The sequence below is a fragment of the Peromyscus californicus genome, unplaced genomic scaffold (assembly GCF_007827085.1).
Source record: "Peromyscus californicus insignis strain IS unplaced genomic scaffold, ASM782708v3 Scaffold_9__1_contigs__length_137607984, whole genome shotgun sequence".
In the NCBI taxonomy this organism is placed as follows: domain Eukaryota; kingdom Metazoa; phylum Chordata; class Mammalia; order Rodentia; family Cricetidae; genus Peromyscus; species Peromyscus californicus.
In genome coordinates, this window is record NW_026294617.1 from 60,651,987 (window position 1) to 60,940,344 (window position 288,358).

Below are 288,358 nucleotides of genomic sequence, written 5' to 3' on the forward strand. Positions count from 1 at the left end.
AAGAACCCTTGAAGTGAATGATTTAGGATAAAGAGTGGAGTGCTTGTCAATTTCCCAGAAACGTAGAAGTCGACACATACCCAGATAGGCACTTAACTCAGGTCTCTCCCAGCAGTCACTGACATTGGGGACTGTGTGATCTCTGGGGCATGAGGGAATGGTTGTTGGGACACTGGGGATAGGTTCTTTGCTAGAAGAGTCAAAGTCTATTGCTGAGGCTGCTTGACAATCAGATCAAAGATTGCAGCTGCTAGGGGAGGGACCAGTCCTTGAAGAAATGGAACTGTTTCCCAAAGCTGGAGGCAACAGCCTTGGAAGCTGGCCAGGAATGAGTCATCAGGTAGGAGTCATCAGGAAAGAACTCAGCCCAGGAGCACTAGGAATACAGCTGGGGCAAGACCTGAGTGGCCATTGTAAAGGAATAGCAATACTTTACTGCCTGGGTTAGGAAATAGAACAGTGTTAGAGCTGGGGGTAGGGAGAGGAGCATGTGGAGTGTCCAAAGCCAGCCCGGGAGAAACTGTTTGGTCACTTGCCCTGACAGAAGGCCCACATTCATTATTGCAAGAGCACCAGTCCCATAAGGACTTGTTCTTTCCCTGTCTTTCTTGCATCTAGCATCAACACGATGGGAGGAGGAGAGGAGGAGCAAGTGGGGCAGGGGATGTAGTCAGATTGCCGGTCTCCTTTGGCAAACTGTAGAAAACGTGGGGGACTCGAAAACGTGGGGGACTCGGGACCTGGAGAATCTTCCGTGAAATTGGAATTATGACATTAGATGGGAGCAATAGTTCAATAACTCTACATGAAGCTATGCTGATATCCAAGAGGCACTGGTAGATTGTAGTATAAGTCCATTGCATTTGGGAGACACCAAAGAAAGGACCCCAAAAGGCAGATTTGTAGAGCGGGTGTGTTGAGGGGTGATTATTTTTAGCTTGCACAAAAACAAATCTAGCTAACTTTAGCAACTGGCTTTAGTTGTCACAGTAACCCTTCATGTCCAAACATAAGCTCACTTTTCACAAGTCATACCCATAGCTGATGATAAAAATCACCCCCGTCATGCATCCACAGGTCCCAAGAGTCCAGACTCAGCCACCATCCCAATTAGAGTCAGAGAGGCAGAGAGATAATATGTAATCAATGTGGCATGTTGAAAGGAGTAAATAAAAAAGTCCCTTGTCCTCAAGTCCATCTTAAGGGCAATGGCATGAAATTTAGGCTTAAATAACGGCATAACTTGGGCATAGGGAAAGAGGTATGCATAACTAAGCAGTCTTGGTCATGGTGTGGTCCATTGGCCCTGTTCTGCTTTCTCAGAGTGGTCCCAGAAGTCCTTAGTTCTTGAGTGGATAAGTTAGCTATCAGGGAGATAACTCTTATTTAGAGTGCAGCTGCTTAGTCCTGGATACTTGCCCTCATCTAGGCTCTAGTCTGTCTCTGTTGTTCCTGGAATACAAGGTTTAGGACAATGACTGGATACAAGTCTCCTTGTCTTGCTTTTAACTGCTTTATAGGAGAGAAGTTTCTCTGTGGCTTTTCTAGTGTGATATTGAAGTTTTTTTCTGTCTCTGTCTTTTTTTTTTTTTTTTTTGGTTTTTTCGAGACAGGGTTTCTCTGTGTAGTTTTGCGCCTTTCCTGGAACTTGCTCTGTTGACCATGCTGGCCTCGAACTCACAGAGGTCCGCCTGCCTCTGCCTCCCGAGTGCTGGGATTAAAGGTGTGTGCCACCATCGCCTGGCTTGTCTCTGTCTTTTATGTCCTTTGAAATAGAAGACATAATCAACTTTCTTCATTAGTTATGTGAGAACACTAATGTATCAATTACTCTTCTCATTTCTTTAGCAAAATGTCTGACCAAAGCATATTATAGAGGGAACGATTTACTTGGACACACAGTTTGAGGGTACAGATCATAGCCGGGAAGGCAGAGCAGGAAGAGTGTAGAATGGTTGGTCAGCTTTCCCCCACAATGAGGAATCAAACATGTGAATGCTGGTACTCCACTCACTATCTCTTTTTTATTCAGTCTGCATCTCTAGCCTAGGCATGGTATTGATCCAAGGTGGGTCTTCCCTGATCAGGTAAATCCTTCTGGACATATCTTTGTCATAGACACGTTCAAAGATGTGTTCACAATGACTGTAAAGTTGATAAGTAGCAATTAATTTAGTTATTGACGTATGGCTGGAAGATTTGTATTTTCTTTCCTCTCTTTAACTACCTAATTCATCACTGACTATTTCTGGCTAGCTATCTCTCTGTTACCAGCCTGGTCGAATAAGAGGCAGGGAGAAATATTAATATCATATATAAGAGATCTTAAAAAAGTAAATAGATCTGGGTCCTAGCCCAGTTTCAGGCTGAATGATTTTCATTGTCTTAGTCCTAACTCTTCTAGATTCCTCTGCCCTGAAATTATGATAGTGTGGAGGGGAGACAGAGATTGCCAAAGGCCAGAGGCTTGCTGGTAAGAAAGGGAAAGAAGAAAGAGGCAGGCGGGTCAGGGAAATAAACAGTACAAGTGGTGACCTTTGAATTGAACAGAGTTCCTTGCCTTCTAGTAAAAGACAATTAGCATCAATTTTCCAACACCCAGCTTTGCTTTACAGCTAATTAGGCAGAATACATGAAAAACTTTATTTATGATTCTATATGCTTGTAACTTTCTCTTTTTTGCCAAAATATCTACACTTTGTTGTAGAATTAATTATGAACATGAGTTCTCAATAGACCAACTAAAAACTACATATTTCTCTTCATTTTAGTTTTGGGTAGTCAAGTGTCAAGCATTCATGCAGTAAGTGCTTGCTGAGCAGACACATTTAACATGGATAATCCCTTCAGAAAAAGCAGAATCCCTGGTGGCTAAGCTACAGCACTACATTCCTCCTGAAGGCATAACACTTACAATAGGAACTACCATTTTGAAAAGAAGTAAGAATTATATTTTGCTCCATATAAATCTTGCTATCTATTAGCAATTATACTTGTCTTCTGTATACCTTTCATTCAATGAAAAGGGAGATGTGGAATAAAGAAGTCATTAGTGATGTTTTAAATATGTGAATTCATTGGATTCTATTCTTTATTAAGTTTCTAATACTCCTTATAAAAATTAGTAATCTGTTAATGAACACTTGCAAAGAAAGCATTAAATAATATTTTGTTTTCCTACACTGCCACATCTATGGCAATGACGCATATAACTGCTTCATGAGACTTGATTCCTTTCTGGACTTGATTAAATTATTGAAACATGAATAGGAATCACCTCTCAACACACGATTCAATGCCACAATCTTCCAAGCAAACATCTTAAATCTTTCCTTGTTCATGTTTGTATAGTCTAACACGAAACTCACTTGATCAAAAACATACTGAGCAGTTTTTGTGTTGTCTACATGGAGATTAACAGGGTAACAAATCTCTATTGTACACACTTGTTACATGCAGAGCTTTTATGAGATGCCTTTCTAGTGAGTTCATGAGGTAACAAAAGTCGTCATTTAAATTTATGTCTCTCCTAGAACTATGTCCACAAACTAAGATGATTAAATTGGGCTTTAACAAACATTTATTTAAAAGTACTTTGTAGCGCAGGATGGCCTTGAACACAGCAATCTTCCTGCCTTAGACTCCAGAATTCGGGAATACAAGCATGAGCCACCATGCCCAAATGGGCTCCTCCATTTTAAACTATTTTCAAATTTGTACGTGCAGTAATACGTTTACCTATTTAGCAAATGTTTATGGAAGGACTACAGTGTTTTATGCCTGACTTTTGGATATAAGTACTCCTATTTTACAAGTTTGACACGTACAGTTTTGCTAAAGTTTGGAACTGGACTGTCCCCAGAGGTCCATGTACCAAAGGTATGGTCCCCTGAATCATGCTATTTTGAGGTGGTAGAGCTACTGAGGGGTCAGGGCAGTGGGAAATCACCCCATCAATGGGGGCATGCCCTAAGGGTACTATTAGGACTCCAGCTCCTTTCTTGCTACCTTCTAGGCCTGAGACTAACAGGTTCTGACAACATTGAATGCATGTCCTCTGAAGTCAGGATCCACCCAGTGACCAACATCTCACTTTTACTTTGACTTCATGATATTGTATACTCTGGACACTGTAAGGATACAGGTGGAAAATAAATGAAATGCATAAAAATGGAGGAGAAAGAAATAAAATCTTCTTTATTTATAATGAGTATGTTTCCCTGGGCTTCTATAACAAAGAACCCACAACAGGAAAAGTTGCTGATGCTTGGGGTCCAAAATAAAATTATTGATGGGGCCAAGATCTCTCTGAGAGTTCCAGGGGAAGGTGGACCTTAGCTCTTTCCAGATCCCGGTTGTGGGAAGCAAATGCAGAACCTGAAGCAGAGCAGAGAGAGAACCTTGGAGGTAGGTACTAGAGCAGAGACTGTGGGGGATTCAACCTAAGAGCTTACTCCCTCTGGCTGGTTGTGCTTGATTTTGTATACAACCAAAGCCCACCTACTTAGGAATGGTGCTGCCAGCCATGGGCTGGACCCTCCCAAACCAGTCATCAATTGTGAAAATTCCCAGCAGACTTGCCCACAGGGCAATCTATTGGAAACAATTACCCAACAGAGGTTCTTTCTTGCCAGGTAACTCCAGTTTGTGTCAAGTTGACAATAAAAACTAACCAGTCTAAATAGCAACCGAGGCAGGACCAGTATTTAGTATTTGTAACTGGATTTCTAAAGGATCACCCAGAAGTATGATCAGCATTCACAACTTCATATATAAAGTACAGCACTCTGACCAGAGAAATATCCTTAACATGTAATCCCAAAGGATGGCTGGAGGTAAGAACAACATTCTCAGCTCAAATCATGCCCGACCAGAGGTGTGAATAGCATCTGTGACTCACCCTTCCAAAGGAATACCTAGGGTTTTGATAGGCATCTGGCAAGTCCAGGATGGAATGCAGAGCTACTCAGACTGGAGTCAACAAGAGGACAGGCTCTCCATACTCTGCCCCTGCAACCACCTCGTTTCTTCGCATGTAGTTGTCTTGTTCTGTTCTTGTCCTCTCTCCACTTTCTTTTTCTGCTTCCTACCTGTATTTTCTCCTTTTACATCTCCCTTTTCATAGGCCTACCCAAAGGGCATAGAACAGCCTTGTTGGTGAGCTCTCTGAAAGAATGAGTAGTTTAAAAATAAATAAACAACAAAAAAAGCAAACTTCACTGAATAATATAACCTGAGAGGCTAAGTCCCAACATAAAAACACAAGAGTTCGAGGCCAGCCTGGTCTACAGAGCGAGATCCAGGAAAAGGCGCAAAGCTACACAGAGAAACCCTGTCTCGAAAAACCCAAAAAAAAAAAAAAAAAAAAAAAAAAAACCACAAGAATCATTAAAAAAAAAAAAAGAAGAAAGAAAGGCAGCACAAGTCCTCCAAAAATTCCTAATCTTGTACTACTGGCCTCCAATAAAATGAAGTAAATAAAATCAAATTCCAGACAAAGAATGCAAAAGAGTGATGTATGTTCAAACAAATCAAAGGGCACACAAATAAACTTCTAATGAATTCCAAGAGAATACTATAAGCAACTGAATAGAATAAAGGAGTCAAAAGGGACATGAAAGTCTTATTCAATAAAGCCCTTGAAACAGTGATGATAAAAGAAACTGAAATACTGTAAATAAAAAATTTGGTGAACCAAATAAAAAGCTTTGTAGAAAGTCCCACCAGGATAATGGATTGAGGGAATGACAGGATATAAGGGTTTGAAGACGAGGTAGAAGAATTGGAACATTCCAATAATAACACAGGTAAATTAATATGAAATTATGATTAGAACATTTCAGATCTATGGGAAACTATGAACAAAACCAAATATATGAATTGTGGACATGGAAGCTAGAGAAGAATTTCATCCTAAAGGCATAAGAAATAATATCAGAAAATTCCCTACCTCTAGGGAAAGAGAGGAGATGCCCATTTGATTACAGGAAGCATTTAGAACACCCAACAGACAAGACCAGAAAAAGAGACTCATACTGAAAACACTTAAAATGAGGCTGGAGAGATGGGACAGCTGTTAAGATCAGAGAACCTGTTTGTAGTTCCTAGGCAACAGATGTGAGTTATATGAGGTAACACAATTGTCTATAGCTCCAGTTCCAGGATAATGCAAATCTGCTGGCCTCCTCGGACACCTAAAATCATATACACATGACCATACACATGCACACATACCCCCCCCACACACACATACACACACAGAGACACACAATTTAAAATATTTTCAAATGCTAGGTATACAGAACAAAGAGTTTACAGTGTTCAGCAAGAGCATGGAAAGAATGCAGACATTGCCAATCAGTATCTCTAGTGACGCAAATTGAAATCACAATGTTTTGGATGTATAAAGTTAAAGGTTGCTGACATTACCAATTGTAGGACAAATAGAAATCTTATAAAATGTCAATATAAATGTAAAAGTGTCGCAAATCTGATGATGCTAATTTAAGGATTTATTTTATTTTATGGGCATTAATGTTTGATGTCTGCAAAAGACGGCACCAGATCCTCTGGGACTGGAGGTACATATGGCTGTGACCACCATGTAGGTCGAGGGAGTGGAGCCTAGACCCTCTGCAAGAGCAGCAAGTGCTGGCAGCTGCTGAGCCACTTTCTCAACCCCAGAAAGCTAATAAGAATTAAAATGTACATCCACTACACAATGTGTGCTAAGAATTACAAATAAGACACATTTTCATGGCATTGACATTAAATGTTGAGAGACTGTAATACCAAGAATCCTGGAACTTGCCAAAATGTCCATCACTGGCTGAGTGACACAGAATGATAAAACAGAATAATTATCAGTAATAAGAAGGAATAAGTCACTACCTCAGTAACTTGCTTGAAAGGAAGAGTCAAGGCCACTGACAGAAGCCATAAACAGAAGAAGATACACTGCATGTTTCTCCTTCTGTATCATTCTAACAATGCGAGCTTTTTAGTAGTGATGGAAAGCAGGAGTGTGGCCATCAGGACTAGGGTAGAAGAGAGAGAAAAGGGCAGTGGTACAAAGAATGACAAATATGTTCTATGTCCTCAGTGTGTACATCTGATAAAACATCAAAGGGTACCCTTTAAATACAAGCATTTACTTGAATAGGAATGAAAATTAAAAGAATTTTTTGGAGATGATGTCTCCTTATGTATCCCAGGTTAGTCTGGAACTCACAATCCTCCTGTCTTATTCTCCCAAATGCTAGAATTGCAAATCTGAATTCCCATAATTGAGTGAACATTTTTTTAAATCAAATTTGTAATTTACTTTCCAACTCTTCCCATGTAGTGTTTCTCTACCCAAGCTCTCAAGGTTTATCTGGATTTCTTTTCCTTTCACTTTCTACTTTTCTACTTTCTCCACTGTCTTTAAGGGTCTAGAACCATACCTGATAACCATAGTTAATAGTGTTTTTAAATGGAGTGATTAAAGGGTAAGGAATGTAGCTCAATGACAGACTGATTGGCCTGGGTTTGAGCCCCAGAAGTCACACACACACACACACACACACACACACACACACACACACACACACACACACACGGGGTAGGAGGACAGAGACAGAGAAAGAGAGAGAGACAGAGACAGAGAGAGACAGAAAGACAGAGAGAAGGTGAGAGACAGAGGCAGAAAGAGAGAGAGAGACAGAGAGACAGACAGAACAGAGGGAGAGACTGAGAATGAAAGCAAAGCCTCACTGGGTATCCTGACTCACTACCTGAAGAGAAATAGCTTTTACTAAGTTAAAATGAGGCTGGGAGGCTGTTCCGTGAGTAAAGTGCTTTCTGTACAAGCAGAAGTCTTGCGTGCTGATGCCCTGCACCCATGTGAAAGAGCAGGGCTAGGAGGACCACGACAGGCATACTGCAACTCAATGGCCAGCAAGTCGTAGTCAGTGAGCCTCAAGCTCAGAATAAACAAATGAACAAGTGAATGAATGAATGAAGTTGAAAATGACTGAGGAAGACCCTTGATGCAGTCCTCTGGCCTCCACACGCATGTGTACTCATACGCACTCATACAAAATGCATGTACAAACACGTACAACACACACACACACACACACACACACACACACACACACACACACACACACCAAAATACAAGTTAACAATAGTACTTTCAACTGAGCAGATGAATTATTAAATTTCTCTATCTGTCCTTTCATTCTCAAAATAATTTGTGCACTAAACTACATCTTACTTATTGCAGCTCCTCTCTGTGACTCTTCTATGTCACAGTTGGTGGTAAAGATTGAATATGTGTTGAAGTTAATGATTCAAGCTAGATCTGGTTTTCTTTTTTCCAAACTGCTCACTTCATAATGACTTGGGACTTTTCAGAAGAAAATGAAATTTTTATCTTATTATTCCTGGCAATCTGATTTATTTGTATCTTTGACATAAACTGCCTTCCTTAAGAAGAAAAATGGAGGGCAAATGACCTTAAATTAAGTAATGCCTACTCCTCAACAACTTGAAAGTAGGTGGACAGTAATGTTATAAATTTGTGCACCCATGATGGTTCCTCTCCTTTTAAAATATGCGTACCAGTCACCATAGTAACAGATGCAGTGCCTCCTCTATGTGCCTCCTGGTGTTATCAATGTGAATAACTGCACAACATTAGACTCCCAGAAAAGAACAAATTCACAACCACACATAGTGAGAAAAGTTTTAATAGCTGTAGTGGTCTTAATTTATTTTTAACCTATACAATATTAACATTCATTATTATATAATTATGCAATGATAATGGATGTATTTCTTCTGTAACTGGTAACTAAAATATTAATATTAATGTTCATAATTTGCATATGTATGGTAGAATACACAGAGTTCTCAATCAATATAGTTTTCCCTGCTCTCTGGAGTCCAAACAACATGGCCTGGTTAGCATTTACACAACCAAAGTAGAAACTGACCATTGACATTTTGTAACACTTAAGTACACACATACACACACACACACACACATACAAACACACTTACACTTACACAAGTGATTTATAATATGAGTCCTAAATTTTGAATATTAGGACTAATCGATTTTTCTCTATAAATAGATATTCTGGTGAAAGATCTCAGTCTTTCTACTTTTGACCTCGCTTCCATTCTGTCTCAGATTCTTACATTTTTAATTTTTTTCTCATTCCTAGATAAGCTTTTTTGTTTGTTTGTTTGTTTGTTTATTTGTTTGTTTTAAACCAATGTTAATGTTTTCATATTTATGTTTGTTAGGTCAAAAGTATTTCACAATCCCAGACATGATGACCTTTAGGAATTATCCTTCCACAAGGACACTCATGAAGGCTTCTCTATCAGTCCTCTATCATCTTCCATCAATCATCTGTCTTTCTATCTCTCCATCAATCATCTATCAATCTAAACAGAGAAAGAGAACAAAGAGAGTTTGGTTGAGGATGAAACTATTGTAGAGTGAACTGAAAAATGAGGAAAATGAGAACTCAGCCAGGTATACTTAACTTTCCTAGTTATAAAAACTCAGGACTAGAGAAGTAAGTTAGTTAGCTAGTTAGTCTGTTTGTTTGCTTGCTTGCTTCTTTCTCTTGTTATCTGAAGAAAAAATGCATATTCCTGTTATTGGATACTTTTTGTTATATGATGGTTTCCTATAACAAATCAATATCCTGGACCAACAATTACTTTATTTTGAAACATTTTTCAAACCTTTCAAAACTAAATTACAACTGAAAATTCATTGCTGACTTCAAGAGCACATGTGACCTTTGTCCTCTAATCTTTTGCCCCATGGGTTTTGCAGGCACATTTAGGTGGAGTAGTGGTTGAAAACTCCACACCCACACCTGAGTTACAAATGAATCACTTAAGTATACAGCATGTATCTGGACAGACTCATAGAGGGATTTAAAATAATCCTGAACAGGTTTTAAAAGTCTAACATTAAAGATAATAAACATTTATGAATTTGAAATAACATGTATAGTTATATGTTATTCAATCATTAAGACAGTTTGTTGTCACTATGTTATTAATAAATTTATTTCTTGGAATAAAGTATCAGTACATATGCATTTCTTAAAATAATGAATTTGTTCTTGATAGGGAATAAAAAGTCATATTTGGTTCATTCTACGGTACTTTGTCTTTTTTGTTACTAACCCAGGGCTGCAGCATAAACTTTTGTAATAAATTAGGTTTCCCAAAGCACATAAAATTCAAACAAATTATTGTTCAGTTAATTTATAGAGATGACAATTCATGATATCATAACATCCCATATTTTATATAGCTTCCTAAGTCTTAAAATACCTTCCATTCAAGCAGCAGCAGTTTAATTATTATTTAATAAGCATATGTGTTCACATACAACACACATTTTAGACTATGTCATACAAATTTAAAATAAGAGAATTGCATTCAGTATCTTCTTATCAAGAAGCAAGAATGCTTTCTTATAAATTATTTGCCAAAATAATGACATCTTGGATGAAATGGCTTGGTTATTAAGTAGACAGACACTTGTAAACCATATGTTGTGTACAACTTCTCTATCAGAAAGAATTAACTCTACCTAATCCAGTCAGACAATATGGGCACAGGCTGTTTGCCAGGCCTTAGAGACAGCCCAGTGATGCTGGAATGGAATTTAGCACCATATTTGCAAAAAGACATGCACATTGTCACTTCCATTTATCTGTGCAATTTCCACTTAGATGTAGGTGAGAACTTGGAGAATCACACAGTTTGACTGCTGTTTTCTGTAATTTAGCACTTCCTTTCCTAGATCCCAGCTTTGACTGACAGCCAAGTGAGAAAATGATCTCCACATGCTCCAGTCACCCTAGCAGTGTCAGAAGTGGCTGATTTTCCATCTTTGTTTCTTCCTAAACATGAGCATGGGTGCATCTGCATCTAGTAACTTCATGATTTTTTTTTTAGATTCTCCTCAACAAGTATTAAAACATGTGTTAAACATGTGTGAAGTTCCGCATGCTACCACTCCCAACATAGATAGGGCTACATAGGGGAACAGGTGTTGGAACACACACGGCTGACAGAGAGAAATCAAAAAGCAAAATACAAAACTTCTTCCATCAGAAGTTTACAACCAAGACCCAAGAGAATATGTCAATAAAAGTAGAAAATAAACCCATTAATGTTGGATGTGGCAAGGCTATGGATTTGTTCTGCAAAGCTTTTAGAAGATGAGAGACTCTCACTCTGGTATCGCAGTGATTAGGCAAAAACTGACAAAACATAAGAAAAAGTTTCTTTGGTTAAGCCCATGTTTTAGTATTTTCTTGACTTAGTCTCCACGGATCATAAAATGGGATATCAAGTTAGCAATAACACTCTAGAGAGAAAAGAAATGGCTTCCAAGTATCCTACTAATTAATTGGGATGTCCTGCCTTCAATTCCATAGATAATAAAATAGAAAGTGGTCATCTCATAATTTCAACATGCATCTATAGAACTGATTGTATAGGTTGCATATTTAAAACATGCAGAGCACTTCACTAAACCCTTTTCATACCTTATCCTATTTAATTCTGTGGACTTTCCAAGATTCCTCTGTTATTTATATGTAATGATAGCGCAGTAGATATTGGGAATATTAGGTTTCTGTCTATGTTTTCTCAGATGGTTAAATGTTCAAGAAGTTTTCACCCTGATTCTATGTCTTGGAATATTTGACCATCCTCTATTAAATGAAAAAGAATGATGAAAAGGATACATGTATGGCGTTTAGAGTTAGCCTTTAAAAAGCACTTGAAAATGCGAACTCAAACCCCAGCTGGGCCACAGCTTAACACCTGCCAGTTACTGAGTTACTGAGTGTTAATGGGTGATACCGAGAGCTGCGGCCACTCTTTATCCCACCAATGTCTTTAGGGGATCATTATGGTTTTATACTGTAGATATTGTATTTTCTTGTGAGGATAAGCACACCGGAAATTTTCACAAAAGTGGCTTTCTCATGGGAAGACCTAGTTATTACTAGTAGGTGCTGTATGTTAAGTACTGGGAAGAAAATATAAAAGCCAAACAAAATAATAACCTATACTAGTATCTACAACTGTGGAGAGAACATAAGAGAAGATGTAAACCCCACTGAGAATGATATGAGCACACACAATATACTGTGTCTGGAAACTGCAAGGCACAGGGAGCTGGAGACTCGGGCACATAAAGAAAAACAGATCATTGATCAGAGGCCAGAATGGCTTTGATCTTGCAGGCAAGGTGGCCTGAAACCTTTAACACAGGGGATCTAGATCTAAGTAGATCAAGCTGGTCCTCCAACGACTGACTGTGGAGGGGTGGGAGAGTGCACCCAGCCAAGACCAGGTGGGAGGCCTCTGTGCAGGGAGTAGATAATTCGAGAAGACAGGGGTTAGGCTTGAGGTGGAAACTAAAGCAAATGCGGCGAGATTGGCTGGGTAAACTCAGAGAGAGCAGTTGAAGGCTGCAATAATGTCTTTTTACTTACATTGTAACTTCTTTGGTCCAACTGCTTGCTATTAATGTTCCTGATAGATAGCTATTTTCGTAAAGTCGGTGATAATCTCGGTGGTAACAGCAAACACGTCTCTCCCACTTGTAACCCTCGCTTTCATAAAGTCATCGCAGCAGCTGCTTTCACAGGACAGCCCTTCAGAGCTTGTTTGAATCTAACCCCTGCTCTCCCTTCATTTCCGTTGTCAGAACTGGACACACGTCTGGGGGGGGGGGTTGTTGCTGAGTTTTATTGTGACTAAACGAACACTAGTTCTTAATCTTTCGCGTTGTTTCAGAAGATTCATCTCTTCCTTCCTCGTCCCACTAAACAGAGCATTCCACCACGATACTGGCATTTTTCATCGACTGGATACCTGCTTCCTCTTAGGCCTGAGTCATTATCCTTTTGATATCCAGGCAAAATCAGGATAGTTTATATTTTGCTGGGGCAACAGAATTTGAAGTTACCTATTTATTACTAAAATTATGGAGAGTTACAAAATAAACACCACATGCTTAATATAAATGTAGGCTTACTAAGTTTAAGACATTTTCCTGAGGCATTGTCTGTCTACTTTTCACTGAGGAGATGTTTGGGGACAGCGATGAGAAAACGCTGAAGCGCACCTTCCCTAGAACCACTTGAAACCCGCCTTCAAGACCTAAACACCCTGTGACCTAGGTTACAAAATCTCTCTGTGGTTCGGGGTCCTTGGAGAATGTAGAATGAAACCACAGGGAGATAGCATCTCACACCCTTGGAATGGCTTTCATCAGAAAGAGAGAGGGTAAAAGGTGCTGGCCAGGAGGACACAGAGGAAAGGAGGTTCACCCTGCCCAGGGGAATATCAACGAGTGGAGCCATATGGAAAACTGAGTGAAACCTCCTCAAAATGGCATTTCAATTTGAATCCAGCCGTACTGCTATGGCGATTTTACCCCACAGAATTGAAATCCATTTGTCAAAGAGATGTCAGGACCCTCACCTTCACTGAGGCACAGTACCCAAATGATGAAAGCGACCCAAGGGCCCAGAAGCAAAAAGGGCACAAGGCAAATGTGGCACATACGCTCAGTTAAGTACTTTGTGGCCTTTAAAATGTTAACTTCTGTCTTTTGTACCAATATAGAGGGGACAGGAGAATGTATGTGGACTGGAACAAACAAGGCATAGACAGAAATACCCCACACTCCAGCATAGGCAGAATCTAAAGCAATGGACACATAGTTACAAAGAGGGACCTGGTGATTACACGGGGCTAGAGACCGGAAATGGGGAGATGATGTTTGGGGCCTTTAAGGCTCCAGGAGGAGTAAGTTATAGTTTATGGAAGGAGTAAGTTATAGTTTACAAGGTGACAAAAATTTAAAAACAGGGACTTCAATACTTCCAAATTGCTATGAAAGTGAATTCAAATTTTCTCATCATGAGAAGGTTAAATATTTAAAACTAATCCATTAACTGGCTGGATTTACCTGTTATGCATTGGCATTCATGAGTCATGCTATCACTTTGAGTTCTCCAAACTTATGCAAGATATGTTGTCAATTTATAATAAGGAAAGAATGTAAGAGCCAGCGATGGAGCTCAGGGATGGAATGTGTGCCTAACAGGAATGAGGCTCAGGTATGATCCCCAGCATCACACAAATAAACAAATAAGTGAACAGACAAAAACACAATAAAGTGATACCAACTTCATATGATACAAAATGAAAAGATGCAGTGCACCCTGGCTCCATGCCAGGCACCGTGAATTTTTGTACCAGACTAACTTGGCCTTGAGGCGTGAGAAGTTTCTGTCTCTTAGTGGTGCTGACAGAGCTGAGTGCAGTTGTACACCATGATAATAATCTTTAAACAGAAGTCTACACAAGCAGCAAGAAACAGATCTAGACGGGCACAGAGGAAAGGTTATTTTGAAGTGCTTTGAATTCTTAAGATAGTTTTTTGTAGAGGCAGAGTGCAATCATTTCCACCATTGAGTATGAAAAAGAGTGATTAAAGTAAACTGTTGATTCTTGCATTTTTCTGTTTAGTTTCATATGTCTTAAGTAATATGTGATATATATATATATATATATATATATATATATATATATATATATATATATATTCCCCCCAAGAGCTGTGGGGTGAGACAAAATTGACACTACCAGGGTCATTTTATAAGTTGCATGCCCTCAGACCCCAATGGAAATTATCTGTGAAGTTAGAACTTCAACTGGAGACTTGCTTGCCTGAGGGCTTAACCAGTCCATGCATGCAGCGATCTTTGTGCTTGGAATCCCTCCAACTAATCTAAAATACCTTCGTAAAGGTATCAATGGTGATGCAAATTTGCCTTACAGTTTAAGAAAACCCTCCACCCAGAACTTTAAATCAGAAACGTATGGCTGGGGGAAGAGCCATGTCTACAGGAGTGCATGAGTGATTTTGACATCCATAGATAATCATAAGTCCATTCCCCAGAAGGATTAAGGGGCAAGAGAGAAGACTTCTTCCCAGTTGTGATGCTTCAATTCAGTGGCAATCATGAGTAGCAAAAGAGGAATGATAATTCGTTCCCTTTTTCCTTAAAGTGCAGGAGTCAGAATCTGTGACATAACTGCCCACAGATGGGCTCCACTCAGGCAGCCACTAGATGACTAAGGCCGACCAGCAAGCAAACAATTCTAGCCAGCCCACATTTTGGGTGGGCTGCACCAAGAGACTGGCTGCTTGAGGCCTTAGTCACCATCACTGCCTCAAAAGATCTATATTCGTTCCTCTCTTTTGGATTCTCAATTAAGTTAAACCGTCTTATGATCTATTAGTGTTCCTAAACTTATGGGAGAGCTTGTCTACCGGGCCTTTAGCATTCATTGTAGAGGAAGACATGAAGTTATGAAGAAGAAAAGCAAGAAGGAGAATCTAGGAAATCTTCAAGTAAGGGGGCTGTTGTCCAAGGTCCAGGGCCTAAAGGTGTCACACTGAAGTCACCAGGAAAGTATATTCGAAACAAACTGTCATTATTACATCCCTCTGAGAATATTAACACTACTGTCTTCGTTTTATTTCACTTGGTTTTATTTATATAGTAAAAGGGGGAAGCTAGCTGGGCATAGTGGTGCATACCTTCAATCTCAGTACTTAGGACACAGGCAGGCAGATGTCTGTGAGTTCAAGTCCAACTTGGTCTACATAGAGAGTTCCAGGACAGCCAGAGCTACACAGTGAAATCCTGTCTTAAAGAAGAGAGGAAAGCTATGCCCTTACTCAAAGGATTGGTGGGAAGATTAAATGATAATATGTTTCTGAATGCATCTGTAGTTCCTACACTATGGTAAAAACTTCAAAAAATGGGATTTAAAGTGAATGATTCTTTCATTTTCATTTCTTTGACTTGCTTTTCATCAATCTTCAAGAGGAAAACATTTTTTTCCCTAATTTCCAGGAAGGCAATTCAAAGAAGAGTCAGCTGAAGAGAAACAAGATGACTTATATAAACACAGCTCTCACGACAAAGGCAGTCAAATAATGTAATTTTGGTCCCAAGCATGAGTGACCATGGACAGAGACAGGTTTGGTTATCCCATCCTCCAAGTTCAAATGAGACAATAGTTTGATGAAGCTTGTATAATAGCAGAACAAAGAAAAGAATAAATAAAGGCACTTTTCAAATACATTGTAGAAACATTGGGTATGTGCGTTATAGAAAAGTGAGGACATCTCCATCATAAGCCTCAGATGCTACTAGTAAGATTCTTAGGCTTTTGTTTGGCAGGTGTTAGTGGTCTGTTAAGTTAATAAATTCTAAAAGTTTTATTTGTTAGTCACAGGAATGTTAAGTCAGAATCAGAGGTGGCCAAGGAATGGCTACTCAAGGGGCCAACAATAGTTCTGAACAAATTGCAAATGGACTCTGGACTTGCAACATACCAACCTCTCCACAATCCTTGAGGTTCTAGTTTGACGTTCAGTCTTGTAGAGGGTTCCGTGGCAGGTGCCTTTTTTGCCAGGAGCTTTCATTTACAGGGGTAAGTGGTGGAAAAAGGCAAAAGAAGCATAGACCCAAATTTTGCCAACAGAAATAAAACTTTGAAAACAGGCCTCAAAAGTATTGCTCTATTTTAAAGGGGAATAGAAGAAGCATGTTTATCACTTTGAGGATGACAAAGAAGGAAATGGAAGTGATCCCAGTCTTGGTGATGAAGATTTGTTGTTCTAGCCTGAACTTCAAAAGTGAGCCATGGTATATTCAATACTGTGAAAGTTGCCTTGTGTGTTGGGTAAGGCCTTTTCAACACACACACACACACACACACACACACACACACACACACACACACATACACACACACACATCACACAAACATATGTATGCATACTCATTATATACGTATATGTATATATACATATATTTAAATTTTCTCATAGCCATTGCATGCATTTATGGGATAAGATGTGATAACTTAAAATGTTCACAAAAATCAATAGCACTTTTAAAATGTTTACTGTGAAGTAATGACCTGAGATTATGTCCTCTACAAAGGCTTGTAGCCAAGAAAAGGACTGTGCTTGAAACAATGATCACAAAGTAAAAGGACTCTTCTCCCATGACCTTTGACACAAGAGGGTCACTGTCTGAGAACAGAGGGTCTGTGGTTGTGGCTTGACCTCTTTACTATGATTTGTCACGATGAGATAACGGCTTTCATAGTCTACAAATGATTGCAAGGGAGAGAAAACTGACATCATACTGACTCCACGGCGGGGCCAAGAGCTGTGATGGGTTGTAGTCCATGCTTTTATGGGCTACTCCTTGCTCTGTGGATTGCTTCACATTCCACCAGTGTGACTCTATAGAACGGTATGAGATCAACCTTCTGTTCTTGGCTGACAACAATATTATTTCCTTATTATTTACAAGTCAGTTTTTACTCTAGCTGTTTCACTTTAATGTGATGTAGACTTGGGACCAGGCTTCCTCTTGGAGTTCTTGTCATATCAGCCAAATATTAAAAATTAAAGTGTGGTCAGCACCCGTAGTTTATTAGTGTCCTTGGATACGATAAAATTTGTGATTCTCACTCTAGCCAGTGATTTCCAAACTCCATTCTCTCCCTTCTTTTTGCATTATCAGTAGAACATCGTTCTAAACTTCTCAAGCATCATAATAATAATACATTCAATGGGACTTGTTTTGACTGGGCAAGTTTAAGCAGCAGCATCTATTTAGCAATTTTCTAGCTAGCCATGAAGACATCTGAGGCTATGGCTAGCAAATCTCTGTGCTAGTCGTTAAAACAAAAGCACACAAGGTTGAAAATACATTGCCATCGTTATCTATAATCGCTCAAAGAATCAAAGAATTTGAAACCAGTCAGGGGTCTGGGACAGGATCCAGGATTGATTTCCTAGGAAAAAGAACAGGAGCTGGAGAGAGGAGTGTTGTTTGTTAGAGGTACAGGCAGACTCAGCCCATGGTCTCCCAGTTCCTTGTGAAGTGAGCTTGTGTTGCCATGGGCCAGAGGTTATCCCGCCTCCTCTTTCTTGGGGCTGGTTCCTGACTGCTTACTTTCTCTGAAGTCTGAGTCAGACAAGCACTTCTGAGAGTTTGCAAAAATCCATGCATACTCACCATGATTTCCAAAAGGAAACAGCAGCTTTTCTTCAGTGAGAAAGGCCACAGAGGGCCTCTTCAACGACTGTCCTTGTCACCCTTGTATCCTGTCTTGGACCACACACATCTAGCTCCCTACCTTTTACTCTCTTACCCAACTTTCAAGTCAAAATGAACACATTTCCATTCCTTGGAGAGAAGGGCCTTAGCAAATTTGTCTCCCTTCTGCCATAGAAGGTAAGCCGTTTCTGGACTGCACCGAGAGGAAGGAATGCCTGCGGCCAAGAGAGAGAAGTATAAGAACAAGTGTGCCTCATTATTTCTAGAATGGCTATCTAGCCTCATAATCTACTATCATCATCATCATCATCATCATCATCATCATCATCATCAATTACTAAAGCAGAGCTTCTAACACCAATATGGGTGGTTGAAGAAAATAGATGGAAGTGAGAAAAGCTTTCAGACAGAGTGTTTCATTTATTTATTGCCATTTTTCCCCCAGGAGCAGACATTATTTCTCTGTGGTCTGTGGCATTTGCTTTGCTTAGTAATGATTTCCTGGGCCCAGCCTTTTCCATATGTGGGTATAATTGTTGCTTGCTAGCATTTTGAAAACAGGATGGATGGGCGTTTATGCAGAACAAAAGCTTCAGAATTTCGAGATCACATGCTCAATTACCTACTGCTAAAATGCTGAAAAGTTCTGTGAAATGTCATAAAATAATAGTGTGTGTGTGTGTGTGTGTGTGTGTGTGTGTGTGTGTGTGTGTGTGTGTGTGTGATGTACTGAGAAAGTACAATACAATTTATATTATTTGATTTTCTGGGTGAAAAATACATTTCCATGGTCCTTGCCCTTCTTCCCTTCCCATTATTTTAGGACTAACTGGTGTAATATCTTGTTAAGAAGTTTATTTCAGCTTCAGAAAAAAAAATAGAGAGACAACTCCTCCTCCCCGCACCCATATGGCCATTCAGAAGTCAAACACATCCTGCCATAGTTCTCAGTAATAATTTATAGGTTGCACTCACTCCCAATGCATCCAGCAGGATTGCCGTGCCCACGGCTTCCTACTTAAAAAAAATATGAAAACCACAAAGAATGTTTGAAATGATTTTTTTTCTTGGTTGGCGGCATGGATGCCGTTCCTCAAGGAAAATGCCTTGGGCTAAAACAAAGCCATATTCATTCAAAATAGATTGTTTAGTAATTGCAGGACTCTGGATTTTGTAAAACTGACTTTCAGTGCAAGGGTTTTACTTTCCTGGGAGAAAGTTTAAACGCAAAAGGGAACAAAACACCAGCAGAGGACAAAGTGTTAAAAAGAACTTTGCCAAGGGCAAGGGCAGTTCAAACAACAACCATGTGAGCACACTGAAAAGAAACCAGCCAATGTGGATGTGATTTTGTCTTGGGGTCACTCAGGAGAACCTGGCTGGCTTTATTTGTAAGGCAATTGTCAAATCATTCTGTAGAATATGGATGAGGTGAAACACAGAGGTGGGGTCTTATTGTGGATCATCTGTAACTTTTCAAATACAACCTTCTCTGAAATTCCAGGGAGAATGTGAGTCCAATAAAGTAAGCTGTCAGTCAGTCCAGTGTGTTTATTTATGATCCCGGTGTGCCAGGCACTGTTCTAGCCATTCTGAAGTGATACAAAATAAAGCTTAGTCATCACCCCTTGCAGTCTGAGTGCAAATGGATTAAATCTGAGCACACACACACACACACACACACACACACACACACACACACACACACATATCCTATGTGGGTGGTCAAGAACACCCACCGTATAGAGATGCAAAAAGCTCATTTAGAAAACCCCTGATCAGAAAACTAAGAAAATTAAGAAGGCTGGACAGCAATGGATTGGATTGCAAATAGATCCATTCATAAGACATGTCTTTTCTGGGACTAATTCTGACTGAAGTTGGGAATTCTCCTTTGCACATTCAAAAATGTACAAAATGGTTTTGGAATTCCTGTGTGCCGTGACGAAACTGCACTGAAGTTGAGGTGCTGCTGACTTGATTAAGTCACAGGACTCGTACCACTAACATGCATATTCTTAGGGTCTAAGTGAGGAACTGACTTGTCTTTATATCCAGCACCATGAAGGTAGGAACCACAGAATGAGGATGAATGAATGAGGCACACTTGCAAAGATTTCATCTGAGAGAACTGCGTATTTATTTATTTGGTGCTGGGGAGGGAACTCAGGACCTTGTGGATGCCAACAGGAGTTGCCCTAAGGAATAATCTGTCCAGTGCCCAGGTGGAAGAGGGGAGAAGAGGACTGGGACCTGGCTAAGCAGAGAGGGCTGCTGAGTAGGCCCCAGTGGTGTCCAAAAACAGAAAAAAAGGCTGGACATTTTAGCATAGGGACTGGACCAGTAGTCTATTCCTGGCTCTGCATGATGCCTGGATTTCAGGAATATTGATACCTTGGTTCTGTGGTTGAAGTGCTTGCACTGACTGATTCCACAAAAGGTTTGATGACACACTTGACTGCACATTAAGGTGTTTCCTTGATATGTCATTTAAATTTTTCTTAGTTTCATTCTCTTTTTATTGCCCAAGAAGATGCAACCTTTTATTTAGCTTTCAAACTTTGCTTGTGCCTTCAACACTTTCCTGAGAATTTTTCTGCCCTTTGATAAGGAAAGCATGTTAGATCCTGTCACAGACACATGCATTACACATGAAACCACCTTAGGCCCTGCTCACAAACCCATAAGAACAAACCCATTTAGGTCTCAGCAGGAAGCACTTCTTGCATGAAGGCAACCTGCTCAAACATCTGGGCTCCAGGGCAGCCTAGGACAGTATGTGAATTGCCATGCTGTGTCCCCAGACACTCCAGGAGCTGGATTTCACATAAACTGTCATGAAGCATCCAGCTACACAGTGCAGGGACTCTTGTGTTCCATGCTACTCTCCAACCCCAGTTCCTTGCCTGACAGGGTGCATTTGGATACAGTGATGCATGGCTTCAATTCATGTAACAACTTGACTCTATCCTAACTTTTGTTTTTTTTTTTCATCCTCCTTCAGACAGAGTCATTGTACAAGGATCTTGAGTTCAACTTCCCCACGTCAGTTCAGAACTCTGGCCACGAGTCCCGGCAAAGCTCTCTGGGAGTGGGGATCCCCTTAGAAATGAAAGACAAGTCACAGCCAGGGAGAGCCAGAGGAGGAGTGGCTATCCTCTCCTACTTTGCTTTCTGCCTTTGCGGCACCCTTGAGCAGCCCGCAGGCTCCTTATTTGGGGTTAGGGGCGCCCAGGGGAAAGGAAGCCGGGGGCCGCCTGGCGGCATTCCGCGCCACAGTGTGGGCTCCGTCTGCCGCGGGCCCCGCAGCACCCCCTGTCTGCGCCAGCACCTGTTGGCCCGCCAGCTGGCGGCCCGCGCCCCCCGCGCCCCCAGCGCCCGCCCGGCCGCCCGCCCCGCGCCCGCGCCCCGCGCGCCGCCCGCTGGGGGAAGGTGGAGACGGGGAGGGGACAAACGCGGTCCTCCCGGCCCGCCAGGCCTTCTCAGCGCAGCCAGTGCAAAGCGGCCACCGCTCCCCAGCCGTGCGTCCAGCCCTGCGGCAGCTCGGGCAGGCGAGCGCGCGGGACTCCGAGCCGCCTTAAGTCTCCCGGCTTCCTGCAAGAGCCTAGCTCGTGCCCGGGAGGACTTCGGGGGGCCGCCGACTGCAGCTCAGCGGCGGTTCCGCGGTGGATCGGGGCCAGTCCCGAGTCGCCCACGCGGCCTCCCTGCCCGCCCGGGACCCGCGCGGCGCTCGCCGGGCACGGTCCCCTCCCCCCAGGTGGGGGTGGGGCGCCGCCGGCCGCCCCGTTCCGCAGCTTTGTCATTGATCCCAAGGTGCTCGCCTCGCTGCCGACCTGGCTTCCAGACTGGCCCGGCGGGACTTCGAGTCCTCGCCTGCGTCCTGCCCCCCAAACTGACAGGTGCTCCCTACGAGTCGCCACGACTCATCGCCGCTCCCCCGCGTCCCCACCCCCTCTTTCCTCCCTCGCCTCCCCCCCACCCCCGGCACTTCGGCACAGCTCAGGATTTGTTTAAACCTTGGGAAACTGGTTCAGGTCCAGGTTTTGCTTTGATCCTTTTCAAAAACTGGAGACACAGAAGAGGGCTCTAGGAAAAAGTTTTGGATGGGATTATGTGGAAACTACCCTGCGATTCTCCGCTGCCAGAGCCGGCCAGGCGCTTCCACCGCAGCGCAGCCTTCCCCAGGCTGGGCTGAGCCTCGGAGTCGCCGCTTCCCCAGTGCCCGCCGCGAGTGAGCCCTCGCCCCAGTCAGCCAAATGCTCCTCCTCGGCCTCCTCCTGCTGACATCTGCCCTGGCCGGCCAGAGAACCGGGACTCGGGCTGAGTCCAACCTGAGCAGCAAGTTGCAGCTCTCCAGCGACAAGGAGCAGAACGGTGAGTCTCGCCCCATCCTCCCCCTTCCCGCTTCTCTCTGTGCGTTCCGGTTGGCATTGTGCGGTGGCGTGTGGGGTCCTCCAGCCTTGGAGCTGATGGTCGCGTATCTGGCGCTGCAGATGGAGTCCTGTGAGTCCGCGTGCACTTTAGGGGGGTGGCGGGGATTCCGGGAGTTTGCAACTTCCAAAACTGACCCGGCAGCGGGAGCGGGAGTGCCCCACAACTTCAGCTTGAAGAGGACGCTTGGGCTGTGGGAAGGATTGGAAAAGTCAGCTATAACCACATTGCAGGGTGGCATATGGCCAGAGTTACAAGCAAAAGAGCACTTTTAAGAAGAAATAAAAAATGAATGAGTCTTGGCAAGTTTGACTTTACACAGGTATAGGTATAGGGTCGCCGGGTAGAATGAAGAGTTCAGGAAAGCTATCAGTGTCCTTAATTGAAACACTGTATATGGGAAGGCAGGTACCAATTAAGAAATAGGTGAGAATATGGAGGTCGAGAGGTTACTTGAACATTTTCAAGGGAATCAGTGATGGTTTTTCTCGTGTACTTTTTTTTTTTTTTAAACTTGCCTTTGTGCCCTGAAGTCCTCACCTTTTGGTGGTGTGTTTTTTTGTGTGTGTTCGTGAATGACTATTTTGTGTGTGTTGGAAACGAGTTAATCCCGCATAGGAAATGAGAATTACTTTCAGCTTTCAAGTGTACCTGAAATGTTTAGAAAACTTTCAGATGCAAGTTCCCCTGGGCTGGGATTGCACGGAGCTGGAGAAAGGCTCCTTTCATAAGGCCAGGGAAGCTTCGGGTGTGTAATTTGCTTAGCCTCTGAACCCCATATGATTTACATCATTCCATTTCTAAACTCTTTTGCTCTTGATCTGCCATTATGAAGTAATTTTTGAGACTCTTTTGTAAATAGAAATTTTATACTGCACATGGAACCACAATGTTAATGTAGGCTGTCTGAAACTGGAATATTAAACACTCTGTTTACAAGTGGCGGTTCTTGCTGCTATTTGAAAAGAAATGTACATGTTTTTCTACTTTGTCATCTGTTTACAATGCAAGTTCACTAACCAGGTAAGAAGTCTGTGAGCGGCATTTGGAGAATGAGAATCAAGTGCAAGCATTGTTTAACTCATAGTGACATTTTCTATATATAGGGGATGCTTCAAGGCTCCACATCTGGATTTCAACTCTATAAAATGTTCATCTTAAAACAAAGCCCCAAAATACATAAGTACTCTTCATTGTCCCTCACTGTGCCAGGATATGGTATCACATTTATTGTCGTGCTTGCTCCTTACCCTTAGCTAATGTGATGGCATGTGGCATCTGCAGGCTCTTGAACTACTGATCAAAGGGCAGTCTAGTGATCTGTCTATAATCATAGGACTTGCAGAGGGCTAAGGGGTCAAAGGAGCCACAACACCAGCTATACCAAGGCAGGAAGCAGCACCAACCAACCTTTGTTCTTTCTAATGCAAAATAAATGTCCAGTTCAAAATATCACTTCTTACTGGATCAGCTTCTCCAGGACACCAGTGCACAGTACTCCTCTCTTCTCTCTCTTCCCAGTCCCTCATCTCTTATTGCTGTGCCCCAGCATCTCCCAGACTCCTCAGTATGTGAGTGTGTGCATGCCCTTGCTCTTTTCTTGCAGTCCTTTCTTGTGATCCATGTGCTATCACCACTTTGTAATGAGCCCTAGAGCTTTCAGCTGCCTGCAGCCACTGGGTAGCTTCACATCCTCAGGAGATGTGAGTTCAGTAAGCCAGGCCACACACATTCTGGTGCCATCTGAGGCTGGGCCATTCTCATTCCTAAGATGCATGATGCTAAAAATAGCCTCGTCGTTTCCTAATCTGTGGGCAGAGGATCTGGCTATGTTTAGCTCTTGGAGTGTTGGCAGCAGGAAGTAAGCAAAGAGCAGAGGAACTACTCACCTTATAGTTTCCAGCCTAACCAGAGGTAGGACTGGCCAGCACTAGGGGGCAATATAGAGCTATTTTTCTGCACATGCTCAGGTTGAATTTTCCAGTTCATGGGGGTTTCAGGATTTGAAGCTAACAGGTGGGTGTGGAAGAAGATCCCTCCGGAATGTGACTAGATTTCCTGGAATAACAACTACTTCTTCCTTCTCTTTGGCTTTCAAAATTGCCACTTCCTTATTTGGGTTATTTTTCAACCTCCTGTTGGGATGTGTTTGAGTTTTGACTGCCCCGTTGCTCTTTGTGATGATGATTGTTCAATTCTGTAGATGTGAACCCTCCTAACAAATTCCACCTAGAGAATGTCAGGGGCCCACTTGAAGTATTGTATGCAAAGGCCTTCCAAAGGCCAAATGCAGTGTCCAAATTGATCTTGTTTTGTGATAATAGGCACTTGGCTCTGTTTTCTTTTCTTTTCTTTTTTCTTTTTATTTTTTTCACAGTCCACGGAGGCTTTTTATTAATGTGTTTTACATCTCTAGAAAAAAGAATTGCAGGATTTTTGCTCCTGTATGTTTTCGTCTTGCTTCTTCATGGTCCATGATGCCAGCTGAGGTTGTCAGTACGATGAAGCCAAACTGACCGGATGGGAGCAGATTGTTCTGCCATTTTTCTAGGTCTTTGAGTTGCACATCAAATCTAGGGCTTATCACTCCGCACTTGTTCAACCTGCCTGTGAGGTTCACGATGATTTTCCCATCTCTGTGGTTGTCGATGATTTCAAACTCACCAATGTAACCATGCTTCATCATCACAGTTAGGAACCTAATGATGACTTTGGAGCAGGCTGATGTGGAAAGATGGCGGAAAGAGCTTGGCTCTGTTTTCCAGCCCCCCTCCCCATAGTGCTGATATTCCTAGGCCTTATTAGTTTTAGTATGACTTTGATGTCGTAAGTGGGAAAATGTCTGTTCCATATTTGAGCTAGATACACATACACACTTAGACTGGAGCATGTGGGCATGACTGAAACTTAGGGATGGGCATCATTTGCCCGGTTACCAGTTACATGTTTGTTTGTTTGTTTGTTTCTTATTGTAAAATTATTGCGCTTGTTATTTAAATGAAAAAGACTTTTATCTATGCACCCCACACCCCGTACTGTTAGTAATAGAACCAGAACTCACACATGTGAGATAAGCCCTATACCACTGAACCTTATCCCCAGCCCTTCTTCATCCCTGAAGGCTTATTTCATACCTTGAAGGCTCCTGTATGATGCAAAGCTTTCTAGATTTTCCCTTGAGGAAATGAATTGAAAAATAACATTGACCTACTTGGAGGATTTCTGGCTGTTAAACTAGGTATGACGTAAGTATTTGGGATGAGAATGCCTACTGTGGGGTGTGGAAGTTCTTCCTGAGTGTTTCTGAGTTGCAGCAGGTGAAACCACATATATGTTCAGAAACAACAAGAAGAAAAGCTTATTTTGTGCACGGAATAGAGCCCTCACAGATAACAATTACAAAGCTATTGGGGGAGTGATGCTTCACCTATGTTGTGTCAGTGAATTTAATTGACCCATAATCTGAAATTGCTTCTTACTGTCCTCATTCTCCCTAACCACTTTGAGTTTTGACTTAAGAGTTTGCCTTTATTAGGGCTCACTTATGACCATCAGTTATTGCATATCCTCTTTCCTACAGGGTCCTTCATAGTTCTTGGGACAGCTTAGCTTTGGGAGAATGGTCCACTAGGAACCCTTTGGAGTTCTTGGTTCCCTTTTAGTGCTAGCTCTTCCTTCCTGTGGTTGACACATGCCTGCACCTAATCAAACTGTGCCCACCTCTTATCCCTTTAGGCATATCTGGAAGTTCTTTTGTGAACAAACTTAGCTGAGGCTTGAGAAAGGTGCCCAACAGTACACGGGGTCTGAGTAAGGGCTAGAAGGACGTTCCTGCAAGGCAGGCCTTAAGTTTTAGTGTGTGACCTTTGTAACATTTATTTTTTTTGTCATTTAGGGGCTTTAAAAAGAAACTTCCTCCTATGGTTTTGTTCTGTGTGAGAGAGCTGAGGCAGCTGACTAAGGAAAGAACTCTTATGTAATGATGAGTCCTGCCCTTTCCTTCCAATAGGTGGGTTTCGAAAGGCCTATACCAACAGTGATAGTTTGTTCTGAATCAAGTACACTTCACATTAAATTGAAAAGGTATTCAGAACGTGTACAGGTCCTGCAGAAGCTCTGCAGATGGGCATGGGATTTGCTAATTCCTTGTGAACTGATGCTGGTATTGGAACTAAGCTGTCTCTCTAGTGGTAGCCTGAGTGGTATAACTCTCTTACTCAGCTAAGCCTTAGCTGTGTCTGGTCAGATAAGCCCTCCTGTCTTCTCACCTGTCTCATGCCCACTTCTGCCTTTGTGCTTATATTTTCTGTACTGTTAAGATTCTCAACTCTATCTATAAACTTCCGTGTCTCTTATTTGAAAACCCTGAGGATAATCTATGTTAATTTATATAAAGCACCCGCAAATCAAGCATTTCTAAGACCACTAAAGTGGTCCCCATAGGCTTTGTGCTGTGTCAAAATACCATGTCATAATCAAAGTTTCTTCACTGGATTATTCTCATTTTAATATTTTGGATCATTTATTTGAAACTATTATCTGTGACCAAAATATCTCTGTACTATTCATGAAATTGCTAATTCAGTTTTAAAAATTCTGTGCTGGGTGTATGTCTCCACTTCTGGCTTCACCTGTAAGAAATTACCCTTTCCTTTCTCCTATGAGTCTATCTAGAGGTTGATTTCCAATTGCTGTGCCATAGTACTTATGTTATACTGTTAAAATGGGGGAAATGTTTGTAGTGGGTCCACTCTTTCACCAGCACAAAGGGAGCAGCCATTCAAAGTTTCCTGGTACAGCCCCAAGCCTGAGAAAACCTTCAACCAGAGTCTCAGAACTGATTGGTTAGTGTTCCTATCCTCCCAACAGCAAAGCTTTCTGACACTGTGGACAACTTAGCTCAGATTTCAGGTAAACTCACTGGAGCGACCTGGAGTGAAGAAGGGGTTGGCTTCTTTTGGCTACACCTCACCTCCTTGCAGCTTCCTTCCATGGATACTAGACATACCTTCCCTCAGGACAGGTTTTGCTGACCCTTCAGTCCAAACTATCCAGCCTTCCTGTATCATCAAGGATAATTAGCTACACAGAACTTTCCATGCTTTGTTATATTCTTCTTGTTTCTTGATTCTTTGTTCTCTTCTTTTAATTGGTGGTCTGTTCTTCTTAGCTCTTACTATGGAGTCTGAGTCCTTTGAGAACATGGGCCTAGTCTGACTTGTTCTCTGTAGGAGTGATAGCCCCTGGATCAGGGTGTAGCACATACTGTGTTCCCACTCAATATCTGTGAAATATTATGGATGTGAGATGTTTTTTTATAGCAAGACAGTGGTATCTAATCTAGAATCAGGCCCTCTTTAAAGATATAGTCCACAGTGTTTGGTCCTTTTCATAGGAAGATAAACTTTGGAATGGTAGGACAGATCAGAATACTACTTGACAATTTTGGTGAACATACCAAATTCCCAAGTGTGTGGGTACCAAGCAATGGGCAGGTTTCCTAGGTATGATGTGATGTTGGCTACTCTCTTAAAAGTGCTGTTTGCTTGTATACATGTGTTTTCTGAGGATGGGGATTTGATGCTGACTAAGACTGTTGAGGATGGTAAGTAGATGAGAAGCCTACAAAATCGAGGTGGTTTTAATTTTGTGCTTTGACTCACATACAGCTTGTACCTTAAGATGCAAGGTGGTGGTGGCACATGCCTTTAATCCCAGCACTTGCGAGGCAGAGCCAGGTGGATCTCTGTGAGTTCGAGGCCAGCCTGGTCTACAGAGTGAGATCCAGGACAGGCACCAAAACTACACAGAAAAACCCTGTCTTGAAAAACAAAACAAAGAAAACAACAACAAAAAGATACTAGAAATCAGCAACTATGCTGATGATGTTTGACCTGGGAAGATCCTATAAGAAAACTGGGTAAGGCATTAGAGAGAAGACATCCCTTGTAAAGGCATGAGATAGCATATCAGTAGTCAATTGCTAATATGATACAATTTTCCTTATATTAGAATCAAATAAGCCAATGGCATTATGTTGTCAGAATGAGACAGTTTTTGAAGCATTTTTTTTTTTTTTTTTTTGGTTTTTCGAGACAGGGTTTCTCTGTGTAGCTTTGCGCCTTTCCTGGAACTCACTTTGTAGTCCAGGCTGGCCTCGAACTCACAGAGATCCGCCTGGCTCTGCCTCCCGAGTGCTGGGATTAAAGGCGTGCGCCACCACCGCTCGGCTTGAAGCATTTTTTTTATATAAGAAGCTTTTGTGCTTTGCTTGTCTAAGAGATAAAACACTATCTACATGAACATTAAAGCAAACAACTTCATAATGGGCACATTCAATTCATAGATCAGTTTGTCTAGCTAATGCACACTGTGATAATTCCATAGTATAAACATGGAACAATTTGGCAAATGACTACAAAGACTGCCTTTAGAATTCTTACCATTCAGTTTCATAAAACATGGGACAGTTTGGCAAATGACTACAAAGATTGCCTTTAGAATTCTTACCATTCAGTTTCATAGCTTCACAGCAAACAGGTCAACTGTTTGATGAGTTATTTTAATTAATATTTCAGTTCAACAGTGGACAATGATGAAATGGATGGTTGACATTTGAAAGGTTGCTTCTAAAAGGGAGTTGTATGTATTTTTTAAATGTCAATCTTGTATATAGAAAGATTTTTTTACTAAATGTTTCATAGAAATAGATGAATAATCATGTGGTGAATGAGAAAAAGCATGGTGTGTTATTATTCTATTGAAGATTTAATGAAGGAAGTCTGATTTTATGTGTGTTGCCCATTCTGAATGTCTGATTTTATGTGTGTTACACATTCAGAAGTTCATTGTTTTGTTTTTTTTTAACAAAGCCAAGAACATCAGAAAATAAACTCTCCGCAATAGAACAATTACTTTCCTAAAATAGGATAGATTTAGTTTATTAAAAGCTTGTTTGTTGAAATGATTAAATCTGAGCACAAATGATCTGGAACTGTAAGCTAAGTCCTTAAATGTGATATTTTTTGTACATTCTAAGCTCATGTCTCTTACACTGATGGCATTGCACTCTCTTTCCATTGTATCTCTAAACCTCATAGATGTTATTCTGGTCTGTTGGAGGTGGTATTGCCTCCTTTGGGACATTAGTCTTGGTTGTCACCCCAGTTGTCTTTCTAAGGCTAGTTTTTTGCTTTTACTTTTTTCCTGATCTGTGGGTAATTCCTCTAACTTCCAAATGATGATGCTTTTGTATTTGGCTTCATCCCTTTCCAATTGAGTTGAGTCATTTCCCAGCGAGATGAGGTGTGTTGCTGAACACCTCCTGAGGAATATTGTGTTCCCTTGAAGGAAGCCAGCCTCCCAATTCCAAAAGTCACACTATTTTAAGTTCAAGGACACGTGTTTCCATTACTGCAGTGTCCATTGTGCACTGATAAGACAAGAAGGGCCACCAGGAAAACACAGAACCCACAGTATAGGGATGATTCTTGGAGGCTCCCTGTGAGTCTCTCAATTTGAAAAGCTGTATGAGTTCTTAGGTGTGCCTGTCAGGGAGCATATTCATGCTCCCTGTTTGCAGAAAGCACACAGTTCACCTGCGAGCATCCCATGAGGCATTCAGATAAACAAGCAGCTTAGAGTTCCCACAGCTGGTGAAATATTACTTAAGTCTGCCTCCAAGACAGGCCTTGTAGTCATGTGCCTAGTCTTTATGAAACAGATCTTGAATGCTTTATTAGGACATTGCTTTCAATCAGCAAATACAATGAACATGCGCTCTATGCCTAGCTCTGCCCTAGATGCTGGGGATCTGCTGGGCACATGAAGAAGAACTTGTTATTCCCACCGTCCTCCTCCTTCTCCTCCTCTTCCATTTTAAACATCTGGTCTTATTTTGCAGTTCAAGCTGGTCTTGATCGCACTATTGTAGCTGGGGCTGGTTTTATAACTCGCCATTCTCCTGCTTCATCTTTCTGAGTACTAGGGCAATTGTTGACCTTGAAAATCTGCTACAGAAGCTGGCAGAACCATCCTTTACCTCATGTGCTATCAGTTCTGTGTCAACAATAACCACAAGGATGAAAAGGACTGACCACACTTGAATAGTTTCTGGGTCTGGATGGCTGATTTTGCCTAAATAGCAGGTTCAAGGAGAAATGCTCCTTTAAGGCTAAGCTGACTTGATTGGAAATGAGTGTTTAAGATAAAGAGAAGCATTCTACAGAAGGGAACAGCCTGAACCAAACAACAGAGGCAAGGACAGTCTAGACTCTAGAGCAAAAGCAGGAAAAGTGGAAAGATGTCCTGAGCTCGTGGATTTGAAGTCTTGAGGCTCTTTTCAGTGTCTGCTTCCTGCAGCATGGTCATCAACACAATGAAAGACAAAATTGTCTTCATGTTTATAATTCATCCCAAAACCACCATTTCTAAGGTATTTTCTAAACAGGCATGCAGAGAAAGAGTTCTGCTTTGGTGCCCTTGGTTAATTACTCGTTGTTTGAGCCTTTCTTTTCTTTCGGTAGTTAAGCATATTCTGAATTGGCTGGATGCGCAAACTGCATAATCTTTGTACCAGTCCCCAAGCCCTACCCGTGTTCACACTCTTCTGTTATGCCTCCTTTATATAAACAAAGAGCTATTTTCACACTTCATTCATGAAAGAGATGGTATGCAGAAGGAGGCTGGGGGAGGGTTCCAGAGGTTGACAAGAGGCAGCTTCTGTTACAGGGCATTAGTATAATGAAGCTATTACTTAAACATGGACAACAGCTTTAACATTTTTAAGGGAAGACGAATTCAAGTATAGTAGGTTATTAATCCTTATGAGATGCCTTTGCTGAAAAACTGCATCAGTTCTCTGTTGAGGTTACCTCTGGTCCCTGTATATATAACAACGCCTACAGTATCTTAAGGCAGTGAAGGATCAGAAATGACTCAATTATGGTGAGTATGCTGTGTAGATGTGTTGCCATTATTTGAGGCTACACTCTTCGCACTCCAGGAAATCCTTGTTCCTAGGTGGATGCTATTTTAAGCATTTCAATGTTTATAAGATTGAGCTAGGCCTCTGGCTTAAGAATACCCAGCTGCCCGCTGTACCTGTCCTTAGTTCACAAAACAGATGAGAAACCATCAGCAGAAGTTACATTTCCACGACACTTATGTTGTTTCTGGCAGTTCTTTTTCCCGGCTATTTAGAAGGACATCTGTTTTTTAAACAGTCATATCATTTATCTTTACTCTCTACTGAGGGATAAATCACAGCTTATATCCCATATTGCCACACATATTCATAGCTAGAGTGATTAGAAATGTAAATTGGGAGGCATTAAAATGCTATAATTTCCCTTTCAATGGCAGCAGAGTGTGCTTATAATCAGTGCATTTGCTTGAGATGTGAGCAAGATGTGAACAGATGAGATGAAAGAAATATTCCACTTTTCCTTTTCTTTCATTCTCTCTCTCTCTCTCTCTCTCTTTTGAAACAGCATCTTTCTACACAGCCCTGGCTGTCCTGGAACTCACTATGTAGACCAGGCTAGCCTCAAACTCACAAAGATCTGTCTGCCTCTGCCTCCCAAGTGCTGGGATTAAAGGTGTGTGTGCCACCATGCCTAGCCAGAAATTTCAATTGTCTTATTGGTGGGTGCTTTCTCAGTCGGTTTGGGAAACTGGGACAATTCAAAGTGTTTATTTCTGACTTGTCCTATTTTAAACCTAGACATGATTATGCGGACTGAAGTTCACATTGTTTAAGAACTTGGGAGACACCATAAATCAATAGTAATGCTTGGTAAAGTGTGACCTGCCATCAGATCACTGGAGAACAGACTTAGCATGTGTAAGGCTCCAGTTTCCATCAATAACAATAAAAATAGATTCACTAATAAATTGATCTGAATTTATTATAGCAATTTTTCAACAGGCTAAAATGTTTAAAATTTGATATATTTGAAAAGCATGGATCTGTACATACATAGTCAAAGGGAGGCAACCTGGGGGCCAAGCTGGGTGTGTTGTTGTTGATGATGATGATGATGATGATGATGATGATGATGATAATAATAATAGCTAATTAAGTTGGATGCAACAGTGTCTCAAACTATGCATGCAGTTTAGTGTGCTATTGCTGGCGCTCTACAAGCACATGGAGAGCCTCAGTACCAAGACCGCATTTTCATAGCCTTTGATGCAATTTTCTACCCATTAGAGACATAGATGATGATTGCAACAGAATCTTGCACTGTGTTGCTCATTGTGGTCAAAACTGTCTTAATCATTTGTACATGAAACAGCCATCTAAGAATAGCATAGCTTTGCAGGTTGAGATCTGGCCAGGATATTGAGAGGCTCCTCTAGGAACTTAATTGGTGACACTAAACCATTAAAGAGTAACTTTCATTTCTTTTTTTTTTTTTTTTTTGAGGGTATTTGCAGACTTGAGGTTTAAAGGCACGATTAAGCACATGGAATAAGGAATCAAATAATCTCTCTGCTTCTTAAAAAAAGAGTTTGTCTTTCCTGTTGGAAATTCATTTTTAATCTGTACCGATAACTTTTAATAGGCATCAGTTGGGCACCCCATTAAGCTAACTGCTTTAAAATGATTTCCTTCTAGAGCCTGCATTTATATCTTAGGAAACCAATTAGCTTGACTGGATTTCCCATTTCCTTTGCAGTGTTCCTCTGCAGCCTGTTCAGAATGGTTAGCCTGCCAAAGCAAAACCCTTGGAGGTGCAGACCTTCGGGAAGAAGTGCAAATGCCACACTTTGCTTTGGAAAAAAACGGGAAAATGGGCCTCATATGCTATATCTGCCGAACATTTAAAACTGCATAAAGCACAGGAAATACTTTTGGCATGTGGGAATGTGTGGCGTTTCCAAACTACAAACACTGTTCTGCAAAGTTCCCCGGTAGTGGTGAATTATATGAGACCACGTCCATCTAAGCAAGGCTTGTTTAACTAGCTTGTGGTTCTGGGGCTCATTCAAACACTCTTAAACAAAATAAAGGGAATGGATGTAATAACTTCTTTATGGAAAGTCCATAAAAAAGCTAGAGGGCCATGTAAACAAATTGGGTCATTACTAGATGTTTAAGTGATAGATTTGCAGTCCAAATTTAGGGCTGCATGTGATGTTTTATAGGGTCATGCCTATATTCCGACTTGAGAGTAAGGGGATAAATTTGGCTGTTTGTGTGTTTGTTTTTGTCTAGCACGTGGAATCCCATCATTGCTATTTTATTGTACAGTTTGAAAATACCTAAGATTTAGTACATATATATTTGTCTTTTTCTGTCCATTCCACTTTATATGAAAAGCTGAATTGGCCTACTTTTTGGTAGCACTGGGTTCTATTAAAGGAAAATATGACGATTGAAATTGAAATTTTCCTTCTAGGCTCAGACATGTCTAAACTAATTGTAAAATAATTGTTCTGGCTCACAAGAGGAGACCTTCAACTACAGCCAACAGCCATGTAAAATAGAAATCCAAACGGCAGTTATGACTTATGGTCATTGGAACTCTGCTTGTCTTGGAATTAGTCCTCTTCTGACAAACCTCATATGACATCGGTTCATCCTTCTGGAGAGTTAGATCTTAAATCCAGTCCCCAGTTTTCCTCCTCTCGGTAGAGCCTCCACACTGCATTAGAAAATTCCTTTCCCTTCTCTGAAAGTGAGCAGGAGGATTGTGCCACACTGATCCACAACATAAAACCCAGAGAGATAGGGGCATACACCTTGCACATTAGGTGGACAGCAGAAGCCCAGCATCCTTGTGAGCATCAAAGTGAGCAGAAGATGGTAAGTAACTTCTACATTGAGGCTGTAGCATATCTTAATCCTCTGGTCCCTCAGCTCTGCTTGGTTTGCATGGCTTTAAAGGAAGTGAGTGTGTAAGCAATCCATAGTACTCATCAAGGAATCAATGATCCTTTCTAGCTTTTAATAAGTGATGGTATCATACCATGCTGACAAGTCTGACGTGTTGCTGTTGGAAGTTTGGCAGAGGAAGTAAGTCCTCTGACACCCAGGTTTAAACAGCAGATTCTACAATTTCTGTGTAATGTGAGACTTGCCCTTCCTTTCTTTCTCTTTCTCTCTCTTTTGAATGATGGTCTTAAGTCAGAAAACAACAACAGCAGCAAAAATATCTAAGATTTTCTTTTAAATTAGATCCTCTGTGATTTTGCACACAGAAGCTGAGGTTCCAGTTATCTTTGGCTCATGGATGTAGGAATTCTCCCCCAAGACTGAGCTAACCCACTTTTTTAAGCCATTGGTTGGGGACAGTGCATCATGCTGCAAATGCATGGCTGGGAAACAGAAGAGAGGAAAGTGAAGGTTTCTTGCTGTGTCCTTCAAGGGCATGGTCCCAGTGATATAAAAATCTCCTACTCAACTGTGGCCATTTAAAGGTTCTACCACCTTCCAAAGGTGGTACCCAGCCATCATCATATGGGTCCTTGATGGACTCTCATGATCAGTACAGCTTGTTGCCTCCAAGTCGTTTATACTTAGAGGAGAATGGGAAATATACATGTAAGGCCAGTCATGACAGTACACAGGTATAATTTCAGGACTAAGGCAGCTGAAGCAAAAGACTGATGTAAGTTTAAGGCTACCCAGGCTGCAGGGTGATACCATGCTTCAAAACACAAAATGACCAACAAAAAAGAAAAAAATAAGAGAGAGAGAGAGAGAGAGAGAGAGAGAGAGAGAGAGAGAGAGAGAGAGAAAGAAGGAAAGAAGGAAAGAAAGAAAAAAGAGAGAGAAAGAGAGAAAGAAAAAAGAGAGAGAAAGAGAGAAAGAAAGAGAGGAGAAAATTGCCACCAGCACTTATCCAGGGTAAAAAATGCCATAGTGTTGGACATACTTACTTATAATGGAGTTATTAAAAGACGTTGAGAGAAGTTGTTGGAGTGGGCTGTGAGCAGAGGGACTGGGAATATAGACAGCACCAGCACCTTGAAGAATCAGAGATAAAGGGAGATTTGAATAAATGGGAATACACTTTGTCTAAAGTATAACTTGTTTTGATGGTGACATAAGAAGAGGTGGGGAGCTGGGGGAAGCAGAAGGAGGGATAGGAGGGGCATCTGTGACTGATATGTAGAATGAGTGGAAAAATTCTCTTAAAAAGAGAAAAAAAGAAATAAATATAAAGGAATGGTTACTGCAAGTTGGAGGCATAAAAGAAAGAATATTTTACTGGCTTCAGAAAAAAAGCCCAGTGACCACCATCCCTGGGCTTCAGTAAGTCAAATTATGAGCTACATTTAACTGAACACTGCTCATCAATGAAGATTGCAGGTAAAGGAATAAGAAACTGCATGAAGAAATCCCCATGAAGGAGTTGCAGTCCAGGCAAGGGGGCACTGGCCTTGACAGAAAGTACAGGATGCCAAGGGTCAATAGAGAAGCTTGAAAAACAACAGAATCAAGAATAGAGTGACCAGTGAAAATGAAAACAGAAATTTGAATACTTCAACACAATGAGAGGTTTGGAAGAATGGCTAAGTAAGGATATGAGATCTGGAGCGTTAAGGCAGAAACAGACATCAGTGTGATCCCAGGGTAGAAGTACAGAGGGGAAGCAATGATTCGTTTCTATACTGGCATGCTTTTAGGACATGGGAGACAGGCAGAGGAAAGGGACAGGTAGTAAAGGACAAGATCCAGGCTCCCATAGTCCTTATGCATCAGGGAATGCAGGTGAAATGCACAGAGATTGTGCATTCTTCCCAATACTGATTTTCTAGCTCTCTCTTAAGTGACGCGTGTTTTTTATTATTGTGTAAACAGTGTGTGTGTGTGTGTGTGTGTGTGTGTGTGTACACACACGCATGCATGTGCATGCACAGAGGTCAAAGAACAACTTTGTGGAGTCATTTATCTCCTTTCACTTTTGTGTAGGGTCTGAGGACCAGACATAATGTCATATACCTCTAATTCCAGCACTAGGAAGACTGAGGCAAGAGAATTGATGTGAGTCCTGAGGATCAAATCCATGTTGCCAGGCTTGAGCAGCAAGTCCAAACCCAGTGAGTCAAATCACTGGCCTTGCCATACTCTGAGTAGGTCTTCTCATGCCTGCCACATACCTGCTTCTCACTGGAGAGGCAGAAGGACTTCGATTCTTCATTCCTCTCAGGAATTCAGCATTCACCGAACATCATATCATTTCCTATGAAAATTGGAACATTGAACACATTTCTTTTGCTGTTACTTTGATATCCTAGTACCCATCTTGTAGCTACCTCATTGCCATCCAGTGATCCAGTTTCACATATTTTAGAGTACTTTCAGAGTCTCATGGGGTGTCTTGGTCTTAGCACTCCAATGTGAAATTGCAACTTCAAAGACACCGTTTCTGTTCTGCATTCCAACACAAAGACTCCAAACGTATAACATAGTCCATTAAAGAGGCCAGAATGATTTTCAGGGTAGTGAGTGAATATTGACATTTCTATTTGCAGGTAAAATATTTATAGTTGCATTTGCGTTTTCTGCTCTCTGTCATTATCCAAAGTGTGGTGCTAGTTACCGATGGCACAAACTGTGCCAAAGTGCCCTTATTACTCTGTGATCTAGGTTTTAGCTGCTCCCCTTTACCCCTTTGATCGGCTGAATGAGGGTAAATATCAGATAACTTCCCCACAGTGGAGCTGTGAGTCTACTCCAGTCAGGTGTGGATGCATACGACCTGGAGATCAGATTGAAGTTCACATCCCAAGTTAGTAGGCCCTGAGCAGAGCCCAAGAGTCTGCACTTGAACAAGCTCATAGGTGGTGGTGGTGGTGGTGGTGGTGCTGGGCTAAGGACTAAGGTCCAAACCTTTGTGGCTCTCAAGGGCTACTGAGACTCTTTCCTTATTCCTTCTTATACAAGATGCCCCACAGCTGATCTGTATGCACCATGGACATCTTCATTTTCCCAATGCCCAGTCATCCTGCTGACCCAATAGATAGTCCCTGAGATAGTCATTATCTAAGGGAGATCTTGAAGGATAAAGGATGTAGTAGGAAAGGAAGAGTTCCATGCAGAACTTATCAGAGAGCATGCCTATGCCTTCGGCATGCAATTACCTTTTCACAGTTCAACTCTTTGTTGTGGAAAAAATAGAACTGAAAAGTTATTTGTTAATGATGAAGGTCTATATCTGACATACTATAGAACTATGTGAATGTTATTGATAAGATCTTAAAAAGCCAACAAGGGTTTTTGCTTTTAGATTTAGACTAGGTTCCTAATGCTTGATTTTGCTTTCCCTTAAAATATATGCTTAATATTTTTCATATCATTATTTTAGTATCCCATATTTTCCCAACTTTATCAAATATAATTGATAAATAAAAAATATGTGTTTATCATATTTAATTCAATGTTTTGATATGTGGAAAATCACTACCACAAATCAGCTAATCTGTAACCTCACAAGGTTATCTTTATGTGAACATGATGTTACTTTTCAAAGCTATATTTCTTTAATACACACTTGTTTGGTTTTTATTTGCCAGAAGGTCTGTCAGTGTTCTTGTGAAGGGCAGAGGGTTTAGAAGGTGTATACTGTATTTGACCTGCCAGGGGCTGATGATACTGCCATTTAGTAAGTGCTTGTGAGTGGAGCAGGAGTTCTTTACACAAAGCACACAGACATTTAAGACCCATCTTTCCCCCTGCTCTGCTAAAACCCTTTTCTATTTCTCAGTTTGCTGTTCTCATTCTCCAAGCTCCCAGAGTGCTCCACTGGTCAGCACTTGTTATTGTGGATTCCAGTTACCAATGGATCTTATCTTCCATAACTTTTAAGTGTCAGTCAATAAAACGTTGAATAGTCTTTAGCACAGGGCCTCAGATGGTAGGTCTTGAGTGAAATATAAACAGCACATTTAGACCCAGCACAGCTTGTCCTACTGTGCTGTTCGCTTCTGGGATCCCAAACCAACTTCTAAGATCTTTAAGTGAGTCATATGCCTTATTTCACAACTGAGGGATGTAAGTAACGTCTGGCTTCATTTTGAGGAACTAAAAGGGGACACACAGGATGGCCTCAGTCTTTCTGCTTAGACTGAATAAAATTGATGAACCAAGAACCTGATGGGCAGATTATAATGATGACTGCTTAGAATGTTATTTCCTCAACCAGAAAACAGAAATGTATCATTTCCAGGAAAAAAAGACTTTTAAACTGTGAACTTTGTGAAAATATTTCATTGCAGTTGATTCATTCAGAGAAGATCATGACCTACCAAATGTTTCTTTGCAAAAACTTTAACTTTAGGATTCTCATCCCCTTCCGAATTTTCCAGTTAACTTAAGATGCAGCTCAGGTGTTTTCTCCTTGTTTTCAGTTTTCTCTTTGTGCCTTGGGTTTTGAGATTTATATTTCTAATTTGTCCACTGGAAAGAAAAATATTAAAAAAGGTGGGGTTTTGTTGTTGCTGTTGTTGTTGTTTTATAGGCACTCAAAGGATATGTTTTCTTCTTCCTTGAAAATGAAGTTGATTTTCTCAGCTCTGAACATATGAGATTATGGGCAAGTCTTCTGTTGCTCTGGCATGTGGACAAAACAGAAGCAGACCCTGGAGAGAGAGTTCAGAATTCATGGCAGGAAGGACATGTTCAGTATGCCAATATTTATGGTGTCACAAGCAAACTAATACCACATACTGCTATTTACATAAGCGTGGTGCCTAGACTGCACAAGCTTGTGTTGTGTGGAAGGCAATACAATGTTTGGGACACATAAAACCTGGCATTTATTTCACATTAGCTTTCTTTCTCTATGAGGGAGAGTTATTAATTACTTAATTATTTTCTTTATTATGTATGTTTAGACTTGAAGTCAGCTGCAATCAGAAGTGGTGACATTTAGCAGAAATGTGGATTGGCCTTGTGCTATGGGTATTGTGAGTAGGCAGTGTCATCCTGGCACCCTTCACTCCTGGGCTGAGTACTTAGGTGTGCTGATCATCCAACTGAACATGAACTTCTTCATAGACAAATTGATCATCTTTGTTCTTTTGTATGTTGCCTCTTATTCAGGATCTTGGCTTGTGTTCCATCTCCTTGAAAAAAAATTGACATGCATACTTTTGATAAGAAAACATAATTGCTGCCTTTCTTTGGGGCAAATATCCTTATAAGCTACCATCTACATGATTTGTAAGGACAATAAACTATCAGAGGCATTGATGGGAGTCACTCTCTTTTCTCTGCTTTCACAAGACAAGTACATGTAATAATTCAAACAGTGATGATACTGTTTTGCACTTGCACAGGAGCTGTAGTAAAAAGGTGAGAATACAGTGGTATTGGAAATGAGTTCTGTAGAAAATGGTGTGTTACATCTGCTGGGGTGATGTGACATCAGACATAAATCCTGACCCATTCTTAACAAAGTTCCATGTTCTTCTCGAATTCCTTGTACCTACCCCTTAGCTGACTCAAGTCTAGAATACTGTCTGGCAAGTATCCAACTTACAGAACATTTAAAACATTTTGTCTGATTCTGCCATTTGAGAAATGTTCCTGTGACTCAGTGTCAAAAGGAAGTTTCTCAGCACAGTTGTTGATAGAAAGGGGTGATCTTTGGTGTGGAGGGAGAGGGCTTCCTTTGTGAAGGATGTAAGAAAAAATAATGTAAGGATTAACTCCCATATGAACCAATGGAGCTTGACTGTGTAAATCCTTCTACTCAAGGGACAGAGCCGAACATAATTAAGAAGTTATCTTATGTTTCAAGCTCTGTAATTTAAATATTATGTTTTGGCTTTTTTGTTTGTATTTCAAACATTTTATTCTTAAGATTTCCTTCAGTGTTTCCATAAAAAGACAAAATTTATTATGTCTGTTTTATAAACAATTATCTTCAACATAGATTAAAGAAACAATAAACTTTCCTGAATTGCTATTTTCATGCCAATTAATCAATAGTCTTTAAGCTCAAAAATTTTAAAATGATTATAGATTTTCCCTGAGCTTTTTATGTCTAATTTTGGTACCAGAAATGAAGAAGAAATCACAACCCAAATCAAATAAAAGAAAGTTTCTCTATAGTTTATTCTGATAATTTAAGTCAATTAGAGGCTAATAAACACACAACTGTATTTCTTTAGTGGAGATTAGCAAGTTGAAGAATGGTGCTAGCTTTTTGTAGACCTTTAATAAATCAATTTGTTAACTATTTAATACGAGGAGCCTCCCGAGTCTTGGGGGAGAACCGGCCTCTCCTATTCTCATGCTTGTCTAGCCACCGAAATTGATTTCCACATTTTGTGTGTCACCAGGGTTTTTGTACTGGAACTGATAGCAGGTTAAAGGATACTTAGTATCTTAAAACATTAATAGACTTAGTTTTTGTGTGGTCAATATTGTCAGTGAGTCATGAAAGTACAGTTGTAATGAAACAATTTGAAAGGAATCTGAGTTTTAGGTAGTGGTTAACTCTTAGTATTTTTCCCTGTGACATAATATGAAGGGATAGGTACAGTGTTCCTTAAGAAGCTTGGGGGTGTCGTTGAATATCTCTGTAATAGCTGACCTGTAACATAGGCTCTCCTGTTACTCTGTGACTTCAAGTTCCTGTTGCTGACTCTTTTCTGACTTCAATGCTCATGTGAAGGGAGAGTGTTGGTCAAACCAGAGATTTAGGCAAAGTTTCAGAATAAAGTTTTGCTTATTTTAAAGATAGTGAGATTGGGGAGATTCTCCCTTTTGATGAGTACTTTGTACTCCTGTAGACAGGTCATACTTATTTTATTTCAGCCTATATGTTCAAACAAATAATAACATACATACAGCAATATGACCTATATTGTTATTTTACTCAGTTTTGGAGAATTAAGTCTAGAGCAAGACAGTATTACGGGGAGAAGAACATTTTTTTCCTTTGCATGTAAGCAAGTTACTGGCAATTTCATTGCCCCTAAAATCCATACTTGGAAACATCTAGAAATTTTCCATGTGGACTATGTTGTTGTGTGAGTGTATCTTTGGCTCTAGGAAGGATTTGATTTAATCTTTTCTGCCACACATTTTGTAGGAAGCAAGGATTCAACTATTTCTAACAAGATGGAGAGTGGACCATCAGGCTCAGATCTTGTCTAATTGAGAAATACCTTCTTTTCCTCTGTCTACAATAGAATCCAAATGCTAAGCTGACTCTGGAATAGAGGTGGGAAGCACCTTCTTTCCTTATTTGCATGTCATGAATACTGTTCTCAACACAGTGGTATCTGTCTCTCTGTGCATATGAGTGCGTGCGTGCGTGCGTGCGTGCGTGCGTGCGTGCGTGCGTGCGTGTGTGTGTGTGTGTGTGTGTTTTGAGGGAAGGATGCTGAATTCAGTGTCTAGTATAGTTCCTCAAGTGCCGTCCACATTTTTACAAGACAAGATCTTTCACAGTCCTCTAACTAACCAGTTAGGTAGGATTGGCTGGCTGGCATATCCCAGGCATCTGCTTGTCTCCACCTCCCAGCACTGGGGCATCTACCACACCTTGCTTTGTTTAATTTCATTAATTTACTTATGCATTACTCTTGCATGGGTTCTAGTAACCAAACTCAAGACCACATGTGTATAAAGCAGCCAATTAGCCAGCTGAACTTTTTCCAGGACCTATAGTATCTGTCTTAAACTGGAGACCACTCAGGAGTCTTGCTAATTTATTTGCTGCTTTGTGACAAGACAGAGTGGAAACCTTTCTGGACTCATTCAGTAACGTTACAATTTGATTATTAGAACTTTCATGCTAATGGAGATTGCAAAATTTAACAAAATCTATTCTCATATTCATAAGCATGTAAATACCCGAATACACATATCCCTCACTCCTTAACTACACTTGCATAGATTGTAGGAGTAGCATCCTGGGATGAAATCTGATTTAATTTAGCAATAAGCTGTGCTGCTTGGTATTTTTGGAAGGCAGCATCATGAATGAAGTCCCTGGACCTCCACTATGGTGAAGGCTGAGGCTGTTGTTAGTAGGGTAGGTCTGTTTCCTCCTTTCCCTGCTTTGTTGGTTGAACCTAGAACCTCACTACAGGCAATAAGTACTCACTGTCCAAAGACAAAAGACTCAGAGAAAAAGGAAAAGTGTCCACCTTTCCCCTCCATGTTTAGAATATAAGCCATCATATCTACAATGTCATCATGTTCAGGCCTTAGTAGGCATTTAGATATTTAAAAAGTAAACATTTAAATCTATGAAAATCTGACTTTTTATACAATCTGTTTAAATATATTTGATAATTATTGACATGTTTTATTTTTGATTTCATAAATATATTTACTAAGCAATAGAGCACTTATAAGCATTTTCGAAAATTTTATAATTACAAGTATAAATGTATGTTTTTTTTTATAGTATATACTACTTATTTTGCCTCAGGAAGGGAGGAACAGCTTTGCACCTTAGCTTTTGGAGCTGAGGTGTGCAGGTTAAGCTGAAAATGACAGTGTAGGAAGAGAAAAGATGTAGGGGTTTTAACATTTTTATAGGCTCTGGTACTTCACAGAAAGATGTAGAAACCTAAGGAAGTGGTTAGACACGGGACTTTGTGTGCCATCTTAGCCACAGACGATAAATTGTAGAGGGATAAGATAAAGGGATTGAGATCTGGCAAATGGAGTTTAGAAAAGTGGCTGGGAAAACGTGGAAGTAGCAGTGTTACAGGAGGGCTACTGCAAGAAGGTGTGTTTATAGGACTCCTCTTGGTACCATCTCTCTTTTCCAAATGGTAAGGCTTGAGTTCTCCATCCTACTTTGGGGACAGGTGACTTCAGGCCATCTTCACAGAGAAAAGGTGTGCTCCATGTTTGTAGGTGCACAATGAGCGAAAACATTGTTCTTTATTGTTGATTCTCAGCTGTCTTTGGCCCCAAACAAGCCTCCTGCTCAAGCAGAGTGACTAAAGGTTCTATCCTGGAGCCTTCAAAATCATTGCTTCAAATGTTCGAACTTTTCTAGTGGCAGGCAAACTTTCTCTAGGAAGACAGGGTTCAGCTGGTGCTGGTGTCGTTGGGGCATGCCTGGGCTTGTCCAAAGAGTACAGCTGCCTGGTTTCCTGGCATGGGTTTTCTTGCTTCCCTTCCTGAAAATAAAGCCAAAAGTTACAAATACTGTGTCATCCAGTGTGTAATAGCAATAGCATCTGGCGGGACCAAATCTGTGTCCTCTCAGATGGCTCCCTATGTGTGGAGAAGGGGCAGAGGGACAGGACTGCTTTTTAATTACTGCTGCCCTTGACTTCCTTAGGAATCAGAGGTCATCCCATTAGTACACAGTTAGGAAACCTGGAGTGTTATGACTCATTTTATTTTGGCTGTGCACAGTATAGAAAATGTCTTGCCTGGGAAGGAATTCCTTTCAAAGTGTCAGTGTTCCCCACACAGCTCTCAGCTCCTGTCTGAATAGGCAGTTTTCTTTGCATAGGCATTCTTGTGGGCTTAGCTGCTCTGTAACCTCCTCACCCCTCATTAATAATTTCCTGAGGCCAGTTTGTTATAAGGAAACATTACACATTGCCTTGCAGACAGTCTGAGTGTGTATGTGGGTGTGAGTGTGATGATGTGTGTATGAATGTGTGTATGTGTATATGTGTGTCTGAGAGAGTATGAGTATGTATGTGAGTGTGATAGTGTGTGTATGAGTGTGTGTGTGTGTGTGTGTGTGTGTGTGTGTGTGTTCTCCTTAATGACCAACCAGAATGATATTAATGCTCTAGAGAAGCAAGTGAACATCAAATTCCCCATTACTTTGCATGTTAATCAAGGACATCAAACTCTTAGGAGGAATGTCCTGAATGCTTTCCCAACCAAGTGGCTTTAGTTTCTGCTTTGCCTGGGTGAGAGCAAATGCAAGCAGCATTTTATTTCATCCCAAAGTCGATATCTAAAAATGCAAGGTTTTGATGTGACTAACCAGGTCATGGCATGGCTGAAGGTGGCCCTTTATCCTAGAGGCTAACATGTCTGCAGTCAGTGCAGGAGAGTGCATGCCCCATGCCCACAGTAGAGTCGTAGTAACAAAGTCTTTGTTGTTGTTGGCACCTCGCAAGAAAAGCTGTTTTTCCCAAGATCTAAGGGTTTTTCTAGGAAAAAAGATAGCTGCCAACATAAAGTTGCCCCCACTGTTTTCCTTTGTTTCCTCCCTTTATTAATTTGTTTCATTTCTTTCTTTTTCTGTTGTTTGTTTGTTTCGTTTTTTCCCTGGACACTTGTTGGGAGCACTGGAAATATACCCTCTGGTTGTACACCATGGTCTTGAGAGACCAAGTGTGTATGGGAGTGTATAAACCATATGAGAAATTACCGTGTTTACAGCTTACTTGTAGCGTGCCATCCAAAGCCTGTACTGACGGACTGGAGAACCATAAATTAACTTCTAAATATGATAAATCTCTCAAGCATACCAGCACCTGCATCTAATTGAAACAAGCTGCTTGTATTTGATCTGAACGATGCCTGTTCATGCTTTCCTACCTGGACATGTGTACTTACCTATTTGTGACTTCTAACCAAGGGAAAGCTCTTTCAGACTGCAGGTATAAAGAACGGGGAAAATTAAGAATTTGTTGGATTTGACATTTTCTTTGACCAGTGAATCTATTTCCTCTATGGTATTTTCACTCTCCTCCATCTCTTTTTTTCTTTTTCTTTTTTTTTTTTTTTTTTTTTTTTTTTTTTTGAGACTGTGTTTCTCTGTGTAGCATTGAAGCCTTTCCTGGAACTCACTCTGTAGCCCAGGCTGGCCTCAAACTCACCGAGATGCACCTGCCTGCCTCTGCCTTCTGAGTGCTGGGATTAAAGGCGTGCTCCACCACTGCCCAGGTCTCTTCCATCTTTTGTATTCTGTTGATTATGCTTGCATCTGTAGTTCCTTTTCATTTACCCGGATTTTCCATTTCCAGAACTCCCTCTGTTTGTGTTTTCTGTATTGCCTCTATTTCAATTTTCAAGTCTTGAACTGTTCTCTTAAACCCACAGAGACAGCTGACCTGACTTCTTGGGAGCTCAGGGACACTAGACGGACAGCTATGGAGCCTGCATAGGACCAACCTAAGCCCTCTGCATGTGGGTGATAGTTGTGTAGCTTGCTCTGTTTGTGGCCCCTAGCAGTGGGACCAAGATCTGTATCTGGTGCATGAGCTGGCTTTTTGGAATCTGTTCCCTGTGATGGGATGCATGCTGTGCTCAGCCTTGATGCAGTGGGGGAGAGCTTGTTCCTGCCTTAACTTGGTACGCCATGCTTTGTTGACTCCCATGGGAGGCCTTAGCCTTTCTGAGGAGTGGATGGGCGGGGGCGTAAAAAGGAGGTGGGGGAGGTGGCAACAGGAAGAAAGGAGGGAGGAGGGGAAACTGTGGTTGGCATGTAAAACAAATTTAAAAATTTAATTAAAAAAAATGAATGGTGAAAATTCAGCTCGAGTACTGTACTGTCTTGCTTTATGAAGGGATCACTATAATTTGCATTTATGAAACAAATCCCCCTGTTAGTGGTGTGGTTTTTGTTTGTTTGTTTTTTTGCTTTTTGCCTGTGAATGCAGCTATATCTCAGTACAAGCAATTATTTGGGAATGTCATCACTCATTAATGTGTCATTTGCTCATTCATCCAAAGAAAAAAGCAGATGAGCAGCCTGGCTCTTCCGGCCCTCCTGCCTTTGGTCTTCAGTCCTCTTTTGTTCCTACTGACTGGACCACTGTGCCTCCTCCTCACTGCACTGGTATTGGTGACTCAGCTGACTCACTCACTGAGACTGCTCTCCTGGCCTCTGACCATAGGAACAGGTCCAGGTGCTGCCCGCACCCCAGCCTCTCAAGTGAAAGCTGGGGGTCTTTTCCATTCTTGCTTAAGTGATGCCCACCAGTCTCCAGTATTTTTAAGCTGAAAGATACATTCTTAAGTGCTTCTGCACTGGACTTATTCAGATCAAGAAAATCTTTAAAAATAAAAAGACACAGACCGGGAGTGACTTCGATGCCACAGTTGCCTGTCCGATTCTCCTGCCTTGTAGAAGTGAGGTCATTCCGGAAGCAGTGAGGTCACTGTCTTACTCATTTAGGTGGCTGTAAGAGGGGCTGGAAAACAAGGCTGGCCCGTGCCTGACTGCTTTCTCCTGGTATGCCTTTTAGCTTGTATGGGCCACATGATAAATTGAAAATTAAAAGCCCCCATTTATAGAAAAATATTACAAATGAATATAAACTTTTTTTCATGAAAAAAAAGAGATTTAATAATTAAAAAAAAAAAGTTACTCCATGCGGTGAGAGAATGCAGTAGCCCTTCCTTCAGTGACCTTGGCAGATTTGACCGCCTTCAGGAAAAGGAGTTGTTTGTAAGCAAATAACTTCTGATGTCACGTGCAGTAAATGAAAAATAAACCAAAGCCTCCCTTTCACCTCAGAGGTAAGAACCTTGTTACCTAGAATACTTGCTTACCGTTTCATTGTTAGTGAAAGTCAGCTGGAGTGAGAGGAATAACCTGTAGGACTGCGGTGTTTGCACATTTGGGTTTACAAGCAATGGCAGTTCTGCTTACTGGTTCACTGGATGCTGTGGAGACAGAGCCAGCTTTTCCTCAGTGTGATTGAATATCCCGTATTTTAGGTGATCGATAAAGACAGATTCAGCATCCCACATATTGAAAGCTTTCCCTCCATGGCTTCCGTGCCAGGCACAAGGAGGACTTTCTGTTAGTTTCGCTCCTTCTTTTTGTGTTTTCTGTAGACTTTTAAAAGGCGTATATAACTCTGCCATAGAGATATGAAGTTTCCTTCCTAAAGGCTCATCTACTGAGTGGTTGGTTCCCAGCTGGTAACAGTATTTTTTGGGAGGTTCTGGAAACTTAAGAAGCGACAGGAAGTAGGCACTGAGATAGAACTTGGAGGTGATGTCTGCTTCCCAGTCCCTTCCTCTCTCTCTTGCCTGTGTTTTCCATGAGATGAAGAACGTTCACTCCACATTCCCCATAAACAGGACGTCTTTGCCCAGACATGTGGTGACAATCCATTGAGATTGCCAACCGTGGGCTGAAATTTCTGAAACCGTGAGTGAAAAATCCTTCTTCCCTCTAAGTTGTTTCTTTAGGTTGTTTATCATAGTGACATGAAAAAAGCAATCACGCCTCGGAGGTTTTGTGCATATATGGTTTACTGGCTTCAGCGTAAGCTTGTAGTTGTTGAAAAGACAAATATTGTCAAACCAAGTAGAGGGTAGAATATGAGTTTTGAGTTGTGATTTCTCGCGGTTCATATATGGTGGAAGGTCTAATTGGCATTGAAAGAAAAGAGCCGGAATCTTTATGCCAGAAGCCTAGTGATTGAGGTGTGGGGGGCGGGGCTCATGGGTGAGCTGGGTCACAGACAGGGACTGGCACAGCAGTGGCTGACTTCAGAAGAGAATTGAAACCAGACTGCTGTGTCTGTGTGGCCACTAAAATTCCCAAGGTGCTTTCTGCAAGGTTTTGAGCTTAGAGCCACCACCCCAACCTGATGGAAAAATGCCAGGCAATTGCCCCTGTGATTTTGTTTGCTGATTCTTATTGGTATTCTCGAGTTATTTTAAGGAAAAGCCCAGATATTTGGGTTATGAAGACACTTTAGTGGAATAATAGGTAAATATGGATATCTGAAAGCAGAAGTCAAACAGTATGTAAGTTCTGGCTGATCTACTTCTCAGTCACACGATCTGTACTCAGTCTTTCCCAGCACTTAATTTCTTAATTTGTAAAACTTCAAGATTAAGGACCACTTCAGTGAGGGCTCTCAGCAAAATTCCTGGCCTGATTAATATATATTAATTTCTTTCTTCATCTTCCTGGCTAGATAGACTATAAATAAATAAGAAGTTTCTAAAAACAGATGATAAGGAAAATAAATTTAAATTAATCTGTTCAAGAAAAAGAATTGTGTGCATGTTCTGAGGTCTGTGTGTGTCAGATTTGGTTTTAAATTATTATTTTTTGCTTGTTTTGTGTTCAGAAACCGTTAATGCTGACCACTTGTTTATGAGCTCTGCATCTGTTTTGAGGCCCCACATAAAGAGCTTATGTGTTTTAGAGGGAATTCTTTCCCCCACCGCAAGAGGTGATCATTTAGATGACTAACCGTCAGAAACCGTCTGGATCTTGTGGCATGATGAAATCAAATGCTAACTAGCTGAGAATTATAATCTGGGTCCTAGGTGGTTGGTGTCTGTCAACATCCATCATTGAACAGAGATCTCAGAATCCTTTCAGAGGCTAAGATAGAAGTCCAGCTTATTTTTACACGCATTCTCTGGAGTGCCCAGGGGTCATAGCATCCCTGCCCAGCCACTGTGCTTTCATACGCGCCTGCTCAGTGTGCAGCACTGTGGGCCTCCAGGGTGCAGTGCATTCATACGCGCCTGCTCAGTGTGCAGCACCGTGGGCCTCCAGGGTGCACTGCATTCAATCCCTTGTTTGCATTTTGATTTTGATTTTTCCATTTTGCTCCTTTTACCGATTTACACACTGTTTCTAAGAACTTTCAGAATAGTCTTTTAAGTTGCTAAGTGGTGTAACTGCTTGATACAAATACATTCTTCTTCATTCCTCACTTTTCCAGCAACTTCAGTGTTACTGGAAGGGGCTTTCTATCTATAAGAGATATATTTTCCATTCTCCTTAAGAGGCTTAAAGGCTTCTTTTTGAATATTTCTAAAATTTTCACCTGTTATATTATAGTGACCCTTATGCTGTGTGTGTGTGTGTGTGTGTGTGTGTGTGTGTGTGTGTGTGTGTGTAAAGAAGGTAAGCAAGAAAAACAAAATACATTAGATGATGGGAGGAACGTGCTAGGTTTTGAATCCTCCTTGCTTTGAGTCCTGAGACAGTCCTGTGCTGGCAGCTCTCAGGAGCTCCTGTGAGCACAAAGGAACGGACTGCATAGTAAATACGATCCTGTGTGCGGTCCGCTGAGAACGTGCAGACAGCCCTTTTATGGTCAACCGGGCTCCCCTCTGGCCCTCAGGCAGACCACGGCACTGTGTGTTTTAGTATATTTTTGATACCATCTCTAAGAGTGGATTTACAATTTGACTCCCTTTTGTGAAATCTTGGATGTATTTTTCAGATATTTGCCTTTATTCCCTAAAAGATCATTCAGGAACTTATAAAATGTTTTATAGGGGAAAAAGGTCATCCTTTTAATCCTTCTTTTTAATCCACCGATGTTTTTCTTTAGTTTTGCTAATAGAGTCTATTTTCAAAGCAGGAACTTTTTTTTTTTTTTTTTTTTTTTTTGAGGGGGGCATGCTCTCCATAGGCCAGCATAGTTCATGTTCTGTCAAGGACTGCACTCTGTCTTACTTATCACTCAAGTAGTGTCTGGTTTGAATTTGAAATGTCCTCCATGAGCTCATGCTTTTAACCTTCAGCCCCCAGCTCGTGGTGCAAGTTTGCAGGCTAGGGAGCCTTGAAGGGTGTGGCCTAAGTGGCACTGGCTTTGCTTATTAGACACAATTCCATGATCTCACAGAAGTCTCATGGGTTTCAACTTCTGAGTTTTTCTCAAGACACTTAGAAACTGACTGAAGTCCTTAGAGGGAAGTGTGTGCTGACAAGAGAGAACAGCTGATTTAATGTAACAGCAAGATGGTTTCTTTACAGTTCTTTGGCTGCCAGGCAGTTTTTATTACCTTTAAATAGGTATAGTAGGTATGCATTTACAAATTTAAGATGACATTTATAAATACTTATTGATGTATTTTGTGTGTATGTATGTGCATGTGTACACTTCCCATAGCACACTTACCCAAGCCAGAAGTCAGCTTGCAGATGTTAGTTCTCATTCCACCATGTAGGTCCCAGAGATGGAACTCAGGTTGTCCGGCTTGGTGTCACGTGTCTATACTCACTTAGCCATCTTGCTGGCCCTAAATATGTACTTTTATAGTGCACATTGTTAAGTAACATAAAGACCTTTGGCATGTTAATAGCCTACCTTGATCATTATTTGCTACAGTATGGTAGCAGTGACTCTTTCTCCCTGGCACATGATTGTGAGTTGGAAAGAGTGAGTCTAGAAAGTTGTGTTGCATAGCAACCACATGACTTCCTCCAGTTAGCCCCTAACAGCTTTGCATGTGGTAAACCCAAGTAATGACATTCCCAGTCCATTCTGCCTTTTGTCTTCACTGAACTGGATCCTTTCTAGCAGTTCTGTATAGTAGGGATAATATTTAGGGAGTAAAGCTTACAGAAGGGTCAGAGTTCAACTTGAAATGATTGTGCAACTCATGTTTGAAATGAAGCATTTGCAGAATGATATGTTCACTCAATTTCATTGGAAGACACTTTTATGTCAACAACAATGTCAAGAGGTATCTTTAGTACATAAACCATGATTTGTATATATAATGTCAAACATTTATTTCTTAGATTTCATTTGCACCAAGCACAAGTCTCTTGTTACTTCCCCATTGCTACTGAAATGAATCAGATGTTTTCTTAATAACTCAGGTTGTATGGGTCATCTTTTCAAGTTCCCCTTGATGAGCCTGGCTTTATTTCTTAGATTTTTGAAAGAATCAGGCACTTCCCACTTGGTCCCTAAAGATTGGCAGGTTATCGTTCACGAAGTAGAGAACCCGCATGTTATTTCTTGTTTGTACATCTGAGTCACTGAATTATTTTTCTAATGAGTTCACATTGTTCATGATGTCAGTAGTACAAGTTTACAACACAATATGTTGTTATATAATGTAAGATGATATTTGGAACCAGAAAAAAAAAGACACACACACAATCTAAATAAAAGTAGTGATGTCTACAGTAGAGGTCGGGTAGTGTGAGGGTGTAACTGAACAACCTTTAGACTATCTAGCCATACATAGATTTAATAACAAAAAAATTAGTTAATTGTTAGTATGGACATAGATGTTATTCATCCAGAAGCTGAGAGAGAAGCCACCACATTCAGTTACTCAACCAGAAATCTACATTGGCTTTATCTCCTACTTAGAGGAGATTCTATTCTCTTATTTTATACTAAGGCAGTCTTTATCTCAAATAAATATGACCTGAAAAATTTAAATTATTGCACCTAGTCACTATCAAGATTATTTTCTTAGTATTGAAAATGTTAAGTAAGTTGCACTTTCATAATAGATTATAGTTTATGTCATATGCTAATGGTAGTATGTCAATAGTCAGATAGTTAATAGTAATATGTTAACAGTTTCTTAGTGTATTTGTAGGCATGTCATGCTGTTACATAAGTACTATACTCATAGAGACAGCATGATTTGTGAGGCTCATTGATAATTTTCAGATTTTTCTTCTGAATAAAAATGCCTAACATTTGCTTGCAAAAACCATTTAACATTTTCTTGCATAACACTTAGTTTTCTACATGTGAGTATTTACTTAAGTCATTTTTTTCATAGAAGCAAGGTTTCATGGGTATTATTTATAGATGCTTCATTCACAGTACAAGCTTTTGTCAGTGTTTTTCCTCTATAAATACTTGTTATTATCAGTGGCTCTTCAACTCTCTGAAGTCATTGTATATGCCAAAAATAATACATGAAACATTTCTTTCTCTCATAAAAATTTATACACAAGAGACTATTATATGAAGTGCTCAGGGTATCTGGACTATAAATCTCTCCAGGTAGCACTAGACCTGTTTCATTCTTTATTGCTCCACAGGATTCCTGCCTCTGATAACAACTTAAATTTTGTTCACTCAGCCCCTTATGGCTAGGCTCTAAGGCTGTATTAAATTTGGACATTATAACAGCCCTACAATAATCACCCAGGTAATTTTCTTCTTTTTACATGTTTTCCTGTGTATTTCACTACATGACTTCCTGTAAATCAAAACTTTGCTTTTAACTTATATTTGATAGATTTGAGAGAGTATGTAAAACTCCCTTAAAGCCCTGAGAACTACATGAGTGTCATTTTCCATTATCAGGGATTTTAAAATCTTTTCCTGCTTGGTAAGTTTAATGTATGGATTAAGTAGTAGATATAAACTGACACTAAAATAATTCCCAAATGATTAAAATGGAAAAGAATTAGCAGGCTCTGCTTTCCTGTTTTTATCATTTCTTTGGTATTTTGTAAAGAATTTACCTGTCGGTAGATCTTCTTCATTCTAGTAAATAAGACATGTTTATTTCAACATGTTTATTTCAACAAATACTAGAAAATATTTGGTGATGCAATTTAGAGATATTGTTGAGAAAGTTTGGACTATAAAAACTATTTTGCTTTCCATGTTCAGGTAGATATATAGGAGCTTCCTTTTAGTGCTTATATGAATCATTTCCTGGGTTCTTCCAGCATTGTTATGCTGGCTTGCAGAGTTGTGTTTAATTGGGCTTGCAATGGAGAGACAATGGTTATCCATGAAGGGGCTTTTGTATCCAGTTCTTGAGAGATGAGTCACATTCTTTAAATGATGATGTTTCCAAGACACTCTGTCATCTTTTCTCTCAAAATTTCTTCTTGGACTGCACTTCCTGCAGCCATTTGTTGATTATTTTTACATTGCTGTTTTCATTGCACACCTCACTTTTGCCTTTCAGAGTCATGTCTGTGTGATTATTGGGTAGAAGGTAGTGGATAATCACTTACATACCTCAATTTTTGAACAGATCTCATATGATTTTCTTACTCAGTTTCCAAATGTGATTCTTCTTGTGAATTTTACTGTGCAGTGCAAAATAGTATTTTCAGCAAATTGTTAGCTTCACAAGTCTGTACCTCTCTTCTCTTCTCCACTCCTTTATTTCCATGTTTACCCAAATCTGTTGTTCCTACTGCCTCCAAAATATCTCAAGTATTCTATTAATCCCCTCTGTTGCTTAGTTTAGGATGTCAGTATTCCTGGAACACCATGGTAGCCTCTAATTCAAGCTTCTCTTTAATGAGTGTGGTCTGTCCCTCACACCAGCCCCATGGCCAGCCATATCACCTCTGAAATTCCTCCAGAATTTTGCTGTGCCTTTTTGGATGAAATCTAAGTTCAGTTCCTCAGTATGTCTTTCTACTCTTCCAGTTTACCAGTTAGTTACCTCTTACAAGAATCTTCTTCCACAATCTATCCACGATGGACTTCTTGCTTAAAAATATGTAGAGAAGAAAAAAAGTGTTAGTTTTTTTTACCACCCGCCCCCCCCCCCCCCCCCCGTATTTGCCTCTGAAAAGATAAGCTGTTCATACAGTTAACCTTTTCAAAGGCAAAGAAAATCTCTCAATATTCCAGTAGACTGTGCTTGCTCCTCCCCTCTCCTGAGCAGCAGGAAGCAGGAGACATGGTTGGGGAGCTTGGAGAGGGAGTGGAGGCCCCCGTGGAAGGGAGACTGCAGGGAGGTGGAAGAAAGTCTCTTGTGAAGGTTTCTGGTTCCATCTTCATCAGCTAATCATTGATGGCCCTTGTTTCCCATATGTTTCTGTTCGAAAACACCACATTTCTGTTGCCACTGGCATTTTCTAAGGAGGTTTACCTTTGCATATTTTATGTGTCACTCCTCCTGGCCAACACTACCACTCCTTCTCTATGAATGAAGCTTGCCGAACACATACATTTTGTCTGTAAAGCTCATCTATTGATAAAAAAACACAAAAAATACAGAACCTAGGATGAAATGTCCTTCAAAAAGAGAAATGTTTGTAACGTGTTTGAGCTGAACAGAGCCTGAGAACATCAGCTGGGGAAACCAATGCCCCTGTGTTACTCACTATAGCATCCGCCAGTGTTCTCAGGATCACAAATGGTGTTACCTAGTAGATATTGATTTGCCTCTTACAAATAATTTTTAGTGAGTAGGCAAATTCATTAGCACAGACTTTGAATAAGAAGACTTCATTTTAATGAATCCAGATACATTACTAAATGCAGTAACACATTCCCTAAGGGTGAGGCCAGTTCTGAGTAATGTATTTTTGGATGATTTTAATTTGAACTTTTATAGGGTTCGGGTACAAACCTGCATGGCATGGGTCAGTGGCATCACCTGGTCTCTTGATATAATTAAGAGATACTTGAGGCTGCTGCTGGTGCAGGACCATGCAGTGATTTGCGCTAAACTGATCTGTATATAGGAAGAGTATGATCTACAGTAAGATAAAACATTGCAAATATATAAATCAGTTTATTATCACCTGTCATAATTGTACAAGCTGTATTTGAACCACATTTCTCTCCTTGTTATTTGGTGACAGAGCTTTGGCTAGCTATAACTGCTACAGGCCAACATTTCATTAACATTTTTTCACCAAAGTCTTTAAAAGCCGTGTGGATTTCTGGTGTCCTTGTGAGGGTGAAGAAGCACAAAGGCAGGGATGCTAGTTATGAAAACTAGTCATGGTCCGTAGTTCAGTGTGAAGTGCCAGGGCCAAGATTCTCTAAAGGCCAGACTGGCTCTACCGTAATGGCTGTCATAGATCTCATTCCAAACTTTTTCTTAGCTCTTTGAGATAAATATACTATGTTTGGCTTAGGCTTACTTCCTTTATCTAGCTAAGGTAAACATGCCTATTTTGATTTGGGAATGCTAGATTTAAAGGCATTAATTTATAAAATTAAAGAAAATGCCCTGAAGAATTTAAGTCGTAAGGGATTGTAGCTTAGTTGGCGGTGGTGCACAACTGTAATGCAGACTTTAGGGGTGGTGGCAGGAGGATCAGAAGTTCAAGGTCATCTTGGGTTACATGGCTAGCACTGAGTTAGTATAAGATATAGGAGACCTTGTTTCAAAAGCAAAGAAAATGGGGCTGGTTTTCTTAGCTTAGTGGTTAAGAGCACTGGTGATCTTGCAGAGGGTCTGGGCTTGGTTTCCATCACCCACATGCTGAGTTAAAACCATCTATAACTCTGGCTTCAGGGGACCTGATGGCTTCTGACCTCCCTGAGTGTCAGGAACTATGTTGCACACATACATACATGCAGACAAGACAATCATATACATATAACAAACCTGGAGAGATAGCTAAGAGACTAAGAGCACTTGCTGCTCATGTCGAGGACCAGAGTTTGTTTCTTGCAGGTCAGTGGCTCACAAATACCTGTAACTCCAGCTCCAGGGGATCTGAGGCTCTCTTATGGCCACTCTGGGCATGCACACACATGGATACATGCACACACACAAATATAAGGGAAAATAATTGAAATCAATGTAAGACTTACATAGGATAGGTGAAAATAATCTCGACCAAGTGGGCCCTCATCAAAACAAAACTTACTAACATTACTAATAATAGATTAAATTGGTTTTATACTGGGGAGTAAACATCCCTGTCTTATCTCTCTTGTTTATATATTTTCTAAAACTTGGAGCTATTTTAAAACCAGAACCATTCAGTATAAATGTCATGGACAGGTGTTATAGGTGCTTTAAAATGGTTATGAAATGCATGGTTTTTTGTGAGGGATGTTCAGAGCAATCTTCAAGGGGAGGAAAATTCTAAAATACAACATTGAAGAACACTTCGACACCTGAGAGTTTTCTGTTCAACAGGTATTAAAACAGAAAAAAAAAAAAACCAAACCTCCTATAAATGTAATGTTTAAAAATCCATACAAATATCTGTCCCAGTGTAAGTATAAACCATAACTCTGAATAAATATCTCCTCTTTAGTTTAAGAGGATAGTGAGCATAGCTAATGTCTGGGTGGTCCAAAGCACTGAGACTGGGGCTTGTTGGGGCATCAGGGCCAGCAGACTTCCTCTCTTAACAGAGGAGCCTTGCATTTGCCCACTCGTGAGATCTTAGCTATGCAGTGCTCATAAACAGTTAAGGTGGGATGAATGTCAGGGCTTCTCTCTCTCTCTCTCTCTCTCTCTCTGTGTGTGTGTTTAAACTGGGAGAAAATAACTCCCGACCCTCCCCCAAGCAGACATCCTGAAGTCAAGGTACTAAGCAGAGGTGAGTACCATCCAGGAGCTCAGAAGCCTCCCTGGATCTTTGCCAATAATTTTAGGTTCCTTATCAGTAGAAATATTACTCTTTTTCCTATAGCTCCGAGGCATCTAACTGGCTCTGTAGTGTCACTGTTATCTTTTCAGATGTTCCACGATTAGTCTGGGAAAGGAAAGGCAAAAATGTTCTAATAATAGGACCGACTTGCTATTTTACCTACCACACAGGAGGATTCATTCTTATTGATTTTAAGCACTGTCAGAATTCTAAGGCCTTTGTGTCCTTTGCTTTCAGAGTTTTTGTTAGTTCAGAAAGATGTGTTGTATTCTGTACATGGCTGAGTAACAACACCCCCCCCCCAAAAAAAAAGCAGCAGAAGGAGGTGTGTGAGAAAGTCAGTTCTGGGATTACTGTGCAAGGAAATTAATCCAGAATAAAAAAGATATGAGTACAGACTGAAGTTTATATGTATTAAAACCATAAAGCTACAATTGTGGTACCTAATTATCATAAGCTAATAATTTGGACACAGTGTTTCACTTTTACAAGAAGTTTTTATTTTTCTTCACAATTATATAGCTGTTGTCACAAGGCCATATGAAATGCTTTTTTAAGATTCTATAAGGAGTTTACACTGTATGTTTTTTCCTACCTCAAAAAATCATTCACATTTGGTTGTGTTACACAGATCTTCCATTGATCGGGTCAAGTATCCACCTTTCTACCTTAGATATATTTCCCAGGTCTCTCAGCTCTGGGTTTTGGCAGTGATTTTCCATGGTTTTTATATGTGTTTTTCCTCCTGCCTGAAATTGCTCCACCTGTCTACTTGGAAAAAGATGTATGTTAATAAGGGTGAGCTATACAGAATTCCATGAAATAAATTGACTTTTGAATGAGAATACCTCCTAAAATTATAGTTTTAAGAAATATTTGTACTTTGCACACAGTGTGTGCAGGTTAACTGGTATTCACGCAGCCCCACCTAGGAATGTTGGAGTAACGTGCTTTTGAGAGGTTACAGAGACACATCAGTATAGTGGCAAACTAATTGAGTGAGCAAACCAGGTCCTTTGGTTTAGATTTAGTGACTGCCTATTTTGTGTTCTAACATCTGGCATATCACCATGTGTGACCTGAGAATTTTTTTTCAACATTTCTACTTGTGTGGGCTTTGGAGCAGGGCTTTATGCTTCTCAAGACATTGCAAGTTCTGGCTTGTCAACACTGGTATCTTCAAAGGACCATTTGAAATGTAGGAGAACAAACTTTCGAAATCCCCAATTTTAAAGTGTTATCAGTGATTCCCGATGTCATAAGTACAAGGCAGATAAGGAAGTGGGGACTCTCATCCATTCTTCTCTGCACTGAGAGGAAGGACTCCCATTTTGTTAGCGGACCAGAGCTAACTCTTGCTGAACCTCAAGCCATTAACGGATGGAGGACTAGGAAGAAGTGGAAATATTTTTTCTTTGGGGCTAATTCCTTTGCCTTATGATGCTTTTGGAGATATGAAAGCCTATAAATTTCATGTTCTGATTTGATAGAGCAAAACAAGTTGTGTTTTGTGGAACTGAGAATTGTTATTTTATTGCTTATTAAATTAAAAACTGATTTTATGATTCCTAAGACTTTTTTTTAAAAAAAGATATGATAATTACTTTGTATTTCTTCTATTTCCATATTCTTCTATTTATTCTCCAACTGGTACCTACCCTGGGTGGCTGAGCAAAGCTACTTTTCCCACAATGTGTAGGTATATAAGAGATGATTATAAATACTCTCTGAGCATACACAGGATGCTGTAGCATTGCTTTTACAAATTATAGTGTTTTTATTTTTATGCCATTACTTTCCAAAGGCCAGCTGATTTGCATGCCATCCCACAGGCTTCTCTTTCTTCTGCAGATTCCTAAATGATGGGATGACGGATGTGTCTCAAAGGACTTCATTAGTAGAGTTGTCACAGTGTCCTTGTCTGTTGCTGGCTCTCTTAAGTGGCATCTCACAGACATATTGATCAATTATTTTTTTGTTATTCCTTGTGTGTTTTGGATACCAGGCACAAGCTTTGGATTTGTAATTTTTTCTCTATTACATTTCTTTTTATTGCTTTGCTTGGCTCTCCTAGACATGTGCTCATGTATTGTTCGCATGGCTTTCCTCTTTAGAATCACCCTGGAAGAGCTGGGAAGACCACTCTGTTGTAAAGTGAATAAGTAGGGGAATCTTAGTTTGATGCCCTCAGGACTTGTGTTAAAAAGCCCAATGTAGTAGCAAGTACCTGTAATCCTAGTACAGGGAAGTAGAGACAGGAGGCTCTCAAAGATTCACTGTTTTTCAAGTCTAGCTGAGCTGGTAAGCTCCAGGTATAGTGAGAGAAGCTATTTTATAGAAATAAGTTGGAAAGAAATTGAGAAGACATCCCATGTCAACCTTTGGCCACGACATGTACATATATGTTCACATGCATGAGCACAGGCACGTGAGCATCTTCTTACATCCACGTGCCCCCAAATAAACAAATAATAAAAAAATACGAACCACTGAAAATATCCACACTTAGTAACTGTGAACTTCTTGATTATGAGGAAAAAAGGAAATGTGGTTTATGTAGTGTTTTGCAAGAAGTCTATCATGTTAAATGCTGTTCTTCAGGTGTTGGGTACTACAAATTCCTCAAAGGCTACCATACAAGGATGTTTCTTAGAGTCTTTTGTAGAAGGGAAAAACGAAACCAAATCAGTGAGTTTAAATGTGAGGATGTAGAGAAAGTGCAGAGCATGCCACAGGGTGTAAAGTCCTCTTGAGGTCTGTGCATTGACCTGGCCCCTCCTTGACCGTTTGAGCATCATGCATTCTTCTGAGCAGCTTGACCCTTGTCTTTTACTGTTCAGACAGCTATTCTGAGCCTGGCTTTCATCTTTCCACTACTCAAGGAACATGTTTTCCCTTTCTTTTATCCAAATCCAGTAATTTCATCCTTGAATGCATATTATGGATCTATGTGTAATTCACGAGATTTCAATCTTTAGGAATAATACTAGATGGATTCATAGATGAAAATGTACTAGGAAGTGATCTATAGACTGACAAAATAAAAACAGAACGGACAATGTGAGAAAAAAATTACTAAGTCATTATCATTGTTCATAGTTCAGTTGAATTAAGGAAAATTGTATAGTATAAAGCAGAAGTGCAGGCATGTTTGTTTGTTTTTGTTTCTTTGAGCCCAAACTAATATTTTGGCACCCTGAAAAAAATAAATCACTATTTAATATTTAATTCTTTGGAAGTATATTTAATGATTTTAATGTTATACAAATAGTGCCTGATCACCCTATTTATGTACTTTACCACAGAACAGATTCAACCATTTATTGAACTCTGAATTAGACTTTTATGAGTGTCTCGGCTCCAAAGTTGTTTCTTTGCATTTCTCATTGAGAGTAGGTTCACATTTTAAGCATTTTCATGTCAGATTTTAAAAGGCTCTGTTTCTTTAAATAGTTTCAGTGTCTTTTAATTTTCAAAACTGCCTGTGTTTACACCTTATGAGAATTACCTTTTCCCCAAGTGCTCATGGGCCTTTATCTGCTAGGAAACTCTTTGATCATTTTGGGATCTCAGCACTTGAAAATGAGGATTGAAACAGGAAATATCGTTACTATGCCACAGCTCTCCACATTTGGTCATAATTTCTTTGATGTTCAATATTTATAGAATGAATAAGTGAAACATTGAACTGACCATTTAATGATTTATAACATAATAAAAGATTATGAATATAAGCTTATGTTGTGGATTCCCCCTCTCTTGTTTTTATATTATAACTCGTCTATCTCTTGACTTCAAATGCAATATAGTATGCAGCTCTCAAATGTGCCCGTGAGTACATGCACGTACATGTGTGTGTTTTGCTGCTTGCTCTGATTCCCAATCTCTGTAACCTAATACACATCTGAATTCTAACAATCCAAACAAATATTTACTTTTCCCCCACACCTATGCCTTCCCACTTCTCCTCTTCTTAGAGGAGACCACTGTCTTTACCTCATAGAGTTGCTGATGAACAAAGAAGGCACAACTCCAGTCTGTCTCTCTGCTACCTCTTATTATTGATTCACGGGTTTGCGAACAAGTCAGATCTCCGCATACATGCTACCCTCACCCGCTCCAATGTGATGACTTCCTGAGGGCTTTTGTTTTCTTTGATTTTATGGTCACCTACAGTCATTTGCACTGGTGTAATCTGTTAAGAATGCAAACCCAACCCGATGCTGCCAAGCATTTAACTCTGGTTCATGGAGCCTTTGTAACCAGATCTTTGCCTGCTCTCCTCACCTGATTTTACATGGACATCTACTCTGACCATCGAGTCTGACCAACCTTTCCTTGTGGCAAGTATACTGAGCTTCATCCTGCTCTGATGATTGCTTCTCTCTGGAATCATTCGCCAGCTTTGCATTCAGATTCCAGCATTCAGGTCTCCATAAGTACCTCGGTAGGCCCCCTCGGCTCCCTGGCTTCTTCTCTGCATTGCACCTAGAAGCACCTGCCTTCTAAGTCTGTTCACTGTCTCCCTCCTGCAAGCTCTCTCCTTGCAGCTCAGCAGAACAGAACAGGGGAATTCTCGCCTCCAGTGGCTCATAGAACTTGGTACATAAACACTAGTGATCTCTCCTGTTCCTCAGATGCATGGACCAAGAACATCCCCACTTGGAAGTGACAGACATTGCTTACTATGGCAGTTGTTCTCATGGGGACCTCTCCCTTGGCTGTTTCATTACCTTGTCATGGTTTCCCACTAAGTTTTCTTCAACCATTTGAACATATTATTTGCATTTGAATCTCCATCCCGAAGTTCATGTCTTAGGAAATCAAATTTAAGACACTTTGTGGTATCTTGACTTGTTCATGTCCAGTCATTTTAATTCTCTGAATAACACTTGCTACTCTGACATTTTCTGTTATACTTTAGACATCTTTTTTTTTTTTTTTTTTTTTTTTTTTTGGTTTTTCGAGACAGGGTTTCTCTGTGTAGCTTTGCGCCTTTCCTGGAACTCACTTGGTAGTCCAGGCTGGCCTCGAACTCACAGAGATCCGCCTGGCTCTGCCTCCCAAGTGCTGGGATTAAAGGCGTGCGCCACCACCGCCCGGCTAGACATCTTTATTTAAAGGCCCCATTAGATTTTTGTGAGCATTTCTTCATTTCATTAAACCAGAATAAATACATGACCTAAATAAATGATTGATAATTAAATAGGTAATGGTTTTATGTATATGTAAAAAGGCCTAGTTTCAAGAATGGACTTTGTAGGATGAAGCTGTTCAACTACCCATCAGTAGACACTTGATTGCATTTAATGAGTCTTGAACTTTTATATGGAGCAGCTTTACAAAGAGCACAAAGTTTTAGCCACACATTGGGCCAACATTTATTGAGTAGCTCTTTTTGGTAGTTTAGACAAGGCTGTTTAACCAGAGTGACACATTAAGCAAGTCTTTGAAAGAATAATATTGTCAGGGAATAAACATCAGCAGTTCCCAACTTTGGTGCTTTAGCATCAACAATTCCCAATCATAAACCTTTCCCTTCTCCATCATGTAGCTGCCTGTCTTCTCTTTGGTTGCTGTAGCCCTTCTACCTCCATCATCTTTGCTAGTATCTGTTTGTGATTTCCTGTAAATTGTTAGGACATGAGTATATCAGCGACTATAGGAGGAATGCAGCCAGCTAGCCTGATAAAACTGCAGCTGCCCTGTTAGTTAGCTGCCCAAGTAGTGTGCATAGGCATGCATGCTACTTACTTCCTCCTGACCCAACCTGGAGTCTGTTGCTGCACCTGGTGATTGTGATGCAAGGCCATCAGAATGCTGGGGCCAATAAGAAAGAGACAACACAGTTAAAAGAGCCTCTGGCTGCCAATGGGAATTCAAGACTATATATATAGTCCCATATCCATATCCACACTAAATGAGTCTGCTGCGTGCTTCCTATCTGATTCCCAGTGTCTGTGTCATTGATGCCATGCCTTCTCACCCCTACCCACAAGGGGTGTCCAGATAGGGTGACAAGCTACTTCTTTCAACTCTGTTGTCTGTGTTAGTAAACCATGGAGAAATACTTGCTGACTGATGTAATGTGTTGCTACTATATCCAATTTCACCTGAAACTTTTTTTCCTATATGTCACTTTAATTAAATTGGGCCTTAAAAAAAAAAAAAACAGTAGATAGCCTTTTATTTAATAGAGTATGTCCTGGTAGCTCTAACATGCTATACAATATTTAATCCAGTTCCATTTTAATTAATTAATCATATTTTGCTATTATTAAAAATAGATTTTTTTCTCATACAGTAGATCCTGACTATGGTTTCCCCTCCCTGTAGTCCTTCTAGTTCCTCCTCACCTTCCCTTCCATCTGGATCTACCCCCTTTCTGTCTCTCCTTAGAAAACAAGGAGATTTTTCAGGGATAACAATGCAATATGTTAAAGTAAAAAATAATAAGATGAAACAAAACGCATTACAATCTGATGAGGCAAATAGAAGGAAAAGAGCCCAAGAGAAGACAGATTAGATGGAGAGCCATTTGTCTGCACACTAAGGAATAACACAAAAACACTAAACTGGGAGCCACAATACATACATAAAGCACCTGTAGGGTAAAAAGAAAGAAGAAAAAAGAGTAATATATACATATACATACATACATATATACATACATACATATATACATGCATACACACACACACACACACACACACATACACACACATATGGCAAAGCCCTATCATGACATTATGAGACAAAGAACATCCAAAGATGCCACTGAGTTCATTCTGTTTTGGCCTGCTTCTCCTCTGCTTTGTGACTCTGTGGTCTAAATCCAGGACCTCATGGCTGTAAGCTAAGCAGTTTACCACTGAGCAGCTATACCCAATCCTATTGTATAGTCTTAGTATTAAAATGATGATAACTTGGAATAAATTCCCGAAGAATGGTTCTTTGTAAATAGATACGTAATGTGGTTGTCTGGAGAAGAGTGTCCCACCTAGGCTCAGATATCTGAGCACTTGGTTTCCAATTGGTGGTGCTGTTTGGGGAATCAGTGTAGGTTTGCTTGGGGTAGCGTGTCACTGGGAACTGGCTTTGAGAGTTCATAGCCTTACCCTACTCCCAGTGTTCTCTCTCTGCTATATGCTGCTTGAAAGTGTGCCCTCTCAGCTTCCTGCTCCTGCCTCCATGTCTGCTACTTGTCATGTCTCCTTGCTATAATGCCTTTGGAACCATAAACTTTTTTGTTTGTTTGTTTTGTTCAGTGAGTCTCTTTAGATCATGTTGTTTTATCACAGCAACAAAAAAAGTAACTGGTACACTTAGAAAAACTAAATGTAATTAGCACCCCAAGGCAAATTAGAAAAGAAGGAAATGTGCTCAATTATGGCTTAAGGTTTACATGGTCGAAGCATTTGATCTCAGCAACGTCAGCTTTGTATGTTCCTCTAGCTCCAGAGGTAATGTGCTTTGGCATACAGCTGAATTCTCTAACAGCCACCCCGCCAATGATGGAAAGATGGAGTTTAATTTGATTTGGAACAAACTGAACCGTCTCTGTGTGCTGGAAGACACAAGTGCTGTTGATTCTGAACCAACCTGAGCAACTTAGGAAAACAGAAGCAAATTTTTTTTGTAGTTAGTACAGAGTTTTCTTTTAACATTGAGCATTTGAAAGCTTATAAACTACAAATGCTGGGGTATAGTTGGATTAAATTAATTTCTTAAAGGTTTTGCAAGATAAGTGTTTTGAAGCTCCAATTTAAAGACTGTGTTTAGAGGGGTCTTTCATTACATTAATTTAAAAATAAGTAAAAGAAGTAGATCAGACTCCAGATAGAAATGAAAATTGCTTTAGGTTTAAATTTGAGCATAATATATGCTCAAGTGTGACAGCATTTGGATGATTTTATTGTGATTTTTCAGTTATATTCATATCCAGTTTTTTCTGAATGTAGAGGATTTGCCAGTTTTATTCTGTGTCCATAATTTTCATGCTGTGTATTAAGTACGAGACTTTGTATTGGACATGTATCTCTTTGCCAATGACTCTTGTTGGGGAGTACACTCTCCAGCTGTCTGGATACGAAAGGGAAGTTAAGGAGTGTAGAATTCCTCAACTCTCTCTACCATTCCTTCAGCTTCAGCTCCCTCAGCGACTCACCCCCAGGGTACTTCATAAACTCAAGTTCAAAGAAAACAATTAGAAGTCAGTGTTGCATATGGATGACAGGCATTAACTCCTTTAAAAGTGTCCTTACTTAGGGAAGGACATACATTATTTTGATAATGTGCTAAGTCAGTGTTTTATGAAATTATGATAAGAATAAAAGTAGTTCTTTGTTTTTTTTTTCTTTTGATTTTTTGAGACAGGGTTTCTCTGTGTAGCCAGGCTGGCCTCGAACTCATAGAGATCCACCTGCCTCTGCCTCCTGAGCGCTGGGATTAAAGGCGTGCACCACCACTGCCCAGCTCTAAAGGTAGTTCTTAAAGGATAAATTAAAGAAATGGTAACTCTATTAATGTCAATTGAATGACCTAGTTAAAATATCTTAGTTTCATAACTCTGGAAATTTGGTGCTTAGTTTCATAGCACTAAAATTTTTGAATTGTACATTTTCAATGGGTGAATTATTATGGATGCATTTGCCTATCAATAAAACGGTTAAAATAAAACAAACAAAACTATTGACCTACTCTACTGGGGATTTTTGTTAAAAATTATCTATTCTGGCCGAAGGATGAAATGGGATTCCGGGGAATCTTTACTGTACTGGTAGTTGGTGCCCAAGGAACATATAAAGATCTTATTGACAGACATTTGTGTATTTTAGCACCTACCATCTAGTGAGTTCTGGTAGCTGACTCAATGTTGAAAAAGGCAGAACTCCAATCTTGGTCTCAACAATTCTCCCTCATACAAACCCTCCTCTTTCTCGCCAATTGGACTCCTGGAGCTCCACCTGGGACCTGGCCATGGATCTCTGCATTTGGTTCCCTCAGTCATTGGATGAGGTTTCTAGCACGACAGTTAGGGTGTTTGGCCATCCCATCACCAGAGTAGGTCAGTTCGGGCTGTCTCTCGACCATTGCCAGCAGTCTGTTGTGGGGGTATCTTTGTGGATTTCTGTGGGCCTCTCTAGCACTTCGCTTCTTCCTATTCTCATGTGGTCTTCATTTACCATGGTCTCGTATTCCTTGTTCTCACTCTCTGTTCTTGATCCATCTGGGATTTCCCACTCCCCTAAGCTCTCCTTCCCTCGACGCTTGCCCTTCATTACCCCCACTCACATCCATGTTGTTCATGTAGATCTCACCCATTTCTCTGTCACTGGGCAATCCTGTGTCTTTCTTAGGGTCCTGTTTTCTAGGTAGCCTCCCTGGAGTTGTGAGTAGGAGTCTAGTCATCTTTGTTTTACATCTAGTATCCTCCTATGAGTGAGTACATACCATGTTTGTCTTTCTGAGTCTGGGTTACCTCTCTCAGGATGATTTTTTCTAGATCCATCCATTTGCCTGCAAACCTCATGATGTCATTGTTTTTCTCTGCTGAGTAGTATTCCATTGTGTATATGTACCACATTTTATTTATCCATTCTTCAGTTGAAGGGCATCTAGGTTGTTTCCAGGTTCTGGCTATTACAAGCAATGCTGCTATGAACATAGCTGAGTAAGTGCCCTTGTGGTATGATTGAGCATTCCTTGGGTATATGCCCAAGAATGGTATAGCTGGGTCTTGGGAAAAAGCACAGGGACAAATAGCCAAACGCATGGAAACACATGAACTATGAACCAATAGCTGAGGAGCCCCCAACTGGATCAGGCCCTCTGGATAAGTGAGACAGTTGATTAGCTTGATCTGTTTGGGAGGCATCCAGGCACTGGGACTGGGACCTGTCCTCAGTGCATGAGCTGACTGTTTTCAACCTGGGGCTTATACAGGGACACTTGGCTCAGCCTGGGAGGAGGGGACTGGACCTGCCTGGACTGAATCTACCAGGTTGAACTCAATCCCCAGGGGAGTCCTTGCCCTGGAGGAGATGGGAATGGGGAGGGGCTGGGGGGAGGGGGGCGGAGAACAAGGGAATCCGTGGCTGACATGTAAAATTAAATTAAATTATAAAATAAAAAACAAACAAAAAACAAAACAAAAACAATAACAGAAAACAAAAAAAAAGAAAAAGGCAGAACTCTTGGCCTTGAGCTTTCAACTTCTCAAGGGTGAACGGAGGTAAAGGAGATAAAAGGAGACCAACTACTTTCAGTTTTGAAGATAATTGTGAGTTTCCCTGCTTCTATCCTGAAGGTTTGAGTATCCCTATCTGTAATACAGGCTTTTCTTCTGATTCCCAGAAGCAAAACAAAACAATACAAAACAAAATAAAAGCACTTCCTTTTCCAAGTTCTGGACTAGATTTGCTCTTAGTGTTTTCTTTGTTTTTTGTCTGCATCACAACAAAACTTTCCTTGTCCCTCAAGCTGTGACTCTACACTTTCTTCCCTTTAAGTTAGAATCTTAATCAGACCATCTAATTTTGTATTTATTGTTCGGCCACAGTTAGATATTAGTCATCTTTAAGCCCATTTTGGTTTCCTTTTGCTTACCCTTTAGGCAAGTATTTTATATAAAGTAGTTTCTATTTTATATATAGCACACATGTGCTGGCAAATGTGTAGTTTATGAATAGAATTTGGGGCTCCTTTTATGAAAATAGGGCACAAAATAATAACATAAAATGATTTTAGTTTTTGAGTGACAAAAATATCAGTGTTTTAGTATGTGGATGTGAATGTTAATTAATTTTTGCCACCAACACCCTCCTAGACATACCCACTAGTAATGTCTACCCAGCGCTGGGAATATTTCTTCATTCCAATCCAGTTGCTGTGTGACTATAGGCAGTGCACGGTAGCAGATGCAGTAAAGTGTGACAATGTGCTAATCTTAGGTGCGCAGCTTGGTGAGGGCTGCATGGTGCCACGTAGCCTGTCACTGCTGACCTCGACAGTGACCTGTTTTGAATTCTGTCACCTCAACTCAATTTTGCTTGTTCCTTAGAGTCGTGTAAACATAAATGCACAACACTAAACTACCACTTGAATGTCCAAAGCATTCCTTTCATAAGCTTTGGTTTTCAACTCTTAATTGTTATTTCCAAAAGATCACTTTAAAAGATAGGGATGGATATGTATATGTGAAATTACTTATGGAAGGGCTAAAAACTCAGGACTGTGAAATTTCACAGGCTTTTTTTTTGGTCATTTCATGTGATTCAGAGAATCTTTTTTTAAAAAATATAACTTTAATAGTTATTGTGTTAAGTGTTTTTCTCTTCCTGTCTTCATTTCTGTATTATATTTGAGAAAAGTTTAAACTCACAAGTTTCATGATCTTATGGAAATACATTTTTGCTAATTTTAATATTTGATTTTGAATTAGATAGATGCCATAATCACAAATTAGAATAGAAGCCACTAATGCTCAAATTTTAAACCAAATTAAGAGTATTTATGTCATTATTCTATGGAACATTCTAGCAAGTGACTGATTTAAGTGATATAACACTAACCACCACCAGTTGGTTTTTTTTTTTTTTTTTGTGCAAGCTGGTGGATCTTTGTATATCATATTTTTAAAAACACAAAATAGATGAGGGATAGCACTGAACATTTTTGATTGCTGTTGTCCTTTTTACCGAAAAGCTGCTGTCCCCTATAATGTAGCCTGAAACACAGTAACTACGTAAAGTGTATATCAAATCCCACATGTAAATTAATACACATACTCACATGAATAAATATTTGAATAGAAATGAGGGGGGAAGACAAATTTCTCCAGTAAAAGACATCCAAATTTTGTGCAGATTCGCCATCATGGAAGAAATAGGGTTGAATTTCTCTTTCTTAAAAAATATCGAAATGAGACAGACAGGAATCAAACAAAAGAATCTGACCCATGCCCCCTTAGCATAGTGGTTTGGAGCACCACTAGCAATGGTAGTTTTTTGGATAGCTTATTCTTTTAATATGACATGATAATAATAGACGTTTATTCTGTGTCCTGGTAGTCAAATCTATAGACCGCAGTCTGATTGTGAGGAAGCAGCAAACTTTAAACAGAGATACCTTTTACAAAACTTCTGTCCAGTACTCCCCCGTACTGTTATGCTATCCACAAACAAGGAAAGAGACAACCATAAACAAACAAAAGGAAAAAAAAAAAATCTGAGAAAAACTCCACAAGAGAAACTCAAAGCAACCAACACATTGGCCAGGTGTAAATACAGTATCATGGAACAGAAGGCCTTTTTGGCAAAACTAAGGAAATTTGATTAAGATGCTGGTGTTGGTTAATGATGGTAACACTGGTTCACTAACTAGAGCAGTTGGAACAGCTGAATGTTAACTCGCTAATGAGAGACAAAAGCAGAAACAGGACAGAGGAGTACTTTGGACTACCTTCACAGTTTTTCTAAGAACTCTCATTTCTGTAGACTGAAACCTTAAGATTGTCCATAGTGACACGTAATTGAGAAAAACAAGACAGGTGCCCAGCTTAGCCGCCACCCCTCCGCTCTTTCCCTCTTCTAACCTTCCTCAGAGCAGTGACGAATAACCAGAACCCTGGGTCTGCAAGAAAAAAATGCTCTCATAGCCTCAGTAGGAATCGAAAGTCTATTCACCTTTAATTATATCCCAGAACTTCAAAGATAAACGTTTGCCCATGCTCAGGAATTTTTAAAAGTACATCATAAATCTTAGAAAAAAAAAATCCTATCCCCCTAAGCTACTTTCCAAGAATTCTAATTACGACCAAGTGAAAAACCAGGAAGTCAACGGCTATTATTCACCTGCCTGCTCTTAAAATGATAGCTTTACATTCCATTATATCACATGTTTCACAAGTGGTAGAAAACAATGCTGTAAATCAAATTAAAGCGATTATTCCCCGTTTATGTTAAATAAAAGAGAAAAGCCAGCCCTCCCCCTACCCCCCCCCCCCCCCGTAAGCAGCAACTATTTGAGAATTATAAACAATGAAGTGAAATTGTATTTACTATCTTTAGCAATGGATACAATTTTAAAGATCATGGAATACTTAAAATGTAGGACCTTAAGAAGCATAAACAGGTCATATTTTTAAGTGACATGTCTTGTTGAATATACTGAGCTTATGAAACACTGTTAACATTTTCACATTTCCAACTTGATAACTCCAGAAGTAGTAACATGAAAACTATATATTATATATACACTACACTTATCCTTATAGACACACACACATATATACATACATACATATATATATATGCAAATGTGTAGCTAGTAAGTGCATATATCCTTCTTTGCTTGCCCACACACATTGTACTTGTTCTGGGTAGCATGAATTATCATTTGTTTTGTCGTGTTTTGCATGATTAACTTGTAAGCAATGAGATCCATGTATCTGAAATTTATTCAGAGTAGGGCAGTGCATACGCCTGTTGTTTCAAGTATGTAGTGCAGGCCTCAAGTGCCCTGTGGGTCACCCAGAATGGCCTCTCTAGTGTGATTAAAGTGAGGCTGAGCTCTTAACTTTTTAAGTGGATTTACTTTAGTGTCTGGGTAAGTAGTATTTCTTGGGGATTGAATCAGTGATTGGATGCATAGTCCAAATGGTTACTGGGGAAGGGAGATTCTGTACAGTTGAGACAGATGATGAGAAAATCTCAGAAGGCAAGAATATCATAGACAAAATAGGAGATTTGCAGTCACAGGTTAGATACAAATCTTGCCTCTAGTCCTTCAGTCTGTGTTATTTAAACTTGATCACTAACTTGGAGTCACATTTCAGTTCACACAGCTGCACATTAAGAATAACCACCTTTGAATATGAAAACCAGCACAAAACAATTGCATGAAATACCTTACCAGGGCATCTGGCATACAGTATTAAAGAGTCATTTTGCAGCTACTCATAGGCTTTTGTTGAAAACTCACCACAGTCATGAACAGGGGCCATCAAAACAATGTCTGTTCTACACAGTTGTAGCATCATTCATTGCTTAACAGGCATCTGCAGATCACCACACTCTCAGCCATTGAGCAAGTTCGATTAATTCAGCAAACTTAATGGCTCTATTTGAAATTGGCATTTACTTCTAGTTGCAAGCCTGCTCTCAGCCATATCCAGTCCTTGTTGTCTTCATCCTTTTTGTGTGGCAGAGACTTTGATTCATCCTACTGCATCATTCCCAGAGTAGCTTTGCAATGACATGGGAGATTTAAACTAGCATGAGTTTCCTTGTTCCATTTTCTTTCAGGTTAAGTTTTTCAAAGATAGCCTCCACATGGTTTTCTTTTTAACTCATAATTTTATTAAGCAGATAATAAATTGAGTACCTGCTATATACGGCCATTTAGTCAGTATAGCATATATATATATATATATATATATATATATATATATATATATATATATATTTGATCTTATAGAACTCACCTTCCAGCAACAGAGACAAAGGTGATGCACGCATGCCAAGCAGAAAATTAAACCATGATTCAGGCCTGGAACTCCTGAGCCCTGGTTGGCAGCCATGATTTAGTATCCAGGGAAGACTTTGTTGAAGAGATACATTTGAGCTTCAAGTGAGGGGTTGTTTTTTCTAGAGAGTATATTTCTGTTCACATAGAGTGAATGATGGAGCAACGCACGATGAAAGAAAGATTTTTGGCTAATGAGGCTCGGAGAACCAATGGATTTGTTGGAGTTCACCTCTGTTTTCATTGACTCCTCATCTCTAATCTTGACTTCTCAGAGAAGCATGGATGAAAGGTTATTCATGGCAGCATGGGTGGCTTGAGCACCTGTATTAATGAAAATCCCATCCCAGACTGAGAGCACCAAAAAGACATGGTTGGAGTCCTTTGCGTGACAGCTGCAGATCAAAGAATCTCCAATCCCTTGCACTTGCAAACTGTCTATATATTCTCCAGGAGGAGTTTGTGAATCTTGTGAGATTCTTAGGAGTTTCGTGAGCCTCATGAGCTTATGAGCTCTACCCCCTATCCTGGCATCTTTCAACCAGGAGGAAACAGCTGTATGACATCTGAGACTACATAGTCAGCTTCCCTGTCACACACAAGCACTACTATCCCCAAAAGCAAGACATTTTCTTAAAGTTTTTAAAATTTCTGTCAAAGTTTGTAACAAAAGTTTCTTAATTGTACTGTATATGAATTCTTATTTAGATCTTATAAATGAGGAAGCGGTGTCATGTGTGATTGATAAACGGTAGTTAGTTGTGGTTAAGTGAATGATAGGTTTCTACAACTCTTCTCATCAGCTATTTAATGTTCACAGTGGCTTAAGGAAGTATTGTTAGCCCTTGTCTCAGAGGTGTTAGGAGTTCTGTAAAATTTACTAATTTGCCCAAAGGCACAGTTAATGACCAATGGAAGGACTTTCAGTCCCAATCACTTTCCCTTTCATCCAGGACTTTCATTAGAAATTAGGGCACTGAAAAGATGAAAATCCAAGGTGGTTGCTAAGGACTTTAGTTCTCTGTACTATTAAATACCTGAAAGTCACCCGTTAGCTGCATGTATCTAGTTTTAATTACATTTAATTCCAATTTTCTTTTAAATTATTCTGTAGTCTCATTATACCAGTATAATAGCTGTGTCCATTTTAATTTACAAAGTCAATTCTCACAATTTAATTTTATGTTATTTTTTTCTGTTTTAAGTTTATTGAAAACCTGGTTTTGAGTCACTAGCAAGACATGTTTCAGTCAGCCTTCTTAAAGGCTGATGTCATGTCAATGATATTTCCCTAGTCCTGCAAGCGATGTAATAGTTTATATGTTCTACATGTACTTTTTTCTTGTACTTAAAGTTAGTCTGAATTATAGCACAAGTTGTACTGAACTGCTGGTTTAACAAAACTTGGTTGTACAGTCTGTTTGCTGTTGTTTGAGGTCAAATACTTTGCTTAAGTGGGCTTATTTCTCTTCTAACAATTTCCTTGGCAGGTGTGCTATTTTTGCACTGATCAGACTCACAAATCAAACTTCATGCTTTAATTATGGGATTACTTACATCACTTTCATTCTGTGTGTTCATGGATTAATTTCTTTTAAACAAATTCTGAAGCTAATTTCACAGAATACTAAGATTTGCTGGATGGCATAGAAGATGCTGCTTATGTTACTTTCGGAAACTGTATGTCTAAAGTAGTTAGTGACTGATGCCACACATATATTCATAGCATAAACCATCTGTAGCTGTGTAAAAATAACTTGAAGTAGGCAGGAACCAGAGTGTAGATATTGGTTGTGGCTTGCTAAGCTTTGAGGCTTCTTGTAAGAGTGTTTCTGCTAAGATCCTTCTTGTAACTCATTGTTACGTTGATTCCACAGCCAGTAGAGCAATCTCATGCCTCTTGCTTCTCTCAGTGTGAGCTTTCTTTGTCCTACTGAAGTTATTCTGGTGTCACTGTGAATGCAGCATGTCCAAAAAGAAACATCTTTTATATTGATCTCAGTATCTTATTTGGTCTAACAGTCACTGTAAGGTTAGTTATCTTCCATGCCCCCCCCTTCACATCTCTACAGCTTCATGTCATGTCCTCTCTTGAAGCCCTTGCTATCACTTAAGCCAGGACCTTTAGTCCAGCTTCCCTGCTCTTCAGCAGCACCGTTCAGTATCTTTCCCTTGGGCTGAGGTCTTTAGTCCCTTTCCTGCCTTTTTGGTAGCTCTTCCTTGGACTTACAGACTTCCTGTGATCAGTCCGCTGGTTCCATCAGTGATCCTGATCATTACATGTGCTGGCTGAGTGCCTTTTATGACTTTCTTCATCTGTAGGAGCATTTTGTGGGATTTCTGAAGAGCTCTAATGTCTAAGCCTCCTAGGATCCCTGGCCAGAATATGGATTCTGGGTCTGGGAAATGGCTCAGTCAATATTGAGGCTTACCCACAAGCCTGAAGCCCGGTGGTAGATCCCTCTTCTTCTACATGGTGGAAAGAGAGAACCAATTCCTACAGGCCTCCACAGATGTGCCATGGCATGCTCACCACTCTAAGATAGATAAATAAAAGCCAGTAAGAGGGCAAAGAGTGTGGATTCCTGATATTTCTTCAGAGCTGATGGGTTAGAACTCTAGGAGTGACTCCCAGTATTATTAAGAAACACCCAGATAAGCTAGATGCTTAGTACAATTTGAGAACTTTCCATTGGTTACAGAAAGCACATCTCTTTGCACTGGTAGGGAAGACTAATTCTATATTTATCCCCTTCCTTCTGACTCACTGAGTTACTCTTGCTCATCCTTTAGGACTATAATATGGCAACATTTCATCTTAAAGTTACACCTGTCACTTCCCAGACCTCACATACTTACCTGCATGCTTTGTCTATTAAAGCTTTGCTGCAGTGTGGTCCTGTTTAGCGTTGATGCTTTTGGGCCCAGGAGACTTTTAATATTACATACGACACAGTTCTTGACATGTGGTGGGCCTTTAAAACGTTTAAAGAAATGACCTTGCTCTTTTGATGGTTGAATTTGATCCTGCATTTTTAGTTCTGATAGGAAATGAAGATCAAACTTGGACACAGAGAATTCCAGCAAGAATTATAAATTAGATGTTTAGAAGTCAAGATTGGAGATGAGGAGTTAATGAAAACAGAGGTGATGGCCATCCTAGAATAGAAGAGATGGAGGAGTTGGAACTTTTAACATTCATGTTCCTTTGGTCTGTGTTTTTCATTTACTAATTTAATAGGCATGAACGTATTTTTTTAGAGATACAGCTTATGGCCTTAGGTATAAAAATGAAGTGTTTGGAAGATGTCAGTCAGTTGGAATCCCTGAAATGATGCAGTTAGACTATCATCTAAAGTGAGAAATGGAAAGTTTATGATATGAAGTACTGTAAATGCCACTATTTAAAGAGAAGCTGAGAACTGAATTAAGGGACACATCAGTCAGACAAGAGGTAGTACCAGAAGAGTCGTGCTTTTATTGTGAGAGGAGGTGGCATACAATGTCACATGCTGCAGAACAGTGACACAAAATAAAGGTCAGAAGTTCTTTTGGATGTTGCAGTTAGAACTTCAGTGAGTAACATTAAAAGATAATTTTATAGGGCAGTGGGAATAGATGCTATTAACTTAGGACATGCATAGCCAATGAAAGTGCATTAATTGCATTCCCTCTGCATTCCAGAAGCTTAGTAGAGAGCAGTAGGGTCCTATGGCAGTGCTGGACCCTACTTCTTTTGCTGGTTTTAATTATGAAATATTTAACTCAAACATGCATACATACCAATGAGATGGAATTCCTGGAAAAACACAGCTTCTTTTAGCTTTTAGAAGTAGCATTCCCAGTATCAAAAAGGATGGGAGGGTGGATTATCTTCAGTTTTAAGTAGAAGAACTATACCTTGGGTAGAGGGACAAGTGCCTCTTCCTATGGAATACAAAGGAGAGCAAGTCAGAACTGCCATTGCAGACATGCTGTGTACAAGTGAAAATGAGAGAGCAAGGAGCCTAGGCCTGTGAGGTCATCCATACCAGTCTGGGCTAGCCTAGTCTTAGTTATGGATCCTTGTAGGTTTCAATAGTCTACTTTACTTGTATTTTGCCTTAGTTTTTCCAGATTGCAGTCACAAACTTTAAGAGGTTATAAACAGTAGAAACGTGTTTCTTCCTTTTGGGGAGGCTGTGAAGCTTTTGATTAAAGGGCTGGCAGATTCTGTATCTGGATTCAGCCAGGCTTCCTTCTGCATCTTTTGGATTTGGTAGAAGGGTCAGACAGCTTTCCAGATTTGCTCTAGTAGGTTTCTTGAAGTGTCTATCTCCTAATGCTATCACACAAAATAGTTTCCACACAAACATTTAAGAGAGGGCATTGTACAAACTTTGCCATTCATATCTTCATGGAAAATGCAATACTTTATTTCTTTATACAGAAGGTCTTGCTGTACAGACCGCTCTAACCTTGAACTACATTGAACATGCTAGCTTTGAATTCTCAACAGTCCTTCTGCCTCAGCCTTCCAAATGCTGAGATTAGTTTGGGCCATCAAAGACAGTGTGTTTATTGTTTTGATATTTTTGAGAAAGGATCCTCACTTTCTCACTCTATAGGATAGATTTATACTTGCTATGAAGCCTAGACTGGCTTCAAGCTCTGGTGAGTTTTACCTCAACCTACTCCATGTTGGGATTGCAGGTGTGAGACACCATGCACATATTTCTTTCTTTTCTGCTTATGAATGCACAGCACACCATCCCTCCTTTCTCAGTCACAAGTCACAGCAAGAGCTTTAGGGGCCAACCTTGTGATGCTTCTGAAACAGCCAGAAAAAGCTACTAACAACATTAACAAACATTCACAAAGATAAATCAAATGAATGGCGTTTTACATATACTTTAAACAATCGCCTCACTCTGCTTACTGAGACCACTAAAATGGATATAGCCTATATATGCAAAACTGCTAATGTACATTCATGCAAAAACTAAATGTTAGCTTTGGGAGAATATTCCTGCATGATTGAATTTGGGCTGATGTATATTTTATCATATCTTTACCACATAGGGGAAAGGGCATAGAATTTCGTGCTATGGCCAATTTGTTTTGCCAGTCTACTATGGGCAAAGTCTTCTGTCTGCCTATGTCTGAGAGAAGGAGGAAGGAGGATCAAAGAAGGGGAGTCTAGAGGATGCTGAGTTCTAAAGAGTGATTGCGACTACAGACAGAATGAATCTGAATATCCTTTGATAGATTTATGATGGATCCAGCTTTTTTTGTCACTGAAAAAAAATATGAGACCACTTCAGTTTAGTTTAAGTCAAAGGTTTTTCTGTTCACCTCATTTGCACCTGAAAATTAATATCAGTGGTTAAAATACTAAATTAAATTTCTCTTGCTTCCTATTTTATGTATACTCCCACCCTTTTAAAGATTTATTCATAGCTGGGTAGTGGTGGTGAATGACTTATGCCTTAAATCTTAGCACTAGGGAGGTAGAGGCAGGGGATCTCTGAGTTTAAGGCCAGCCTGGTCTATGCAGTGAGTTCAAGGACAGCCAGGGCTGCACAGAGAAACCCTGTCTTGAAAAACAAAGAAGAAGAAAAAGTCTCAATAGGCCAGCAGATATTGATGGGCCTTCTTTACCAACAATATAAGATTCTCGTTAAGAAATCATTTCTGCCCCAAACCATGCCACCTTTTCAGCAAATGGTCAACATACATTCTCTTCTTGGATCAATTTCAAGTCTTGAACTTTTCCTATAGAAAAAAAAAGAAAAGTAAAAGCCCACATTCACAACTGCTTAGTAAGCACCAGCTTTGTAGAATAAATGCATGTTGGGGGCTAAGTGTGGTGGGGGCTGCCTGTGCTTACCCTGGGCTTCTAGTGCCTGAAAGACTGACATTCTCATTTCTCTTCCTTTCAGTTGATAAAGACAGTTGCTTGCTGTTCAGAAAGCACAGTGGTATCTGCAACGTTTTCCTCTGCTTTCACCTTTGTTTTATTTGCAAAGCCAGTGTGGAGCTCAGGCCCTTTCATGTGGACACATTAGGCCAGAGTTACCCCCTTGTTCATTTTCAGGTTTTATTGTACAATTAATGTTTTATGCATGACTTTTCTAATCATGCAACTTAAATTCTATTTGTTTACATTAAATACTCACTAATATACTAAACAAAACTTTATGTTCGAATTCAAATAACAGTTGTCATCATTTTCTTGATGGCAACTGGCATAGGGATGGAGGAATCCACCACAGAGGATATTTTCCTTTACAATCTAGTCTAGACAGCTGAGTACTCAAGAGCAAGGGGTCCCTTGATCCACAGGTGTAGCTTCTGTAAACTGACAATACTGTTAATATTCAGTTTAGGAGAATAAGTGAGGATGTGAGTCAGTGTATGAATGCATCTAGTACGCCTATAGCTGTGAATGATGTGTTTACAGAGACTCATTAAGAGCTAATGGTCCTCATAAACAAACTCCATGGCAATGATTTCTAGATCTAACTGTACAAACTTTATACTTTAGACTCCTAAGAATTGTTGAATTACCCTTTAAAAAAATCTTCAATTACTCCCTGTATGTTTTTAAACAATGTATCTGGTAAATGTACATTAGACTTGATGTGTTTGTTTCTTTTATTAATGTTTAGTTAACCAAGATCCCTTAATCCTGGTATCTCTTTCTTTGAAGTTTGTAGTTAAAATATTACAGTCATCTAATCTCACTTGTTTTCTGTGGAAGTTTGGCTACATTAGCTTGTTTTGATTCACTCTAATGAAAATGGATTAATTATTAATGCAGCAGAGCTAACCTTTAATAGGTTTGTGGTGTTTGCTGTCTCAGTGAATCATCACTCAGCTCTTTTGTGGCCTTATTAACTTTTGCTTCACTCTTCTTTCCTACTTACTCTAGGTCTTCCTGTGGGTCTAGTCTCATGCTTTGCTCAAAGTCACTTATGTGCCATATACACAGACATATACACATGGGGGAATACATTGCGTGTGTCTGTGGTGTCTGTTCATGCTCCTGTGTGTGTAAGTGTGTGTGGGTGCACAAGGATGCCAGAGGTTGATGCTGGCTGTCATTCTCACTCCATGTCTACTTTATTTTATTTTTTGAGACAAGATCTCTCACTCAACTTGGAGCCTGTTGATTTGAGTAGACTGCTTGGCACCCCAGCCACCCAGAGCTGAGATTATAGTCTCAAGTTGTTCAGTTCAGTTTCTGTGTTGGTGTTGAGTGTCTGGACTCTGATGCTCATGCTCGCATGACGAGCAGTTTGACTGGTCTATCTTCTCAGTTCAGGCCACACATTTGTTAATCGCTTTGAGAAACAGGTAGAATTTATTGGTTTTGGCAACAGTGCTAGACATATAGGTTCTTTCCTATTGATTGTTATATATTGTTGCATGTAAATGTATTTCAATTTGAGGGGTAGGCAAGGTGGCTCAGGGTAATATTGTTTACTGTCAAGTTTGAGGACTTGAGTTCAGTCCCTGGAACTCACATGGTTGAAGGAGAAAAACAATTCCTGCAAGTTGTTCTTTAAATGTAAAATGGTAAATAAAAAAATATAATAATAATAATACCAAGGGCAATACCAATGGACATGTCAAAATGGATGGATAAAGACCACAAGGCCCCAACCTTACAGAAAAAAAACTAAAGGAAACTGAAGAAAGCTGAAAGCAGGAGAGGTGTTTCAATACCAAATGGTCAGAGCTGAACAAGTACCTTATATAGACTGAGCATATGTATTGGGGAAGACATATGTGCATACATAGATTCATAGACTAACAAATGATGAATAAAAAGAAACCGTGAATTTGAAGGAGAGTGGGGAGGAGTGTGTGAGAAGGTTTGAAGGGATAAAAGGGAAGGGAGACATGTAATTACACTATAATCTAAAAAATAAAAAGTAAAGTAAATTAGAAGTATAAGAAAGTATTTAAACTATTTTACATGTTTTGAATTGTTCTAATATTTGAGATTATGTACCGATAGACTATTTTGAGAATTAAGCAAGCAACACATGCTACTTTTGCCTGTTTTTTTTTTGGTTTTTCGAGACAGGGTTTCTCTGTGTAGCTTTGCGCCTTTCCTGGATCTCGGTTTGTAGACCAGGCTGGCCTCGAACTCACAAAGATCCGCCTGGCTCTGCCTCCCAAGTGCTGGGATTAAAGGCGTGCGCCACCACCGCCCGGCTCCTGTTTTTATCTTACACCATTACTAGTAGAGATCCTATGTAGTACCAAAAGCACGTATGCATGATGTTGTCTATGGCTGCCCTGGGGGTGTCTCCTATACCATTTAAGCAGTAATGCAATCTGTGAGGGAAACAAGAAAAATGTGCTGTACTGTCTGAATTCAAAGAACATATACTTTACTCAGGGGCACTATAGTAACAAAGAGGAAATGGAAATAGAATTGTGTGATGGAATACTAGTGTGTTTGCAGAATTAGTAGACTGTGTAGGAAGGGGCTGTGATAGTCTTGAGGGTAGTTAGTAACAACTAGACAAGGTTCATTGATAAATATGACCCTGGATCTAAATATAGAAAATTAGAAAGAATCTAAGCCTGAATCAATGTGTCCAAAGTGACTAAGAGTCTGTTGCTTTTAATTTCACTTTTAGCATTAATTTTTTAGAAAAAGGCTAATGATTTATTAACCAGAGTCCTTTTAATTTCCTTTTTGATAGAATTTCAATTGTGCCCCAACCTCATGCTATCAATTTCATATTTACACATACTGCCTATAAATAAGATTAATTGGCTTTGAATGCATTGTTTTGGAAATTAAAATGTTCTTAGGATATGATTAATTAGTTTCTATGCCTATTGCATCCACCAGTGGAAGTAGGATCAACTTTGCTGACATAGATCATTCACAGCGACACACACAGAGCTAATGATGCAGTGTTGTTTGTGGAGAGATTCACCTGCTTAAGCCCAGCACTTTGTGTGTGTGTGTGTGTGTGTGTGTGTGTGTGTGTGTGTGTGTGTGCATATGCTTGTGTGTGTGTGCATATGTATGTGCGTGTGTGTATGTGTGTGTGTGACCATATGCATATGCTTGTGTGTGTGTGTGTGTGTGTGTGTGTGTGTGTGAATAATTTAGTCTGTTCAGTTAGGAAAGTAGTGTAATAATACAGGGTATAATGTCCTTTGTTATTCAATTTGGACTGTAATTAGATTATTTATTTCTCCAAAGATGTCAAAATAGCCCAACAATATGTCAAGATTACGAAAATAAAATAGTTACTTAGAATTGTCCAGAGGAATTTAGGAATTCAACATACTTGTTGCTAATTAGGATGCCTTTGCTGGAGTAGGGATGAATTTAGGTATAACTGTCCTATCAGCTATGGGTTAAGCAATGGATAAGCTAGCTCAACAATGGTTTCTCAGTTCCTGCTACATCTTAAGCACCTTGGCAAAGTCAGTAATAAAAGGTGAATATTACATTATGGTGAACATCAAGGAAAATGCCATGTAAATCAAGGCCATTAACTTTCCTGTGAGAGAAAATGCGACAGTCTGTATGATTGTCATGGATGACTTTAAAAATAGGATGTGTCTGTGTAAATATAGATATAATTGATATTTTTCCATTTAAGATGTCAGTAGAATTTGAGTATATAAAGTGTGCGTTTTTATCACTATGGCATTTACTTATTCAGCTCATTGCTGATCAGCCAAGCACAGAAACTGACACACTTAAGTCCCCATTATGGCTTCAGTAAAATTAGTAAATTATTGATTTATTTATCTGGTTTATTTGACACAGGGTTTCTCTGGGTAGCCCTGACTATCCTGGGTAAACCACTCTGTAGACCAGGCTGGCCTCGAACTCAAGAGTTCTGCCTGCCTCTGCCTCCCAAGTGCTGGGGTTAAAGGTGTGCACTACCACTGCCTTGCAAATTTTATTTTTAATGGTGATGAGCGATCTCATAAGTAAATGTAGCTGGGCTTTTTTATTTGTTGTACGTATGGAGTTTGCCTTGTTTTGAATCACAGGACTGAAAGTTCAAGTGCATGGTTCTTTCTCGCTGCATGTAATAAATTGAGTAGTCATTTTCGCATGAAAAACAATATTCTGATCATATCTTAACATTTTCTGTTTGTTAACTAGTTTTTTCTATTTACAGAGAATAAATTAAAAAATTATAGCAGATATGGTGCGTTAGCTATTTTTGCTATACAGTGACAAAATCTGACAGAAAGAAGGGAAGGGTGTTTGTTTGGGCTGAGGGTCTCAGAGGTGTTTCAGCCTATCATGGCAGCATTCATGGGTGGCCTGGGAGCAAGGCAGATGCCTCTCTAACATGTACCATGAAGCAGAGAAACAAGCTGGGAAGAGGGCAGAGATAACCTTTTGAGGCCTGATGGAGATCTGTTTCCACTAGCCAGGTACCACGTCATAAAGGATTTACAGCCTTCAAAATAACATCGTAGCTAGGGGCCAAGCATTCACCAGGTGAGCCACTTTCAGAGGATAGCCTATGGCTTTTCTTTTTCTAAATATTGGGTGTTAGAGTACCAAATACACTGTTTAGGCCAGTAGGCAAGAAGATTGTGAAGTGTTAGCTAATTAACTGTTGTGGTGTGGGCAGCAGTTGGTGAGGACTTCATCTGATAGGTGTCAAGTTTTTGTAGTTTTTAAACCAAAGCATTAACTAAGAGGATTTAGTCCTTTAAAATACCAGCAAGGACATAGTCGTGAGAACCTGCAGGCTGACACAGGAGGAAATAGCCTGAATGCCAGATACCTGGTGCTCCACCTGTGGACAGTAGCTATGGGGCACACATGCCTGAGCAATGGGAAGGATGTCACCAGCTCTTGCTGGTAAATTACAAGATCAGCAGAAATCCTTTGTCTGAATGGCTCAGTTATTGCAGTTTTTCTAAGAACAGTGTCTTTCCTTTTCTACCTTCTTTTGAGACAAGGTTTCTTCGTGTAGCCCTGGCTGTTCTGGAACTAGTTCTGTAGACCCACCTGGCTTCAAACTCAGAGATCTGCCTGTCTCTGCCTCCCAAGTGCTGGGACTAAAGGTGTCTGTATGCCATGATGTCTAGCTATATTTTTACATTTTGATCTGTTTTTAAATTTCTTACGTATAGGTAGTCTTTTTACCCCTGAACTATTTCCACCCTAGTTATCCCTGCAGATGTTCATATTATGGGGTTTCTCAGTTTACACTTTTCATGAATTAGGAGAAGTTTTATCATGTAATTTTATTTCTAGTTCAGAGTTTGGATAAGAGAGATAGTACTGTCAGAAAAAAATTAAAAACTGAAGAATTACAACATCAAAAATATAAACCCTCGGAGCTGTTTATGGGGGAAGGAACCATTAATTCTTTCTGGGATTCATTGAATTGTTGCTGCCTGTGAGGTTTAATACCTGAACTGAGAAACATGTATCACTCTTGTTAATGATACCTGAACTTGACTGCTGTCTAGTAAGGTGATTGAGCATCGTTGTTGTTGTGACATCTGCCACTATCATTTTCTATCACTTACTGATCTTTTTACCTATTTTTTCTTTACCCTATGAGGAAGGTATTGTTTACCCAGTTCTACAGATAAAGCGTTCAGGTCAGAGTTCAGTTGTGCACTTAGGTAGTTGGCACCACAGCATCTTTGTCTATTCAGGATGGTGTTCAGAGCTCACTCTAATCCTCTCCAAAACTCCCACTGAGAGATGAGTCAATACAAGACCACTATGTCCATTGTGTCCAAATAAAATAAAATCTCTGCTCATTTTTATAGTGTCATTTTCAATATGAGTTCTGATTTAGGTTTGTTTCCAAGTTTTTCAATCATAAAATTTTTAATATACAGCGGTGTCAATGGAAGATCTCATTTTTAGTGGAAAATGAACACCCACAGCTAAAACTTTCGCTTTGACATTAATGGCTGGTGATTTACTCAGTTGCCACCATTTCTCAGGACGTGTTAAGGGGGGAGTCTGGCTTATATTGGATTACTGAATCTGCACTCAACTTATTTATCCGAGCACCGTAGAAGTTTGATAAAAGCTTAATCTGAAGTCGTCTCAGTTTATCTGTTGGTACTAGCTGGGTGGGAGTCACTATTCCTAAACACACTCCATCAGACTGGAGACTGGCCTTGGCTTTGGCAGTCTTCACTGAAAAAGGTTTGAATATTAACTGAAGATAACTGATGCTTGTCTTAAAAACTTTGTTCTGTTCTTATGATCTTCTGAAATAGTTTGCAAGTAGAGTTTAGCATATATTTTCATCAAATCACCATGCTTTTGCCATATATATATGTATATATATATACAGACACACACACACACACACACACACACATATATATATATATATATATATATATATATATATATATATACTTTACCAGATGAATATATAGTATATATGTACATATATATACACACACACATGTATACACATCACACACATACACGTACACAAACACATATACACTTTACCAAATGTATACATTTGGCGATAGGAACAGAAATACTAAAAGAGTACTTTTTAAGAAATATTTCATTGTACAAGATGCTTTTACAATTTTGTGTTATTGTGGTATTAACTTGGCAATATTTATGTACACAGTGGAAGATCTCATTTTTAGTGGAAAATGAACACCCACAGCTAAAACTTTCTCTTCGACATTAATGGCTGGTGATTTACTCAGTTGCCACCATTTCTCAGGACATGTTAAGGGGGGGCCTGACTATGCGTATAGTTTACTAGTGTAGTCCTATAGTGGCATTTTAGCAACACTTTCATTTACTTTTCATTTTATTGTGTGCTAAGTTCTTGTTACAAGAGCAAGAAATCTTGTTTCTGTGTCTAGGGTTTCCCAGTTTAGTGACAAATAAACCAACCAAAACATTGCACATGTACCTTGGAAGCATGGGAAATAAGTCTGAACCTCCAGTAAGTCGGGAATCTTGGTGGTAGCAGGCTACAGGAGCTCCTGAAGTCTCCAGAAAAGCTTTTCCTAGGTCTGAGTGATAGAAGACATGGGTCAGGCAGAAAAGGACATTTGGCAGCAGTGTGTGCCAAATGCTGAAGCAGCGGGTCCTGGGATTGTTGATAGATAGTCACTTGACTCAAGTAGGTGAGGGCTACAGTCAGTGGATCATTATTTATGGATTACCAAGACTCAAGAGTGTGAGGAGGAACACAGTGTGCCAAATAGCAGTTGGACCTTTTCCATCCTGGTCATTCTATTCTCTTTGCTTCCAACTCATCCCTCTTCCCATTGCTTCTGTCACCACACTTGACACACACAGGTTCCAGAGCAAGGCTCACTCTTATGGTAACCAAGGAATGGGAAAATGCAGTCGGACTGCATGTATGAACCCAGATAACTGGCATTGTACTTTAATTTAGAAGACCTGCTTAAGGATGGATGAATAAAAAAATCATTAAGCAATTCACCAAATAACCAATAAAATGACACAAATTATATTACATTACACACAATCAATTACAAAGTAATATAATTTATATGTGTATATATATATATATATATATATATATATATATATATATATATATATATATATATAAAAATTCAGCATTTTTCCTGTCATCCAACACTTGGACCATTCTACATTTTAAAAATACACATATATGTATGTAACAACAATTAATGAAAAAGATGTCAAGAATTTGAAAGAGAGCAAGGAGTAGTATATGGGATGGCTTGGAAGGAAGAAAGGGAAGGGGAAATGCTGTAATTATATTAATCTCAAAATAATAATTATAGTAAAAATCTGTAAGCACACAATTTCAGCTATAGTCAATCCTACATAAACAAACCTGCCAAGCTGCCATTTAGATGTACATTTGCCCTAGAATCTGTTCCTCATGAAAGAAAACTGACTGCTGTTAAAAATGGAGCAAAGCTCGAGATCAGAAAATAAAACAGAATGGTGCTTGCCAGCTACAGGTCTGCTTTTAGTTCTGAGATGTCTAAGCTTAGCTGCCCTGAAAGGTTGTGGGGAGGTGAGTTGCATGGAGCTCTACTGGCTTAAGAACTTAAAAAAAAAAAAAAAAAACCTGCATTACAGGCTCACATTTGTAAAATATAAACCCTATTTACTCTATCGTTGCCTGTACATCTGGACAAATGGTTATTAAGTGCCTGGAGCTCAAAGAACTGACTTGAAACCCAGTTTTAACAAGCAAGCTAAGTACTTTTTGCTTCCATGTATCATGACAATAATATCCTTTCTTTCTGAGTATTTCTGGCATACTGTAAGAGATGCCTGATACCTTACATAGCTATTTATGTTGGAAAGGGCAAAATATGCTACAGTCGAAGGTGGGATTGATATGCAGATTTGAAGTTTAGGGATGTTACCACACCTGTGTGGGAGATGTAGTTGCAATGGGTAACTGGTTAGATGAAAGGATGAGAAAAAAGTAACAACGGACAGTGTTGAGAAATCACAGCTAAGGGGAGGCTAGGCCTCTGTCTGGGCATGAAAATGAGATTTCTGATGAGAATAGCTTTGAATGAAAGATGAGAGGTTTGTAATCCTCCAGTATAGAGTCTGGATCCTTTTCTGAATTCCTTATCATTCAGTAGGAGACACATAGAATGTTTATTCTTTCAAAGTTCTGAGGGAATTTCACAGAGGAATCATTAACATGAGATGAAGTTCAACATTAGACCACTCCACAGAAGTAACTTGAAGTATCAAGGTAATGAACAGACTTTTTAAAGTTTTTTTTTCTTTTTTTCCCCCTTTTCCCCATTCCCTGGGAGTATAGTTCTTGGTTAAGCAATATCTTCTCTAATTGTGCGAAAGTTACATGTGCCTGGTTTTCCTCTATAGCACTTTAAATGCTTAACATATGCACCAACCAGAGGCCAATAAACTAATGGGTAAGAAATTTTAAAATGACCAATGATAAATATAAAAATGATATGTGCATAAATCCCAGGGTATGAGAATAAAACTGAGTGAAAACATGAATTGCAATTAATGCAAATCGGGAAAATGAAAATGCTATAGGAAGAGTGAGAGCAACTGAACAGTTAAAAGTGTCGATAAAAGGTTAGTTTTTAAAGTGAGGAAATTCCAAATAAAGACTTCTGGATGATGCACAAGTAGAAAAATGTGGCGGGAGGCTGAAGAGCAGCCAGTGGCTGAGCCCTTGCCTACACGCGGAAGTCACTGGTTGGCCTGAAACCCCATTCCTTAAGGGCTTGATGAATCTAAATCAAATTGCAAATGTTTAGACAGGATAAACGTGTGAACAAAGTTGAGCTGTATAGCAATGTGTGTGTAGTGGTAATTGATTAATTATAACAAGATAAAGCTTATACTTTGAGATACGAAGTTTTCTTTGCCCACATTTTATTCTTTATCAAGATGCATGTGATATTTCAAGTTAATACGAAATGAAGATAAGAGTGTCCAGTGTTAGCACTAGAGCAGAGTTGAGATCTCATTACTTAATCCCTGGCAGCAAGCAAGCTCTAATGTATAGACACTAGGGGCCACAGGAGCTCTGTCACAACTGACATGAATTTGAATGACTACAGCGTTGTGGAATTGTGTGTATAAACCTTTGGACATATTTAAACATTCTGTTGATATTTATTAAGAAAATGTTTTCTAAAAGTGAGTGGTATATAAATATTTTTTTTTACTCTAAACTATTTCAAAGCATCATAGAAAACAACAAATTTTCTATTTTTCCTTTATTAGTTTTCTCTCAAATGCACGTGTTTCTTTATTCTTGATACAGGCATGGGTACTTAAGATTTTATTGATTGAGGCTTGATTTTTGAAAAACATTAATAATCTTTGATAATACCAATTTACTTATTAGTTAGAAATAATGAAAACCATGTGACTTCAGGCAAACTACAGAAACATTAATATTTAATCAAATTCATGACATGTTACTCTGTGAACATCAATATTGTTATAGATGGACAATGGCAGAGAGACATGGCAGACCTGTTCTCCATGCATCACTTGTAAAACAAGCACAATGAGAGGAAATTTCACATTTATTTGGTTAATGGGTTTCTAGGTTATAAATATATGAATAATTTATAAATCTATAGCAACTTTTTATATTGACACTAGGGAATGATGCTCATGGGTGGTCATAGTCATTTTCTCCTATTCTGCTGGATGTGTGATCAAATGTGTAAATACATAAATGGTTTGGTTCTCTATCAGTAAGTAATATGGCTCTGTTTTAGGGTACATGTTTGTATGTGTGTGCACATATCGACAGGAACTCTAACAGAGGATTATAACTTATGATGATTCTAGCTGCAGATGATAAGAGATCCCAAATTAGACTTAAATGTGTGTCTTGTAGAATAAGAAGTCTAGAATTCAGATAAAGGGTCAGTTTGAGGACGTAGTGATGGCATCGCTGGGCTCATGAAACTTTCCCCCTCATCTTTTTCTACCTTGAAGTCTCAGGCTTGTCCCAGCCAAGTCCAGACTGGAGAAATCGAGCTTTTCTACAACCACATCTTTGTGTCTTTGTAAAGCAACTTCTCTGCTATTGGTGAGGACTGGATCTCATGGCTTCACTCAGAGCAACACTCCATGAGGAGACCTGGATTAATTGTATTTGCCATATAGCTGTATGTAATTATATAATTGTACTTCACCACTGGACCTGGAGTGGTGGTTAGCATTTCTCAAGACATGATCCTTTGAAGACAAGATATAAAATTGAGATTCTGCTCACTGATACAGAGAGTTGAGTTGGTGATAAAATTGTGTCTGAAACATATTAATTTAAAATGTTTTCTATAACCTGCTAGACAATAAAATCTTTCCAAAAATATAGTTAATAAATCCCCACTAGACACACAAGTCTTACTACAAAAAGCAGGATGCTACAGCAGCTGATTATTTTGTCTCTGTGAACATTCCACGCATTGTGAAGTAGTACGTGTTTGTTTACAGTTTATTGACAATGCGAGTCTCTAAACTGTGTCTTCAGATTACTGTTGGATTAGTTATATTGTGCTTGTGCTTGAGGTTTGGACCTGAAGTGTCTCTTTTGCTCCTGGGAATTCCTTAAAAAACGCTCATCTTGACTTTAGCTTGTATCAGTAAATTTTCTCTCATATTTTAGGAGAGTGAGAAGTTTTGAATTGATTTGGGATAGGCATGGCTCAGCATATTTGACCTTGGGGACAGAACAAAGTCATCTGCTGTTCTCGCCTGTCAAGTGAGTGAAGTGTCTTTCTGTCTGTGTCAGAAACCCGGCACTAAACATTCTACCTACATAGCCGTGTATACTGCAGTCACAGAAACAAATAATAAACTCTGTATATTGTAGCATACTGTGCTTATATATGCTTGATTTCATAATCTAGTTCTCTTATGAGACAAGGGAATCAACAGGAAGGATAAGAATTCTTTACATTTACAAATGTTACATATTAACTGAATTCAGCAGAGGTTCTTGAATATAAAGCAAGTGAATCTGATGTTTGTTATAGACTCTAAATAGATTTAAATGCAAAAACACTATGTGAGAGCTTGGGAGCACTCGCTAAACCCTGTAACCAGTGCATTTGCTGCTGCTTCTATATAGAGTCTGCATCTATATTTCTCTAAGGATGCCAAGGCTGAATTTTAATGAGAACCAAGAACTCAGAGGTTGAAAGAATACCGCCAAAATTGGCATAAACAGTAAGCACCCAACAACTTTTGGAGCAACTCACAGCTATTGCATTTGTTATATAACTTTATTTATGTATTGGTACAAATAAAGAGACATAGTCTGGCTATGTAGTCCAGGCTGGCTTTGATTCAGGATCCTCCTGCCTCAGCCTTCCAAGTCCTGGGATTACAGGTGTGTATGGCTGCACCCGGCCATGTAAATTACTTTATAAAATAAAAATAAGAGAACGAAGTCAAAGGATAGATATGAGGCATACACCAGTGTAGTAACTGAGTTTCTTAATTTGTCCTCTTTATGGAATTAGCAACAGAGGCCTTAGTAGACCAGGTGCCATGTTCACGTTGCATCCATAATCAGACAGCAGCAGCGAGAGGTGAACACTGGTTCTTGTCTCTATTTTTCCTTTGTCATAGTTCCAAAATTCTAGCCCATTTACAGAGCTGCTTACAGCTAGGTTGGATCATCTTTTTTCATTTCTGGAAACATTTTTGTTGGCGTGCCAGCGGCCTGTTTCCATGGTGATTCTAAATCTAGCCAAGTTGCCAATGAAAATTTACTATCACACATGATCTATCATAGGATAGAGTCACATATTTATTAATTTATAATTCACTATGACACTTTTATTGAGCTAGTTTCTTAACATTTATGTAGTGTGGGTGTATTTAGATATTAACAAATTGAATTCTGTAATGTGTTTTAAATTAAGCATTAAACTTTCTCTTTTTCCTTAAGAATAAAAATGTTTAGAAGGTACTTAACATCACCAAATAAAACACTAAAATACTGAAATTTCTCCTGCCTTTACCTTCCAAGTGCTGAGATTGCAGTTGCTCACCTTCAATCCCAGCTCAATTATGTGTGTTTTGTGTTAGGAATATGAAGAAGCATGATCCAATCGTTATTTTATTTATTTTGACCCAGATACTTAACTGTTTAAGGTTTTACCTGTTAGAAAGGAAAACTTATTTGTGAAAGGCAAGCTTTCTTCTAGTGTGCGATATGTAACTTCTGCCAGGCTGGACTCTGGGTATTAAGGAAGAAGCATGCCTTCCAGGCAGAAGGGACAGAATTTATTACCTCCCCACTGAATTTCTGTGGACTGACCTTGGAAACCATGAAAGGCCTCCCACACTAGCTCTCCTTCTTAACTTTTTTGACTAGGAAACCACCCTAGGCTGGACCTTAGAAATTTTCATCAATTCAGCAACAACAGAGAGAATTCCTGCGCAAAGTTTGGAAATGCCAAATACACCAAATATAGAGAAGGCACCGCTCTCCTCGCCTCTGCCTGTGTTGCCCTTGTTTCCCACCTGGTCAGCTTCAGCTCTCCTTCTTGGAGGAGAGCACATTACAGAGTGGAAGAAGTATTCATGATCCACAGGTGATTACCTGATCTTAAACCTTCTACTAAAAGCAGAGTCCTTAGAAGATTCTGAATGCTCAGTGGAGACAGACAGAATTTTACTTCCTTTTCAAGATTAGCATAGGAACAGTTTGCCAGTCAGTTTACACCCCATGGGTGGAAATGCATCCCGGATGGACCGAAAATGCAAAGCAAAAGTGACAGTCAGCTGTGAAGTAGGAACAAAATCCCTGAAATACTCCTTTAAGCTAAGATGATATAGTTAGCTGCACTTCCAGTCAGTTAACAGAACAATTTAGAAGATAACGTTAGGTACAGTTTATACACACACGCATGCGTGCACACACACACACACACACACACACACACACACACACACACACATAACCATAAGTTGCCTTTTAATACAATAGGGTGGGATGAGAGGGAGATTTTTCATATATATGAAAAATCCATGATCTCAAAGATGTTATTATCTTTATTGAGAATGTTAGGAGAACACACTGGGAGGGTTGTGGTTCAAGTCTGTGCAATAGTCAGTTGTGTATGGCTGTACTCAAGCTAATTTGTTTTCTTCTGCATATTATAAATAGAAAATGTAATCTGTTAAGACAGTAGCTTAACAAAATACCACACAAGCCTTATGCATTTCTCCAATAGAGTCAGTTAGCCTCTGTCTGAAGTTTATTATTTAATATTGGGGCCATGGCAGAAGTAAATCTGTCAAATAGAAGATAATTCAGCAGGCTGGGACAAGCAGCCCAAGATTCTGATAATCGTCTTGGAACACTTTCACTCTTGGAATTCCTCTCCAAATGCTAATGACTTTGACCCAATTATTTCATTGAACAATTGGATGTTTATCTGTAAATTACAAGTTGGAACTAATGACTTCTGAAGTTTTTTCTATATAACATCATGTAGTAATAGAAAATATAATAATACTGAAAACTGTGCATTTGAGATAGGTCTGGATAGATATGTTGTAAAAAGTGCTTAGACGTGAATGATATTATCAGCTCCCCACATACTCACTTACTTATTTCTCAAATACTTGTTAAGTAGGATGACGAGGGAAGCCCTGTCAGACACAGGATAGAATTAAGAATAAAGAAGTAATTTTTATGAAAACAAAATTATCCATTTTTCACTGAAAGACTTTATATTAAAGAACAATAATGTTGAAATGAGGCTAGACATTTATAAACTGCTAGTCTTTGCTGATGTTGAGATGATCAAGGAGATGGGCTGATTCTTTTGGCATTCTGGATTGTTCTTGATTGTTGATGCATCACCCTCATGGATTTGTTAAGATGTGCTTCAGCACTTACTTATACTATTTTGAAAGAGGACACAGTTTCTTATTGTGCTTTGGAACTGTGATGAAATTGTTTCTTGTTTCAAAAATTAAAAAAATGTGCTAAACAATACGAAAAGCTTATAAGTTCCACAACTTTGATAAAGACACTCATCTCACCCTATTGTTTAAAAGGCAACTTATGGTTGTAGAGTTCAAGTATCTGCTAAGGTCCTCATCAGAAGTTTTACATCACAAGGAAATGATTGCTGCTACCATCCTCTGTTTTAGGAAGCATACAGGAGTTATATTAGAGGGAAGTTGTGATGACAAAGACCCTGAGCAATGTATAAAGATGACTTAAGGGGAGTGTGCGTGTGTGTGTTCTTGTTCACATATGTATCTATATGTACATATGTGTGCATACCTATGTAGAGGCCATAGATCAATGTCAGATGCTTTCTTCAGTCTCTTCACCTACCTATATTTTGAAACAGGTCTATCCATTTGGATAGACTGGCTGCTCGTGAGCCCCAAGAATCCTCTTGTGTCCACCCGCCCAGTGCTAGCATAGCAAGAGAATGGAGCCAAGCCTGACTTTTTCTGTGGGTCCTGGGGAGGTCAACTCGGGTTCTCAGGCTTTCATGACGAGCATGTACAAGCTACCCCACCTCTCCAGCCCATGAGTGAAATCTTTATTGTCTTTCCTGTCCATGACCTTTCTTGTTTGGCAATGCACCTATTCAGCCAACCTACTCCTGTGTAATCCTCTACAGATCGGTTTTCTCATCTGGATAATGGAGGATTAAATAGTATCTGCTCAAAAGTGTATTGTGAGTGTGAGACAGAAGAAATGACACAGGTTTAGAAAGTGTTTAGTCCCCGAGGAGCACTCAGTTCCTACAAGCAGTATTGCTGGTGGTGAAATTCGCTCATTTCGGAAGACAGTTAACGTCTGTTCATAAGAATATTCTTGAGCCGTTAAAACCCTCTTATTTGTGTGTGACTGGCTCAGTGAGGATAATCTTGGAGGATCCTTACCTTCATAGTCTCATGCCTTTATAATACCATAAGGCAGTGACTAAAAGTAAGTATTCTTTTGGGAAGTCCATTGGGCAGTTTTCGTCATGTAATCAGAACACTGCTCTGTTCATATTGATCATGAGTGTCGCCTTTGATTCTGCCCTCATTTCTTTCCTTGGGATCCCTTTTATTCTTACCTCCTGTGAACTCCTTATTAATGCCTCTCTTGACTTAGGTAATTAATTCCTTAGCATTTATTGATCATGTGAAATAGTTCTAAGATGGTTTCTTCAAATCTGTGCTAAGTCACATTCGCTGTTTATTTTGTCTCTGCTTTGTCAGTATCAACTTGCCATTTGCTTGTATTTTCATATGTGTCTTTCCCTGTATTCATAACTTCTTTTGCAAAGAGACTTGTGGAGAGGTGGGATTTTACTGCATGTACTGTAGACTGTCTTGCTCTGTATCAACTGACACCTGAATGATGGTCACACTCTTCTTTCAAAATGTTAATGTTTCTAGGATAAGGATTAGCACAAATCTCAGTGACTAGCGCCATGCGAAATTATGTTGGGATGTCATTCTTTGTTGTGATGCTAGAGATGAAAACCCAGGGATATTGTACAAGCCAAATGAATGCACAAACTGAGCTACTGCCCCAGCCAAACTTGGCCAAACTTATTCTCCATTATCTCCAATGCTCTCTTACTTAGACCCAAAGTACGGTGTTATAGGCATCTACAGATCCAGCCCCTCACAGTTTCCAGAAGAATTCTTAATTACACTGTGTTCCTAACCTTCTATGGTAGCTACCTTCTACACTAGTGTCAGCGTCCGCCAACTTTCTTTCTTTCCATCTGCTCTATAGTTTTTTTTTTCTGGTAATTGCTATGCTTCAATTTTCATATGCATAAGAGATTGGTAAAAGTAAAATATTCAGTCAGCTTTGGATAAACCCAGTGTATAACAGGAAACTATGAGAATGATATGAAGTATAGCCTTTTTTTTCCTCCCAGGTAGATTGGCTTTTTGTTTATAGTTTTACTTTTGTTTTGGGATGGATCTCTGTTGCCCAGGCTAAGCCACTGGGAGCTGGTAATCCGGGGTCTCTGCTCCCAGGTACTGGGACTGTAGCCCTGTGGTTTGCTTTCTCGAGGTAAGTCATGGCTAGCCTGCTGGTTTATCTTTCTACTGTAGCTGCACTGCATCTGCCTTTTGTGGAAACTCTTTCCTGAAACTCAGGATGTCTTGCCTAGTAATGGGTTTCAATCATATTACAATTTTCACCATTTTCTAGCATCTAAGAAATCACTGAAAATTATGCCTGTCATGTTTAAGTCCTCAAAACTATTTAATATATGATTGAAACATTAAACAAAATGTTGATACTAAGCTTCTGACCTATGACATTGACTGTGTTAACTCTATGATAAATGGTATGTACTAATTTCTCTGCCATATTTTTATAGTTAAATCAACTTATTAACTGTGCAATACACAACTGCACTTTGTTGTCTTCCATCTTCTGTGTGAACTCACCATTGTTCATTATCACACATCGGAGCTAGTGTTCACATTGATGCCAGGCTGTTGACTTTCTCTTTAACATGAAAGGTGCTTCATGCTTCCTAATCTGTTTGGCCATGCCACAACTTCATCAGTCATGAATCTAAAAACTGTTGATGGAATGCTAAGTGCCTATGCCATAATGAACAGAAGGTTGGTTGTATAGTAGTTATTCATAGGTTGGGGGAATCCTTGGTGTTTGGTCCAGTGATAACTTGTGTCAGTTTCAGAAAGTGTAGTGAGTAAGGAAATTTTTAGGAGGGCTGTGAATTTACTTTTTGAAATTATTTTACACTGTGGTCTGCTTTCTGTCCAGATCTGTTTTCTTCCCTGCCTGTTTATTTATTTCATTTTTAAAGTAACAATATCCATAAGTTATAAACTTCAAGAACATACTATTATGAGTACAATAAGTTAAAGACTGTGCTTGGAACTAAAATGGTGGACACATTTGCCATGGTTCCATCCTCAAGAGAGACTACCTTCACATCTTCCATGCAGATCAGATCTGCTTGTGTTCTTGTTTACTAAGTAGCTGTCCTTGCAGTGAGGAACCTTTATGATCATTTCAAAGATTTATTTGATTTTTTAATTAAGAAATTTTTTATTAATTTTACATATCAAACATAGTTTCCCCTCTCTCCCCTTCTCCTGTCCCCCAGTCTTCCCACCCATTCATTCCTCAGACAAGGTAAGGCCTCCCATGGTGAGTCAGCAGAGCTTGGCACACTCAGTTGAGGCAGGTCCAAGCCCCTCCCCTTGCATCAAGGCTGTGCAAGGTCTCCCCCCATAGGTAATGGGCTCCAAAAAGCCTGCTCATGCATCAGGGATGGATTCTGATCCTACTGCCAGAGGGCCCTTAATCAGATCAATCTACACAACTGTCTCGATATGCAGAGGGCCTAGTCCATGGGCATGGAGGCTCCACAGGTGTTGGTCTAAATTCATGAGTTCTAACTAGTTTGGTTTGGTTGTCTCTGTAGGTTTCCCCATCATGATCTTGATGCCCCTTGCTCATAGAATCTCTCTTCTCTCTCTTCAACTGGAATCCTGGAGCTCGGCCTGGTGCTTGGCTGTAGATCTCTACATCTGCTTCCATCAGTTCCTAGATGAAGATTCTATGATTTATTTGACTTTTAATTATATGCATATATATGTATCTCTGGGGGGTTATATGACCATGAGCACAAGTGCCCTTAGAGACCAGTGGTGTTGAATTCTCTGAATCTAGAACTATAAGAAGTAATCAGCTACTTGATGTGGGTGCTGGGAACTGAACACAGATCCTCTGGAAGAGCAGCAAGAGCTCTAAACGGCTCTGCTATTTTTACAGCTCCTAAACAGACTCTTACAGGAAGATATGGGAAATGTCTACATAAACTATTATATAAAGTAGACTATCGACAGTTAGCAAGTCCATCTTGTATATTATATATCACAGAAATATAATAATATACATTTATTATCTATAACGTACACCACCAGTTGTTAGCAAGCATAACTTCTTATGTATTATATAACAACCTCACTCAGAGCCTGGTGGTATCATAGGTCACTTTAAGAAGCCATGTTCCAGAGCCCCAATGCTGAGCTGAACATCCTGGGAGAATGTTGGCTCTCATGGCCACTTTAGGAATTGATTGGTAGGGGCTTAGTGCTATTGTTAAACTTCCTCTTAAACCAAAATCAGTAGCTGATGAGCTACTGACACTGATAAGTAATGAAAACGCTTCCCTGAAGTGTAGAGTTTGTAATAAACAGTATGCATTTTACATGTCTGTAATCTCCTTATGCAGTCAGTATCACATATGTGTGCATTTTTCCCTATAATAATTAATTCCCCCCAACAGAAGCCTGGAAGGGAATTTTTTTTGGTCGGTATTGTTTCTTTGTTTTTCCCCACAGCCTTTCTAAAGTGACTATAGTTAAGTGTTTATTTTGTGCAAGATCAAGTTGAAATGTTGTACCCAGTAGCAGTACTGGGAACACTGAAACAATATAATCCTAAGACATGTTTTGTAGCCTTAAGTTATTTCCAGTCTAGTTAAGAAGGGGGAAAAAACCTAAACATATCCGGCAATTATAGAGCAATCAGACCTACAAGCTTCACTTGCACAATGTGAGTCTGAAAGATGTGCCTTGGGCATCCAGAGGGGATGAGATCATTGTGTGCTGTGTATCCCAGGCTTTGTGCAACACATCAGACTCACTGGTCCTTTGAAGTCTTGAGTCAACAAGGTATCCCAGTCAGAGCGCATTGGCAGTGTTTGCTGATGGATGTGTTAGAAACAAGAAATCCTTAGTCAGATTTTTGGATTGGAAGATCTAGTCCTGTTTGTGTTTCCTCCATTGCTGGATAAACCATTCAGGTTTATTGATGTGCGTGTGTGTGTGTGTGTGTGTGTGTGTGTGTGTGTGTGTGTGTGTGTATGTGTGTGTGTGTCTGTCTGTCTGTCTGTTTGCCTATATGCATTCAACTGTGCATAAATGTGTACGTACACATACACACAAATTTCATTTTATCAACATATTATGACACATAAAATAAACAAGCATAACATTTTGGAGCAACTGTGGCTGTCATGATTTACTCAGAGTAGACAATATTGTTGTTATTATTATTATTGTTGTTATTATTATTATTATTATTTTGTCTATAGGGGTAAATGAGAGCTTGCTTCCATGTGCCCAACATTTTATTAAGAGTGTTATTTTTATTAATAGGATATTTACATTATTAACATTCACTTATCGTTTCTCTAAAGTTTTCCATTAAATTCTTGGAAGTCAGCCAGGTGGTTGTGGCACACGCCTTTAATCCCAGCACTCAGGAGGCAGAGCCAGGTGGATCTCTATGAGTTCGAGGCCAGCCTGGGCTACCAAGTGAGTTCCAGGAAAGGCGCAAAGCTACACAGAGAAACCCTGTCTCGAAAAACGAAACAAGACGAAAAAAATTCTTGGAAGCCTAAAAAATGTATAGATGTCTTAAAATATGAAAAAGACCTGTCTTCCCATGGACAAATATGAGGGATATTCTAAAGTTTATTTGTAAGAAAAAATATTTGTATGGAACCTTTTATCCGTGTATCACTCAAAAATGCAGTTTAATCTGAAATACTGTTTTAAAAACAATCAGTTTAAAGTCCAGCCTGAATTTTGTAAGCAGTTTATTGTCAGACAAGCTTTCTCTTTAACATGACATGTTCACTGGGTGTGTTTGTGTCTGTGATGCCAGCCCTCAGGGAGCTAGGCATTCACAGCCAGTCTATGAACTTCTACTATTATTCTCAATATAAATTAACCTTGGTGTAGTTTTTTTTGAGCTTTTCAATCATTTTCACCACATATTACATTTTTTGTCACATAACGGAAATCTAATCAGACAGAAAAATAATGCAGAATGAAATAATCTGAACACAAAATTGTTTTCATAAAACGTGTCTTAACTAGTTTTCATTTACACAAAGTGTTTCAAGGATACTTCATATTTAATCCATATGTAAAAACCAATATAAATGTGTACATACTTAGCAAAATGACTGAAGGTCTTGACACATCTGAGGGCAGTGACAGAAGGGGGCTCTCCAGAGGGCTCACTTGTCCGTCCTTGTGCCTCTTCCTTCACTTTAACTAACTGCAGCTTTTCCTCTCTTCAGTCAAACCCTCAGAACAGCACATGGACACTTTGTTTAGATTCACTGATTTCTTATCATTAAGCCTTTATTTTCTTGGTCTGCAGTATTTGCCAGGACAATATTTTGTTTCTAATGTTTTCCAGGAGTTTCTTATGTAGTTTCCGTTGACAATTGGTTCAATCCCTATTTTCAATGCTGCTAAAGGAAGACACAGCTGTGCCTCCAATGGCAGTTCTTCAGCGTGAACTCCAAAGCATCTACTATTTCTTCTCACTTTGCTTCTTTGCCAGACACAGAACCTAAGCATGTTCCTGTGTGCAGTGGTTCTGTTTCCCTTTAGGATTTCTCACCATGTGAACTTTATTTAGCATTTGTACCTCTTAGCATTCAATCTGTTTATTATTATTATTATTTCAATTAACTTAAATTTTTGTATAATTTCAATGGTTCTTTTTGAACCACTATACCATACATTACATCTTTTTGGTCATATAACAAAAATCTAATCCATGGTAAATATATAATATTAAAATCAGCTGAAATTATGAAAAACTATGTCAACAGTGGGCTGGAGGGTCCCTCGGTTAGTTTTAGGAAGTGGTTTTGTATTAAAAAGAGTTCTTAATCTTCAGGGTATTTTTGTACCAACTGCATGAGACTGAACATTCTTTGAGGCGCTCAATCTATATTGTATTTTTTAAATGATTGAATTAACAATCATGTTGAAGTGAGTTTACAGTATCAATTTATTTATAGAGGAGGAAAACAATTTGTTTATAGGGGAGTGGCTACTGAGCAGAGCAGGGATAATTCCTAGTTCAAATCTCTAGAGAAGAACATATTTCCTAAATGCTGTATGCCTCAAAGGAAATATTCTTAGAAATACCATGTACTATGTTGGGTGCTCATCTTTTCATTCAAGACATGTCCTTGTAGTTTCATAATACTGGGCAATACTCTATCCTAAAGCACTCTGGAGCTAATTTCTAGAGAAATTCCTATGAATGAGATATATGGCAAAAGATCGGAGGAGAGGAAAGGGAAAAACCTCATCCCAACTGAGTGACAGAAAAAAGTCAGATTTATTAAAGGTCAATAAGAATGTAGAAAGAAGTAAAGGTAATGATAAATTGGGAAAGGCGTGGCTAAGAAAGACAGTCATTTTTGTGAAGTTGAGTCTTCTGATCCATTGGAGATCTTGAGTTTCTTTGGTGTTCTTTAATAGATAAGTGGTTTAAGATTTTGTATAGCTGGTCTGACAAATTCTGACTATATACGGGTAAACCATGTCATTATATAAACGCTAATCTATTAATTAAAGATATGTTTTGTGCACCCCTATAATCTTCTAGTTGCTGGAGATTTAGCAATAAACGAAACAGGCTGCATCTCTTGCCTTTAAATAATGTGCCTCTGGAGAGAGGATGACAAAGTCAGTTACGTTGAACAAGATAATGTCAGAGATGCCTACATATTCAGGACCATAAAACTTAACTTGATTTGACAAAGAATTCTATGATAAAAACAATGAATAAAAATCCCACTGATCTAACTGTTAAAATAAGATATGGGAATATTTAAAAGGTAACAGTAGCTACAGAACTATTAAGGTGGTAGCTGTAGCTTAACCTAGGATTGGTATCTTTAAATTGGGAAGAGGTACCTAATATTTAGAATATATTGACAGGGATTCCTGAGGGATACAGGAGTGGTTAACTCCTACTGTCTCATTGTTAATATTTCCTATCTTGGATCAGTGATCAGTTTATGGACAGTGATCCAGTGTGTCTTGGGCAATTTCCCAGTTGACAGGGATCCAGTATGTAGCCTTTACTCATTGGTTATTATGAGCAGTTTTATTTTGGGCCCTTTTATTTCCAGTATCTGTATACCCAATTATTCAGCTAGTATTAAAAAGAAAAGGATACAGGAAGTCAGAGTAAATGGAGACAGAGAAGCCATGTTTATTGGTGGGTAAACTTAATAATATAGCTACATGAATGTGCCCAAATAATTTTATGAAATAAACATAATTACTATGAGTTTCTTGGGGAACTAGATCAGTAAGTGTTTGAACTAAGTAGTGGTAGAGTACTTGTTTAATATGTATGAGATTCTGAGTTCAAGTAGGAGAATAAAGAAGAATGAAGGGTCAATGTTAGCTGAGCTATTAATGACACCTGTTAGAAACTAGCAATGTGTTTCTTCCAAGTGATATGACAGGAGGCAAAATCGGGAGTCTGAACTGTGCAGTGAATGGTTTTTAGAATGATGGACAGCATTGCACACAATCCATATATACAGAAATAGTTAAAACATTAAGAGGTGAAATCTGAATGTTTTTTCTTATTATGAAAGGTGTATTTTCTTAAATTAGAAATAAAAAACACAATTCTTTTATATTAAAGTTAAGCCTTTGGGTATAAGGGAATAAAACATTAACAAAGTTTGAAGAGCAACTTAATTTAGAACTAGTCCCATACTGAAATTATTTACTCAGTCATTTGTTTTAAAAGTATGTTTTTGTCTATCTGTCCACTTGCCTGTCATTCTGCATGCATGCATGTATGTGTATATGTGTGTGTATGTGTGTCTGTGTGTGTGTGTGTGTGTGTGTTTGTGTGTGTGTGTGTGTGTGTGTGTGTGTGTGTGTGTGTGTGAGTGTGCGCATGTCCTCTAATGCCATGGCACACATTTGGAGGTCAGAAGAAATTTATGAGAAATCAATTTTCTCCTTTGTCTACATGGGTTCTTGACGTCAAACTCAGTTCATTAGCCTTGGTGGTAAGATCCCTCAGTGTCTAAGCCATCTTACTGTCCTATTTAATCATTTAGTTTAACCAGAACAGACATGAATAGGCCTGCTTGTTGAAATAATCTTACCTCTTAAATTGATTATTTTGGAAAGTATGAGATTAGCTCTTTATTTACCCATCATTTTAAACTAATAAATGTGCCCAACTGGTATAAAAATACAAAGTTCATTTAAGGCAACAAAATTCTTTGTCAGGAGGATGGAACACTCGCCTTTTGTTAAGGAAAGGGAGGATAATTCCTGTTGAAGACAACTGCAGAAACAACTGAAATGTAGAACACTTGAGCACATGCTTAGTGATATTTCACTTAAACATTATCTCAACCACGGTCAGTCGAACAGTGTTATAAATGAATAATGAGATGTTCATGGTGGCCTGCCTGGTGAAATGGCGAGTCCAACCCTGGGGATTAGGAAGTGTGAAAGGAGTAGAGCTCATAAATTGTGTATGCGTCTCCAGTGGATGTATTGAATCTAAATGGGGAAATGCATTTGTGAATGTGACTTTGTGACTTAGAAGAGAGCCCTGAGTTTCTGATGCAGATTCGAAGGATCTGTGGTTAGGGATAGTGTTTATCTAAGTCTAAGACGTCCTTGATGTCGTAGGGATTTGGGATTATGGAAAGTTGACTGAAGAAAGCTTGGGGAAGAGCTAGTACCATATTTAGGAGGAAGCCCTTCAAAAGAATACCCACAACAGGAAAAGAAACACAAAGGAGGGCCACACAACACAGGAAAGAAAATCCATTCAATGATTAGCCAGTCACTGCTATTTCTTAATTTGCATTTGGTGGTTTATTAATAGAAAACAATAGTACAAATAGTCAGTTAGGATGTGTTCATCACTTACCTTTTTATTTATACTAAAAAGATGCCATGCTTCAGATTGGGGAGGAATTTTCAAAAAAAAAATTCCTTCTTGTTGGAATAAAGTCATGGGAGGTGAACTTTCTACTATGATGCTCTTTACTTAGTAAGCATACATTTTTTGATTTGCTTCTGAAAACTTAGTATTGGAGGGTAACGGGTTGCTTGGAATGGAACTTATGGCCTTGTACTCCCTGTACTCTATCAATGAGCTGCATTCTCAGCCTCGATAGTTTTTAAATTTTTTCTATTTTATTTTTATAAATGTTTTGCCTGCATGTACATCTGTGTCCCATATGCATGCATGCCCAGTGCTGATGGAGGCCAGAAGGGGGTGTTGGATCATCTGGAACTGGAGGTATAGCCATTGTGATCTGTAATGTGGGAGCTGTGTCTTCTCCAAGAGTAGCAAGTGTTCTGGATTGCTAAGCTATCCTTCCAGTCCCATGGATAATATTTTAAATTGGTAACTGTGAAGGCATCTTAGTTTTCTTGTTTTGTTTTTTAAATTAAAATATTTTTTTCATACAATGTATTCTGATTATGGTTTACCCTCCCCCAACTCCTCCTAGCTCCTCCCCAATTCCAAACCCACCCAATTCCATGCCTTTTCTTTTCATATCTCATTAGAATACAAGTAGGTATCTAAAAAATAAGATAATAAAATAATACAAAATCAAAAAATAGAACAAAATAAATGAACTGAAGGAAAAGAGCTAAAGACAAAGCATAAGAAACATGTAAACTCTGTGATATACACAGTCTCATACACAGAGATCCTTTAAACACACAAAACCAGAAACTATGCGCGCGCGCACACACACACACACACACACACACACACACACACACACACACACACACACACACATAGAAGGCCTGTCTCTTAAACTGCCATGGAATCAGTTTTGTGTTGGCCATCTACTGCTGAGCATGGGGACTGACCTTAAAAATGGATGGTATACCCAGTGAGACTCCATTAAAGAAAACTAATTTTTCATTTGCAAGTACCCATTGGACATCGTTTTTGGCTTAGGTTGCTTTAAATTATGCACTGAAAAAACATTTTCTTTCAAGGCAGTGTATTAAATATTTTTCCATATAGTTAATTAGGAATATGTGAAATTGTATCAATTTTACACAAAAACTTGAGCCACCCATCTATTCTTTCTGTCTTTTCAAGGACTTGAGACTGGGAGTATAGGTCATGGGTAAAACACTTACCCATCATGTGCTAGGAGAGTGTATCATCCCCAGAGCTACAAAAACCAAATGACTCACATGCTGCTTATGTGTTCCCATATTGAAAAATAGATTGGTTTTCGCTTTATGGTGACAATGTTATTTTCAGAAAAATAGAAAATTTGGCCAACAAAAAGTTAAAGGGTAACTTCCAAGGGCAGAGTTAAAACTCTGCATTCTTTTGTGTGAAAACTATTTTAGAGTACATAATTCGGTGTATAATCTTCTGGTTTGAGCTCTAGACCTTTATAAGTCCCAAAACTTTTTTAAACTCGTGATATAAAAATTTAAATGCGGCCTTTCTTTTCTGTAGACTTAGTTCGTTTGGCATACTGGAGGAATTGGAAGGATGCTTTTGTGATAAGAGCAATTACAAAGGCAAGAAAGATTGTGGGCATCTGTCTCAAAAGCTTCTGAACATCCCTGTGTCCCTTTGTCTAGGTCATCCTGCAGGCAATCACTTTACTATGATGGTGAAGCTTCACTATCCTGCCCTGCCACATGTTTTAGATCACTTATTAACACCTCACCTCATGCCTCATCTGTCACAGAAAAGTTAAAAACATCAGCCTATCTAAGATACATTTTGATCTTGGGATTGTGGAGTGACAATCGTTCAAGAACCTTATTGCAGGTTATTATTATTTACTCACTTCCCAAGTCTGGCTGATAGCACAAAGAGTCCTTTTTTTAAATAAATGTGTGCCTTTTGATTTTAGAATGTAATGTTTGTTACATCTTGAAAGCTTTATTAGAGATCCTGAAGAACATAGGAGTCTATTTGCAAACATTAATTGAATACAACTGCATTCTGAAGGAATAGATTTTTCAGTCATTGGAAGGGATGCTGGTGCTATTTCATATGTAAGTCATGACCCCTACTTAAGCTGAAATAAAAACACTTCTCTAAAAGCAACTTTCGGATATCAATGGAAGTCCCCAAATCAACTCATATGTCATTCTTTTCATTTACTAAATTTTCTTTGTAGATGTGTTTGCAGGTGGTGTTGTCTTAGACATCTAACCAGTTCATACACATTTACTGTCTATGTGGTATGAGGAACTGTGATGAGCTTTGGGTGACTCGAGGGTAAATGGAAAGAAAAAAAGTATTTGCAAAATCTAGGGTCTTTTTTAGATTGTTATAAAAGTCTCATATGTTCTTAAAATGAAGTAATCAAATAACTAAATGATCATTTGAAGGATAGAAAGTCACTAATTTTGGCAGTTTTACTTTTTCTGTTTTCTCCAACATCTGATTATTTAACACCCTTTAAGCGATCTCTGAAATTTGACACCTTTTTAAGGAATACTAAGTTCCAGAATAATCTCTACTTTCAGAGGTTGAATTAGGGTCATTGCATTGAAAAGACTCCAGAAATTAGCATATCAGTAATGACTGGCAATAATGTTTCCAGATCACAATTTTAGTAAAGCCAATCATACAGAGAATATTATGGGTTCACTTTGTTGTTGTTGTTTTAACCTATTTGAGTAAAATACTATAACTATAAACGATATTACCACATTTGTAAAAACAAAGAAAAAGTTTTACTCAATGAGCTAAACTGAAGAGGATGCAAATAGGAAAACCTACATTCTTCAGGAACCTGAATTTTACTCTTATGGAATAATGAAATCAGTGGTCCTCCTTTTCCTACTCAATACAGGACATCTACCCAACCCACTGTGAAAGAGTATCATTCCTCTTCACTGTCTCAAACAGAATGTAAGTGCCAGTGTTACTTGTAGACATGATCTGTGACATTTAATATGATGGAAAGGGAGTTGATAGCCATTATACTAGGGTGATTTGGATTGAAGGTTGATGCTATCTTTTGTTATTAAGATAACCATATATCTAAGTTTTCTGGAACCATTTTATGGTTTATATCTGTGTATCTGATATTACACTGTCACTCTCTTTTATTTAAAAAAATATATTGGTATGGGCTCTAGCTATGTCTCTGCATGTAAGAGCATAAGGACCCAAGATCAAATGCCCAGAACTCATATAAAACTGGGTGCTGGTATGAACATGCCTGTTACTGAAATGTTGGGATGGGACTGGAGATCAGAGGCTCATTGGTGCACAGTGCTCTCCAGTTTAGCACAGGGTTCAGTATGATACCTTATTTCAAGAAAATAAGCCACACAGTGATAGAGAGGGATAATCTGGCATTCTCTTTTGGCCTTTTCATGCTTGCACTGACAAGTGCATTTACACACATATGTGCATACACCACACACTCACACACACAATTAAAATATAGAAAAATGAATGTATTGCTTTAAACAAAATCTTCTATGACCACCCATGTTAGAAAACATAATGCTATTTCCATAGGAAAACTCTTCTTGATATGATTAGTATTTAAGGTCATTGTCCTCTCTGGAAAATACTTTTGCAACTTAAAAATCACAAGACCTATAAAGCACTGTTAAAAATAGTGTCCTCATTTGGAAAGAGTAAAGAGGTAACTCTATAAAAGAATATACTTCTATTTTAGGGATGCCATTTTTGAATAAATTTGTAATATTTTTATTTGATTAACTGTACAATGCTATTTTCCCACAACATGTTTTATTGAAAGCAAGGGACAGATCATGTCCACAAGTAGCACTGGCACTTTTGCTGTGCTTGGGACATAGAAGAGGAGTGATGTCTGTTCACAGTGGTTCAGTGGGTGTATACATTGAGTGAGGAAAGGAGGACCAGTGGTTTCATCATTCCATAGGTGTTAAATTCAGTTTAAAACAGCCTTCAGTTAGCGTCCTTATCATCATCCAGGGGTACTTCACTAGATATTGAAGGTGACAGTATCCATATTGTTTCCATAAGGTGTTGCCAACAAGCACAGACTTTTATGCTTTTCCCTTTAAGCTTGGTCTCAAGAACGCAGTCCTCAAACAAAGTCATGTATCTTGTTCCTTGGCTCTTCTTGTTCTTTTAAAACTAATCCATCTAATCTCTACAAATGATGACATTTTGGCTTTGTGAATTTCTCTCTGGATAATTGTGAAAGGATATGTTGTTTTGAAACAAAAAAAAAAATACAAAACCAGTTTTTAACACTACCAAAGGGGTTTGTAATGCTAAGGCCCCTTTATCAGTAGTAAGAAGATCCTAGTAGCCTAAGGTAGAGGACACTTTAAATACTTAGGGGTACTGAGAATCATGGCATGCAAGAATCACCACATGGGACTTAAACAAATTCAGTTTCTGGGACAGCATGGATTCGGGGAAGAATAAATTCACAGGGTTATTAAAATGTTAACTGAATAATGTATATTAAACATTTGGCCAGTGACATATTCAGAGTAAATATAGGTATTAGTTGAGTGAATGAGAGAGTTTTGAGAGAACTGAAGTGTGTAGGTTATATATTCTACCAAATAATGCTCTTTCTTATATTTTTTCTATGCCAGCCAAGACCCTCTCATAAAAATTAGCACTAATATCCACAAATGAAAGTTCATTTGACTGACTCAGTTTTACAAACTTTGTGTTTTTCAATTATTCAATTATTTTTTTTAACTTCCAAAATCCAAAATTGAAAATTCTTAACCACCTAGATTAGGATTTGAGGTCACCAAGACTCAATTTTACTATCTCCATCTACTGGCAGGGAGGAACTATACCCCAGCATCTGGACTGGCATAGAAAAGAGGAGAAAGAACATTAAAAGGTAAGCTGAATGTACATTTTTATTTCCTCTGAATTTATACACTTTTCTGTCACACACTGTGTTGTATGTCCCAGTACTGACGGTTGCTATAACAAGCCATCATGGAATGAGAGACGTTCAGGTGATATAGTGCTCTTGGCTGGTCCTCCCATGTGAATAGATATAGATATGAAGGTTTTTCTTTCATCATGACAGTCTTTTATGTCTGGGTAACTTTGAGTTTCTATCTGGTCATTCTAATGATTGAGTCCTGTCTTCCGGTCATCGCATAAATGCATATAGAATATACTCACTTCTGTAGATTCTCTGACATGGTAAAGAGAACACTATCTGAATTAATTATTTGAAGTGTGAGGATTTAGAGAGAGTAGAAATATGTTTCTTTCTGGGATATACGTCTTTACCCTCTGGTGTTTCTTAGAATTCTTAGAATGTTTTCTGAGCCTTCACTTATTAGTATTTCCATCTGTAGAAGGAAATGAATCAAGCTTCCTAGTTAATTAACAAGTCAGACTTAGCAAAGACGTATTTGTGTGTCTGTGTTTGTGTGTGTGTGTGTGTGTGTGTTTGTGTGTGTGTGTGTGTGTGTGTGTGTGTGTGTGTGTGTGTGTGTGTTAGAGAAGGGGGGGATTTGGTATTTTGGTTTTTGTTATCCCTTAAGAAACTCTTTGGAATTGTATTGGCTTACTGTTATCAAGATTGCATCATTGTGATGAAACTGCTGTATATAATCTATACTGCTCTGCTATAAAATATATAAAATGTAGCTGTAATAAAATAGTTTTTGCTTGGTGCGGTTTACAACAGAATCTTCATAAGACTTCCATATGTATTTAAAAATGTTAGGAATAGTTGTCCTTAGGCTTTGCCCATGCACAGCTTTCTTTGCAAATCTTTCTCTAACTTAAGATTTGGAGTAATAGCCATTTGTCAAAATAATTGGTACTACTACATTTGCTGCTACTAAATTAAGCATGGTTCAAAGAATTTTCCTATCCATTCTCTTCTCCTTGTCTCTCCTCCCCCAGATTTGCTCACTAGGTTGTTCAAAATCTAGCAGTTTCATTTATTTAGTAAGTAAATTTATAAGGAATAGGAGTGGATAGTTTTCAACTTTAGATTGCAAGGACAAGAATTTGCAAGGAAGTGCTCTGTTCAAACAGGTCTGCTCACATCCTGGGAGGTCATGAATGCAGCTGGTCCATTTGTTGGCTGAGGGATTAGCCTAACATAAACAGCAATAATATCACAAAGAGAGATCTCAGGTCTTCCAGCAGAAGATCTAGATCTAACAGCATCCAACTCGACAGAAATAGCCTCCTAAGATTAGACGATACAGAGTTTTCAATAATGATCAAAGGAGGAGTGATAACAAGAGCATCAGAGGAAAACCTCCCTTCACAGATGGACATTCTTGTGGACTTGGGAAAGTCAGATTCAGTTGCTCTTTGAAACAAAATTGCTTCTGTTATGGACTCTAAGCCTTCCTCTCCTCATCTTAGGATGAATGTGTTTTTATCTTTGACTCTATTTTTAAAATGATCTTGCAAAGATAGCTGTTGCCAGAGAAACTGACAGTGGATAGATTCAAATTTGTTCTGGAATGCAGGGAAGTCTTCATATTTACACATCTTCACTCTTCTCCCACAGTCCCTGGAGATGGTAAAATAAGCTAGGATTAAATAGCTTGCTGCAACTGGGTAGTTTGTCGTTTTTACAATATATATCACTCAAGAAACATAGCTGAAGCACCCCATTTTCCATCAACCTATGTAAATTTTATTATTCACTTATGGTCTCTGTTCTCTTAAAATCATCACATTTATATATTCTGTTATCATAGTTGAAGAGCCAGCATAGCTCAGGATCTCATTTTACCCTCAAATTATCTTGTTCTCAAATACTGAGGAAAGACCATTGAGTTCATTCCAAATGCCATGATAATGAGATCTGGACAATGACAAAATTCAATTTATATTAATAATTTCCCCCCATTATTGTGGGTAGGACCAGAACAACCCTCATCCCCTACTTCTTCAGAGTAACAAATAAGGAGACTCTCTATGCTTAACTTTTCCTCACTGTGCATGAACACTTCCCAGGTATAAGCATCCACCAAGTACCTCTACTCTTAAAATTTCTTTAGATTCAAGAGAAATGTAAATGTCTTTAGATTCAAGGGAATTGTAAACTTTTGTAAATGATGGTGTTATAGCACATTTCAGATAAAGTGCTGCTTTTCCTCATCAAACTCCTAAACAATTGCCTAGAAGTCTCAGCTACAGCTCCATTGACTTGTTCTTGGGAAATGTGGGATGTTTTATATATATATTGCATTATGCTTCACATAACAGCCTCCTGATTAATGGCATCAAGAAACTTGATAATTGTTTAATGTTTTCCTCATTCTGTTTGAATTAGAGTGTTGTGAGCAGCTTTTCTCATTCATTTATATATAGCTATGTAATATTTTAGTATTATAAATTTTAAATAGCACATGATTATACCCAGTTAATAAAAACCAAGTATCAAATGGCTTTCCCCAAATATCAGAATTTTTGTCTTTGATTGATTCATATTTTAGAGCTTAAGTAAAATAAGTACTATAATACTGTGTTATACATTCCCAGAGTATGTAACATTACTGAACATGTTTTATTTTTTTTAAATAAGCATTCATATTAAGAAACTGTTCAATCTCAATAATGAGTACTCTCCAGTGTAGGTTCTTGGCTCACATGTGTATGCATTATGTAGATGAACTTCAGCTAAGATCTCAAATACAAATGATGGAAATTAAGCAAGAATTAATATAATGTAAATGATGGAATTTAACTGTGCTGAGTGAACCATTAGTATCCTTATCAGGAATAATCTTTGCAAACTGAGGATTTGAGGTTGAACTCTTTAAATGCACTCTTTTCTGCTATGTTTTGGGATACATATTTCTTTATTATATCAGTATGTGAGAGTAAGTGACACCTATAAGAAGCAGACTAGATAACATTTACATAATTCTATAAAACCGTTTGCCTTGTGAAAGTCATAGTGCAGCAGAAAAGAAAAAAATAAAGCACCAGAATGTCTGTTATACTCTATATTTGCAGGTCTAAAGTAGCAGACAGTGGAAAACATTGAGTGCATTCTAGAAAGGTTACATTTGCAGTCAATTTTGGTAGCTGAATATTCCTTAGTTGGACTGCCAAGTATGAAACCCAGTTAGCCCTACTAATTACTATGTTAAGAGGACTGGGCTCTGTTTAGTTTCTAATGTCTCAAAGTTGTTAAACAGTTTTTTTGGTAGTTTACTCCTTTTAGGGGGAACAAAAGTGTATCAGCTAGAGTAAGTCCAAGAACCTTAATTGGGCATATCTTAAAAATTATATTAGTTTTTGTTGTACACTTAGTACAGCAATCCCTTCTTTCACTCTCTGTTAGAAGTCGTTTGCTCTCCTAACAAGTAAACTGTGAGAGAGAGCAGGCTCTAGGCTTGTTGATTATCTTTATGTTGTTCTGCTACAGTATTAAAGACACTGCAAATAGTAGATTTTGGTAAAACAATAGTTAAAACAGTGGTAAGACAAAAGCTAAAATTCAGGGTTCATGTTTCTTGTATTATCTTACTTATTTATTTTTATGCAGAATGTTAAGATTCCATAGGGCTTGTGGGGTTCTTCTATATAGACAGAATGGATAGGAAGTGTTTGTTCTGGTGTGAAATTCAAGTTTGCCTTTTCTCTGAATAAACAAATAAGAGGATGGAAACATCATTCTGACTTTTCTAGAAAAACTAGTTTCTGTTCTTGGACTCAATGAATATACATGTACAAACATCCATGCTGTATGTCAAAGGATTTTCACTATTCTTAAAATGAAATTTGTTAATTAGCCATGTAAACAAATTATCAAGATGAAGATAAGAAAGGATGATAATAGGGAAAATGATAGATAATTAAATAAATAATAAAAAGATAAGCAAACCAACCAAAGCACAAATAGGACTAGTGAGTACACAAGCTTGTCAAATAAGGATTAGCAGTCAATGCTCTGATTCATAAAGAAATGTTTTTGAACATTTTAAAATAACATGTGCATGGAAGGGAGCATGTTGCACATCTTACAGGCCATCTGTGAAGTCTGCCAGCATGTGGGTGGTGACACACTGCTGATAACTGCCTTGATTCTGCCAGACATACACAGAATGTGCTAGAGTTCATAGACAAAGCCAGATTTTATTTATAAAACTTTAATTTCTATAGTCTTTTTTTTTTCTTGCTAATATCACGGTAAAATATTAACGTATTAGACTTGGTATGGTGGCACACTCCTGTAATCCCAGCACTTGGGGTATGTGTGAGCAAAGAGACAAGATGATTTGTCTTTCTTCATGAGTTAAATATTATCAATAAACCATTTAAATGTTATATTTACCAATAATAGATGTTGAAGTATTACAAATCTTATTGATTTTATGATCTTCCTGTTATATTACTACTCCCTGGCAACCATAGGAAATACGTCTTTAAAAGAATCATTGATATGTAATGCATGGAAGTTAATAAGGAACTTCTTTTTCTTTAATAATAAACCGTTTTTAATTCTGAATAATTGAGTTTCAGCTGTATATATGTAGTCAGCACTTTTATAGTACTTACATTATTAATCTCTACTCTTTCCTTTTTTTCTGCTTTTGACTCATTTTAGTTTTGAACGCTGTTCCCTTAAGAGGATTTGGGCCAGATAATATGGCATTGACTATAACTATGAATTCTAAAAAAACCTAGGTCTTTCATGTAGTCTTTCCTTTTGTCTATGATATACAAGGATTGTTATTTCATACACATGGCAAGCCGTTATGTTGGTAGCTGAGTCATTTAACTACAAGCATGTGTTTTATTGGTAGTTTGGATGTGTTTGTCACTGGCTTTGAGCAAAGCAAATGTTCATTAAACTGGGCACATACTCTGTACGGTACTATAGATGTGTTTATGCTTACATTCCCAGTCAAGTTTTTTTGGAGTGATGGCTGTAAAGACCACGGAATTGTAGTGCCGAGTCTTAATTTGGTAGAGTGTAGTGCTTGTTGTTGTCTCCACCCTCTTCCTTTCTTTTTTCCTTTTTGATTAGAGGCCTAGTTGTTTGAGATCTACATGAAACAGTGACTGTCACCTGCAAATCACATAGGTTGGTGGTATGCCTTGTTTACCTCACCTTTTGAATTGAATTTTGGAAGCTGAAATTTTAACTTAAATTAAAATTTACAATTCTCATTACCACAATGAGGGGCTAGAGTTTTTTTTTTCTTCAAATGATGGTTATTTAAATCATGAACTATAAAGGCAAAAAAATATGTAAACAGAGAGCTAAGTATATGTACTTTAGTCATGAACTTTTGATTGTGTATATGAAAATAGAGTTATAATCTTTTAACTAACAGTTTTGGTGTATTTCATATACACAGTTATGGTGTATATGAAAATAGAGTTATAATCTTTGAGCTAGCAGTTTTGTTCCAGATCAGTCGTCCTCAACCTTTCTAATACTGCAGCCCTTAAATAGAGTTGCAGTGATCACAACCATAAAATTATTTTTGTTTTTACTTCATAATTGTAATTGTACTACCATTGTGTATCATAATGTAAATATCTGTGTTTTCAGATGGAATAAGGCCACTGTTGAAAGGTTTCTTTGACTCCAAATGGGTTGTGATCTACAAACTGAGAACCACTATTCCAAGTTGTATATGACAATGGATGCTAAATTTATCAAGTATATATTGCATATAAGGGATGTGTTTTGAGATATAGTAGGATGTATATTGAATATTATTAGATGTGTTTAGAAAAACAGTTGATTAAAATATTAGCTGCGGTGCAAGTTACTGCTGTATATATCTTTGACACATATGTAGGGGGATATAAAATAAATTGAAAAATAGAAAGATAGCTTACTTTTAAAATCCTTAAATATAGCCAGGCACTGGTGGCGCATGCCTTTAGTCCCAGTACTCAGTACGCAGAGGCAGATGGATCTCTGAGTTCAAGGCTAGCTGGGTCTACAGAGTGAGTTCCAGGATGACCAAGACTATACATAGGGAAACCCTATCTTGAAACCCTGTTGGCATGTAGAAGAATGCAGGTAGATTCATATCTATCAATCTGCACAAACCTCAAGTCCAAGTGCATCAAAAACCTCAACATAAATCCAGTTATACTGGACGTGATAGAAGAAAAAGGATGGAAGAACTTTGAATGCATTGGCACAGGAGACAACTTCCTGAATAGAACACCAGTGGTATAGACACTGAGGGCAACAATTAATAAATGGGACTTCATGAAACTGAAAAGTGTCTGTACAGCAAAGGATACTTTTAAATGTACAAAATTGCAGCCTATAGAATGGGAAAAGATCTTCACCAATGCGACAGAGGACTGATCTTCGAAATATAGAAAGAACTCAAGAAACTAGATATCAAAAAAAACAACAACAAATAATCTGATTTAAAAATGGGGGTACTGACCTAAATTGAGAATTCTCAATAGAAGAATCTCAAATGGCAGAGAAACACTCAAAGAAATATTCATCATCCTTAGTCATCAGAGAAATGCAAATCAAAATAACTGAGATTCCATCTTACACTTGTCAGAATGGCTAAGACCAAAACCACAAATGACAGCCTATACTGGAGAGGATGTGGAGCAGGGGAAATACTCCTCCATTTTTGATGAAAGCGCAAACTTGTACAGCCGCTTTGGAAATCAATATGGTGGTTATTCAGAAAATTGGGAATTGATGTACTTTAAGACCCAGCTATACTACTCTTGGGCATATATCTGAAGGACATGCCATCCTACCATAAGGGCAAATTCAAAGGCAAATGGATGGAACTAGAAAAAATAATTCTGAGTGAGGGAACCTAGACACAGAAAGATAAACATGCTATGCACGTATTCATAATTGGATATTAACTGTAAAGTAAAGGGTGACCATACCCCAATCCACAGACACACAGAGGCTAGGTAACAAGGAGGGCCCAAGGAGGGATGAATGGATCTCCCTGGGAAGGGAAAATAGAGGAGATCTGATTGGACTGGCGGGGGGGGGGGGGGGGGGGGGGGGGGGGGGGGGGGGGGGGAGGCATGGGAGCTTGAGAGATCAGGTTGGAGGGTGGACAGAGGGGGACAATGTTGAGAGAGATGACTAGAAAGGGGGGGGGGTTATGGAACTGGGTAGAAGCCTGATACAAGGGAAACTTCCATGAGTCTACAAGGATGGCCCCAGGTTAGACACCAAGCAGCAGAGGATATATAACCTGAACTAGATATCCCCTATGATCACATTGGTGACTACCCTGACTTTTCTGAAAGCCTTCATCCAGTGACTGATGGAGGCAGATTCAGAGACTCATGGCCAAACATTGGCACCCACTCAGGAAATCCTGTTAAGGAAAGGGAGGGAGAATTGTAGGAAACAGGGGTGTCAGCAAAAATGCGGGAAAACACACAGAAACCATGAGCCTGGCTTATGGGAACTCAGAGTCTGAGTCAACCACCTCTGCATATATGTGACATTTGTGTGGCTTGGTCCACATGTGGCACTGCCAGCAATGGGACCAAAAGCTGACCTCAGTCAATTGATTAGCTCTTGGGAACCTATTTCTCATGCTGGGTTGCCTTGCCGAGCCTGAATGCAGGGGGAGGTCTTATGGCAGTTTTAAATGCCATGCTTTGCTGAAGCCCATGGGAGGCCTGCCCCTTTCTGAGTGATTACAGAAAAGGCATGGATAGGGCGGTGTGAAAGGGATGAGGGAGGGATGGAGTGGGAGGAGAGGAGGGAGGGGAGGCTGTGGTTAGGATGTAAAATTAATTAATTAATTAATAAAAAAACTTAAATAATCTGTGAATATTTCAATAGCTCATGGTCATTTTTAAAATAAAATTTATGAGGCTAGATCCCTCTCTGATCCTAAGAAATATACTGGTGTCAAACTATTTTCATTAGAGAAATAGTGGTTTTATTTACTCATATATTTATATTTATCTATTCATATATTTATTTACTTATTTATTTATTCTTGTATGTGTGCTACTGGGGATGGAATCTAGGTCATTGCATCTGCTGGGCCAGGGTTCTGCCACAGAGCTAGCCTCGAGCCATAACTATTTTATAGAAGTAAGCATAGTCAAAAGCAGTATCTGTCATTAACACCCAGGAAGAGGAAAACTTTCTGAACAAAGGCTTGCTTCCAAGGACTAGTCAAAGAATGGAGAAAAATATGGCACTACATTATTTAATACCATGAAAAATTCACCCTGAGTAGTTTAAGGATGAGACAGATTGCTCTTTCACCTTAACAGTGTTGCCTGGTGCCATTCATCTCTGTCTCTTTAAAAATTCATTATTCCTAAATTTTATTTTGTCAACTTGGTTTTAGTAACACAGCTTTAAGCAAAACTTTGACTCAATTGCTGTAATTACTGTTGAAGATTGGGAACAAAAAGAAATGTTTGCAATCCAAGCTTTTTGTACAATAGAATGTTTGTTAGTTTTCTAACAGTGTACAGGAAATTGACACAAATTTAGTCACATAAGAATGTCTGTATATTCATTCATACTTTTTTATGTGGCCAGGGCAAGCTCTACATAACAGAGTTCCTGCTCAGGGTCTCAGGAGACCTAAACCAGTCTACTAGATTATAATTGTCTCTGGGGGTAGCTGAAAAGAGATTGCTTTCAATGCCTTCATGTTTCTTGAGGTTACAGAATAAGATTCATATTTCCCTGCTGCCTCGCATCCCTGGTCCTCTGCTCAAGCTTTAAAACATCTTACATGGTCAAAGCAAGAATCCCTCTCCCACTGAATCTCTCACACTGCATGATTTCTCTCAGATTAAGATGAACCCAACTTCTTCAATGGGCTCTGTATACTTGGGTTATGTCCTCCCAAGAAATCTGCCTCTTGATTGATTTGAGTCAGCAGGCCCCACACTTGAGCAGAGTTCAACAAGGCCAGGAGGGCTTGATGGACAGACATGTGAGACTCCTTCCTATCACTAAGAAAGTGAAGTTACTAGTGTGAAATCTGTAATTTTAAGGAAGAGCATTGGCTAATCTGCTAGAGGGCCGAGGTTTGATTCCCAGCACCAAATGGTGGCTAACAACTATCTGTTACTACAGTTCCAAGGGAACTGACATCCTCTCTTGGTCCCCGTGGGCACCAGATATACAGACATACATACAGGCAAAATACCCATACATACAAAATAATAAAATTAAATTAAAAAATGAGAATGACTGGAGAATAAGAAAACTAGGAAATTGACTAAAAAGTTATAAAGAGGGAAAGTGTGAGAAAAGTAAATGTCAGAAAATCAAAACACAAAAAGAAAAGGAAAGTGCCCAGCGGCATCTGAAATGTGACAGTGTAATAGGCTGTACTAACACTGCTGTAGACCGAAGAGACATAACCAAAGGTTGGTATCAAGAACTTACTCTATTACTGTAGGTAACCATACATTTAAGCTCCTAGTCATTGAAAAACAGGCTCCAGTGTGATGCCTTAAGATAAGGATGCTTTCAGCTCTCTGGAATCCAATTGCCAAGAGGGCCCACTGTGCTGTAGTGTGTCTCTATATGAGTGGTCCTCAGGACCTGCCATCATAAGTGGCCTGATGCTACTGTGAGGATAGAAACTGCCAACTCATCTTGTCACGTATCCTGCCATGCTCCTTCCTTCATGTGCTCAGGTACATTTAGCCTTGGTAACATTTTTCGTAGCATTATATGAGAAATTGAATAAAGGATGGTTTAAAAGTTTGCTAGTTTTGTTTGTTTGTTTGTTTTCCTCTGTGAATGAATTTTAATGGCCTGAAGACTTCACTATCTTAGTTCTTTATTCTAAGTGGATTAAAGTCTGCTTTTTTTATGTAATTACAAACACATTAAAAGAAAAAAAAGATATCATCAGCCATGTAGTTTGAGAGATATATGAATATCTCATTTTACCGATAGAAAGATACTCCAACCAGGGGACCTTGGGTATCATATTTTACAATATAGTCTTCTTTTAGAAATTCAATAACCATGGTAACCAGCTTGTTAAGCATTGAGAAATGCTGCAACCTTGGCTATATTTTGTTGTCTTTATTTGGTCACAAAATTCTCTTGTAACAAAACACAAGGCCATTACTCTGCTCTTATTTTACTTTAGAACAATGGTTTTCAACTTTCCTAATACTGTGACCGTTTAATACAGCACCTCATGTTGTGGTGACCCTTAACCATAAGATTATTCCATTACTACTTCATAACTGCAATTTTGCTACTGTTGTGAATTGTGATGTAAATATCTGATATGCAGAATATCTGATGTGTAACTCCCAAAGGGGTTGCTACCCACAGGTTGAGAAACTCTGTTTTGGAAGGTCATCTAAGATGTGGAGTCAGCAATTCCAGCTCCTCTGAAATTCTAAGCTTCTACTGGATACAGCTAGGTAGAAATAATAAGCTCCTATTGACATCATTTTGGTTTTGTTGGTTCGGTTTCTCAGGCACTGGGAATTAGAGCAGATAGACAGGTCTGCAACCTTGTGGTGTGGTCTGCTGTTGACAATTCCATCAGATATGGGAGACAATGATGACCTCTTTATATTGTGTTTCATTTCACTTATGTAGCCTCAAATTCTTTTTCTCCAAGCATTTCATATTTTCTCATTAATAAAATGTATTCAAACTATGAAATAAATACAGTCTAACCAGCCAAGGCAATCATTATTTAGGAAGCTAATAATTATTTGTATTTTTTAAAATTTAATTATATTGTTGGGCTTGATGGCTCAAGTCTATCATCCAAACACTGGAAAATGGACATAGGATAATCAGGAGTTTAAAACCAGCTCCATAGTGAGTGTGTGGATAGTGTGGGCTACGTGGGATCCTGTTTTAAAAAAAAAATGTTATAAAATTATAGAATTATATCAAACTCATTTAGAATGCAAAAAGTTAGTGATTTATAGTTCAGTAACTATATTAAAAAAGACTGATTTTCCATTTTCCTTCCATAGTAAAAATACATAGCTTTAAAAGAAATGACATTTTGAAAGGATTGACACTTGATTTACATTGTAGAAGGCATGCTTGACTTCAACACCTGGAATCAAATGTGAATAATAAAAATAGTCGATTGTCTTGAAGTCTGTGATTTTGGAGACATTTGTTCTGATAGTGTCCCTGTGACTGTCTCTTTGCTTTAGGAGTGCAAGATCCCCAGCATGAGAGAGTTGTCACTGTCTCTGCTAATGGGACCATCCACAGCCCGAAGTTTCCACATACTTACCCGAGAAATACGGTGCTGGTGTGGAGATTAGTTGCAGCCGATGAAAACATGCGGATCCAGCTGACGTTTGATGAGAGATTTGGGCTGGAAGACCCTGAAGAGGATATTTGCAAGTGAGTGACACATTTGCAGTTCCAGCAGCAGAGAGCTCTGTGTTTTTCAAGCTGCTTCCACGATATGGTTTTAAACGGAACCTTAGTTTTGTTTTTGATGAACCTAAATTTACAAACACTTCAAATTCTATTTCCACTAAGGCCCTCTTTAAAAAAAAATCAGAATCCTCAGGCGTGCACAAACTCAGTGATTGCTTTCTGTCTTTCTGTCTACCTCAATATAATTTGTGAAAACCATATCTGAGTACAACTGCTTTTAAGAGAAAATAGATAGTAAAAGCTATTTAAAGGATTGTACTTATATCAGACAATCTGAATTACCACTAGCATTAATTTTATATTTGAGCTTCCTGAAAGTCAAGTCACTGAGATAAGGAAGATATTTAAAGAGGGTCGGGATAATGGCTCAGTGGGAAAATTGCCATTGCCAGCATGAATGCCTGATTTCACATCTCTAGCACCCATGTAGCTGGTGTAAAATCTCAAGCTGGGGTGGACAGGGACAGAACTGTGCAACTCTTTGGCCAGTCTACATATCTGAAGCTGTGAGCTCCAGGTCCAACCAAAGATATCCTGTCTCAAAATATTATGGTAGAGAAGCTGTATTGGGTTTTGGCCTCCACAGACATGCACACACATATACACCCACAAGTCACTTACACATGCATATACGACACACACACACACACACACACACACACACACACACACACACACACACGCTTACACACACATACATGTATGTGCACAAGCAAAAGCTGTATCTAAAGGTGTACATTATTTAAATGAAACACTGATACCTAACTACATGCATGAGGATCTAAGAAGCTTAAGTCTCATCAGGAGGAAGGCATATAGTTTGAAGAGCAGAATTTGACATTCAGGATAAAAATGAAAGGTAGGAATGCACCATGGTTCTCAGCAGCATTCAAGATCTGGTCAGGTGGGATAGTTTATCCACATAGAAGCACTATTCTAAGTCAGACCAACATTCCTCTTTCAATCCCATGTGGCTATGCCTGTCAAGGTTGGATGGTCTTAAGAATTTCCATTTCAGTGCCATTTGTGTATCATGAAAATATTTTACTTGATGGTTTTTGCTGGATTCCTTCTGTCTTCTTTGCTATGCAAGTTAAAAGAGAAATTTCTTTTTTTTGAGTTTTAATTTTTTCTTTTTTTTATTATTTTATAGTTAATTTAATTTTACATATCAGCCATGGATTCCCCTGTCCTCCCAGCCCCCATGGAACTGGATCAGGCCCTCTGGATAAGTGAGACAGTTGATTAGCTTGAACTGTTTGGAAGGCCCCCAGGCAGTGGGACCGGGACCTGTCCTTAGTGTGAAAGAGAAATTTCTTTTTGTCATATATTACAGATAAATATTTCAGTGCATGTCAAGTAAACTTCATACTTTGTAGTCAGCTTTTAGCTTTAGCATCATTTCCCCGACTTTCTTCTGTCTGTGACTGAGGTTTGCACTGTGTTTTTCCTTCTATTTGTAATATAAACCATCAGAAATAGGAGCTTTCCTGAGATGACCGGGATTCAATTCCACATTCTATAGGGTGAGAGGAGTGAGTGACTGCCTGGGAGCTGACACATATTCTGTACCTAAACGCAAAGGAAAATTCGTGTTTCTTGGTTTCTACTTAGATATTTTTGTTGTGAATAAGAATTCCAAGTCTTGTGAAGCACATGAAGAGACTGAGGTCTACCCCAGTGAGTTGAAAAGCCCTAATTTAGATCAGTAGAAGGGACCCCAGAAACATCTGTATAACTGACAGGGTTATCATAGAGAGAGCATAATATGTGTGTATGTTGCCTAAGTAACATATGTCTTTAGATAACAATTAGAAGATGACTATCATCTTATCTGCCATAACCAGTGTGTGATAAGATTTCATCCAGCATGGAGCTCAACTTTAAGAAGCCCCTCTTCCCATGCTTTCCTCTCTGATTGCATTATCTTCTTCCTACAAGTGCTGTACCCCTGAATGACACCCACAGGCCCTAGTCAACCTTCCTCTGTTCCCACCACTGCAGTGAATCATTGGAATATCAGGCATTCTTCTACATCACAAAAGGAATTTTTGCATTTATGTCTAAGAATGGTCAGAATGCAGGCCTAACATACTATATTCCAAACTTGACTAAGTGGAATTAAATTACCTTTAAAAGTGACCACTTTAAACATCTACCACTGATATACAAAGATCTCTGTTTTGTAGTTTTCTTTCTGAATTTTTTCTTCGTCTTTCTTTCACTTTTTGATAATACGGCAAGTATGAAATTGCACCTGTTCATTAACTTGAATTTTATTTTCTGATGAATTTCAATTCAGATGAAATCGAGACATTTCATAGTTACTACTTGCCACCTTTGCTTCCTGGTCTTTGAAACGCCTGCTCATGCCTCTGGTCTCATTCCCTATGCAAATCTTTTTGAGGTCTTGAGATAGATACTTGACATGTGACTCAGGTCATCCTCAAACTTGTGGTACTCTTGAATTGAGCTTCAAATGACTCTTTCATTATGGGGATATAGATATGGGAGATGGATTGGTTTTGATTGGTTTTGCAGTGAAGTACTCTGCCAGAGCAAGTTTAGGGAGTAAGGGTTTCTTCAGGTTACAGTCCATCTTTGTTGAGAAGTCAAGGAAAGGACTTTAAACAGTGTGCCACATGCACAGTGAAGGGCAGAGAGAGAAATAAACATGCTCCTGTAAGTGTTCTGCCCACTGTTTACACTTAAGCATTTTAGGAGCCTCTGTCCAGGTAATGGTTGTGAACACAGTGGGCAAGGACTTTTTATCAGTTAAGATTTAGTAATCAAGACTGTTTCTGACAGACATGGACTCAGGCTCACCTGGTCTAGACAGTCCCTCACTGATATTTTCTTCTTTCTTGACCATGTCACTTTGAAAATTAAAATTCACAATTACAGTTACATAAGGACCTGGATGTAGCAGCATTGAATCAGTTACCTAAGGGGCTGACTGTGAGTGTTTGTCAATGTCAACTGCTGCTGCTTTTCATGAAAAAAATAAAATAGATCATGCTTTAGGCAAGTATGATCCATGAATCCACAGTAGCATTGTTTACTTGGGTACAGGAGAATCTCTGGGCTCCATGGAAGGTAACACTGTGGGAATAGTGTGTTGATATACACAGTGAGCAGGACTAGATCATTGGCTTCAGCCAATACAATATGCAGCCAGTGGGGTAGGATTTGGGAGGGTCATGTAGAAATAGGGCAGATGAACATTATAAGCACATATGCATGCATCTACTGCCTTTGTATAAACAGGAGATTTTTTTCTCAGTTTCTCTTGCTTTTTAACTGTCTTTCTGTCTCTGTCTGTCTGTCTGTCTGTCTGTCTACCTGAATAGGTGGGCTGATATGGAGAAGGATAATTGTATTAAGAGGCTTATGGTCCTCCACTCTACATAGTCATATTTAATATATTATTTACTGACCCTCCTCTTCCATGGCTTTTGATGTTAGAGAGATATAATGTGCCAAGGAGTGTGGTGGTATTTTACTTGTACTGAAATGTGATTTTAATTGTATGTTAATAAATAAAGTTGTCTGGGGGTCAGAGCTATTAGAGCCATAGCAAGTGCATGGTGGTGGTGGCGCACGCCTTTAAGGACCTGGAGGGCGGTACATTCAGGCAGTGACAAGGCAGTCACATGTTTGGGTTTACAACCAATGAGAAGGCAGAACAGCTAGACTATATAAAGACACACACAGGAAGTAGGTCCCTTTTTCGGAGAGCTCTCTTGGCTGAAGAGGATCCCTGAATCAGGAAGGGTGAGGCTCTTAGCTCTGACCTCTTGGCTTTCTTCTCTGAATTGGCTCTGTGTTTCTTATTTAATAAGACAGCTGGTTACATCTACAAAGGAGAAGATTTTAGTAGGAAACTTTTTTATAACATTTCTTTTTGTTTATTCCTTTTTCTGGTGTAAATAATATCTTCATTGCACATAAGGTTCAGTAAGAAAGATCACAAGAGATGGCATTTGAGAAGGATTTATTAATTGCCAATCTGACTGACAATAATGGTTCACCACATTTGGCTTTTGTAGGTAAGAACACTGAAACAAACGAGTGGGGACTGATTACGAAGGGAACTTAGTGGATTATGGAAATGATGAATTTCCTAAATTAAATGGAGATTTTTTAATATTTAGAATTTAAGATTATCAAATATCTACAGCCTTTCTCTAAAAGTAAAACATTCCCTCTAGATATTTGCTTGTTTTCCTCCTGTTTATAGTAGAATTAATGTGGCCTTATTATTTACTCATTTATTTATTCCCACATTCAACAAATATTTATTGAGCACTGTGTTGGGTAATACGATGACAGCAGTGTGCAGGAGATGTCTATGCCCTCACATAGTCCATAGTTGGGTAAAGGTTAGTAAACAGACATGATAAAATGCTACCCACCCAGTGCACAGAGAGAACAGTTGGTACTTCAATGGATTGGGTTTACACTGCTTTGCTGTCCATTTTATAAATCATACCATAATTGGGTATTTGGGCTAACAAATAAATAAATATCAGTTCTACATAGGATGGGGTAGACTAAACTTGCCACACAGACCTCACATCTCAAACATCAATTTTTTTGTGTATTACCCGACTTCTATGCTTGAGAATACTGTAGATTTCTTATACCAGTTTAATAAAACCTTTGCAAGTTGTGCAACATAAAATTTTTGAGGAGAGTCACTTTATGCAAACAATAAAACGTGCCTTAGTTGGTGGCCATACAGCTTAAATAAAGACAGTGTTGTTTATGTGGCTGATACTAACCATGGAGTCCTTTAAGTGCATCACAAGGACTTCCCAAGAAAAATGGTTTTTGGGGATCCTTAAAAGGACTGAGGAAAAGAAGGCCATACTATTAATAGATCATATTTGGTTTAAACAATTCCATATTTGATACTGGAGAAAGCCAAAGCCCCTCCATGTATCTTTTTAGACACCCTATGTCCAGCCTCTCCCTACCTGAGCCCAAGATTCAGAATCAGGGTGTACGGTAACTCATTACTTCAGTTTTATGTTGATGCGCACACAAGACAGATGGAGCAAGCAAAGCAGTGCTTCTGGAGGGAGGCTTTGGACACCCCTCTAGAAGACAGAGATGGTTGTGTTCCTAGGCCTAGATGTCATGGGAACTCTGTGGCTAGCTTGTCTTCACAGGGGCAGCCAGAGTGGCTGGCAGCATCATTGACCTCTCCAGACCTTGCTTTAGGAGGCACCTAAAGGTGCTGAGGGTACAAAGTTGCTCATTGTTGTTTCTGTCCAGATAGGCTAGTGCAACACAATGCCATAGGCAGGTAGTTTATAAACTACAGAATTTTATTTCTCAGTTTTGAATGAAAGTCCAAGTTTGAGGTGCCAAGAGATCTCGGCGGGTGATGGCAGCCTGGCCACAGATGTTGTCTTCTTGCTCTCTCTCCACATGGCACAAGGAATGAGGGATTTATTTTAATTCTTGTGAGGATAACAATGGCATTCATAATCTCATCACCACCCAAGGTCCTGTGTCTTATAACACCCTCACAGCCTAGGAGTTATAGATTAGCAGAGGAATGTTGAGAAGTTACACGCATTCACATCACTCATGTTCCCAAACCAAATCACTGTAGCTGTGAAGAAGGGAGGAGGCAACAGTGGCACCTGGACATTGCTATGGTGTGACTAAAAAGTTACTCACATGCACTAAAATTTAGGAGGACAGGTTCTAGGAGAACAGCTCCAAAATTACTCAAAATCAACTCATGGCTGCATGATGGAGAAGTCAAGGCTCAGTTTGCCGGAACTGGAAAATGCATGCACTGTGAGAACAAGGGCTTTGCCTGGAGTGGGAAATGCCTTGGAGGTGGTGAGTGGAGAATCTGCAGTGATGGCTGGGGTCTCGAGGTGAAGAGCGTTGAATTCTGAGCTGATTATGAGCATCTTTTCTCATGCTGTATGAAGACAAGGCTGCTGTTGCTAAAGAATCCTGCTCTGATCCATAGGAAGACAGTTCTGGGGATGTATGCATCTGAAGAGAGACTGCAGGTGGTCAGAGTTCTTGGAGGATTTTCAGTTTCAACTTCCCTAGCTCCAAACTTACATGACTGTAACTCTTCAGTCTTGCACTTCAGCAGATTCTTTTTCAATTGCTCCAAAAATATGGAACAAACTTCTACTACCTTATACTTTTCCTTTGATGCACTAGGAGCTGGGGTACCCGTGCACTTGGGTGCGATGAGAATTTACAGAACTTCGGTGTTTTCTATTTAAAATCTAAGTTATCTTTTGCTTCAAGACAAAATAGCTACTTGCATATTGCCAACACTGCTAGAATTTTCACTAGAGAAAATCCATTGAGATCGTGCCGTTCTTTGGTCTTGCGGAGAGGTGTTCCTTCTCTCTCTGCCTTCTACAGGGTGGAAACAGCAAGAAAACACTGGAGCAGGCCAGAGCCCTTGTTGCCTGGGTGTTTGGGAATAATCTTACATGCTGCTGGAGCTGTGCAGTACTAAAATACATTTCCCTTGATAGTCAGTGGCCTGACTGGAAAGATAGTGAGGTCTATTCGAGGAGTGTTATTGGGATTATTTTTCAGACAGCCACAAAGCTTTCTAGGGAAGACAACCAGTTTGGATCATGTCACTGAAGATTTCAGTGGTGACTTTATCCAGTTGCTGAACTAACAGGATGGGTGCCTGCTACTCTCTTTTGCCTCTGTCTCCCTCTCTAGGTGACTTGCTTCTCTAGATCCCTGTTCTTTTCAGATGCCAATTAAGCTATGGGGAAAGGAGCTATTTTTGTAATTACTGTGGGAGGGATTTTGGTGTGGAAGGGTATGAATGGAGTACCAGAGCCTAAATTAAAAAAAAAATGGCTTGCAGTAGCTGGAACTGAAAACTATGCTTCTATGATTGGCAAGCTTCCAGTTCATGCCCATTCCCCAAGTCAAGGTGATGCACTGTGATTTGGGTTCCTGAAAGCAAACCTGTCTCTGTACTCAGAGAGGAAGAGGTGGTACAAAAATAGTAGTGTCTCTTCTTGGTGCTAAGGGCAGTCAAGACTGCCGTGCAGCTTTCAAATTCCCAGTTACTGTTTTCCCACCTGTACTTTTGGCCACAGAATAAAGCTCCTTTTGGAGGGCAATTGCCATTTCCAGCAACTCTTTTGAGTATAGTTAGCTCAGTGGCATAATTTATAGCTTTGTTTTCCTTTGACCTCTGTAGAATGTACTTTCATAGTTTAAAAAAATCAGCAAAACAAAACAAAAAACATTCCTCAGAGGACTTAAAATGATGGGTGGGGATTTGAATAAGGCTCAGATCAAAGGGCTATGCTGTTGGCTAATGAAATGTTTTGGTTTTATGTTTTGAAATGTTCAAAATCAACATTCCAAGTAGAAAAAAATATGTGTTTGTAATGCCCCACACTCCTTACTGTCTACCCTAGTATTTGTCTCTCTGTAGGATCTGCTATTTTCCCCACACCTTCTTCTTATCTCCCAGCATTTCCTTCCGCTAGTCTTCCCTTGCCCACCTTCCAGGTAATTGTGTTACCCAGAGGCCACTTTCGTTCACTGACCCAGGCAGAGCCTTATGGTTCCTAGACTATGAGGTTCTGGGCTGTGGGAAGTTTTTTTTTTTTTTTTTGTGTGTGTGTGTGTGTGTGTGTGACATGCCCTTACTTTACATTGTCTTAGTGGGGATCATGATGAAGCCACTTACTTAGGCTATTTAAGTGGCATATTGGCTTGTATATGGACAACAACAATATAGGACTGAGGAAATGTAAGTTCATTGTTTGGCTGATTAACTAACGGTCCACCTGAATTGTCTAACTTGAAAGAAAGTACTAGCTGTGGAAGCCAGGATCATGGCTGGCTAAGAAAGGACTTTGGAACGAGTAAACTTGAAATGGTACACTCGGTGTTAGCCTTTCCATCTCACCTTCTCTTTCCATGGTGTGTGTAATGTAATTACATCTCTGATATTAAAGCATTCATTGCATTTTACCATATGATCTTTCAAATAACACATTTTTCTTAACAAATGCTTTTTTGGTGTGTGTGTGTGTGTGTGTGTGTGTGTGTGTGTGTGTGTGTGTGTGTGTGTAGGGTGGCACACTTGCCTGGAAAACATAGAAATCAGAGAGCAACTTTCCAGAGTTGGTTCTCTCCTTCCACCGTGCTGTTCCCAGGGATGGGACTAGGGTGATCAGGACTTCATCTGCTGAGAAACCTTGAGACTCACATCTAACACATTCTTGACCTAACCTGGCCTTTTAATTACCTGCTTTCTGGAAACTAGATTCCATTGAAGTCCCAACTGTCTAAAAGGAAAAGGCTCCCTTTTAATAAAGTTAGTCTTTTGGTAGCCTGCTTCCACCAGTCTTTTATAATGCAGACAGATGCTGGTTATGATATACTTCTCATTATTAGATGGATTTATTTTTAATTTATTTGATATTCTTCTTTGAAAAGTGACAGGATGGAAAAGAAAGTTAACTTGTGCAAAAGGATTGGTGTTTGTGCGCAACTGATCAGGGTTAAATGAACAGAGGGACACAGCACTGGCACCAAGGGCCTCTTCACTGCATTTGATTGGTTGTGAGAGAAGTTGATGGAAGCGACTCACCCAAGATGCATCCTCATGCCACCATTTTCACAGAAGGCAAGGTGTTCATTCTCATCAGGGGTAGCAGGGATCACCTGTACACTGCTGTCTGTGTGCAGACAGAACTCTCTGTGAACTCACTTTTAAAAATATAAGCATAATAGACAATACAGGGGTGCCCTTCTCTGTATGTAGATATTGGGATTTACCCCAAATAGAACACCTCCTTTAATTTTCAGTTGTAGTAAGTATGCGCCTTCTTAGATTAATGTTGTTGCTCCATGGTAGAGTGCTTGAGTATCTATGCCTAGTCCTCAGTACTACAGGAGAGAAAGAGAGAGAGAGAGACAGAGAGACGGCGAGACAGAGACAGAGACACAGAGAGACACACAGAGAGAGAGAGAGAGCATGTAGGAGTGTGTATTTGAGTGTATGTGGTGTGGTGTTCATGTGTTTGCATGGGCATGCACACGTGTGCATGTGTGAGTGAGCACGTCAGCTCTAGACCTAATCATTAGTTTTCGTCAGGAGCACACTTAGGTCATTAGTACACAGAGATTTGTGTTCATGCCGGGGTTACAGTTACTAAATCTAATATACCAGTGAGTCAGAAGCAGCTGCCAGCACTACTGACAATTAGTAACAAAACAGAAAAAAACCTGGAAAGATTTCAAGATGGCTGAGTAGTTGTGTCCACCTCTCTTCCCCTAAACAGAAATACCAAAACAACAAACTTATAACTGTATTTTGAAGTGAATGCTGTGGAAGGGCTGTGGATGTCAACCAGAGAAAGATAGAAGTTCCATAAGCCTGGGAAGCCCAGGGTGACAGCAAAGAAGATCACAGTGTCCTGCAGCCATAGCCTTGGGTCCAGTGTCTAGGAGGGCAGGAAGGAAGGAAGGGAGGGAGGGAGGGAAGAAGGCAGGGAGGGAGGGGAGAAGGGAGGGGAAGAGGGAGGGAGGGAGGGAGGGAGAAGACAGGTTGACACATACACAGAGAGACAGAGAAAGAGAAAGAGACAGAGAGATCGAGAAGGAATATGAATGAGGGACATAAGACTATATGGGGAGTAGCTGGAAAAAAGATAAGGGTGACTAGGAGTAGGCGCATGGTGGAAGATAGCTGGGGAAATGCGATCATAATATAATGGATAAGAACGTGATTTGGTCAATTTTTAATAAATTTTAAAGTAACAGTAGCCTGCATCGTTAGGAAAGCCCCCAGAGGGCTCAACAACTGGACAAGGACTCGCAAGAGCGCTGCTCCACACCTGATACACAGGCACTCCTATTTGAGAAGAAGTACCACTGCTCCGGAGTTTCACATTCCATACTGTGGATGTCTATCACATTGCAATAATGCCCCTCATAAAAGTGCAGCTCCCATGTGTCTATTGAAACATACACGTTGAAAACAAAGAAAACTTTTCTATTATATAGACACGGAATTAAAGACAGCATTCCTTATTAGATCAAAACTTTGTGAGTACAAATGCTACAGGAAAAGCCTCATTTAAATGTAACATTTCATTAATTCACTTCAAAGGGGGATCTTTGTGCAGTGTGCTGAAGTAAGGATATATGGTGGTTATGATTTATTGAAATGGAGTGGTGGTCATGCTGCATGCTTATATAAGCCATGCCTTGCCTTTTTTCACAGACATTTACCCAATGGTGGGCAGTGTAGGAGGCCAGATGGCCAGATGTCTTTTTCCTCCTAGACAGAGCTCTCTGTGAACTTAGTTTTAGAGTATAAACATAATAGACAATATAAGGGTGCCCTTCTCTGTACGTAGATAGTGAAATCTGCCCAAAATAGAGTAAATACCTCCTTACATTTTCAGTTATGTAAGTATGCACCTTCTCAGGTTAATGCTGCTCCCTGGTAGAGTGCTTGAGCATTTATGATTCGTCCTCAGTACTGCAAATGAAAGAGAGAGAAAGCGTGTGGGATTTGTATTTGAAAGCATGTGCCAGTGTGTGTGTGTGTGTGTATGTGTGTGTGTATGTGAGCATATGTGTGTGTATGTGTGTGTGAGAGAGAGAGAGACAGACAGAGAGAGAGACAAAGAGAGAGAGAGAGACAGAGAGAGAAAGAGAGAGGAGAGAGAGAGAGGATGTATATGTGTGTGTTTGCATGGGCATGCACATGTGTGCATGTGTGAATGGGCACACATCATCTCTTAGAACTCATCATTAGAACTTACGTCATTAGTATACCGAGGTTTGTATTCCTGCCAGGGTTACAGTTACTACAATCTAATATAACACCCAAGAAAAGGTGATTGTTTTGTCAGAATCAAGGTCAAATCCCAATCCCAAATGTGGTTTTTAGCACCCACACAAGGGACCAACCGGTTTGGAAAGTGGAAAGTTTAGTTCCATTCAGCATATTGATTTCCTCGACTTTTGGTTAGGATGAATTGGCAACCTGCTTGCATGTAAGAATTCAGTGTATTGGCAACAATGCCTATTTAGGATGCCTGTCATGTCTTCTATTCACTTAGGTGACTTGCTACTAGCAGGATGGTCTTGACTAAAGCACTTTGCCTACTTAATCATTTTATTTGTGTTGTTGCTGTTTTGTGGTACTGGGAATGAAGCTAGAACTTTACATACATGTGGTGGTTTGAGTAAGAGTGGGCCTTATAGGCTTATAGAGTTCTCAGTCATCAGGGAGTGGCACTCCTTGAGAAGTATTAGGAGGTGTGGCCTTGTTGGAGGAAGTGTTTCACTGGGGGAAGGCTTTGAGGTTTTCAAAAACCCAAACCAGGCCCAGAGTCTCTCTCTTCCTGCTGCCTGGGGATCCAGATGTAGAAATCTCAGCTACCTCTCCAGCACTGTATCTATCTGTATGCCACATGCTCCTTGCCATGATGCTAATGGACTAAACCTCTGAAATTTTAAGCCAGCCCCAATTAAATGCTTTCCTTTATAAGAGCTGCTGTGGTCATGTTGTCTCTTCACATCAACAGACTAAGATAATACGCTGAGCAAGCACTCTACCTCTTAAGCATATCCAGCCATATCAATAAATTCTTAGAAGACATTAAAATAAATGGAATGTATTTGCATAGAAGATACAATTCTTTTTAGCACTGGGTAGATTGCTATTATTTTAGTCTTTTTGAAGGTTTTAAATATATAATAAGATACAAAGAATTTTGTCTCCAGGTAAACAATATTTTATGAATCTGCTTTAAAAATATTAAAGTTTTTTTTCTTTTTTATAAAAATGCTTTGAGAGGACTAGAATTGAAGGTATATTACTGGTTTTCTAAACCAATTTGATGCACTGATGATTCCTCACATTAAAATTCATATCTAATCCAACATTAGTTTTTAAATGGAAAATGCTTAAATTATCATCAAAATCCACATTGGAGTTAGTTCAGTGAAAAGAATTTCCTTTCAGTGAATCTGTTGTGACAACTTCCTGACATATTTCCTCACTACACACCTCTTCTCAGGCAACAGTCAGTGTGCATCTTACCTGGCTTTTCACTGTAGGACTTGAACCCATGAAACCAAGAAATCTTCCATTTCAGCATGCTGCTTATGTTTATGAAATGCTGCCATGTCACCTGTCACCCTCCACAGATTTTGAAACGTTTTTGCCCTGGCAAGTTATTCCTCATAGCTTTTAGAATAACTTGGGGAATGTCTAGGTAAATTTTCAATCTTCAGGTAAGCTTTGCTCCCAGTCTGAGGAGAGACAATTGACATCCCAGGCAGCAGCTGATTCAGGCTCCTGCCCAATTCTCACCAGAAATCCCCATATTGACTGGAAAAAAATAAAACAGTTTCTTTGTGTACACTCTCTCTGTAGTTCTCCATCTCAGTTGGTTGGTTTGAACAAGCAAGCCAGTTCAAGATATCAAAATATTTGTGTAAAATGAATGAACCATAATTTATTGCTTCTAAAATTATTTCATGGGATTGTGGTAGGCCTTGTTTGTGCTGAGGCATTGGGGATCATCTCAGTGGAAATGAGGCTTTCACTCTATGTTATTACAGAGATTTTTGAGGAGAAAAATTTCTTTCATTTCAGTTTCCCTTCTATTTATCTTGATTAAGAACTTCCAAAAAGTGTCTGTCGTAATTTGAAAACAGGTTGCTGATTGTGGTCATTCTCTGTTAAGCTTAGCAAAATTCAGACCCTTGTTTATTTGTCTTTCTCACATGATGAAAAGGAGCATCCAAGAGTATATGCTAAGTTTCCATGTAACATATTGAGATGGAAAGGAAAGAAAGAAAAAGAGGAGAAGAGGAAGCAGGGGGGCGGGGGAGAATGGGAAAAGATAACACATAACACGTGTAGGTTGAAACTGCTTGCACATTGTATAGCTTTCTGATGCTTTCAAGTTTTGGGGAGCTGGGTTAGAGAAACCAAGGCAACCAGACATGCTTTCCCACTATTTATCAGGCAACTATGGCATGAGTTATCGTGGTTATCTACAGCAACTCCAAACTTTCAGGGATCTTTTATGGTGGAGGAGATTGCTATTATTTTAAATTCAATTATCATTGCATGTGTGTATGGAAGCAGTGGACCACTTTGAGACATGTGTGCACTATGCAGTGATCAAATCAGGACATTCGGCATATCTGTCACCTCTAACGTGCATCATTCCTTTGTGGTGAGACCACTCATAAATTCCTCTTCTGCCTATGTAGAAATATACATTACGTTACGATTGGCTATGGTCACAGTACTATATAATAAAACATGAGAAACTATTCTTCCCATCTAGTTATCCTATGCACTCACTGAGTAACCTGTCTCCCTTTCCCTGTCCTAGTCTTTTCTCTACATCTAGGAAAAGATCTTTTAGAAGCCACATGGAAGTAACTTCACGTAGTCCTACTGTTACCTGCTCAACCAGTGAAGGTTCAAACCAGAATCAGAGGTGAAAGAACTATGCTCGAGCTTGCAGAGCTAGTAGAGATGGCTTCACAGCTGTAAGTGTGTCAGCACACAGCAGTCAAACAGTTGGGGCTCAGCAGTCAAGAACACTCACTGCTCAAGCGGAGAATGGCCTTTGTTTTTTTTCCCAGCAACAACATGACAGTTAAAAAAGGGGTATAAATCCAGATTCAGGGGATCCAATAACTTACTCTGGCATGTGCATATGTAAACACACATATGTATAGGCTAAACACTCATACAGGTTACATAATCATGATAATGACAATAATAATAATGACGATAAATCCATAATCACTTTCTCTATTTGTTATTCATGGCTTTAGTATTTGCCATGTCTAACAAAATCCATTCTGTCTTTTCTCTTTATCCAGGAAGTAAATAAAAACAAAACCTGTTAGATACTACGGATTATCTACCAATGGGCAATCATCGTATGAATTGTTGCCTTCCTATGGGGTCATTATGACAGTGAGGCAGACTCATGTTTAGAATATTTCATTACATGTTCAGTCTGTTAATATGGATGTTATGCTCCAGTTTGTTACGTGCAGATCAGGTGGAAGTCCCTGTTCTACACCAGCATTAATATACGCTTACTGCACATCTGGAGAGAGTAGGTAAGCTTGAGTGGCAGGCAAGAAGCATCAGTATAATCTATGTCCTCAGAAGAATACTTACTAGGCCTGTCAAACAAAAACAGAAGCAAGAAAGTATGAAATAAAAGGCTGTTTTGAAAAGAATCAATATACTTACAGAGTAGATAACATATATAGCATCATTTGGATTTCAAAGTGTATTCTTAGACTACTAGCAATAGTGAAGAAGGTGCCTGAACTGGCCTACTCTGGTAATCAGATTGGTGAATACCCTAACTGTCATCATAAAGCCTCCATCCAGTAACTGATGGAAGCAGATGCAGAGATCCACAGCCAAGCACCAGGCCGAGCTCCAGGAGTCCAGTCGAAGAGAGAGAAGAGGGATTCTATGAGCAAGAGGTATCAAAATCATGATGGGGAAACCGTACAGAGACAATCAAACCAAACTAGTGGGAACTTATGAACTGTGGACCAACAGCTGTAGATTCTATGGGACTGAACTAGGCCTTCTGCATAGGCAAGACAGTTGTTTAGCTTGACCCACTTAAGGGGCCCCTGGCAGTGGAATCAGGATCCATCCCTGCTACATGAGTGGGCTTTTTGGAGCCTAGTGCCTGTGGTGGGACACCTTACACAAACTTGCTTCAGGGGGAGGGGCTTTGACCTGCCTAGACTGAATGCACCAGGCTCTGCTGATTCCCCCTTAGGAGTAAAAGAATGAGTGAAATGTTTAAGAGAAAAAATATGAGCTACTTCTATGGCAACCCCATATGTAGAATTTATATTTTTGGCAACATTGTCTCTTGATATTTGTCTATAAATCTGTTGCCTTATTGTCTGTGTGTGTACTTACTCATCCTTCCATTCTGCCAGTCATCATGTACCCTGCTATGTATCAGCCAAGTATCATGCTACTTATGAGGGCTACAAAGATTATTCAATGGCCACTTGGTCTCCAGAAAGCATTGAAAAGCAAAAGAATGTTCATGGAAAAATACAATTCAAAATTGTGATGGGTGTGGTATGGACCATGTTGCAAAGAACTCACTGCCTCTGCCTCTGGAACTCCCAGAAGGCTTTGCCTAAGAAACTCCTATGTGGATGAAGTTTGAGGCAGTGGAAGTATGTCAAGTGAACTGGGCAGGTAATCTTGCATTAGGGGACTTGATACATAACTTTTAAAGTATTGACATGTAATCCTTGAAAGTTACTACTTAGCATTTTTCTCAGCATATTCAAAGAAATGTACTGCTGTGCAGCTTGGAACCCCTGAGTAATAATCTGGTGACATAAAGTGTTTGACCTATGACAGGGCCATTATTGCTGGAATCACCATACCAAAACATGCGGTCATATTTACCATCTGATGAAATATGCTGTCTCGCCCAGGTTGAGGTTCATAATGACTAAAGGCTTAAGTAGCTCACAATTACTCAGTTGCCCAAAAGCCCTCAAGTAGACTGAGGAGCTGTCTGCAAAGTTTCATAGGTTTTCTGACTAAAGGCGGCGGGACAGGAGAGAGCAGATGTGTGTGTGTGGGGGGCCTTTCTCTTGGGTAACTTGAAGACCTTCATTCTCAGATCAGCCTAATGGAGTCTTTTATGCTCACACTGTAGTAATAAACAACTGATTGAACAAGAGTCATGAAGATAATACTCAAGAGTATCTTTAGAATTGTCTTTGGTCTATTCTCTTTTTAAGACTAAAGTGTAGTTTCCATATTTAAGCTCTAGCTTAAAGGAAAATATAAACAATTCAACAATTGAAATTAGAGCACATAAATTGTCAGGAATGGCCATTTATTGTCTCCCAGCCTCACCTGTGTGTATGATAGTTAGCACAGTTTTTCATATTTGTATCGGAAATAACAGAGTTTAATTTCTGTTTGCTTCTATAAACGTCACTGAAGTCTTACTAATGGAAGGCTATCCTACTACAAACGGCTTTGAGATTCATACCAATGACTTACGTCATATATATAAGACCAATGAGATTCAGAAGACATTGCAGGGTCCTGTGGGAAATGGTTTAGAACTGCTAGGTTTTCTGGCAATGTGAGGACCTATGAAAGACTATGGCAGAGTCTTTGGTGTAAAAGCAACAGGAAGGGGCAACTAGAGAGGGAGGAAATAGAGAGCCAAGATGAAAGAGTATTTGAAATGGAACAAGAAGAAAATAAAATAAAGCTATTGCCAAATAATCCCTGCCGTGGGACCTTGCCTGGGGGTGAATGATCCAAGTGGGCACTAAGCCTGGTGTTTCTCATTTCCCTTTTCACACCATGGAATAAGAAGTAATCGCCTTAGCAGGACTTACAGTCCTGATTGCATCACCTGACAACCGGACTGGCCCCTTTGAGATAAAGCTTTTTGCTTTGTTTCCTTTCTCTGGAAATGAAAACATTTGATGGATAACCACTCGTTATTCAATCACTGGTTTCAGTGAAAAACAGAATCCCACAGATCTCATTCGTCCCTTGTCCTAGTAAACAAAGCCAAGGGGCAATCCCAGAAAATAAACAAACCAAACCAACCAACCAAAAAAACAAAAAACCTGTTTCTATGCTTTTCATGTGAGGTAGAATTAGGGTATTTTATTTATTTGCTTTCTGAGATTCGAGTCTCTTACTGAAAAATACCAATTATTGTCCTCTGTCAAGACTTGTGGTCCCAGAAAGTGTAATGACTGTGTGCACACCAAGTCTCCTTTGCTGATTTCAGTCTCTATCCAGTGGGGATGGGCTATTCTTCTATAGCCAAGTCCATTTTATCATTTAAAGTGTTTGATGTTCATGTGTAAGTGCTTACACATATGTTTGTGTGACACGTGCATGCTGTTGCCCACAGGGATCAAAGAAAGTATCATAACCCCTGGAATTAGAGTCATAGACTGCCCTATGACTGGGATCTAGGTCCCCTGCAGAATGATAGTCTCATTTATTAAATGTAGCTCCTCCACTTGACCTTACTAATGCCCAATATAGTTATCACCACATATGTAAAGGTAGTCTATCAAATATAAACTGTTATTTAGTTGTGACTTATTTATTAGTGACTCACACAACCTGGGTGCAATGAACAGCTGTACACACAAAAAAAAAATCACATGTTAGTGAGATGCTTTTGTAAAACTTCTTACAAGTTAGACTGTGTCAGAGAGTAAAGGACATGCTCCTTAGAGGAGAGGGATCCAACTACTCTGCACCTCACCTTATTAGTAGCATGCTTTGTGTGCTTTCTTGGGAACCATATTGAGTCGATACTTAAACTGCTGTCCAAACCATGGCTTCCTGTCAATAATAGTACCGTGATACAAAGTGAACTTCATTGAAAATGGAAATACCTAGGATTAGCTGGGTAAGGATGGGTAACTACGTATTTCAGAAAGTGTTCCACCTTAGACATGAGATCCTGAGCCTCTTGATGAGTGCTTTTTACCCTTTAGTCTGGTAATCCCCACACTGAGTATGATGTGGATACTCAAAGAAACGAAAGTCCTCAGAGATTTTATAAACGACCAATGAATCTGCCCTTTACTACAAGAGGAGCAACTGTTAAAAGAATATATCTACATTCTGATCTTGCTCTAGGCAGGCTAGATTCAAGACAACTGCTTCCACAGAGAAAATGATAAGGGGAGTTGCGTCTGGCCTCTGTTGTGCAAGGGCTGTGGCTTATACTTACTGTGCAGTACCATGATTAGTAACCTATTCCTTTACCTTAAATGAAACATCGCCTGTGGTCAATAACTACCATTTGCATCACCTCCCCTTTACTCTGTCTCTGATTGCCATCCTTTACTCTGTTTTTTTGAGGTAGACTTTTTTTTTTTTTTTTTTTTTTTTTAGATAACAGGTATATGTGAGGCTAAACAGTATTTTTCTATGTGCCTGACTTATTTCATTTATCATGTCCTCACATATTGTAGTAAATGACAGAACTTTAAGCATTTTCCCTTTTAAATGTGTAAATCATTTTTTTCATACACCCCACATTTTATTTACTCATCTGTATATAATAACTAAATTTATTCCATGCTTTTACTATTGTAAGTAACACCAAAGTGAGGATGAGAGTACAGAAGTCTACTTTATATACTGGCTTACATTCATATATAATATTTATATCCAAAAGTGGGATATACATAATTCTGCAATGTTTTTTTGAGAAGCCTCCTTATTACCTCCTAAATTAACTGTACTAGTTTGTATACATACCAGTTTTGTATAAATTATCATATTGTACTTGAAACTATATCCTGGTGCTTTGAAAATAAATCCAACATTTTAATTAAAGACAAGATATCCACTTAGCTTATAAATGCATAAAGAGTTCTAGGACCTGTTCTTCCACAGGGCTGGTCTTTCCTTAGAGTTTATATGTCACATTAAGGCAATTTTTGTCTTTAAGAACTGGTATGTGCTGGGCTGGGGAGATGGTCAGTGTGTTAAATGTTTTTAGAACAAGCACAAGGATTCAAGTTCAGATATCCCAGATTTCACAGAAGAAGCCAGGTATGGCAGTGCCCATTGTATCCCCAGTGCTGGGGAGGCACAGATAGTGGGATCCCTGAAGTTTGTAAGCCAGTCAGTCCAGTTTAGAGGGTAAGCTGTGGGACACTTACATCTGCACATGCATACCAGGCACGGTCATGTATGCCTACCCCCTAAAAAGCAAACGATAGTGTTTATTAAACAATTTATTGTTAGATACTATGGTAATACCATGTATAAGTATTTTCTCTCATTTAATCCTCACAAAATCTTTCTCTGATTTAATGACTGTTATATTTGTTTTGTAAAAGAGCCTCTGGAGTGTTCAAATAGACTTGTAGAGAGTTAGTGATAAATGGTGCCATTTAGGGTAGAATGATTCTTCACTGTGTCTTGTTTAATCAGAGACAGCAGGATTCTTTCAAACATGGACTCCTAACCTACAGCCAGCCTTCTGCTTCTGCCTTTCTCATTCTTGCCTGTATGACTGTTTTATTTCATAACCTGTTTGTATTCCTGCCATGGACATAGTCGGAGTAACCAGATGAGTTTTGTTTGGCGATGGAGCTGGTATTTGCGAAGCACCAGTTCCTTGTGTGTGCCTCATCATGTTTTCTGTGTTAGGGTAATTACTGTTTTACAAAAATATTCTAGAAACCTTATCAATATTTTGATTTACAAAAGAGGTCCATGACTTTTTGTCGTTCAGTGATACATTTTCTCAGACAGTAGGTGGTCATTCATTATTGGCTAAATGTATTTCTTTGTTGTTTGGCTATCTGCAGTGACCTACATTTTTTTCTCCATGAAGTTTCTGAGTCTTAGGTCATAAACAAAACATATAGATCTTTGTATATCACATTTACTGAATTATCTTATTCATTCTCGATCCTTCTAAAAGCTCAAAGTTTAAAGTAAATTGATTCCTGTCTTTCCTGACCCACACCAACTCTTGTTAGATCTACCTCAACAGAGATGGTGTATAACAGAACAGTTACCTCCATAGTACACTTCAATCCTGGTGCCCTCTGCTTATGCTTTTCAGCCTCTCTACTAATCCTACTGAAGTCTGTTCTCAAAATCTATTAGCTGGGTGTAGGGAAGGTTCTCCTGGTAAAATGCTTGACTTGCAGGGCTGAGGATCTGCTCCGTCCCCAGAATGGATGCAAAAACACCAAGTGTGACATATCCTTATAGTGCTGGGGAAGGAAGTGTCAGGATGTCTGGGGGCTTGCTGCACAGTCAGTATAGCAGACATAGCAAACATTTGTTTCAGCAGGAGACCTTGACTCAAAAACTAAGGTGGAGAAGCCCTTGAGGAAAGCATCCTGTTATCAACCTCTAGCCTCCTCAGTGGAGTTCCAGGACAATGAGAGACCCCATTTCAAAGGAAGTGGGCAGCATGCCTGAGGGTCTCACCGGAAGGTGACCTCTGGCCTCATACAGGTGCAAATATGCACAGACATGCACTAACTCACACACACACACACACACAAATAAATCTATCAGCAACCAAGGATGTTTGTTTATTTTCTCTGTTCTTATCACAACACTTTTGTTTCTTCCATTTCAAGTTTATCTACACTCCTTCCCTGAAACCCCAGGTTAGTAATGGGAACCCTCACTCTGCTCGGCTGTGATGATCAAGTTTGCTAGCTTCATTTCACAGAAGAATACATGCCATCGGTTTCTGTTAGGAAAATTTTCACCCGAATTTGAAAGTTTTCTGCTGTTATTTTTAATAAGCAGTTAATTAAGCCATATTAGCGATTCACTTACTACTTTGATCATTTGTTGTTATTCCTTTTAATATTATTGTGGAGCATTTTTACATTCATTTTTACTTATGGATAAATCTCATACTGGGCCAATTCTAATCATGTATTCTATTGATGGCGGATAGATAAGAAATTTTTTTACAATAGCCTACATGAGTGAAATGGGCCCTATTTCTGAATGCTAACTATTGCCATTTCAGATAATTCAATACAAGGTTTAGGTTAGGTGTTTTTTTTTTTTTTTTGCTATTAATTAGGAAGATTACCATTTTCAATGTTCTGTAATTATATAGGAGAAATTGGAATTTATATTTGTTTATAATTTAATACAGGTCTTATAAAACCTCATTTCATTTCATCCTTTCTACTGATAAATCTTGAACAACTTGTAAATTTCTCTAAGAGTTGTTATTTACTTTAACTGTTTTTACTAAGTTGATACGTCATATTTTAGCTACCATTTTCTTACAATTTTCCAAATATATTCAGTGAAAAATTTCATAAATTATAAAATTTTGATACTTTTTTTTTTTTGGTTTTTCGAGACAGGGTTTCTCCATGTAGTTTTGGTGCTTGTCCTGGATCTCACTCTGTAGACCAGGCTGGCCTCGAACTCACAGAGGTCTGCCGGAGTCTGCCTCCCAAGTGCTGGGATTAAAGGCGTGTGCCAATGCCACCCAGCTAGATACATTCTTAAGGGTAATTATATCTTCTGCCTGGTTTAGTGGCTGTGTTTATTGTCATTTCTTTCTTTCTTTCATTATTCTCTTTTACTGCCAGTTTTTGTTTTTAATTATGAATATTAACTTTGCCTTTGATTATACTTCTGAACAGATTTTATTTCTAGTAGTTGTCCTTTTTTACTTTTTCTCTTGTCCTTAATTATTCTTAGTTTTGGAGGTTGAATTGTTGACTTGTACAGTTGCATTACTTTTATTTAGTAATAAGATGAATTTAAAATCTTAACCTCATACCATGGCAACTTGAACCACTTCTCATAGGGTGAGCTGTCCTGTAGCCGGATGGTTTCTCCGGTCCCGCCAGGCCCCTGCAGTCCCGTGGCCCGCTTATAAAATAATCAATCAGGAGCTTACATTAATTATAACTGCTTGGCCATTAGCTCAGGCTTATTACTGACTAGCTCTTACACTTAAGTTAACACATAATTCTTATCTATGATTAGCCACGTGGCTTGGTATCTTTTCTCAGTTCTGCCTTGACATCTTGCTTCCTCTGTGTTTGGCTGGTGACTCCTGACTCAGCCCTTCCTCTTCCCAGAATTCTCCTTGTCTACTCGCCTTGCCTATACTTCCTGTCTGGCTACTGGCCAATCAGCATTTTACTTATCAACCAATCAGAGCAACACATATTCACAGCATACCAAAAGACATCCCACAGCATTCTCCTGTTCCTGTGAGAATCTCTCCATTATTTGTTGTTAGTCCTGGGAACTGTGATTGTATGTTTGGCTCCCACAGTCTACATTGTTTTAAAATTCTCTACAAAGATTTTAGAGTCACTCATAATAAACTTTATCAAATTAATTATAGTAAATATCTAAATTAGCAAGGTCCATGTTCAGTTACATTCATTATAGTCTGTGTTTTCCAGCCCTTAAACATGACTTCATGGTCAGTTTTTATGCAGAAACCTACAATTTCTCTGTAGTTAGTTAGCCAAATAGAATAAATTTAATTATAGAGATGTATTTTAAATATAGTGAGTAGTATCTTAGCTGATACTTCTTCTCCTCCTCCTCTTCCTCCTCCTTCTTTTTCTTTTATTTTTCTTTACTTTTGTTTTCAAGACAGGGTTTCTCTGTGTAATCCCCCTGGCTGTCCTGAAACTCACTCTGTAGACCAGGTTGGCCCTGAACTCACAGTGATCCATCTGATTATACCTCTTGAGAGCTGGGATTAAAACATGTACCACCATCGCCCAGAAGGACTTATCTTTTAAGACAGTGGTTCTCAACATTTCTAACGCTTTGACCCTTTAACACAGTTCTTCATGTTGCATTGACCCCAACCATAAAATTATTTTTATTGCTACTTCATAACTGTAATTTTACTATTGTTATGAAATATCATGTAAATATGTGTTTTTCTATGGTCTTAGGCAACCCCAGCAAAAGGATTGTTTGATCCTCAAATGGTTTGGACCCACAGGTTGAGAACAACTATTCTAAGAAGTTGGAGTCTGAGATTTGGCCTTTGAAACTGAAGCTGTAACATTACGATTAGTTACATTGTAAGCTTAGCCAAATTGTTTAACTTCTCTATATTTAGTAACTCATAAACTGGGCATAATCAGAACCTTCCAGTTAGGTTTGCTAAGAGGATCTATTGGGTTAATATTCAGAAGCACTTAAAAAAAAGTGCCTGACACATTGTAATCACCTCATAAGTAGATAATTATTTCAAAGCCTTTTCAGTATTAATTAGACTCTGGAAGAATATCTGGTCTTTGAATAGGAGTCTGAAGATTCTGTTTGTGTTTGGGCAGCAAAAGTATAAGCCGATAAGCTCTGTACAGTAATTGCCATCTTATTATTTTTATTACCTATCCCAACCTGCTCCTGCTCCAGTTGACACTTGCAAAGCCAGGCTTTCTATAATCCACACTCATTTGGCAACGTTTCTCACCACTGTCAGGCTTGATAATTCATGGGACAGTTTTAATTGACAGGGTTTTAGTCAGTATGAACTAGAGACAGCCTGTTCTGCAGGGTTGGTTTATTTTTGTTGAAAGAAGCTGGGTGTCTGACAATTATGTTTACCAGTGAATTTATTTCTCTGGTATACTCCTTACATTCTTAGGAGTAAGAAAATAGCTCCCATATCCTCACAGTTTCTACATTCCCACAGGAGAACGGAAATTTTGTCTACAACATTAGACTTATTTGTTAAACATAAAAGAACATAAATCCTCCCAGGGTCCCAGGAGTATGGCAGAGATGGGGAGTGATCATTACCAGCCACATTGCCCTGTGTGTGCTGCATCATGTTGCCCGGGGAATGTGATGTTTGATTGGCTCATAAAATAGGCTTAGTAAATCCTTTAAATAATGGTATGGGCAATTGTTCACCTTGAAAATTAATACCTGGGAGTGTATTGTAAGGATTACCGTGTCTCCAGTATGGTCAACTGAGCAGGTAGGAATGGCTTGTTTTAAATTTCCCATTCCTTTCACTATGCCCTATGTCTTAGTTAGAGTTTCTATCGCTACGATGAAACACCATGACCAAAAAGCAAGTTGGGGAGAAAAGGGTTTATTAGGATTATATTTCAGCATTGCTGTTCATCACTGAAGGAAGTCAGGAAAGGAACTCAAACAGGACAAGATCCTGGAAGCAAGAACTAACACAGCGGCTATGGAGGGGCGCTGCTTACTGACTTTCTTCCCATGGCTTGCTCCACCCACCTTCTTATAGAACCCAGGACCAACAGTCCAGCACCTAGATCTCATGGAGGCATTTCCTAGACTGAGTTTCCTTCCTCTGATGACTCTAACTTGTATCAAGTTGACACACAAGACCAGACACTACAACCAACACGTATGGTTTTTCTCATTTGTTTCCCCCTTTTCTTCATGATGTTTTGACCTGTATTAGTAAACATTAAACAAACAGCTTCTCATATGAATTCCATATTCTTTTGAAGGCATCTGGTCAGGGAAAACAAAGTAAGAAACATAACACTATGTAAATCATTAGGGAAAATAACTGGCTTTAAATATATTATGCTTTTCCATTTACAAATATCTTAGTGCCTAAGATTATGTGAGAAAAATGAAGCTAAAGGATGTTGTTACATTACTTAAGGGGAAGATTCATAACTATAGTTGGCCCATATGTTGTCTTTTTATTAATACTTTTTTCTTTAAATCTAATACTATATAAAATGTTGGGTTTGATTCTGTATAGTGTATTTATACTACATTGTATTTTAAAATCTGTCAATCATTTTTCAAGCATGTCACACTTCTCTCTCATTAAAGGTTTTGTAACTTTCTCTTTATTATCTTATATTCAATCTAGAGAAGCCATCATTTATTTATATGTGCAATTGTTTTAAAAAATGGTCTCTGTGTTAGGTGAAGCTTGGAATGTATTACTCAGTATTTAAGCATTTTCTTAGCAAGTGTTAGACCCAATGTCCAGAAGTAAAAGAGAAAGCTGGAATAATAGCAAAGTGATTTTATAAGAAAATAATGTGTGCTACTACCTAAATGCATATTATCAACTACCCTAAAAATATAAATAAGTTTTCGGTATTTTGCTTCTACTTGGTAAGTATTAGTAGATTTCTCAGTATTTGTTTGGTACTATGCTTTTCTAAATTAGTAACTGTTGGCAAAGTTCTAAGTAAAATACATCTTCCCTAACTAGGAAAATTGAACAATGATGATGGGAATTAAGATAGGCACTAGAATTGAATTATTCATAGATTGAATGTCATGTAATTTTGTTCTATGCAAAATATTTAAATTTTAAGTGTCTGATCAATCTTGAGTTTGATAATAGCAAATCTGAAGGCTTTGAAAAATGTTTCATATTTTTCCAACTGGTCTTCACTTCTTGTTCTCTTTGACTTTTGCATCTAATGAGCTCTCATTCAGGCCTACTTGGAAACAACACACTGATCTACTCCATAGATGTTTTGCACATATAAAATTTCCATTGCCTAGATAAGCAATGATGTCTCTGCCCCTTTGCCTCCTCACAGGTATGATTTTGTAGAAGTTGAGGAGCCCAGTGATGGAAGTATTTTAGGATGCTGGTGTGGTTCTGGGACTGTGCCAGGAAAGCAGACTTCTAAAGGAAATCAAATCAGGATAAGATTCGTATCTGATGAGTATTTTCCATCTGAACCTGGATTCTGCATCCACTACAGTATTGTCATGCCAGTAAGTACCACTTTGAGATTATCCTTACTTAAATAAGTCAGCTATTTTTAACTTGAATTCCTCATTTTAAAATGAGAATCAGAACACGAAACATCCAAAACCATTCTCTAGCTTGGATTCTTTTTTTTTTTTTTTTTTTTTTTTTTTTAACCGCAGAGGTCTCACTATAATTGTTATAATCAACTTAAGCATTTTCTCTGTAGATGCTTAGAAATGCTAAGTGCCTTAAATATGTAGTAAAATGAAATATGTGAATTTTTTATAGTTATAGGAAGATAGCAAACTAGGGAGATGGCTCAATTGGTAAAATGTTTACCATGAACAAATGAAGCTCAGATTTCAATCCCTAGAACTCACTTTAAAAAGCCAAGCATGGCAGCTTAGAATTCTGCTCTGGGGACGCAGAGAAAGACATGTGCCTGGGACTCTCTGGCCACCAGTCTAGCCTAGGTGGTGAGCTCCTGCCCAGTCAGAGATCCTGCCTCAAAAACTCAAGATCCTGAGATCTCACTTTAATTCATTACTTGAAACTTGCAAGTAATGTGTCCACACTGCACCCGAGGGACTAGGTCATGTTTGTGTCAGTATTTCCAACATGAAAATCATATTCAATGCATGTTTAAATGATATTGAGTGTGATGAGCTATGCATGAAGATTTTGTATTCTGTCTTCAGTTCCTCTAGCATCTCTCAACAAGGATGCCCTACTCTGGCCACTAAACTGCCCTGAACTGGGCTGTAGGAGATGGAACTGTATGAGTAGATGAAGATGTTATAATTACTCTGATCGTCTTTAGGGAAACAGCAGGCTATGGGCTGAAAGAAACAAGAGAATATGACAGTCAGATCCTACATTTCCTAAGAAGTGAAATCGGATGATGTTAGAAAATTGCTATTTTTTTTCTTCCACTTCCACAAACTTTGGCATATTTGTGTTCACATTTACTTTGGTAGCTGACCTGCCACTCTTTACCCTACCATTTTGGCTTCATATACCCCTCACTGCTTTCTTAGAAACACATCCATTCCATTTTCAGTAACTGTGTGCCGAAAAGTGGGATTTGGTGAGTGACAATGTGACAGGTGATTATGCTTTTAAGCCTGGCAGAATGTTTTGAATTATCACTGTGTGTTGCTAAATGTCACCCTCCCTCCCCTCACCCACACCTGCGCTAACCCTGGCCAGGCAAGATTCATCAGTCTGAGCAGTGAATCAGATAAATGAAAGCCTGAAGGAAGAAAGCATACTTCTTGGAGAGCCGACTTAAAGGATCTTGTGGTATTTGCTCAGGGGCAATTGTCCCTGCATTATCCCTCATTCATTTCTTTCCTTCTGTCATGGATGAACTTGTTAATTGACATCCCCACTTCCCTACAAGTGATGACCAGACTGACTGCAGAGTCCTAGCTGCAAAGCAGGACCTGCTGTACTGCTGACCACAATGACTTCCTAGTTTGGTAATGATACAAATAGCATGAACCACAGGCCTCGGTAGACCATTAGCTTTCTGTACTAAGGTTTGCTGCACAGGCCTAGCTTAATACCAGTCCCACAGCATTAAGCTTTTCTGGAAATTCGGCCATTTTCCCACAGACTTGTCTAAGACCCAAGTGGGATATCCTAATGTCTCTGGTGTTGTGTGTTACCTTTGTTGTCACTAAGGACAGAGGAAACACGTTAGAGAACCCCAGTTACAACAATGATGCCATGTATTCTCCAGATGCTCATGTGTTAGTATGTGGTATTAGGGATACAGCTGGACTGTGGTGTAATCGTTGTCTGGGTTCCCTTGTTCTGGTAAGGGGAGGCCTGAGTTGGGTGGCAGTTAATGATGTATCCACTACAGTCAATGAACTTAGGACACACTATCCATTTTAAACCATTTTATTATTTATAAAAACGTCCATATAATCAGCCTTCTCTGCTTTTGGTTATCTAAATTGAATATGTGATTGATATAACTTGATATGAATATTTTACATCAACCTGACACAGAAAACATAAGTCAGTGAATGATTTTTAAATCTCCAACTACAGGGGAAAAATGTATGTTAAAGTGAGTTATATTTTAAAAGTAAGGAGCTTGCTCTGTAGTTTTATTTGTGAAAAGGAATGGACATCAGATTCTGGTCTGCCATGAACTCTCTGTGGTTCAAACTACCATGTCATAGAAGAAAAGTATACAAAGATCTATTTTTGTTACAAGCATTTTTTTTTTTTTTGGTCACGCATGCCCATTAAGTAATTGTGTCTACTGTTGTAAAATGATTTACCCTACAGTTAAGCAAGGAGTTCTGGATTATTTTGAATAACACAAGTTGAATGAATGTTTCATGATTTATAAATACAGTTTTCTTTATATTGCTGAAATGTTGGAACAGATTTTTTGGATTACCAAGTAACTTGGTATAAGACCAATTAAATGTGTCTCCCTATTTTTCTATGTTATATTGGTGTCATTAGCTAGGCCTAGTTTTAAAACTACCACTGTGAGATGTTGACGTAATGTCATAATGAGTTATAGCTTAAAAAATACTACATTGGTTTAAAATTTTAACATCTTAATGCTATTTCAAATAAAATATTATGGAAATATAATTCCCTAGTCATGTATCATTGATAAATAATGAAAGATAAATCTGTGTAAATTTTATAGTAAATGATATATTAAGTTTTATGATTGTTCACAAGAAGTTAATAATGTCATTGGTATTTTTCCCCTTTATGATGAGAGGGGAGAGAGAGAAAGAGAAAAAGAGTGGATGGTAGAGTGCTCATACACACAGCCTGGTAGATTAGTAGTGAGAGATTGTTTAAGAAAAATGAAAACATTGGGACCTTGTTTCCCTTCGAAGCCCACACACAGTGAAAGCCTGAACATAAGTCAAATCTCTTAGAAAGAAAAGTTCTTGTTTAATGTTGGAGTAATGTGTATTAGGTTATACATGCCATGCTCTGCAGTATGGCACCAACACCATTATTTAAAATGGTAAAAAAAAAAAGACTAAACAGAATAACTTTTCATCCAGTATCAAGTATCTGATTAAAAGTTTTATTTCTCATTTTTGCTAGGAAACTCTTTCAAAAAAAACATATCTGAGTTTTTAAGTAAAAATGTATGCATCTTTTCAGGGGTTTTCCTTTTCTTAATATGTAAAACAATTTTTCTTGAGTATAATGCTGCATATAAAATGCTATTTTTAATGTTTACAAAATGTGAGGGCTTTAGTTTTTCTCCTTCCAATAGGGTGAAATTTTTGATTAATTATTGCAATAATAGTATATTTTCTTAAATCTCACTTTTAACAGTTTTGAGGTTACTAAGATGTAAAAAGATAATACTTCTAGCAATTTATTTACTCTGTTTTACCATTTGATGGGCGTTGGTCTATATTGAGAGAACTAGATCTTGCAGCTACCATAGTATTTGACTCCCATGTATCACCATCATTTTATTTATTGCTGGGGCATGTGGATGGCAGTTAGGGAAATAATGAATGGGGCACATCACTCACATCCACTCCAGACCATCGACCTTTAAGATTCTACCAAATTTGTCCTATTTTTTTTAAATGTTTTACCTCTTTCCAAGTATGCATATTCAATGACACCTGCTTGGCTATGGAAGTTTTTATTATTTTTTGTTAGTAGAATTATGTAAAAAAGAAAATAAACTAATGCAACTTACAATAAATAAATAAAAAAAATCAAAGCCCTGCAGTGCTGTATGGGGGAGTGCAGCCCTGGTTCTGCGAAGTAACTGCATCAGAACCCGGTTGTATTTCTTCACATCAAGTTTGTAAATGACTTGTCCTGAGTTAAATCAGTGTGCAGCCATTGTGGTGGTTTCTTCTGTGGGGAGGGGTTAGAAGGACACTTGGTGCCTGAGGTGCCATTGAGGAATGCATGACTGATTGCCAGGACAGTTATTAATTATGCAGACAGAGAACAAAGCAGTTCAGTGGCTACTGGAGTTGGGGAGAGGAAGGAGGGAGGCTGTTGTCCCTTCCTTCTGGCTGTGCTAGGAGACATTTCACGTCTATGCTCTGAAGAAAGACATCTCCAGTCTGACGACAAAATTCATTGTTTTGATCAGGTGAAAAAATATTCCAATTGACTCTTTAAGGAAGACTTCAAATTCAGTTTTCACTGTTTTTACTTAGAATAAAAGCAACAAACTCCTTGGAGTGGTACCTACACACAGGTACTGTGGGGGCAGTCCTCAGTGGCAGAATATGTCAATATTCTCCAAAATGTTAAACTTAACAGTTCATTGCCTCACACTCCCACATTGCCCTATTAAACTAGAACTTGCTTTCAAAACAAATTCTTATTTACATAGACAAAGAACAAATAAACTGATGATGGTCTTAAGGGTTTTAGTAGGTTTGAATACTTTTAAGGGCATTGCAAGCAGCAGATATCTCCAATCCATAGAAGCATCTGTCAAATGACTAGATTCTTTGAAAATACACAAGATTTTTATGTATTTAGGAAAGGAATCACGAGAGGTCACTGAATCAAGAATATTTCACAATTGCTGCAGAGACTGAACTTAACTAAAAATGGTTTACTCCATCATCAGACTGACTTCCACCCAAGGGCAATGTTCTTCACAAGACATAATCACACCTTTCTGGTTTCTACTGACTCTTTTGTTGTGGGTATTTTCATGCCTTCCAAGAAGGGGCTTTACATGCACTGTTTAGAGAAAATAGCCAGAACTTCTGCAACATATGCAGAAGGCAGGTAAATATTTGAATGGAGTTGTAAGTAAAAGACATGAACAATTGGAAGTTTGAGTTTCAAAAATCAATATTATATACCTAAGACCACAAAGATTGGAAAAATTGGAGTTAGTTCAGGAGTCAGACCTTGTAGAAGGTTTTGTTCTCCGAAGATTAATGTGAGTGAAATTATAAATTGAGTGGTTTGCATTGAAGTCCCACTGTGTTTTCATTTGGATTTTTTCTGTGTATATCTTGCAGGCACACACACACAGACACACACACACATATGCATGTGTGTGTGTGTGTGTGTGTGTGTGTGTGTGTGTGTATAAGCACATGCATGTGCCTTGAATGTAAAGAACAAAGTACAAACCCAGGTGTATCTACTCAGGAATGACACCCCCCTTTTCCCTGAGGTGGTCTTTCATCAACCTGGAACTGACCAGGTAGGCTAGGCTGACCAGCTAGAGACCCCCCAGCCGTTCTCCTCTGCACTTCTCCAGGAGTGATAGTCCAGGCATGCCGCTGTGCCCAGTGGAATATTGTGTTTTGTTGTTGATAATGATGGTTCTGGGACTAGAACCCAGGTAAACACTTCACCTGCCTTGCTAACTCTCCAACCCTCACATGAATTATTTCAATAAACTTGGTTGAATAAATTATTATTTTTTTTGGAAATCTAGAGTTTATTTTTTAATTATAGATTTCTTTTTTATATAGTATTTTTATTTTATAATTAACTTAATTTCACATATCAGCCACGGTTTCCCCAGTCTTCCCTCCTCCCACCCTTCCAGCCCTCCCCCCAATCCATCCCCCACTCCCACCTCCTCCAAGGCAAGGTCTCCCTTAGGGAGTTGAGAAAATTTAAGTATGTATGCTAATATTTCCCCAAATTCTAGTACTTTGACTCTATCTTGCTTTAAAGAAAAAAATCCATATAAATATATAATTTGTCATGTGAGTGGTTTGGGACATTTTTAAGAAATAGTAGAGGAATTGTTGAGAAGTAAAGAATGTCATAATTCTTAAAGAAAAACTGAACATCCACACAAATAAAACCTTGAACAATGATTCAGCATGAATTTGATATCAAATATGCCATAAACAACTCTGAAGAACTTATTGTAAATGCCTATTGTCACTTGTCAGAGATTCTCTTTTGTTCTGGAATGATACCAGTTGCTTTTCCATCAGCCTTACTTAGAGATACTGATGCAAGGAGCTGTGTATGGCATTGATCTGTTGCCATTGCCTTGGGTGGAAGCATGGGGCGATGGCTGTAAAATATAAATTGGGCAGGAGTTATATTACCACATTGGAGAAATGTTTCTATAGTCAAACAAATAAGCTTATTTTGTGACTGGACTTGGAGTCTGTGTGCATATTTAATAGCTAGTGTATCATGTATTTCCTCGTTACTGTTCAGCATGCAGAAAGAGTGGTAGGAACTTCTCGTAGTGTTTATATGGACATGTTTCAGATCACAGCACTTGCCTGCATGCTCCAACTTTCCTAAGATGCATTATGTCGGACTATCAATTTGTCAACTATCAGTATCTGTTAGTCATAATGCTGTGATGGATTACCCCCTGTTTTTGTTCTTGCTCAGCACTAGACTTATCTGGTTCTTCACAGATGTTGTGATTCCAGCACACAGCATGGTTCTAAACCAGATACTCTTTCATTCCACTGTGTGAAGAAACATTTCAATAAAATAAGATAAAAGAAATATTTTTTTCATTTCTTCATGCTTTGCCATTGCATTTAACTTTTGTTTAACTTAGTTTTGCTTATTTTTTATTTTTTGAGAATTTATACACAGTTTCTGTATTTATATCATTTCTCCTCCTCCTCTCCCTCACTCCCCTCTGAGTCCTTTCATTTCACTGAACTCCCTGTCAAATTCATGGCCTCTTCTTTAATCATTTGTGTGTGTGTGTGTGTGTGTGTGTGTGTGTGTGTGTGTGTGTGTGTCTGTGTGTGTCTGTGTATGTGTGTGTGTCCAACCTACTGAGCCCATTTAGTGTTTCTTGTATGTACAAGTGATTAAGGCTGACCTCATGGGATTGATAATCTATCAAGGGTTTTATCCCCGAAGAAAACTGATTATTCCTCTCTTGGTAGTCATTGATAGTCTCCTTTATCTTTCTTTTAGCTAACTTTGTTAAGGGCTTGTACATTTTGATTATCTTTTTAAAGGAACAAACTCTATGTTTCATTGATCCTTTGTGGGTTTTTTCATTGATTTCTGCCCATGTTTTGATAATTTCTTCAAATGCATTAATATTGGTTTTGATTTTTTTTTCAAATTCTTGAGGTAAATCAATCAGTCTGCTCTTTCTGGTGTTTTGATATGGGCAGTTAGCGCTACACATTCACCCTTCTGACTTTCTGTTCTTTACCTCATTTAATTTCAAGAATTTTTTTTTTGTTTAATCCTCCGATGACCCTTTCATCATTCAATAGTGAATTGTTCACACTGAGTAAGTTTGTGCAATTTATAGTTTCTTCTGGTATTTATCTCAAGTTTTATTCCAGTATGTCCTAATACATGGCCTATTTTACATAAACAAGAAAATTTGTGTACTGTCATGTTAGGCTGGAATATTTTGTAGATGCCTATTAAGTCCATTTAGTCTACAATGTCATTTCATTCTAATGTTTATATACCTTTTACTCCAAGTTAGTATCTGCCCTTGAAGGTGAGATGTTTTTCCTTGGAGATAGCAAAATGATGCATCTTGCTCTCTGATTCAGCCAATAAGCTTGTGTCTTTTGATTGAAAGATCAAGACCACTGATAGTCAGAATTATTATTGATAGATTAATAATTTAATTGCTATTGTTTTGTTGGTTTTAATGTACTTCTATTCTTTGACCTACTTCACATAACCCCTATCCTAGCATCATTTGTTTTCCCCCCATAGTATGTACATTGTTCTCTCATCAAAGGTATTCCTTCTGGTACTCTTTGTAGAGATACTTTGGTGATTAAAAATTTCTTTAGCCTGTTGCTATCATGAGATTTTCATTATCTTTCATTTATAACCAATAGTTTTGTCAGATCAATAGTATAGTTAGCATCTTTCAGAACTTAAATCCATCACATGCCTGCAACTTCTTCTGGGTTTTAAAGTTTCTATTGAGCTGTTATGCTGATGGATTTACCTTTATGGGAGTCACATGACTCTAGTACCTGACTGGGCATCTCTTTCCCTGAATTTGGGAAGTTTTCTTCTATAATTTCATTGCAGTTCAGTGCTATGCCTTTGACCTGGATTTTTTTTCTATTTCCCCCAATTTACAGATTTTGTTTATTCATGATATCCCAGTGTCCCTGAATAAGGGCTGTTAACCATTATCATTTTATGTAATTGAACCATTTTCTTTATTTCTTCAAACCCTCATGTTCCACCTTCTGTGTGAGCCATTGTGTTGCCAAGACTTCCCATTGAGGGTTTTTAATTAGACTTATTGTATGTTTCATTTCTAATTTCATTTTAATTTGAATTTTCTTTAGTATTCCTTTTTATTGAATTCAATTTTCATATCCTGACTTATTTCATTTAGCCATTTGTTTGTATTTTCTTAGACTTATAAGCATGTCCCTCTGTAACTAGTGAGACAATAATCTTGCTTAAATGCATTTCTTTTGAGTTCAAAGGGAGGGAATTGGTAGGAATGGAGATGGGGAAAGCTGCTTCTTGACTGGGTGACAAAAATTGATGAATATAAGGATTTTTGTATAGATGTATGTAGTCCTCATGTCTCTTAAGGAGTTACATGTTCCTTTTCAGTGCATTTACCCTGGCATCCAGTGTTCCTGAATATTCTGTTCATGAGGCACAAGGACTAATAACAATTATTATGTAATTGATACCATTCCTTTATTTTGTCTTCAAGCCCTAATGTTCTGTCTTCTGTGATCAATGTGATCTATGCAATTGAAAAACCTTGTTGTCCTTTATTCTACAAGTATTTGTCTATTTCAATAATACTGTGTATGTGTTAAGATTACTTTGAATTCACGTAGATTCACACACATACATATACTCAATTTTTTCTCTATTAAGAAATTTTTTATTCATTTTACATACAAAGCACAGATCCCCCTCTCATCCTTCCTCCTGCTCCCTCACCCAAGTTTTCCCCCCAACCCACCCCCCATCTCTTCCTCCAAGGCAAGGCCTCTCATGGGGAGTCACGAAAACCCAGCACATTCATTTGAGGCAGGTGCAAGCCTCTCCTCCCTGCATCAAGGCTGTGCAAGGTGTCCCACCACAGATAATGAGCTCCAAAAAGTCAGCTCATGAACCATAAGCAAGACAGTTGTGTAGTTTGGTCTGTTTAAGGGGCCCCTGGCAGTGGGATCAGGATAAACTCAGTTTTTATGTCTTCCTTCAGTTTTTGATGAAAATTAAAAGGTAAGTACAATTAGCATTTCATACTCATAAAGAGATCAATGTTGGCAAGTGAATGTGTTATAAATGCTCATCAAAGAAGTTCTTGAAACTTCAAGGTCCTCCACTCTCAATGGCTCCACTTCCGATTTGATTTCAGCTGCAGCATGGTGTTCAGCAGCATTCTTTCGTCTGGAATTCTGCTTGAAATTTTAGGTTCTCACCCTTTCCTTAACTGGCAGTATGACAGATGACACAATGATCCTGAGGTTTGGTGGCCATGGCTGTGGGCCAGTTCCTAGTAAGCAGGTCTATGTTGTAAGCTAACATCTTTAGTATGCCACAAACATTAAATACATTTTTAATTATATTATTTCCAATCCACCTACAGTATGTCTAAATAGAATGACTTTATAAAACAATGAGTATGTATTTTGGGGTCATGTGGAAAAGAATGACACAAACTGAAACCAATGCCAGGCCTTGTAATGGATGTTTTTATGTCTTTCTCATCACCTTCCTTCTCCTTTCCTTCCCTCCACCCTTCTCTCCTTCCCTTCTATTTTTCTTCATCTTTCATCCTTTTGCTTACTTATTTACTCTTATTTTTAAATTTTTATTTATTTATTTTTTTATTTAGTGACAGAGTTCTATTGAACTCATTTTGTTGACAAGGCTGGGCTTTGTATACAAGATCCCCCTTCAGATTGCTGAGTTTATAGGGGTGCACCACCACACCCAACTTCATGTCATCTAATGACCATGATGTAATGATACTATTATTTGAAATTTAAAATCCAGAGAAAGTAACATTTTAGAAATGAATGTAGTAATTAGTTTCTTTTTAATCAATTTTAGAAGCCAGGATATTTCTAAAGACTGGTTTTGGAAGTCAGAGAATAATCACTCAGGAAATAAAAGCAAATTGAACCTCTCTGACCATCTCAAAACATACTACATACTATTTCTATTGACTCTGCTGTTGTGCACATTTTGGAAATTATTAATATGACTGTTATCGTAAACAGCAAAGTGATGAATAATGGGGTTTAAATTGTGTAGTTTGCTTAGAGTAACCTTAAAACGCAAAGGCAAGGAAGACAGAAGTTCTTGGGAAGTGGTGCTCTTGCAGAGGCCCTGAGTTTGAGTCCGAGCACTCAGTATAGTGTCTTTACAACATTGTGTAACTCTGATCACAAGGCATCTCACCACCTTCAAGAGCATTTGTGCTAGTGTGCATATGCCCACACAGATACACACACACACACACACACACACACACACACACACACACACACACACACACACTGTATTTGATATATCCTAAATTAATAAACAAATGAAATCATCTTTTGCTAAGTACCTACTTAATAAAATGCCTTAAACTGCAAAAGACTCATAGCATTTTAGTTTGAAATGACGCACTTTGTGCACAGTGTCTAAAACAGAACATGCACTCAATACATGTTTAAAATAAATAAAAAAGGAAATGAAATTAGAGGACTAATATATGGATGAGCCTCACTGTGTAGCTGCTTCTATAATCAATGACTGACTCTAGGCCACCAAGGTTCCCAGAGAATCTAGAAGGGAAATTCTGTCAGCAGGATGCCTTGTGCCAAAGCTGTAAGCCCCTGGTCCTGAGTTCCTATCTGTGCACAGATACTAGCATTCTTGTTAAGCCTAGCTTTGTTTCCATGTGGGTCAATGTAATGTTGAGATGGTGAGTGTCTGGCTAGAGTTCTTTCCTGTACTTCTCCATTGCAGGTAGTTTTGTAGGTGGAACATTAAGGCTGTCATGTCTTGACATAAAAAGGCTGTATGAACTATATTACTCCAAGTATTTCCAAGGTGCTTTCCTTAAGAAAGCCAGGGCTTGTGCTAGAAACTCTTTTTTCTTATTTTGTTTTGTTTTTCAAGACCAGGTTTCTCTGTGTAACAGCCCCAGCTGTCTTGGAACTTGACTTGTACACCAGGCTATCCTCAAACTCTCAGGGATCCTCCTGCCTTTGTCTCTTGAGTGCAGGGATTAAAGGATACCACCAGGCCTGGCTTCTTGTTGTTTTAAAATGAAAGGATAATAGAAACCCATTAAAGTGGAAATGATCCAAGACTTTAAAACAAAATCTGAGGTAGGAATTCGTAATGCATATCCAAATCAACCTATGCTGTGTTTAATACCGCCTCTGATATTGTGCTTTGATATTATTTTGCATTGATGTGGAGGAAATACTTTTTCTAGTAGAGAAACATTTTGATAGGGTAAAAAGAAAAGTCACTTTCTTGCTGCTGTAAGGTATTGAAATAGCATTAAATGTAATTAGTTGTTGTAGAGAAAGAACTGTGTGAGACCTTGAAGTATGAGGCATACTGCATGCCCAGGCTTGACTTCCAACACCTGAATGGGGAGGTATTAAAGTGGATGACACATACTCTGGATGAGGTCCTTAAAAGCCATATCAAACATTCTGACATAAGTATTTTCCTTTCTCTATGGGGTATGATGAGTGACAAAGCCCTGGGTTGTCCTAATCCATTACTGATAAATGAAACACAAAGAATTCCCAAGTCTACCAGAGACTTATTTTCATTTGACTTCCTGGGACCCCTTCTGACTTACTCATTTGCAGAGAATGGATTTATTTCTAACTGAAGTGCTATGTGTCCCTTAGAGTCACCTTTAGAATGCTAAAAGAAGCTTAATATTTGCCATTAAATGTCACCTCACTAAAGTGTGTAATTGAAACGCCCTGATAAGATCTGTGTAATTACCATGTATTTAAGCTGTTTTCCCAAAGTCATGGGATCCTGTGTTTCTCCTTACATAATGGACTTGTTAATTACGCTGCAAGGGCTTTTGGCATTTTTCACTGTTTCTTCTGCCTCACCTCAAATTTCATTAGGCATTAATTTAAGAATCTCAACTTTTAATGTAAGATTCTCACCTTTTGGAACAGGAGAGGTGGTTCAGCTCCTAAGAGCGTTGCTACTCTCCCTGAATTTGGTTCCCACCATCCACATAGCAGCTCACAACCATCTGTCACTTCAGTTCCAGGGTATCTGATGCCACCTTCTACCTTCTGCAGCACCAGGCACATTGGTGTTACACATACATATATTCAGACAAGACACCCATACACATGGAAAAATTAATAAAAAAGAAAACACACTCAACTTTTTCAAAAAGGCAGCATGATATTGACACAGACCTGTCCTCCCAGCATATAGGAGGCTGAGTTTGGAGCCAGCCGTGACTATACAGTAAGTACTCAGATAGCCTGGGCTACAACTTGAAGCCCTGACACCACACACACAGGGACACACAGACACACATGGACACACGAACACACATGGACACACACACACACACACACACACACACACAGTCACACAGTCACACAGTCACACACACGTAGTCACACAGTAACATATAGTCCTTAGACATTTCCCTCCTGATGGCCTTTGTTCCTGACTTTTTTCTTCCTTATTTAACTTATCAGTGTGTGGTAAGATGCAGTATTGCTTAAGGATTCATTCATTAGAGCTAATGTTTGTCTTCTTCAGAGTCTGGAAACCAGGTATCCACTAAGCAATGACCCTATCACTGAGCCATATTCCAGAAACAGCTCTAGTATACCATTTCATGGTTTTATTTTAATATTTGTACTTATTTTCAATTTTGTACACAAATATACTGTGTTTTGATTAAATCCACTCCCATTTCATCCCCCTAGTTCCTCCCTACCTCTTTTCCCTTCCAACTTCGTGTGCTCTTTAAAAAACCCACTTCACCTATTTAGTGCTATCAGTGAGGGCATGCCTACAGCATTTCCTGAACACTTACTGTTCTATTAGACTCTTTCTATAAGTCACTTCATTTAGTTTTGGCAGAAACCATAGAAAAATTATCCTTTCACATAAGAGAAAGAATTTCCATAGAGACTACTTCTTGCCAAGTTTCATGGCAAATAAATGCAGAATGCTATAGTAAAACTTGTAATTTTAGCCATAATGTCATATTTCCAAATCACTTTTGTTATGTAAAAAAAAAACTTAGTTATTTTGAGATTATTTCTAATTTGTAAGAAATCATAGATTCTATTGACCCTTCATCTATTTTTCCTCAAAAGACACTACCATCTTGCATAGGTGTACGTAGGTGGTTCTCAGCTTATACTCATTTGATCTTTCCAAAGCCTGTTGATGTGATCCATCTGTAAACCTTTACTTGAGGTGCTGAACCATGGTAGCCAAACACAGTGCCCAGACAGTCATGTAGGCCAGCTGGACAAACTCCGCTGTGTGATTTACTGCTTAGTCTGGCAACTGAGTAAGCTAGGTGGACTGCATGCTTTTTAAACCGGACATTTCCCAATAAGAACTGGTCTATTAGCATGGAACTATTTTGTACTGAAGAGTACTGGTGTAGTACAGAACAACCTTGAAATAGATATTGAGATGTCAGTGCAACACCCCCACACACACACATCTTGATTCTTTTTTCTCTGAATGAGAAAAAGTTCAAAGCACCCTACCAGGTAATAAGTACATGAAAAATCTTTCATAAATAAGAGTGAAAATATATCTGGTTCAATCTAAAATAGAGAATATGTGTCTCGGTTCAAAAGAGTCCTTCAAAATATCAACTGGTTCAAGAGAAAATTTTTATCCTCAATTTGGTGCCTTCATAAACATTCTCATCTAAAAGAAGGGGCTTGCACCTGCCTAGACTCAGTGTACCAGGCTCTGCTGACTCCCCATGGGAGACTTTGATTTTGGTATCTGGGTATGTGGGGTGGCATGGGAGAGAGGGCTGGGGGGTGGGAGTAGACAGGAGGTGGAATCTGTGGGTGTTATGTAGAGTGAGTAGAAAATTTCTTGATAAAGAAAAATGAAAAAAAAAGTCTGTGGTGTGGTATCAAAGCATTTTTTTTGCAACTTAGAATGGAACACCTATCATAGATTAATGATTACAAAATAAAAGTAATACCATAAAGCATTCCTCTTGATGTTGGATCCAAAGTGAATGTGTGAAACATAAATAGTCACAATACATAAATCCATGAATGAGCCCTTTCTGCCTGCAAGACAGAGATTAATGAAGTTTCAGGATGCTAAGAGCTCAAGATATAATCTATAGCTTTAAACTAATGTCAAGATTCAGAACTGATTGCTTAAAATGCCTTCATTTCTCCAGAAGAGATTGATGACTTTAGTTTTACTAAATCACTTCTCACACACACACAAAAAAAATTATATAATTTGGTTTCAACAGGTATGGTATGTGGTAGTATTTACATATTCAATGTAACTATATAATAACTAAGAGTCAAAGCATTTTCAAAGTAAAAGACAGTATAGCTATGACACTCCCAACATGTTTCTTCATTTTAGAATTGAGTGGAAGCCAATTGAGGAATGCCTTTGGAGACTGGTGCATGAGGTGACTTGATTGTTCAAGAAGAGAATCATTAAAATGAGATACATATCATGAACACTGAATTTCCATTCACTCCTCTGCAGTTAGGGTCAGGGACCTTCTAGAAGCACAATTTGTTAGTCTAAATACTGTCCTCCTTCTTCAAAAAACATCATAGTCGTAATGCTTCAGTTATGGCTTTCATCTTGGTTTTCTTTCAGTACAAATGAGAGCTCCAAAATACTTAAAAGCAATCTGTGTGTGGACCCTTCTAGTGTTTTATGAGTGTCTTCCCTCCTACATTCTATAGTTGTATCTTGCATACCTAATTTAATACCAAATTTTATAGCAGCTCATTTATATGGAGTACTTCCAAAGCGTTCACGCCAGTTTCATGGAGCAAAGAACCCACATTTGATTGGGTTTTACAGTGTTTAACTAGCTTAATAATTGTAGTAAAAAGTCCTACTGATATAAATACTTGGGAACAAAACATGAATCAGTAAGTGTCAGTTCAAATGGTTGGAGGAACAGAGTATTGGTAGGCAGTGCTTAGTGAGTTGTGGGCATCATCAATCAAGCTCTTCTGCCATTGGGGAGGCGATTATGACAATAAGCTAAGTGAAGGGCCTTTCAGATAATGCATGTAGCATTTGTCCTTTGTGCAGTTTCCACACAGACTATGCCTGGCCCAGTGTCACTGGAAGGTGCAGTTCAGGGCATGCGGTCAGTACAAAGGTAATTGGCAATTGGGACCTCCTAGAGCATTAAGGTAGCTGAAGACATATCTCTTTCAGTGTGCATATGTTATCCATCTTTGTTCCTTTACATAATTTTCTTGTGGTTTAACTTCAGTATTTTTTAATCCATCTATGATAGACTAGTTCACTGGAGGCTTCTTGGCATGGGAAGGATTGACTTTCCTACTAAAGTAATGATAATGTGTATAGAGTTCCAGATGGAGAAGTGTCTTCCCTCTCCCCACTTTTCTTCTCACCCCATCTTGGTTCCTCTTCCTCTTCCTTCTCCTCCCTCCTCTTCCTCTTTCTCCTCCTTCTTCCTCCTCTGTAGCTGAAGTTTTCCTGGTCCTGCCTGGCCCACGCTCAGGACAAACCTCTCTCACCAGCCAGTCCCACAGCCAAGTAAACACACAGAGACTTACATTACTTATAAACTGTATGGCCGTGGCAGGCTTCTTGCTATCTAGTTTTTACATCTTAAATGAACCCATTTCTATAAATCTATACCTTGCCTCGTGGCTTACCAGTATCTTAACATCTGCTTCTCGTGGCAGTGGCAACTGGCAGCGTCTCCTCTGTCAACCTTCAACTTGCCAGAATTCTCCTTCTCTTTGTCCTGCCTATACTTCCTGCCATGCTACTGGCCAATCATCTCTTTGTTTATTAACCAATCAGAGCAACACATCCACAGTCTAGAGAACATCCCACAGCACTCCTCCTCCCTTCTTTTCTCTCTCTCCTTGAAAATATACCCTTATAATCTGTTTGCATTATTTTGAAAGTTCTTTTAAAACTTTTATCAGTACTTCACCATAACACTACTACTTTATGAAAAAGCCAAGTTCTATTTTGTTAATGTTTCTGCTTCCTAATGTATAATACACTCTTCCAACATAGGTGTGCTCTCCTTCAAGGAGTAAGGAAAAAGACAGTGGAATATGTCAACCAACCTCCTTCATCACTTAACTTCTCAATTGTGTCTTTACACCAAGGCTGCATGCATGCAGATCAAGCAAGGGACATGGTTTAATATAATCCCCTGATTATTTTTCCCTACATTCTATCAAATACAGTGTAGAGCTTGAGTCATAGCACAAGGAAGCAGCAGTAGCCATAGCAGTGAAGCCCCTCAGCCCAAGCTGTGTCTGCTTTGTTTCTGTGGCTCTGAATGTTTCTGATCTAGCTTGATTTTCTGTTCTCTGTACAATGTATAGTTCTTCCAGCAAATAGGCTTATACACAAGACATAGAGAATGAAAGTTTCTGCCTGCATTGTTGTGAGGACTAATTATAAAATTCTTAGCTCAATGTTTGGCATGCAGAGGGCAGGAAGTATTTATTACTTTTATTTCAGGTCAAAACTGACAAGTTTTGATCTGAAGACACTGTTCTTCTAAATGGATATTTCTTGTACTTGTTGACCAAGACCTACAATAAGGAAAATTTGAAAAGTGTCATCATGCTGTATGTATATATACACGAGACCAAATTTTTAATGTCATATTTGCAACAATAGCCTATGACTGTAATCGCAGCATCTCAAGTCATGGAGGCTAGTGGTTACCAGATTAACGGTCAGGTTAACTGTGTGACAAGACCCCATTCTCAGCATTGAGCTAAAAAGGGCTGAGGACTGTAGCTCAGGGGTAAAATGCTTACCTAGGCTGCTAAGGAAAAAAAAGAAGGAATTAAGTAGGGAAGGAAGGAAGGAAAAGTTAACTTTAGTGTATAAAATGATTTGTGGTGCTACTATGTTTGTTATTTGCAGTTTTACATACTTTAAAGTCCTTACCACTGGAGTTGGAAAACAGATTGACATTGACTATGAGAAGCACATTCCCTGGAGCAGCTGGAACTTTTGGTCAAGTGGGTTCTTAGCACACAAGTGTCTGTGAATTCACCTTTGACCTTGCAAAACACCGTGTTCTTTGGCCATTTTTCTTTATTTTCGTTCTATAGCAAAACAGGTACAAATTCCTTCTAAAAATCCCCAACTTGAAATCAAAAATACTTTCTATTCTAACCTGGAAAAACCCAGGAGGAATTCCTGAAAGTCTGGGTTCAAAGTTTCCATCAGCAGCCATTACGACTTTAATCAACTTGACCTGGATGATTTTTAAGAATTGTACTAATACGTTTAGTGATAATGGAAACGATTGATCACCTACTTACCCTGCCATAGACCGCTTGTTGTGTTGGTGCTGTTGGACTGGACTGCTTCCCCACTTCTATTGGTGAACTCTTCACCCTTTGACACAGGAATTTAGGGTTTAGTTACAGAACAGCTTAGCAACCAGACGGTCCCCCATCATGTTCAGAGTCAGTGACAGAAGCCCAGGTCAAAGAAAGGGTTTCCTGTACATCTCACAGCTCTTCTTAACTTTTCAGTGAAATCAAAGAGAAGACTAGAGCTATGACTCAAGGCGAACTATCCCTTCTGAGTGCTAAGAAATGTAGGAGATAGTTATTCTCTTGTTCTTGGTAGAACTGAAGAAACAGATGAAAGATATTGGAGAGTTTGGACAGGTCTGCTTGCTTCCTGAACTATGCACTCATCACAACATTGGCCCCTTAGTGGCTTCTGCTCTGTTTGTTTATCATATTTCTGCCTAAAGATAATGCTCTTTCTTTTCTTTTATTTCTTTTTTCTTTCTTTTTTTTTTTTTGGTATAGAAAGGGCTTGTCACTTAGGAGAGACATATTGTTTCAAAGATTCTGGAATTTCCAAACAGTTCTCTCCTCATTCATGCCCACCTGGTTTCTTTCTCTTTTGTGTTCTGATCTTGACATGATTTGTTTTTAATCATCTGCTGTCTCAATCTTCGTGGAATGTGGTTTTGGGTTTTAACTCACTTCCAGTCTGGTTCAACTTTTCTAGTCACTCACACTGCTCATTGCATTTGTATTATGAATGAATTTTATTCATATGTTTACATTTTCCTCCCTATATTTGGAACTTAGCTCCATTGAAATCCATGCTTCATTTTTTCTTCAAATTGTGAATCATATTAACAGTAGTATATTTATTTAATTGATTTCTTACCCAGTTACCCGTCCCCAAAGCCATGTCTCTGAGAACATTAACAAGTCTAATTTGTTGTCACATTTACTTTAAGCATAAAGATGCCAAGTCTTTCTCTTAGACTCTCTGGGTTGAAAGAAAAAGATTACCCACCTTAAAAGCTCTGTGACTGCTTCTCTCACTCCCTTTAGTCTCTCAATTAATAACAAACAGGAGGATATCATTAGGCATGTCAAAGTTTCTACTGTGAAAGCATACTGGAATGTTCAGTGTCAAGTAGATACAAAGTTCCCATATTCAGGCTAGTCAGGAAATTATATTGCTGCTGGCATACATCTAGGCATTACTCATTGAGACCTGTTGCTAACGTTTTAAGACTTGCCTTAGAATTGTATCTCTGCAAGGTTACTTCAACTGACTTTTGTATAATCTGAGAGCAACTGGATTAACACTAAGTAACTGAAGCCAAATAATTACCATATAAGGAGGTAAATAATCATGTGGGGTTTTGTTTTAAGTCGCACTCTGTAAGATTTTGTTTTTCAGATTTTTTTCTTCAGTTTACATGTCAATCAATAGTTTGGAATCCCCTGCTTCTTTTTGAGCCTTTGTGTATTAGGCCTTTAGGGATATAATTTACATTATTTTATCTATTTTCTTCTTTATTTACTAAAGCTATTATTATAGTCTTCATCAAAACAAATGTGTTTTATTAGGCCTCTTGAGGTATGTCACACTCAACACAGTCCTATTTTATATCTATCTCATAGTAAAGCATGATAAGCTGAACACAAACCATAAAAAAATTATACATTTTTAGGAATGACCAGAGTTTAAATGCTTTCAAATCATAGATCTACTATTTTCTTTTGTTTTTATAACAGAGCACCCAGCACATAGGACAACCACTACAATTTCAAACAAATGAATCAGCTAGATTTTTGTTCATGGGTGCCTTACAAAATAGACATAATACATCATATCATCTGCAATCCACAGAAAGATGGTTATTCTATATTATTATTTTTGATCTACAACCACATATTCTAAAGCACAGGAAAAAATAGTGATTTTTCCAATAATCACACAGGCAGGTAGGAAATGGGAACACTGGGTTCATCCCTGGGTTCTCTGACTCAAAATTTCATGCCTTTCTAGGACTCTTAAAATCACAAGTATTCTTCCCAGTGATGTTCTGAATATAGGTCAGTCTTCTGTACTCCAATTCCACTATTCCTATGTCACTTTGATTTGTCAGCTTGTCCTTCCATTGGTGTGTGTTCCATGTGTGCATGCATTCCTCTGTGTGTGTGCACATCCATGCATGCATACACATTTATACACATAAAACCCTGACTTTCTCCCAGTTTTAAAAGCATATATTTTTTACAATTGAGTCCTGAGTTGTCATGTGAAGAATTATAAACCTTGTTTTTATTTTGTACATCTTGAATCAGTGCAATCAGATATTTTATTTTTCTGGAAATCTGTATAAGGGCCATATATTTTTCTCCTTGTACTCTATGTCTGATTAAGGACATAAAGAACCTCACGTCCTAGAATTTGAGTCATTCTGGCCTGCATGGGAAGTACATGCTTTCAGGGGGTAGACTAAACTAAAGTGTGTCCAAAGAAACTGTCTTACCCGTTTGATAAAAGGTTATATCGTGTTCTGACTCTCAAAGAATGAGGTTATCCCAGTGTCAACAATTATATCATCTTGAACTCTAATCAAAGGAATAGAATGAACCACTGCCCAGACTATCAGGAGCAGCATCAGGAGCACAAAACGGATTCATGGTGGGTGGGCATGTAGAAAAATGCTGTCTTCTTGGTACCAGTATAATAATTTCCATAATAATCTATAAAAAACAATCAGAAACCAAAATACATCTCTGCACCATGGAATCCTTACTGAGATAATCAAAAATAACTGTTTTTGACAAGGGCTTTACAATACTCATGTATTGTAATGCATGTGCATTTCCATCATCCATCTTAGATCACCCTCTTTAAAATCTGAAAGCACAAAAGCCTCAAAACTCTCATGCATTTAATCATTTTAACCAAGTAGGCTTTGTATAAGCTAATTAATTAGCAGTAGTGAATGTTCCAAATATAATTTTGCCATTATTGTTTTCTACTTGGATAAGTAGCCCTTTGGGAAGACATGAGACATCTCAACAGGTAAAGATATTTTCTCCGAACCCTGATGAACTGAGTTCAATGCCTGGGTCACATGTGGTGGAAGGAGAGCATTGACTTCCTCATGTTTTCCTTGGGTCTTTATACTCATGCATCACACACACACACACACACACACACACACACACACACACACACACACACACACACACATTATTTTTTAAAAAAAACAGCCTGTTAATTTCACCATAAAAGCAAATGAGTGCTCAAATCAAGTATGTGTTTTTCACTCTTCTGCGTTTCTGATACAGAAGTTTAACTCAAACTGTTGTTATCAGTTTGCATTTAAAGTAGACTCTGATTGTGGACTATTATGATCAAGTCCTTGAAGAGAAAAATGAAGTCATTAGTAGAACCTGCTACAAAAGCAGGTTTCTCCATTATGTGTGATGATTCCTAATGACAGAGAGGAAGGAGATTACCCACAAAGGGAAATTCTGTGGCTCCCACCAGAGTGCTCTTTCCAGTAAAACACATAGAGTACAGCTAGAAAGCTGACTATACAAGCTTCAGATCATCTCACTTTTCTTAAATTCTTGACTCGATTTATGTCCAGATTCCATAATTAAACATACAGCAGCCTTCAACTCAGACCGTTCCTGTCTTCTGTAGCCTCACAGCCTGCATCCTTTCCTCAACCAAGAGCAATGTTCTTGTATATGCTGCTGAGTCAAAAGCATACCCACCCCTATCAAGCACTTGTAAGTGTCTGCAGTACTTCTAATCTATGCAAGTGACTTTGTATTCTTAAAACATGCATCTCCCACCCCAGACAACTGCCCAAACTACTTGTGTGTGTATGTGTGTGTGTGTGTGTATGTGTGTGTGTGTGTGTGTGTGTGTGTGTGTTTATGTGTGTGCGTGCGCGTGTTTTCATTGGGTTTGGGGTTTATTGGCTTCCCTCCTTCTTTCCTTCTTTCCTTTCTTCCTTCCTTCCTTCCTTCCTCTCTCCCTCCCTCCCTCCCTCCCTCCCTCTCTCTCTCTCTCTCTCTCTCTGTCTCTCTCTCTCTCTCACTCTTTCTCTCTCTCTAGAAATGTGATGGATTTTGCTTGCTTGCTTATTTTTCCTTTCTTCCTTCCTTCCTTCCTTCCTCTCTCTCTCTCTCTCTCTCTCTCTCTCTCTCTCTCTAGAAATGTGATGGGTTTTGCTTGCTTGCTTGTTTTTCCAGACTGAGTGTCTCTATTGGCCCAAACTGGCTTCATATTCACAGTGATCCTGCCTCAGCATCCCGAGTTCTGTAATACCCATACAGCACCATTCTGCTTTACTCTCGGAATGGTTTTTATATGCTGCAGCTGCTCTCACAGCACTTGGCACCTTCTCTGTGTTGTGGTTCTTACCTAAAGGTCATAGTTTGTCCATAGAGAGATGAGAACATTACAGCGGCTCTGGAATTCGTCATCAGTATTGTAGTGCGGAATGTACCAGTTACACAGAACAGTCTGTTGAACAAATTACCTTCTTTCTTACTCCCCTTTGAAGGCCATATCATACTATATCAACAGATGGTAGACACTCTCAGGAGTGTGGGGTGGTACAGTAATGTTTCACAGGAATATTTGTATTCTTTGTTGCCATAGGTGATTTTTGTGACCTGTGTAAATTCTGACTATGTAATATAAGTTCATTTTAGTGGAGTGTCCAACATGAGAAAACACAATGCAAGAACAAAACATTGTTTATTCTACAATTGGGGAGGTGCTCAAATCTGGGAAAAAAACACTAAAGACATCATAGCAGAATAGGAATGTCATAGAGTGATTGCAAAAGAATGTGAAAATAAATGATAATATTAGCCAAAACATTTGCCACTGGTACCTTAGCTTCTGTTGACATGAGAAGTTCATGATTATTTGTTACATTGTGGGCATCTATTAAAACACATCTCCTATATCAGTTTCTAAATTCATACTCACTGCCTTTCTTTACATGAAATAAGATAAAATCCCACCAAACACAGATTCCAATTATTTTTTAAGTTCCTTAGCATAGAGGTCATCATGGCCATAAACAGACTCAAATTTCATGTTAGGGCTCACTATTGTAAAACACTAATTTCCTCTTTGAAAGGACAGCTAATGAATGTAAATCTCAGTTAGCAGAGTGAGAAGTTTGTTCATAGATCTCCTCTGTGGAGTCAGATAAGCTATATGTGTAAACCAAGTGCTGGACAGAGATGCCAAGATAATGTCACTTTACACAGCACAGACCAACATAAGTTATCAAATCATGTTTCAATAATTATTTTCCTTTGCTAAAATATTACAACTTAGATAATTAAGTACAATAAACATTATGTATATGGGAATTTTTAAGCATAGAGAAGGCTTATTTGTTAAAATTTATAACTATTATTTTGCTTTACTTTATAACAATTTTCCTAGGCAAGTTGTTTCACTCTTGCTTGGGAACTATATCCCTGTAGTTGCACACAAAAATAAGGCATGTACATTATAATCCAGAGGGCTATTTCATCGTCATGGTTAGTGAGACTTGGTCTTCCAATCTGAAGAAGAGAGTACTGTTCACATCTGCAGCAGCCCATAGCGGAGTTAGTGAACCCCTTTAGGCAAGAAAGAATGTACCTCCTGGCGCATAAGCAACAGGTTTCAGAAGCACTTTGGGAAAACTGAAATTTCTGGAAGCTGTAAACACACCTTACACAGTAAATCATCACAACAGTATTAAAAATAAAAGGTAATTCTGAGGTTTAATTTTTAAAACCAGGTATATATTTCTAGAAAAATTAAAAATGGAAATTTTATTAATACCCCTTTACCACTTGTGATAGGATGTGTAAAATTATCTTGTTTAATTGCCAATAAAAGTAAAAGAAGGGCCAATTAGAAGATCGCTTTAGAGGATTGCCTGGATTGGAATTTGCCAAAATTTAGGCATTGTCTGAGCATAGGACCAGAGCGACCTTTTGTGGGACTTTGTGTGTCAGTTAGAGAAAGGAGCAAAGGGTGGATGCCAACTGCGGCATTGCTATTTACTGAGGTAGTAAAGCATGCAGGATGAAGTTCCCATGTAAATCACAGCTAGTGCTTTGAAAATTCAGGTATTATCAAAGGAAAGAATGAAAGCAAAATACAGACAAGTCCCATCCATGCAGGAAGAATTGGGGGGGAGAGGGGGAACCAGGCAACAGAGCCTGACTGACAGGCAGAAAGCAAATCCATTGAGCACAATCCACTACACCCACGTGAGACCGTGAGATTCGGTCACATATGTGTCACACGTGACTCTCATAGCCATTCCAACCACCTCTGCAGGCAATTGCCAAGGCGTGATTTATTACTATCAAAATTTTCATTAGTTATACCCTGTAGTGCTGGTCCCTTTAAATTATTTTAAATTTATTTTATTTTATGTGTCTGAATGTTTTGCCTGAGTATGTATGTACACTGCGTGGGTGCCTAGTGGTCTTGGAGGTCAGCAAAGGGTGCTGCATTCCCTGTAACTGGAGTTACAGATGGCCATGAGCTGCTGGAAATGTAACCCAGGTCCTTTGCAAGAACAAAAGTGTTTTTAACTCCTAAGACATGTCCCCAGCTCCCTGATTAGTCTATTTTAAATAAAAATCCTCAGAATAACCTCCTTCATTCAAGACCCATACAGTGTTAAAATGAAATGGTGTCTCTTCTCTGACTGTTAAATATATTGAACACACAATTAAGAACATCTATCAAATACAGCGACCTCTCTGGGCTAGGATCCCTCTACACATTGCACAGCTCTTCTCAATGGCTGCTGAGTGAAATGCTGAGTGAGGAGAGATCTCTGTGAAAATGCATTCTCTAGCATTCTGGGGTGAAGTGGACACCATTTCAAGCTCTGCAAGGGGGGTGTTAGCTTTTTTCTAACTGTTTTTACTTCATATTCTTTCTTACATTCTGTCCTTTCTTAAGCACTATAAAGAGCAATTTCACATGTCTACTGTGATAAGGTAAAGGTCACATGACACTTTGCTCATAAGTGTTTTCAGCTACCAAGAGCTATTCAGGGTTTTTTTTTTTTTTTTTTTTTTTTTTTTTTGCCTGCCATTGTTTTTGATTTAGAGGAAAAACTTTTCAGAGCTTAGCACAAAACAAAACAAACTTGACTTGTCTTCCCACAGATGCCACTGTGGAAAGTGCTTTGGGGGATTGTTACTCCTGTGGTATAGCTTTAGCTAAAAAGTGAAAATAGTTGACTCACACTCACCAACCGCCAGCTATCCCACCTTGTGCTTAGCAAGGCATCTGCTTCCAGGGAAGTGCTTCCCTGGAGCTGAAATCTCAGGCGCAAACACTGAGGTGCAGGTCCTTCTTTATCTTTCACTGCAAACAAGTTAGGGAGAGAGGATTCAAAGGAAAAGGTGCCTTGTTTTACAAAGGTAGCTAGAGCCTGTGGCTCAGGTATCATGGGATGAGAAAACAAGAGCCCCTTGCAATTGTTAACCCACCAAGTTTGGAAGATATGGTACTTAGGAACATGAGCAGCACTTCATTTAAGCTAATTTTGGTCAACCTTGCCATCTTGTTTTTTTTTTTTTTTTTTTTTTTTTTTTTTTAATACATGAGACTAGGCGAGATCTTACTGCTTTGGGAATTTTATGGAGCTGTGAAGTTCATGGCCTCCAAATAGCCATCTCAGGCTTCAAAGGGAAGTCACTATTTTGAAGTGCTGGCTTAAGCCCACTGTTACTTACTCTTAGGGTCTCAAAGTCTGATGGAGACATATCAAGGTAAATTCAATCACAGTGCTCTTTTTTATGAGACTCTCTCTCTCTCTAGAGTCTTGATGTACCACAACTGGCTATCTTCCCTAGGAATTTTCACTCACATATATAATCTCCATCACCCACACAATATCAAACATCTGTTCCTCCGTCGGAATGCAAGCATTGGCTTTCCTTTGCTGGCTTAGAAATAATTTAAAAACAAAACCCAGATTAGTTTTTTTTTTTTGCATGAATTTAGATAAGAGCCAGGGGAAAGTAAAAGAAGCATGCTGAAATGGATTGTTCCAGGGCATTCTTGTGTATTTAGTGAACTGCCTGTCAGTTGTTCCTGGCAGGCAGTTTTGTCTGCATGCCCTGTCTGCAGCTTAAGCTCTTAACATCAAAGCTATGTGCAATATATCAGCTTGACATTATATAAATGAGGCTGGAGACACCTCTGTGAAGGCAGTTACACAAGGCTTGACTTTTGAAATCCTTTTCCTTTCTTTCTGAGATGAATCTTCTCCATGCTACCTGGGCTGGCCTTGAACTCCTGGGCTCAATCTCTTGAGCAGCAGGGAGTACAGGCACATACCTGACTTTGAACTTTTTTGATTTGGTTGTTTTACTTTTAACTACTATAATATAGCCCAATATGCATTCCTAACTGTGTTAGGCATGAATGAAGTGTAACCCTTATCAGTTTAAAATATGTTGCATGCAGTTGACTGAGAACACCATACCATAAATCATAATTGACACTATAATTTTGCAGTTGCTATGCTACTCAAGATAAATATTTGTGTGTATTTGTCCAGAGAAGCCTCATTGTAAACGCCATATTTTTAAAATAGCACTCACCATGCAAACCCCAATGAAATGACAAGCTAGAGTCTTTTAGAAAACAGTTACTATTTATTGTGAATTTATGAGCAGTTCAGATTGTACTTTTACAAGCAGGGAGGCAGCTTTTCTTTTTTCTAAAGAAGAGACAAAGATGATAATAAGTGCATAAAACACTTAATGTAGCCACAATAAACACCGAGCACTAAAACACTGGCTATCAAATGTCTCACTGGAGAAGCTGTTGAGGAGATTTGCTTTCGTAACAGGCTTGCTGCCTGGCTCCAGTCACACCAATTCACTCCATTTCATTACTAGTACTTTGTTTGACCTCATGGGCTGCCAGATACTTTTCAATAATAGAAATGAAAATATATTTGTCTCACGGCTCCTCTTTTATATCAAGTTCACTTTTTGTGATCTGCACCTACCAGGGTTTGTGTAATACTTGTCTGGACACTTACATGATTCACAGCAGAAAACTGTCCAGTTGGTTATCTCTGGGTGAGAGAAGACTGCAGAATATTTGTCTTAGGTTACATGAGCTTCATAAGGGCTAAACCTTCTATCCTCTGGTGCATAGTGCCCACCCTGTAGGCTTCTGGAAAATGTTTGCTAAATGAGTCAATAGATGGATTATAGTAAGATTGGTGACATCACTGTCCTGAAGGGAAGAGCTGAAAACCATGCTGTGGATCATAAGGTGTTCATTTATTTGTTGACGTTCCAGAATATGGCCATCTACTGGCCCACAATGGATCCCTATCTTTATGAGATAAAGGAAATAAAAAGCAGAAGATAGAAAATCAAGTCCAAGGGACCCTCTACATCTTTCAAGTTTAACAACCCAATCATAAATATTTAAGGATTTTTTAAATATTTACTTATTTATTTTTTATTCATTTATTTGTTTGTTTGTTTATTTATATCTTTATGTGTTTGTTTGGTGGGTTGTACATGCAGAAACACACTTGTAGAGGTCAAGGAATAATTTGTGGAGTTGCTTTTCTCTTTCCAGTACATGAGACCTGATTATCAAATTTGAGTCATTAGGCTGGTCTGCAGGTGCCTTTTCCAGCTTGAGAGCCGTCTTCCTGGTCCTTAAACACTTTTAAATATCAAAATATTGTTTGAGTTTTCCCTGAGCTAAATATAGAAGAAAAAGTCTGAAAGTCTGGTCTGAACAATGGCCTTTTGCAATAGGAAAGGAATTAGACGGTGTTCTTTTCTCTAACTTCTGTTCTCCATTGCCTGCTCATTCTGAAAATCCACATAAGCAACTCAGGAGAAGCAAAATTTGGAAAATGCAGACCTTCCTCTCTTCTGCCCACAGACTGTTCACTGCACCCAGAGAAAAGTACACTGTTAATTTTTCCGTGCTTTATTATTGGTGGGGAATCTTCTAGGGACGGGGTACTTTTCATTTATTCTGTTTAATCTAACCCTCTGAAAGCTGAAGCATTTTGCAGAGGAATCAATCTACACATACACATGGCAAGAGGTTTTATTTCCAACTTTCCTCATTTTTTGAAAGGCTTTGACATGGAGACTTCATTGAAACAAAGATACATCTATTTTGCTGGCCCAGTACTATAGGCCTGTTTTTGATGTTTTCTTTTGTATTGATGTTTTTGGCTGTACTGTAACCTTGGTTCCAACTGTAGCCTTTCTACTCAGATTCCCACAGACCTGAAAGCAGCAGAGAGAGCTGACAAACTGGGATGGCAGTCAGCTGTGTATCCCTCAAATCACTCTTCACACCCCATCTTCCATCTGGCACTTTAATATATGCACTTCGCCTGACTTTTCAAAACATCATGTTATTTTTTGTACACAGATTATAAAATTTTGAATTTTCATAATCATGAAATATGTGCTACTAACTTCTGAAGAGTATCTTAACTTACATTTCATATAAATATATACATTTTGCTTTATATCTTTAAAATTTGAAAATGTTTTTCATTGTGCTTTCATATTGGATAGTTAATTAATCTAAGCCAAAGTGGTTAAATGAAAAACAGTACCTTTCATAGGTCATTGATTTTATCCTTAACATAGTTCCTGGTCATTATGTGTGTTCTACCAAAAGAAATGAGTTACCTGGACAATGAGAAAACACAGAGTATATAAAAAATAACATAAAGAAACATATCAGATTGGATTTCTACACTCAAAACTTTAGCAATATATGGGGTCTGTGGTGATAGTTCAGTTGTTGAAGCACTTGCTTTGCAAGTATAAATACCTGAGTTCATTTATCAGATCTCTTGGAAAAATCCAAACTTTGTAGTATGTCCTATACTAATGATAGGGAAGTCCAGGCTACTGCAAACAGATGATTGGATGGTGTGCTCTTTGAGAAGCTGTTATGAGTCTATGTCCATCCATAGGAGGAAGAAATGAGTATGCAGAGCATGAGAACAGTTCTCATGGGCAGAGCCTGGGGTGAGTGCAATATGTGTTAGGAAGAGACTGAATGAAGGGAACAAAGTGTGCACATCTTTGATGAGCAGGGATTAGGCAAAAGGGCTAATTGTGGGGCCTGGATATTGGATGAGGATTTGGATTTTATGGTTCAGAGGAGAAATCACACAGTCAGTGATATCTTATTTTTGGTGAATTAAGCTACATTTCAGTAACAGAGGGCAAAAGCAGTGTGAAGAAACTCCAGGATACAAGGCTCAGAGTTGGTGTACACAAATATTACCAATGAGAAAGAAGATCTGATACAATGGTACTTTATTACAATAGATGTTGCCGTTTTCAATGGATTTCCCAAAGAAATCCATGGTTGCAATAGAAAAAAATTGAAAATAAGAGGAATATATGAGAAAACAATGAAAAACAACCATTCTCATTCTTTGACATTACTGTTAAATTTTTATTTTGTTTTAATTGATGCATGTTGAAATCACCATTTACTGAAGATATTTTTAAGAATAATTTTTATTGTTTCTTTTGTTAATATAAATTCTTGAAGGGTGTCATTTTATTGCTTCCCATCATTCTGTAATTTGAAGGCACATTATTCTAATATTATATTCTTATATTTTTCACATTTTCATTATTTTAAATATCATTATAAATCAACATGAAACCACACAAGTATTTTATTAGATATTCTGCCTCCTGCATTTATTTGGATAAGAGATATCATTTACATTGTAGAAAATCCTGCATTTGTTCATGTACTTACTTTGGCCTAATTTTCACTTTAACTATGATATGGCACATCTTACCTTGAGTCAGCATTAAAAATTGAACAAAATGGTAAACTTTACTGCTGATAAAAAAAATTCAAACTTCCCCACCTTTCCTGAAATTACCAACTTATTTTGTTTCCTGTTTTTCCTTTTATGGTGCTCTAATGAATTCTCCTCTACATAGGTATGTAGGTTGCCTCCATTGTTTCTCTGTTTCAAGTAACATTGTGATGAATGTTTTTGCACTAATTTTAATTACAGGGACATGATATATGCCAGTCTCTGGTCTCCACTGAATTCAGCTTCAGCTCTGAAGAGGCATGCTCCCATGCATTCACTCATGTAGGCACAGTTCAGGAATTTCAGTTCACTCACTCCATCAATAACACAACACATTTGTAACTTTTTCTAAACCATGTATATGAAGTGGTATATCTTCCTTAGTATGCAAACATGACCTCATTTTGTTCTGCATGAATTAATGGATTTTGTTCTATTTTCTTAAGCTTACAGAATATTCAATGTTTTATCTGTAGGTTGCTCATTTCTTCCAACTGATTATCTCTCTTTTGGTATATTCTAGATACTAGCCTACTGACAGTCATGATTTGATAAGGCATGTTGTAGCTGGAGTTTTCTCCAGTCCCGCTCAGACCCAAGTAAACACACAGAGACTTTCATTACTTATAAACTGTATGGTCGTGGCAGGCTTCTTGCTATCTAGTTCTTATATCTTAAACTAACCCATTTCCATTAATCTATACCTTGCCATGTGGCTCATGACTTACCAGTATCTTTACATCTTGCTTCTCATAGTGGCCGTGGCTGGCAGCATCTCCTGACTCAGCCTTCCACTTCTCAGAAATCTCCTCTCTGCTTATCTTGCCTATCCAATACTTCCTGCCTGGCTACTGGCCAATTAGTGTTTTATTTATCAATCAGTCAGAGCAACACATTCACAGCATACAGATATCCATGGCAGCATGCTCCAAGTGACTGCCTTGTGCCTTAATTCTACTATATTAAAAGAACGTCGGGCAATTTCTCACACTGATCTTCAGTGATTTAGATTGTAATTGTTTATTTTGAAGTTTTGTAATGTTTAAATATATGTTTGCACTGCTTTCCCTTCTCTGTCTTTATGGGCATGGCTACCGGATTGCAGTTGTCTTAGAAGCTGTAAGAGGATGACAAATTCCCTGGAGCTGGAGTTGTATATATTTGTGAACTACCCAATGTGGGTATTGGGAACGAAACTCTGGTCCTCTATAAGAGCAGTAGATACTCCTAACCTCAGAGTTAAGTCTAAGTTCTTCTGACATGATCATGCATTAACTACAAGGCCATTTTCTAAGTTAAAGAAAGTGAAGAGTAGAAAATAAGAGGAAAGTTTATACAATGTACAAGAGTTTTCATTGTGAGTCTGTGTTTGAACTGTAGAGATAGTATTAATGTTATTGTTCTAGAATTTCATACATTAAAGTAATGTGCTTTGATAAAATTCACCTCTCTTCCTCCCCTCTAATTCTTCTCCTATTTCTCCTCCTACTTTTCCCTCCTAACTTCATATATATATGGACAGAGAGAGAGAGAGAGAGAGAGAGAGAGAGAGAGAGAGAGAGAAAAGAGAGACTTAGTGCTTCCTATATGTACATGGCTGTAGGACCATCTACTGGAGCATAAGTAGCCTCTATGGGACCTCATCCCTTAAGGAAACTGACTGTTCCCCTCTCAACTGCCATCAGTTGTCAACAGGTCCTCAGTTAGGGATGGAACTTCATGAGTAAATCACTCATCCATGCTGGCATTTGGGCTGATTTGATCCTGTGTGGGCCTTGTGAGTGCAGTCACAGCCACTATGAGCTCATGTGTGCAATAGCCTTCTCATAGCTATCAAATATGTTTCACTGTAGATGCCTAGTATCACTGCCTCTTATAATCTTTCTGCCACCCCTTTGATGATCCCAGAGTCTTATGAGGAGGGGGTCTGATATAGCTGTTCCATTTATAACTGAGAACTCCATAGTATCTTATTTGCTACATTTTGACCATTCTGCATTAATCTCCATTTATAATAACAACAAAAATGCTTCAGTGATGAGGGTTGAGAGGTACCCTAATCTATATGTAGAAAGATAAGAACTTAGGGTCTGTGTTATTACTATTGGCAAATTATTACTTGCAGATTCTCCTCTACAACCTACTTGTGTAACCACAAGTTCTTGAACAAATAATGGTACCAGGTTTTGGTTTCTTTTGTGCAATGGGACTTAAATCCAATCAGAGAATGGTTACCTACATCTTATTTGTGCCATTATTGCACTAGTGGGTGTAACTTGGTAGGTCAGTTGTTATTGTTGGTCACTGTGTTTATAGCTGGGCAAGACTGTTGATTATTTTGCCCCAAGTAGTGTGCAGATCATCTTACACCACTGTAAAAAGTAGACAGTAGGGATAAAAGCTTCATGCCAGTATCAGCTTGAGTTCCCCATGTCTTGTGATTAAATCATAAGGTGTCTTCAGCACCAGAGTCTTATCATAAGATTCTGGAGAATAACCAAGAAAGAATACCTTGCATTGTTAAGGGATCTATGAGACCCTACTGACCAAAAGGAGGCATTGGTTAGAAACTTTGTAACAGTTGTATAAATTGACAAGATATTTTCGGGGTGTTTCTCTATTATCTTAATCATACATTTGAATTTTTAAAAATAAACCTGTAGAGGAAATTTTTCAAGTTGGCCATTCATGGCTTAGATGTTTTTACTTTTATTTTACTTTACTTAGATGTTTTTTTTCAGATGAGCAAGTAAAGCTTTATTTGTAATCATTTTTGAGTCATTGTGCTTTCTGAATCAGAGAACTAATGACTTTCATTAGTTATGGAAATGTGGAAAGTCTGTTTTACTCTTCTAAAGACTTAATCTGTATTAGACCCGAATTTAGACCTTTAGCTCTTTCATCTTTTTATATCTTTGATTTTTTAAACTCATAACTCATACCTGGCACTGGGCTCCAGGGGAGCCATGGATTAGCATATAGAGCATGTATTTTTAATTGTCTAGTATGAATAAATAATATTCACATCAACCTTAGTTTGTGATGATGGAAATAAGTGTCTTACTCCTTACAGGCCATTGCTCAAAATTCATCTACATAGAGTTTTGTAAAACAATTACACTTTGCTTTGCTATTCTTCTCTTTTTTTTAATAGATAAAATATCATAAATAAATCCTAGATTGGCCTCAAGCTTGCAATCCTCCTGTCTCAGCCTTCTTCTGTGTTATGGTATTTCAGTTATATACCATTAGACCCTGCTTCAGAATGATTACTCCTGACTGGAGTTGAAAGTAGTTTTGCTCTCCAGGTTCTTCCAGTATTAGTCTGACTATCTTGGTGTACACGTGGAAAAGGAATACATTGTCAGCTTTTAAAACAGTTAATGAGGGATTTCTTTTACTTTCAGCAAGTCAACGAAACCACAAGTCCTTCAGTGTTGCCCCCTTCAGCGTTGTCACTGGACCTGCTCAATAATGCCGTGACCGCCTTCAGTACCTTGGAAGAGCTGATTCGGTATCTAGAGCCCGACCGATGGCAGATGGACTTGGACAGCCTGTACAAACCAGCATGGCAGATTGTGGGCAAAGCGTTTCTTTATGGGAAAAAAAGCAAAGGTAAGCTTCCTCTTCAGATTAGAATGTCTTTCAGTGACTGATGTTTTCCGATTCTTTTGCCACAGTTTCTAAAACGGAGAGTTTAAATGCCTTTGGTGATATGCTAAAACAACCCATCTTATTATCATCTAAGCACAGGAATGTATTAAATGATGATGTAAACAAGAGGAAAATCAAGACACTTGTGTTGAAAATCCCAGTCTCTTCCTGTCTCGTCAAACACTGTTTTGATTGAACACTCCATTGGGTTTGATAAGAATCATTGCTAATAAGCTAATCTACATTTTGAGATTCAAGAGAAAAGATCAGAGATGAAAAATCAGGTTTAGGGTTTAAAAAAATGGAGATATTTTATAGAAGTCATTTTTACTATGTGTTCCCTGGGTCAAGGATGCATCCATTCTGTAAACTTAGAAAGTTCTAAAGAGTAGGGGAAATTGTAATTGTTCAACTTGATGAGATAGAAGTTCTCAAGGTAGGATTCACAGCAAGAAGACAGCAGCCTACAGGGGAACATACAATGGGAACTTTTCTCCTGGTGAATTTTCCTTTGAAACCATCACTTTTGACCAAATTGGTCTATCTTCTTTTAAGAGCAAAAGTTATGATATTAACCAAGTTTCCAGTGAAGTTAGCTAGTTCTAACAGGAACATTGGGATTGTGAAAGAGCTGTATCACACAAATGACAATGGAGAAAATAGCAGGAAAATTAGACTGCACTCAGAAAACACGGTTGCAGTCTGTCCGAAGTGTCTAGTTGGGAATGCTTGTGAGACTAGAAGGACAGTAAGAATTTATGTGCAAGGAACAGTGTTTAGTTACTTTGAGACGTTCACCGTAGCAGATTGCACCAGTCTTTTGATAAATCCTGTAAGAAGAAACTTGATTCTTGCCTTTCCTTCACGCCCTTGCAGCCTTCCCGATCATGAGCTTTCATCTCAGCAGGTCACGTTTGGACCTGCCCAGGTGTGGTATTTCAGTATGCTGACAGACATGGTTTCCTTTTAAAAGTATTTGAACATGGCTATGTTCAAGGGCATGGGCATCTGAATCCTTTCCACATGCTGGATGCTGTTACATGTTTAGCAGATCTGATCTTGATGAATAAATTACAATGGCACTTCCCTTTTCTGCACTTAGGAACAGGAAGTTGAAGCTCTGCATGAGTAGCCGAACATCCCATGAATTGTACCTTTCTTAGCAATACAAATTAGATGATGCGGTGCATCCACAAGAAGCAGGAGTGAAAAATTGGTTTTAAGCATACATAGAGTTTTTGGAGAAGTGATGATGGATTTCAGCCTAGGTCCTTTCTTTGAGTCATATTGTTAAGCCTGGATCCCCATGCCTGCTGCTCATAGATTTGACCACATGCTAGCTTATACTGAAAAGAATCTGGTGTTGATCCAGGTCTTTCACATATTCATTTAACACCTTCGCTATCAAAACTCTTTGCAGTTTGCCAAAAACATTAGATTTTTAATTCATACAGTAAGTGTGAGAAAAGTCTTGCATACTTTTAGGACTTTACACACTAAAATGCAAGTGTTGGCTAAGATCTCAAGACAAATCAGCTTCCCTGCAAGAGCCTTTCTACAAAGGGACAGGGAAATACTTTTAAAAGTGTCTAATTAGACCTTGAAATAGATTTTTCCCAGAATAAACATATCACAATGTTACCACACTCGTTTTAGAAAGACCACCCTCAGATTGCACTACTGTAATATGATAGCCTAGGATTGAGTATCTGCAAAAGAAGGAACAGCTAACAAAGTAAAATGTGCCCATGTTTTTGTCAGTATTATCCTCTCTGAAAAAAATTAGAGTGTTTTGACTTATTTTCTTTATAGCCCTTCCTCTAACTCAAGAGTTTTCATTCATATTGTGTGGCTACAAAAAAAAAAGAAAGAAAGAAAGAAAGAAAAGAAAACTTAAATAAGGTATTTTCTAAGTCATGCTTAACAGCACTTTCAAAGGGGCCTTTTGACTTGTGAGTCAAGCATGATAAATGAGTGGAAGTGGAGTTGAAAGTGTGTTTAAATTTTCACATTGTAGCAGGTACAAGAGCACACTTGGGAAATCTACCCTAGCCTTTTATTGTGGTTAAGTAAACATTTTCAGCAGAACATGTGCAGTTCCCTTTCTAGCTTTGTGAAATGGTATGTTTAAATGTGTGTGTGTGGTAGGTGAGGGTCCTTTAAAAGCTGGGTGCTTCATCCACATTCCAAAGAAGATTTAGATAGACCATACAAACTGTGGCAGTGAGTCTTTGCATTGTCCACTTTTAAAAGTATTCCACTCCCAGTCCAGGTTTCATATTTTCCAGAGAAAAGAACCAAATCAAATCACACATAGCCTTAAAATAAAAAAGGTATTATATATATTATATATATATAATATATATATATATTATATATATATATATGTATATGTATAAATCATTCAGCAAGACGGAATGCTGTAGACTCGGTAGCCTCATTCACATAGCGATCCTATTAATTTTACTAATAATGGATAATCAGTCTTTACAGGGGCTTTCAAGCAATTGACTCATTTGCTTTCAGTTTTTAAAATGCTTTGCTTTCATGGGATCATTTTCAGATGAAATCCTTAAGTAATCCAAATTATGATTTCATATTGAATTAATAAATACATTTTCAGCTGAGAAAATCATTGACATGGGCCTTTTACTATTGCTTTGGACATTCATAGACTTGACTGAGGTTTTTGGTCACTCCTATAGTTGAACATGGTTATAACTTGCAATTAAATATTCATAATCTAATATATTCCTTAGAATTCTTAAAAGCCCCCCTCAACAAACTGTATTAGTTTAATAAAGTCAAGAAAACAAGTGCTTTATTCATATTTACCATCACATGTTAAAACAATAAAAACTGTCACTGTTATTTTTCAGAATTGGAATATCACAGTGATTGTTACTATTTAAAACATCTTTTGCTCAGAAAAAAACACATTTATTTCTATTTTATAATTTTTCCAGTATTAATTTAAAGATACTTAACCTAATTCTTTATATTTTCTATAACAATATATTTCAGATAGTTACTAAATTTGAAAAAAGAATTTGAATAAATAGAAGGATTTGAAACATTTAAATTGCATTACACTTGGAATATTTCTAAGAAATAAGATAGGCAAAGCCATAAGACACAAACTAAAATGAAATTAGAATATATATCCTATAATTCCTTTTTCTGTATAAGTTCATAGTACGCATGGCATTTTTTTATATAGCTTTCCTGAGGCAGTATTCATGTAGATAAATACTATGGTCCTATGGGAGAATTTCTCCGTGCATCTAATGAAAGGATATTTTGCTTGTTCATCAAAAGCATGCATTAATTAATTAATTAATTTATTTATTTATTTATTTATTTATTTTTGGTTTTTTTTCAAGACAAGGTTTCCCTTTGTAGTTTTAGTGCCTGTCCTGGATCTTGCTCTGAAGCCCAGGCTAGCTTCAAACTCACAGAGATCCACCTGCCTCTGCCTCCAGAGTGTTGGGATTAAAGGTTTGTGCCACTACTGCCTAGCCAACAGCAGCTCTTTAAAAAAAAAAAAAAAGTTAAAGGATAGTGTAATTAAACAACTCCCTAGAAAGAATAGAGTCTGTGGTTATGAATTAGACATGCCTCCATCTTTCAAGAAGGGAACAAAAGAAATCTGAAGGAAGCCAATTGTTCCACATTTCAGAGAACACCAATTCCTAACACACTGAAGATCAGCTTTCCAGCAAGTGTTCTTACTCTGACAAATGTATCATTTCTTTCATGTATTGTCCATTCAGCTGTCTTCAAAACCACATTTTCTTCGTTCTCTTCATATTTTGTGTTCCTGATAGTCACAGAGATTGTAGAAGTTCTGTGGAAGGGTTTCAAAAAGCTCTCCTGCACTAACTGTAAGAGCCTGTAATCCTTTTTTAAAATTACATTGGCCTTTTAATCAAAGCATTCATACTCCTACATGCTATTCTTCCCTGCAATGCTCTCTTTGTCTGCTTTCTGACTAAGGTTAAAAGGTGTAGCCCCTTTTCTCTATATAAAGTTTCCTATTTATAGTTCTCAACTTTTCGTTGGCTCTTTTCTTCATATTGCACAATGCCACCTCTTCATTGGTCACTAAGTTATAATGAAGCTTTGTTTACTGTGAAACAGAAAGTTCAATTTGTGAGCTGTAGAGCCATACAACCTAGTTAAAATGAGAAGGGATATTGTTAGGGTGATCATTCGTGGAATAACTAGATCTCTTTTATAAAAAGAGCTTAAAGAAGTGGAAGCAGGCTCAAAGCACGAGCATCACTTTTTCCCTCTTGCTTTTCTTTATGCCCCATAGTGGTGAATCTGAACCTTCTCAAAGAGGAAGTACGACTCTACAGCTGCACGCCTCGGAACTTCTCAGTGTCCATACGGGAAGAGCTAAAGAGGACAGATACCATTTTCTGGCCAGGTTGTCTCCTGGTTAAGCGCTGTGGAGGAAATTGTGCCTGTTGCCTCCATAATTGCAATGAATGTCAGTGTGTCCCACGTAAAGTTACGAAAAAGTACCATGAGGTAAGTAGATCATTTTCTTTGTGGTTTTATGGGACATTTTGTTTCCTAAAAACAAAAGACTGAATCTAAAATGCATAGGTGTTTGAGAAGGACATGTTCCCATCACTGAAAAACTAAGCAGCAGGTCTACAAAGTGCTCCTTTTTTCACTTTTAAAATCAAGGCTTTTAATTTTAAGACACGGACATTGAAAATTTAGAAAGTACATGTAGTGGTAGATCGTGGCTGACCGGTGAAGCTTTGGTTCTTTTGTTTGTTTGTTTTTAAACTGTTTTTGTTGTTGCTGTTTTCTGTGATACTGGGCTCAAGCTCAGGATTTGTGTATGCTTATCAAGTGTTCCATTACTGAACTACCACCCCAACCCCAATGATACAAGATTTTTATTTCTTATATCAAGCACACAGCACCTTTCCCAGGAAAAAGAGAGTGAAGCTTTTCAACTATAATTTATTTTCAAACTATTGAAGGAGAATAGTTTAAAGACAAGCAGAGAAACAATTCACTGTCTAATTTTGAGCAATGAGACCTAAATAATTGTGTTTACATATGGTCCAGTTTAAGAACATAAATACTGTGAGGGCATATTTATAGGTAGGCTGATATTCATTATTACACTTGTTGCCTCAAATAACATGCTCCACATTTTATGAATTCTTTGATATTTTACTTCATAAAAACATAATCTGAACTATTAGCAATTACTGCAATGCAGAGCCTTGGGATCCATCATAGTCAAAATCTTCATGAGTGGAGGCAGGCTGAGTGCCACACACCTGCAGCCCCAGCTACCTGGAAGCTGTGAAGGAGCACCACTTGAGCCCAGAAGTCAAGGCTAACCTGGGCAACACAGAAAACTCAGGCTCATTCATGCTGAATAACTGAGTATATCCCACTTTACCTGTGTGTGTGTGTGTGTGTGTGTGTGTGTGTGTGTGTGTGTGTATCCAGAGAAGATACTTTTTTGGTCGTTCAGATTTAATTGTTACAATTTTTCAGATTGCACTTGATTAAGTCTGATCCTCTGCTTTGACTTTTGTTTAACGTCATTTGATAATTATTATTTGCACCCCAAAGGATGATTTTTCAAGTACAGCATGACATCAGTGAAACCATCTACTCTTGATTCTACATAAAGTGGTGTCATAAACTGTACTTCTTCTGACAAAATTTTATGCTTTTCAATAATGCTATGTTAGTGGTCGAGAAAGTTCAGGAGAAAGCAGGAAACTGCAGAAGATAAACAACCCTATTTCTATTCAGATCTACCATTAGCTTGTTGTAGCTTCCAATGAGATACATAATCTCTATAAAAATCTGGTAATCATCTAGCCCTTTCTTAGGCATCATATTTGAAGGTAGTTACCTTCCTTTTAGAAGGCACTGTCTAAAATTGGCATCTAGTAATTACAGTAGGACTGTCTTTACAAACCATTCTACCTGTTCTACATGTGTGCTCACGCCATCTGCTTCCAGATGTCCCCTTGCCAGCATCAGAATATCTGCTCCAGGTTTAAGTAGATTGTCAGTAGCACATGGACCTTGGAGCTCCAGGAAGGCTATGTCAATAGCTCAGCTTTTATAACTACTCTATGACTTTTATGACTACTCTAACCTAGAGTAGTCAGTGCTAGTACCCACTGACCTAGCACTGCATTCACCATGTACAGGACTTTAAAAGGTGCCTGTGTTAGGGAGAAGTGTACTCTTCCAAAATCATTGTTTATGGGCTAGCAAGATGGATCAACAGGTAAGGACTACTTCCACCAAGACGAAAAAACCTGAGCTTCATTCACCTAGCAGAAGGAGAGAACTGACCCCTGCTGATCATCCTCTGAACTCTATAGACACTGTGCCATACACACACACACACACACACACACACACACACACACACACACACACACACACACACACCCTGCACACAAATAAATAAAAATGAAATAAAAAAAAAATTGCCCATGTTTTCTTGCTTCTGCCAAGTGGAAATGTGTGGAAAGTAAGTCTCATTATAGTGTAGTACTGAAGAATACAAACTTCAGTGCCAGTCATGCTTCGCAGCCTCTCACATTTCTCAGCCATGTGATTTTGAGAAAGTTATTTAATCCCCCTGGGCCTCGTTTTCCTTATCTGTTGGTTGCCATCCCACATACCCATACACGTTGTATTGGAGATTCGTTGAGTTATTCTGTACAAAACACTTGAATGAGATGCAGCACACTTCAAGTCGTTCCTATATAGTATTGACCATCTTCTTCTGTGTCCGGTGTTTTATTATGGTGAATTATTAGTGGAGGAGTGAATTCACACCGGGGAAGGGCAGCTGTCTGAGACTAAAGAATCTATATGATACTCTGATAGCAGGAACGTTTTTCTTGCTTTTATATTTTCATAACTGGCCCAATGATTCCTCCTTATTTATAACTTCATAAATTTAATTACTCATTTCACATCTTGGTGACAGGAGAAAATGGAGGAGAGAAAACGAGAGAGAATGAACATGTGTAACTCTTTGTACCCGCCTTCTCCAGTTAGACCACGAAACTTACAGTTTCAGTCACTTGCTAAAATAGCTCCATCAGTTGCTAAATGCCCAATACAGGAGTCTGAAGATGACATTTCATATTAGACCAAAACAGGAGTGAACCCAGTTTCACGCATTCTCTGTAAACACCGTACAACACAACTAAGGCCCATCTCAAGAGTTCCTTCAAATATTTCATTTTATTTTTATTTTGTGTCTCAAGACAAGGTTTCTTTGTGTAGCTTTGGCTATCCTGGAACTGACCCTGTAGACCAGACTGGCCTCAAACTCACTCACAAAGATCTGCCTGCCTCTTCCTCCAGAATACACCCTCCCTGTACTAGAGTTTCTTAACCTGTTCTTTAAAGAAGGAGGTAACTAGAGGAAGAGCATTCTACTCCTTTTGAAGATATTTAGTAGATGCATCATAGGAGAGTCAGGCAGGAGGTAGAAGTGCAACTTGGGGCAACCCTCCAGCCTATAGAGGAACTTTACCTGTTGTACTGTGTTTCATTCCTGCTGGATAAACATGTGGAGGTGGAGGTGGGGATTGATGACATTGACTATACTGATGCTACGTTATACTGATACTATATTGATTTACATTAAGAAGCTTGTTCCAGAAAAAGAAAACAAACATGAAACAAGAATATGATAAGGAATAACACCATTTTAAACTTTATAATTCATGACACCCCAGCTAATTTAAAACAGTCATTAGTGACGTAAAATAATATCCAATTATCTAGTTAGTCATTATTGCAATTACCCGAATACATATATAGCGACTTGTGCTCCAGAATTATGAAATGTAATAGACTGAGAAAACTACTTTCAAAGCTCAGCATTTCTGACACTTACTGTAAGACATTGAAGTTTTATTGTTCAAGAAAGTAAGTTACTGCTAAATAAACTGATGATCAATGGTATTGAAGCTTCTTTCAAGTATTATTTATTGTTCTACTTTTAATAACTCATCTTTTAGCCTAGGTGCAAATAACAACTATTCCCAAAGTGTTTCTAAATCTACTCACTCATGTGTAAAGAAAAGTAATAACCATAGATTACCTCATAGGATTATTGTGAGTTGAAGTATGTAAACACATTATTATTGTGCCTGGCACACAGTAAGTATTCAAAAAATGTGAGCTAATTAAACTCTGATAGAACCATATGCTCCAAAAGTTATGTACGCATTTCCCAGGTTTATTTTGTAAGTCTTCAAACAGAAGATAACTTGGGTCTCTGTGGATTAATGACAACTTACAGGAATGGGAAATTTCCATAGTCACTTCATGGAGTTATCTGTATTATACATGGAAAGGAGAGAAAATGAACACTTTTATGTTATTATGTACCCTGGTCTTCACTCATAAACCAAGTAACATAATTTCTAGAATTTATAGTTTCTGTTATAAGAAATATTGACTGTCTAATACTTCAGATACTTTTAATAGAATACACAACTAGATCCTTTAGTCACAGCACTACAAGGATACATTTTTAATTTTGGTGCCCATATTTTTTATTTGAAACCTGAACACTCTAAACTGTGAATAAGTTCAATTAATAAAGGCATCGTTGTTGCTACTGAGCCTCCTAGTAAGATTCAGCTGCAGAAACTTAGCTGTGGCTGAGGATGATGTCTATGAAGTACATCTAATTCATCTCATCAAGTTTATAGAAGACTTGAAATGTAGTCAAGAAAATTAATGAGTGGCATAATTGGGCAGGCTCAGCTGTGGAATGATCAAGTTTCTTTCCGAACTATCTCCGTGGTTGAGTGTACTGTATCAAGTGTAAATATCTGTGCAGCCTGTGAATAAATGTATTAGAACAAGAAGCTAAAGCAACAGAAAAACAAATTGTGCATTAGTTGTTTCAATATACTTGAGGTGAAGTTGTCTCTCCTATGATTACATTTAGAAGTAATAGGCACAAGGTGAGTCTTTCAATTTGAGAGCTGTTCTGTATTCTGGGAGGAGTGTGCTTTGAAACTTTTGCCATTAACACACCCTTTCTTTTATGAAATGACAGTAGTGGATGACTTGGGGGCTAAAGTGGAGGACTGTGTATACAACTTATTTATGAGACACTCAAGCATGTAAGACTTTCTTAGGTCGTAAGATTTCATTTTGTTTTGTTTGAAGTGTTACTTGTCCTTGATGTCAAACATGGAAAAAGATTGATTTTTAAAGGTGGCATATTTATTCCCTTATAGGTCCTTCAGTTGAGACCGAAACTTGGAGTCAAAGGATTGCATAAGTCACTCACTGATGTGGCCCTAGAACACCATGAGGAATGTGACTGTGTGTGTAAAGGAAACACAGGAGGGTAACTGCATCTTCCACAGCAGCCCACATCCCCACTGGCATCCTGAATCCCCCACTAGACTCCCACATCCCCACCAGCATCTGCCACAGGGCTGTCAGATGCTGCCATTGGCTGTGGTAAAGATCTTACTCATTGTCTCCATCCAAAAATCTCAGTTGTTTGCTTCAACAGTCTTCCACTTGCAGGATTTAAAAGTGTTCTGAAAGAAGAGGCACCAGGAGGAGTCAGGAGTTCCACAGCAGTGCTTTTGAGAGGAAGGTCAAAGGATGGAAGAACCACAGAAACAAATCAAGTGTTTGTAGATCCCTAGCAAGCTCCAGAGTGACAGCATTTCTTTTCCACTGACAGCATTGCTATAATTTAGTTGTCTTGATATGGGCAAGTGATGTGAACACCAGAAAATGGTGAAAACTCACAGCTGATTGCGAACAATGCAGAAAACCTTGGATTTTCTCTTCATGTTTGCATATACAAATCCGAATGGTCTATGTTCTACAAACTCAGCTTTTAGATAGCAGCTATGTTGCTATAAATTAAATGTGCTGATAGGAAAGACTGGATTTTTCATGCTTGGTAACTTCTTTGCCATTTGGAAGAAGAGAAGTACAGTCCTGGTTTGCAGGAAGCACACCTGCACAGAGGAGTGGCCTCCCCTCCCCTCCCCTCCCCTCCCCTCCCCTCCCCTCCCCTCCCCTCCCCTCCCCTTCCCTTCCCTTTCCCTCCCTTCCCCCTGGGGTGGTTTATGTGTTTCACTGTGTACATTTTTTATATTCTCCTTTTGACATTATAACTGTTGGCTTTTCTAATCTTGTTAAATATTTCTATTTTTACCAAAGGTATTTAATATTCTTTTTTATGACAACCTAGATCAACTATTTTTAGCTTGATAAAATTTTTCTAAACAGAATTGCTATAGCCAGAGGAACAAAGATGGTATAAAATCTTACTTCTCTGACAGAAACACATGTATTTCTTTCTTGTATGGTGCTAGAGTTTAAAGTCATCTGTATTTGAAAAGATGGAATGGGGAAGTCAATAGAATTGATAGGTCGCAGGAACATTTTGATACCAACTGAATTATAATCAATTCCCACTTTTATTCTTAGCGATACAAATAAAACAGAAGATGTGTATACACTCATATGGAGTCATTGCTAATCTCACACTTTCTGTGGGATATAGGAGCAGAGCTCAGAGAATAACAGGCATCTTCCTGAAACAGAGCGACCACTTCCGGACAACTCTCTGTGGTGTGCTGCACTGTATGGACACATCCTATTTATTGTGAGGCTAGGGTTTTATTACCTTTAAACTCTGCTCCATACACTTGTATAAATACATGGATATTTTTATGTACAGAAGTATATCATTTAAGGAGTTCACTTACTCTACTCTTTGGCAATTGAAAAGAAAATCAGCATAATACAGTGCTTGTAAATGCTAAATACTGTGCCTAGGTTATGTGGTGACTATTTGAATTAAAATGTATTGAATCATCAAATAAAAGAATCTGGCTATTTTGGGGACAAGTGGAAGTATCAGTCTGTGTGTGTGTGTGTGTGTGTGTGTGTGTGTGTGTGTGTGTGTGTGTGTGAGAGAGAGAGAGAGAGAGAGAGAGAGAGAGAGAGAGAGAGAGAGAGAGCACATGCGTGCATGCACAAGTGTGTTCCCATGTACATGTGTGTGAACATGTAGGTCTCTTGGGATTCTAAGAAAAAGAAGATTACAAAGTCCGATGTTGCCATCATTTGTGTTGTACAAAAGTATCTGTCTGTTCAGAATACACGAAAGAGAAGGTGTTTCAGCTCAGCCTCCCCTGGCTTCCTCTTCTTTCTAGTGTCTTTTTGCAATGATGTTCCTTTTTTTCCAGGGGTATGAATAGTAATTCCAGGTTAATTAAATTGCATGGAACCTGACAGTTACATGTGTGTTGTAAAATGTTTAGTGATATGTGCCATGTGATGAGATGAAGTGGGGGTGGGTTTCATAAGCCTCTATTCCTGTCTTCATTTACCATGGCACCAACTGCCTGGACTGAGTCGTGGCTGGTCTGTGAATCACCCAGGGTATTTCAAAGTAGAGTCCTTCCATTCCAGGCACAGACCTCTTGGGATCTGGTTTCTTCAACACTTGGCCCTTGGCTTGATAGAATTACCACATGTGCAGACCTAGTATCTCCAGGCTGAGCGTCCAAATAGCACCCACTGTCTGCTCCCCTACTGCTGGCTGCCCTGCCCTGCCTCCCACCACATAAGAAACAAGTACACAAAATAAACCTGTTCTCTACCTCATTTCTTTAAATTTTTGCCCTTTTGTCCCATCCCTGTAAAGGCCCAGAAATCATTTCACCAAGCTTCACACAAAGTGCAAAACAGCTGGTAGTTTATAAGGTGGCAAAGCAAGGACTATAATGAATTGCAGTGAATTACCTACTTGATGTGTTTACCTTGCGTATTTCTATCATTTCCATGTATGTTTCAAAATATTTGTTGTTTTCTTTAGTGGTCCAAAGTGATCATAAAGATAGTAGTCTATTCCCTACCACTGGTGAGTGAGGGGTGAGTTTCAAGACTAACAGCCGATGATCAATTACTCTCATAACACTGTGTTTACCAAAACCAACAGAAGCTAACACATTCATTCAGTAGGTGACTGCAGTTTCTCACAAATCCATGACATGTTGACTTTATTGACCACAAATATTTTCAGTATGTCATATCCATGGCTCAGACTTCTGTTTCTGAGCAAAGGCCCATTTTTCATAGTGATGTGTATTAAAAAAAAAAAAAGAATAACAGTTATTTGAAGCAGTATTACTGACCACATTTTTTTTTATTTCTGCATCTCATTGTTACTTTCTCCTTCTCATTGAATATTCCTTATATGTATCTTGGAAATGTGCAAAGGACAAAACAGTGAGCCCTCAGAAAATCATACTGTCTGAACAGGTTTCCTCAGTGGCTCCCTCTCTTATCACATTTGATATCGAGGCTTATTGAACTCTCAGAAGCCATTTTTCTTATAACGTACCATCCTATTTCTGAGAGCCCAGCCCTTCCTTTATTTTCCTGCTTCCTGTGCTTTCAGCAGATCTCATTGACTGCCTTTTCCTCTCTCACATTTGTATCTACAGCCCCATTTCTGTAGCTTCCTTCTTTCTGGCCCTGCCTCATGGCTCACCCAATCTAGTAAAACAGCCTCAATTCCCCCACTCTAGTGTCTTTGGCCTCTCTCCTCTCTGATCCATCCTCCACCCCACTAAGAGCATGGCCTTTCAACAAAGCCAGTGATGTATGATGGGTAGAATTTCCCCAATAGAACTCCACAAGATTCCATTTTAATCTTCATATGGCACACCAAATCCCTCCTAATCTCACTGTTCACCACTTTCTGTTCATTTTACACCATCAAGCCTGACACAGCTGTGGTGGATATTTGTGGTTTTGTAAAAATGCCAGCACTCACTCACGTGTGTGCTAGTGTGTACTGCATTCTCTTAAGAGCACAGCTCCTACACATGCCCTTCTCAGTAGCTTCCTGCCAAGTGCCCTGTCAAACACCACTAGTCCCTCAAGCTTGGTTCCCTTCTCTCCACATACACAGACTCACAAAGATAGTTCAACTATAAATAGTGTTGTACTGAGTTACAATTACCTTGTTTTGGTTTCTCACTAATGAGAATCTTAGCAGGAAGTATATTATTATTCTTTCACCAATGCCTAATGAGGCATTGAATCAAACAGGGAGTCAGTTAACAATGTGCATCAATAAATAGGTGAGGTGAGAGTACACAAGGGTAAATAATGTTAAGTGGACCACAGACTGGGACATGGAAACTCGTGGGCTGTTAGATACTTTTGCCTTCAGCTGTGAGATGAAGAACACAAGAGACGGAAGCTGCGACTTTTCAGCTCTACAGAGTTGAGGCTACTATTTTGGCAGTGAAGCTGCCAAAGTAAGTACAGCAGGGAGACTTTTGTCTGCTGCTCATGATGCAAGGTTATAAAATTACCTTTCTCTTGGCCCAGAAGATTACTCGGTACGTAAAGTTGCTTGCTGCCGAGCCTGACTGTCTGAGTTCAAGTCCCATGACCCACAAAATGAAAGAGAACCAAATCCCACAAGTTGTCCTATGACCACCATAGGTGCACCATCACACACACATACACACATACACACACACATACACACACACACATGCATACACACACATACATACACACACACATACACACACATACACACACATACATACACATACACACACATACACACATATACACACACATACACACATATACACATACATACACACATATACACATACATACACACACACATACACACACACACATGCATACACACACATGCATACACACACATACATGCACACACACATACACACACATACACACACATACATACACATACACACACATACACACATATACACACACATACACACACATACACACATATACACACACATACACACATATACACATACATACACACATATACACATACACACACATACACACACACAGGAACAAATGAATGTAAAAATTATTTTTCTATTTTGAGATTTTAACGTTGGTTTTCTGGTTGATGATTGTCACACCAACCTTACTTCATGCTACTTCTTTTCAAGTCAAGATTCATAATTCCTTCATGGACTATTCTTATCTCAGTTACTTATGATAAACTGTTGTCAAAATAAAACAATCTTTAAACTCTGAACAAGAAAGCATGTCTGTGCTAATGACCTGTAATCTAATAGTTTATCTTTTTTAATTATTATGACTCATCAACCTTGAGACACCCAGTTCCAGCAAACACTCAGTTTCCTGAACATACTGATATTCTTCTAGATGCCCATGCTAAGCTCCAGTCCTGCATTTACCTAAGTCACTCCCTGTGCAATTACTAAAGTGTTGATTCATCTTTTAAGAACTGCCTCAGCAAGCAACTGTGTCTACACCAGATTCAATTTGTTGCATAACTCAGTACAGAAAATCTTGCCCAGGTTAAGTCTTTAAGAAACTTAAAAATGAGACATATCCCTTTTCTAGGAATTATGTTTTAAGATTAATACCTTTATTATTTTTTAAAATATCAATCTAAGTCCAGCTGGCTCATTTATAGAAATTGATAAGATACTCCTAATATTCATAGAGGAGTGTGGGGAAGCCAAGCTGACAGATAAATCTTGAGTAGAGGAATACAAAATGAGCAGATTCAGATTCAGGATTTTAGAGCTTGCTGCCAAGTCACAGAAATGCTATGACATAGTTAACAATGTTAGACACATGGATCAATGTGATTTTAGAACTGAGAATCCAAAAATAAACCTTTGAAGTTGTGGTCAGTTGATTTTTGACAGGAATGAAAATCCAGTTTGGTAGTGAAAGAGTAGGGTCACTATTCTGGGCCAAATAGATGCCACATGCAAAAGAATGTGGATCCTATTCTCACCAAACTCAGAATTTCAAAGCTGAGGTATACCTTTCATATCAAAGACAAGACAAAGTGAAAGTAAATCAAAGAAAGATATTATGACATGGAATTGGTTGTAAGGCATACTTACAAAAATGTAAGAGGTGAAAAGTAAAAGATAAGCAGGGAAATAGAAAAACCTTTCTGTTTCAATTGACATAACAAAACAAAGTGATTCATGCAGTGCAATAAAATATGTGTAAGTTATATGTTAAAGTAGGATCTTCTATCAGAATATATAAATAATTCTTACAGCTTAATGATAAGACAATTCATTTGAAAAAGAGAAAAGGCCTTGGAAAAACACTTCACACATTAATATAGAAATAACCAACAAACATGTAAAAAAGACTATCAGTGATCAGGACAATGGACATTAAATTCACAATAAGGTGCTTCACACTCACTGACATAGCTAGAATTAAAAAGACAGTTACACATCCTGTGAAGGTGTAAAGAAAACAGAACCCTGTTACAAAATACTATGACCATCTGAGCTTAAATATGACTCAACAATTCATTCCTAATGAAATCCAAAAGGATTAAAATGCCTAAGCAAGAAAGTACATAGCAGATTTTTGAGAATACTCCAAAAGTAGAAAATATTCAATATCCATCCAATGATAAGGAAAACAGCTTGTCATGTTGCAACAATGGGATATTATTAGGCTATCAGAAAGAATAAGGACATATCAATAAGTGCAGTGGAGTGAAAACCCCCTGAAAACATGCTACATAGAAGTAACCATTCACAAAAGATGACATACCATGTGAGTCCATTTGTAGATAAAATAAAAACACAATAAATTGATACATAGAGATAGTATATTAGTTTGCAAGGGTATGGGGAAGGGATCATTGGAGGTGGTTGGTAATGACAATTTCTTTTTAGAGCGGTGGAAGTATTCTGAAATCAGAGAGCACTGATGAGGCAAAGCTGAATCTAAGTGATTTGGGTGTGTGCAACATATCTCAATAGAACTGCATTTTACTGTTTTTACATATTTTATTGGTTACTTTTGTTATTTGAAAATTCCATACATATATGTAATATATTCTTATTACTCTCTCCTCATCTTTTCTTATCTCTGTCCCATTCCTCTTCACATCCACTCATTCATACCAGTCCCTTTTCCAGGTTCATGAATTTTGGGTTTGTTTTGAGACCCATTTACTTTAACCTAAGTAATTGGTTTTTGTTATTTTGTATTTTTTGTCTTTTTTTTTTTTTTTGAGAATGTGAAATTTAAGATATAATGCCATCGCAGAAGCAAGGAATAAAATAAGACAAAGATCATCTAAAAGTGTATCTTCTAGCTCCCTGCTCTCGGTATGCAGCCTAAAAAGCTAGAGGGCAAGACGTCATCACTTGTCTTGGTGCTGCCCCATTTGGTAATGTTTCACACTCATATCCACCTTTGCCAAGGCTGAACACTGGTGACAGTTCACTTCCTGCTTTCTTTGCTGCCATCTTGTTTTAGTCAAAGCACAGGCAGAGCCTATGTGCTCTGTGCAAAGACTACGGTCACGCTTACATGGGTACACGTTCTCACTTTCACACACATCATCATCACAAGCAGGTTATGCTGCTGTCACAAGCACCAGGTGCACATCTGAGTCTAATCCTTGCCCTGGAGTCAACTTCAGTTTAGTATAAGCAACCTACAGATGCTTATGTGAGAAGATAGCGCCTTGGGTTAGGGAGTATCTGTTGTCCATTACTATGGCAGTTATCCACCACCATTTTTATATCATTAAAAATGCGACCAAATTATGCACACTACTTGGTGTGTGCACACATCTGTGCACTTATTTACACATTTGTTTTTGTGAATGTGGGCCCATGCATGCAACTGTGAGTGTGTGGAGGTAAAAGACCAATCTGGACTGTGAGCCTGAACCTTCCACCTTGTTTGAAGCAGTATCTTTCATTTGTTGTTCATGGCTATAGTTCAGAATAACTGGCCAGGGGCCTCAGAGGATCCCAGTATCCACCCCTCACCTTACTGTAACTACTATGATGGTACACTGTGTGGGTCCTCGGTACTCAAGCTCAGTTCTTCACACTTGCACGGTAATTACTCACTCAACCATATCTCAAGCCCCAACACACTGCTCTATCTATCTATCTATCTATCTATCTATCTATCTATCTATCTATCTATCTATCCATCTACTATCTATCATCTATCTATCTATCTATGTATCTATCTATCTATCTATTTTAATTTTTTCAAGTCGGTGTTTCTCTGTGTAACAGCCCTGACTGTTCTGGAACTCAATTTGTAGATCAGAATGGCCTCAAACTCACAGAGCTCCACCTGCCTCTGCTTCCCAAGTGCTGGGATTAAAGGTGTGCACCATAACCACCCTACTACACTACTTGATTTTTGTAGTAATACAGTCCTGTAGATATTTTCACTTGAAACTCAGAGATAAAATATTCAAGTAAGCTAGAAGACAAAATAACAACAGCAACAACAAAAAGAGCTGCCATGTATGTTGGGAAATGTTTTAATCATAGACATAGAACTTTTTGAAACAATCTTAATGAATGTCAAAAATGTTACTAAAATATTAAAGAGACAAAATAAGTTACAAAGCACCTGATCTTACATTAGTGAAGAAGGGGGAGTTGGTTAACTGACAGTTCAATCTACCATTGAAATAATCAACTTCCTTTTGCTAATTATAGTGCTTGTTTTACCATTTAATGAGTAAGTACATGCCAATATTTAACAAACTTAAAACTAGTTAAAAGAATGTAGGAAGCACAATGCTATTTTATGTGTTAATCAAAATCTCTACAACATGAAACGCTCACATCTTTATTTTTCCTACTGCTTTGTTTTTTATACATTTTATTTGTTCTTTGAAATTTTGTTCATTTATACAATGTATTTTGTCCATATTTACCCACACTACATCTCTCAACTTTCTTCTAGTGCCCTCAGCCTTTATATTTCTCAACTTCTTTTGGTTAGATGGGGTCTCATGGGGTTCAGGTTGGACTCAAGCTTGCTATATAACCAAGAATGACCTTGAATTTATGATTCCAGCCTTCTTCTCACAAGTTCATGGATTACAAGTGCGCCCCACCACATTTAGTTTGTGTGGCAATGAAGGTTAAATCCAGAGTTTAATTCTCCCTAGTGCTCTACCCACTAAGCTGAACTCAGGCTCTATTCTTTATTTTTTTCTCTAAAGAAATCTGACCCTTTCTGCCTTCTTTGTCTTTCTCTTCTCCATCATTTCCCCTCCTTTCCTTCTATCTTGTTTTTCTATGTAAAGTATTTTTATAATCCCTAGTCCTTTAAGTAATCTCCTGATCATTAACTGGTGCACAGTTGGCCAGACCTTCATTTACTCTGCTGTAGAAAGAGGGGGTTCTTGCCTCTATTTTCACATTTCTAATATTTCTTTCCCAAAATGAACTACAGTTTAAGGATTATATATACTTTCCAGGTGATAGTGGCTCATGCCTTTAATACCAGCACTCAGGAGGCAGAAGCAGTCAGATCTCTGTGGCTTTGAGGTAGCCTGGTCTACAAAGTGAGTTCCAGGACAGCTAGGACTGTTATACAGAGAAACCCTGTCTCAATAAAATGAAACACAAAAACAAAACAACAAAAGATTAGTTATACTCTACTTAATTTGAAATTCTTTTGGGACAAGGGTGCTGAGAGTGCTTGGCTGAAAGAGGACCTTTGATGAAGAAATTCCACTCAGCTTCCTCAAAAAGATGTTTTACTGGCATTAACCCTGGCAGAGGAACACATCCATTCCTCACGAGAGGCAAAGAGGACAGATAAAATACAAGTCGGATCTTATTCATAACTCGGTGTGAAGACCTGGAGGCTATGCTTTCATCCCAGGGCATCAGTTCCAACTTCTCAATTTTCATGTTACATCTGAAGCCAGCTTCCCAGAATCCTCTTTCCTCTTCTTTCACTCAAAGTAGGAAAAAGAAAAAGAAAAAAAAAAAAGAATGCTACCTTTTTAAGTGCTCTTTCAAGCCAGCCACACCACTGAGGGGGCTGGAGTTTATTTCAGTACTATTTCTGAAAGGAGAGGTTAGGGTGTCAGTTGCCCTAAGCCTCCCAAGTGATTTCATTCTGAAGTTTATAGCAAAAGGGATGCCCTTCCTTAGGTACTATTAGTTTCTTGTCAGGATGTTGTTTCTGCAGTTCAACTTTCTTTCACAACTATGTGTAGCTTGAGTTTTCCTGCCTGGCCCACAGTCAGGGCAAATCTCTCTCACCTGCCAGTCCCACAGCCGTCAGACCCGACCAAGTAAACACAGAGACTTGTATTGGTTTCAAACTGTATGGCCATGGCAGGCTTCTTGCTAACTGTTCTTTCAGCTTAAGTTAATCCATTTTTATAAATCTATACCTTGCCACATGGCTCGTGGCTTACCGGCATCTTCACATGCTGTTTCTCATCGTGGCGGCTGGCAGTGTCTCTCTGACTCAGCCTTCCACTTCCCAGCTTTATTCTCCTCCTTGTCCCGCCTACACTTCCTGCCTAGCCAATGGCCAATCAGTGTTTTATTTAATGACTAATCAGCAACACATTTGCCATACAGAACATCCCACAGCAACTATGACCATGGTGTTGAAAAATATTTACTGTCATGTATTGGTATGATTCTAAAATAATTTTATTTTATTTTATTTTATTTTATTTTTTTTTTTTTTTTTGGTTTTTCGAGACAGGGTTTCTCTGTGTAGCTTTGCGCCTTTCCTGGAACTCACTTGGTAGTCCAGGCTGGCCTCGAACTCACAGAGATCCGCCTGGCTCTGCCTCCCGAGTGCTGGGATTAAAGGCGTGCGCCACCACCGCCCGGCAAATAATTTTATTTTTACATCTATTTTGATACTAAAATAAATTATTTCCATTTTATGATGAGGAATTAAATCGGATATATGTCTGTAAAAACACATGTACTCTGCATTTCAGTCTGGAAATACACTTATTATACAGCATCGTTAATATTACTTAGCACTGAGAATGTTATGGCTACTCTGCCCATTTGTAGGGACCACTGGGATTTCAATACCTTCTCATTTGTAAGATAAATTGTTCCACAGATCTTGGACAAAAAGCATAATAATTTCCTGAGCTAAATTTGAAGCAATCTTCTAAAAGTATATTTTCCTATACTTGGGAAAAAACATGTCATAAGTTTTGCAGTAATCTTAAGTGATCTAATTTATAATTAAATACTTCAATAAAAATAAAAAATTAAGGCCTTATGTTTTTAATTTTCAAAATAGGGATGCAGGTTATTAGACATTATTATGGTGTTTACAAAGACTGTTTTAGTAGACAAGCCTTACCTGACTCTGTGCTCCTCCTACCCATTTCCCCCAGTACTTTTTCCCTCTCTTTTATATTCCATGTCTCTTTTTGTTCTCCCCATCCTTCTTTATCATCTTCTCTTACTTTCTTCGCGTCTCCTTCCTGTTTCTTTAGATTTAATCTATGACACTGATCGTTAACCTATATTATACTAATGTGTGTGTCTGTGTGTGTGTGTGTTTGTGGTGCGTGTAACCTGCAGTTCAGGCTAGGATTGATGTATAAGAGAGAACATGCAGTTTTTGTCTGTCTGAATTTCGTTCACTTCTCTTAACATTATATTTCTCATATTCATCAATATTTTTGCAAATTTCTTAATTTACGTTTTCCTTATAGCTCAATTGCATTTCATTGCATTTTATGATCTACTTGTCTCTTGATAGTCATTTAGGCTGATTCCCATTCCCTTGCTATTGTGACTAGAACATCAGCAAAAAAGATTGTGCAAGTATATTTGTGGTAGGCTATGCAGTTCTTTGGGTATATGTCCAGGACTTGTTTTTTTAAGTGACAGACCACTACTTGCTTGTCAGGGTTACTGTTAGTAATAAAGATATCCCAGGGATGGAACAAAACTACTAATTACTAATAAATTACTAATAAAACTCTCCTGTGAAATGTATGAATAGACAACCAGCTCCAATGAGATCTTCTGTTTAGAGCGACACATATTTGTCTCTGGACCATTCCGTAAGTTCTGTGGCTCTACAGAACCCTGACTAATACATATAAAAAAGGAAAAGCTGTGACACAACATATGAGACATGGAACTTCCAAAGATGCCATTGAGTTCGTTTTCTGTTGGCTGTCTACTATTGCAGCCTACCTTAAATGACACTCCATTGGAGGAAACTAAATATTTACTTGCAAGTGGTTATCAATTGGAACTTGTTTCTGGTTAAGGATGGGGACATGTCTCTACTTGTCCTTTCAGCTCTTGGACCACATCTGGTGCAGACCCATGCAGGCCCTGGCCATGCTGCCTCATACTCTTATGAGTTGATATGCACTTTGATCCTGTTAATTTATATGGCCACATTTCCTTGGTTTCCTCCATCCCTTTGACCCTTAAACTCTTTCTGACTCCTCTTCTGCAGGATTCCCTGAGCTTTAAGGAGAAGGATTTTATGCAGACATACTTAGGACTGAATGCTCCAACACCTAAATTTCCGCATAATGTCTAGTTGTGGACCTCTGTATTTATTTCCATCTGCTGCAAGAGGAAGCTTCTCTGATGATGACTGAGGAAGGCACTGATCTTTGAGTATAGCAGAGTGTCATTAGGAGTCATTTCATTGCTTCTTTTGGTTTTACCCTATAGCATGCTTTCTTGTGGGCCACCATCCAGCTCTCAAATCATGACATGGAGACTTATTATTAGTTATAAATGGTCAGTCTTAGCTTAAGCTTGTTTTTTGCAAATTCTCATAATTTAATTTAACCTATTTCTTTTCAACTGCATTTTGCCTCAGGCCTTTTTTTCCTTTCTTGCATTGTGTATGTTCTATTCCACATCTAGCTGGCTGGCTGCTGCCTAGCTGGCTAGCCCTGGGCATCTCCCTCTCTTTCTTCCTCATTCTCTTCTTTTCCTTCTCTCCTTCTGGAGCCTAGATTTCTCCTACTTATTCTTTCTGTTCACCAGCCCTAGCTACTGCCTAGCTATTGGCTATTTAGCTTTTTAGTGTATTAATTAGATGCCTTAGGCAGGCAAGGTAAAATAGCAACACATCTTTACATAGTTAAACAAATGCAGCATGAACAAATGTAACACATCTTTGCCTAGTTAAACAAATGCAACATAAACAAATGCAACACATCTTTGAATAGTTAAAGTAATATTCCACAATATAAACAAATGTAACACATCTTTATATAGTTAAAGTAATATTCTGTTCCACATACCCTAGGTTTCTGGGCTATCTAGTCTCAAGTACTTGGTCAGCCAAGCAGTTTTGCATATGGGTTCCCTGTGGAGCTGGCCTTCCATCAAATAAGATATTGGTTGGTTATTCCCACAAACTTTGTGCCATAGTTGCACTAGTATATGTTGCAGGCAAGAGACAATTGTAGATCAAAGGATTTATGGCTGGGCTGGTGTTTAAGTTTCTACTTTGGTAGCTTGCAGAGTACCTTCCTGTACTAGAGAGGCTAGAACACAGGGGTGAAGGCTTTGTAGAGACATCAACTTTACTTCTCCATTTTCAATTAGTTGTGTAGTATTGTCTTCAGCAACAAGGACTCACAGACAGCTTGTGAAGAACAACTTGTAGTCTTGGCAACAGCCAGGGTTTCTTGGGATAACTATGGGACTTCCTTGGCCAACAACTTAATTAGTTGTAATACAATCCCAGTGTTGGAAGTTTCATTTGCTGATAAGAGGTGGCCACTAGGGTCTCTGTCTCCCCACTATTTGATGAATTCATTTAGATTGCCTTCATCTATGTATATTTTGTAGGAAGCTTCTACTATCTTAGGTTTACAGACTACACCACAAATGACCCTTAATTTTAGCTGTCTCTCCTTCTATTCCCTTCCTCATTCCCCTCTTCTCACCCACTCTCCATTTAATCCTGTTCCAGCCCCCATCCATCTATAACTATCTATTCTATTATTCATTTCCAAGGAGATCTATATGCCCCCCTCATTCTCCTCTTCTCAGCCATTCTCCATTTGATCCTGTCCCAGGCCCATCCATCTATAACTATCTATTCTATTATTTATTTCTAGGGAGATCTATCTTCCCCACTCAGTCCCTTACTCTATATCTAACCATTGTGGTTCTACAAAATGTATCTTTTTAAGCATGGACTTAACAACTAATATTCACATGTAAATGAATATATACTATATTTGTCTTTTTTTCTGGTTTCATCCATTTACTTGTGAATTTTGCGGTTTCATTCTTTTTTCATTTATTCTCCCATATATTGCACCCCAAGTACATTTTCCCTTCCCTTCTCCCAATACCTCCCTCCTCCCATCCAGTCTTCCTCTATTTCCCTCCAGAAAAGGGCAGGCCTCCCGGGGATTAATCAAACATGACATATAAAGTTGCAATAAGGCTAGGTGCCTCCCCTCATATTAAAGCTGAATTAGGCAACCCAGTAGGAGGAAATGATGCCAAAAGCAGGCAAAAGTGTTAGAGATAGCCCCCACTCCCACTGATAGGAGTCCCACAAGAAGAGCAAACTACACAACTGTAGCATATATTGGGAGGGCCTAGGTCAAACCCATAGAGGCTCCCTGATGGTTGGTTCCGTCTCTGTGAGCCACTGTGAGTCCAAGTTAGTTGATTTTGATGGTTTTCTAATAGTGTCCTTGACCCTTCTGGCTATACAATCCTTCCCTCTCCCTTCTGCAAGATTCACCAAACCCCGTTTATTGTTTGGCTGTGGGTCTCTGCATCTGTTTCCATCAGTTGGATGGAGCCTTTCTGATGATGATTATGCTGAGCTCTTGCCATGTTTACCTTTGGGTCTGGGTTACCTCACTCAAGATGATTTTTTTTTTCTAGTTCCATCCATTTGCCTGAAAATCTCATGATGTTATTTTTATCAGCTGATTAGTACTTCATTGTGTAAATGTACCATATTTTCTTTATTCATTCATCGGTTGAGGATGACATTGTTTCAAATTTCTGGCTATTAGAAATAGAGCATAATGAACAAGGTTGAGCAAGTGTCTCTTTTGTAGGATGAAGTGTCCTTTGAATATATGCCCAAGAGCTATATAACTGGATCTTGAATTAGATTGAGTCCCAGATTTCTGAGGAACTGCCATGGTGATATCCACAGTGGCTGTACAAGCAACGGATGAGTCTTTCTCTTGCTCCACCTTCTCTGCCAAAATGAGCTGTCCTTTGTTTTATTCATCTTGGCCATTCTGACAGAAGTAAGATGAAATCTCAAAGTTGTTACAATTTGTATTTCCCTGATAACTAAAGATGTTGAACATTTCTTTAAGTGTTTCTCAGCCAGTTGAGTCTCCTCCTTTGACAATTCTGTTTAGATCTGTACAGCATTTTTAATTGGCTTATTTGTTTTCTCCATATCTATTTTTTGTTTTTTTTCTATATTTTTGATATTAGCCCTCTATCTGACTTGTAGCTGATAAATAATATTTTCCCAATCTTTATTGGGAAATAATCCCAATCTAATTTGTCTTAATGTCTTTTGCCTTGCAGAAGCTTTTCAATTTCTTTAGGTTCCATGTATTCATGGCTGATCCTAGTTCTGGAGCTAACATAGTTCTGTTCAGAAAGTATTCTTGTGTCAATGAGTTCAAGGTTATTCTCCACTTTCTTTTCTATCAGGTTCAGTGTACCAGGTTTTACGTCAAGGACTTTGAACTATTTGGAGTTGAGTTTTGTTCTACGTGATGAGTATGGACCTATTTGAACTCTAGTAGGTACAGCCGTTCAATTTGATCAGCACAATTTGTTGAAGAGGCTGTCTTTTTTCCAGTGTGTATTTCTTGCTTCTTTATCAAAAATCAATTGTCTATCAGTTGTCCATAGATGTATGGATTTATGTCTGTGTCTTCAATTTGATTCCATTGATAGATGTGTCTGTTTTTGTGCCAATACCAGGCTGTTTCTATTACTATAGTTCTGTAGTACAACTTGAGGTAAGGGATGGTGATACCTCCAGCAATTCTTGTGTTATTCATGATTGCTTTAGCTATTCTGAGTTTCTGGGTTTCCCTGAGAAACTAAAGATTGTTCATTCAAGATTTGTGAAAAATTGTGCTGGAATATTGAAGGAGAATGCATTGAATCTGTAGATTGATTTTGGTAGGATAGCCATTTTTCACTATGTTAATCCTACAGATCCCTGAACATGGAAGATCTTTCTATCTTCTGATAGCTTCTTAAATTTCTTTCTTCAGTGTCTTAAAGTTTTCATCATACAAGTATTTCATGTGCTTGGTTTGAGTTACTACAGGATTTTTTTTTTATTATTTGAGGCTATTGTTAAATGTGTTATTTCTGTAATTTCTTTCTCAGTTCATTTGTCATTTGTATGTAGGAGGGCTACTGAATTTTGTGAGTTAATTTTGAATCCAGCTACTCTGTTAAAAGTATGGAGCAGCTGTTGGATTTTCAAAGTAAATTTTTAGGGTCACTTGTACATATTATTATATAATCTGCAAATAATGATACCTTTACTTCTTTCTTTCCAATTTGTATCCTGTTGATTAATATCTTTAGCTAAAACTTCAACTACTATAGTGAATAGATATTGAGGGAAACAGACAATCTTGTCTTGTTCCTGACTTTAGTGAATTTGCTTTGAGTTTGGCTATGGACTTGCTGTAAACTGCCTTTATTATGCTGAGGTATGTCTCTTGTATCCTTGATCTCTCCAGGGCTTATATCAAGAAGGGATGTTGAATTTTGTCAAAGGCCTTTTATGGATCTAATGGGGTGATCATGTGATTTTGTCTTTCAGTTTGTTTATATACTGGGTTACATTTATTGATTTACTCATGCTGAACAACCCCTGCATTTCTAGGATAAAGCCAACATGATCATGGTAGATGATCTTTATGATGTGTTCTTGGATTAAGTTTGAAAGTATTTTATTGGTAAGTTTTGTGTCTATGTTCATAAGGGAAATTGGTCTGTAATTCTCTTTCTTCATAGGTCTTTGTGTGGTTTTAAGGGTAACCGTGACTTCATAAAATGAATTGGACAATGTTCCTTCTGCTTCTATTTTATGGAATAACTTGAGGAGTATTGATATTAACTCTTCTTTGAATTTCTGGTAGAATTTTGTGCTAAAACCATCTGGTTCTGGGATTTTTGTGTTTAGAAGACTTTACTACTTCTGTTTCACTTGGGGTCCTAGGTTTGTTGAAATTGTTTATCTGACCTTGACTTACCTTAGGTAAATGGTACGTATTGAGAAAATAATCCATTTCTTTTAGAGTTTCCAGTTTGGTGGAGTACAAGTTTTTAAAATACATCCTTAAGATTCTCTGTATTTTCTAATTGTCTATTATTATGTCCCGCTTTTCATTTCTGATTTTGCTAATTTGGATATTCTTCCTCTCCGTTTATCTAATTTGGATAGGAATTTGCCAATCATATTGACTTTCTCAAAGCTACAACTCTTTGTTTCATTGATTATTTGTACTTTTGCTCGTTTGTGGATTTTTTTGTTTCTATTTTATTGTTTTGAATCCTGAGTTTGATTATTTCTTGATGTCTAATCCTTTTGAGTGTGATTTTTTATTGCACTACAGCTTGCAGGTGTGTTAAGTTACTATTATGAGATATCTCTAAGTTTTTAATCTAGGTACTTTGTGTTATAAATTTTTCTCCTAGAACTGCCTTCACTGTGTCCCAAAAGTTTGGGTTTGTTGTGTATTCATTTTCACTTAATTTTAGAATGTGTTTAATTTTTTTATTAATTTTTGTCTTAACTCATTTTTATTCAGTGGTGAGGGGGCCAGTTTCCATGAATTTTTAAACTTACTATTGTTGTCGATAACAAACTTTAGTCCAAGATGGTCAAATAGAACGCAGGATGTTATTTCAGTTTTCTTATATATGCTCAGATTTACTTTGTGTCCATGTGTATGCTCAATATAGGAGAAAGTTCTATGACGTGCTGAGAAGACAGTATATTCTTCTATATTTGGGTGATGTGTTCTGCAAATATCTGTAGGTCCATTTGATTTATAAAGCCACGTTATACAGTTTATAAAGCCAAGAAATGCTGGACTAACTGTTTAGGTTTTTATCTGGATAACCTGTTCATTTGAGGATGGGGTATTGAAGTCTCTCATTTTCTGTGTGTGATGGACAATATTTGATTTAATATAATCTGCAACACGGTTTCTTTTACAAACGTGGGTGCTCTTGTGTTTGGGAGCACAGATGTTAAGAACTGAAATGTCATCTTGGTGGATTTTTCCTTTGATGGGTATGTAGTGTCATTCCACATCTCTTCTGATTAGTTTTGATTTCAAGTCTATTTTGTCAGGTATTAAAATGGCTGCACTACTTGCTTCTTAGGTCCCTTTGGTTGAAATATGCTTTTCCCCTTCTTTTATCTGGAGCTAATAACTATCCTTGATGTTATAGTGTGTTTCTTGGATGGAGCAGAAGTATGGATGTTTTCAAATCCATTCTCTTAGTCTGTAGACACATTGAGGAGTTAAGATTCTTGATGTTGAGATATATCAATAAGCAGGGTATTTGTGTGTGTGTGTGTGTGTGTGTGTGTGTGTGTGTGTGTGTGTGTGTGTGTGTTTCCCCTCTTTTGATTTGCTCATCTGGGATTGTTTACTCCTTGTGTTTCCCAGTATGTGGTTAACATTTTTAGGTTGGAAATTTCCTACTAGTATCTTCTGTGGGGTTGTATTTGTAGACAAATTTTGCTTACATTTAGTTTTATCATAGAATGTCTTATTTTTCCTGTCTGTTGTATTAGAAAGTTTTACTAGATATAGTAATCTGACCTGACATCTGTGGTCTCCTAGAGTCTGTAGAACATCTGCCCAGATCCTTCTATTTTTCAGAGTCTCCATTAAGAAGTCAGTTGTGATTCTGACAGGTCAGCTTTTATATTTCACTTTTTCTGAAGGTTTTAATATTTGTTCTTGGTTCTATATGTTTAGTGTTTTAATTATTATGTGGGAAGGGGGCTTTCTTCTCTGTACAGTCTATTTAGTGTTCTGTATGCTTCTTGTACTTTGAAAACTATTCCTTTCTTCAGGTTAGGAAAATTTTCTTCTATGATTTTGTTGAAAATATTTTCTGTTCTTGTTCCTGGGTTCCAGACAAGTCCAACAAACCTATGCAACATAATGTCCTATGTGTACCACTTACACGGAATCACTCTGACCTGTTCTCTTTTCTCACACTTGCTCTCCGTGTGCATTAGTGAGCAAGTAGTCATCACCTTTTATCACTTCTAAATGCTTTCTTCTGCATCCCAATTGGTACATATTGTCACCCCAACACAAGAACAATTCCATTGCTGAAATGGCCTCAATCTATACCCATTTTTTTCTGCTTCAGCTTAGATTACCATTACCAGCCAAGTTCTATTAGTGTCTTCCTTGGTTTCTCCTCTCCAGTCAATCACTGTCTTTGCAGGCTCCTGCCTGTCTTCCACCAAACAAACAAAAAAATGCACCTTTGCAGAAAATAAAATATTTCAAGCACAGGAATTTACTTTTTCAGACGTTCCTATGTCACATCATGAATCATGCATCTGAACTCAGCCCACCTAATGCTGCCTTTGGTCCTAATACAATCCTCAGGTCCATATCTCATCTTTCCTTAAATGCTTCTCCTCTTTACTTTTATTACCAAAACCTATTTGTCCTTCCAGATAGCTGCACTTTCACTTCCTGTGAACTTCTGATTTGGAATGCTCCCATGAAGTGAGTGCTTCCTTCTGAAGAGAGTAGCTCCTATAAACAACCAGGCTGTAGTGACTTCACAGCCAAGACATTTCTAATACTAACGGGACCTGAAACCATTTCTTATGTTGACATTACAGATTGCTAATGAACAAGCAGCGATCAAGGGGCATCTACAGATTAAGAATAGTATTAAGCCAAGTGGCTGGTATACAATAATTGTTACTAATTATTTGCTCCCTCCCCCCCTATGATTTGAGACTATTGTGGGAGTCCTCATCTCTACAGGTTGTGAAAGTGTCTTGGAAGAGGGAGACCTCTTACTCAGTGTCTTAATCTTATCTTCGAATGGGCACTAGTAAATGTTTGCTACACTGAGAGCCTTCACTAGTGCTATGCTGTGTCTCAGTGCTTGCCCAGTAACAGGAATGGAACAACACTGGCAAGCCATTTAAATGGCACAGTTACCTGATCATCACTCCACACATGCTCCTTTTGCTTTTGCTTTGATTTTAATTATTCTCTATTTTATTTTATGCACATGTGTGCATGCCTTGGTGTATGTGTATCATGCACATGAGGGAGCCTGCAGAGTTCGGAAGAAGCACCAGATCCCGTGAAACTGAAGTTACAAACAGTTTTCATTTGCCATGTGGATGCTGAGAAACTGAACCTCTGTCTCCTGCAAGTGCAACAAGTGCCCTTCAGTCCTTAGCCACTGAGCCATCTCTCTAGTCCCAGCATGCTCCCCTTCATCCTCATTTATTTACCCTGGGCACTCCTACATTACTCTCTTGGTTCTCCTTCTTTTGTTTTGCTTTTTCCTGTCTCTCTCCTTCCTTTCCCCTTCCTTTATCCCCTCTTTCCTTTCTTCCTTCCTTTATTTTTATTCTTATCTGTAGGTCTCTCTATGTTGCCCCAACTGGTCTTGAACTCTTGGGCTTGAATAATCTGCCTCAGCCTTTCAAGTAACTGGAAGACCAAGCAAGGGTGGTTGGAGTCAGATTCTTGTGTTTGTTTTAACAGAAGCTATGCTTGCATTCCCATGTTCCTCTTACCAATCATGTTGCGTCCACAGCCACTCATGAGACTCACTTGTATTGTGGTCATAAACATGGACCTTTCATTCCTTCACTGTTTTAACTTATGCTGTTTATGGGGCATATTCTACGCAGTTGTGTACAGGTGCCTAGTCAGGAAGTTAGTCTTGCCACTGTTTCTCTGGCATTTGCTCTACTACACTTCTTCCCATGGGAACCATCTACTTTTGAGAGACGGTCACTTAATCACCCAGTTTACCCATGTTGTCAACTCACCTGCTGGAGATGGGTTTTGATAGAAAACTAGAAAGATGATGAATCAAATCACTGTAGTTTTATTTACAAGAAAAATCTGTAGGTATTTTTCCAATTAAGTTAATTTTCTCCATCCAGTAACTTATGTTTCATTCTCAGATTTCAAAATGTATGGTTTATTGATAAAGGGCTGCTGGAAAATCACTATTTTTCAGAGATTTTTGGATTAAAATATTATTTTATCACATCTTTCCTAAAAATAAGTAATAATCAATTTCAGAAATTGTGAGAGAAATCATTATTCCATCACGTAGTTTTCCAGGAAACCAACCTATTTCTTAAATAGGATAGTTTTTTTTTATATTAAAATACTATTATAACTACTGTGGATGCATCTCAGGGCTAGAATCTTTATCTTACATGCATGAGGTACTGGGGTCACAAAACAACACACACACACACACACACACACACACACACACACACACACACACACCCCAAAACAGAAATCTGCTTATATACTTTAGTACCTGTAAAAGAACTCCTAGATGAAGACCCAGGGGTACACTAGACTTCACAGTGTCTGCAGATTGCAAGAGGTGGCAATGAAACATTTGTAAATGTTCCTGCTCAGGGATACTTTCCTAAGGCTGTTAAAGGATTCTTGATGCAAACAACATTGTGAATCAATAACGTGACTAATAAGGGAAGCTAGAAGGTCATGTGGTCACATCTGTAAAAGTCTGCATTGCTGAAAAAAGGTGTTAGGAATAAGACTGCCCCCTTCATGGGCTAGAGGGAACCTGATCTGTCGAAAGAGGCCACACAGCAGGAAGGAACACAGTTCCCTGAGACATTATCTTTTTTCATCTGCTCTCCAGTGAACTTTATTTTAGTACCCCTGAAAGCAGACCTACAAATCAATGCCACTCTAAGTGTCTGTGGGAGTAGGAATCAGGCTAGCATTCTCGCCACAGTTCAGTTCAAGGATGCTGTGATGCACTCAGGGAACTCCACTCCTTGCAGAACTGCAGAGGGATTCTCAAGGATTAAGTTGCCAGATGTATGTCAGAGATAATTACCCAGAAGGAAAACAGAACCTGCTTGGGTGAAATTATGAGAGAGATGACAGGGCAGACAACAAAGGCTTAAGCATATTAACCTCTACTCAATTTTAGACTTGCCTCCAACATAGTGACCACCTGATTTTCACATGTTTAAAACTGAGGACCTTTCTGCACCAAGCTCCTAGTCCCTAAGAATGCAGACCTCCTCTCTACATGCCTAGAAAAAAGCCACGTGGCTTAGAAAACATTGTCCTGATTTAGATAGCAAAAATAGAAAAAGAATTCTTGCCTGGATCATGGCCACAGTAGGCCTTCAATTTGTTAGCTGTCTTCTGTGTTATTTCTCTGTTTAAAATTAGTTTCATATTAGTTTCCAAAGGTCCATCCCATCTTCAAATAACTCACAGATGACAATTCATGTTAGACCCTTTCTTCTGACAGATAATGCAAAATAAACAATAAGAAAAATCTTCTCTGATAAAACAAACTTGAAAAACATACCTTGAATGAATGTATCTAGCAATGAAGTATTTCTTCGTGTTAACACTTGAATAATTCTTTCCAATTACCTTTAATACATTTTGAATCAAAATATTAGTGTCCTTTCCTGATTTTTGTGGTTAGTAATGTGGGATGAGCTCTTTTTCCATTTGATTAAAGTTATATAATTTAGTTGAATAGCTTCATAATATCACAATGCCTGGATGTATAACTATATATGTCTATCTTCCCTTTCTGTTAAAGTTCTTTTCATGTCATTCTGTTACTCTGAAAACTTATTTTGAATCTACCACTGAGTTGCTTCCCATGATATTCAAGATGAGGTTGGCCCTATGGAAAATGTATTATGAATAAATTGTAGCAGAACACAAGTGCATTATTTGTTTGTAATACATACAAATAGCAGACTTTGCAAGCGTCTCTTTTTATTTGGCTGTTTGTGAATCCAGGCCATCAAGAAACATTTTCTACATGTTAATTTGTGTATAATATTGGTACCATGTCAAGCCAGGAGTGAAATTAAGTTGTTTGATGCTCTCTGAAAGACTCTACTTCATTAAAATTCTGTTTACATTGCAGGTTAATTTTTTTAAGTAAATTTCCTCTTAGTGCATAGTTTCTGTTCTTCTCGTCCTGTACACAGATCATTAATCTGGAGAAATGATTTTTCTTTCCATTTGTCTCTTTAAAAAAATGCCTTCTGTAATTACATCACTTTCCCTGCCACCTTTCTTGCCTCCGTCCTTTCCCAGATATTCTCACTTTCATGACTCCCCTCACTCTCAATATCAATTGATACTTGATTTTATTTAATTATTATATGTGTGTGTGTAACATATGTATGTATATGCACAAATATATAAAAATATAACCTACTGAGTCTGTTTTTGTTGTTTGCTGTTTATGTTTAAATGGTTTCAAGACTTACCACCCTGTACTGGACATCCAATATTCAATCAATAAAAATTATACATATATGTGATAATACATATATATTATATATGTATATAGCATATATGTTATGCATATATATGCTTTTAAAAGATAATAATGAAATGACTAGAAAAAAATAATAGTCTTGTTTACTTGCTCATATTTATAAAAATATAAATTCAGCTATTTGATAATCAAATAATGAATAAAACTCACATTCACCTTTAAATGTTCCTTCTAGCTCAAGTAGGAAATGAATGAGTTCCACGAATGTCTTGCTGTCTTGTGTAGCTTGATAAATTTTATTGTTATTTTTTAATCATTGTGGAACTTATTTGGACACAGATGACCTTTGTCACCTGTGTAGTTAGGCTCTTGCCATTCTAACAGCACTAAAATTATCTGTATTTTCCCTACTGATGACTTTTAGATCTGAATGCTTTTAAGTCATGCTAGAGTTGCTCCTATGTTTATGGAGCCTTCATGGCACTGAGTAGACTTGACCTAGCTAACAGTATGAAGGCTGCCTCTGTCAACTTTAGAGGGCTTTTGCAACACAACAGACAGGATTCCAGGGAAAAGAACCAAGGTTTAAGTGAAAACCTCCTTCCACAAATCTCCTTAGTTCTGCATTCCTATATTATAACCTTATTTTTTTTTAAGTATTAGATGTCACACCCAGGGAAGGCCTCATAGGTGACAGTCATGTGTTCATTATTGAGTTAAAATCCCTGTTGAAAAAGTTGTATGTTTAATGCACAGAAATAGTGAGAATAAAATCTGCACGTGAGATTGTGAACTTTAAGCAATTCATACAATTTGACACACACAGACACATTCCCAACACTAATGGATATACCGAGACAAACACACAACACACACAACTGTATATACAGATGAACAATATCAAAACATGCCAAATAGGGAGTTTCAAATGAATGAATTAAAATATTGAGTTTTGCTTTCTAAAATTATTGAGGAAATTTTGGAGCTGAATGCAGCATGTGATTGATGCTCAATCTGTTAAAAATATCTAACGTAAGATGTAAATAACTGCAACACTCTCATGCTTTCACTCCTAGTGTTCCCTTGACTCTGTGGAATCTGTGCTTTATCTAACATAATTCAATTTTGCTCAGATCAAACACAGAGATTAGATCAAGTGTTTAAGATGTTTTGCATTCAAGATTTATCCATCTGGCAATTTTTCATGATGATGTCTCCTACCCCACCTAACATTCCTTCCTCCACTGTTTGTTTCATACCCTAAATCCTGCAGGCACATCTCAAGTCCTATTTTTAAAATTTTGATTCGTTTAGCTTCTTTTCTCCCTGAGTGCTGCTAGAAGGAGAGACACATCCTCATTAGGAACACCCCATGTCTTTCCACATTTAACAACTCGTCCTTGGGGCTCAGGAAACTAAACCACTAATGCTACATTTCTAAGAGTATATCCTTTTCTCTTTTGTACCTAAATGAGAAGTGGGATTGCTTCATGTCCCTTGACATAGAGAGCCAGAAGGAGCCTCTGCTAAACACTTTTGAGCAGCATTTTGGCTATATAGCCACCTTCCCACTGTACTTTCATGGATGAATTCATTCACATTCCCTTCTTGACAGATGATGGTTTCCATAAAATCTGTTTCTCTTGTATATCTACACCATTCTCATACTGGTAGAACTTAAATATGTTTCTTATAGTCATCTGGGCACTCCAATAACATATTTGCTGTTACAGCACTTAGAGACATGGTGAAAACTCATGAACCACAGGTTATAGGTGGAGCTCCAGGATCAGAGCGGATGCAGCTGAAACCCTCATCACCAAGGATCAGCATTGTTCCCTGGGGAAACAGGACAAATGCCAGTAAATATCATATACCTCAGCTACAGATGACAGGGACATAAAAGGAGCTAACTACTATGCTTACATGAAGAACTAATCATAAGCATCTTTTAAAAAAAAACATAAAACAGTCATCTCAGCATCTAGGACAAACTTTCTTTTTCTTTTTCTTAATAGTAGCTCAAGCTGGTCCGGAGTTCACTGTCTTCTGTGGATCTCAGCCTGGTCTCAAATTCAGGGCTATCCTGGGGCCAGTATGCCAGGCTCCAGAACAGTGGTTCTCAACCTATGGATCTTGACTCCTTGGCAGTTGAAGGGCCCATTCACAGGACTGGCCTAAGATCATTGGAAAACACAGATGCTTACATATGATTCATAACAACAGCAAAAATTACAGTTATGAAGTAGCATCAAAAATGATTTTAGGATTGGGGGTCACCACAACATGAGCAATAGTACTGAAGTGTAGAAGGGTCCTTGCTGTTGTTCCCTTTGGGGGCAGGGGCCAAGTAGGCGCAGAGTCAAACCACACAAACTCCAGGAGAATATAGAAACAACACGCTCAGTTTATTCAGGAAGAGGCAAGCCTTATATACCCTCCACCCCACTCTGAGGGGAGGTCTGATGAATATGCATCTGCTGGTGTGGCATGGCTGTTTCTCATTGGTCCAGGTCATCTCCAGATCATGTTTCAGCTGTTGTTGCTAAGACCATCAGACAGACCCAGGCTGGCTCTCAGAAAGTACCTTTTTTACTTGTTTGAGCCCTCTGGCTCTCAAGCCCGTTAGGGATGAGTCATCCCACACTGAAGGATTTTAATGAGGAAGCATTAGGAAGAATGAGAACTGCTGTTCTAGAACAGATGTATTTTGATCAATTAGTTGTATTCAAATTTTTATCTTCATCCAGATAACTAATGTTTTCTTAATGTATTATCCTGAACATTTGGAGATCCTGGACTGACTGCTTCAACGATTGCTCCCTTCAACTATCAGCTACAGGGAATTTTAACAGTTCTTAGATTCTGGTGACATAATCCTGATACAGCTACTGAATGATTTTATTTGGACATAGTTTCATGATGATCCAAGAAGAAACTGTTTGCTCATATCCACAGCATTTCATGGTTGATGAAATAATAGAAAGTAGGCATAACTAAACCTTAATCTGAGAACACTTTTGAAGCCTTTAGCTAACTATGGTGAAATTAAGGCTGATATTGTATAATGTGTGAGCATAAGGGTATTTGTGGATAGGAGGCTAAAGAGAAGGTTGTAGATCCCTGAAGAACACTGAATAATTCTTTACAAGACTTCTGTATAGCAGAGGCATCTGCTTATGGACTGTAGGCAGTGGACAGGACAAGTTCAGAAGCTGAAAACCACAGTTGTTGATAGATCAGGCAAGCAATGGTAGGTTTTCTCAGAACCCTCATACTTTTGATTCTACTGGAAAAAAAATAATGGCTTTAATATCACAACTAAACTACTTTACTAATAGAGAATATTATAAATAATAGGATCTATAAAAGAAAATGTAAAAATGGTAAATTATTTGAAAGCCAACTCTATGAGTTGAAATGAAAATTGTATGTTTTAGCTTGTCTGACCTCTCATGGACACTTTTATTATAGCTCATTTTTTTCCAATGTTCTATGCTGCCACCTTATGAAGCACTCCCTCTAGACTGTTATCTTTTGAAAACAATCAGAAAATCTTCTTTCAAGATCTTGTTATATGTAATAGAGCACAAAAATGCTGGCAAATACTGAAAAATGAATCTCAAAAATCTTAGTTGGAATTTATTCACTAAATTATAAAATTTGATTAGGAATACATGACTAGAGAAGTCACAGGCCCCAAGAGGGGAACCTTTGATACTGTTCTTCTAAATAGTCATCTAAATATTAATGTTTTTAATCCATAGATTTGTGCAGTTCCACTTTGGCCAGAGAAGTTTCTCATGGCAGTGGGTGGTGATTCAAAATGCTGAGATTAAGTGACTGAGTGCTTATCAACCCCCTCCAATGCTCATGGAACATCATGGAAAGAGGGGGCTGAAAGAATGTAAGATCTGCGAATGGGGGAGAAAGCTGTGAAATGCTTTCTTTGGGTCATGATGTGACTGTTGCTCACATGAATTCATAAGAGTTAGTTACTTGTACAAGCCCTGTACAAAATGAATCTAGTTAAAAAGTCCAACATGGATGAGGGGAGACTCTCTAGAGTCCACACCTGGCTGAAGAGCTTTTGGTAGTTGATGGCTGCTCAGAGCCACTTTGGGGGAAAGTAGTGGTCACTTGTATGTTTCAAAGGATACATCCATGCATGTATATATGGTCAGCACTAATTTGAAATAGTGGATTTAAAACAACAATTCATTTTTAAAGGAGGAAATGAAGTTTTGAGGATGATATGTTGAGGTAGGTCCTGGGAGCAGTTGAAGGGAGAAGTGAAGGGTAGATATGATCAAGATACGTTGGATACATGCATGAAATTTTTAGAAGAAAAACAATGTAAAAAGAAGATGCCTCTCTCTGCAGCACATGGTCCATTATTCCTCCAGGAACTCTTTTCTGTTGTCCTCCTTTCCCTGTTGACTTCATTGGCTTCTTTGCCCCAGTGAGGTCCAATGTACCTGCCCTTGTGCAGTCCTTTAGTTTTAGACACCATCCCATTACGTCTACTTCTTAATTCTTAATTTTTGTTATCAAATTTTATGGCTCCAAACTTGGAATGAAGCAAGTTCCCATCTAAAAATCAGACCACTCACATCACTGACGTCACAGACTGGATTTCAGAAAGTAAGTGGAGGACAGTATTCTATGAAAGTAGTTTATTGCCAGCCTTTGCAGGCTCATTACCAGTGAAAGAGAATCCACTGAATTGAGTGAGTAGAGGAGCCAAGGTCTCTGGGGTCTTACAGTGGATAAGCTTCATGGATGTTCTTTTTCAGGACCAGAATGCTGAGCCTTTGTTGCCTTGGGCACATAACCATTTTAAGACATGGAGGAGGTGTCATCTTGGAAAGGTGTGCTCTCTTTAACTAAGGACAAGAAAGAACTTGCAAGGGAGTTCTCAGTCACACACACACACACACACACACACACACACACACACACACCCTAGAAGCCCCAGTGTTCAGGCCTGAGGGGTCGGTTTAGAATCACAAAATTAACCAGTGAAGACTCATATCAGGTAATACTTCCCCATTTCAACTGCTCCAGCTCCAGCTCTATCACTACCTCTGAGAGAGAGAGAAGTGACAGAATTGTGGACAAGACAGATCAAGGTGAAACAAAACTCCTCAAATCTTCCCATTCTGAGAATGTAATGGATCTATGCCTGTTGCCTACTCAAGAATTTTATCTTCCATGATACATCCCGGGAGGACATGTAGGTCAGATGCATGAAGGTTAAAATGTTCTCCAAGTAGCAAGAGAAGGTTGCTGTATGGTATAGATAAGTGATAGAGTGTATAAGACCCTGAGTTCTATCCGTAGTATAGAAACACACACACACACACACACACACACACACACACACACACACACACACACACACACACACGTAATGTAGATTCAGATACTGGCTTTGGAAATGCAAACTGCTTTTATAATATGGTTCAAAGGATGCTGCATTCATTAAACAAAAAAATCATTCATATCTGAAAGTTCTAGAAACCTAGAAGTTGGAAACAGTAGCCTGCTGTGATGAACAAAATGAGCTTTCTACACTAATCACACCATAGTAGTACACTTGAGTTAAATCTACACAAGTCAATGTGTGTCTTTGCTTCCTGATCAGAGATGAAAACTCTTTAATCTTTACTTTAAAATAGTTTCTGGTTCTTGCTCCTTTAAAGCACACTAATGCATATGCTTGTTCCTTTGAAAATGTAAAGCTAAATGTTTGTTTAAAGTACATTATAATTTCCTTTCCCATCATTTTAAGATGGCACTTAGAGAAATAAGTGCAACATTCCTTACAGTAGAAAAGCCATGAACAAGGCTCATTGTATAAACATCTTGCTCTGTGGCACTAGCATTAGCGTATCACAGCTATAAAAACAACACTCAATCATGGTGCCAGAGTCTGGGCACTGTCTTAAATATAGTAGCTGAGGTTTAAACTCTTGTAAACACAAAGGAATCACCCTGAATGATGTCTGGGTGGTATACTTTTAATGTATTTCCTTCTTTATTCTCTTCACTCCTAAGGGAAAGAAGAGAAACAAGCCCATGAAACACTTCCACATGCACATCCACACTGGCCCACCCACACTCTGAGGGGCTGGGCCAGTGCCTGAGATCACAGGGCACTACATCATGCTGGGGATTGAACTTGCATGCTGGAGAACCCTTTTGACCAGCTGAAATGGAAGAGATGAAGGAAATGATAAACCGCTGAGTGATGCTGTTAGAACCATTTTATGTGCTTTCCTTGTTTTTTTTTTTAATTATTGTTTTTTTGAGATTATAATATAATGTGCCCCTTCCCTGTCTATCCTTCAAACCCTCCCAGGTAACCCTTCCTTGCTCTTTTCTAAATTTATACAAGTAACATTATACAGACTAAGCAGGCTGCACTTACGTATTTAGTTATATGTACACACATATATGCATATGTACCTAAACATACACATATATACAGATGTACATATATTATGCCCTTGTGTTTAACATTTTCTCTCTGCAGTATAGTATCACCAATTTAAAAATTTTATGAGTATCATACCTATGTTTCATTAACTTCATTATAACAGAGTTATGTACATTCAAATGGGAAAGGGATTTCTCTATAATCACAGGATTGATTCATGTGTGTCAATCTCTCACTCTCTCTCTCTCTCTCTCCATATATATATATATATATATCTGCCTATATGTATGTTTGTATCTGTGTCTGTCTATATATATGCATGAATCTGTCTATATACCTATATGGATCTCTTTCTGTCTATATGGATGCATGTATCTGTTTTTCTGCACGTGTGTATGCATCTATATTTGTATATATATATATATATATATATATATGCATATGTGTCAATTTGTCTGTATAAATCAATATATCTTTTATCTATGCCTATATGTATGGATGTATCTGTGTCTACCTGTCTGTATAGGTCTATATATCATCTACATATCATATCATATCATATCATATCTAGCTATCATCATCTGGATGTCTTCATCATCTAAGATGAACAGTGTTATGGACAGACAGCTGTTGTCTTAAAAAATATTGTGTGACTTACCAATTGTTAGCTTTTTTGTGGAACACTTAGTTTTAAATAAATATTTTTAAGGTTTTGTATTTCCTAAATTTTCTGATTTTAAAAAAAGAATTTCTTCTGTTTCACTCAAGTTATTCTCTCCATGTGTTTTTTTCTTCTGTGAGAAGTTTCTTCCTTCTTTAATAGGCCAGCTCTTCAATGAAGAGTATACTGAGAACTGATTGTGTCGAACATTGTGTTATTCTGTGACTGTAGTCAGATAAGCAACTATTGCTCAAGGGCAAAGAGACACATAGCCCATTCGACATGCTATCAGTCAGCAGTGGAGCATCTTACCATGGTTATTATAGTTGGCTGTAGTGACCATCTATTACTTATATCAGTGAATTAATCTCCCCCTTTCTTCTGGTAAGAAAACCATGGAACCATTTGTGGCATATCCTTCTTTATCAATGTTTACAGGTTTGGTTGGGAGTGGCAACAACCACCATCCAATGGAGGATCCTAATTGTTCCATTTTCTTGACAACAGCAATTGGCATACAACCAAACCCACTGCAAGACTGTGGAGGCTTAAGGATAGATGTTAGTGATACTCCTAAACCGAACCAAGTGGCAGCTTTTGCCTGCAATCAGACTCTAGAGTGGCTTGTTTCTCAAGTTTTTTCTCTCACAAGTATGAGTACTTGGAGGCATACTTTCGCCTTAACCTACATCGAAAGTACAAAAGTAGACTAGAGGACCATATACCCATCACCCAGTTTCCTATGATGATTGCATACCAAAATTACACATTTGTGTATGTGTGATGTTATTATATATGGAAAGGCATGCAACTACTGTAGCATTCACATAGAAAACAGCTTCATCCACTTAAGAGCTGCTACTCTTTTGTATCATCAGCCACCTCCCTTCCACCATCCCTGATCTCATTTCCTCCCACCATTGATCTAGTGTCTATCTCTGTGATGTTTTCAGTTCTAATTCTTGACATTTACATTTGTGGTTATTCTGAGTAAGGTATTGCTCATGTGGATCTTGCCATATAACTGTTCTCATACTTGAAATCCTGTTTCCTTTGCATCCTTTTGGATAACTTTTTTGTGGTTGCTTCAGGTTTTGGGCTCTAGGTCATCATACATACATAACTTACCACAGTATATTAATAACAGCATCTTGGCACTCCAAGTGGGGTGTGGACGTTACCATTCTAGCTTCCACTGGATATAATACAATAGCCTTAATTATTCACACATACTGAAAATCATATTACATTAGCTTCAAACTTTGAACATAATGCATCAGCATCTGTATTTATATCGGGGGTTGTCTTCTCTCATTCAGTCTGAAAATTTCCTGTTTCTTGGTACCCTAGAGTCTCTAAGAGTTAGATACTTTTGATGTTATATGACTCTGATTTTCTTTAAATCATTAGTGAAAAAAGAGGCTATGAATCTGAAGGAGCATAGGGAAGGGTATATGGGAGGGTTTGGAGGGGGGAAAAGGAAGCAAGAAATGTAATTGTATTATAACTTCAGAAAAAAGGGGAAAAGTAATTATTTTTAAACATCTTTAGAAGGCCTCTTTCAATGTCTGTTTGACCATGGAAGAGAACCTAGTTTTAGTACTTCACTAGGGAGAGAGGGCCAGGCTTTCAACTTGGTCCTTACTGCTATATGCTGAAGTAGTAAAAGCTCCATGATTCTTAGTGCTGGGTGAAGGTATGAACCCTGAGGCTACAGAAGTCAATGGCTGATCTCACTGAGGTGCCTCATTACCTCTCCCCACAGCACACTATGATGACATCCCCTCACACTGTGATGGTGTCTCCACTTGGCCTTCTCTACAGCATTGTCAGGTAGACAGGAATGTGTCATACCATCTCATCAGTGAAAGGCTCTCCACCCAGGCTCCCCTTACCCTACCCAAGGGCAGGAAGTCTTTGATGTGGCCTTGTGAGGACACAGGTCTGAGCTCTCCATTTGGAATTTGCTGACAGGGAAAGGAAGGACTGTAGCTTTTTCTGTAATCTTTGGCTGAGGTCCAGCAGCTAGGTTCTAGAATTGTCTGTTTTCTAAGCTTCTCATTTCCTAGTCATTTGATTACAGAAAGAAGTATTTTCTTGGCAGTTGTTTTAAGTTGTGCTCCCAATGTACTGTCATTTCCTTATCTAGCAGCTGCTCTGCCTGTTCTAGGCTATATAAGCCAGGAGTCCAGTTCACATAGCGGTGATCCTTGTTTGGCTTCTTCTCCTTTCCATTTTCCAGAACATTCTTCTTTTTATGTCACAGGTAACACTGAGAGTGTTACTATATTTATGGAGAGGAATGGGGAGGATTATATTTATTCCTGTATTCCAGAAAAGAAATATCAGAATGATGTTTAATGAAAGTAGTGCTGATTTATCTAGATTATTTAATCAAATTCTTTTGCTCTGTCTCTTCATTTTGTGACTGTTACTATTAAAATATGAATAATTTCCAAAGTGCTTGTAATAATGTGTGGCCTCAATGTAGATCATCTTGTCATTTAGTAGGCCCCATTGTTGCAGTTTATTTTAACATATTTGAATGAAATTTGGTGGTTCCTTGTGTTTTTTTTTTCCTTTCTGTTGTTTTATTGCTGCTGTTTTGGTTTTGAGACGGGGCCTGTATCCACATACCCACAGTGATTTACACAGATTTCACCTTCATTTTATCCCATAGAGACTGAAGTTCTAGAAAACCATTCTTAATTCTCAAGTTAGAACTGCACCAAGCATTCTACCTTCTGATACATTTCAATTCAATTAAAAGGCAGATAATTATGGGTGGTAGCAGTTCATTAAAAGCTGGATGTATTGCTTGGCTTACCATGTACTTTATATATTTGCTATCATTTTTTTCTAAATTAGCCTCCAAAATTGAGGATGCAAAATGAAGAGGGCCAAAACTTTGTTGATAATGACATGATTTTTGTGAGGTCAGACAGGGTCATGAAGTTGAGAATGACATAAAAAAGAAATGAACAGAGATGGAGTTCTACTAGCCTGCCTTTGGAGAAACTGGTTCAAGTGATTATTGCTACTTTTGTTTTGGACTACATGGAAAGAAACTACTGTATTTTATTTTAGTTTTTTGTTACCAGAGTAGAGTATTCTTTGAAGTAAACTGAGACATTTTAATGCTCTAGCAATTTGAATTTACAGTAGACTATTTGCCAAAGACTCAGCTACTCAAGTACACAAATGGGAGAGACAGAAATGGATTCTGTTGGGTGGAAACAATGAAAATGGAAGCAAGTCCAATAGATGGAATCCTAAAATAGATCTTCGTAAGAAACTTAATTTACTTTTAACAAGGCAGCATTAAAACACAATTTTAATTCTTACTGAACTTATACATCATTAATAATCTACTGAACTCATATAAATTATTCCTAACTAAATATTACATGTTCAAATGTGTAGTATTTGTTTAAATACATTTATTTTATTTAAGCAGTAACAATAATAATAAGATTGGGAGCAGAGATAGCCATTAAAATGATGACCACCCTAGTGAAAGTGGCCTGTTGTAAAAATTGCATTGATGCTATGTATTATATGTGGTAGGGACAGAAGTAGAAGAGTAATAAAGACAGTAATTATGATGATAAAAGGAAGTATACTTCCCGTAAGATTTTAAGGGAGCACAAATTTGGTAAAGAAGCTAAATATTCATTATTTAAAATAATGATGAAAGAAAAATTACAGAGATTAAATGGAATATAAAAGTAGGACATCTAATGTTTGACAAACTGATGCAAGGCTTCTGGAGGGAACTGAACTGGGTGCTTAGCAGAGGATCAGAGGGATTGGAAACAATGGGAGTGGTATAAACAGTGGTGAAAATGTACCATGCATAGACACAAACAGTAGCTACAATAGAAAGATCAAAGGATGCTACTGTAGAATGAAAATGTATAAGGAAGAAATATCTGGGCACATGTATTTTAGAAAGGGGTGAGGATGGGAAGGTAACTTGAAGTGAAATTACAGACTTTCACAGCCTGAAAAATTGAAGGAAAGCGTTTCTACCTTACCCTGAGGCCACAAGAATTCAGATGAACAGCCAATATATGATCAAAGTACTCTTCTAGGAGATTACATTCCTTAGAAGAATTAATCTGTCTATTGGGAAAGTGAAAAATATGAAGAATAGATGTGCATTGATGATTAATGGTAAAAGCAATATTGAGTTCATCAAACTTTAGTGATAACAATAGGAATAAGATGAATAAATGTTATTGAGCAAACAGCTAAAGACCTTGCTTCTTGATAACATGCATGTGGGAAGGTGGAATGAGTAGAGTAATCCTGGGGATAGGAAGTAATCACCAAACACACTGCACCTCACTTGGTATTGCTGGGAACTTTTCTGCTAACTGCTTAAACTGCTTGATGAGGAATTGGAGCTAATATTATTATGTGTTGGCCATCTAATGGAGACTACATTTAAGTGTGGTTTATATACTCAGTGAGACGCCACTGGAGAAACCTATTTTTTTCTTTACAAGCAGATGTCAGTTTGAGAGAGCATCATAGTCAGGGATGGGAGATCATGTCCACTTCCCCCCTCTTAGCACTGGGACCCTGGTATGCTTGGGTCTGTACAGTCTCTGTGGGTTCATATGTGCATCGGTTCTTTTCCATCTAGAAGGCATTGTTTCCTTGATGTCTTCCATCCCAACCGGCTCTTACAACCTTTGCACCTCCTCTTTCACATAGCTGACTCCCTGAGCCCCAAGTCGAGTGGTTTTATGAAGACATTCCATTAGGACTAGTGTTCCAAAGCCTCCCAGCCTCTATACATTCTTCAGTGTAGGTCTCTGTGTTAGTCGCCATCTACTGCAAGAAGAAGCTTCTCTGAAGATGGCTGAGGAGAACACTGACCTATAGGTATAGCAGAATGTCATTAGTTCTTCTTAGCGTTATTGAGTTCCTTCAGCAGAATATTAGCATTTGGTTTTCCTCATGGCATACCTAGCCTTGGCTCTCTGAGCAGTGACAGGCATGGGTTCTATCTTGTAGAAATCTAGCCAGAATCTAGCCTGAAATCTAGCCAGACAGTGACTGGTTACTTCCACAACATTTGTGTCACTATTACACTAGCACATCTTGCAGATCACTAATGTAGATCACAAGGTTTGTAGCTAGGTCAGTAGTTACCTATTTCCTTTGATAGCGTGCAGATTACTCTCCACTATCATGAGCACTCGTCAGTAGGGGTGAAGGCTCTAGGTAGGCAGGAGCTTGACTTCTCCATGTTCAAGGAAATACATAAATGTTTTCTTCAGCAATATGGCCTTACCATCAGTTTGTGAAGTGCAACTGGTATCCTCAGCAGTAACCTGAGTTGCTTGGGGCTTTCCATGGGGCCCCTTCCTCCAACAACTCAATTAGATGTAACCCATTCCTGGCACTGGAAGTTTCATTTGATGGCAAAGATGTCTATTTGGGGCATTATTTTACCCCGTTACTTGATGATTCTGTTTATATTTCATTCATATCCATCTATTGAGAAGTTTCTATAGTAGTCAGTGGCCATCTGTCCACTCAAATGACCCTTAGTGTTAGTTTTTCCTCACCATGTCCCCTCCCTTTTTATTTTTATTTATTTATTTTTATTTTGCAATACCATTCAGTTCTACATATTAGCCACGGATTCCCTTGTTCTCCCGCATCCCGTCCCCCTCACCTTCCCCCCAGCCCCCCCCCCCCCTCCATTCCCATCTCCTCCAGGGCAAAGCCTTCCCCACAGACTGAGGTCAACCTGGTAGACTCAGTCCAGGTAGGTCTAGTCCCCTCCTCCAAGGCCGAGCCAAGCAATCCTGCATAGGCCCCAGGTTTCAAACAGCCAACTCATGCAATGAGCACAGGACCCGGTCCCACTGCCTGGATGCCTCCCAAACAGATCAAGCCAATCGACTGTCTCACCCATTCGGAGGGCCTGATCCAGTGGGGACCCCTCAGCCATTGGTTCATAGTTCATGTGTTTCCATTCATTTGGCTATTTGTCCTTGTGCTTTATCCAACCTTGGTCTCAACAATGCTCGCTCATATAAACCCTCCTCATTCTCGCTAATTGGACTCCCAGTGAGGGCGATCTGGCTGCGACATCTGTCACCCCATTGATCGCCAGGGTTGATTTGGCTGATCTGGCTGGCTAGGCGGGTGTCCCCTTCCTCCCTCACCGCTCCATGTGCGGCCCTCCTGAAGCTGCTCGGTCGAAGTGGACCACCTTCCCCGAATAGAGGAGGACCGGTCTTCGGTCAAGGGTATACGAGTAGCTGCGCTCCCCTGCTAGAACCTCCAAACAAGCTCTCATGTCCCCTCCCTTAATCCCCTCTCTCCTCTTCCTCCCTGTGTAAAACTCATGTTCCAGTTTGCCCCCATCTCTTCTTGAATATACTTATTTCTTTCTACTTGGGTGATCCTCCCCTCTCCACTAATCCCATACTCTATATCTAACCTCTGTGGTTATTTGGATTGTAGTGTGCCTATCAAAGGCCTAAAAACTAACATCTACATATAAGCTAATACAGACCATATATGTCTCTTGGGGTTTGAGATTAATGGGTTCACTCAGAATGGTTCTTTTATAGCTCCATCCATCTGCCTGCAAATTTCATGATATTTTTGCTTTTTTTAAACAGCAGAATAATATACCATTGTCCAGTCCATTTGGTGATCTATATTCTCCTTTTATCTTGATAGACACATTTTTTCATTTTTGTAAGAGATTTTCTATTCATTTTACATATCAACCTCAGATTGCCCTGTCCTCCCTCCTCCCACCCCTCATTCTCACCTCCTCCAAGGCAAGGTCTCCCATAGGAAGTCAGCAGAGCCTGGTACATTCACTTGAGGCAGGTCCAAGCTCCTCCTCCCTACACCAAGGTTGTGCAAAGTGTCTCAGCATAGGCACTAGGTTCCAAAAAGCTGGCTCGTGCACTAGGGACAGGTCCTGGTCCCACTGCCTGGGGGCCCCTAAACAGTTCAAGCTAAACAATTGTCTCACTTATCCAGAGGGACTAGTTCAGTACCATGGGGACACCTCATTCTTTAGGTTAAATAAATTTTCTTCTATGATTTTCTTGAAAATATTTCATGTGCCTTTGATCTTGGTTTCTTCTCCTTCCTCTAGTCTTATTCATAGATTGGGTCTTTTCTTAGTGTCTAGATTACCTTAATGTTTTGTACCTAAGCTTTCTTTTTAGATTAACAGTTTCTTTTACTGAGACAACCATTTCCACTACTGTCTGTACTACCTGAGATTCACTCTTTCATGTCTGTAAGTGAAACTTGCCTCTGAGGTTTTGTTTGTATTCCTAAAGTTTCCACTTTCAGTTTTATCACAGTTTGGGGTTTCTCTAGAGGTTTTATTTCTACTTTCACATCTTGAACTCTTTTCAGTATTTCATTCCACAATTTGTGTTTTCATAGACTTTACTAAGAGATTTATCCACAGCTTACTTATCATCTTTGGACATATCCACACTTGTTATTTTGAAGTTCTTCTCTTGTGCTGCAGCTCTATTGCATTTCTTGGGGTCTACTGCAGTAGGGTTACTGGGTTCTGGTGCAGACATATTGTCTTTGGTATTAATGTTTGTGTTATACTGGTGTCTATGCATCTGAGGTTAACACAGCTGAGGTGATTCTAGGTAGTGATACCTGATTTTGTCTTTGTCGGGTGGATGGTCCATTCCTTGCTTTATTTGCCTTTTTTCTTGTTTTTGACCTTTCTGTATCTTAGGAAACTGTGTGTGATGGTTGTACGTTGCCTGGTAGAAGCCTATGCTTCTGCAGAGAGAAATAGAGATGGGATCAGAGAAAAGGCTGAGGCGGCTTTGGGAAAAAGTAAGAGTATTCTGTCCATACATAGTGGCGAAACCCCTAGGGAGTTCAAGATGTGATGCGAAAAGGCACTCCTGCAAGTAGGTTTCAGATGAAGAATAATCTGGAGAGACAGAAAGGAAAGGCCTTGGGGGACCCTAGGTCTGAATCCAAAGTTGGAGTCTCCAGTGAATGGAGTGTCATCAGCAGGCAGGCTGCTACAGGGCTGAGGATGAAACTGGAGAGAGAGTAATAGAGGATACAAAGGAAAATGAAAATTACCTACGTGAGTCCCAGCTGGGTGTGGATACTGGGTGCCCCACAGAGAATGTTTCTAGGTATTGGCAACTGAAATAAAGCAATGGGAATGGCTAGAAGGGAGGGCTGAGATGATTCACAGGATGGAGGAAAGCTGGGTCTGCACCTAGCACCTAAATTCCTCAGTGTCCCCAGAGAATGGAGGTAAGAGCAGAGAGGTACCTGCAAGCCTGGTTGAAATCATATACAGCTTATTGTCATGCTCTGTTCTCATGGCTCTGCTATGAAACTTAATTCACCCAGATAATGTTGATATATTAATAAGGACCTTCAAGTCTAGGGGAGAATACAGGGTGACAGAAGATAGCTATCTTCCTCAAATGTCTTCACATAAAAGAGCATCCCTATTGTCTATTTTCATATATGCCAGTTTCTCTCTCTTCAAATATTATAATTTTGGCAATGAATTGCTTCTCTTTGCCCATGCATTAAAGGCTTTGTCATGATTTCATGACACTGTTGGGAAGTAACAAAACTTTCAAGAAAGTAGGAGCATGCCTGGCAGATGTTAAGTCATTAGAGGCATGCTTTTGAAAGTGTTGGTGAGACCCCTGCCCATTCCCTTCAGATCTAATGCTTCAGAGATAAGCTTGGTGGGCATTTTCTGACCTGCTTCACCACTATACAGGAATCCTAATACACATTTACAAAAATTGATTTCTTAATTTGACATCCTTTAAGAAATAAAGTAAAATATTTAAGAACAAACTTAATGTCTACTTTTGTTTCTAAAACTGAATCTAGTTTATTGTATTTTGTAAAGAAATGATAATAAAAGCATTAAAATATTTCAGTGCATTTTAATCATGGTGTCTGAAAACTAAATTATCTTTCTGATCAGCAGTTTCTTTATCTGGTCAAGTCTATGCCTCTCCATATAACCTATCTGTATCTATCTGTCTATCTATCTATCTATACATCTATCTATCTATCTATCTATCTATCTATCTATCTATCTAATTTAAATAATCAATCCAGGCTTTTTTGATTTGGGAGAGCATTTTTTTAAAGAAGAGAAAGTTTTTCCATTCACAGTGGTGATAGCTGCAAAAGTTGTCATTTTCTAGCTCTATTGGATTATAAAATGATGACAGTGCAGCTCTGTCTGGAATGCAGCATCTGAAGTGCAGATGAATATGTAGAATGCTCATTGGGAATGTCTGGAATGGACAGCAAGCACCAGAGGACAGAGGAAATGGTGAGCTCTACAGGGTTAACAAGCACCTCAGCTTTGTCTATGGGAAAGTCAGGGAGTGGGGGTGCCCTTAGAACATTCTCAATAGGGATAGTTTGAGTATCATGCAGATGTCCTACTGGGTTGAAATTGAATTGGTCTCAGACAGTAAGCACTGCTTACTTCAGCAGATCACGGTTTGGGGAGAGGACTGACAGCTGGGTTGTAGACTTGGCTTCACCATGAGGAAATAGGATAGGGTGGGGTGGGGACTGCGAAGCTCATGGTGTCCAGTATCAACAGTTAATGGCATATAAAACTTATGATACCTCAATCATCTTAGAAAAAAATTGAACTCATCAAAGTTTGTGTAATAAAAATACAAGTTGTTAAAACACAGAATTGTCTCAGATAGTAATAATGGTTGAAGTTAGTTTTTATGATGTTATTATAAATTCTATCACTCAGAAAGTTTTCTAAGACAATTTTTATGGTTTAATATTCTTTGGAAAAAATAAAACCACTCTGAGGAGCAAGACTATATGGAGATCGACACCATGGGTGTGGTGTTGATTGTGTACAAACTTACAGCTCAGCTCATCTTAAGTCATTATATCTCAATGCTTTGCTCCCCTTGTTTTTACTAGTGGGAAAACTACTACAGGGCAAGTGAAATAGGGTATACTGGAGTGAAGGGGCAGTGAATCTTGAATCTCCTGCATCATAAGTAAGTATTATAATCCAGAGCTTAAGCACAAGCCTTTAAAATGATGTTTTATGAAATAAGGTATTTTGTGTAGTCAGACTGGCTATCTAACTGCAGGCCTCCTTGTTCAGCCTCTTGAGTTCTGGCTGGGATTACAGGCACATGCCAACAGGTCAAACTATTATGGCATTCAATATTAATATTCATGCTAAGAACTTTGCGTTTTCTTGATAACAACTTCATTCTTTATTATTAATACAATTCTTCTTCAATAGTGGTCATGTTTCTAGAAAAGTATAGAATTTACAGTTGGATTAATATAGCCAAAAGACAAACAACTCAACACTTTATCTATGATATTTGATATTTTTTAAGTCATTGCCTTAATAATACCTATCACAATAAAATGTCAATTTTCAAAACTTCACAAAACTAAAAAAAAAATCAAAATTATTTATGAAACTCAGTGTTGTCCCAAAGGAGAGAATTTTAACTTTCTTTTATTTATTCTTTGTGTCTTTCACATCATGCATCTCAATCCCATTCATTTCCAGTCTCCTTGTATCCACCCTCTACCCTTGCAAACCACCTCCCACCAAATAAAATAAAATTTAAGAGAAAAAAAGAAATGGAAAAATATCACCATGGAAGCTGTAGCAAGTGACAGTGAGTCACTCAGTAAACCCCTTTATCCACATATCTTTACATGCAAATGTTCTTTGCAAAGAGTCATTGGTCTGGTTCAAGGCCTCTGGTTTCTGCTACACTATAGGTGCTGGGCCCTCACTGGGACTCCTCTTGGATATCTTGTTGTGTCCCTGTGTCATGGAGATCTGCAGCTTTGGGTATGCAGGACTGGCCCTTTCAGTTGCTCCTGTAGATCACAGACGAGGTAGATATTGGGGTGGGCCAACTCACAACGCTGGTTCTGAGTCTGGGTAGTTGTAGGACTGATTGGTCAGCCTGCCAGCTCTCCCCTGCCCTCAACACCCTGGTGAGCTTTCCAGCATTGCCCAGGCTAGTGCACCCCTTGCAGCAATGAGCAAGGGGTGAGACCAGTTCTCCTGCTTTCATACCCCCAGGGTCAGCTCTCCCATACCTGTACCATCAGGGACAGCTCCACTGTGCTGCCCAGGCAAGGCACAGGGGCCACTCTACTGAGTGCTGCGGCTGGTGAGGGGCAGGGACAAATCTCTAGCTCTTATCTCAGGGCTAGCTCTTCCACCCACCACAAGTAGCTGGGGCGGTGGGGGGGGGGTGTCTGTGGACACGGACATCTCTCCCCTGCCCACACCACCATATGGCAGATGAGAAGTCTGGGCAGATTTCCTAAGCTCACACATTCTCCGAGCTGGTTCACCTGTACCCCTGTCGAAAGGGTCAGCTCTGCTGTGCTGCAGCTGGTAAGGGCGGGGCGGGTCAGCTCCCTCACCGCAGGTGGGAGGGAGAAGTCGGGGAGGGTATCTTTCCTTTGCCCTCTCCACCACATGGCAGATGAGGGGAGTGTGGCCAGCTATCCCACTTTCAAACCCTGAGGGCCAGCTCACCTCTGCCTCCACCAACAGGGATGAGGAGCAGGGCTTGCTTTCCTGAGTACTGCAGCTGGTAAGGGGGAGGGTCAGCCACCTGTCTGTCACAGGTAGAGATGGATAAAGAGGAACATCTCTCCCCAGCCCATGCCGCCACATGACAGATAGTGGTGGGGACTGCTCTCCCATGTTCTCAACTTCAGAGCTTGGTGACTCATACCTCTGCCAACAGATCAGCTCTACTATGCTGCCCCAGGGAGATGCACGACCTCTTTCCCAAGTGTTGTAGCTGGTGAGGGGCAGGGGCAGCTCTACAGCTCTTATGACCACAGGGCCAGCTCGCCCACCCTCCTCAGGCATTGAGCGGTGTGTGTGTGTGTGTGTGTGTGTGTGTATGTGTGTGTGTGTGTGTATGTATGTGTGTGTGTATGTGTTGGGGGGGGTCTCTTTACCACCAGGCCGCCTTATGGCAAATGAGGGGTGGGGCCAGAAAGAGAGAATTTTCTAATTGTTCATCTTTTTTTTAAAGATGTATTTATTTATTCTTTATGTATATGTGTCTTGTCTACATGTATGCCTGCACACCAGAAAATGGTATCAGATCCCATGGGACTACAGTTATAGACGGTCGTGAACCCACATGTAGGTGCTGGGAATTGAACTCAGGACCTCTGAACCCACATGCAGGTGCTGGGAATTGAACTCAGGACTTCTGGAAGAGCAGCTTGTGCTCTTAACCTCTGAGCCATCTCTCCAGCTGTCACTCTTTTCTTCTCCAAAAGAAGTGAGTGGAAATAGAGAAGGTGTCTTCTGTCTGCGGCGAGGGAGTGTAATTCCGGGGTGCTTATCTTTAGTTGTTTGAGGCCAAGCTCATTTTTCAGTTGTGACAATTCAGTTCTCTCTTGCTGGTTGATGGCTGACTGATACAATCACACTCCGTCATTTTTTTTTTCAGGATGAAATTTCTTTCATCCTTCATTTCTTCAAAGCCCTTCTCTCTCAATATGCTTTTCAGGCTGAGCAAAGCCACTGAAGAAGTAAAAACCAGTAATGAGTGTGACAGCCTCATATTTGAGAAGAGAGTATGTGATTAATATTCAGTTAATTTCTGAGCAAAGAAATCAGAGCCATAGACAGGAAGCAGGTCATGAAACATCTTCCAAGAAATCTAAGAAATTTAGATTGCTTTTCCTATCTGTGATGAAAAATAAGAAAAGTTAAGTAGAAAATGATTAAATTTCCACCAAGGAGAATTAAAGGTCTGATCCTGCTGGCTTGTTCTGCTCAAAGTTCTGATACTAAGGCATTACTTGGGTTCAAAAACATTTTTATCCTAAATATTTTAATAATGTAAATGACCCTGATAAGATCAGACTGACATTTCCCTACTCCTAGGGAACACTCTACAACATTTGTTACAAATGTTTCATTTAAAAACATGGAAGATTGGTTTAGTAGCTTTCTTGAGAATTCCTAAGATTAAAAAAAATACTCTGTTCTGAGCTGAATAGGACATATCTGTTTTAATGAAAAGAAATTCATCTTCTGCTTCAATTCAGCTCTTGCCCGCTTAACTAGAACTGCATTTCTAGATGCCAAGGGCTGTTTTTGCACATGCATGTATCATTTGTGGTCCTTTCTCGGCAGAGAAGAAGCCGGCTCATCCCTGTCCCCTGTCTTCACTATTCTCTGGCTCCTCCTGTTCTGCTTCAGTGAGTCCCAGAGCCAGGGGCGACTGCTGGAAAATGCATCGCACACATTTTAATTTTCTGTAGTGGTTGTTCAGGCCTCTATCACTGTTGAAAGAACCCTGGCCTCTCCTTCATTTTTTAGCTCCCCCAGACACCCGTCCCAGGCCTGTGACTATCTGAAGTGTGAGTTTGCTCCTAGCCCTCCCTGGAGATCTTCTACAGCCACACAGGATCAAGTCTAAACTCGTTAATGTTCAAAATTAACCACAATCTGCCCACATTCCTCCTCCACTGAGGTCACAGAAAGGAACTCTCACTCATTCAGGAGTCACTTTTCCCATTAAAAGAAAAAGTCTGAATGAAGGATGAAAGGTTCACCCCGCCCTGTGGTCACCTGCCTTTGGATGCCCTGCAGAAGGGAATATTGTTTCAAGAAGCTTGCTGCAGACTGGGTTGGACAAAGGGATCCGTTCAAACACCGCAGGTTTCAGATTGAGGGAACATTCACTCTCTGGCTACTAAAAAAAGTCAATGAAGCAGACGAAGAAGCTGCTGCTTTAAATGGTGATGGCTGAGTTATGCCAGAGACAAACTCTGATAGGCAACGGGGATCCTCAAATGAGCTGGGAAAACAAGGCATTCTGGCAACTATACAGTCACCAGAGTCTTAAAAGGAAATAACTCTCTCAGAGACACACCTAAAAATTTTACCTTAAACAGAAAGAAAGTGAGTGGATGTTTTCACAAGTTGAAAATAACTAAATTAGCTGTTTTACAATCTGGGCCCTTGAGGTCTAGGAGGAAAACCCTGCAACACCCTTCTTTCATCCTTTACTCTCCCTGTTCCTCGGAGAATCTACCACCTCCATTGCATCAAACCACCTGTTTGTTATTAACTTCCCTCTGTGTTCTTATTCAGTTAATTTCTTCATTTGAGACTAGCCTCCTGTCCTGCCATTCAAAATTCAAAGAGTTGATTCAGCCCATTTCTACCTTCTCAGTAGACAGCAGTAGCCAGAGGTGACTTTGAAATGGGAGAAGCCAGATGTTCCATTCTGCTTTCAGACTGTTATGCATGGACTGCAGATCAAATTCTGTCCTGGCCTACACTTGAAAAACACATCCATTAACAAGCGTCCATAAACAGTATACATAACCTATTCTCTAGGTTCCATCTCCACCATTACTTTGAAAGTGAAGTTCATTTGAGACAAAAGAAGAATGCTCCAGCTCCAGCCTTCTTTTCCATCAAGAGTTGCATCATATCTCCAGAAATCCATCCAAGGAGAGAATTAAAGAGCCATACAGGTACTCTGGAGTATTTACACCCTCAGAGCACCAAGAGTAGAGAGCATATACATGCATTTAGTTAGTCTATGTAAACCTAATCATGAGATGACTCCTTACATGGGTATGCTGACAAACCACCAATGCCCTGAGTGTAAGTAAGCCCTTCATTAAGTTCACTGCTTTACTTACCAAAGCATGGGAACAAATGCCAGGAGATGAAAGAAATCTCCCAGTCGGTGCTGCCCTGCTGCCCCGCTGCCCTCTTAGAACTCCACATTCTTGCTTACTTTATCCAAATAATAAGCTTTTTTTGTGTGTGATTTTGTATTTTTTAATTATACCTTTACATTTTAATTCAGCTGTATAAACACAATACTTAAAACAAGAGTAGAAATATTCATGAATTATAACAAAAATTAACCTTAAATTTAAATCAATAAACCAAAATCTATATCAATGTAAAATATTTTGAGAATAACAGTTGTTTTTTGAATTAAAGAAGATTCAATAAACTATCCTTTATTCCCATCATTTTTATATAATATCTCCCTTTCTTCTTTTAGAAATAGATTGACTATGATCAATAACAATTAGTAACCAACACCCTTTAAATGTTGTGGACCAGCCCCCACAATTATTTACCCTAGCGATTCTTGAGGAATGTGAGATAAGAGACTTCATTAGAAATAGGGAGGCGAGAAACAGAAAGAAAACACAGGATAGACTTGAGTGGGCCTGGGTCCTTATCCAAACAGACCCCAAACTTTATTCCAAAGATCTTACAAATAATCAGCTTTTAAAAAATTCAGATCAGAGGTGTGTAAGAAAATGTCCACTGATTATAAATGTGGGGCAAATTGCTCAGGAGAAAACCTAATGATAATAATAGTAATAATTGTATAAATATACATATATAATTTTATTTTATATTATTTGGCTAGGCAGTGGTAGTGCATGCCTTTAATCTCAGCACTTTGCCATGTGGAATATTGAGGATCACTTATGTATATGATTATACCATCTGCAGATGAAGTTACTTTGACTACTTCCTTTCCAATTTGCATCCCCTTCATCTCCTTCAGTTGTCTTATTGGTCTAGCTAAGACTTTAAGTACTATAGTGAACAGGTATGAAAAGGGTGGACAACATTGTTTTGTTCCTAATTTTAGTGTAATTGCTTTATGCTGCTTTCTATTTGTGTTGATATTGGTTATGCTTTGCAATAAACTGTCTTTAGTAAATTGAGGTAGGTTCCTTAGATCCCTAATCTCTCCAGGACTTTTATCATAAAAAGGAGTTAGATTTTATCAAAGGCCCTTTCTGTATCTAATGAGATGATCATGTGGATTTTGTCTTTCAGTTCGTTTATATAAAGAATTACATTTGTTGTTGTATGTGTGTTGAACCATCTCTGCATCTCTGGAATGAAGCCCACTTGATCATGGTATATGATCTTTTTGATATGTTTCAGTTTGCAAAGTTTTTATTGATGATTTTTGCGTCTATGGACACAAAGGAAATTGGTCTGTAATTTCCTCTCTTTGTGAGTCTTTATGTGGTTTGGTTATTGGTAACTCTGGCTTTGTGAAAAACAAATTGGACAATGTTCCTTCTGTGTCTGTTTTGTGAAATAATTTAAGAAGTATTGGCATTAACTCTTCTTTGAAAATATGACAGGCCGGTTGGTGGTGGCTCACGCCTTTAATCCCAGCACTCGGGAGGCAGAGACAGGCAGATCTTTGTGAGTTCAAGGCCAGCCTGGTCTACAAAGCGAGATCCAGGAAAGGCGCAAAGCTACACAGAGAAACCCTGTCTTGAAAAACAAAACAAAACAAACAAAAAAAGAAAATATGACAGATTCTGTGCCAACAACTCTAGGACTTTTTTGTTAACATAATTTAAATTATTGCTTCTATTTCACTAAAGAATTATAGTTCTGTTTAAGTTATTTACATGATTTTGATTGAACTTTGGTAAGTTGTAGGTATGGAAAAAATGATCCATTTCTTTTAGATTTTCCAATTTGGGAAGAATAGAGGTTTTGAAAGTATGTCCTTATAATTCTCCAGATTCCCTCAGGGCCTGTTGTTATGTCCCTCCCTTCATTTCTGATTTTGTTAATTTGGATATTCTCTCTGCCTTTTAGTTAATTTGGATAAAATCTTTTTGATTTCCTCATTAAAAAAACCCTCTGTTTTATTGATGCTTTTTACTTTTTCTTTTGTTTGCTTTGTTTTGTTTGTTTGCTCTCTATTCCTTTTGGGCATAATTTCTTATTTTTGTGCTTGAGCTTTTGAGTGTGCCATTATATGATATATGAGGTCTCTCCAGTTCTTTTATGAAGGTGCTTAGTGCAATGAACTTGCCTCGTACAACCAATTTCTTTATGTTCCATAAGTTTGGGTGTGATATGGGACAAAAGTGCTGTGAATATATGTATGCTGTGAATGTGTTGCTCTGATTGATTGATAAATAAAATGCTGATTGCCAGTAGCCAGGCAGGAAGTATAGTATAGGTGGGCTAAGGAGAGAGGAGAATTCTGGAAAGTGGAAGGCTGAGTCAGGAGACACTGCCAGCCACTGCCAGTGGAAGCAACATGTAAAGTTACCGGTAAACCACAAGCCATGTGGCAAGGTACAGATTAATAGAAATTGGCTAATTTAAGATATAAGAACTAGATAGCAAGAAACGTGCCAAGGCCATACAGTTTATAAGTCATGTAAGTCTCTGTGTGTTTATTTGGGTCTGAGTGGCTGCGGGTCCAGGCGGGACTGGAGATAACTCCAGCTACATTGGGTGTGTTGTGTATTTGTTTTCATTCGATTCTAGAAAGTCATTAATTTCTTTCTTTATTTTTGTTTTGACCCATTTTTCATTCAGTGGAGAGCTGTTCAGTTTCCATGAGTTTGTACACATTCTCTTGTTTATGTGCTTGTTGATACCAGCTTTAGTCTGTGATGGTCCAATTGGATACAGGATGTTATGTCAATTTCCTTGTATCTGTTGAGGCTTGCCTTGTATCTAAGTATGTGAACAACTTTGGAGAAAGTTCCATGAGGTGCTTAGAAGAGGTATTTGTGTGTGTGTGTGTGTGTGTGTGTGTGTGTGTGTGTGTGTGTGTGTGTGTTTAGGTGAAATGTTCTGTCAATATCTGTTAGGTCTCATTGGTTTATAATGTGAGTTGGCTCCCACATTTCTGTGTTTAGTTTTTGTCTGAATGACTTGTTTATTGGTGAGAGTTGGGTGTTGACATCCTCCACTATCAGTGTGTGGGTATTAATGTGTGGTTTAAACTGTAATCTGTACCAGCTTTTCTTTTATAAATTTGAGTGCCCTTGTGTTTGGTGCATAGATGTTAAGAATTGAAATGTCCTCTTGGTGAAATTTTTATTTGAGAAGTATTTAGTGTCTTTTTCTATCCCTTCTGATTGGTTTGGTCTCAAGTCTATTTTGTCAGATATTGAAATGACTGCACCTGCTTTTTTCTTAGGTCCATTTGCTTGAAATATCTTCTTCCATCCTTTGACCTGGAGGTGACGTCTAGCCTTTATGCTAAGGTGTGTTTCTTAGAGGCAGTAGAATTTGGATCCTGTTTTTTGCATCTGTCCTCTTAGTCTGTGTCATTTTATTGGTACATTGAAATTCTTGATGTTAGGAGATATAAATGCACTGTATTTCTTTTTTTGATTTCTACTATTTTATTTGTGTGTGTGTGTGTGTGTGTGTGTGTGTGTGTGTGTGTGTGTGTGTGTTTCCCCTCTTTTGACTTGCTGGGCAGGGATTATTTATTCCTCCTGTTCTGTTAGATATGATTAACTTATTTAGGTTAGGTTTTTCCTTTTAAAGTCTTCTGTTAGGAATGGATTTATAGATAGATATTGGTTAAATTTGATTGTTTATGGAATGTCAGTTTTCTCCATCTATTGTTTTAAGTTTTTCTGGAGTACTGACATCTGTACTCTCTTATAATAGGTAAAACATCTTTCCAGGAATTTCTGTCTTTCAGAGTTTGCATTGAGAAGTCAGGTGCTATCTTCATATTTCTGCCTTTATACATCATTTGGTATTTTTTTCCTTTCAGTTTTTAATATTGTTTCTTTGTTTGGTATGTTTAGTGTTGTTATTATTATGTGCCAAGGGACTTTCATTTCTGGTCTAATCTATTTGGCATTATATAAGCTTCTTGTACCTTGATAGGCATCTCCTTTTTTAGTTTAGGAAAATTTTCTCCCATGATTTTGTTGAAAATATTTTCTCTGCCTTTGACCTGAGTTTTTTCTTCCCTTATTCCCATTATTCTTAGATTTGGTCTTTTCACAGTGTTCCATTTTTTATATATTTAACATTTTCTTTGACCCATGTATTCATTTCTTCTATTGTGTCCTCAATACCTCAGATTCTTTCTTTCATCACTTCTGTTCTATTAGTGAATCTTTCCTCTGAGGTTCCTGCTCAAGTCCCTATATTTTTAGTTTCTATATTTCCCTCATTTTAGGTTTTCTTGACTGAATTCTATTTTTACTTTCAGGTCTTAGACTACTTTATTCATTTCTTTACACTGCTAGTTTTTGTTTGCTTTAAGGGATTTATTCAGTTTCCCTCTAAGAATCTAACATATTTTTTAAAGGTGTCAAGATCTTTGTCTTAAACTTCAGGTATGCTGCTTAATGCCCTTACTCAAGACCAACTGTGGTAGGCTTGCTGAACTCTATTGGAGTGGAGACATATTGTTCTGGCTGTTTATGTTCTTTTTTGGTTTTGCTTTGTTTTTTGTTGTTGTTTTATGCTGATGTCTAGGCATCTAGTATTGGAAAGATTGTAATTATCTGTGCTGATATATGATCTCGAATTTGTTGCATGGATATTGCTTCCTTGGTTTTTATTACTCTCTCTAGTTCTGTCATGGCTATATCTTGCCTAGTAGGAAACTTGCTATGGGATGGTCTGTATGTCAAATGTGTTGCTGATTGGTCAATAAATAAAACACTGATTGGCCATTGGCTAGGCAGGAAGTATAGGTGGGACAAGGAGGAGAACAAAGCTGGGAAGTGGAAGGCTGAGAGAGACACTGCCAGCCGCCATGATGAGAAACAGCATGTGAAGATGCCGGTAAGCCACGAGCCACATGGCAAGGTATAGATTTATAGAAATGGATTAATTTAAGCTGTAAGAAAAGTTAGCAAGAAGCCTGCCATGGCCATACAGTTTGTAACCAATATAAGTCTCTGTGTTTACTTGGTCAGGTCTGAGTGGCTGTGGGACTGGCAGGTGACAGAGATTTGTCCTGACTGTGGACCAGGCAGGAAAACTCTAGCTACAAATGGCGTCCAATGTGGTGGCAAGAGTTTCCACCTAAAAACTGAGAAAAAAGATTCTAAAATGGAGCTAAAAACAGCTTCCTAATTGTCTCTCTCAAATGAGCGGCAGCTGCCCTTTGAGCTACTGGCGGGTTCCTAGCATGTGTGTGCTCGATCTGCAGTGTGGCGGGAAAGAGGCCTCTGCAAGTGGCACATTAAGCTGCGTGGTGGATTTAGCCTTTGCTAGTACAAAACAAAAAAAAAGAGGTTTCTGGGCTACACACTGCTTGGATAAAAAGCGTAGACCCACGATAGCTCCCAGAGCTGGCGGTAAACTACCGCCACCATGTTGGGAAGCCGAGGTGGGCAGAGCCAGCAGCCACAGCTGCTGCAGTTGAAAGCAATAGATTCACAATAAGACAGATTCAGATGTAATAGTTTACAATGTATGTAAAATATACGTAGGTTTGAAAGAGACAAAAAAGGTGATATATACAGTTATAGAAACAAATACATAGTTTTAAAAAATAAAGTCTTTAAAGAGACAGTAAAGTTAATATAAAAAATAAGCCACATGAAGATGAATATTACACAGAGAATTTGGATTGTGTTGTCTTTGGGATTTTTTTTTTTTTTTTTTTTTTTTTTTTTTTTTTTTTTTTTTTTTTTGGTTTTTCGAGACAGGGTTTCTCTGTGTAGCTTTGCGCCTCTCCTGGAACTCACTTGGTAGCCCAGGCTGGCCTCGAACTCACAGAGATCCGCCTGGCTCTGCCTCCCGAGTGCTGGGATTAAAGGCGTGCGCCACCACCGCCCGGCCGTCTTTGGGATTTTTAACTGCAGAAAAACATTTGATCATGAAAGATGTTGAGTTATGCCAAAATGTATATTTTAAAGGTACCTTGACTTCAAAATTTGGATATGAAGATATGTTGCTTTGGAAAGGAGACTCTGCTTTTGTTCCCACAGAAAACCAAAGGCTGTGGATTTGTTCCAGATTACGATACATCAGGTTTGACCAGCCAAGACCCCCTGAAAGGTCTCTGATGACACCATGGCCCAGATGATCCAACATCCAGAATGGTTTGAAGGCAACTGGCTCAGACAATACACCCTCATGGACTATTCCATAATCCTAAAATTTTCTTTGTGTCTCCATAAGATACAGTGCCCCCTCCAGCAGGAAGTAGTAAGAGAAGCTACGCCCAAATTCCCAAATTATATGTAATTTTACTTTGTTAAGGTTAAAACCTTCCTTTTTGAAAAAAAAAGAAAAGGGGAAGTGCTGTGGGATGGTCTGTATGTCAAATGTGTTGCTGATTGGTCAATAAATAAAACACTGATTGGCCATTGGCTAGGCAGGAAGTATAGGCGGGACAAGGAGGAGAATAAAGCTGGGAAGTAGAAGGCTGAGAGAGACACTGCCAGCCGCCATGATGAGAAACAGCATGTGAAGATGCCGGTAAGCCACAAGCCACGTGGCAAGGTATAGATTAATGGAAATGGATTAATTTAAGCTGTAAGAAAAGTTAGCAAGAAGCCTGCCACGGCCATACAGTTTGTAACCAATATAAGTCTCTGTGTTTACTTGGTCAGGTCTGAGCGGCTGTGGGACTGGCAGGTGACAGAGATTTGTCCTGACTGTGAGCCAGGCAGGAAAACTCTAGCTACAGAAACTCTTCTGGGATCCTGATAAGTGTGGCCACTGGGGGCTCCAGGTAAAATGAATTGCTAGGTATTCAGTGCTGACACTTAGGCATTGCGATGCAGGGGCTGAGGGAGTACACAGAATGGAGGAAAGCAGGTTGTTCCACAAAGATCTGCTTAGTCACTTGGGAATAGGGCTAAAGAGTGAGAAGTCACAGCAGAAGTTCTGCTATAGAGCTGGGCATGAGAACCTGAAAAGGCTTGAAGGAAAGGAGGGAGAGGTGAAGATCTGCAATTAGTCTACTTGCTTCACTGGCCAGAGTGGTCAGTGGGTCCTCAGGGAATGACTATTAAAGTTGTGGAATAGATAATGCAATGAGTTTTGGGGGAGGAAACTTGCAGGAGAAGATCTGTGTGACCCTGTGGAGATGGGGGCTTAGGGGGAGGAAGGCTGGTATAGGTAGTCTGCTGTAGACCTGGGATAAGTTAGCCAGGGGGATTTGATTTGAAGGAATGGAGGGAGGGTGAAGTTCTGCACCCAGCCTACCTGGCTGGAGAGGGGCACAAATTTTTTATGAAGTTAATTTAATCAAACTCTTGCTGTTGGTGCTTTCTATTCTGGGGTAAGTTCAAGATAAAATAAGCAAATGAGATAAGTGCATACTGATCATTGCCAAACTGTTGGTTCTGAAAAATATACATACAAATAGCATTATATGGATCGAACAAGCTATGTTTAGGAGTATGTCTGTATATGAAAATACATATATGCATGCAAGAAAAATTATTGAATAAAGAGACCATGAAATTGAAGAAGAGCTGGAAAGAGTATGTGGGAGGGTTTGGAGGGTGGACAGAGAAGGACAATATATAGTAACTTCTTTATAGCCTCAAAAAATAAAATAAACTGAGCAAACAGTGTCTAATTTTTACCAAAGGTGCTTCTAATAATTTTTCTTATCATATTTGCATTATTATGGAATAAACTTAAAACAACTCTTTAGTAGATATTACTTATCCTATTGCTATTTATTTGATTTTAGAGAGTTACACTCTACAGTGATACCCTAATGCTTTACAGAACTTGGCCATACTTCTACTATGAGACTGATAGCATAGACTCAAAACAGGGAAATATTAGGTATTGTAATCCACTCAGAATACACTAAAAGTAGCTGCCAGAGTAAAAAGATGACCTAAGCAAATTCTTCAGCTTATAATTTCTATGATGCCCTAATTGTATAGCTCAAAAGAAAAAAAAAAAGCACCTGAGATTACTCTACCCACAACATACGGTACTTGTTAATGTTATTGTTCTCTGAATGCATGCATTCATTTTACGGGTACCTCAGCTCTTACCATAAAAGTGCCTTTTCTTCCCTAATGCAGATTCCCTCTGTCAAATTTTGCTACCTCTCCAGCACATCTGAAAACTTGAGGAACTCTTCAAGGAAATGATTCTCTATAAAATTCTGTAGTAGTTTTAGCAATGGAAAATATTTATCCCTTTCAAATACTGGAAATGGGAAGGCAATGTGGTTGTATGCTCTGCCACTGACTGATATTTTTTCCCCAACTGGTTTTACTTTGTGATTTAAACAAGAAATTTCAATGTGATGACATTTTCTTGGATAAGAGTTAGAGAAAACACCTCAAAGTACTTAAAGTTGAACTCCTTAGATCCCCTTTCAGCCTGAAGTAAGCAGATATAATTTTTGTCTGAGTATATGGTGTCCTCCATACTTTCATATGATTGAACATTTGGTTCTCAGCAGGGGGTGCTGTTTTAGGAGGTTGTAGATCTTTAAAAGGTGAGGCCTAGCTGGAGAAAGTGGGTTGCTTTCTGATGGATAGCCAGACCCCACTTTCTGTTCTTGCTGCTTCCTTACATCTGAGGTGATGTGACAGACCAGCCATCATCCACCTTCCCTGCCATGATTTCTTGATGCTTCCTTAAGACCACTAACCTTGCCTCTCTCAAGGTGCCTCTGCCAGGTGTTTTCCAACAGCAATGGGAATGCTAACTTACCTGGTATACATGTCCTATCCTAGTGTTTCTAAAAAGGAACCCCAAAAATGGGTTATGGATGTTCATTATCATTTAGGGGAGGGGAGGTGGTTACAAGTTGTTATTGGTCATGCTAAAAAAAAATGCTAAACAAAGGAGTTAAATCCAAAGATCGCTTTCTAAAGGAAAAAAAGGTGATATAATATAGAAATGATGAGATAAAAGGGTAGATTATTGACTCTACTTTAATCCAAATAGCAACTATTAATCTTAAATATTTTACATTGGTATGGATTTTGATTTATTGATATAAATTTAAAGTTACTTTTTGTTATACTGTATGGATGTTTCTTACTCTTGTCTGGCATATTGTGCTTATGCAGCTCTTTGAAAAATGTAATGTATAATTAAGAAATACAGGTTAATAGTCACTTATAATAATCAAACATGTAGTCATATTAGGTATGTTTTCAAGGTTAAACAGATACATTTAGATAGATAGATAGATAGATAGAGAGAGAGAGAGAGAGAGAGAGAGAGAGAGAGAGAGTCTTCAAACACTTCAAAGACCTACAGAATATGGCATTTAGAATGTTTTCATAACATAAGGCTTTTCTTGACAAGTCTGCTCCTGGCAGCACCAATTTACTTCATAGAAGATGGTAGGCATCAAAGAAACACCATATAGAGTTTGCATTCTTTGTGGCAAAAACTAGCTACTGGGCAAAGAATCTGCCCTTGCCTCAGTTGCTGACAGTATACTATCCAAACTGGACCATCAGGATGCAAAAGAAAGCAACTACCAAACTTCACCAAGACAAGGTAGGACAGTCCTTCAGAATCTTTTATTTCTCGGAAATGTCAGATATACTAGGACTGTAGGCCAAAGATCGATGCCCGCACATTACAGAAGAACTTTTGGTGATTGTCCTGGCAGCTAGATATTCCTGACATTAGGTAATATTACATCCTTCTGTGGTCTTTGGTGGAGTTAAAGACTGTATAATTAAACTTAAAGTTTTCCTTAGTTATGATAAAAGGCAAATTAGGCACAAAACTTTAGACTTACAAAGATAAGTTAGAAATACACTAAGGTTCTTTAAGTTTTTAGATTAGCATATAAAATAATGAGTTTCATTATGGCATTTTCATATACACAGTTTTTTTTAATTCTTCTCATCCACTACTCCTTCCATTCACCCCTCAATTCATTGCCACAAGATTGCCCCTTCTGTGTTCACCTAACAGATCCTATTACTTTCTTTTTTGTCCCCAATCTTCCCTTAAGATGTTTCTCATTATGATCTTTTATCTCTGACCTATGTTTACTCTACATACAAACTTCTATGCACATGTATAAATGTTAAAATAGAGTGCCAACATATAATATGATAGTTACATTCATTTTCTGCAAATGTTATTGGTTTTGTTTACAACTAGAATAAAATTCAATTGTGCATATATATCATATTTTCCTTTTTAATTCATGTGTTGATAGGCACATATGCGAGCTCTATTTTCTTACCATTGTGAATTGTACATCAATGAATTTTGGTATGCAAGTATAATAGGATTTAGAGTCCTCTACAGGGTAATTCTGTTTAGACTTGAGGAATCTACATACTGAGGTCCTCAATGGCTACATCAGTTTTTATTCCCCATGAAGTGAATGTGTGTTTCTCTTTTCCACACTCTAGTCAACACTGGTCTTCCATTTGCTTATGTTAGTCATTCACACTGGGGTGGATATAATCTTAAAGTGCTTTAGCTTTTTTTTCCTCCTATCGCTAAGGATGCTGAACACTTTTTCAAAGTCATTAGCTACCATTTGTATTTTTCCCCCTTTGGGGAGTCATCTGTTCAGATCATCTCATCAGCTCACTTGTTAATTGCAGATTTAGTTTCTTTAGCTTCAAATTTTTCATTTCTTTACAAGTTTTAAATATTAGTGAGCTCTCTGAAATATAGATAGCAAACTTTTCTCTCTTGTTCTTTAAAATGTTTCTTTCAGCTGGCTGACAGTTTCCTTTGATGTGAAAAACTGTTTTCATGTAACCTCATGTGCATATTCTTCAGTAATTTGCTCTGGTATTGAACCCCTTTAAAGAACGCTCTTGCGTATATATTTTAAGATTTTTCTCACTATATTTTAGTCTAGTAATTTCAGTTTCAAGTCTTATATTAAGTCTTTCATCCATTTTTATAAGATGGGAGATATGGGTCAAAAATCATTCTTCTATGTGAGAATACAGTTTCCCTATGCCATTTGTTCAAGGGATTACCTTTTTACCAATGTATTTTTATATACTTTTATTTAAAAAATGTTGGCTATAGTTTTGTGGAGATATTTGTAGGTCTTCTACTATATTCCATTGGTCCACTTGCCTTTTGTTTTTCCAATTGTGGTGCCTTCTTGATTACTGTGGTTCTGCCATAAAATTTGAGATCAGACACTATGATCCAACACTGCTCTCTGTCTTTAGCAATGATTTGGCTATCAGTGTATTTACAAATAAATTTTAGGATTGTTTTCTCTACTGTTAAAAAGAATATCATTGGAACTTTGATGGCAATTTTGTTTAAATTCATAACTTAGCCATTTATTTTCATTATAAATTCTGTCAACTGGTGAAAAGAGGTCTTTCCAGCTTCAATAACTTCTTCAGTTTCTCTTATTTCAGCATTAAATGTTACAAAGATTTCCATCTCTCTTGTTAGAGTTAATCTTAAGGATTTTTAAATCTTTTATGAATGGGATATTTTCTAACTTTACTTATTGTGAAGTACATTATTGAAATTCATAAAAATTACTGATTTATACGTGTTAGTTTTAGATCCTGGTATTTTTCTAAAAGGGATTATTAGTTCTAAGATTTTTCCAATAGAGTCTCTTATGTATTGGGTCCTGTAATCTACAAACAGGGTACTATGACTTCTTCCTCTCTGGTTTGTGTTCTCATATTTCCTTCTGTTTCCTTACTAATTGATTAAACTAAGACTTCAAATACTATGTCAAATAAGAGTAGAAAAATTGGGCATTCTTGTCTTGTTCCAAATTTTGAAGAAAAAGCTCTCAGTTTTAGCCCATTTGGTATAATATGGGCAAATGGCTTGTCACATATGGTATTTATTAATTTTTTTATTTTATTGTTAAATTATTCAGGATTTTTTCATGAAATCATGTCAAATTTTATTAAATGCATGTTCTTTATCTATTGAAATGTACATGTGAATTCTCTCCTTAACATACATACATACATACATACATATATATATATATATATATATATATATATATATATATATATATATGTTATACTACATTTATTGATTGGTATGTATTGGACCAACCTCACATCCCTGGGAAGAAATTATGGAGGGCATGATCTTAATGGGTTCATGAATTCATTTTTCAAGTATATCATTAGAATTTTTGCATCTATGTTCACCACGAAAATTGATTTGTAGGGTTTATTTTCCTGTTGTATTCTTATCTAGTTTTGGTACCAAGATATGATGGCTTCATAGAATGAGTTTGTTAGTGTTCCTTCTACTTCTACTCTTTGGAAGAGTTTGATAAGTTTTTATCACTTAGGTCTTCTTTAAAAGTTTGGTAGACTTTAGTAGTGAATCCATTCAGCCCTGTGTTTCCTTTGTTGGGGGATTTCAATACTGCCTCCATTTGTTTGTGTGTTAAGAGTTTACTTCCACTGTTTATTTCTTCCTGATTAAATTTTGTAGATTACATGTCTATAGGAATTATCTATTTCTCCTAGATTTTCAAGCTTCTTGAAGTATAAATTTCGAAAATATCCTCTTTGTAATTGCTTGGAGCCCATTGTTACACCTGTAGTTTCATTTCTAATTTTATTTATTTAGGTTGTATCTTTTCATTAATTTGATACTTTAACGTGGTGGTTTGAAAGAAAATGGTCCCCAAAGGGAGCATCACTATTAGGAGGTGTGGCTTTGTTGGAGTAGGTGTGGCCTTGTTGGATGCTGTGTGTCACTATGTGGGGGTGGGCTTTGAGTTCTTCTATGCTAAAGATATTCCCAGTATCAGAGTTGACTTCTTGTTGCCTTCTGACCAAGATGTAGCCAGCACCTGTCTGCCTACACACTGCTATGCTCCCCGCCATGACCATGATGGACTAGACCATTGAACCTGTAAGCCACGGCCTCAATTAAATGATATCCTTATAGGAGTTGTCATGGTCATGGTGTCTCTTCACAGCAAAAGAAACCCTAACTAAAACAGAAGTTGGTACCAGGGACTGAGGTATTGCTGTGTTATTTATGCCTGACTGTGTTATTGTTTGGAGGAGTGTAGACTTTAGCACTCTGGATTATGAAAGCAGTGGAATGCTTTAAGCACTGCTTAAATGGCCATATAAGACAGTGGTGCTAAGACTTATTTGAACTGTGGGGGCTCACTTGAGGGTTCAGAGGAGAAGAGTTTTAGTATGTTTCCTTGAGATCACTCTTGTGGTACTTTGGTGAAGAATGTAATGGCTTTTTACCCATGTCAGAAAAGTCTGCCTGAGGTTAACCTCTTAAGTGAAAAGTTTTGGATTAGTTTCCTTTGGCAAAGGAAATCTCAGAACAGTCTAGTGTGGACTCTGCTGTGTGGTTATTAGTGGTAACTCTAATGAAGATTTATAACAAAAAGGAGCAAGCTGAATAAATAAAACTAAAAATGTACAGATTGAGAAAGGGGGCATCTGGAAGTTAAACAGAGCTAAATCATGTGTTCAAGGAGATAAACGGATTAAGAAATGGAATAAAGGGTGTAGTAACTTCTGGGCAAGATCCCACCCAGCTAAATTTCCAACTTGTGAAAGGTAAGTAAAGTTAAGCTTAAAGCCAGGGATGGTGGTACACATCTTTAATCTCAGCACTGGGAAGGCAGAGGCTGGTGTATCTCTGAATTTGAGGTCAACCTGGTCTACAGATCCAATTTCAGGACAGCCAAACTTGGGCAGTGAAGGACAGAAAGGTGGTAAAGATGTAATTGAACAAGGGGCCTTGTTCCAGCCCCAGTAAGCTGCAGAACTCGGTAGCTTCTGCCACATGATTCTGAAGGTAAGGATAGAAGAAAGGGGCTGTGGAATGTGCCACAGAGAATGAGGGAAGCTGCTGAGGCCAGGCATGTATCAGGGTGTCCCTGAATGGAGGCCTAAAGAGACCATTGCATAAAGTTGTGAAGTTGAAGCCTGGATTGCCTTGGAGAGCCCAAAATGTTAGAGATACCAGAGCTGTGGGATACCTGCCATGGGGAGAGGCTAACAGCAAGTGGAAGCAGTCCAAAAGAAAGAAATGTACTATAGCCAATAATGGTGAAAGAAGTTGGAGATCTGAAGAGTGTTTTGACATCAGACACAGAGACACAGAGTTTGCAGTTTGCCCAGCTAGTTTTTGGTCTTGCTTTGATCCAATATTTCCTCACTATACTCCCTTCCCTATGTTTTAGAAGGGTGATGTATATCCTGTGCCCTTATATGTTGGAAGTGTATGATCTACTTTTTTATTTTGATTTTACAGGGGATTACAGTTAAGAGATTGCCATGAGTCTCAGAAGATACTTTGGACTTTGAAATAAGTTTGAGACTGTTATAGACTATGGAGACTTTTGAAGTTGGAGTGAATGCATTTTTACACTATACTATGTCTATAAGCCCTTGGATACCAGGTAGTAGAATGTGGTGGTTTGAAATAAAATGGCCCCCAAAGGGAACAGCACTATTAGGAGGTTTTCCTATGTTCAAGCTACTGCCAGTGTCAGAATCAACTTCCTGTTGCTGGCTGATCAAGATGTAGCCAGCACCGTGTCTGCCTGCCTGCCATGCTCCCAGCTGCCATGCTCCCTGCCGTGATGATAATAGACTGAACATCTGAACTGTATGCAGCCACCTCAATTAAATGTTGTCCTTTATGAGAGTTGCCTTGGTTATGGTATCTCTTCGCAGCAATAGAAACCCTAACTAAGACATTTATAAAGAGGTTGTCAAGCTTGTTTATCTTCACAAAGAACCAACTCTTTGATTGCTTCTATATATTGTTCTTTGCATCTATATTTTATTAGTTTCTCTTCTAATTCTTATTTCTCTGTACTTCTTACAGCCTACTTGGTTTAAGTTTGGCTTTTGATTTTTCTAGAATCTAGAAATTCATTAGATTATTTGAAATATCTCGGAGGATACCTCCCAAGCAACTCTGTTCCATGGCACAATCAAACGACTATCCCATTTCTAAAAAAAAGACTTTGTTGGCAAGGAGGGAGTGTCGTTACAAGTACACAGTCATAGATGTGTGTTATAGGTCTTGCTGTAGAAACTTTCCAGTTACGGATCTGTATTTCCTTTACAATTGCTCAGTCATGCATTATCAAAGACTTAAGAAATTATTTAAATTTGCTTATGGAAAGTGGTTCCTTGTCTCTGCTCTATACTTTCTGGGACTTTAGATGGGAAGCCTCAAAGGTTCAACATCTGCTAATTGGAAATTCAGGAAAATTCATGATGTGGAATTGGAAGATGAAATAAACCCCTTTCTCCTCGGTGGTCTTTGGTCCTGGTGTTCTATCACAGCAACAGAAACTCTAAGATAGAAATTGGTACCAGTTTCTTGGAGTATTACTATGACAGACCTAACCATGTATTTTTTTTTTTAGGAGGATTGTGGTGGCATTTGAATTTTGAGTTGGAAAAACTATTGAGTGGTCAGAGCTCAGTGGATTACTCTGTAGGAACTTGTCAGTTTTACAAGTTACATTGTTCAGAAATACTGAAGGTATCATGGTAATATAACTAAATGGTACAGATGCACATGCTGTGTCAAGATTCATGCATCATACAGAGTAGAATATAAAGCCCATTGAGGCCTTTTTTCATTAATAGAATGATAAGGGAGTCCTGGTCTGAGGAATTTCAAGATACCTTCTCCAATGTAAGAGACAAATTCTAGCATATATTGCCTTCTACATCTGAAGTTAATATAATTTAGGGGAGTTTTTTTTTTCATGTACTGGAGAAAATATCTTTTAACTGTATAAATGAATGATTTTCCAAACTTGTGTGCTTGGTAGACTGTAAGGTTGACTGACTGATTTGATTTGGGCCTAGAGCAGCAAAGATTGCTATATTAAGATTAAGAAGCTCTAGCAGCAAATGACACACAATTCAGAAAGCAGCAACCATGATACTGTACAGGCCTAACTAGAAAGAACCAAATGATTAGCCTCATTGGCCATAAATATTCATCTTCAACAATGTTCTGTTGACAGGTTATGTCATATGTCAGGGAGGTCAAATAGTGAAAGTGTATAAAGCAGAGGTAATCCCAGGTATAAGCAGAACGAGAGGGCACTAGCAACCTATGTAAATGATGATACAGTCTCTCTCTACCATCTTTTCTACCACAAAATAGATACCGGTCAATAAAAGGCCAGCTTGCTGGTTTGCCCAGGACATCAATGAAAGATAAAGATGAGCTGTCCGTCAGTCTTAATCAGAGTTGGTACAGCATGCATGGGGGTTTACTCACTCATCTATTTAGTGTAAGTAGGAAAATAAACCAGGATAAGAATATACATGGACTCATGGTTATGATTGCCAATCCCAAAGGGGGCTTTAAGGCAAAAGCCTTAAAGATTCAGGCTGAGAGGTTCTGGAGAAAGACATGGAAACAGATCTAAAGGAGCATGAATGCAACAGGAATGTCTTGTCTTGCTGTTTTGGCACTATGGTATGTAAACTCCTAATAAAAGACATCTACTACCAATGAGATATATATCAACTAGATTGGTTAGTACACTTGGCTAGGATGTCTCAGCCTGACTCTGCACTGGCTGTCCAGTGTCAAAGTTCTGAATACATGAGGAAATGTGGAAAGGCCTATGAATGGGCTTTATAATATGGACTCCCACTTATTACATGTGATCTAGCTGTTGTCCTGGGGGCATATCCAATCATCTTGCTAGCACCAGACATCAATCCTGAATAAACCACACATAAAATCACCTGAGCGTATAGCAAGTGATGTCAATTGAAATTAGGGATCCTTAAACACAAACAGACCATTTTAAGTGGAAATGACACCCATTATGTATGTCCATTTGCCTTTTGTACATAAAGTCTTTGCCAACACTAGTACTAGAGGGCTTGTAGACTCTCCCATCCAAGATGTATAATGAGACATCAAGTAAAAGTATAATCAAAACCGTATAATATAACAAGTGTATTAGTTCTTGTGTATTGCTCTATATCATAAAGACTAAGTGGCTAAAACAATAACAATTATCTTCTGACAGCCTGGAATGCAGACATAAGAATTCCAAGATCAACAAACAGGTAGGTTCATGTCTTCAGAGAACCTTCTCACTGCCTTGTAGAAGGCTTCTTTCTCCTGTATACTCACATAGTCCTTTATCTGTATACGCATGTCCTGATGCTTCTGTGTGTAATTCAGTCCCTGTTTTTATAAGGCCACCAATCTGACTAGATTAAGAACTACCCAGATGACTTCATTTTAAATTAAACTCCTTTTTGAAGCCTTGAGTCCATATATTACCATAAGTCTGAGTACTAGTAGTGAGGGATTTACTATATGGATTAAAGTGGAGCATGGTAAAGCTTATAACACAAGGAATCTGCCCTAGTGAAGAAATTATAGCAGTGAGTAGATGAGCGTAGCATGTATAACTAGTATGATTCTTAGTGAATTACTTTGTGATGATTTGTATCTTGCAGCCTTGGGATTTATGATAAAAAGTCTTGTTCCCAAGGAGAACATTTTTGTGAGAGAGCACAGTAGGAGTCCCATATGCTGCCTAATTCCTTATGCCAAGAGATCAGCGGGAACAGAGTTAATTAATATTACTATCAATGGCAGTCCAATGCAAATATCATGAAAAAATGAGTGATATATACACATATATGTGTATATGTATGTGTGTGTGTTTGTGTATATGTATACAGCCATGAATATATAGTTGATGTCAGATGGTTCTCAGGGTACATCTTTTGATTTTTTTAAAAATTATTTTAATAGTAAACAGACAGTAGAATAGGCATGATTTACAAAAGGGCTAGTATTCACTGGGATTAGGGTCTGGATTATATCTCTTGATAAGAACACAAAAATCACAAGCTAAGCATGAAGATAATTGAGATTGTGTGTGCTAAATAACAGTCAAATCCTGAGATCAACTCTAACATTGAGAAAAATTTACTCCACTGACCCTTTCAGTACTTTAGGAAGGTCTGTCCATGTGCCAAACTTTCTACACTTCACTTGAGATGGGATGAGGGATGATCAGTACATACTACAGTGGTACAGATTCTCTCACTGTGACTGGTGCACACACTGGTATGTACACCAATGGGTTCTCACAATTAAGTCTTTGAAGAAACTGCCTTTCTCTTAAACCTACCCCATCTTGGTGGTGGCTCAGTGTTGCTTGACTTAAGCGTGCAGACAAAGCCTGCTCCTGGCTTATTTGGATCAAGTCAAAAATGTCAATTAAAGGCCCAGAATTCCTAGTAGAGTTGTCAGAAGTCCCCTTTAATGCTGCTTGTTACTCAGCCCCTCTCTGTACCTGTTTCTGCCTTCCTCACTGTTTTATAGGTATTTAGCTGAGACTGTACACCAGTACCAATCTTCTTTCATCTCAGATAATGTTTCCATGGACCTCATTTTAAGCAGGTGGAGATAACATTCAACTCTTTTATGACTAGTTAGCTGGCATAACTTGGAGAAGATTTTGAACCATAAACTTAGAGCCACGTACCACATATTTTGAATGCTGGAAAATGAAAACTTTCTGTATCTCCTCACCTGTCTTTCTCTTCTCGTTCTGAGACTAGAATCCAGGGCTCATACGTGCTTGGAAAATGCACTATTGAGTTTTAGTCCAGTCTCAGGTCCCTCTATTTATAAATGAGTGAGTACTTACATAATTTGAACAGGGTATAATCTGTTTATGTGAATAGAAAAATACACTGTTCATTAACAGTTTAAAGACAGTTTTCTAATATCCTCCTGCCCGTACAGATTGGTGATTTCACATTTCACTTATGAAGCCATGTTTCTGTCACTGTTGCTACCAATATCATTCTCACTAACAGTGAAAGCAGACACACTGCCATGAGCCTGTGTCTCTTACAGAATAATATTAGGAATGATTGTGCTAATCGATGAGTTATTAATTAAATAAAAACATAATCTCCCTATCTTTCACACACGTTTTCTTTCTAACTAAAACACTGTAACTTTTTTTGACATAAATCACTTATTTTCTCTAAAATGCATAGCATAATCCATGTACCTCCTTTAAATAACTCTTCACACAAAACCAAAATATCATTATCATGCATATCTATGGCTGAAGTTTCTGGCTCATAATTGCAGTAAATTCTTTCTGGTAATATCATATGTGTCAGAAACTAGTATACCAATGATAATTATGTGCCACAAACGTGCTTTTGCCTGGGAATTGTGAGCTGCTGTGTGAGGCCCATATCCTTCCTGCTGCTCACATAACATCTGCAGTTCCTGTTTTGTCTGACTCAATCTAGTTAATGTTTCACTGCTCTTCTTAAAAAATTTATGGTGAAAGGAAAATCTTAGTTTTAAATTCTGAATATACCCTAGTCAAATAGAAATAGAAGGTATTCTTCCACATTTACAGACATCTTCGAGGCCTCAAGACACAGAGGCTAGACAGCTGAATTTTAAAACACTCTAAATCAAGGTGGTACTGAAAAATGAAAATGTTCACTTATTAAAATGCTAATGGAAAACCAACATTACCCCCTTCCATACCACTCATCATCATCCTCTCCTGTTATGCTATCTTAGTCAACTGTTGATATAATTGCTGTGACTTCCAAACTTGATATCTTCAGAATCACTTGGGGAACTTAGTAAATAAATTCCTCATACCTCTAGAGATTCTAATTCAAATATTATGGAGTAATTGTTGGGTATTGGAGTTTTTCTAAACTGAATAACTCTAAGTTCCACTAAATGTGAGTTCCACTGAAATAAAAGAGTTAAATGACATGAGTTGACTACCAACATTTTTTCCCACAAATTATATTTAAATAGTTTAATGTCAACTTCTGGTTATATAAATATTTTTATCACTCTATACTTATATTTTGTCCTTTGGTGATTAAAGACTAAGACTCGGGTCATTCATATTAGAATATTGTTCCTTTTTGGCAGTATAAAATGTCCCTGTGAGTAATTTGGTATAATGTTCAGGGTTGACCAGACTATGTCTCTATGAGTTTTATGATGGCAAAAATATCAACACCACTTAGCTTTGTAGTGCAGTACATTCTCAAGTAGATGTTTTATAATAAGAATCAATTTTAAATAGTCACTAAAGGAATACATCCTGATGTTCTTATTAGTTTTCCAGCTCCAAGAGTTTTCCGTCTGGAAAATTTCAAGGACAAACACTTAAGAGTTCAACTGCCATCTCTGCTACTACCCTGGCAATCCTTATGTCATTTTCCCTATTGGAAGAATAGGGACTGGTTCTGTGGGTCCCTTACTGTGGCATACACAAAAACCACTCTGTTAATCTAGAAAATACGGATGCCTTTCCATATTAACACTTAGAAGAACTGATAAAAGCAAGAGCAAGTCTATAAAGGAGCACAGGTTTCGAGGAAACATCAACTGCATTTCACCTACATCTATACCTCCTGTTCAGGTTATTTCCTTATTGTTTTTGCTTGTTTGGTTGGTTGGTTTTTCATTTCTAGAGACCAGTCATTCTCTCAGAAAGATGTAAACTGAGCCATAAGTGTATTTTGCTCCTGTTCTCTAGGAAAACACTTTCCTTTATGTATATGATAAGGGATTGGCAGTTGCTGGCTAGAGATTTGAGTGCTAGTGAAGTTGGTGTGAATGTAGTGGATGACTAGGAGGCAGAGATGATCAGGACAGTAACAGAAAAACTAGGATAAAGATTGGAGAGCAAGACTGGGAACCTTTCCTTTATCTCGGTGCTTCTGGAGCTTGTATGTGCATCACAGGCATGGAAAACAAAGAGCTGCTGCTGGATGCAGCAGATATAGGTTGGGTCTGGAACTCCTCCAATCTCAGAAGCTCCCACACATGGTTGTTGATGCTGCTACTGCTGCTGTTGCTGCTGTGACATACACAATTCATGCTTTGAGCAGCAAAGCCTGCCAGAGGTTTAAGGATTCTGACCAAAAGAAAAAAAGGAGAGAAGTAGTGACTCCCTCAAGCATGGTGTTGTAGAACCCAAGACAGGACATTGAGCTTAAGTCTTGATTTCCTATAGGTTAGCTGTGAAACCAATTAAAAAAAAATGTCCTGTGTTTTGAGGGTCATAATGCCCAATGTGTGAATATTTCAACTGAATTAGCAGAAGCATCCCATACAATAATGTATGTGGGCTGGAAGATGGAAAGAATGAAGGCACACATGTTGGTTTGACAGATTTCGGCAGAAGAGTGGCAGTGAAGAATAAGTCATGAAGTTGGTCAGGTCTGACTCTCCAGTTAGAGGACGCTGGAAAAAGAACAATGATGAGAGTGTAAAAACAGCATCATAGACACAGTCCTGACCCCCCAAGATACCAGTATATATACCATGGATCAATTTATTGGTTTTCCATTTAGTGTCCTTTCTCTGTATCTCTTTATTTTCCTGTGCAGTGCTATGGAGACAGTATGTTTGGGGACAAGTTCATTGTTTTTTCCACACTTCATTAATTCTGAACAACTATGAGTTACAGTCACTGGTGTAGAGACTAAAGACAAATGGATTTACTAGCAATATCCAATTCCTTTTGTCAGTTCGAAACAAGGAATTTGTTCTCATTCTCATAGAACCTGATGGGCATAACTTTCAGGGAGTGGCCCTTAGAAGATGGCTCTCAAACCTCACAACTATTAAAGCATAGGGCAGATAAACCATCTGAATTCTGATAGGAAACAAAAGGAAATTCAACACTCTTACAGTACTAGCAGTGCATTTACAGCTGTTGCTTCAGTTCACATAAATTAGTGTTCCCCATGGACCCAGATCAAATGTGTACTCATGGGGCAACAGCCTGAGACCATACTGAAATAATTTATAGATGGATCAGAATGGTTCAAATGGATGTGATGTCATATAAGTTGCAGGTGTTCATAAACATGACACAGGGTTCAAGTTGCTGTGGCTTGAACCTAAGATGTTCCATTTGGTGATTTCTTAGGATGTGATAACCATAACAATTGCTGCAGACTCAAGATAATGCAAGTGTGTATGTGGAAAGAGTGTGTATCTTTGGTGACCTATTGCATTCTGGTATTCATGTTCTATTTTTTTTGTGGAAGTTGCACCTCTAGAGGGTTTTAAGTCATCAAGATGTACATCTCTTTTATTTTATGTTTTAAGTCGTAAAAAAAAGTTTGTAGAATATTTATGTATACACATAGTGCCTGCAAAGCTAGAGGGAACCTATCTAACATTGAACTCTTGCAGCCCCCGAGCCCTTTGCCAGTCACGGTGTCTGTATTCCGTGTCTCAGGTGATGGAGAGCATAGCAGTTACTTTTGCTGCATTTCCTGCTGTTAGTTCTCAGAATTAGGCAACTCTGAGTCATTGATTGTTTTGTTGTTGTTGTTGTTAAAAAAAATAGGCCTTCACAATGACTGCTACCCAAGTAACATCTGCCTCCATCTTAAATGAGAAAATGACTAGTAGCCTATAAAACAATGTTTTCCCCTGACACATCCCTATTATTTCCTAGACTCAGAAGACGTATTTTGTTAGGTCATCTGAGAACATAACACTCATACAGCAATGTATCACAGTCATACAACATTGATGAAGTCATTATGTATATAGAGATTTCTTTGGAAACAACAGGCTAAATTAATCATCATAGATTTAAATTTAACAATGTATGTTTATTGCATACTTTACATTTTATAGACATATACAAATAATTCATGTTAAGTTTAAAATAGCATATAAATATCTTTTAGCTGTTTGAGTATTTTGTTAGTATTTTAGTGACTGCCTTAATCAAATATCAGTTAATCTAAATCTATTTGCCTATTAGAAAACTAACTACTACAGTGTACTAAATCTGTTTCTTTGACTAGTTCTTTTTAGGCTTAAAATATATTATCAGGGAGATTTTATTCAGTAAGAATTACTGATATAAATTTATAAGATTTATAAGGAAAGGATTGATATCGATACATCAGTTGGTTAGTGATCTCTCTCTCTCTCTCTCTCTCTCTCTCTCTCTCATACATGTAACCAAAGCTTTTGAAAGAAAGGATAAAAACATGTTTGCATGACTACTGCTATCCTGTCTAGCAATGTGTACATGTGAGACTTTACATACAAAAGGCCTGTCTTCACATTCTACTCAGTCCAAGTCTTTAAGCATGACATAAGCTTTAAGTTTTTAGACCGCAGCTTTTAAACTTCTCTAGACTATTGTGTTGTGCATTTTGCCACTTATAAGCTGATGTTCAGCTGCAAAAGCTGTGAGAATAAGGATTCTTTGTTTTTTTTCCTTTGTGAGGAGGTGTTGGGACATTTTATTCTACTCACATTAGCATTGAAATAAGTTATTTTCTTTAATAGGCATTTTATCAGCAGCATATCAAGAGACTGAGCGTTGTTATTTTTTATTTTTACTTTACCTTTTTAGCTTCATAGAGTAATGAATAGCAAAATAAAGTTTTGTAAGTCAAGGTATGTACCTTGATGTTTTGGTATGCAGATATGTGCAATGATGCTACAAGTAAATTATCATATCCATTACTTCACTAATTATTCAGTGTGTGTGTGTGTGGTGTGTGTGTGTGTGTGTGTGTGTGTGTGTGTGTGTGTGTGTGTGTGTGTGTGTGTGTGTGTTACAAACATGATGGGCCACCTACCATCTCAGGGGACTTCAAGTCTGGAGCTCTACCCTAAAGCCTCAGTCTCCCAAGTGCTGGATTATAGGTGTGTGCCACCAAGCTCAGCTCTGAATTATCATGCTCCCTTTCTTTACATAGTACTGACATTTTCCTTTTTACCAAAGAGTTAGACTGAAACTGAATACTTCCTGAAAGTAGTTAAGAAGATTTAAAATTGGATTGGTTAAATACAATAAAATATCTGACATTTGAATTGTAGAATAATTCTAGAATGCTTATGTAGATGGAAGTTTCTGCCCTGCCTGCAACTCCCAAATACCATAGCTGCTTTCCAAATAATTCACTCAGAGGTTTAATATTTCTTATTAAGTAATAATAAGTATTATTATTAATAATTTGGCCAATAGCTAAGGCTTATTACTGGCTAGTTCTTACATCTTAAATTAACCCATTTCTATTAGTCTATATATTGCCACATGGCTGTGGCATTACCAGTCTGCTGGTATGTTGCTCCCTGGACAGCTGGCTGGTGTTTGCCTCGAATCTGTCCTTTTTTCTCCCTGTATTCTGTTTGGCTTTCCCACTTAGCTATACTCTACCTGGCTATAGGCCAAATCAGCTTTATTTATCAACCAATGAGAGCAACACATATTCACAGCATACAGAAAGACTATCCCAGAGCATGATTAACTATATAAAAATATAAAAAGTGATAATTGCATTTTCCATCTTTATATTTATTGCATAAATGGCCAAACTCATGTAACAGGATAAAGTTAATACCACTTTCTAATTCAAGATCTGATAGGATGTAAGATTCTCTTCTAAAATTTATTTGTTTTATAACTCCACACATTTCTAGAATATATTCTGCTTACATTAACCATGACCCTCTCTTATGTGTCCCCCATTCTTGCTGGGTTCTCTTCCCAAACTCTTCTCCCTCTCTCTCCCATGGCTCTTTGTGACTGTGTGGTGGTCTTATTTCGGAAGCCACACTTGTGTGTTTGCAACTGTGACAGCTATGCCATATCCAAAAAACAGCATTTTTTAGCACTATTCTCCACCCTTCAACTCTTCTAACTTTTCTGCCCCCCTCTTCCATGATGTTCCCTGGGCCTTGAAGGGATATACACTGAATAGTCACTAATTCTCACCACTTTGAGCACTCTGCATTAACTGTCATCCTCTACATTTTTTTAAAAATACACTTCTTTGACTCGGGCTAAGAGAAACACAAGTTTATGGTCACAAACATAAATGATTAGGAGAAAGTTTGGCTATCTGTTCATTTAGAAAAATGTCACTAGTGTATACTCCCCTAGGATCTTTGGTCTCTGGAGTCATAGGCTTTTGACAAAAGTTATAGGACCAAGTATGTGTCTACTCTCATGGAGCATGCCCCCCAAATATTATCAAGACGTGCTTAATTAATTTCTTAAACATTTTTGTGGCTATTGAACCAGTGGATATATCCTTCCTGTCAAGTTGCAATTGCAGCACTGAGAATTCACAGCCAGGAATGATCACTGATATATTTTGTTCCTCAGTGCCTGCATAGCATCTTCTAAATCATGAATGGTAGCCAGCAGGAAGGAAACTTCTAGCTCAGTTTCAGCTTGCCAGCTCTTTGCCCTTTATCCAAACGCTGTGTAGTCTTCAGCAAAAGGTCTTACCCTCTAGTTCTGGTACCAAACAAAAAGCAATGGCAATATTCTGTATTGCTCTGGGAGCCCCTGAGGGCTCTCTGGCCACCAACTTATAAGGAAATATCAAATACCTGGCTACACAGTGCTAGTGAAGTCATGATTACTAGAGAAGAATCTCCAACTCCTAGATTACTAAACCAGCATGATCCCTAACAGCAATCTATAAACACTTGTCTTTTATGCCCACAGATGAATGTAGTCTTCACTGCTCACAAAAGAAGCTTCTTTTCTTAACAAACAAGGATCATTACAGAAAACCACAATGAACCAAAATGCAGAGTTGCCAAACGCAGTCCCCATGGATACATCTACAGAAAACTCCCACACTTAAGGCTCAGGGAACATTGCAGAAGAAGGAACAAAGATCTGTTATTTTAAGAATCTGTGATCAGGGACTTTGCTGTGAGACTGTGTCTCCTAGGGATATACATATCAGAAGTACTTATAAAGTTTTACCAATGCGACCTCGAAAATATGAGCTGAACAAGGGTGACACAGCAAACATGCCAAACTGAACTGAGAATCCACCCCTCGTAAGATTTTTCTTACCTAACCCTACCCAAAGAACTATAGGCAACTGAGAGGATCTGGGACTGGGAGAGGTGGCCTTCCCCCAGGGAAGAGCACAGCAACTGGGTGTCCAGTTCCAAACTTTCAGTCCTGTAAACATTCATACAGGCAGCATTCTATGGACTTAACAGGTTATATTTAGGGACATTTATGTCTAGATATATAATCATATGCATACAATAACAATTTATAAAATGTAGAGCCATGAATTTGAAGGAGACAGGAGAAGGGAATATGGGAGGATGTAGTGGGGAAAAAATATTGTGCTCAAAGTATAATCTCAAAAATAAGGAAAGATAAAAATCTCTATGGATTCTGAGAGTATACCTCTGTTCACATTCTTTTATTTTGAATTATAATTTTAGTTTATAAATAGTTTTCCATTGGGTTTTTCCATACATCCTTATGTTGTATTGGCTGTGTGCTCACTTCCTACTTTCCCAGAAATCTCTGCTCCCTTCCCCAAGAAAATGTTTCCACCCCTAGTACCTCCCCCTACTTTTGTAGCAGATATGTTTTGCTCTCACCACTCCTGAAAACACTCCTCTGCCTCTTGTGGCTGCTTTCTTATTTTCTTGTCTCAACAACTACGTATTCTAACTTAAACACAATCTTATTTCAATGTTGGAATTTGCTTATGAAAAAAATACAGCATTTGCCCTTCTGGATATGGGTTACATGATGAGTATAATATTTTCTATTTCTCCTCAGTTTCCTGTAAGTTTCACTTTTCTTTAGTGCTAAATAGAATCCCACTGTGTGTATATAGCACACTTGCATTATCCAGTCATTTTATAGATAGACATCAAGACTGATCCCATTTTCTAGTTATTGTGAATAGAGCAGGAATACATATGGATGCTAAATGATCTCTGTAGTAGAATATAGAGACTTTTGGATACATTCCCAGGAGTTGAGTGACACGATGTTTCTATTTTTAAGTTTTGAGAAACCTCTACACTGAGTACCACAGTGGCTGCACCAGCTTACAGTCCCATCAACAAGGAATCACTGCTCTCATTTCTCCATATTCTCACAGTATTTGCTGCCATTTGTTTTCTCAGCCTTTCTGACTAGGAATGGAATGGAATGGAATGGAAACTCAAAGTACTCTCAGTATGCATTAATTTAGGAAAGCTGAGGCCCACAGAATGGGAAAGGATGTCAGTAGTTACACATCTGCTAAGTTTGCACCCTCTTCTATAAATACTTTACCCTCAGGGTTTTTTTTTCATGTCTACATGTGGATTATATATTTTTCTTCTTCCTGTATTCTGTGCTGAGGATTGAACCCAGGGTATCATTGAAGTACTCCCCAGCCCTGAGTTTTCCACTGGAATTTTCAAGAGCCTGGAAAAAAAAAGAAAGATCCCTCTGCTTCAAAGCTACATCTACCTTTCATTTCTGTGGACTTTTTTGGATAGTAGCCATATGAACCATTTTGTCTTCTACCTGCCCTTGAAGCCATTAAATCATCATTTCTTGTACACTACATAATCTGTCATTGACTTCTGTGCTCCACCTGACTGCCAACTGCTGTTGTCTCGCAGTTGGGGCAAAAGCATCCTGGGAAGATTGGTTGGCATATTAATTTCCTCTCCAGACTGCTGGCTTCCCTAGAGGGGTAGGACATATTTATGTGACAATCAGTCACATCAAAGGTTACCTGTGGGAGCATTATTTAACTTTTTGACCCATTAAAGAGACCCTGGAGAAAATTTATCAAGTTGTTTGACATAGAAGCTACAAAAATGGAGTCAAAGAACTCCCATAATTTTGCAGTCTGGGTGATATGGGGGGCTGATAACATCAGTCACAGAAACAGGAAATGCTGAGCAGTGTGGAAATCAGGGTCCATTCCAAATACCTTCTGTGAAATAGTAACTTGATATAGGTTGGAAAGGCAAGACCAAAGCATAGGATAAAAGAAGGATGAACAGGAAGATTTAAAAAGTGAATTTCTAGGAGCTAGCATTAAAGCTATGAGATTGACTAGCCAGAGTATTTAGGGAAAAATAATCCCTATTTATATTGGTCATAGTGGACCACAGCCCAAGTACAGCTCAGTTTAGTCATGTTATCAAATGCCATCAAGGAATGTGTAAATGCAGAGCCATGGGCCAGACTCTTGATGCCTTCTGGAGAAGTATATATATATATACTATATATATATATATATATATATATATATATATATATATATATATATATATATATATATATATAGAGAGAGAGAGAGAGAGAGAGAGAGTGAATAGAAGTGTGTATGTGTGTGCTCGCAATGAGTAAAAGTCTGATTTCTACATAGTTTAGTAGAATGTCTTCATGACATCAGTTTGAAGTCTCAGAATACAGCTCCTTTTGAGGCTAGACTGATTTTATTGTTTGGCCATAGTCCACACTACTCAAACAGTCTGTACTTCTACTTTTGAGTCCTACAAGTGTGTTCTCAATGCTTGTCACCTTTATGATTTTGAGTGTGCAACCTGTGACCCATGAGACTGAACTGAAAAACTTCATCGTGAGTATGGATACTAAATTTTGGATCTCAGTAGTAAGAATAATTATGGTTTAACAATTAGTTTTATCTTGGATATATTTCATGCATTCCCCAAACTCATGCACTGAACTTTAATCTACTATGCCTCAGGCAGGGTTATTGCAAATGTGGTTAGTGAGGATATCAACATCACAGAGCAGAAGAGTCCCCCTGTTACACAACGCTGTGGAATAATTCTTCTGTATACTGTAAAGATTTGTCACTTAACTTGGTTTAATAAGATGCTGATTGGCCAGTGGCCAGGTAGGAAGTATAGGCAGGGCAACCAAACTAAGAATGCTGGGAAGAGGAAGGGCCTAGTCAGGAGTCAGCAGTCAGACACAGAAGAAATAGGATGAAAATGCTGCACTGAAAAAAGGTACCAAGCCACATGGCTAAATATAGATAAGAATTATGGATTAATTTTAGTGTAAAAGCTAGTTAATAATAAGCCTGAGCTACAGGCCAAGCATTTATAAGTAATATTAAGCCTCCAAGTCAATTATTTGAGAAGCAGCTGCTGGGTATTTGGGAGTTGCTGGCAGGACAGAAACTTCCACCTACAACACTATGCCTGAGTCTTCATCCACAAGGAAATCTGGGCACAAACATGTAGAGGGGAAAATGTCATGTAAGGGCAAGACCTTCAGGCTGGAGAACACCGAATACTGCTATGAAACACCAGATATCAGGACAAATATCTGGAGCAGGTTTCCTGGAGGATCCAATCCTTCTAACATGTTATTATAGACGTTTGGCTTCCAGAGCTGAGCATAGTAATTACTGATGTTTGTGGGACCAAGTTTGAAGCCCTTGCAAGCTAGTATAATAAAAACAATATTATTCCTCAAGAAAAGAATTACCTAACTATTTTGAAGGCAGGAAAGCTTTTTGCCCTTGCAATGACTATTATTTTCAAATCTTATAAGAGAAAAATGCTAAAAAATATGGGGTCTTTTTCAAAGATCCATTTAGTTAACAGACATGGCTAGGTTTAAATACTATTGTTCATAGAAATGCTGTGTATGTGAGGGTCTACTACTTAATTTCTTACAGTATAGATATCAATTTTAAATCTGAGTTGCAATTGTATCCACCACATAGCTGGACTAAGATGAGGAAGAGTACAGGGTCAGCATGGAAAGAACTGTTGCAGATATTATTATAAACTATTACCAGTAACATCCCTATTTTTTCTTAAGATTGAAGAGTGAAGTAGCATCTGAACCTTGAAGACTGCCGAAACAGAGAATTTGCTTTTCTGGGTTCACTATGGATTTCTTCAGACATATTTTTACGTGTTGTCCTTGACCAGTGTTCACATCTTTGTAGAAGGAAGCATAGATGAATCTGATCTCAGAGCAGTTAGATATCTCTATAACCAGAAACTGATTACTTTATAACTGGGGTCAGGGTCAATTTCAGGAGTCTGCTGTACAAAGTAGAGGCCAATAGCATGGTGCAAGTGTCTGATTACACTCAGCACCATGGCTTCTGAGTTGATTGCTACCCCTTGTGATGGAAACTCCGCTTAGATAGACCTTACTTAATTTTTATTTTCATTAGCCACCATACCCAGTGCTATAACTAATGCCTGTTGAATAAGTAGAGAGCAAGTCTCTATAAACAAAGAGACAGTATTACACTGCAGTTCCCTTATCTAAGAAAAGGGGAAGTACAAAGTGTAAGTTAAAGCTATAAAAAACATTTTCTTTGATTTTCTCATTTTAATTCACCATCTATGCCAGTTTTCTTTACTATAATAAATACTTGACATAGATTGACTAACAAAGGGAAAGTGGTTTTTTTGTGTGTTTACTTTTACTTATGATTTCAGGGTTTTCAATCAAGAGATGATAGACCTCATTGCTTTTGGACCTATGGTGAGGCAATGTATTATGGTAGGAAACTACACAAGAGAAAATTTCTCACTTGATGGCAGGCAGCTAAGTAGAAGGAGGGAGAGAGGATGAGATGGAGTCACAGTCATAAATTCTTCTTCCAGGGTATAGTCCTTAATGACCTCACTTCCTTCTAGGTCCCACCTTATACATTACAGTGACTTCCCGACAATACCTTGGGCTAGAGACCAAGTCTTTACTATATGGACACAGAACTGCCTATACTTTCTTAAAAATCAAAGAACATTCATGAATATATATATATTTGTTTGTCTGGTTTTGGTTTTTGTTTTAGAGATTCTTTTTTGTATTTTTTGCTTTTTGTTTTTTTTGAGACAGGATTTCTCTGTGTAGCCTTGGCTGTCCTGAAACTTACTCTGTAGACCAAGCTGGCTTCAAACTCAGGGAGAATTACCTGCCCCTGCCTCCCAGGTGCTGGGATTAAAGACATGCACCACCCATGCCCATTTTTCTGTATTATTTTCTAAATTTCACCTACAATTGCTTTACTTACGCATTTTGGAATGTTTAGCTATAGCCGTATGCTCCAAAGTCTTGCAAGACACAGTTTATAAATAGGAGTGAGGTTAAAAAGAAAATGTTTAATGTGTAATGTTATCCTTCTGACTCAACATATAAATACCATTTTTTAATATATTTTAAAAGCAAGCTGGCTTGCAAAAAAGATGTCTATAGAACAATAACAAATGAATGAACAGAGTAAAATAGGACACATTAAAACAATTTTGTTTGTCGCTTGGGCTGCTCTAAATTTAATGCCTTTTTAAAGAACATGATATTTTTGCATGTGAGTAAGGAATCGTAAAGCCTTACCCAGCTAAAAGTTCAAAACCACAAATACATCTTACTCAAATCTCACATAAAATGTAACTAAGTTTGAAAATGTATACCTATATATGTTTACCATAGTAGAATAATTAAAAACCTTGCTTTAACTTGGAAAAATATTTCTAGAATGATAGATAATATAACCAGCATCATAACTTTAATGTATGGTGACTTTTGTTATTTTAACTCTGATTTATTTTCCTCATGATGGAAATTTGTAGCTACTCATTTTTGCATCAACTTTATGGGAAATGAAGTAAATTCAAAATACATTTATAGGTGAAGAGGATGCAAAGATAACAACAGTTGGCTAGGTCTGGTGGCATGTCTGGTGGCATGTAGTTCAAGTTCTCAGTACTCAGTATATTTTAAGGCATCCTAGAAAGTAGAGGTGTTGGGCATATGCACAAATATTTGTGAGGAGAGGAATAATGAATAGATTTCATGGAGATGAATTAAAATTAGTCTCAATCAAAATATATTTTGAATCAGAATTCACAGACATGTGAATGGGACAGAATGAGCTTCCAGGGGCCCTGGACATCTTCGTACGGACTTGTAGGGTGTGACAGGAATGTGAGCCTTGACTATGTAGAACCCACACCACTTCACCATATTGTTCTTGCCACTCAGGTTTACTAAGTGCTTCCTAAAAGCAAGAGACTCCCCAAGATCAGTGAGTGTCTTTGAGCTTCATGCAAGATCAGTATCTGTCTGGCCTCACTTGGCCGTCTGTTTGGCCTGAGAGACTGGGCATTGTGTAAGAAGTTGGCTTTCATGCTGCATTCAGGGTTTCTTGCCGACCCAGGAGCCTGTGTCTTCTCACAGCATCCATGAAACATGTAAAGGCTTACCATGGAGTAAAGCAACTCATAAGGGCAAATCACAGGCCCCAACAGTATCTAAACTCAAAGTGGGCACACTCCATAATAAAAAGGGCAAGAACGATGTGTAAAAGATGGCTTCTGCTCAGACTGTCACTCCTGGCAATTGAAATTGCAACTGAAATACAAATGATAGTTCTTTCAATTCACTGTTTTCTTTGTTTTGCAATCCTTCAGTGGAACCAAAATTAGGTATAAGCCACAATGATGATAATCAAATGTAACAGAAAAAAATCATTTTGTAGGAAGAAATTTGTTATGTACTAGTCACAATTCAGAGAAAATGTTTTGGAATTGCTCAACTGTAAAGAAGAAATACACTTGGAAACTCTTTGAAATTAATTAAATAATAGCGTAGTTTGAGCTGTTTAGCAGCAAAATGATGAAGATGATTTTTTTTATGATTTGGATGCTCCCAGCAGTATTGATTTGATGTTTGAGCAGCCTCCTTTATTGAATATGGTTTGGAATAATGAAACAGCTGTGGTACACTTCTAAAGATGCAATTTTTATTTTATGAACTCTTTGGGAGGCAGTAAGCTCAAATTGAAAGCATTAGGTTGCAGCAGGCAGTATGAACCCTGAAGTCTCTAAAAAACTGCACTTTAAAAGATGTTTATATTTAGAGACTGGAGATTCTGATTCTTTTAATGCCTCTAAAATTTGGTACAAAACAAAATGTTCATGTTTGAATGGGAAGGACAAAAACTGACAGATTCTCTTGACATAGTTCACACAAGCTTTCAGTGTAGAACAGAAATCAGTGGACATACAGTCCTAAAGATTATGACCCTACAAATGCATATGCTATTTTATGAATAAGTAAAAAAAAAAAGGCTATAAGAAAAAAGAAAGAATCAAGAGTGCCCATGATTCCACTGACTATTAACCTTTTAAAAATTCACAAACTACCTCTTTTTTAAAATCAATTTATACTTTTGTGTTAGGCCACATTCATGGCTGTTCTATAGTACATGTGATCTACGGGCTGTGAGTTGTCCATGCCAGGACCCTATATATGCCCAAATAAAACCTCAATATGAAAAGCAAAAAGAATCATTTCCTCCTTAGTGTTTTCATTTTACTTCATTCACTAGTTTATGTGTTTCTGGTACATAGTGAGGTCTTGTGTACAATGATGGTAATAATGACAAATTAGAGGCTTTTTGTCTTTATTAATACTCGCTTCATCCCCTTCACCTTGACCAAGTAGTGTTTTGTGAATCAACAGTGCGTGTTTTCCTTTGTCATGTTCACGTGTTTGCTATTATCAGTGCTGGTCACTGGGTATTATTTCACGTTCTCTGTGTGTTTCCAGGGAATGAGCATAGGGTTTGGCTTTTTTTTTTTGGTTGGGATGGATACAGAAGTGAGAACACTGTTTCTTTGGTAAGATGTACTGCTGTCCAGGGTCACAGGGATGCAGCAACTGGCCTGTTTGTAAGGAAAGTATTTTTAGGCTGTGTGCAGTTGCTTTTCTAATTTGCCATAACCAGTCATCTTACGAAGCACCTTAGGGAAGGAAAGGTTTGCTTTCACCCACTGCTTCAAGGAATAGTTAGTCAATCATGGCAGGGAAATCATGATGTTAGGAGTGCGAGGTGCCGAATGCTGGCGGTGGGATATAGGCCAATGGGACAGTGCTGCTTGTACACAAGGTGGGTCTTCCCTTCTTAGTTAAAACTTTCCGGAAACTCATAAGCCCACAGAGATGAGTTGCCCTGCCAATTGTCTATCTCAGCAGTCAACAATGAAGATTACCCACCACAGACTGTAGTCTTTATTTTGTGGGTCCATCTTATCAACAACAGTGCGCTAGGGCATATTCATTCTTAGTGGAAGTGAATGCTAGTCTTGTGTTTGTAGCTTTAGTCAGATGAACAATTTAGAATTCTTTTCACTTTGTTTTTAATGTCTGCAGACCTTGTTCTTTTCATTGAAAAGAAAGTCACTATGGGCTGATGTAGAGCTCAGTGGTAGGATTCTTGCTTAGCATGTTGTAGGCTCTTGGTTAATTCTCAGCAATGCAGAATAAAACAAAACCACACAGCAGTGTGCAAAGCAAGTTATCCCAAATATTGGGGTATCAGAACTCTACTCCACTGACCCCTGTTCTCCTAAGAGAACTGTTGAGACTTGACAGAGGAGAGAAATACTGGCCCCTCTACTCCACTTTTCTAAGAGGAAGGGCTGCTTTAAGTCCCAAGCCAACTTATACCAGCACAGTCTTGGCCACACTAGCATCTAAAGAATAACACTAGTTCCTTTCTATTTTTCAAATATATATCTAGAGGTTTCAAAAAGGAAGCAGGAGCTTGAGTGTTTCAATCCCCTTGTTTCGCCACATTATGCTGTTGAGTCAGCTGGACATGCCAAGCTGGTAGGCTGGGAAGACCCCAGGGCAGTGCACTCTCCTCCTGTCTCAGCTTCCATGCACACTCCACTTGCTGCCTTCTCAACAGGTGTGGCCTGCTGCTTCCAGATGTCTCCCACAGGTCTCCAGTGATGCAAATGAGTGGGTTCCCCCTGCAGTGACGACACTTTACATATCTGCCAGGTGTATGTGGACACAGGAGTGATAACTTCTACAGCTCTTTAAAGGATAAAGATTCAGATTTTGTAGACAATAGAAGGCATTCTTCTCTTCTAGTGTGTGAAGGTGCAGGGGCATGGTGCTGATCTTTCTTTTTTCTTCCTTTTACTCTCTCAACCTCAGGAAACCTGGCTGTGCTCATTTCCTTCAAAGGATTATGTAGTCAAGGCCTTTATCACACAGCTGAGGTGGCTGCCAGATGACAGCAAACTTTGAAGGAGAAGGTCATTCGGGCATTGCCTGTGATGTCATTCCTGCTGACCAAGCTGAGCCTTGCAAAGAGTCCCCTCCATAGCATCAATCATCATCATGTTGGGACAGTGGATGACACTGTCACTACATCTGCTGAAAAGGATGGTTCTTAAAACGAGGTGAGGTTAATTTATTTAAAAACAGTAGGATAATTGGTGTCTGCCTCTTTTCACTTAAATGTCAAGAAAAATAAATACATGTGTCTTCTGCTCTTTCATTTTGTAAACAATACCATGCAAGAACTTCAAGAATATGAATGCAAGTGACAATATTTTATGGTGATATTTATTTGTACTGAAATGTGATTTTATTTGTGTGTTAATAAATAAAGTTGCCTGGGGGTCAGAGCTAATAGCAAGCCATAGCAGAAGCCAGGCGGTGGTGGTGCGCACCTTTAATCTTGATCACATGACAGGCAGATCTCTCTGTGTTCAAGGATACAGCCAGCACGGAGACACACACCTTTAATCTCAATACCAACCATAGAGACCTAGAGGTCTGTATAGATAGGCAGTGACGAGGAGGTCATGTGGATGGGTTTATAACCAATAAGAAAGCAGAACAGAAAGTCAATAAAAGGACAGACACACAGGAAGTAGGTCTCTTTCTGAGGGGAAGGATGGCAGCGGCAGGAAGGGTAAGACGGTGGTTTTAAGTCTCAGCTCTTAGCTACTGCTCTGACCTCTTGGGCTTTTATCTCTGCATTTGGCTCTGTGTTTCTTATTTAATAAGACTGTTACATCTACAATACTTTATTGCTAAGTTCAAGGGAGATATTTTAGAACAAGATAGTGAACCAATTGGACAACTTATACATAAAGCAATGCAAAGGTTTATCATTTAGAATTCAAATGACAGCCGGGCAGTGTGGTGCATGCCCTTGATCCCAACACTCAGGAGGCAGAGCAGGGGGATCTCTGTGAGTTTGAGGCTAGCCTGGGCTACAGAGTGAGTTCCAGGAAAGGCACAAAGCTTCACAGAGAAACCCTGTCTTGAAAAAACAAAAAACAAACAAACAAAAAAAATTCAAATGAGGATAACTCCTCTGCTAGGTCTTGGATAGCTTTGTCTGCAAAGAGGACCACATCTCCTCCATCGAGTTTAGAGAAATGTCCTCATAGTTTTCAGTCTAAATTATTGCATGAGAGCTAGTATTTCCAGTGCTGTGTCCCCAGTCAAAGGGGTTGTTCTAAGAATTTCTGTGAACTATATAAGATGGCACCTAGCTGGATGAAGTGGGTCACTCAAAATGGAATTTTTAGTGGTATCTTGTCTCCATCACTCTCCTGTCTCTTGTTGCCAAGAAATAAGGAACAACCTCTACCACATGCTCCCGTTGGCATGATGCTCTGCCTAAGGACCTGGAGCCAAACAACTACACATTGACCTCTGAAATTTTGAACCAAAATGAATCCTTCCTCCATTATGTTGCCATGCTAGGAATTTTACACACAACAGCAAATCTCTAGAGAATAGCAGAGGGTGATGATGAGGTTCTTCTCTAAGATGTGTGAAAGCCTTCCTAATTCTTTCTTTCAAATATGTACAGCAGATAGCACATCTACTGGAACTCGTCACTCTTGAATCTGTAAATGTCAGAACCATGACTAAAAACAATAGAACTAAATTATCTTTTTTTTAAACTTGTCATACTGTATACAAAAACATTAAGAAAAATAATGCAATTAAATAAATGCATGAAAAATTTTGAGACTAAGGTATATTTTGAAAGAACAAAAGATTGTTTACTTACTTCCTGCTAATATTAGATATATCCAGTTATAGTAGCTCATGACTTTGGTTCCAGTACTCAGAAAGCAAGAAGCAAGTGGGTCTCTCTGAGTTCAAGCTAGCCTGGCCTACATACTATTTTATTCTTTATTAAGCAATGTTTTATTCATTTTATATACCAACCACAGATCTCCCTTCATTCCTCCTCTCGCTCCCTCCAGCCTTCCCTCCAACCCATCCCCCATTTCCTCCCCTAAAAAGTAAGGCCTCCCATGGGGAGTCAGCAAAGCTTGGTACATGTAGTTGAGGCAGGTCCAAGCCCCTCCCCACTGCATTAAGGCTGTGCAAGGTATCCCACCACAGGTAATGAGCTCCAAAAAGTCAGCTCATACACCAGGGATAGATCCTGATCCCTCTGCCAGGGGCCTCTTAGACCAACCAAGCTAGATCAATATGATAGACAAACCCTTAATCAAACTAACCAAAAGGCAGAGAGAGAACATCCAAATTAACAAAATCAGAAATGAAAAGGGAGACATAACAGACAACAAGGAAATCCAGAGAATCATCAGGTCATATTTCGAAAACCCGTACTCCACAAAATTGGAAAATCTAAAAGAAGTGGACAATTTTCTGGATAGGTACCACATACCAAAATTAAATCAAGACCAGATAAACAATTTAAATAGACCTATAACCCTAAGGAAATAGAAACAGTCATTAAAAGTCTCCCAACCAAAAAAAGCCCAGGACCAGATGGTTTCAGTGTAGAATTCTACCACAATTTCAAAGAAGAGCTAATACCAATACTCTTCAAATTGTTCCACACAACAGAAACAGAAGGAAAATTAGCAAATACTATTTATGAGGCTACAGTTACCCTGATACCCAAACCACACAAAGATGCAAAAAGGAGAACTGCAGACTAATCTCCTTTATGAACACTGATGCAAAAATCCTCAATAAAATACTGGCAAATGAATCCAAAAAACACATAAAAAAAATCATCCACCTTGATCAAGTAGGCTTCATCCCAGAGATGTATGGAAAGCTCAACATATGAAAATCTGTCAATGTAATACATCATATAAATATAAACTGAAAGAAAAAAAACCCATGATCATCATATTAGATGCTGAAAAAGTCTGTGAGAAAATCAAACACCCCTTCATGATAAAGGTTTTGGAGAGATCTGGAATACAAGGAACATACCTAACCATAATAAAGGCAATTTACAGCATGCTGACAGCCAACATCAAATTAAACGGAGAGAAACTCAAAGCGATTCCACTAAAATCAGGAACAAAAAGGCAGTCCACTCTTCCCATATCTATTCAATAGAGTACTCAATGCTCTGGCTAGAGAAAGTTAGGTATTTTTAAAAATGCATCAAATTTCTTGTTCAATACCATGTTACACTGGCATGTTAATTGTGTTTATAATCATTAAAATATAATTTACCAAAAACTAACACTGAATTACTGTCCCAAATTTGTGTCTGCCACACTGTCATACCAGCAATATGCTTGATACTTGTATCTACACCAGCATTACTGTGAGCACACATGGGTTTCTGCAGTACACACAAGTGTGCACTTGAATGTGCACACACCATACACACACATGCGTAGCACACATGCATGCACATATGTACACATGAACACATGCGCACACGTGTGCGCACACACACACACAATTTACTTTCTAAGGGAAATGGTGATATTAGATTCACTGTAACACTATCTAATGCTAAAATACCAACAACAACAACAAAGGCCACTAAGTATGTCTGCCGTCTTTTGTCTTCTCACAACAATAGAGGAAAGTTCAGTGCCTGAGGATGGCAATCTACTCAACTCAGAAGTCTTATAGCTGTTATTCAAATTCCTTTCAGGAAATTTTGTCATATTTATCTTTAAATGTTTTATCTTATTCCAGAGTCTTTAATAAGCTTCAAAAAATTCAAAACATCAAATCACTAGAGGCAAGTTTGTATTACTACCACGAATAGACAGATACCTACCTTTAATTTCAATCAACAGGGAAGAAGCTTGGAATTTCAGGGTTAGAAATAGTGGAGAGAGGAACCTGAATGCTTTCTTTATAGTGGTGTGCTTTCATTAAACTTTTTTCTTTTCATGGAAAAAGTCAGACTGTCTTTCCACCTCGTAGCTTTTCATTTGAGAGTCTTAATCATTGGAGCAGCTGTCCTAGTCTTTCATAGTCATGTTTTCATTCAGTCTCTCTCTCTCCCTTCCTCCTCCCTTCCCTCTCTTTCTGATGTGCACACATTTAATACCACACAAACCCACCACTTATTTGAGAAAATTGCACTGGTATATATGTACAATAATCTACTCAGTAGAAACCATGCATCTTTCAAGAGTTTAATGATATACTCGATCAATAACTCTGGCTTGACACGTTATGAAAACATCAGCATGTGGTTTCATTTTTATTTCCAAAACGGATTTCCTTGTAAATTCTACAATTTCCCATGAATCCAGGAATTCTGAGGCTAGGAAGCATATCAGCAGCTCCTCACTCTAAGGATTAATGTGAAAATGTTTGGAGCTTTGTAGCTCTGACTGAAGGCTGGGTGAAATCAATTTTCAAGCACTATAAAGCAAGAGCTTGGGGCTCAGACAACGATTACAGAGCAGCCACACTTTAACACCCAGAACAAACATCTGGATCCTGTTGACTCTTTTACCATGGCGAAGGGCTGAAGGAAATATAATCCCTGTCTGCTGATGCCGTGGAGATTCCCCCAATCCATGAGTAGCTGGAGCCACCCCCCACATACATACACACACATATACACAAATATACATACAACACACACATACAAACACACACATAAACACACACACACATATATTTACACATATACAAACATACACACATACAAATACACAGTCACATATACACACAGACACACACATATACACAGACATACAGACTCACATACACACAGACATACACATACATTACACAGGCATACACACACATATACACAGACACACACATGCAGACACATACACACACACATACACATTGCTCTACAGATTAACTATAAAGAATTTCTATAGCTTTTACTAAAGCAATCAGAAAAGCAGCAGATATTCTCCCTACCATATCTGCAGTAGTCATCTCTACCAGTAAAACTCAATTTGTGCAAAGCAATAAATGTCAAAGCTGCTCAGAGGAAAACGTTGTGCTTCTTACTGTGCTCTAGAAGTGGCCGTGATGGAAACTGTATTCAATGTTTGATGTAACTTCTACAGAAAGCCCAAGTTTTAAATGCTAAGTTGCACTCCTGCCCTCAAGGTTTCCTTTTGTCACTGTATGAATTACCTCAAGTGAATGGATGTTATGTTGCAAAAACCTTCCTAAGGAGAAGAAAAATCACCGCGTGCTTTCCAGTGGTTCTGGAGAGAATGGGAGGTGAGTAGGAGGAATCCCGAGAGGAAGACGTTTTCCTAACCAGTCATGCTCAGATCTCCAGGTGGAAGATTACCCCAGGTTCATGGCTTTGAAATCTAATGATCACATAAAACTCCCCTCAAAGCAGTTGCAGCATTTGGTGCCACTTTCTTTCCTGTGTAGATCAACCCCAAGTAGTATGTCAAGATCAAGGTACATTTCAAAGAGAAATTCTTTGAAAACAAATCATGGTCACTGCTGATTAATCATTCAAAATCATCAATCTTGTGTGTGAGCAACCGGACATCCCCCCTCAACTGGAGCGTGTGCACTCCCTCAGGGTGTGCAGTGATCCACGTGAGGTTTTACTGTCAGTCCATCTTAGAGGAGTTTCTTCTGGGGTCCATGCTTTAGACTGGAGGGCTGGGTTGCAAATATTACTTGCTTGCCCCTCAAAGGATCTCATAAAACTATGCATTGCTTCATGCACTTGACTCCTTAAAAGGCTCATCATGGATGTTAATATTGCAGCCTTGAAAAAATCCCAGCATACTGTAAAGTTGTTCAGATGTCAATGTAGTTAAAATTCTTAGATTGTCATTTAAAATGTTTTATACAGCACTGTGGAATGCACCGCCATCTATTTAACTGGTGCATGTGTGGAAACATCATCTGGTGCCACATTATATATATTTGATTTCGATGTTTCATATATTAAACAAAATGAATTTAATTACAAACATGAGATATATTTATGTTTGAGTATTATCTACTGATCATCTACCATGCTCCTATGCAATGAGAATGTAAGTATATGTAAATATACATCCCTTAAATGCAGTACTTTTTAATTTCCTGTGATTGTGTACCTCTGACAAAGACTTCTAATGCATTGAATTTTCATTAAGGTAAAACTTTATATCTTACATCAAAGACACTACTTAAGTAGCAATTAAATGTTAAAATTTAAAATTCTAAAAATCACAAAATGAAACTCTGGGTAGTATATCTCTTGGTAAGATAGTTGAGAATTAATTAAAACATAACTTATAATATACATATTTCTTATCTCTAAATTTATACTGTGTTCAAATGTAACTCTAATTGCATTATTTTTCTTTCTTAGATGATTATGCTAGTAATGAAAATCTGATGTGTACTTACAAAAATATAAATACACCTAATTGAGAGCATTTTTCAACATACTGTAAAGGACTTTTATTCTTTAATTAAAGCTTGGTAACTAATTCTGTGGCTTTAATTGGAGTGTATGTGGTTTATATTACACACACACACACACACACACACACACACACAAACAAACACACACACACACACACACAGTCTTCTAGGAAGGTAAAGGGAATGGGAGGAGGATCAACTATTCTTTTTATCAGTCAAGAAAGGGGCATGATGTTTACTCATACAGCATTACACCAAAGCCTCTTGATACACTATCAGGGAAACACTATTCTCTTTGTTGGGAATGAGTAGGTAGATGTAGTAGAGCTGTAAATTTTGCTCATATGACATTTTCATTGAATGGTGGGGCTAGGATTCAAGTGTAGCTATTTCAAGTTTTAACTCTGGTTTTGGCTGTTATTAAGAAAGCATAGTCTTAAGGAAGATGATCATGTCCATGGACTTCCAGCAGCCTTGTGTGACATTTTAAAGGACTTAACTTTAAATTAAACAAGAGATTAGTGTAAACTTCCATCTGAAAAGTCCAAACAAATGGAATCCATTCATCTGACTTATATTCTTTATTTTGAGTGCATCATTTACCAATATTCATATTTCATTACAAAATAAGATTTTGAAATCTTTGTTCCCATTCATAAATCAACCTATGACTTGAATCTTGCTTGCTAACAGTGATCCATCTCTTTGAGATTTTTTCATTGCAAGGTCATAAAGCCCCCGAGCATAACTGTAATGAGATGTTTTCTGTGTTTGTAAGGCATCTTCATGCTTCTCAATTTAAACATCTCTTTTCTTTGGTTGTTTTGCTCTTACTGCAATGGCAAACAAACACAATTCCTTCTTGGAAACTGAGACAAAGCAAGATATTTTTACAGTGTTATAATCAATAATCATATAATCAATAATTATGAAGTTAATTAATATATTTGTATACATTACCGTGTTTACTAATATAACATCACACCAAAATCTCTTGATGCACTACCAGGAAAACACTATTCTCCAGTTTAAGAATGAGTGAGCAGATGAAGCAAAGCTGTACATTTTCCTCATAATGATGCTTTTGAAGAATGATGGAGTTAGAATTCAAATGCAGTTATTTCAAATTTTAACTCCCAGTTTTAGCTGTTACTTAGAAAGCAGAGTAGGAATTATTAAGCTTTGAAATCATTCTATCTGTGAACTTCCCGATATTATATCAACCATGTTGTGAATCCATGCAGATCAATATCCTTTCCAAAGAGAGTGAAATTCCTGTACATCTAAACCTATATCTTTACACACTGGCATGCATACATCATTGGTGTGTGTGCGCATGCATGTGTGTGTGTTTGTGTGTGTGTGTGCATGAGCTGGAATGTTGTTTAAACTTGTTCCTGATTTGTGGACTTCATATTGCATGGCCAAATTTCCTTAACATTATAAGTTTACTTTCAGTGTTTGTCTGTTATAACTCAAGGCTGACTTCAAACCTCCTACAGAGTTAAGAAAGACTTTAGTATTTTTTGTATGTCATATTTCTAGTTACTCACAGCTGAAGTTGTGTTGTTGTCTCTATCAGTGACATATGGTTCCTCTGCACTTCTGGGATTTCTTCCATTACTGCCTCAGCTGCCCATCAGCCCTCATACATTTCTCTTGCTTCTTAACATTCGTCTTACATAGTGTGGTGATTTGAAAGAGAAATGTCCCCCATAGACTTATGTATGTAAAACTTGATCCTCTGTTGGTGGCATTGTTTGGTGCAGTTAGGAGGTGAAGTTTTGCTGAAGGAAGTATGTCCTTGCTGGGGATAGGCTTTGAGCATTTATATCCTGGCACCAATTCCTGTTCTGTCTCTGCTTCCTGTCTAGATGAAAAATAAAACCAACCAACTCCCTGTTTGTGATATACCACGTGTTCCCCAGAATAATGGGCTCTGTCCCCCAGGAACTGTAAACTACAATCATCCCATTCTTCCTTAAGTTTCTTTTGGTCATGGACGTTTACCATGGTAATAAGAAAATAACAAATGCACCTAGTTGTCTTATAGTTTTTTTTTTTTGTTTTTGTTTTTTTTTTTTTTTAGTGGTCAGCTAGACCATTTGTCAGCATTTGTGAAAGGAACAGAGTGATGTAAATAACAAAACTCTTTCATGAGAAAATTAAAGTCATATATAACTAGCTATCAGGAAAGAGGTACAGGGAAGAATAGTAATTACAAACTCATTGTGACAGCTTAGTGAATTCTACGATTGGTTGGATTTTATTCTACATTTTCTAGCATATAAGGTACAGTGATTTTTTTCTCGTAGATTGTGCTAGAATCTAGCTGCTCCATTCTTTATTTTGATATGGAATTTCAACTCTGGGCGTTTTCACTGCATACTTGAATAGGAACGTCAGCTACTATGCATCCTCTGCTTTCTACCTTGATCAATACATCAAGCTTCACACTTACAGTGGTAGATTATAAGTGTCTTTCTTGTGTAATTAGATAATTTTTAATTACTAAAATAAGTGTTCAAATGGATTCTCATTGATGAGATTAAAGATACTTTAAATCTTGGTTTAGCTGGGGTGTTTGGGAGGTGTTCTTACTCCTTCTGAGGTCAGTTTACATCATTCTACCAAGGTTTATATTTTCTCTCTAGAGAGGTGACCCAGCATAGTAATTGCAAAACCTTGGATCCAAGTCCACATGTGCTCTTAAAATTTATTAAAAGTTGAAAAAGTTTACAACCAATCAAAATGTAGAGCTGTGGAGCCCAGTACCAATGGATACATCTACAAAACACTCCTGTACCTAAGGCTTAGGGAACTTCGTGGAAGAGATGGCAAAAAATATTCTAAGAGCCAGAAGATCAGGGACTTGCTGTAAAATTATGTCTCCCAGTGACATTAGAAGCTACATTCCTAAAGTCTCACCAACGTGACAGACCACTCACACATGAGCTGAACAAGGATGACACCAATGGACATGTCAAACTGAAGAGGAAAAGCCCACGAGGGTTCAACCTTATACAAAGAACTACAGGCAACAGAGTAAAGCTGGGGATGGGAGAGGTGATCCTCTCCAGAACAAAGCACATCAATTCTTTGTCCAGTGCCAAATGCTCAGCCCTGAAAACAACATAAAATTAACAGTATATGACTCAACAGGTTGTATTTATGAATATATATGTATAAACAAATACATATATGTATGCAATAACAATTAATAAAAAAGAGGCTAAGAATTTGAAGAAGAGTAGGGAGGGGTATTTAGGAGGGTTTGGAGGGAGGAATAGGAAGGGAGGAATATTGTAATTAAATTGCAATCCAAAAATAAACAAAAAATTGAGAATAACACATAATATGCAATTAAAAATAAATAATTGATGAAATGATTATCATATAATTTAAAAATGATAAGAAAAACTGTGATAAACACAAAAATTCATGAAAAATAATTTTAAGGAAAGTGAGAAGGCTGACTTTACCTTACATATAAAAATAATTTTACTGCCTGGATTAATAGAAGGAATGAAACTAAATTTTCACATCTGCTTTCAATCTATTCAATCTAACTGTTATAGTTGAAGACCATGAAGAATATTGAACCTCATGCCTCAGCTGACTTATTTACTTGAAAGACTAAATAGTTTAATATCCACTGAAAATAATGAGGATATATTTTCTTTATGATCACATCATGATGTGAGTGTTTTTTTTTCCTCAAAGAATAGTTACAATCAAGTATTTGAAATCATATCTTTGAACATTCTCTATTCTGATACATTGCATGGGCATCTTGAACTCGCAATGGACTTGAGATTATCTAGCACTGGTCATAGGTAAATGTCAGTTCCATGGTATCTTTATATGTTACACCAAAATAGGAGTTGACACTTCACTGAACATCATAAACCATTAATATAATCACCAATCTCATAAAAATGAAATATTGAGATGCAGTCAAAGTGGTGAAAAGGGCAAGGTTTTCAAAATTCTACTCTGTGCTTACAGGCAGAGATTTCATCACTGCTGAAAAACGTTGCCGATGGCTATTTTAATGTACTAGGCTCGCCTTTCACTGGGAGGACAGTCTTGCCAAAAACACAGACTGACAAAACCGTATTGAGATTTTCACTTCTTTCACATAAAAATAGTGTCTTATGATGAGAACATATAGGTCAACTCTAACTGAACCGGACACATGCGTTTCTCTAATGTCACCCTTGCCTCTCACTATGCAGCACATATCCTTCAGATAAATGCTTAATGCTGCCCTCAGAATATTAAAAGACTTGTCCTTGAGGGTATAGATTTGAGATAGAATATTGGTAATTTATATATGTACTAAGACAATTCATTTTTCTCTCTTTTGATGATGAGCATTTAACCTAGGACCCTCATTGTCTAGTTACATGCTCTATAACATTTTGACATGCAACCTCTCTCCCTGTGAACTCAATAGCTATGAAGACCATGAGATCTGAGCAGAGCAGATACTGCCTTGGATTGGGCTCTGACAGCTTGATTCACTGATTTTACACCATTGGTGCAAACTATAAATCATGGGGAAAACAGAAAAAAATCTTAGTGTTGTTTCAGATTAGATCTAAAGAGCCTTGGGGACCATACTGTAATAACTCTTTAGTCATTCTGTATAGTAACAGAAAATTCAGGTGGCTCTTATCTGGTGTTGAGAGAGAAAAAATCTTGTTTCTGGAACTCTGCTCTGGGAAGTAAAAATGTCCTCCCTGGCAGGCCTAGATTTGTAAGAAGACAAGAATGTGAACTTCAATGTGCTCACGGAAAGTGCATGTGAACCATACTCCACTTATTTTTGATAACTGCATTTTCTATCAAAACAAGGTTACAAATGATTCTGACACCTGGATAAGGTCAGTATATAACACTTGAAAAATGAGAGAAAATTCTCCTGAAAAAGATGTTTATCATCTGGGATCTTCCATGTGCAATGAATGTGAATTTGTACAGGTTACTTGTCACCAGAGTTCAGTCTCTTAGTAATCACACAACTTGCCCCAGTGGTTGTCAAGGGGATTAAGAACTGTTATATGTAAGAAGGCTAGCATATCATAAGCTCTCATTTGCTATGGATATTGCTTTGTATGCTGTGAATGTGTTGCTCAGATAGGTTAATAAATAAAGTGCTGATTGACCAGTAGCCAAGCAGGAAGTACAGGCAGGACAAGAGAGTGGAGAATTCTGGGAACAGGAAGGCTGAGTCAGGAGTCACCAGCCAGACACAGAGGAAGCAAGATGTGAAGGCAGAACTGAGAAAAGGTACCAAGCCATGTATCTAAACATAAATAAGAATATGGGTTAGTTTAAATGTAAGAGCTAGTCAGTAGTAGACCTGAGCTAATGGCCGAACAGTTTTAATTAACATAAGCTTCTGAGTGATTATTTTATGAGTGGCTGTGGGATCTGTGGGGCTAGGCAGGACCAGAGAAAACTTCAGCTACAAATGGCACCCAACTTTCAGCTACACTCATTATTAGTGGCTACTGGTCTCATCTTCACCATGCTGATTTAGTTTGCTTGGAATTTGCTTGGCCAATGGTGTGATTTTAGCTGGCATGGTAGCCGCATAAGGAAAGGCTAATGAAGTATTTGAAGAAGCTGATGTATTATTTACTCAAGTTTAACATGTGTATTTAAAAGAGAATAATAGGAAGTAAAAACAGAAGACTTTAATCAACTTTGAGAGTTGTCACCGTTGAGATGAGTGATGAATTCATACTTTTTTGAGTCAAAAAAGTCTGGAGAGTCAACACTGCCATTTTTTAATTGTATTTGGCACCTACTTAAGTTTGTTTTATTAAGGAAACTTTGATATTTGTTTATAATTATTGTTTACAGTTAATTGGATGCAAGAGTTTGATATAAGGTTCTTTTGTGTTATTATACCAACATTGTTTTTTTTGATCACTTAGACAGTGTGTTAGATTGTATAAAAGTGGAATAGACTTTTGGTCATGATGGTGTATGACCATAATGAGAACCCTTAGGAGGCAGAGTCAGGAAGATCTTTGTTTTTAGGCTACCCTGGGCTACCTATCAAAAAAGCCTGTCTTGGAAAAAAAATAGAATCATAATTTACTTTTTCCTCGTGTAACTGTGAAATTGTAGTTACTAACTCCTAGTCTCTTATCTGAGCCCTGATAACCAAGTAAGCAAAGTGTAAAATTGCAAATGCATTACTATGAAGACACCATAAAAATTACAATAAAATGTAGCCATTTACTTATATGTAATCACTTTTACTGGGTGAAAAATAACAAGAAAAGCAAAATAATAGTACCCATCCAGTTGACAATAACAATTCCACATCCCTCCCTTCCTAAACCATGCCTCTCATGTAGGGACAGTAGAAAGGATCAGGGACTCTTCCATTTATTTTCTAACCATAAGACATCACACAACATAATTCTGTCTCCTAATTTGTTTATCTCCAGCAGTCATATTCAATTATAATTTGTAGGCTATCAATATAAGTCAGTATTGGAATATTTGCATACAAGACCCTGAGGTCAATCCCCAGAACTGTATATGTGGATCTATAAGGGTGATGGTTTGAAGGAGAATGGCTCCCCACAGGATCATGTGTTTGAATACTTAGTCCACAGTTAGTGGAACTGTTTGGGAAGGATTAGAAAGTGTGGCTTCTTGGAGGTGATGTGTTACTGGGGATAAGCCTTGGGATTTCAAAAGACTTTTGTGCCATTCCCAGTGTTCTCTCTGCCCCTTACATGAGCTCAAAATGGGAGTTCTCAGCTGCCACTCAGTTACTTGCCAACTATTACATTCATTCCACCCTCATACGCTCACCCTCTGAAACCAAAATCCCTAAATAAACTTTCGTTTATATGAGTTGCATTGAACATGGTATTTTACCACAGCAGTAGAAGAGTAACTAAGATCATAAGTGTGTATGACAGAAAACACAGTCATTTTTTTTTCTGTTAAAATACAGTGGTGGGAAAAGTACCTTCCTTGTGATTATACGATCAAGTTTTCTTTACTAGTTTGCAGCAAGAATACTTCCCAAGAGGCCCCGTGTGTGGCAGAACCAAGCTGTTTGAAGAATGTGTTTGATGAAAGCAAAGACTGAGGGATAACAAGGAGAAACAGGTGATTTGTCAATAGCAAAGTTTGACATCTGCAGGTTGCTCTGTAGATCCAGAATCAGATTGACTCACTCATGTAGAAACCTCATGGGATGCAACGATGGCTAAACCCACATACTCACTTGAAATGTTCCAAAGAGCTTAAATTTAGGAACCAGAAGGGAAGATACACCAGGTCATACGAAACTTAAGCAAGGACTTAACTCCCTTCAAATATATGTGTTTACAGCCTTTACCATAATGTACATATTAACATTTGCTTTAGCATAATATTAAAATATGGAGTACTGCATATTGAATAATAACAATAATGATAATAGTAATAATAATAATAATAATAATAATAATGTCATCAAAGTTGCCAAATGTGCTTGGACCATCTATTGCCTTTTAATGCTCATAAATAAACATTTTTCTTAGCTGTAGACCACTCTGCCCCTGTGGCATATTTTCCCTAAAAGTACACAAAAATATAATGAATTTAAAGAGACAGAATGCTTAATCTGCAGCTGCTTTCATAGCTCACCGGGATGGCATGGTGAGATATGATTCTCTGGCTGTAGCTCTGCAGGTTAAGTGCAGGGCAATCTCTCCTGCAATGCTTTCCTTCATCTCTTGTGGTGAGTAATTCCTCCCCCTAGCATCCAGTTATGCAATCTCTCCATCATCTGTATTGAGTCTTTTCTGGACAGCTGGCACTCCTTAGTCCTGGATGCAAGAACCACTCTGGTAAATAAATACCTACAAAGGAACGGGAGTTGTGCTGTTAAATCATGTCTACAATTTCATCCAAAGTATCTAAAACAGAAGAAAAAGCCACTGTGAAATCTTTGCTTTCAATGTTTTAAGAACCAACTCTTAAAGAATCATTTACTGGAAAGTTGGGGAGAACACTTTAGCAAAATGGATTCAAGAGTGGAACCAAAAGACAAAGCAGTTAAGTATGAATGCAAACTGTTCTTTCCAGAATCAAAATAGGCAGCTGAAAGTTGCACTAGCTTTCACTCCTGATTTGTAATTTGTGGAGTTGCAGCACACTTAGTGGCCTTATTGGCTCTCTATATAAAAGCTTGGCTGAAAGAGGCCTACCAAATGACCAGGATGAGTTCATACACCTTCTAATGACCGTGATTGTTTAATTGTGCCTGCCATAGCTGAGAATAACAACATTAAATCTCAAAGCACATCCAAAATTGATTGGGTCGCTTGCTTATTTACCCATACTCTAAGCAAGATCCAAGCCAGTTCTTCTACACATAGAATATATGTCTCCTAGGATTTCATCTGAGTCTCCATTTGGAGTTTAAAAGTAGTGATTCCTGAATTTTTAATAAAATGAAGCAAAATTTCACAATACAGAGTGTGTCAGTGTGTTCTTTTCAGCACCTTACCTAAAGGCAGATGAAAACCACTTGGCTGGTTTTGGCCACTGGGCTATTGGGTGCCACCACTGTGGTTACTCTGAAGGACTGTATGTTGAGGTTGTACACTCAATGAAGCCAGCTACCCAGCACATATCAGACTTCAGTGGGTCTTATGTGAGAAACCAGCCTTTTGTGAAAAATCTGAGCATTTGTTTTTGTGGAGCAAGAATCAAGAATTTGAATTAAAATGTGAGGTGATCAGAGAATTTTAATTAAAACTTTTAATCTCATTGTTACTTATTTAATTTGGAATTGATAATACATTCCTGAGGTTCTTGCATACTTGAACCCTGACTGTCTGCTTCCTCTCCCTGGGAACTGCCTCTACTCATATAGCTTCAGGGCCATACTATTTGTTTAGAAAAAAACAAACCAAACCAACAACAACAACCAAAACTCCGGTATTATTTTAATACAAATGGAAACATATTGTACCTCACTTTTTGCCTTTTGATTTAGGGGAGCCCATTTCATATTAGAATGATTTATCTTCTGTCAGTGATGGGTGTCACTTATCATTTTTTTCATTCTGTTATTTATATTTATCTTTTTGTTCTTGGTTGTAAGGGTCCAGGTAGGGTGTCTCCAGGTTCTCAGCCTCTTACTCAAAGAACTGAAATAAAATCCCACACAGATTTGCAACTGGAGCAAAGAAACTTATTTGATAGTCTTTATGTGGAAGAGACATCTTGTGGGCTTACATGTAGCCTGACTGAGGTGAGTATTCAAGCTTGATAGGTGTGTTGCTCAGAGTTGGAAGTATGTGCATAACATCTGCAGGTAAAGAAGCCAGACTGTTCAGTGCATTGTTAGAAAAATTGAGGTGTGTTTAACTAAAACCAAGTACAATTCCAGGTTACCAATCTATCTCCTATGCGTGTTTGTCTCATTTTGCCATGTACTTTTCTAATGGGAGGGTATTTATTTTATTTCAATTCACTTATCAAACTCTGAAGAACTCTCTGGGATGCTATTTCAAAATTCTCGCCTGGTTTTTTCCTTTACTATTTCCTGTCATTTCATTTAAAATATTGGTATGCTTGAAGGAAGGTTTAAAGTATAGGTCAGCTGTAGTCAGTTCCAGAAAATGATTTAGTTGTTTCAATTCTATTAAATACTTTTATCTTTGATTTGAAATGCAACTGCTACTCTGCATACTTTTCCATATGTTCTTGGATCCATTTCTAGACTCAATATTCTGTTATACTGATCTGCCTTCCTGTCAGTGTGCCAGTGTTTTCCTCTTCAGTTCACATCAATAGGTCTTCGCTCTTCATCACTTTGAGGAAATTTCCCTTGTCTGCACTTGTCTGTGATTATGGACACTGTTTCTAATTCATATTTAATTCATTGTGAGTGTTATGGCCATGTCTGGAGGGTGAAGAAAAATGGATGGTAGGCAGAGGGATGGAAAAGGATAGCCTCTTGGAGTCTCAACATTCTATAATAACAAGCCATGACTGTGGTCTGAGTTAGTCATTTCTTCGCTTGTACCAGTATGGAAACTAGGCTTTCAAGGTCAGTGAGCACAACTCTACCTTTGCCCCTTCCTTGTATCTATTTTAAATAATCTGTTAGTTAATCTGAGGGTTATCTGCTGATATCTTTTAACTCTCTTAAGTTTAGAGTCAGAGATATTCAATTTTTTTCACAGAATGACTAATTTTTATTTAAAATAATACTTATTTGGGAATATTTCAGACAGATCAGACAAATGCATATACTTTAATTTTCCAAAGTTCTTGGAGTCAAAAGAGGCAAAGTGAAAATATAGACTTATAGCTCCATAAGTTTGGTGTTCCACAGTTATCCATCATTGGTTTGGATATACAAATAATGAGACTCTTTGAGAGGACTAGATAAATCTGGATAAGATCATAAACAAGTTAAACAATATTTTCAGAATAAAACATAAATTCTACGAAGTAAGTTCTATTTATAAACACTATTGTTTCTTTATAGTTTTCCATAAGAATTTAAGAGTTGTTTTAGGAAATTGCATTCAAAGGCTTGAGTGCTGTATTTTATGTTTATAAAGGTAAAATTATTTTCTGGGCTGGACTGATGGCTCAGTCAGAAAGTGCTTGTTCAGCAAGGAAAACGACCTGAGTTCAGGTCCTCAGTACCCATGTTGGATATGAAAATGCATATCTGAGGGTGGGTAGAGCATGCATGTCTGAGAATCCAATGCTGCGGACACAGAGACAGGCAGGCAGGTTTTTTGAGTGCTCTGGCAGTGTTGTCTAGCCAAATTGGTAAGTTACAGCTTCAGCAAGACACCTTGTCTCAAAAAAAAAAAAAATAAGGTGGAGAAATACTGAAGAAGATACCAAACACTGACATCTGGGTTCCCACATGTATGTTTATATAATCTCATAAAATACACATTCACACTTACACAATGTAATTATTTTGAATCATCTATGAGGGCAAACACTAATCCAATCATCCATCTCTTATCCTGGGATTCATGCTCAGTTTTTATTTGTTACATATTTTGGTATAACTGAAATACAGCAGAGAAGTTTTCTAGTGGATAAATGGTTAAGCATTTTTTCTTTGCTCAAGTTACAAATGGCAGTATTCATCAATCGTCCTGTGCTACTCCTGTTAAATAGCATATTAGGTACCTCCTTCCATGAGAGTGCCTTACAAAATATCAGCTCTAATATGAGGAATTTAGTGTAAGGACTTACTTACCTCACCACGATTGGTCAGAGATTTTGGTTGGCGTCAGGTATTCTTCTGACCTTCTTAGTGGTCTATGTATAGTCATGAGGGAGACTAGCTGCCAACTAGAACAATACAGGTACCAAGACCAAGTATCCCCATCACTTTGCATAGTTTTACACACTATTAAAAAAAGAATGAGAACAAAGACAGTTAAGACATGACTCTGCTTGCACCTCACTGTTCAAAGCTTCGGCATTGCAAATCAGTCACGTCTGAACCTCTGTTATCGTGGGGGTGAGATAGCAAGTTGTATAACAGAGCTCATACTTGTAGACAGAATCTAAGAACTGTGGATCAGCAAGATGACTCTCTGTGTAAAATCACTTGCTTCTTAACCTGATGACCTATGTTTGATCACCATGACCCATATGGAGAAGGGAATAAACTCCTGTAAATTGTCCTCTGGCTTCATTATGCATAGCACACACATATTCACACACATTCAATAAACACATGTAATGAAAAACATAGAAAGTAAATTAAGAACTACAATCAATCATGAAGAATGACAATTATAAGGTGCTTATTAATGGTTAATCAAAATTAATAAATGAAGAAATCCTATAGGAGTAGGAGAGAAATAAAACCTTATGGACTAGAAATGGCAGATTGTTTTTTCCTTTGGTGTTGGGAAGGAGCACAGATGAGAAAGAAACCTGTAAGGAAAGTGAGATGAAAACAAAGACCACTTTAATGGGTGTTTCTAAAGACTTTTTTATTTGCAGGGACTTTAATGTCATCCAAGAGGTCATAGGATGAAATTCCTCTTTAATCACTTTTGGCTCTGGAGTTGTGATTTGTGTGGGTCACAGTTCCAACTGCCTTGATCTCTAAATTCATACAGTTTACTCCAGACACTAGCTTCCATGCCCAGAGCCATATCCCCTTGGCACTTTTTAAACAGAGATATTGTTTAGGACTTTACTGCCAGGTCATTGAGAAAGCTGAGAGCTTGTTACCTAATAGTAACAGTTACTGAAAATGCCATCAAGCTCCAAACTTGTTTGTCTATACTTTGCATTGTGATGTTGAGCTGGCATCTGAGATCTAGTTTTCTCACCATCTGATTTCATTGGTTTCTAACAACAGGGAGTATAAACAGTCTTGGGTAAGAAGAAAGGACTTGTTTTTTTCTACACTAATGCAAGAACAAGATTTACCATGCTGATGCAAATGCATCAACAATAATTGGTGGAATGTGTCTTTACAACAGTACCAGTTCTATCCGACCTTGCTCCTGTGAGCTTTTGCTGCACTATGCACATGAGTAAAGTTTTGAGTTGGGTCTTAACTAATACGACATCAAAAGCACTGTATTTTATCTCTTGTCATTAAGTACAAAGAGTCCATGATTGTATCACTTCTAGTCAGTATTATTAGGTCACTTTCTCTAGGCAAGGTACCTACCTCCTCCATACACACAACTTGCTGAAAAGTGAAACAACATGATGTGTTCTATTTTATGATCATTTCTTTATATATTCCTCCACATGACTGATATATTAGGCTTCTTACATCCCCAAAATTATCAGGTTACTAATAAGAGGAATTATTTGATAAAAGTTAGACATAAAAAATGGGATGACCAATAAATGGGGAACAAAGAGCATTTGTCTGTGGTGGAGAGATCTTTTTGGTGTGAGTGTATGTAGGAAATCAAAGAGAATAGTTGTCTAGAAAGCAAATTTTGATGAACACAGAAGTCATTCCTTAAAATGGCGAATAAGCCCTTTCTGTTTCTGTCTCAGGAAGCTTCCAAGAGTTTCATTTTAACTCTGGGACATTTTTTTTTTTTTAGAACTGAATTTCCCTGGTTAACTGTAAACCTCTTTTTATTGATTGTTTTCCTTCTGTATAAGCCCTCTGAGAAAACCTGGACTTAGAATTGCTAGTATTTACAGTAATGTATCTCGGTGGTATATGACCCTGAGGAAAGTTGCTACTGCAGAATTTGGTATTTAAATAAAGCCATGAATTGTTTCCCTTGTGCTCATTGGTAGTCCCTTTCCCCAGCAATTAACATAAATTTCTGGCAAAGAAAAGATCTTATGGAAGTGGGATAAGAAAAATGCACCTTTGCTGGCCTTTCCACAGTGGCATGGGGATGTCGAGTGAAAGGAATGCAGCTTTGCTTTTTCTCTGACTTAGGAATCATTCTGCGCTGTCTGTGTGTCTGGAGACTTTAATAGCTGACACATTTTCATAAGGCAAATAGCATGGTTTTTATGGCATTGCTGCTGTGAATCTCATAGCCTATCCGCTCTGTTTTCATTAGGGATTTGCCATAGAAATTTCATTAAAAAAAAAAACAGAGAAAGTTTGCCACATTACTTTGAAAATACTGAAAAGCAAACAATATATTCTCATGTCACATTTTTAAGATTAGAAAAAGTTGATGGGTTAGTAGCCTAGTGTTTTGTTTTGTTTTTCCTTTGTGGTTCATGAACACCATTTTTGAAAGAATGCAAGGAATGTCAAGAAAAGTTATAATTAAGATTCTAGAATTTTCTGTGGCTTGCTTTTTGAGTCCTGTGAAATTTATTTGAAATGTCCTGAGTGTAGAAAATTAATTTGAACGATTTTCACTCTCATAGTTAATAGTTCTTAACTTTAGGAGATAGAATGAAATGTCACTGATAGACTTGCATTCAGCAAATGCAAAAAATTCTTTAAATGTTAATAAAATATTATTGATAAATTCTCTTTTTCTCAGAAAATAGATAGCTCTTCTATTCTTCTGCAGTTAACAACTCCACAGATTACTCAATATCTTTGCCTTCATGGACCTTAGAGCCTTCTGTACTGCTTCAATTATTACCAAGCTCAGGTTGTACATTTTGGCAAGGATAACAAAGTGACTTCGTATGTCTTAATGAGTTGCTATCTTAATTAAATAGCAGGAAATTTGTTTTTCTTAATCAATCCATTATTTAACATACTAGCATTTTGACAATTTGGTTAAACTTGTTTCTCCTCAGAAAATTTGGTAACCTTCACTCATAATTAATACACACACACACACACACACACACACACACACACACACACATGCACAGTGTAGAACTGCGGGAAGACTAGTAAGGCTTAAGGCCTTCATCAATCTTTCCTCACTGGTTTCAATGCACATCAATATTCCTCATCAAAACAAAATCTATTATGATTATTGCTCACTGGAATTATTATGTTTTAGTCCATATGACCATCATAAGAATAACAACTTAAATTTATGCACAAAGAAAAGAATATAGTAAGAAAACAGAATAGGAAAAAATATTAAAACTTGACTGTGTTCAAAGAAAGCAATGGAAAACATGTGTTAGAGAATGCAAGAAAGACAGAGAAAGAAGCAGGAGACAAGGGGAAGGGAAGGGGAGGGGTAGAAAGGAGAGGGTGTGAGGAAGGGAGTGGAGGGGAGGGGAGGGAGGGAAGGGAAGGGAAACCTGCCTTTGGTTTTAGCATGCGACATTGTCTCTGTCTTCCAAAGCTGCTTGCTGCACAAACATCCTCAACAGCACAGTGAGTTATGGATGAGCTAAGTGCCTCACCTCGACTCTCAAAATGAGAGGAAACACAAGTGACTCCTGGAGACTCCTCCTCTACTGGGAACCACACACTGTTTTGTAAAGCAAATCATAAAGTAACACAGCCATGTGAAAAGAACCAGAGGGAATTCTCCAGCCAAAGAAGAAGGAATCCAGGAGTCAGAACAAAAATACAGAGGTATTCCTCAAGTTTCTTAGGAATCAAACTCTACTCTTCTAAATCAAAAGCAAGTCAAAGAGAAAGTGACAGCAGCAGATTAAAAAATAGTCACAACTGGTGGATACAACTGCAGAAGTACTTAGAGGAAAATGACAGCGTGCAGAGCATGTGTTGATACAGAAATATTAAAACCAGCCACCTAAACTTCATTCTTCAGGTCCAGCAAAACCATAGCAAGTTAGAGCAAAAATCCTGAGGAAAGAGGTCATAAGGACAGAACCAACTAAAAATACTCCCACTACTAATAGTAAAAGCTAACCCAACAAACCAAAGCTTTGTTGAAGAGATAAATAACATTGATATATATACAGAAAGCAAATGAATTAGCAACATAAGCAATAGAGCGTGACATCACTATAGACCAGAGGTTGAAAGAAGGTAAGTAAATGCCATAAATTTCACATTAAACCTGTCTTAGGAAATGTAGCCTTTGGAAGCAGACAGAAGACAAAACAAAAAGAACATCTCAGTCCTCTGTCATGCACTAAATAAATTGAATCCATGATTAAGACAGCTCACATAATGCCACATGATTTCCTTCATAAAATAACATGAATAACTCTTACAGACACAGAGAGAAGCCAAATACAGCAATATACACAGCCCCTGATAAACTAAATTAAATTTAGCTTGTGTATGGAGCAAACAGCAACTTAGCTTCTGAATATGTTATGGTTTTGTTATAAACAACTGGGTCTCAACCTACCAAGCTTCATCTAATCAAAGGGTACCAGCTGATCAGACCAAGCCTAGATAAGACAAATGCTGAGCTGCAACCAATCAAGATACCTTCTTCCAATGTTTCCATCTCTTTCTATCTATAAATCTTGTTTGCCTATTGTGGGAGCTGGGAAGATTTATTCATACATGGTACTCTCCAATTTATGAGTTAAAATTTGTTTCAATGTTATTTTTAATTTGTCTTGAGTTTTTCTTGTAGTATGCTATTGATATCAATTTCAAAATAGGACACACTAGTCCAGGCTCTTAGTGTGTAGTTACTTCTGTGAATGCTGTGATGTCAGATAGAAACAAGGAAACGTGAAGAGGAGTCAGCCATATTCTCTATTGTGGTCTCTATCGCAGGACAATATGGATAATCTTGTTAAGATTATTCATATTACATCTCTATAACATATATCTTTCCTATCTATAGGCTACTTTTCAACAAACAGTAAAGTCAGATGACAAGTACAGAAGCTTCTGGATTCAAAGTGATGCTTTCTTTTTAATTCCGTGTCTGAAATTGCCTGAGCATTATTGTGCCTTCCTCTTTCTTCTTTCACATCGGTACTTCATTTGTCTTCTGAATTATAAAATAGATATTCATTGTGAAAGCCTGTGTTACATTGCATTGCATCAGCAAGGAATTATAGAGGAAGCTGCATTTAGTATGTAGGCCTCTAAATTCATTAGCTGACTTCAAGGAGGCCAAAGTGAGAGTTTATCACGACACAGAGTAGGGTATTGTGAGCTGGAAAAGGTGCAGACCTAATTAAAAGATTCAGTACTGTGGGAAATGAGCCATATTAGGGTTTGCACAGTCTAACATGTGAACACACTCAAGAAATGTTACAGTTTTACGTGTAAGAATCTGTCTATAGTCTAGGGATCTGTGATAAAAATAGATATGT

General features: G+C 38.5%; 1 protein-coding gene across 1 annotated transcript; it reads left to right on the plus strand.

The window, feature by feature from the left end:
* The first annotated feature begins 22,193 nt into the window (after window positions 1-22,193).
* Pdgfc (platelet derived growth factor C) lies at window positions 22,194-186,173 on the plus strand. Its single transcript, XM_052731504.1, has 6 exons — window positions 22,194-22,580; window positions 117,571-117,766; window positions 142,931-143,111; window positions 175,852-176,059; window positions 180,417-180,634; window positions 185,377-186,173. Exons 1-6 carry the CDS (start codon window positions 22,463-22,465, stop codon window positions 185,491-185,493), a joined length of 1,038 nt encoding a protein of 345 aa, XP_052587464.1. The 5' UTR covers window positions 22,194-22,462; the 3' UTR covers window positions 185,494-186,173.
* Window positions 186,174-288,358: the final 102,185 nt, after the last annotated feature.

What these genes read in the sequence shown, in the direction of transcription:
- Pdgfc (XM_052731504.1), top strand. Translation starts at nt 22,463, where the DNA reads ATGCTCCTCCTCGGCCTCCTCCTGCTGACATCTGCCCTGGCCGGCCAG. An exon ending in ACTACAGTATTGTCATGCCA is followed by an intron (nt 143,112 to 175,851) that starts GTAAGTACCACT and finishes TTTTACTTTCAG; the next exon opens with CAAGTCAACGAAACCACAAG. An exon ending in TTACGAAAAAGTACCATGAG is followed by an intron (nt 180,635 to 185,376) that starts GTAAGTAGATCA and finishes ATTCCCTTATAG; the next exon opens with GTCCTTCAGTTGAGACCGAA.